The sequence below is a fragment of the Periophthalmus magnuspinnatus genome, chromosome 3 (genome assembly GCF_009829125.3).
Source record: "Periophthalmus magnuspinnatus isolate fPerMag1 chromosome 3, fPerMag1.2.pri, whole genome shotgun sequence".
Taxonomy (NCBI): domain Eukaryota; kingdom Metazoa; phylum Chordata; class Actinopteri; order Gobiiformes; family Gobiidae; genus Periophthalmus; species Periophthalmus magnuspinnatus.
Window position 1 is genome coordinate 28,696,073 of NC_047128.1, and position 237,632 is coordinate 28,933,704.

Genomic DNA, 237,632 nt, shown 5'->3' on the forward strand with positions numbered 1-237,632 from the left:
ATTATTATTGACAGCTACAGTTTGTTCCCTGTGTAAGGCCAGGCTTGACTGATTACATAACAAGTTTATGTGCTCATTAGTATTTTTTCCATAGATGGGAGCCAAGTTTTGAATATCCCAGAATTACATTATTTGGCATCATCAGCAAAGTTTATTCTGCACTTTTCACCCTACCTCATGCAAACACATCGCAGAATAATTAAAACAAATCACACAAACTCACTCCTTTCCATTGTGTTGAAGAAATGGCTTCGGTTAAACTCTGCGGACTAATTTGTTGCCCTATTGATTTGTCTAACTGATTTCAGATGCAGTAGCTGGCACTTTACAACTGCTGCTAGGGTGCGTTTACGGACTGTGGGGATTTCCACTTCCTAAAAGCTTCCTTCCATATCCTCCGAGATGCCAGCTGTACTTCCTGACACATTTGCGGACACCCGGATCTGCTAATGAGCCTAATAACCGCGCACGAAGGTATCCCCGAGGTGGAGTGGGAGTGTTTAACGTCCTCAAATGAGCCCTTAGAAGTGAAGCTGTATTCATCAGAGCACAATCAACACGTTTCTATAAAGCCATTCACGTGCTCTATCTGTCTACACAAAAGTACAATTGTGTGAATTTGTAAGTGCACACGGCCCATGGCAGTGATTGAAAGTGTCTGCTGATTATTGATTTCTCCGGTGCGAAGTTGCTAAAAGTCTCGCTGCTAATCCTGGCGGGCCGAACGCGCCATAGATAATGACGTGTAATGAGCTAATGACTTGCTGAAATATTTAGTAGAGCCTCAATAAGGTTGCACTATTAGAGGTGGTAGGGGTCGTTAGGGGAGCGGCTGAGGGACGGCGCTTCGATTAGTGACACCCTGAGCCCCCGCGCGCACACCCTTGAATACATATACAGGTACATGCAGCGACGTCGTGATCAGGAAAGGAGCACAAAAAAAGCAGCGTCTGTTAGTGTTAGGACTTGGACCATTGATCGACCAGCTTTTAAGAGAGTGACCTTTTTGCCGAGGGCTCCGCTGGCCTTGATAAATCTGATCTGGGGGCCATCTGTGTCTGGGTGGGTGCAGCCTCAGTAGGATGGGACCCAAGAGAGGCAAGAGGGAAGGAAGAGAAAGGAAGGATCAGAGGATTTGGAAAGTACAAGAAAGTAGGAGAGCAAATAAAGCAGGATATTACAGGGAAGCATTAGAGAATTTAGCGACGAGAAGGTCAGAGGTCATGGTGTCAGTACCATGCCTGGGTAAATGAACAGGTTTGCTTCTTTGTGATTACTAGCAGGGTGTCGCCATAGTCAAAACAATAAAAACAAACTGGACATTACGAGCTTTAAAAATAAAAGTTTTTGGCTTCTTGTATTATTATAAACATATGCTGTTTTGTTCAAAATTATTTACACTGTGATTTACCATAGTCTCATAAGTGATCGAAGGAAAATATCACTTATAGCCAAACTTAATAACAGGAACTAAAAGTCTTTCTGACAAGCGAGTCAGGCAAAAGTCAAGCAATGCATCAGAAAAATATAGGATTTTATGGCAATCTGGAAGGAAATTGTTTTAAGTAGAGGTTGGAGATATGTCAAATTGATAATGGCTGTGTTGAAGATTTACAAAATAAATATATTGAGAATGTAGTATATAAAGACTGGTAGTGCTCTCTTTCAAATAAGGGTATAAAGAGATATTTCTGCTCCGGTGTGGCTAATTTTACAGTCCACTCATGTTTAGTGTGATAAATCAACCTCAGCCACAACATTTGTAGGCACATTTAGCACATTTCTAATTGGTTGCCATATTACATTTTTTATAATATATCCTGGTCTGGGGAAAATCAAAAGAATATCAAGATTTATTTTTGTCAATATCAGCAACCCATAGTCTTAGAAAGTAACGGAAAGAGGTTAGAGTTCACAAGTAAAAAGAAAATGGCAGAGAAAATGTGAGACAGTGAAATGGAGGTAATGAAAGGAAACAGGAGACAGATAGTTATTAGTTACAGATTGTTAATGAGTGCTCTGCCAGTGTTTATACATGTTCAATAAGTCTGGGAGCATTCACACAGCAGTTTATAAAAGGCTGGAGAGAGCCATCTAATAGGCTATCGATGCAAACAACTTAATTGCACAATGACTATTGACAGTAGCTTTAAACATGGCCGGGTTTGCCAGAGAGAGCTAATGATCAGACGTCTGAGTTGCCACTTTCAGCTGCTTTAAATAGAGTCAGGCTGGTCCTAAATGCACAGAGTCTATCAAGGGCACGATGAATGCACTGTCAAGCTTACATCCACATGTCCCTAGGATAGTGTTTTTATTATTAGTCTAGCAGCATACACGGGGTCTTGTAAGTTGAAGCAAAAATAGGTATACATAATTTTAATCAATAAGCACATTTGAAAGGTGATCAGGCAGACTCTTCCAATTGTGGGAGTTGCTCAGCTGATAGAGACGAGTGAATCATACCAATAGAAGGGTTTGATCCCCACCACAGTGAACATTGTGGTGGCCTTGGGCAAAACAGTCCACCAGCATTGGTTCCAGAGTCTGTAAGAATGAGCGAAGCACCTTTGACGTAAAGCATTTTGAGTGCCGATCATTTCTTTGTATATTCAAAGGAATAATTAAATAAAAATGCGTTTCTCTCAAATTCTGTTCAAAGCATTTCTCTCAGACACAAGCAGGGATGAAGTCTTAATCAAAGAAAGAAGAAGCCAATAAGAAATAAGTGCAGGGATTAATGTAGGCCTGTGTTGTGTTCATTCATATTATGTATTGAGTTGCATGTGCTAAAGAGAAGTTAGAAAAAGAGTTTGTACAAAATTGTATTTCTGAGCCCCTGATATTCACATTTATTGATGCATGTGAGGTGAACGGTTCAGGTGATGGTTTAGGTGTGAGAATCCTATTGGGAGGTCCAAACCCTGCTATAATTCTTGAAGGCTGTTTGTTCTGTACATGATTTATTTCTCTATAAGCTTTGTGTTATGAGACTGCTGAGCCCACTACAACATCACAAAACATGAAAGTGTGGATCAACCAAACTTTTGGAGAGTTTGGTTGTGGACTTTAGGCCCTTTCTTGTGTAATATTGAGACGACACAGAATTCATAATCACTGGATTTGTAAAAATGATTACTATTTTCAGCGTGTTTTTTTTTTTTCATGGACCTTATCTCTTTTGTTGAACTTTCCTGTGTAAGTACATACCTAACTAAGTCTTACTTGGTATCTTTGGTGGTCTACACTTCAAAGCTTGTGGAGATAGCATTTGTACACAGTTCTTTATCTGAACAGCTAACTAACAGGCACTCACCTGCCAAACTAACCCCCATTCTGGCCCTCTACTACTGCTGCTATAGCATAACTTCCCTCATAACACACACGCACGCACACACACTAACACACACACACACAGGGCGTAAACACACAGATGCTCACACAGACCATTACTCTTTCTTTCTCTCTATCTGCTACGTTTAATTCCCTTTGGAAAAGACAGGTGCAAACGTTGATTGAGCCAGAGCCAGATTTAGCCCCAGCTCTCCGTGTGCGTCCAGCTGTACTCCCCAACCCACAGAGATCAATGTGGAGCCCTGCGCAGCCCAGCCAAGTCAGCCATCCCAGGACCATGCAGCAGGCCAGGGCAGGAGTAGCCAGTGGAGCAGGCATTCACCCAGCGGGCAGAGGGTCTTGGTTGGCCCCCACTCCCCCAAAGCCATCCTCCCCTCCTCCTAAGCTCCTGATGCCGGCGCGCTTCACTGGGCTCATTGGAGGGCTGACCGCAGCGGGGCATCGCGCAGCCAGTGCCAAGCCCAATCACTGTGTGGCTGATGCAGGTTTGCAGGCGGGACAAAGAGGAGGGGACCCTAAACTCACCAGGTTTTTTACACAGCTAAAAGCACCTTTCCGCTTTTGGCTGCATCTTAACGCCTTGCACCTCTAGTGAACCCTTCTTCCTTTGCCTCCTTCACCAGCTTCCTCTCCTCGCTCCATCCATCTTGGAGCTACTTTGATTCGGGTCTCTCTCTCTCTCTTTTTTTCATCCTCAGCTCCAGCCGTTCTCCAGCCAACCACAGTTTCCTATTGATTTATTGATTGCTGTCTGCCTGTGGGAGAGCGGCCGCAGTCTCCCTCTGCTCTCCCCCTGCATGGATTTGTCTTCCCTTTTCCCCTCCTCTTCCTCCTCGTTCTCTCTCCCCATCAATGCGGCTCTGAAACATGAATTAGAGAAAAAGCACGGGAGTCCAATTTACCGGGAGAAATCGGATTCACCTTCTCCTATATACGCTCGCTCCTTCTTGCCCTCCCCTCCTTTTTGCTCGTATACCGTCTTTCTTGTTCTCCTCCATTTTACAGTTTGGCTTTTGTTTCAACATTTGGTCCGCTACATGTTCTTGTTCGGCCTTAGCAAGGACAAGACACAGCCAAGTGTGGAAATAGTATTAGCGAAAGCACTTTATGAGAGCCCCCGGAAGTGTTTTTTTTTCAAATGTAAAAATGTAGACATATGTTGATATCTTTATTTTTTCACCTATAGCTCTGTAACTATATGGAAATGCAAGCTGCAAATGTTTTGAATGTTCACAAACTTTTTTGGTGGGGGGTCAGTTAGCTTGACTCCATGGAGATATTGTTTTGTATGCATCACAGTATAGCATTAAATCTATCTATTTTCATGGAGATAAGGAGCTGTGGAGAGGTGATCCTGTAAAAATCAGTTTGTTTTGCAAGGAATTTTTGAACAATAAACGCCTGTCATCGAATAAATGCAAAATAGATTTAATAATATACTGTAGAACGTTCCGGGCAATGCAAAAACATCCAATTGTGACAGAACCCCAATCATAAAAAGTAGAATTGTATTTATTTTTACGCTCTTCAGCCTCACTTAAACCTCTTATAAAACACACTTTATTAAAACTGTAAACTCATCATAATGGCCCAAATTTACAGGTACATGTTGTGATGTTGTGTAAAAATATTAATATCTGGCATATTTGAATTCTGATATTATAATTTCCTTATTCTTTCCTATTTACTATTTAGAAGACACATCCACTCATGTCTAGCGATCTGCAGATTAATTCAGTATTTATCCAAGCTTGGGCATGACTGCGAATTATTGACTTTATTACAATATCCCTATAGGAATTCTTTACTTTCTTACCATCAGTTTTATCTAATAGCATCTTATCCTCCTACACATTCATTCTTCATTGCCCCACATTTGGTTGTAGTCCCTATCCCTAAAAGCCCCCCCCATGTGCTTTTTCTATTGTCCACTTTGCCCAGTTCATTTATGGTCTTGCAGCGAGCCTCTATTAAATGAGCTACTGCTACTGCTGCTGCTGCTGCTGTGGTAGCGTCCGGCCCAGTGTCCCCTGAACTGCAGGTTAGTGTGGGTCACAGAGGAGAGCATCTGATTATCTGACCTGCGGGGTCAAGCTGCAGCCTCCCAGCGCTTGGAACAATGGGATCAGCTGTAATGGATGGACAGACAGAATGACAGAGAGAAGAAATAGGAGGCTCAATCTATCAAATTTAGCCTGTAATTCCCCCTGAACTGGAGGGCACTCTGAGGATGCTCGGGGGGGGGGCAAATATACAATTTTATATTTACATTTGGGGCATGAAGGGGGTTGGGGTTGTGGTACAGTAATAACAAGGTTAATGGGCTCAACTATGGATGAAATCTATGAGTTATGTTTCGTTTGGTTCAGGATGCAAAGCTCTAACCTTGGTCCACCGCATTATATTAAAAACATCCTGTCTTTTGAAAAATGTAATCATCTTTGGTTCTGTCCAGAGAACTTTCATATTCAGGTAATCTAAAGATGTGATTTTGCGTCATATCTTTTGTTCTCTTTTGTGGTCTTTGGTATTAGGGATGCACCAATATTGATACCAGTATTGACATGTGTGCCGATACTAGATCATTTATTGGATCAGGTATCAATTCCAAACCTTCTGATACCGATATTTGACACTCCAATCAGCCATATTGGGAACACAAACACATTTTACCGATTTCATCTCAGTAAACATGGCCATACCTTTAAAGCTCACAACCTACAGAATTGAGCTGAGTTGATATCAGACTCTAGTAAACTCTCAAAGCTCAAAGTATCAATATCCCTAAAACTTGTATGTACATGTATTTTTATAATAGTACAATGAATGATTTATCACCGATTTTCGAAGTCCTCACAAGGCATGTTTCAAAACCCTCCACACCAATCCATATAATTAAAACAATATTAATACTTGCAATAAGCAGAACATTGAGCCTACATTCAACCTCCCCCACAGCCACTTTTAGGTCCTGACCCAACATTTAAGAACAACTGGTTAAGGCCACCAAGAAATAATTATATTGGGGGATGCAAAGGTCCAGATCACTATTTCATTCACCCCAATGTCAAAGTGTAACTTATGGCCTCCTATCTCCCCATAAGGACTAATGTTATACCTGACATTGCTTCCCTTCACTATATTACTTTTGTACCTAATGTGGACATTTCATTTAACTCATATGACCACCAATATGACATATCTTTAATGATTCCTGCTAACTAGAACATAAATCTTTCAGACTATTACAGAATATACTACACAGCCCTATGAAGTGGCTAAGATTTAAAGCAATGTACAAGGTATTAGTGTTAACCATTAGTAAATCAATAACACAACGCTCTCAAAGGAGTTGTTCAGCCTATGAGTACTTTCACTTTCTGTACATTTTACCTGATCATACATCGCTATTCAAGGCTCTTTTGATTGCATTCATTGCACTTTTTTCTAGTTCTCAAGGCATTCAGTGCATTCCTATATCGCTCTGGCAGAGAAGAGACACTGTCAGGGCTGTTTCTTTTCCAGGAAAGGGATTCTTTATTAGAAGCCCAAATGGGGATAAAGTATTATACAGGGAGGGAGGGGGGTTTGTATAGGATGGGGAGGGGAGATTTTGCCTGTCAGTGGGTTTGACGGCAGCTCTGGTATTGGCTCAGTGCGCAGTGTCGCCGGGTGTATTGATAAAATCCATAGTGGTGAGGGGCGCGTGCGACAAGGAGCGTGAGATTAGTTTCCTGACTGGAACCTAGTTAATTCCACAGAGGAGTAGACGCGGCACACCTGAGGCCCCCCGAAGATGCAGGGTTAGCGTCAGGCAGGCTACTTACAGGGGTAACCTAGTATACACGCACGGTACGGTTCCCCCCGATCTGACGCCACTGTCCCGTAAGGAGCATGGGGTTAGGTGTCTGCCGGCCCGAGAGTGGCAGCACAAGGACAGACGTCTCCCTGGCTGTCTGGCTGCCGACAGGTCTGATCGATCAATACGCTGCCTCTCTCTCCTTCTCTCCTCCTCCGCCTACTTCTCGCACGCCTGCTCTTCCTCTGCTCCAAGCACAGCCCTGTCTTATGCAGCTTACTCCTGCTTTACCATGGGGTTTATCACACTCAGACTACATAAGTTCAGTAATGCTAAAAAGGTTTGCACATGTCTGGTGTATGTGGAAAAGTACAGATCATTTTGCCTAATTCTCTAGTTGTAAACTTACAGCTGTTGTAATTATTTTTATCTTGTGTATACATGAAAATTTGTACAACAACGAGTACAAATATACAACATAGAAAACATAGTGACATCATTGACTCATGAATGAACCACATTTACAAAATAATTATGTAGATTTTGAAGATATTCTCCCCACAGACCAAGAAAAGTTTGAAATTATTTTAACTTGGGTATAATATAAATAACAATATATGGTTAAAACAGACTCTTAATAACTTGAATGATGTGTTTCTGAGATGAGATTTACTACAATCAACAAAACTAAATTATTCTGATAATTATTAAATATATATTTTTTAGATTTTTGCCTTTGCATGTTATTTCACCCACTACCTTATTATGAATGTGCTTTGTAGCTTTTCAGTGGCATGCTGTCATTTTCTTTATACACCACCTTTACACACCGCTTCACGACTAGAGCTGGCCAAGATGACCTCAAATCAATATCACAATTCATTGAACTTTTTACACGCCTATTACATCAATTATCCTGCTAGTTCTCTAAGCCATTTTGTAAAGCAATACTAGGGGCTAACACTTAGTGGGGACATATACTGACAGCCAGAACCATTCACTTTCACATCCATCCACTACGGGCAATTTTTATTTAAGATTCCCCAGTATCTGTGTTATTGAACTGTGGGCGGCAGCCACAGAAGCACAGGCCGCTCCGCATAGACTGATGCTAAAAGCCCTATGACTATCAACATGTTTTTTTGTGAAACCTTTAGGGATTCTGCATTTTCTCTCTCTACAAACAGTATAATGTAATGCCATTTTTTTTACATTTAGCGTATGTTCTCCAAATAGAATAAATCATTACAGACTAAAACTGATTACTAAGACTGTTTAATTTATTATTTCTGTTTTCTCAACTTCCACAAACAAAGTGCTTTTGTATCAAATATGATAAAATCCTTGTTTCTCAAGTGGATGATACATTGAGTGAATTACTGGAAACTTGAGTTCATACACTCAAGGCTTCTGCCACCTGAGCCTCAACACTGTGCACAATGCTAATTGATTAGTTGTAAAATGACATATGCCATTAACTGGTTTCTCCCAAAATAAAGAAAAGGTAAATAAAACGTGTTTGCAACTGCTATTTAGAGAAAAATATAATACAAAGCCCCTCTGCCCACTGCGCAAGGAGCTTTTAGAGCAAAAAGCGGTTTTGTGTGAATTTACTTTCACTTGTTTCATTGTTCAGCATTTTATATAAAAAAAAACATCCAAATGTTTTTTTTTTATAGGTGACAAAGGCCATGTTTAGTACTGATCATTATGGGCCCAAAAGTGGTTCACTGCTGTCTGGACTGAACATAATGCTGTTTTAAATACTGTTTGCTTCCGTAGGTTTTTATTTTAAACCTTTTTTGGCACTCAGCTTAGCTATATGTTCACCTAATAGGATTTATGCTGCTTTTTGTCAGTACAAAAATTACTGACATAATCAAAAAACATGTTGAGAAGCAATATACACAAATGGAAGTTAATGGTTTGGGACATAAGAACCCAAGATTACATCAGCGTTAGCAAACAGTGTAGATACATGCTGAGAAAAAAGAAAAAAAAAAAAACATTAAAGAAAGATTTAAAAAAAAACATTTTGTAGAATATCAGAAGGCAGCATTTTGCCATATTTATTTATTTTTTTCTTGCATATTCAATTTAATGTATGAAAGAAGTTATTAAAAATGTTCTTACAGCCTCTATACAGTCTGGATCTGTGGATACAGAGAATGCAAATGTAAAACAAGCATAAAGCTATATTTCTGTATTGGTAGTGAGGACTGCTTTACTGGTTCTCCTCGTAGTACTTAGTAGCAGAAAATAAACTTTTGTCTGTATGATTTGAGAGCTATCACATGCTTTGGGGGCATTTTTGTCCATGAGCTCACCGCAGTGTTCCCACTCACATTCTCTAATCTGTTTTAGTCAGAACACCTCACTTTAGCATCATGTGGTTTGCCCCTGGGTAATAAATCTAATGCTTCAAACTTTTGCTACATCTACTCAGTGCTAATCCTCCCCAAAACTCTGCGCTTTATGTTCTCCTGAACTTCGTTACACAGCGCCAGAAAGCAATGATTTCATAGGAAAATGTACATATCACCTTTGATTTTTGTCTACTTTCTTGTGGAAAGGGCCAGCTTTAGTGGAATAAACATTGATTTTTAAGCTTTTGGTGCATTAGCTTTTAAATTCAAAATTGTATTTGCAGAACCTGTTCTGTGATCAATGGAAGAAATCAAGATTTATAGCTGTGATGTGATATTGAAGAAATGCATTGTCTGCCAGTCTGAAAGGTCCTGGACTGGACAATTTTCCCCAGTTTTAGACTTTTTTTCAACCTAAAAATGTAGGGTCATGTTATTCACAATGAAACATATGAAATGTTGAAAGCTTAAAATTTTTCTATTTCATCAAATCATGTGATGGCTGAAACTAACAAATGAGTTGTTATTGTAAACACACATTAAATATACATATTCTGTGTATTCAATCTGTTTTTATGTTAGATAGCATTTTTTTTTTTTTTTTTTTTTTTTTTTTTTTTTTTTGTGAAGTGTGTGAAGAACATTTCAATTGATCTGCACAGAAATTATGTTTAGTTTTGCGCAACTCTTTTGAATTGTGGCAGCCATGGTTTTCTTGGCTGCACCCTGAAAGACGTCCTCAGTACACGTCTCTGCCTCTAATCTCCTCCTAATTACTCTGCTCTTCATCCTCGTCTTCCTCACCTGCCTTTTTATTCTGGTGAAAGGCTCTCTAATGACCGGGTTTGATGTTCTGCCTGCCCGCGTGTCTGTCTCCAACTTCAGAGAGCTTCCTTCCTCCACGAGCAGTCGTAGACCTTCATAAATACGCTGGATCAAAAGTACAGTAAACAGGGCCTGTATTCCTCTTTGGCTCTTTGTGCCTGGCTGCAGCCTTGAAGAATCTTGAGGACTGTCTTAAAAGCCTGAAGGGGGTCCTAAGAGGGACACAAACACACGGACATGCACTAATGGGCCCACATTAGCCATCTTGGGAACACTTCTTAAAGAGCTTTCTTCAGGGTCCATAAGGGCCCAAGTGTTGGTAAACACCCAAATAGTTTACTGTGTTTCCAATGTAAACATTGTCTACTTTAATACAGCACAGTTCTATACAATATTTCATCAGGTATTTATTTTCATACCAAGAACACTGGAACAGGAAGAATGAGCGGTGGGATGAGAGAAAACTGTACAGATACATTTCAACATTTACATATATAAAACATAATATTGTATATTTTATTATGAAGCTTGTGAAAATATCCAAGTATTCTGAATATACTCTTGATTGGACTATGTAATACACTCCAAAATACAACTTAAAACAAGCATTCAGTGAAGTATTTATTCAGTTAACAAACGTGGTATGGTAAGTTTAAGTATGAATATAAGATTACTATTATTACTATTATAATTATTCATTTATGTACATGGATGTCCTCAAAGTCAGACTGCTGGTAAAAGTGTTTTTCCCGGAGGCTTGCTGCCCCAATTGGCCGATTGGACCAGACACTGTCAATAATGTTTGGACAAGTGACCCATCCTCCAACTAGAGCATGTAAACATGAAGCATTAGGCAACCCACTTTGGATTTTGACCCCAAATGTCCCCAACACTCCAACATGTCATCATAGTCTTCACAGTTTCATTTGAGACTGCCAAATAAAATACAAATATTGTCTCCATAGTTATGAGTCATAGATTAGGTTGTAGTCAACAAATGTCAAAATGTGCTCTCTCAATTTAATGCAATACAAAAATAAATATTGTATGTGACCAATTTCAAGATTTTATCTCCACAAAAGCATGATCAGGCAGCACAAAACGATAGTCACACCAATTTCCTTTTTCTTTTTAAACAAAGAATAGAAACTTTAACCATCTTTACCTTCTATAGCGTCCTCTGTTGCAAACACAATATAGTGTAGCTCCCTCAGTGCAGAATTAGAGCCACAAGGGTAACTTTGTGTGTTTTCGGCCTCCTACTGTCTGCGTATGCATGTGTTGACGTGTGTACACTGGCATGGCGGCAGACCTGCTAGGCTCAGAGCACTGCTGCATTGATTTTATTTCTCCCCTCTCTGTTTTCTCTGGGATTTTGACAGAATCATAGCACCATGGAAACAAAGAAACTGCTTTTGTGACAGAGGCAAACCTTTCATTTGGACTGAAGTGAATGGCGGATTGCAGCTGATAACAGCATGGGTAATCACACACATACACATACACGCATACACGCACACACACACACACATACACACGCGTACAATACTGAGAAGCACATATAAGGTTAAGGAATGATTGCTACATGCGATTGTGGAAATAAACAACTCAAAGGTCCCTTTTCACTCAGCTGCAGCTTAGGCACACAATCACAGTTAATACCAGCCCCCACAATAATAAATGTCAGTGTGCGGCTTATCTCACACATTTTGTAAACACAGAGAAGAAGACTTACTTAAAGACATTGTTTCAGAGTCAAACTATAAAACTGAAAAAGTGAGAGAAAGACAATAGTTTTTGTTTGTTTTTTTCCTGCAAAGAGTTTAATGACTCCACCTGATGTCTGAAGTCATTACCCTCTTAGGTGAACAATTCTGAAGAGTTAAATTATTCAAATCCACTGAAAAATGATTGAGAGAGAGAGCGGGGAATGACACTGAGCTCATTGACCTGCAATATTCCATAGTCCTAGACCTCAAGAGCTATAGGAGCACAACCTTTTTAAAATGTGTAACAGCCAAACCTCAACTACCAACAGCAAACTGAACCTCTGTGTTAATAGTAATACTACAAATAAAAATATATTTGTTTTATTTATTTATGTAATTATGTTTTGAGTATTATGAGTATTTCTTGTTTATTTAATTGTCATTCATTTTCATTTTCATTAATTTATTGAAGATGGGGCTCGTATTTGTGGACCTGTCTTGCCATGTATCTATCTGTATCAACATTGCATTTAACAATAATTATTTACTTTTATTTTGAAGAATTTTTGCCCTTTACTGGCTTAATCTGTAGTCTGTTAGTACATAGTGAGTCTGTGATGCTGGTTTTGTGCCATCAACCTTTTTTTTAATTTGTTTTGCTTTTAAAAAATGAAACCGTTGTAAAACATTTTTACTGTGGACCTGAAAAGACACATACCTGAATATATTTATTGTAGTTTTCTAGTTGACCCCATGTCTGGAGATTACTCTGAGCTTTGATATGATTTCCGAGCAACAGTCACAGACAACAAGCTAAATTATCAAATGCGATTGTCCACTTAACCCGGTTAGGTTAAAGTTCAATGAACCAATTACGCAACATTGTTTTACGCTTATCGTAATTTAAGAAAACATGCGCAGGACAAAACAACATCCTAACAAATAGCCTGTGATACAAACAGTGAGAGCCCCGAGTCAGATTGCTCTTCATTAAACGATTTGACCCCAAAATATTAGATTTCCGAGATTCTATTGCATTTAGCATCTTTTCTATCATTATTGAGATGACGAGGGATTACATCGATTGTGTGTCAAATTAAGTTGAGGAACACCAGAGGCAGACCAGGGCTTTTCTTGCCTTGAGTATAGGCAGTATTTTTGTACACGTGTTCTGTCTCATTCAAATGAAATCAGTGTCTATGTAGAGGTATGTCTGTGTTGTTTTACCATTGTGTGTGTGTTTGTATGTGTGTTGTGCAGCGTTGTCTCTATTGAACTGTTGTCGTAACCTGAAGAGCTCTACAGAGAGGATCCTGAACCTGACCCAAGACAGACGGACAGTGATCAGTGGTGGCTGAAAAGTAATGCCCAAAAGGGGGACAATCTGCTCCAAAACATAACCGAGCCAGTGGAGGTTTCAAAGGCTACGGTCATTAGGAGCTTATTTTACCGTCAGAGAGTCCCCAGAGAGAAGCCTGGTGATGATGGGAAGGCCCTGTGAGTAAAAATACACCACTGCACTGGAAACTCTCTTGACTGGAACTTGGTGGAATATTTGTCAAGGAAAATAGCAAGATCCACCTTTACAGACCAAGTGAACAGTATACAAGTCTAAAAGTATCTCTCTAATAGGTAGAATAGCCTTGCATAATTTTGATTGTTGCTTTTATGTTATATAAAAGTGCATTTTCATCCTTTTGGTGCCAGATTTTCTGTTAATTATTCATGCATTTTTCGGCACCAACATAAATATCCACAAACCTGCATTATTATTTCTTGTATTCATTCTTTTTTAAGAGTTCAAAGTGTTTGCCATATGTGACCTAACAACAAAAAAGCTTTGAACCTGGAGTTAGTGGAGTGTCTTTATGTGGTATACAGTGGGCATAACTCCCAATGAGTTCTTATAACTGTTGCTGTGCAGATAATGTAATTGTCATTTCTTTAAATGTCTTTTGCCCCTGTAGTGTCACACAAAGGTCTGTTATGTTGTAATCTTATAGCACTTTAATGTTTACCACTAACTTCTGGGAACTATGGTCTATGGTTCAACTTTAGTGTGATAGAAATGGGCCTTTGGAGACCACTTGTGTGATGTTGCTGTATCTTTTAGTGTGTCTAAGTTACCGGGGGGCAGCAGGTTTCACATATAAGAGAAGCTAAAGTCGATCAATTTGTCAACCTCAGCCTGTGGACTATGACCCCTTACACAACACTGTCTGTCTAAATATTTTAGTTGTTTGTTCTTGTGGATAGAGTTGTTCAAATGTACATTGAATGAATTGTAATTTTGGTAGTAAATATTTGGTGTTGTGCTATGTTTCAATGACACAATACCAGGTGTTACAAAATATTTGAGTGACTTTCAGTGACTCATTTTTGTACCACAAATTGTTCTAAAACAAAATCTCCATGTTCTTTTTCTGTCTCAAATGTGTATATTATTTTAATTAAATGCCCCGTATGTTCTTTTTAGCTTATTGTGCGTCACCCAATTTAGTCATAACCTTTGTCATAGCGTAACACACAAATTAAACCAATTACGAAACAGATTTATGAATACCATCTCACTCAAATTCTGTGCAGTAAACTTCAAACGTTGACTTTTGTTACATTGAATTAAAAAAACAAAGTAAATATATTCTCTAAAACACAGAGCTCAGCTGATTCCTGCTTTCATTTCCACATACCTCACATGACAGTGCTCTGTTGAAAATTCCTGCAGGAATCTCAGGGCACCTATTTGTTGTTTTGATGTGCATTGGGTGCACCTCTCCAGCCTGGCCTTTTCGAGGATGACTTGTCTCATCTGAAGCCACTCACAACTAAATGTCCCATCTGGTAACATTTCCACGTTTCTCCGCCTTAAATCAATAGCAATAATTTTCCTAAGACTTTGACACACACACACACGCACGCACATACAACAACACACTGTGATACAAGGACGCATTCGTAGATCTACTTTTGTTTCAGCTGCCATTTAATTTGATTGTGTATCTCTCTGTCCTTTGACCAGGCGGTTTTAAATGCACATTGAGAACAAAGCCATGCCCCGGTTCTTCCACACTGAGCCACGTGTCCGTCTCATATTCTCATTTTTTTTTTTAATCATTGATTGTTTCCTTTCCGATATTGTTGTGGTTACATGTTGGCGCTGCTGATCACCGTCAATACAACTGAGACTTGAGTGTGCACCACTGGTCTCCATTTTGGCTCCTTCAAGCTGCAGAGCACACCGTGATGGCCGACATTTGTTTTCTTGCTTTCTCCCCCACATACATATGCAAACAGACTGGAAAGGTGCATTGATTGATTCGGAGGCAATAGAGCCTAGCCAAGCAGTGAGTGATGCGTGCTTATTAATGTATCCAGATGAGATAATTACTGGGCCCTTCTGCTCCTCTGCTGGTCAGCCAGTTAGTTAAACACGCGTCGGGGATTATGATGTCAACTAGATTAAATGATCAATTACACACACATGGCCAAGTAAGCGTTCACTCTCACAAATCAGTGGTGCTCAAACTATGGGATTGGTACACTGCCTTGGTCGTATATAGACCTAAATTCAATTTCAGTTTCTGATTTACTTTATTTATGACATCTTGTCAGTTTTCTTTTATATAACATTGATTTACACCTGTTTTAAAGCTGCTTCATTCCTGGTTGGACCCAGCTTCAGTTGTTTTGTGTGGTTGAGCCCTACAGGGCATATATGGATGGTTTAGTAATTCTTGGAATGTTGTAGTTATACCCTTGGATTTAGCCTTGGTTAAAGTGCATATGAAACGTTAGACTATTAAATTCACCAAACATATTAGCACAAGTATATGTAAGGTTTTAATGATGTAACATACATACATAGAGATAAGTTAATAACTGTTTCCAAGCAAACTTCACTGTTTACATTGAGTCCCCACACTGTCACCTGTGGGATCCCCACAATGTCACCTGTGGGATCCCCCCAGGGCTCTGTACTCGGTCCAACAAGTCTACCTCAAAGTCACCCCCTCTGGATGCCCTTCTGCCATTGTCACCCGCCTCAGCTCCTGTGTGGAGGAGATAGGGGCCCGGATGAGTCAGAAATTCCTGCAACTGAATGGTTCAAAAACAGAAGCCATTCAAACCGGAACCTTTCACCAACTTCACTCTTCCCACATCACCTCCATTTCACTTTGGCCACAACACTCCTCCCTCTCCCTCTGTTACCAACCTTGGGGTCAAGTTTGACCCCCACCTCTGCTTTGAAAATCGTGTTAACCACATCCACAGAACTTCCTTCTTTCACCTCTGTAATATTTCAAAGCCTCTTCCCTCTCTTTCTCTCCTGGCTGCAGAGAAGCTTGTCCATGCCTTTGTCTCCTCCAGATTGGACAACTGTAACACAGTCCTTACCGGGATCCCTGCCAGGAGCATCCAAAAGCTCCGGTATGTTCAAAACAGCGCTGCCAGGGTCCTGATGAGGGTGTAGAAACACAAGCACATCACCCCCATCCTCCACACATGCCCTGCTTCCATCTCCGCATTGAATACAAGGTCTTCCTGTACATCCACTACTGTCTCTGTGATACTCCTACCTCACAGAACTGCTCACACCACACAGCTCAGCCAGGACCCGGTCAGCCCAGGACATCACTCAAGACCATGGGAGACAGGGCCTTTGAGGCTGTTGCTCCCCATCTGTGGAACATCTGACCAGACCACCTCAGGGGTCCACAGACGGTGGATACTTTTTTTAAAAAGTGTCTAAAAACCTTCTTTCTTTTTTTTTAATTAAGAGTATTCTTGCTAGTTTTCACCTGACTATTCATGATTTTATTGTTGTTGTTGTTCTTCTTGTAGCACTTTGAGATTTTTAAAGTGAATTATAAATTAAATGCATTATTATTAGTAGTAGTAGTAGTAGTAGTAGTAGTAGTAGTAGTAGTAGTAGTAGTAGTAGTAGTAGTAGTAGTAGTAGTAGTAGTAGTAGTAGTAGTAGTAGCAGCAGCAGCAGCAGCAGCAGCAGCAGCAGCAGCAGCAGCAGCAGCAGCAGCAGCAGCAGCAGCAGCAGCAGCAGCAGCAGCAGCAGTAGTAGTAGTAGTAGTAGTAGTAGTAGTAGTAGTAGTAGTAGTAGTAGTAGTAGTAGTAGTAGTAGTAGTAGTAGTAGTAGCAGTAGTAGTAGTCCTCTCCTTTTGCCAGTTTGTAGTTTGCGGTGACTGGCTCTTTTATGGTTTCTGTTTTTGTCATATGTATTTTAGAATTTGCAGTTTATGCATACTAACCCTACTAAATACTTACTCCAAATATTTTCTGATAAGACACTCAGTAAAGACAGAATCACTGCACTAGACCCAGGGTTAGCACTGTATGCCTTACTGGTCAGTGTCCGGTTGGTCGAGGGGCCAGGGCTTTTTGACCTTGAGCTCATGGGGTCAGGCAGCAGACGGCCGGCCAGCTGGACATTTCCATCTCAAAGACCCCGGAGGACCCCCTCATCTCGTAAGATCACCCCTCCCCTCCGTACTTTTTTACTTGTATCTCATTTTCTCTTCTGCTGTGGATGCTCAGATAGTTTATGAGTGTACACAAGCTACGGCCATTCATTTCTTCCTTAACTGGAGGTCTAATGGAGAGGTCTTACACGGAAACCTGAGCTTTCACTGAGTAATGAGGGCGAGCCTTTACTGTCCGCTGCGTGTGTGCGTGTGTGCGTGTGTGTGTGTTGTGGCTATGGCTATGACCCTGTAAATGATGTCTCCGCTGCTTCATCCACACCAGCTCTTTACTGCTAATAACCTCTGATCACGTCTCAAGATGGCCGAAACCCTCCACCAAGCCCTGCGACTAATACGCTCCAATCAAGCGTGGGGCTCTCTGTCGGAGGGTTGATACGAGTTGGATCTATAACCAAGAAAAAAAATTGAGAGAGGAGGGAAGGGGGGGGGTACTGGACAGGTCACACCCCCTAGCTTACAGTAGTAGGGGGTAGGGAATAGGAGCAAGCCACTTCTCCACAGTCTAATGTAGTTAGGACCAAGCCAATCAGTCATCCCGACCAATACTAACCATGTCGCCAGGCCCGCTCCGCATCTCATCCGCTGCACAAGAGCCACACGCTGCAGCCCCGTACATTTACCTGCAATTAGATTTGGCCCCAGTATCCTGCTGGGAATGATGGAGGCCTCGCACTCACCAACATGGCAACAGCTCCCCAGTTCTGTGTGTGTGTGCGTAATATAGTGCGGTACATATACGTGTGCGTCCTGAAGTCTGTCTTTATTTGCGCATTACACTAAGGTCAAAGTAGGATTTACTGTACGGCCAATGTTTTTTAACGGTCATGGATTTACAATATGTCTAGGCCGTCTCCAGCAAATGTTGTTGTTATAGATTTCTGCAAACCACTAGAATGAGTATTCCAGGTGCTTTGAAAATATCATGTACATTTTAGATATGATATGTCTGTGATAATGTGACAGTGTTTTGGACTATTCACTACAGAGAGAGATGTAATATTGTTTAATGTTACAGAAATGGTCAGGTATAGTCATCACTGTTCTGTTCCTACTTGGCTGAAGAAGATTTAAAAAAAAATAAATAAATAAATAAAACTTTAAGTACACTATGGTTGTGAAGAAAGAAAACCTAATATGGAAATGTGTCACCACTTTTAGTCTGATGCCATACATACATTATTTTATTATATTTTAGTAATAGAACCATAGTTCAGAAAATAGACAATAACTGCTTTACAAATAACCTTAGGTGCAATAGCAAACTGTCTTGAGTGGTCAGTTTGAACTTTTCTTCCACATTTTTATTTCTTTGTTGGAGCTAACTCTATTACTATCTGGGTTGTCAGTAAGTCACTGACTGTATTTGTCCTGTGTTTGTACTTTGGTGAAGTATTAAATACAAACACTGCTCTATGATAGTGAGGGCACAGTAGTGTTTGCCTGTCCCTCTGTAAAGGTGTGGCGTTGTAATGATTTAACCAGTGATGGTTAGTGATCAGGTGAATACAATGGTGGAGCTGATACCTTCTTTGTGTTTACTTAGCTCCTTACAAATCCAGAGCAATAACAGTATTTTCTTCTCTTCTGTTTGATTGACATTTCCTGCTTTGTTGTAAAGCTGCAGCACATACACAGGGTGTTCACCTGGGCAAGAGAACTGTGTCCAGATTTATTTTATAATCATTTCTTCTCCATGTTTTGTATAGTTTTGTGGAATAGGAAACGCATTAATGTGTAAACATAAATGTTTTATGTCAATATATGGTTATTTTAGACTAATACAAACATTAGTGGTGCAGACTCCCAAGCCAGAATAAAGGGTTGCATGTGATGAAAAAAAAAAAAAAATCTAATCAATTTAAACATACTGAATACTTTAACCCTTTAAATCCAAAAACCTTTATCTTTTACCCTTTACCCAAAGTTCCCTTTGGGTAAAAGAAAATTAGATCCTTTTCCTTACATTGGATGAAACATTTTATTGACTAGGCCTGTTTACTGAAGGACTGTATTCATTAAAATGTTTTATCTACTGGCACACTCCAAAGAGAGAGGCTTTCATAGGCTCTTGCCTTAAACACAGCGTGTTTGTGTGAAGGCATGTATGAGGCGGCATGTGAACATGCTCTGTGTAAACACACTCAGTGGGGCTCTCTTCAGAACGCACTCATTTAAGCCCCTAGTCCCTCCATCCTTCCCCCCCATCCCACCTACCTCCTTATCCTCTCCACTCCTCCTCTCCTCACCTCTCCTCCCCTTTTCCCCTCCTCTGTGTGATTTACAGTGCACAGCCCCTCCCCACACCTCCACAGCACATTAAGAGCATTTAAACTGTGCCCGTTACTAAACAGAGGTCTTTATGGAGCCCGTCCACACATCTAAAGGCCATTACAGCTACATCAAAGCGGGATAACAATGACTAATGAACAATAGATATCATGAGAGACTGTGGCAAATCAGCATTCACCGTTACACTGTTAGGGGTGGGTCTATTGTGTTCACGGAGCAATCATAGCCCCATTCATTTCTGAAATCATAAAGCTGTGCCTGGTTGCGTGTGTCTCATGTGCCCCCTGAGTACATTTATATTGCCTTTTTCTGGGTCAATAATCTAGCCTGTCATACTTCTTATTGTGGATTTTGAGCATTCTTATCCACCTACTTTCCACAATTACACCTGCCCTCTCAGATTAACACAGCAGGAGCCAGACCTTTTCAAATCCCTCTCCTATCTTGCAGGATTCTCCACATTGACCCAAAACAGGAGAGAGCCTACACCCCCTGTGCTTCAGCCTGAGAGCTCTGGTGCTGTGGTGTTTTGAAGGCTTTACCTAGCGCTGCATTGAGAAAGTGGAAGTGGCGTCCGTAATCCCATAATGGCAGGTACATGATGACAGAGGGAACCCATGTAATCCTCTTTGAGATGCAGCTATCATTGTCCTCAGAGCCCTCTCACTTTCACTGTTATGTTTGTATGAAAACAAATAGACCTGTGAACAGTTTGTCTGCTAATCAAACTACAGTGTCAGGCTGATCGTGGTGATTACAGTTTTGTAAGTGGGGCTGTTGCTAACTTGATCCAAAGACACAAGCTTACAATGTCTAAGAAAGTAGTTTAAAAATCACTGAAATTACTGAAATTTGGGTTGTGGCTTCACCATCTTTGTACGCAGGTATCTGTATCACCTAATTATGTACTAGTACGTTCTGCAATTTGAGTGTACTCTTATAGTAGTGGACCTTCCATAACGCAAACATTAACACACAGCCTAACTTTTATTAAATGATTATTAAAAGATGAAACAAAATGCTACTGGATAGTTTTGTTTGGTGTTTTTTAGCAGGACAATATCTCACTACATTTCTAAAAACTTGTATTACTTGACTAATTGGTACAGATTTCTGCAGCATTTCTTCAATTTCGTCTGCTGACCTAAGCTCAGTACATAGACATTTCAAGCATGTATTTAGCAGTGTGCTGATATATGAGAGTACGGCTCAATACAAATCCATACAAAATTCACACAAACTTCACATTGACAAAAGCAGAGATGGTGCATAGTGGTAGCCTCATGCTCACCTGACATACAGACAAAGGACACTCTCTTGTTGACATAAAATATATAATCCTTCCCCTTTCTCCAATATGGATTTTTCAGGCACAAGTAAAGGACAGCAATCCTTGACCTCCCCACTGAGCGCCTTGTTAAATCTGCACACATTGAGCACATGATCACACCTTACTCTTAGCAGGTGAAACATACTTATTAAATATGGCACATCCTGGTGCGAGTGCTGGGAAGACAATTGATCAAAACAGGGCCACAGTTCAAACTGTTGTTAGGTCTGCAGATGTGGAAGCATTCAAAACATTTACTTGTGTAAAACTACTGTCCTTTCAAATAAAAGGGTATAAAGGCAATATGTGCTTGTTAGACGCAACTACAACCAATACTCTGCTATAACCACTATAGCCTGTTACAAACTTCTTTTACGGTATGGCATATACACTATAATATATTTGTAACACTATAATAATACCAACTTTGTTTCATCATTTTTTTTGCTGTTCATGCCATTACCATAGTGTCTCACAAACTTTTAAAAAGTGTAAAAGTCAACATTTTCTTAAGCTTAAGACAATAGAACCGATATCACTAAACATAAAAATTACTGGATGTAAAAACTGCATCGATGAAAATATCATATGAATAACAGAGAAAGGTAATAAAGTGTATGTTAAATCAAAGCAGCACATTCATATTTAATACAAAATATTACCTCTTAATGTGTGTTTGCATTAGTGCGTTGTCAGTGATACCTGATCCATACCCCATGCATTCATTTCCCTGCTTTCTTCATTTTTGACTTTGTCAAATTCATAGTTAAAATAAATGTGCATTATATGTTGTATTTAGTACTTTATCTTACCAACCACAGTCCTCACTTTCATTCTATTTACCTTTTAATCTGCTTTAGCTCTGTGCTGACCACTGCGACCGGGGCCAGGGGGCTGTGTGACCTCTGCCCTCTGACCTGTTCAGCTGGCCACACTCTAACCCCTGCACAGATGGATAACAGAGCGGCCGCTTTATCACAGCCCTCCCTGCCTGGCCCCACACGCGCCGCTGCCTTCACCCCTGTGCCCTCTTCCTCCGCTCCTCCATGTCGCTCTTGTTTGGATCATATCGTCTTTTCTTCCTTTTGCTCTTAACTCCTTCCTGCTTCCTCACGGCTTGCCCTATCACCTGCCTTACCTGTGGCCTTTCTGTTTCCTTTCACAGTAACGTCTCTGTAGTTCAGTCTATGTGTGGATCAAAAGAGTCATATGCTGTAAGAGTCACATTAGGGTTGGCCAGTTTGCAATCTACTATGTTTGAATCATATATACTGCAAAACACCAGAAAATTGATTATTACATTGCTATAAATTATTTTAAAGTATCTTTTGCACTTTTTTGAAAATATTTCTCACTTGAAAAAGCTTATTTATGTAGGTAAACAGAGTTAACAATGTTGTTTTCAAGTGCAGATTTTTTGTTATGAGATGAATAAAGGAGAATGGGATTATTCATCAGTAAGGAGCCACATTTTACAGCTGAGTTGAAGTTGAAGTTGATATCAAAACAAATTATAATGATTGTGTTACATACGCAATCATAAAAAATAAAACAGTTTTCATGAAGATATTATAATGTACCAATTATTATTATTATTATTATTATTATTATTATTATTATTATTATTATTATTATTATTATTATTATTATTATTATTATTATTATTATTATTTAATTCCTATTTTCTTTTTACTCCAGTTCAAATTCTCTTTAAAACTGCACTTGAGTTATCTTTGCACGATAAAGTGTTTGTTCAGATGTGTGTACTGGCTAATATATGTGATCATTATAAACATTTATGCGGCGGTGGAGCCTCTCGTGCCAAAGGGGGCTGACGCTCGCGCGGATCGAACCTTTCGATTGATACTGAAACAATTTGCATACTGATTCCCTTTCAGCGCGCACGGATCCATAACAACAGCGGCTACCTATTCAAATGCGGCTGCGTTTGAGAAAAGGGAAGAAGCACGGAGGATAGAGGCACGACTACACGGCTTAAAAACGATGGAAATTTAGCAAAATGGACAGAAAAGAGCGCGGATGACTTCGACAGGACTGCGTGCAGGATGTTTGGCTGGACTGCAACGCCGTGAAGAAGAAGCGAGATGGAGGACACGCAGAGATATGCAGGGAGAGGGTGGGACACAGACGCACCGAGGAGCGCGCACATTCTGCTTTTATATTTCAAATGTTGGAGTTATAGAGCTGAGATATGTTGATGGTTGATGTCTGTGTCAGCCGCTCGTCTGTAGCTATGGAAGTGACCTGTTACAGACGCGTGACAGATCCTGCGGTAAACCCAGTGCGTGTGTGTTATGTGTGTCAAGAGTTTGAACGCAGACATGTTGCGCCCTGTTGGGACTTGGACTAAAAGGTCTTACAGTGACACAGTGTTCGTCTCGAATTAGAGACAGGAAATTTGACACATTTATCTTAGACTTCATGTTAACTTGCGTATTTTTATGTGATCGGTACCGTGCCAGAGTCGTGCGTAATGGTCGCCTGTCTTGGTTAAAGATGCAAAAAACCGTAGCGTTTACATTGCCTGCATTGTTAGAAAGACTGAACAACAACCATTTGTAAAAGACCTAGGTTAGGGATTCAGAGAAGGACATGCTCGTTTGATGTAGGGTACAAATGTAAAGCCAGACTGTAATTAAACAAAAGACTGAGTTAGAGGCCTGATACTAAAATGTCTTCTGAATCTAAAATGTTTATGTATAGGCCTCTTTGAATATTTCATTTATTTATTTTAGTTTAAACTCACTGAACCAATAGAAGTCACACTCTTACACACCTATACTTCAGTTAGATGGGAAAAATTGGCCAAATGCAAGAACTCTCCTGTTAATTCGATACAAATAGGCTACAATATTTTTTACTTAGACAATTAAAACTGGAATAAACATAAGCTATTTTTTTAGTCTAATTAATAGACATAGCCTATTGCCTACTCCATTGCCCACTTGTTTTATATTTTTAAACAAAACTCAAAAGTTGTTTCTCCTGCTGTTAAGTTATTTTGTTTATTCCTGTTTTGTTTGAGAAGAAGTACCAGTGAAAAGTGACATTAGCAAACAGGCAACTGATGAAGGCGCCTGCGTGTGACAGGCTGACGTCATCATGGGGTCTGTCAAAGTTTGCGGAGTAATTGTGCGGCATATGGACGTGTTCATGTAAAGTGATGCCTTATTAATTGCACTTGAGTGCGCGAATCCGACCAAGTGACGCGGAATAACGCACGAGCGCAGGCAGTTGATTTACCCCTGAACAAGACGCATCTGCTGCGCGAGCGCACGATGGCATTTTATTAATTAGAACATAATGCAGTGACATTCCTCACTCACATGAAAGACAAGGTGCTGTCAAAGGGTGTGTGTGTGGGGTGGGTGTGTGGGTGTGTGGGTGTGTGGGTGTGTGTGTGTGTGTGTGTGTGGGGGGGGTGTGTGTGTGTGTGTGTGTGTGTGGTGATAGAGTAAGTACACTTTTTTCTTCACAAGTTCTTTACAATGTGAGAGGATTTAGTGGATTAAAATGAGATGATCCATGTTTAGCTCTTAATTCTGGGCTTCTCCCTCTAATAACTGAGGCAAACACTAATTTAATCCAATCGGCTGTAGTTTATCCCTAAACAATAAAAAAAAAAAAAAAAGAATTATATAGTAATTTTATAAATGTGTATTTTTACAAAGGTCTTGTAGCTTGATAAACAGACTATTTGCACTTATGGTTGAGTACAGGAATGTTTTATTCTAAAAAGATTTCTCAGCCGTGGGTGCGCCGAAAAGGCCATTGTGGCTGAAAATAGGGTGTATTTTTATCTTTGTTTATTCTATCAAATCAAAGGCCTTAGCCCGAGTTCCTCCTGGAATTATAATTTTATTCAGTATTGATTGGCGCGCGGTGTGTGTATTCAGGGCCCATAGGCTGCTGCAAGCCCGCTCCAAAGGCCAGCCGCCCACACTGCTCTGCAGAGCACTGCGCATGGTGCACAGAGCAGACAGGCATCATTTAGCTTCTCTTGTATTTGTACAAGCAGGTCATTGTGATAATCAGATCTGGAGCATAGGTTTTATAGTTGAAAGTTAACAACGAATCACTGGAACTTCCGAATAAAATAGCAGCAACAACAGGCATTTTCAATCCAAAAGGGTAATTCACTTTCCCATGCGACTGTTCTTGTAACGGCCGCGCCTTAAAGAAATTAACATTACGGGCCATATTATTTATTTATTTATTTGCTTGCTTATTAAAGTTTATTTTCACTACATGCCATTTAGCAGTGCCTGCTTCTCAAACAAGATTCAGTTGTCATTTTGAACATCTATAACGCTTGAAACGCAGTGTCACATTGTATGACTGCCGAAATATTGATCCACGCGGCTCTGTGAGGGTATATGATGTTTGTGCTGTGGATATGCTGCTGCGGTCTTCACACAATCAAGCGCCATGATTAACAGTAAGTGTTTACTGTGCCATGGTCCTTCCAGGTGTCCACTGCGCACACTTGAACTTCTGGTGCATGTATAATATTCATAGGATCCACTATTGTTAAACTCAGCCACATGTGACGCTTATTGGTTCTCATTTTCTTTTAAGCCTAATTGAAGTAAATTCTTGTTGAAATGTATCCTCTTAACGCTGTGCGTCCCCACATAGTGCGTAAAGCAAATGTCAGCGGCTATAGGGCATGCCTATTCTCGGCACAATGGCCACAGAGGCAGCACATAAACACACATCTCAGGTCGTGGTGACATGGCAGCAACGTATCGATCCGTTTGAGAATGTGTAGATGAGCCCTGCTGCCATGTGAGGCCAAAGCTTGGCCTTTTAGCCCTTTGCCTTTACAGCTCTCTGACTACACAGAAGAATCTCCAAAACAATAATAATAATAATAATAATAATAATAATAATAATAATAATAATAATAATAATAATAATAATAATAATAATAATAATAATAATAATATAACCTCTCATTCGTAACATTAAAAATCACATTTAGCTGATTTTGCGGTGCGTAAAACAAGTGCGCGTCTCTTAGACAAAAACTATGTAATGTAAACTAAAATTGTGTTTGTGGTTGGCCATATTTTAATAAGGCACAAGCCTTTACCCCTCTCAGTCCATTATGTGCAATGAACTACACGGTTGGCCAGTCACATTTGGAGGAATTAATGTCCCATTGTCTCGACACACGTCACACACACGCCGTTGACATTGACTTCACATCAGAGACAGTTTAACTTCTTCTCGTTTTTTCTCCTTCTTTTATTTAACTCGTTCAAGCGAGTGCTGCCTCTATTGTGAGGGCCCTGACAGATGCAGGGCCCCATAGCAGGTCCAGGACAGGGAAAAGTCTGAAAGGTTAATCTGTCCCCCCGCAGATGTTGGCTTTGGGAGTCTTGAAGCGTCACCTTTGACATGTCCCCCATTCAGCGGGGGTCCAGCAGGACACTGGCCGCTGCAAGCTGTCACTTCGGCCGGGCGGAGGACGCCCTTTGCACTGCTTTATGATAAACGGCCCCTGACCTGTGCTATGGCTACTCTAGAAACACTTGTCAGGACAGTCGCTCACTGTTACATAGGCCTACGGGTCATTGTCATGCTGCTTCCTCATCCTCATCAATGATGTGCTTTATGTGCATTTTGTATTGGTTTTGTGTATAATAAAAAACTCAAACAACAATGCCGAGTGTTACTTATTTAATGTCGGAACTACCTGCTATGGTAGCATTTTCTCATATACTAAAGTTGATTGCATTTCACTATTATCTTTGCTCCAAATAGAACAAGTGTGCGCCCCTCACACCACACACAGCCTGTTGCTGCGCGTGGTTCGTTAGGCCTAATGGCTGAACAATAGACACATCTGCTCATCATTTCTATCAAAAGAAAAGGTACTTCTCGGTTTGGCTAAACCGCCACAGTGGGGGTGCGACGCATCTGATCCAGTAGTGACAAAGCAATGTAGAAATAACACTGGTGTCTGCACAACAAATACAGATCAGACTATTATTTATTCAGTGGTTTATTCAAACACAGATAAAACCATTATTTATTCAAGGATTGTTAGTTAGTTTGTTCTTATTCAGTGCCTTGTCGTCATATTATGTTAAAATTACAAGATTTTAATCCACTGAGTTAACAATCAACTCTAAATGAACCCGGAAGTTTACCAAATTTGTGCCTAATGGTTTAAGGAGGATCGAGGACAAGGCTCATTATGTCCTGATATATAAATATAATATATCGACTATTAAAAATTGAGCAAAAGGTTGAGCTCGGCTTCATGAATCAATTTTATGTGTGTTTTTGACTTTTTTTTTTTTTTTTTTTGTATCTGTTTAAATTTTAACAAGCAATTGAATATGGCTGATGTGAACCTTTTAGCAAGTGCTTTGATACGTCCCGTCCTTAATAAGGTACGGTGCGTCACAAGGATGGGCGTGTACATGAGAGAGAAAGAAAGCGAGCTTGGGCGAGCGTGGACGTGTTAGTGCGCATGCGCGGCCATTGATCTGTGCCGCGGTGGAGCAGGGGCTGGAGACACACTACTAGAGATGGCGCGGCACCCGACCGGAGCGCAAGGACAGCTGCCTGGCGATGGGGGGGCTTAAATCGTAGAAGAAAAAAATCTGGAAAAACGTTAACAAAAAGAAGATTTGGAGTTTATATTTCTCAAAACTACACCCGAGGAAGGAAAATAGCGAAAGCGTTAAATAAAGGCACCAGAGGAACAATCTGCTGCGAGAGCGAAAAGCAACAAAGACAATAAGTTAAGTGGACGTTCTGGACAGCAGCTAACTGCGGTACGTCACATAGATGGTTGGTCCACAGCGCTGCCCGGATCATGAATGCACAGTTGTCGATGGAGAATATAGAACTGCACGGAGTGAGTCATGAATCTTTAGCCAGCCACGGAGATCTGTTGAGCGGCCACAGCCCGCATTCCCGTCCCAGCCCAAGAGGTTTGAGCCACCGCGCGATGGGAATGGCGACCCTTCTGGACAGCGGCGACTATCATCCCGGACACCCCGGACACCTGCACTCGGCCATCAGCATGTGTGAAGCCCCCCCTGGCATGAGCGCCAGCAGCACTTACACCACCCTCACCCCGCTACAGCCTTTACCCCCCATATCTACCGTGTCTGACAAGTTTCCTCCGCATCATCATCACCACCACCATCCGCACCATCCGCACGCGCATCCGCATCAGAGGATTCCCGGTAATGTCAGTGGCAGCTTCACGCTCATGCGTGAGGACCGTAGCCTGGCTCCTATGAACAGTCTGTACCCCGCCTACCATCACAAGGACCCTTGCATGGGCCAGAGCCTATCCCCGCTGTCCGGCTCCGGTCTAGCCAGCATACACACGTCCCAAGCTGGCATCCCACCGTACGCACACCCTGGCGCCGCCATGCCCGGGGAGAAGATGCTTACTCCAAGTGGTTTTGAGGCGCATCACCCAGCCATGTTGAGCCGCCACGCGGAGCAGCACATGAGCTCCTCGGGCATGGTCCAAATCAACGGTCTGCACCACCATCCACATGCGCACCTCGGCGCAGCACAGGGCCACGGTCAGGGGCTGGGGGGCAGAGGCGAACAGGCCTCTGGGCCCGGACAGCCAGGAGGGGTTGTCACTGGAGGAGCAGTCGCGGGAGGGGGGGCTGTTTCTGGGGGACAGATGGAAGAAGTAAATACCAAAGAAGTGGCGCAAAGGATCACCACAGAGCTCAAGCGCTATAGTATCCCTCAGGCCATCTTTGCGCAGAGGGTTCTGTGCCGGTCCCAGGGGACACTGTCTGACCTGCTAAGGAACCCTAAACCCTGGTCCAAGCTCAAGTCTGGCAGAGAGACCTTCCGCCGCATGTGGAAGTGGCTGCAGGAGCCTGAGTTCCAACGCATGAGCGCGCTCAGGCTCGCAGGTGAGCGAAGCCTCGGTAAAGCCCCCCTTTTTTGCTTTTACTATATCAATGTTTTTCACGTTGCTAGCCAAGAGGAACACGAGTCCTAAATGTTAGAACTGATGTTCACTAAACAAAGAAACCATGCCACGTATGTTTGCACGTTAATTTAATTTTAACTTAAACAACCAACATTGAGGACTGATGTTTTCCTTTAAGGCTTGGATATTTACATAACTATGTAAGGCTGGCTGGAACAACCAGAAAAAGTTATTCCGCATTTTTATAAGCAGTCCAAACAAGACTGTCAGTATGTTTATATGAAAGAAAGAATGGGGTGAATAATAGATTCAAACATCAGACTCATAAACAATCCCGATCAGACTTGATCAAAGTTGTGTCCAAACCAGTGGCTATTTATCGATAGTCTACGCATCCGGTTTCTGCCTTTACGCAGATTTGGGGCTTGTGTGAAACAAGTGTGCTCATGTCATTTTACCTCAAAGTATCGACCGCTGGATTGTGCACGTAAAGTGATCCTTTGCGCAGAAATCGTTAGGAATGTGTTTATTTTGGTGCTCTGAGGCTGATCAGGCCTTTCTGTTGTTGTTGTTGTTGTTCTTAAACTTGGAAATCAGTTCTGTGGCACTTCTGTGGCAGAGATGTGGCTCAAATAAAACTTAGCTTAATGTAAATTTATAGGTGTAAACTTACAATATTAGGCTATCATTTTGTAATTTTTTTATTCAGTAAAATTAAAACATTTTGTATCATATTTTACCAGAAATAATGATATAAATATTAGGCTATTTCAAAGACAGCCAAGAACCAAAACAACGCTAGTCTAATTAGCCGATACAGAGGCCGTTATTCATTAGTCTCAAAGGTTTACACGAGTCAATTAAAGCGCGCGAGGAGGTCCATGTCTGGTGTGCAATGTTTCACGCGCAGCACCCCATAGATTTCTTTACGTTGTGTAATCGATGACCTACAAATGGGCTTTTTGACTTTATTTAAAAGTGAGGCCTCATCTTTACGCGGCTGTGGAAAGTGTGTGAGAGTGTTTGCGTGCGCCTGCCTGTGTGGCCTCATCACAATTGGTTATTTTTCAGTTTTCCCATCTGCTGTTTGCGCGTTGTGCATGGATAATAGTATAACCAATATTTTACTAGGCTACATTTTTAAATATAGGTTATTATTTCATTGGCTGTGTAGCTACACTCTGCCGACCATTTTATAGCCTTAATATAATCATTTATTGTGAGAATAAAATCTAAAAAATACCAATATTGTAGATCTTCACAACGATTATATTCAAATAACAGGTAAAATGATACTGTTTAAGGGGGACCTGGACTGAGAGAATAGGCCTATTGATCTGCATGTGTCTAGGTGAGCTATGTGATCGGGTGCTGAAGTAGATGTGATATACTTATTGATTTTAGGCTTCTGAAATTAATCTCGGGTCTTTTTCTGCTTTTCCCACGTATTCAATTATCCTTTGACTGGATAGAAAAGGCAGGTAACGACTTGGGATTAATAAGATTGAAATAGACACGTTGTTTATTGCGCTTTTAACACAAAACGCCCGTGTTTAGTTGCAATCATTGTCCATTTATTTATTGATGTATTATTATTATGATTCTTTTAAATGTTACCTCTAACCTAGTGAAGTAATGGGTCGAGGGTCCAGTTGAATATTTGCAACTTGCAGAGGTCTGTTTGCTGTTCTCTGTGTGAGAACGCGGCTCTATCATCACAATGTCAGCCCAGTAGACCCTATGTATCCATGTGACTGTGGAGTTATCTGAGGCTGTAATGATTAGCCGGGAGCAGCAGCGTTGTGCGTGTATCCTTATGTGTGTATGTGATTAGTGTGATAACGAGGTACGTTGTTTTAGCCCCCCTCCATGACCTGACTGGAAGGCTGCGTTGGCTTCCATACCTGCCTTGTCTTGCCCTGTTCTCTGTGCTCGGCTTGGCTCCAGTACCTGCTCTTGCCTCTGTCTGCGGTGGCCTTCACTTGTACTGATTTATAGCAGATCGTCCATGACTAGAAGCAGCACTCTGTTAATATTTACCAGCATTGGAGACAGCGTGCTGCCCCTACACTGAACTGTTGTAGTCCTTTTTTATGTTGGTCTCGGTTATATTTTCAAAAGTGCGCGTTACAACGTGTTTAAAGTGAGTTCTTAAAGCTGTTGATGATTTCCCTGTGTCATATTTAGTCATATTGGCAATTTTTGTTGTAATAAATCTTGTTTTCATTAGTTATTAATATAAAAGTTTGCCACGTGTTTCTTTCTGCGCGTGCTGCCTTTCAGCGCCTTGCTCCTTATGTTTTGGTTCCACCTGATCCATTACGCACAGGCTCCATCCGGTTTAATGTATTTGTATTGACATTTCGCGTTAGATGCATACATAGACCTATACATAGACCTACATCTTCAGGTGCATGGGCGTTTGTTTCTCATACAGTTTAGGCTTTTCGCTTCTAAAGGCCTCGTGTTCTATGTTACTACGCGCAACAGCCCAATTCTGCCCCCTCCTGGTCCATGCGCACTACAGAGCCTTATGTATTAGACGTGGGGTATGGGGAGGGGGGAATCACAGTACAATATAAAATCGGGTAAAGGACGATTTGATTAGCTGTCAAACGGATTCTTTGAAAAGAGCATTTTGATAAAAGATGATAGGTCTGTATTGTGTAGTCACAGAAGCGAAAGTTGATTTCAGCACCATGGACAGCGCTCACGGTTTCTCGGCCCCCGGGTTTCGTCTGTCTTACTGGGTCGTGTGTGTCTGTGTGTGCTGCAGCTTCTCTGGGTGCTTGTGTATGGTGAACTCCCTCACAGCACCTTTCAGCTGACAGAGACATCACTAAGAGGCAGCAGAGCGAATGATAGAACAGGGAGCAGAAAATGGGTCTGTCTTAGTCTGTGAAAAAACTAAATTCAATCAAAGCAGGATTGGCAAAAATTTGAATAACCTTGTGCTATGTAAGGAGCATAATGAGTTGGTGTAAAATACATTCACGTATACGCTATTATATATTTAATTTTATATTTATACTTTACATTATTTATTTATAAATTATTATTATTAATATTACCATAAACCTTCAATTGTTTGAATTCAGGTTAAAGCATACTTACATTATTTTCCATATTGCCTACTTAATATAATTAATATTTACATAAATCAATTGTCATGTATAACCTCTAGTATTATGACCTTAAGAAAGCAACGGGCTGCTAAAAATGTGTCAATAAATAGTAGTATGGTATGTGTTTATAATGTAGCATCTCAGTACATGGCACCCCAGTAGTCATAGTGTGTTTCTGGACACTAGGACAGGTCTAAAGTTAGGCAAAATTAAACAAAGTTTTTATTGTTTTGTGTTTTTGTTGCTTTTTGTTAGTTTGTTTTTGTCACTTCAGCCATCTCCTAATAGCTCTGTGTTTGATCCTTTCAGCATGCAAGCGCAAAGAACAGGACCACGGACGGAACGATCGGGGGAATGTTTCTAAGAAGCCCCGGCTGGTATTCACAGATGTGCAGCGGAGGACTCTTCATGCCATCTTCAAGGAGAACAAGCGCCCGTCCAAGGAGCTGCAGCTGACCATCGCGCAGCAGCTGGGCCTGGAGCTGGCCACAGTCAGTAACTTCTTCATGAACGCACGCCGCCGCAGCCTGGACAAGTGGGTGGACGACGGCTCCGGTCACCCAGCTAACACAGGCCCAAACGCCTGCACCAAAGCCTGAAGACGGACTGACTTGACCAACTCATGGACTGACTCAACCTCGGTGGAAAAGCTTTAAAACTTAAGTGAAACAAAGAGAAACTTAAAGAGACCTTGAAGCAACGTTTTGCCCTTAAACCTGTACTATATTGATATTTATAGTATCCAAAGATGAAAAAACAAACCAAAGACTTCTTGTTGACCTGCTTTGAAATGTTTGTTTCAGCAACACATTTCTGTGTATACATACTGCAAAAAGACTATAGTTTTACCCCTCTTACACACACTTACTATCACTGGTCTTTAGCTTTATTACACTTTCCAAGTATCCGTCTAACATCACCATCCTTATCTTTAATCTGAATGGTTGGTTTTAATGATGGGTCCCTAAATGAGGTTTAGTCAGCCTATTGGCAGTTTGATCTGCAGCTGTTTATGCGCTAGAGAAAACAGCCAGAATGTGGAGCTTCGTGGGATTGGCCAATCATCTCCAAAGAAAACAAATCCCACAGGAGCTAAAAGATTGTTGTGCAACATTTTTGGTCAGTGGACTGTCTGTCTATCTGGCTGTCTGTCTGCTCAACTGTCTGTATCATTCTAATAACACACTGCAGAGAGACAGAGAACATGCCCAAAGTACTGTAGAGTGCTAACCCCAAATCAAAAATTGACTATGGTAGTGCTTTCTTCCAACATGCTGAAACGTTAAATCATCATTAATAGTCAAACCAAAGTCTTATCTACCATGTTCCATCATACAAAATATCTACTTACACAAGAATGTAATCTGACCAAAGAGTATATTTTGTAGTTGATAATCTTGAAAGTATTTTAGTTCACTTACCTCCAAAGAGAGACTGTTATGTCTAAACTGTTTCCACTCACTTATTCAACCTTTATAGCTTTAACTCTTGATATGTTCCAAAGAATCATTGCCTTATAAATGCCTTCTTGAATCAATGAATACAGTTGTATCTTCACAATCAGTCTTATGAATGTTACTGTGATTGCTTATTGTGAAGATGCATAATCAGTCATTTAAAGCTTTACTCGTATTATTATTGTCCCCACGGGTTATCTATTATATAATTTATTGTTGATCAAAGATAAAAAAAAAACACCATAAGGAGTTTATTTTATTTTTTATTTATGGGAAATAGAGCAACCTGATTTAGTAATTTGCTTTCGGAGCGTCACTGTGCCCCCTGCGCTTTATATGTATCTGATTTTTATCTCCTCATCAAACATGTTGGTTGGAGGGAATGATGTCAATGATAAAATCACTTTCTGGCACTTACAGAGCAATGTCAGTTCATCACTTGAATACAAAAGCATTCTCCCACCATGCCCCTCCCATCATCGCTTACTATCCTGGACATTCCCGCACTCAGTCGGTAAAGCTATGCATTTCAGCACTAGGAGGAAAGCACTACACACACAAAGACAAAACAGGGCGCGGAGTAGCATTAGATAATATATTAGCTTGGCCCCTTTGCCGTCATCCTCCTTCTGGCCAGGGTTAGCAGCTCTACATTCATCATAAATACAAGCGTTGAAAGCAAGGAGAGGCCAAAGAGAGAAAATGAGCTGCTTCTTCATCATCATCCTCTTCATCATCTCTGAAACAAAAAAAAAATTATATACAAAAATTTGTCAAGACCTGCTGATGTTTTATAGTGTGAACCAAAGATGCTACCTCACTCAAAAAGTTCCATACATAATTTCTATCACTTTGATGATACCAAAGATTACCAAAGATTTTTTCTCATTGCACGGCCTCCACGAGTGGTGTTAAACAAAAGAATATGTTGTTGTATGTTTCCCTTTTTCTAACCCTGTACTCCCTCTTCTCTCTAGTCCCACCATACTCTCACAAACACTATGCGTTCTCTCGCTTCATCTGTTCTCCGATTACAGCTCCATAGATAGTCGTGCTGATGTAGCTATAGGCACATTTGCTGATTGAGCTTTAGGTACACACACAACAGCTTCATGTGGGTCAGATGATGGTTGGATTTTTCTTACTGCTGTAAGGGTCAATCTATCGATACCAAAGTGACGTTCCTTTTTGAAAGTTGTTCCACCATCTCTTCTGTATAGCTTTATTTCCACTTGTCTTTGAGTGTGTATCTATAGGCCGATGTTACTGATTCAGCTAATAGGTCAAACATCTTCACACGACAATAGGTCGATGAGCATCACATTCATGGGCAGATCAACTATAGGCAGACATGTTCCTGAAAGTAGAAGCAGATGTGTTGCAATCTTTCTAAAACTCCCAGGACGAGTGCCTTGCTTGAACCAAAGTGTTAAACCGCTGTTGACCTCTCACCTTTGACTCTGTGAATACCTCAGCCTGTAGAAGGGCCACTATTGAAGAAACAAGGAAAAGTCTTTTTTTAATCACACCGTGGTGCTTTCGCCAGCGCAACCATGCAATGAAATAACATACCAAAGGAGTTTCTGTTGTCCACTTCTACAGATTAAAAAGCATACCAAAGGAGTTTATGTTGTCCACCGCTACAGATTAAACCAAAGGTCTTAGTTTCCTCCTGTCTCTGCCTCTTCCTGTTGACCCTCCCTTGTCTCTGCTGTGTGTAGAAGGCCCAGCACTCTGGCCGTGCATGTCTTTACCAATGTCTCTGAATACCTCATAGTAATAAATCCTTTGAGTTCTGCATTGAGACGTCTCTCTGTGAGTGAGGCAGAACTCCTGTCGTGTGCTAACTGTTCTTGTTATTTGAAAATAATTATCTATTTTTTAGTTTTTGTTTATGGCAGATGTGCTCTGTTTGGAGTCACGGCGGACAAGTTTCAGGGTTGATGTATGAAACTTAAGGCATGGAGGGAGAAGCGTATTTTTTATCAGACATTGGGTTTTGCCAATATTATGATGTAGATTATTGCTTTTACAGGGTAAAACCAACTGCTGTGATATTGTGTTCATATTTTCCTTTTTCTCTACTTCTGTGTTGTGATTTTATTTAATTGCATTTTTGTATTGTTTAACCACTGCTTTAATTTATGCATTTGTAGAAATTCTAGATTTGTATATAGTAGGTTTTTGAAAAAAGAAAAACAAAAAAGATAATTTATGTTACAGCCTTATTTCCCACGCTTAGATATGACAAAAGAGTAGTTTGTATTTCTCAGCTAAGTCCTAGCCGACATTTTAATGTGTGTTTAACACTGCCAGAAACCTGACAGTTGATTTGCCAGTGCCAGCAAAGTCATACAGGAGCTACTTTGTTGAACCCCTGGCAAAAAGCAGTGTGTATGTGTGTTTTCTATTCTTTTGACTTTTTAAAAATCTCTTATTTTATGGGTATTACTGCACATCCAAAGATTTTTAAAACAAACCAAAAAATTGGAAAAAATATGTATAACGTTGAAAAGCACTGGCATTTGTGAATTAGACTTGTTGAGTTTTGATTTGCCATTCGCACGGGTATAGAATGTAGAAGGCGTAGGGCTATGTAGACAAGCTTACTCTACCATGTGGGGAATCTCCTGGTCAATGTACAATCGGAAACATCCAAATGGAGGGCTGCAAGTCCCGCTCACTTTGCTGTCTCATGCACTGAGTGAGGTGGAGTGGAGGCTGGGCAGCCGGTCTGCCGGGGGTGGGGCCATGCACCTGGGTCTGTTTTTACTGCCTTGGCACCGCCGCCTTACTCCACCTAGTATCTGTTCTTTTGGTACGTACTCATGTAATGACTATGAGCAAAGTCTAATAAAACACCTTTATGAAGGAATCGGTGTGTTTGCAAAAAAGTAACTGTCAAGTAATGTACATCCTTGTGAGAGTGTGTGCGATTATGTATTTGTATTTCTTAAGTATACTTGTATTTTGTATGGGGACAATGAAATTCTCAACTCAAATTGGCACTAGTGTGTGCCAAGATACATTCCCAAGGTGTCAATTACTTACTGTTCTACAAATGCTCATAAGATCATCTAGTGGCACAAAGCGACTGGCCCTAGATAGCACTTTTTGAGTCTGCTGTTTATTTTATATTGACTATTTCAATCTGATTATTTATTTTTAAATATTCCTGGAGAGTCAAAATAAATTTGTATGTGTGTGCATGTTTTATGGGTGAATTGTGAAACATTGTAGACTCCCTCTGATGTCATATTCAGACAGCACAGTACCCTGGATCATACCTGAATAAGTACAGTTACATATGTGATATATAGGCATATTCACAAAGGGATAGACTCTGCAATAAGAGCCTGTATCTGCACCATTATCACACACAAAGCTGTTGATGTTAATGAGTTCCCATTATGATGGGTATAGCTTGCCTACAAGTCTGGAAACAATACTGCGGCGCCTAAGACAATCATCTGGATCTAACGCTGGAGAATTTAGATTGTCACCCAAAGAGGGGTGAGCTCCAGCGGTTCATATACAAAAATGCTTGAAGGGTTTTGATAAACAAGCATATTTGTTGTCATAGACATATAGGAATAGATTTCATTGGTAGTTCATCTTGCACTTGCATTCAGAAAATAAAATCTCATTGCTCTTGTCAGCCTTGTGCTCCGTCGACCTTGATCTCTTTGTTTTTGTACCCTCTCAACTACATTGCTTTTCAGTTAGGTGTGTGTGTGAGTGCGTGTGTCTGAGGGAGCTCTCAGATGTATAACCACATGTCTCATGACTTGGTTTGTCATTGCTCTTTCCCAGTTTTTGCTACTGCTTTCTCAGTGCCGTGCAATATCATCTGTTGTGATTGCTAAGCAAATGAAAAAAAGAAAGAAAATTGAGAAGCGAGTGATGATGTCATCCAGCTTTTTTCAGTGTTCAAATGTTTCAACATTTCTGTAGTCACAAAATTAGAAATAAACAGTTGGTATTTCCAGCTTTCAAAACTGTCTTCTGTTATTCCTTTCCACTTAAGTGTGTGCCTTTTGTTATTTTCTTCCTTTTTAGTTAGACAGGGAAATTGAATCAATAAAACATCCAATCAGATAAGAACGCAGACGACAGAACACACAAAGGCATAAGTCATGTTAGAAGACCTGCATAACAAATAGCCTTAGGGGTTCAGTATATTATATAAAAATGCACATATTCCAATCTGAAAAAAGCATTTTGATCGAAGAAACTACATAAATATATTTTTTTCATTTATTCTATTTAGAAAAGATGCTTCAAAGTTCCACTTGAGTGTGTGACATCAACTCTATGTCTACAGCTATTTTTGTTCTCAGAGATTGTAACATTCCTGGAAGATCTAAAAAGCGGATGTTGTGGAAAAGGTTAACATTAATGTAATGAGGTGCTGAGAAGCAAGGCCATGTTGAATTATTCAAAAAGATCAAAGTCATAACTTATAGATGAGCTAAGTACTGATATAAAGCATGTCTAATCCTGGCCTTTGCTTATTATTTGCATTATGTTCAGTGTGAACGATCATTACTTGTAGACACACTTGTAGACACAAATAAACATATGGGACTATAGTGACAAAGTTACTGATAAGTAGGTTACACAGTATATCATACGAAAGCCCTACAAATGTTATGTATAACAGTATGTGTGCATACTACTCAATCATTATGTTTTATTACATCAAATTATAGAAGTATAGCTAAAGCGCTTTGAGTGCCTTGAAGGTGGAAAAGAGCTATATAAAAATGTGACCATGACCATTAACAATGCAATAAACATGACTGATCTAATAGATTCCAAAGTAGTCAAACTGATGGTGGTATATGGTATATTGGTATATTATGAGGCAGGGTCTGGAAACATCATGAAACGCTCAGAAAGGCATTCACCCTTCACCAGAAGTGCATTCACCCTTCATCTCTGTAAAATTATTACAGACAACAACAACAATAGGTATAATAAGGTGTTTTATAGGCTACATCCTTAATAACAGCAACATATGTCGTGCACGTTTAAGCATTTTTTCTTTGTGTTTAGTAATGCATTATAAGGGTCAATCCAGCAGGTGGTGCTGTAGCATAGATTTTTCCAAACACTAGAAAGTGAAAAACTCACTATAATGGAACTATAATAACATTGCCTCTTATCAATTCTCTGTCTGTTAATGAAATGAGTCTGGCGAACCACGAGTGAATAATACAACGGAAATAGAGACTCTTTTGACTGTGTGCAGCTGTCCAATAGTTGTGAAGCAGATTTATCTGGGACACCCGAGAATAAAGTAGTCAAGAACTATGCAATCAGGGGTCAATGCAAGAAGGAATTAAGGCACGTCCTCATATTTTCCTTTGCTTTTGTTTAAAAGGAGTGAATGTAAAAGCTTCCTCTTTGTGTTTGTAAGCAACTCAGTCTATCTCTCTCAAGTAGCTACTCTAGACTATATAATTTAATACATGTTTTACACAAACTAAAGAAGACTAAATGGACAGGCTCTTATGTTAAGAACTGAAAGTCCTAGTTAGTTAACTTGTGTGCATGCAGTATGGTGTAGTATGGATGCCTAATTCCACGTGGCTCAGTAGGGGGCATAGGTCAGTGAGTGACCCCTGAGTCACAATTTGGCAATATAGCATAGTCTACTACAAAAACTAGAGTATATTTTGAATACTCGGTGCCCTAAGGTGTTGAGGGCTTGGGTCAAGAATATTTGAAGACCCATAATAACACTAATAATTCATGAATCTGTTATTATATTATATGGCTCACCAGTCCTTACCGTATTAATTAAAAACACACACAGTCTTTGTCTACATTCGGTCCTAAGTAAGAACAAAATGTTCATGTACGTAACTCACGTGCATACATGAACGCGCAGCGCCTGACCAATCAGCTCAAAGGGACTACCCCCTGTCTCTGCATCAGCTTTCACCCCTGAGCAAACACATGCACGGCCATGAGGTCCAGGCTAAAGAGGGTTTTCCTTAAAAAAAAATAAAAAATAAAACAACAGCGCCAGCTCTTTAGACAGGGTCATCACGTCATCATTTTGAAGTTATAAGTTGTTATGGATGTGGGTTCATGTGAGGCTGGAGAGGGAAGTGACGTAGTGGCTGTTGTTGGGACACGTGACTGGAGCTGCGCTGATATGTTTTGACAAGCAGCAGGACTGAGGGAAGTGAGGAGGGCACAGGCTCAAAGCATCACGACTTACAAGACGCGCTGCCTTTTTCATCTGGGGTTCGCTCATTTGACTATCGATCTCTCTTTTAACTTGGGAAATTGTTTTCCAGTGATAAAACAGCTGTTAGAAAGCATCTGCGCGTTGTTTCGCTACCATTTGCGCAGTCGTGATATTTGGTAAAAGTTTTAATGACCACCACAAAGGAAGTCAGTGAAGCGGGTATTTCCTGTATTAAATAGATGGCAACAGCCCCGTTTTGTTTTGGACAGAGAGCGGGTGATAGCTGAGTGAGTGGACAGATCGTGGTGATTATGTTCTTCTTGCTTTAGCGGAAAACACGACGCGAGTCCTCGGTGTGGATGTTGGTGGTTGAGCCGTGGATACCTGCGCCGCCGCTGCTGCTGCTGCGTTGGGGGCTGGGATGTTAGCGTGGTCTCACTCAATAGACGCTAAACCATTACTGCAAAGAACAGGTCAGTTTAGTTGGCCTGGGCGTTTGGTTTTGGGCTAACCCTGCTGAGTTGGCTAACCCTTTCTGGCACTGTCGAGTCTGACATTCGTGGAGAACAAACAGAAATGCACCGCGAAGCAATGGTTCAGGTGGAGGAATTTGAGACAGACTGTGAGAGAAGACAGTTTGAATTACCTCTCGTCAGACTGATTACTTGCTAGCAATCTAATCGACCACTCACTGATAGTTCGCTGGCATTCGCCATCAGCTGTCCTAGTATTGGGGAACAATACAGCGCGACTGGATGGATGCGTACTGTAGCATGCTAACAAAGCAATGCTTTGTTGTTGGATAGGGGGAGCTGGCACCAAAACGTGCTTCCAGCTGATATTATTGCGTAGTTAATTCGGTGACATTGTGGCTTTTGGGTTGAGACATAGCTTTAGTGCTGTCTAAGCTGTGTGACAAGAGAAACACCAGAGCAAGAGCAAGGCAGACACTTCAAGACAACCTGATGACACTGGACAACATGAAGCCCGACAGAGGTATGTGCAACACAACACTTATATATTCTGTTTGTCAACCTAATGACCTGCGTGTGGTTAAACTGTAATGTACATCCCAGAGGACCCGTGCCCATTTCCTCCAAATAAGGAATTAGGCCAGGTCCTTATGTAACAGCTGGTCATTGGTTATGTGAAATAACAAAACCTGACCCACGTAAACGAAAACATAGACAGAGCACATATCAGATCTGCTTCTCTGGTGATAATGTCGAGCTTTGTAATGGTTTGGTGTGTTGACACTACTCTCCTTACCTGGGGTTTGTTTAGATTTCACACCATAGTACTGCAAAATGTTGTTCACACCCACTCAGTAGTTGAAATAAAGCTGCTGCCTCTTGCTCTGCAGCCTGTTTACATGTTAACTGTATCTGCAGCAAAGGCAAATGGGGACAGGACTGGAGGAATACCCGTGTTTGTCTTACTGTAGGTAACTTGTGGCTTGAAATTAGCTGCAGAAACATGTCTGCACCAAGTGAGCATGTCTGCATCTAATACTGTCAATAGAACTAGACCATTGTGTTGGCTATCTGGTTGTGTAAGCCTAAGAAATCATTTGGTTATTGATTATGTGCTGTCCACATACAGAGGAACTTACTTGCCTTGATTTTTGTGACATAATCAAATACATGCCCCGGATTTTTGTCATGATAAGATTAAGAGACTAGACTGTGTTTAGTGGAGTGATGCAGACTGGGTTAGTAAGAGGGCAATATGATGTAACATGACCCCAGTTCACAAACATGCCCCCATGGCATACTTTTAATGTGGTTCTCTCTGGTTCCTGTCCCTGTTCATGACCTGGGCACCTGTATGACAGACAGCTGAGAGCAATCTGACTCTTATTACACCAATCATGCGCTATTCACCCATGTTAACAGTAAACAAACACTAAAGCAAAGAGAAAATTACCTAAAACACAGCCCACCGAACCTAGTGACCTTGTAATCCATTGTAAGTTACCCTTTCTGCATCATTAGGTATTTTGTTTATTACCAGTCAAATCTTCTGCTGTGCCTAAGCCCAATAATCTTTGTAGTATTGCCCAAGGGCACAGTACTCCACCAAACGAGTGTGTTCTTCACACTTCATGGATTTTAATGTCACCATGTCCGATTGGCTCACCAGCTTTTGTACTCTAATTAAGCCTGTGCCAGTATAGAGCCTGCTCCATAACAAGAGCTCACCGTTTTGATTGGCAGCGAGTGGAGTGCCATTGTTATTTGGAACATACTGTACTGCTCCTGTGATGTGATGGTGCCTGAAACTCTTCTGCGTGGTTACCTCCATGAAAAAGGACTGCAGCAAACTCATAGAGAAGCTGTTTACTTATAGTTGCCAGACAACAGCCAGGTCAGCCCACACTGGACTCTTTAATGTCTTTAATTCAAACAAGTCTGAACATGTTCCTTGGCCTTTCATAGTGTGGTCACTTCTTTTAGTTTGAATGTAGGGCTGGGTACTGTTCAATTTCTTTTACCACCAAAACTTACACAACATATTTTATCAAAACCTTGAGGTTTACCTCTCCAAACATGTATGTGATTGTCATTCTTGTATCTTGTTCATATCACACTATTTTCACAAATGTTACTTGACCTGAATTAGTTTAAAATATTGAGTGAATCATGATTTGAAAACGTAATTCTTATGGCTTCAATTTGTTATGTCAGAGAAGTGTGTGCTGTGGATATGGAGAACAGACTCAACTCTCTGGGACTGGACCAGAGTCATCTGAGCCCCTTGTTTTTCCACCAGCCGAGCTCTGACTCAGAAAGGTGTTTGTTACTGTGTGCGTGTGTTGAGGCAACAGATTGCAGTTGGCCCTAATAAGCACCATGCCGTCGGGCCATGTGGTTCAACTGACAGCTTTTACACGGTCTGTAAAGTGCCATTCGGGAGAGCTGCTTGGGTGCAACACAAAATCTTAACCGGGCCTATCAAATTACAAACTGTTTTCAATAAAGTGTGTTTCGCTTGGGTTTTGTTTGTGTTCATACTTTTGGTGTTTTTTTGGAGCTGTTTGTGTAAAGTAATGAGGGCTTCATAACCAAATTAGCAAAGGCAAAGAGCAGAGAGGCTTCGTGACACAATGGCACAAGTGTGGTAGAGTGGTTGCTCTTTTATCCCACACTGCACTCTTTTCTCTGCCTCTTTCCACAAAACACAGATGACCTCACAGCTAGTCATACTGGACACTCAGCTTCAGTGTTTTTTGTCATGCTACTTTCCGTTTGCAGCTCTTAGTCCTTGATGTAGGAGTTGGAACACTAGTCCTCCGCCACCCCCACCCCCGTATGCACTAAAGCCTGTCCTGTGCCAGATTACAGCTGGCCTGAGACGTCCCGTGTGAGGAGGAGGAGGAGGGATCAGAGCGCTGCTTTCACTGACGCAAGGGGCACACCGGGCTGTGGTCCTGAAGACACCTGTCCCGTCATGTGCACTCTCAGCTCTTTACTGTCTGTGATCTAACCCACAGTGAGGAAGCATGAACAGCTGTGGACTGCACTTATACTCTGCTTACAGTGGAGTTTTTAGTATTGCTAAAAAAGCTAATAAGGCTGCAAAATATATTACAATCAGATCACATTAGATGTATCTAATCCGAAACACTTTTTGTTTTCTTTTCTGTAAATTTAATTAGTCTTAGAGCTGCACAAATTTAGTTTGTTTTTGCTTTCTCTTTTTTTTTTTGTCAATTTTGGCGTATAGAGACCCAGTGGCAGAGAGATTCTACAGGTATTTACGCTTGCTCCTCCTTATATTATCCATTTATACTGACAACATGACAGTCAAGGCTCATATTTATTTACATACCAATAAAGTACTTGTCCTCAAAATAATCCGTTATTATCAACAACACAGACACTATCTTTCCTTTTTTTTTCTTTCTGTCAAAGCACTACATAAAGCTTTGAAATCTATTTTCCAATACCCAGTGACTTTCATGCTACAATAGTGCTGGTTGCTGAGCAGGCTGTACCGCGCGTCGCTGTCTGACCCTACTTGTACTGAAAAGATATACTGCGGCGTTTGTTGATTCCTTCTAGACTTACAGCTCTGAGGTGCTAGCTAGTCCTCAGTGTAATCAGCCTAAATCAATGGTATCTGTTGGTAGCCAAGCTGTGCCTGTGTGAGCCTGCTCCACACGATTGGTCGCCCAGTTCTCCCAGTGTACTAATGCTCTTACATAAGATCATTTTATTTAGCTCACATGCAGATGAGAGACGCACATACAGTAACCTTACACCAGTCACACTCCTGCTTATGGGTGTAAAGAAGGGGTGCACTTTGGCACATTGGAGGACTGCACTGCTGCATATAGCGCCATGTCAACATGAGGTCACTACAAAAATACACCCTCCATACTTGGTCTGGCCGAAGCTCAAAGTGGCAGAATGGCTGAAGTCGTCACATCCTCCTGCCCCAACCAACAGTAAGCGCCACAGGAACAATAACCACCATCTGGACCTGGGGACTGTTGTGGACAGGGCATTGAGATGTGGAGTTTTGTTTCAGTGGAGTTTTGGCTGTAAACAAGGAAAATATCATTGTATGGCTGGGTGATATTACAAAAAATTAACCCCCTCATATTTATTGATCGTGATTACAATTCAGTTTCGTCTTATTAAAAAAGAATGAAATTGCTATATTAATTTTCATTAACAATAAACAAACAATTGATTAAGATTGTATTAATCGTACAGCCCTATGTCATTGCAGTACTAGTCTCAAAACATACACAATCTTCTTGACAGTTTCATGGATGAATATCTCTTGACATTTGAGGTATGTAATGCCTGCACTATGTATGGTATGGTGTTTTTTGGCAGCAGCCACAACAACAATTTTGTTTATTTAGTGTTGTTAACTTGCACATTTTAGTGGGGAAGAGGGGGTGTTTTACTTTACGTCTCAGTAGCATAAAACACATCTGATTCATCTGAATTTAGTATTTGTGCATATTTGGTAAAAATAGAAATTGGCTTATTCTTATCTACAAGCAGATGCTATGATGCTGTAGACTTTCCCCCCACCAACAAAACAAGTGTAATGTCTCTGCACTTATTTGAGTTAAATGATATTGCCTGTACCCTTTAGGCCGTCTGTCTATTAATATTGTCACAGCTGGCCATCCAGATTGAGAGGGGTTTGTTCAGTCATCAGACACCACACATCTTTTGTTGCTGAGGACGTTATGTAAGCCTGCACTTCAATCAGGTTCACACACCTACGGACTGTTCTGCTATAGTAACTGCACCACTCCACTACTCTGAGTTATACTGACAATAGGGGCTGGCAATAGTCGATAATAATCATCAGAATAATCATGACAAGTCAACTATGAAATGAATTGTAAATGTATTTTGTTGAAGGTTATCGTTCTCTAAAGTATTCAGACTCTAACACACTCTAAAATCTGTTTTATAGCAAACACAATTGTATTGTTAAAGCATATGTAAAACAAAAAGTCTACCTTTTATTTAGTTATGTGACTAGTTGATTGATTGAAAAAATAATTGCAGACTACTTGACTTTTAAAAATATGGAGAGTTGCAACCTTTATTGGCAAAAATGAATACCTCTTTTTTTTTTTTTAAGTTTCCTGGATGACGATTTGGCCGATGTTATGGCAATCTGTCAGAAGGCTAAAACGCTTCTTGACTGAGGTAAAAGTATCACAGAAAATATGGATGGACTGTAAAATTAACTATGAAAGTGCTGGAATATCACTTTAAATAAAATGAACTTGCAGTGTAATTTTAGGTTTTCTTTAAGAAGCTTTTCAGACTCTATATTATCGCAAACAACGATTACCCATTTTTTGTTTTTTTTTTATATATCTCCTCTAATGATGCATGTCCACAAACATCAGGCTAATACTTGCAGAGTCTGCTGATGTATTGCTAGTGCTGTTAGTTACACAAACATTGAGCAGTCGACAGGTCAAGTGAAGGGAATGATTAGAATGGCCATAAACTAACAGTCTGTCACAAGGCTCTGGCTAAGTAGGTCACAAGATTTAGGTAGGTAGGTAGACAGTCATTCCCTAAAGTGATTGATTTTTAATGGAATGATGATTATAGAAGTGTGTGAGGAGAATGCACCTCCGGGGCTCATTGTGGCTTAAGCACATTGTTTATTAACAGCAGCGAGGCTCCTCTGGATCCTCTTTCCTATTTCACCATTGTCTCATTTCATTTGGACCAACAACAACCACCTCCTGTACGCACGCATCCACTTACCAAACCAGATGACTGCCAGTCTGATCTGATGAATTAGGTTAATGCATTTTCCACAGACTTTTTTTTCCATTTTTAAACTTGTTCTAAAGCTAAAACAGGACCAGTTGTATTAAGTTTTCCAATGAGTTGCAACTTTGTCTAAATCAGGGCAAAACAGCAGCATTTAGTTGCAGTGACCAGCACCACGGTCCTCCTCTTTGACACAACTGACACACTTTTCACTTGGCCTTTGGGCTGATCGTCTCAGGTGTCTCCATTTGGACACTCGTTGCTAGAAATTTGCCCGGGCAGCTCCAGTGCGGTCAAAGGCCAGTCATGTCTGACAGGAGGCTCTGGTTACTTGGAGAAGTTGCAGGTCTGTCCCACTGCCCTAGAGTCTGTTGCCCATCAATACTCTGCACTGGATAAATCTACAATAGTTTTTGTCCGAGATGCGCTAGTCTTATTTGTCAGACCCCCCCCCCCCCCAGTTTGATGGTGACCCATGTTACATAACTAGTATAGCAGCACTAATGCAATAACAATCCACTGCTTGAATAAAGGGGCATATGGACCATGTGGCCATTATGCGAGAGGCCAGGGCCAGCTTAGGTCAACAAGGCTGTGTATCTTGTTTTGTCATCTATAAAAAGTTTCAGGATTTGTATTTAGTACGTAAGTTAGTTTAATTGTTTAAGGGTACTAATAAGAGGTTTTTGTTATGTTGTTGTTGTGTTGTTGGCAATAAAACTTTTTGAAACTTAGTTTTTAATCTTGTTGTTCAATAAACTGACTATGATATGGTATTGATCTCTTTAACAGGAAGAAAAAAAACAAGCAAATTAATCATCCTATATTTTCAATAGCTCAAAGTTAAAGGGACTGCAGATGGAAAATTAGCTACTTAGCTATAATCTGGTGCAGAACATCTCTGTTTTATGCTTAATGTCTCTGTACATGGTCCCTTAAATAAAGACTAAACTAAAGTTGTTACACAAGGGCCTGTTTATGGCCTTTGTTATGGGAGTGAGAGGGAGGGCAGGGAAAGGTGGTGAGTAGGTCGGGGTCCAGTTTGTTTGTTGGCAGTGAGAGAGTAACAGCAGCTGAGTTCACATAACAGAAGACGACTTCTTCTCAGCTCAAACTGTAACAGCCCCTCAGCCAATCACAGCCTGTTGCCATGTGTGCTGTGAATCTGCCCCTTTGTGCTCACAAGAGGAGAGAGGAACATCAGAGAGTTTACACAGCCTACTCTAAAACAAGTAGGAGGAGGATTGCCAGAGTTTTCCAACAACAGGCATACTAGAGTTTTATAGAGTGGAGTGAGTTTACTGAAAATGAGACCAGTGTGTTAGGCTAAATAGATCTGTTGGTGTCAACGACAATATCCTTATCAAAAATGGCTCACCTGGAGTTTTTCTTTTTTTCCAGTACAAATTGCTGTCACTAAGCTGCTGAGTAAATTTTACCCTTCTGCCCTTTAACTTTTTTAACTGCATCAACTGACAGAACTTGTTACTCTACTGGCATTTTCAATGTCATGACAAGTAAATCCTGGGGCTCATTTCTTGACACATTTACACAAAAGTTATATTAGAGGAAATACCTAAGAAAATAGCTGGTTTACAGGATATGATGCTTACAATAGTTTCTTTTAACAACAAAACTTGAATATGTCTGGCCATTTTTAAAGCTACAAGTGCAGAGAGGCCTCAGTATCACACAAGGCAATCAAAAACAGGATAGGTGAGGCAGTGCTAACTTTGACTCAATGTTATGAAGTGCTATGGAAACACCGCTGACCCTATTATCACAAATGAGGCCCAACAACAGCCTGCTGCTCTGTTATAGCACAAGGCTAAATACAATGGACCAGTGGCATGCTCCTAGATGATGTGACGCATAAGAACATGAGCACATAAAGCCCACAGAACACACAGATCTGTTTAAACACGCAGGTTTGTTACACACTGGAGACAAATGTTCTCAGCTTAGAGGGAGTTACAGTAGCATTGTGTTACCTTTATGACTCGCCAAAGGGGAAAACTTGATTTGTCCCAGTAACGCGGCGACAAACAATAACAAAACAAGCTGAAGTCAGACAGGTTTCAAACAATGCTGCAACACAATGGGCCGCCGTCTGGGCTGAAACCTCATCACTCCCTGCAGAAGCTGAGTGCACACCATAAAGGAAGTGTGACAGGCTGATAGAGTGCAGCACCGAGTTAGATCTAACAGGGGTAATGTGAGGAGAGCAGAGCACCATCTAACTCTGTGACCCATTTCAGGCAATAGTCATTCATTGAATTTCACAAAAAGGTCAAACTGCACTGTCTCCAACATGTCAGATTACCAGATTTCTGAACACAGAACTTGTTAATGTGTTTTTGATGAGGAATTTGAATGTTTTGTCTTTCCCCTTCTTGGCCTGTCATGGTAATTACTATTTTGTCTTACTGTTCTATAAATGATGGATGGCACAATCATTTTTGGTGTTCTGAATTTATTATTGTGGGTTCCCTTGGGGACCCTTTTTCTATGCACTAGAAGGTTTTTTTTTTCTACACTTCAGCTAGATTTGCTGAAGAGCCGAAGAAGATTGAATAAATAACTTTTATGACTCATTGAAGATACAAACTAAATGCATCATAAATCTTTTTTTTTTGTCTACCAATGTACATTTACAAAACTGTTTTTGGGTTAATCCTGCTTTGGAGTTATTGTGTCAGTGACATAAAATAGTTTAAGATAATTTATTTATTCATGATTTATATTTTCTTCACCAGTATATTGCATATCACAGTTTATTGTTGTGACAGGCTTATCACCTTTAAAAATGACTGTACTGGATGACATTAGCTTCGCATGAACTCTTCTATGTGAGGTTAATGGTTCTTTAAAGCCCCCATATTACGCTATTTTCTCATCTATGTTATATATTTTTCTATAATATTTTTCCTCATCAAAAACATCAACTCTGGGTGGAGTTGTGTTTTGTTTCATTCACAGGTTTAACACACAAACCCTGCATATTTAGACTGAATTGTATTTCAAACTCCATACACATTCAAAAGAATCATTTGGATAATTTCAGCTCTGCGATTGCCAATTTCTATCTAACAAAAAGTAAAAGATAGCTGTTATCTTGAAAACTGCTACTTGATGACATCCCAAGTGGAACAGAGCATTCTGAGCTTTGGAGATGTAGACAAACGAATAATAAAGAGTTACTCAAGCATGTGTGAATGAAACAAAACACAACTCCAGGTATGTTTTTGATGAGGTTACAAAATTATAACAATAACTTAACCCATAACCCTAGCGTCAGATGCTATCGTCGCCGATAGAGCGCAGTTGCAGACTTTCCATAACCGTAACTCCACAACCAATTGTGCTTCACGTAAACTCAAACGGCATCTCAAAGCAGAGGCATGGGGCTCTTTAAATATTTTACTGTCATTATGGTAATGTGCTTACATTGTCCCTCGAAGATGACGTAAAATAGAGGTAGTTGTGTGAAAAACTGCAGTATATTCTGATACTTCCTTTAACATGATTTTTATGGCTAAAAAAATAAAAGTCTAGGCGAGCTATACTGGTCTATAGTGTGCTCAGTCCTTAAAGGGTTAAAGCTCACAAGAGTCAATTTTGTGTAATATAGGAGCTTAAGTAACCAACATAAAATTAGGCTTTACAAAATTTATTTATCATGACGTGCTCATTATTCTAAAAACGTGACAGATACAAAAGGCATAGTTTCAGTGTGGGCTCCGTCACCACACGGGAACAGAACATGCTGCATCAGTCATGTGCAAGTTGCTCATCAAAGGCCTATTTAAAGCACCAACTCACAAGATGACAAAGACAAAAGGATTGTCCATTTACACCTATTTCAGCCAGCTCTAGTTCATTTACATTTGCTTTATGTTGATTAATGTTCACACTGCCCCTTTTCAGTAAGTCAATAAAGTAAATAACAAAAATAATTTAAATTCTGTTTAATGGCACAGTTTAGTTTGAAATCTAAGGCCTATGTGACAAAGACGGTGATTTATTGCCTCAAGTCAGTGAAATCAAAGCTTTCTTTCCACAATACTGCGTTTGCATAAAAGACATCTTCGCCCGCTGTGTCAGCATCGAAACTTAAGTTGTCCTAGTTTTAAAAATAACTTTCTCTTAACAAAGTGCAAAAGTCTGGCACTTTGCAACATTAGCCTTTTAAACATCTGCAGCTTCACAGAATCATCATATATTGTTTTGTATATGTGCTGTAGACCTGCATTTTAAAGCCACATAAAGAGAGAGAATGAGAGAGAAAACAAAACGATAGCTACCAACTTGTGCCTATATTTATCTCGACCAGGGGCTGAGGAGATTTAGCTCGGCAGAACTGTCAGTCTAATCTTTTAATGCATCTTTGTAGATTGTGTAGCATGTTTGTATTAGTAAAGTTAGACAGTTTTTGATTCACCCCACAGGCTTTATTGGTGTAATTTTAGTTTTATATGAGAAAACTATTACACAAACTTGCATGAAAGGACATAATGATCTATTTGTGTAGGGCTGCAGTTGGTCGACATGCCATTAATTGACTAAAAATGGGTCATGGTGTGGCTGGTGGCAAAAGCTCTCAAAATTATTAGGACCACGTGCAAAACTATACAGAGAAGTACTAATAAATAACATATTTAGAAGTGAAAAGGTGAATTCAACTCTCCAGTCAAACTCCCCAAACTCTCGCTAACTCACTTCGGCTCTCTCCTTACTGCTATTGTGCACATAAATCCTTTCAATATTAATACATTTATGAATAGACACCATTTACCATTTAATCAACTTAACTAAAGTACTAGAGTCCTATTTGTATGGTTTTTTTTGCCTACACCTCTGATTTGCATATTACAGATAATGATTCTCTGAGGGCGTTCATGGCTCTGTGCTCCTGATAAAGGCTCTGAGGCACTGGGGAAGGTTAAGCCTCCTGTGTTTGGTCCGTCTCAGGACGAGCAGATATCATTGTGTTAAGCCGATCCACCTCAGCAAGCTCAGCACTCTGCAGCTCCTGGGGCCTCTCTACCTCTGCAGCCGGCCTGTTATCTCAAGTCCGCACACCCGGAAAACTCCAAATTCTTAACCAGACCTAATCATTTAAACAGGACCAAAGGCATGCATATTAGATCTTTAGAAGTCCTCTCTTGCCATACCACTTTTTAATTTTTAATGACTTGTTTGTCCTGAGACAGTTGATTCAGTCCCACTGGGGCCATTACAGCTGATAGTGCTTGTGGAGAGAAAGACAAACACAGGCTGTTACTGGTTTGCATTTAGATCGGTCCGAGGTAAGGTTTGTTTAATTATGAACTGCAAAGAAACTTTAATAATTGACCCTTATTGCAATGGCCTCTGTTCAAAGTTCACACTGAGCCTATTGAGTTTTCAGTCCAAACAATGAGTGACCGATGCTTCAATTCTACAAGTCTTCATTTACCTTTAACTAGTTTCACTAAATATGGTCAGTGTTTTGATTATTCTAAAACACCTAGACATAGTTTAAGTAGACTTGGGCGAGTTAGTGGGAGATTCCAGTCCAGGTAATCCCAGAAAAATGATAATATTTGTCAAAGGAAAGACTAAACTGAATATGCAAATCTAAAGGAATGAGTAGAGTAAAGTGCTGGAATAGAGTTGTCAAAAAATCTATACCTAGGTTCTAAACTTTATCAAAAAATGTAAAAACTTGATACTCATTTCAGAAGTTATGAATAATTATGAGTAGTTTTAGAATAGTCTAGATCAGTCATTTTCAAAACTGTGATACTTGTTCTGGTGATATGTAAACCAATTTACAGTTCTAGTGTCAACAGTTGCAGTTTTAGTGTTTGACTTATTACTGACTCTAAATTAAGTTATCCATTACAGAACTGAAGCAGCACTATACCACTAAGTATTTTCTTAGGTGGTCCTTTGTGAATAGTTTGAGCATCACTGGTCTAAAAAGGGAATAAGACCATGTGGTAATTAAAAAGTATTTGTTGACTTAAGTGTATTTAACCTTTTCTTTAGCACCAACGTTGAGTTTAAAATGTTCAAATAATTCCAGTTGGTGTTTTTGTTTTTGTTTTTGATATCCATCCCTGCGTGTTGCTACTCCTCCAGTCTCACCTCCTGTGGCTGCTTCAGACCTGCTGTATGCTTCATAATGTGTGCTCAGAGCAGTCAGTCTGTAGCACCATCAGACCCTGCTCGTGGTGAGATCATCATCATTATTATTATTATGTCCATGCTGCCTCCAACTCTGCCCTTTGTCTTCTCACAGCAACACTGCAGCATGGAGACCAGCAGGAGCAAGCAGCCGTGACTATAGAGCTGCGAGCCTGATTTACATGGAACATGATCATAAACAAATGACAGGTATAGAGTAGTGCGGTGCCTTGTCTGAACGAGCAGAAGGAGAGGGGAGTGGCTGTGACCATATGCGTACTCGCAAAGCATTCAAAATGAGCCTGTGTCTGGATGTAAGGGAATGTTTGAACTAGGACTAGATTAGCTTTTCGTGTTGAGAGAAGCAAATGCGACAATGATGTGACCACAGCATACAGATTCCAATCCATTCATCAAAATGCCTGTCCTCCTTACTTATCTCGCTTTGTTATTCTCATGGGTTAACTTGCTGCAGTGTTGCTAAAGGTAAATTATATCTCAGATTAGCCCATTTCTTTGCCAGTCTGAAAAATATACGTAGTGGCACTGAACATATTAAGATGCTGTCTTTTGTATTCTGCTGTAATGCCATATACTGAATTTAAAAGAGTTTGAAAATGAAATGCTTTCCCCTTCATCAAGCTCAGGGCTGACACCTGAGCTCTTTGAATTCGTAAAGTGTGTCTTCCCCTCATATTAATGTATCAGCCACATATCAGGAGGCCATTTACATAACCAGTTTTCAAGCTGGAATGTTTTGTGTGTTGATATTTACCCATGCAGTACTGCTGTATTCCTACTTTTTATGTGGAACCAATACATTCTGATCTTGATTAGTTTTGCCCCATCATGTCCTGTTTTACAGTTGACATAAATCCTTTTATATAATGCCCTTATATCTTACCTCTGTAAATGTTGTTTATGCTTACATTTTGTGTTTTGTTTTTGAAGACAGTTATCCTATCAAAAAGCAGAGTTGGCTACTTGCTTTAGCATTGCCAGGTCCTACAACTCAAAACAGTTGTTTGCAGTAAACCCAAATGGGCTCTCTCCTCTTTGTAACAACTAATGGCATTCCATGTTCAGTTGCCAGTATCGCCATTTTTATCTTAAAACGTCTGTGTTCATGTGCTTCCCGTGTTGGCAGGTTTGTTTTTGTAGCACAACTTGAAAAGACTTCATCTTCTTGTGTGAGTTTGAGCCTTAGGTGAGAGCAGCTCACACTAAAGCACATGTCCCATGGTGTGTAAACATTCATAAATAACCTGTCTATCAGAGCTGACCAGTTTGCTCTTGTTCTACCAGCTGTAGTTTTTTCCATAGCACCTGACTCTCCACTGTCTTTTGGCCTGGAGACATGGAGACAGCTGAGAGGTGTTAGTATGTGTGTGTCCGTGCATGTGTGTGTGTGTACTCAGCGCCCACACCTGATCTGCAGGCACCACTCCAGCTCCTGAGGCTAATAATAAGAAGCATAAGTCTAAATCTGAACCATTACATAATTTACATCACACATTATCTGGTGACAAGGGAGAGGTCACCAGGCTGCAGAGTGAGAGAAATCTTTGTTTGCTGATTCAGTTTAGAAGGGTAAAGTACAGGATTTGTCAACCTGGCTGAATCAAGATCTGTTTTTTCTACATTAGAAAGCCCTTTTTGCGTTTCCCAAAAGCAGAGCAAGTAGAACATGAGGTGCACAACATGACCTCACTGAGGCCTGAGTATTCATTAAAACTTTTGACATGTTTTAATAATTTATAGCAATGGAGAGGACTGAATAAATTAGTCATAGCCCAGTAGGAAAGGTGGGAAAGACAAATCAGAATAAGACATCGAGCTAGACTTCTTTGCTGACGTGTAAACATCTTCTTTTTTTTTTTTTTTTTTTTTTGGTTTTTTCCCAGGCTCCATTTTAGGCTGCACAATATATTTGAATTGAAGCCCTAATTCCATTTCTGTGCCAATGTCTGTCTGTTGACTTATTGGAATGTTCTTCTCAGGCATGGCCCCATAAAGAATGACACCTCTCTGTATGCACAGGCTGATCCTCTTAATCACACTCCCCATCACTGGTCTTTTGTTCTGCTGCACATGTGTGTCAGGAGGAGCCATGTGCAGCCTGCCTCCACATACAAGCCTGGGTTGTTGTTGTTTTCTTTTGACATTTATATATTTCTATATGCAGTAGGGGACCTTGTTTTGTTCCTTCCTTGGATGTAATCGGACACTCACACAGGGCGCTGTAGTAGTATGTGTTAGGGTGCGCTTTGCAGACCCCCTCCTCATCCTCTGTTTTTGCTTTAAGTGTCACCTTTAGCCCAAATCTTAGCACAGCAGTATTTCACACAATATGGTTTATAGGCTCTACTTTTCAGTGTGCATTCACAATTACAGTATATTTGAATCTTACTCTATGTTAAGCTTATGGACCGTGTGCCCTTGAATTGTGACATTAGTCGTAAATAATTGCACTCTCCCCCTCTCTGTCCCCTCTCTCTGCATCTCCTTGTGGCTTCTTTTGTTCCGAGCTCTTCCTGTAAATAAAGAGAGTTTGTGTTCTGCCAGAGCTCCTTACTCGGTCCTTATTCATCCTACAGCTGGTGAACATACCCCCCTGCTCCCGGACCCTTGGCGCCCCTCATGTTTTGTGTTGGACTGCGCCTGGCTCCACGTGCAGAGGGGAGCTTGGAGGAGGAGTTTCCCTTTGAGGAATGTGTGTGACTGGCTGTCTGCCTGTGATGCATACACACAGAGCAGCAGAGCTCTGCAGAGCCATCTGAGCTGGTGGGAGGGGGCAGCAGCATGCCTATAGATGTATGTTTTCATAATCATGTGCACACCAGCTCGGGGTGGCTGCACACAGTGAGAAATCCCCTGAACAAAAAGCCCATGGCTGTTTAGCTAGTTTTTGTTATGTCTGATATCATCAAAAAATAAAAAATGTGCAGAAGAGCTTGAGACAACGTATTTAGGATTTTAGAATCACAAAATTTTCCATACATTACTTTGAAATAGATTGTCTTTTGCTGATGTTTTTTTTCTTATATAACCATATTCCACAAACTCTAAGCCCAGACTGCTGCTTTAAATGTCAATGTATGCCCTATTCTACCGTAATTATTAATGGTTATTACCAAATTGTATAGACAACCATGTGTGGCTTGTATAAAAACAACCACAAATTTTACAAAGATCAGCTTCGTTTTGATCAGTGTGCAGCTCAGTACTAATCCAGATTTTCCTATCCTTCATGTCTTTCTCTGTTGTAAAATTCTTGTTAAAAATGTACCCAGTGTCCTCAACTTCTTCCACATTCACTCTAAAACTGGGATGATTTTCAGACCTTTTTATAAACATTGCGTTTTTTTTATTTTCATAATATTCCAAATTAATATTTTAACAAAATAAATTGTAAAAGAAACTTGTTTTTATCACGGTCATGATCAAATTTAAGATCAGGTTAAAAAAAAAAAAAAAAATCTGATCCATTTGTACCTCTGCTTTGTTTAGATGCCACCGAGGAGTTCTTTGAGTACGATGCGGAGGAGTTCCTGGTGTTCCTGACACTGCTCATCACAGAAGGACGGACTCCCGAATATTCAGTGAAGGGCCGAACTGAGGGCTTGCACTGTCCACCTGCCCAGTCTGCAATGCCCCCTCTACACAAGCATGAATGCAGTGACAAACTCCCACAGGTGCAGCAGAGAGTGATATTTTTTATGATTTCTGTGTTTTAGATGATTATATTTGTCTGACTGAGACTTGGTAAAGCTGTCAACGAATCAAAATCTATTGGAGCCTAAATTATTACAGCAATAAAGTTCATTGCTTTATTGCTAAGTAGATGTAGGCCTGTCACAATAACAGCATCTGAAGTGGGACATATTGCTGCAGAAAATATCTAGATAAACGATTATATTAAAATGACTTTATGCCACTGATACAATAACTCGATGGCTGAAGAATACCAGTGAACCCCCCCCCCATCATAGCATTGCATTAAGCCAGGCATCCCCAAACTGTGGCCCGGGGGCCAAATGCGGCCCTCAGACCAATTTTTCTCGGCCCTCAAGCTTCCAGGTGAATTGGCCCATATTAACTTAAACAGTAGTTTTTGCTGTACATTTCTGAAAATCTACTTTAACAAGCCCATATCAAATATTTAATGCGTCCCATTGAGGATGTAAGCATGAATAAAGGTCTAGTGGTTCAGTCTAACTTGTAAAAACACATAGATTTGAAGTATTCACTGTATTGGCGATGAGTCTATGGCCCTCAATTGGCCCTCGCTTTGTCTGTGTTTTTATATATGGGCCTTAATGAGAAAAGTTTGGACACCCCTGCATTAAGCAATAGTTCATCATTTAAGCCTTTTGGACTAAGAGTTTGTAAGGTAAAAATCCAAAAGGTTTTGCGTCTTTTTAACGCACGGTCGTGGTCACCCTCACTCAGTGGAGGAAGCACCTGTTCAGTCCCACAGAAATGGAGTGAAGACATGTCATGTTTAAACAGATTAAAATGAGCAGCAACAGGAGAGTCTGGAAACTCACAAACGAAGACAGTAAAAAGAAAATTAATTTCTTTGACATGTGGATTGTGATTAAGGGTGGTCTCTTAAGTACAACACTGTTTCAAAAGCCTAGGGAGAAGAACACTCTCCTACTGGCCACGAGTGCGCATCCCACACACTTAAAAAGAGGTCTCCCTAAAAGCCAGTTCTTTTGCCTCAGACGGGTGTGTCAGAGCACACAGGACTTTATAGAAAAGTCAACAGAAATGAAAGAAAACTTCATGGAGAGAGGATATTCTTGACCGTGGATAGAGGATGCTTACAAAGCTGCGTTATCCAAATCAAGGGACGCGCTTCTAAGGAATAAGGACTCTGTGAATGAGAGAGGTTTTTTGGCAATATTTAACACAGTGTATTTACCCCAGAGCCACAAGATCAAATCAGTCATTTTGAAACATTGGCACTTTTTAAAGACTGATCCAAAATTAACTCAAATATTCAAAGACCACCACTGTTCATTTATATAAGAGGCAGAAATCTGAGAGAGGTTCAGACTTCTCTTATGGCAGAAACACACCAAACGTGCAAACTCTTATTACCCATCTTCCTAATGGTAATTATAGATGCAGTAGTTGCACTCGGCGCATAACACCACCAAGACTTCCCATTTCTGTCATCCTTCTACCGGAAAGAAATTCTCCATCAGGAGTGTCATCACATGCACGTCCACCCATGTGGTGTACCTGTTGTGCTGCCCATACGGTCTTGTGTATAGGGGAGGGGGCAAACCGCACGAAAAGTCAAAATCCACATAAGTGAGCTCAAAAGCGCAATAAGACGCCAAGATCCAGACTCTCCGCCAAGCGGGGGTGACCACAGCCGTGCGTTAAAAAGATGCACAGCCTATTGGATTTTTACCTTATAAACTCTTAGTCCAAAAGGCTTAAATGATGAACTATTGCTTAATGTAATGCTATCATATTTATTTTTTTTAAAGGGTGCTGTAATGTAGAGCATTATTTGCTTGCCCTCCCTCCGAGCTATGGTATATAACTGCTGCCTTTTTAGTGTGATAATAATCTTTATATTTTTGCAGTCACTATCCATTTGTTTTAACTCACAAAAGACTGTAAATGTATATTTTTCACTGTTGGTTTATTAAACTGAAGGGGCTGTCCTCATACCTGAGGAAGGTTGGAGGGACCGAAACTTTCTAAGAATAAAAGTGATTCAAGTGTGAGACAGTGTGCAGGAGTTTTCTTAAGCTTTCAGACAAAGTGGTTCTCCTACGTCGCACCTGTTGCCTAGTCAGTTGTGCAGAGTCTACACAGAAACTATTAAAAATGATTCCCACAAGTGCTGGTTATTCACAATAAATATTCAGCCTAAACAAATATTGATCCATCTGCCATTCATTGAACGATATGTCAATATATTAATAATTATCATGACAGGGTGACATTAAGGCGTTATTCTTGACCTTCTTTTTGGGCTTATAAATTCTGACGAGCCGCTTTATATTCTATATGTCCAGTGTCGCCAGGCGCGGCGAACCCGCTCTGAGGTGATCCTGCTGTGGCGGAACAGCATCCCCATCATGATAGAGGTCATGCTCCTGCCTGACTGTTGCTATGGTGACGAGTGTCCGCCAAGTGACCTTATCAGCGACCCGGTCATTAAGCAAGATGCTTTACTGCTGGAGAGATGGACCCTACAGGCAGTTCCAAGACAGTAAGACAGACATTTACCCGTGCACGCATGGACATTAACCTCAAAAGACACATTTGCCACAGTTTAAATGACTCCTTAGCCATCACTCCTGAAAGAAGAACCTGATTGTAAGAGTTTTAGGTAGTTCTTTGACTGGAAAATTTAGTTTCTTTTAATCTGACTATGGTTTTTGTAATTTGCTATTTTAACTTTCTGAAGTTATAGTAACAAGAATTGCATGTGTGCAAGAATAAAGCTTTTACTTTTATTAGCAGCAGAGCTTAAAGGGTTAAATGGATACAACCTACTTTTCTCCTTTTGATGCACCAGCCTGCACCGTTTATTTTCTACATACTGAACACACACCATTCCCTCAGTGCTGTTTCATTAACCTGACACACTGGCACATTTCTACCTCTTTGTGTTTTTAATAGAAGTGGTGACCGTTTCATTGAAGAGAAGACCCTGCTGCTGGCTGTTCGATCCTACGTCTTCTTCTCTCAGCTCAGTGCCTGGCTCAGTGCCTCACATGGCATCGTCCCCAGAAACATCCTGTACAGGTCAGACCTTACACTCACTGACAGCAGACACACAGGTGGGCTCAAGGCTTTTTACTTGGATTAGAAAAGTACAGGGATACGCAATCTCATTTTCAAACAGATACAAGGCTATTACACTTCTTTACTGTAGCAGAACAAACTGTAGAGAGTAGTGATATGCTGTTGTAAAGCACAAGGAGGCCATGTCATGGCATTATGTTTATATTTTTATTTATTTCTTCCTATAGGATCAGTGCAGCTGATGAAGAGTTGGTGTGGAAGTTTTCCCAACCGCCCTCAGAGCACATCTTTCCCATCCCAAATGTCTCACACAGTGTTGCGCTGCAGGTCCGTGTGCAGTCCTTACCCCGCCAGCCCACCTACCCTACCCTGGCCTGCAGCATTCACACTGGCCTGCCTCCACTTTATAGCAAGACTCCAGGCCTCAATCCAAACCTTAATAGCCATGTTGCACCAACCAGTCTGAAGAAGAACCAGGACCCCAGCACTGAAAACCTACTACAAAACACCAACATGTTTAGCAAGAGCTCAAACTCAATGTCTGGCCTTCTCCTGAACGGATTTCCTGTTCCTAATCTTCCTATCAACAACATCCCCATTAATAGCCTTCCACACACTGCTGTGCCACCTGCCTTTTTTAAGAAATGTCAGGAGCCTGCAGAGACCCACAGCATTGTCTATCAGAATGGAGAACTTCCACAGGCCAGCATCCCACCCCGACAGGGCTCTCCACGATTCAGTAGGTCATCCCATTCCCCCACGCCCTCACGCTCGCACTCGCCCTCTCCACTCTCAGCCAGTAAGGCAGGGAAGTGGTTGTATTCAGCCCTCAATGGCTCATCTGACAGTGTTCCTCAAGTTGAGGATTACAGCCATAGCATCAATGGCAGTGATCAAACGAAAGGTCCTTTAAATGATCCACTAAAAGCATATAAGAATTTAACTCTCCCGGAGACTCCTCGTTGCCCATCCCCTAGACCTGTTTCAAATGAGACAAACCCCCTAATTGGCTCCTTGCTTCAGGAAAGACAGGAAGTTATTGCTCGCATTGCACAACGGCTTAACTTCTGTGACCCCACAGCACCTCCCCTCCCCCCTGGACTTTTTGCTCCAGACAACCCTCCCAAAGCCATTTGGGGCAGTAACCATGACGACCTAACTGCCACTAAGACCAAAGAGCCTCAGGTCCCACCCTATGAGTCTGTGAGTCGTGTTTGGCCCAGCCCTTTCAGCACACCTGTGACTGAACCTTCTTTCAGCAAACGAGAGTGTGCGTCACCGAAACCTGGCCCCTGCAGAAAGCTTCGAATGACTGAGGTGAGAGAGGGGGATCAGACTGGAGAAAGAGAGAAAGAAAGAGAAAGCTCTCTCATTGCCCAGGCCGTTCAAGACATTACAAGACTCATTCAGGAGAGGCTGTCTGTCCCATCGCTGTCTCCTATGCAGAGCAGAAGGGGCAGCCCTCTGCACCAAACTCATACAACAACAGTCACACACACAGTGCGGACATACTCACAGCCCCCACAAGAACCACAAGCCTCTCACACTGCCACCAATGGCTACAGTAACGGCCACCTACCCAGCCATACACCTCACACAGGCACACACATAATGGCTGCACATGCACATGCACATGCATCTGTTTGCACAGACAAGCCCGGAGTCCAACCGGGGACCGATCGCCATTTTCCCCAGGCCCAAAATGGTGCTCACTCGACACTTGAAGAAAATTCATTTAAAAAACAGTCCCGTTTAGAGGCTGGTCAGTGTTTACGAACTCCTTTGAAGGAAAAAAAGTGCAGAGTCTCGACACACGTCAGTCAGGAAAAGGCCTCTGGTTTTGAAAACAGCCTGAAGAATGATCAGATGTGCAGTTGGACTTGCAATGATGGCAGCCCAGCACTGAACTGTCACACCCCTCATAACCACAACACACCTCAACCTCACTACCAGATGCAAACCTGTGCATCTGTACAGCGTTCTGGGCCACGCGACGAAAACCAAGCACCCCTCAAGTCTACCAGCTCCAGCCTGTCGAGCCCAGAAAGGACCCCTCTTTCCACAGTGTTGGTAAGGAACCAATGCGAGAAATACATTTTTAATACTTGTTATCTTGGAAATGAATACAAAACAAGAAAAGATGATTAAAATCATATACATTGAATTCAATTAAAAAAATGTATTAAATTACAATGTAAAAAACTGACCTCTTGGTTGTCTGTGATTTGTTTTACTCTGTCCACCAGCGAGCTCAGAGCCCTACCCCACTGCGACCTTGCAACAGCTGGAGGAAGCAGAATCGCCACTCATTAGATGCTACAGCGACCAAGGCCTTCCACCCGTGTACCGGACTGCCTCTGCTTTCCAGTCCTGTAAGACTTGGGATATGAATCACATTTATATTTAAATATGTTTTACTTCTATTTACTTCTAAAGTCACATACTAGACTTCAAGCATTTAAACTTCCATAATGCTCATATAAGTGATTAATAATTGTGCAACGTATAAATAGTTTTCAGTCTTACTTAACTTAAGTTACTGACTGTAACTCCAATGTGATTCACAGGTCCCTCAGAGAAGAAATCAAACTGGTTATTTTGACCTGGACACATCTCTGATGAGCAGTAAAGGTTTACCGTGGACCTCTGGGAAAAGGTATATTTTCTTTTATTTATTTTTAAATTGTCCATATATTCTCAATTATAATTATATAATACTGTGCATATTTTCCACACTATAAAATGCGCATGTTTGATGCCACGCTCAGTAATCAATGCTGATGCAGTACTCCTCACGCTGCCACCTGCTGAAGCTAAACTGAACTGTACACAGCCACACTCGTTCAAAATGGCAGTCAAGACTGACTCGATTGAAAAGCCTCCATGGTCATTGTTTTGATCATTGATCAGTTTTGATCAAATTAATGGAGGACAGAAAATGCATTTTTGTAGAATGTATGCCCTAAACATTTTGGTGATTTTAGGATCTGTCCAAAGAGAGAGTGCTCCATTGAAGACTCACAGCAACTATTCAGTGCCAGTGCTCCACCTGCCAGTCTCAGCTTATTGGGAAACTTTGAGGTATAGAATACTGTTATGAATCACAAACTCTGTTACATTTCATTATTTAATTATTTATACAGTGAAATCACTTTTACTGTTTCCCTTGAAAACTCTTATACTCTTGTGCTTTAGGAGTGTGTGTTAAACTACCGCCTGGAGCCTTTAGGAACAGTGGACGGTTTCACAGCAGAAGTTGGTGCCAGTGGGTCCTTCTGCCCCAGTCACCTTACCTTACCTGTAGATGTGTCATTTTACAGTGTCTCTGATGACAATGCTCCATCACCATATATGGCAAGACCTTTTATTCTTTAAATTATGCTTTGACCTCTTATCCCTGAAATACGTAATGGATTTGTGTTTATGCATTATATTTATCCAGTTTATACCTAATCAAATGTTGATCTTTACAGGGTGTGATAAATCTGGAATCCACAGGAAAAAGAGGATACAGAGTACCCCCATCAGGAACCATTCAAGTGGTGAGCAAAAAGCAGGGAACAAAGACATTATAAGATTTTAACTACTGAAGGAAAGAGAGACCCCTAGTGGGCTTTTGTGAACATAACATAACATCACTGTTAAATATGGTATGTTGTATAGAATTTAGTGTCCATTGTATATTATTGTTAAGTTGTTCTATTTTTTTTAGCCTTACCTGACCTAGTTTATCTATTTTCAATTATCTCTTTCAGACCTTATTCAATCCCAACAAGACAGTTGTAAAAATGTTTGTTGTGATGTATGACCTACGAGCCATGCCAGCTGGACATCAAACTTTTCTCCGCCAAAGGACCTTTTCTGTTCCAGTCCGTCGAGATACAAACAATCAGACCAGCAGGAAGCCCCTCTCCCTGAGCCAGGGCCGCACCCTGCGGTACCTCATTCACCTGAGGTATGACATGTTTTCATTTGTACCTAATGCTTTACAATTAGACATTTTGCTGCAGCTTACACTCGTTTTTCTTTTATCTCTTAACACTCAGGTTCCAAAGCTCCAAGTCTGGGAAGATCTACCTCCACAGGGACATCCGTCTGCTTTTCTCCAGGAAGTCAATGGAGGTTGATAGTGGTGCTGCCTATGAGCTCCAGTCCTTTACAGAATCCCCCATTGATCCTCCATTTTCTTCTCGTTGCTGAGACCTGAAGCTGCCCCCAAGGCTTAATTCACACCACATTGGCTGTGACTGACTCAAATCCAACAGCCCAGTCAAGGCTCTAAAGGAGAAATGGAAATGTGGCGCTGATCAAAAAATTATCAGATGTATAACATATAAGATGGACATCATAGGATTCTTTCATCCCTGAGCTCATGGACAAAATGGCCTTATAAGATTTAAAAAGAATAGAAAATACTAGATATGCAATTATGGAAAGTGACCTGCACTGTTTTAGCTTTCTAAAATGTTAATTGGACTTGAATCACATTCAATTGAAGTATAAATAACAAGGTTTACAGTCCATTTAAAGGTAAGAGTATGTAAGGTGATTTTTTTTTTTTTTATGTTGAATAATAATGCCATGGGTCCTGAGCTCAGTCATAAAAGTGGTCGTGGTAAAGGAACTTGGTGCACCTTGGTTGGTGTGGTGCCATTCTATCATCTACTCAAAATCCCATGGACTGCTTGAGGTGAACAAGCAATCAAGCTCAAATCATAAGAAAACTTCACAGCTAAACATCAGAAGTGCACTGTGTTTTTCACATAACTGGAAAAGAAAAAGAAAATAGTAATATTCTAATACTTTTGTACTGTTACAAACCACTTTATGGAAGTGTTGCAATAGAAATAAAACTTAGGTTAGTGTTTACACTTTCACTTTCAGTTTACTTACATCAGTTTATTTAATATTTAAATTAATATTTCAGTTACTACTTGTGACGTCTGTCATGCTAAGATGATGTAGTGCAAACTGTATATCATAGTATGTATTTTTGACATTAATATTGAAATCTGAAAAATATATATTATAAAGCAATCTGAAACCATATGACTTGTGTCTTCATTGTATTGTCAGTGAAATAGTTTATTTACATTCAGTTTATTTACATTCCAATATGGTTCCCCATCTGCAGTTCGTAATCATCTTTCTTTCATGCTTCAAACTAGATTTGAGTAGTTTGGATTTGTTGCGTCACGTGGGTTTCACAGCTGATCGCCACGTTACGCAACGTAAATCCCGCACAGCTTTGTGCGCGTGCTGCGGGAGCGCCCATGCGGGAGCGCGCGTGGTGTCTCCGCATGTGACGTAGCAGCTCTCCGGACTTCGCCAGGACTCGTGTGACTGAAGCAGAGCAGGGGATTTGTGGATCGGTAGGGAGCTGTGTACTAGTCCAGAAGATTCGGAAATGTCTGGAGAGAACGAAGAAACGCAGAACACGGAGGAGACTCCTGTTGAGGACAAGGTAGCATACGGCTATTGGCGCAAAAATGCGCCAATAGCGATAATAGCGCCAGTGATTCTGTAATAGCCGCGTTATAGCTTAACGTTAGCCGCTGCCTGGCGCATTTTTATTGTTGACATGTCAACCAGGCCTAATTAAAACAAACAATGGCCCCATGACTGGTGTTTTTCTTATACGATTGTGACTTTATACATGTGTGATCTTTTCCTGTGGTTGTTATAGTCACGGGTGTTTTTATGTCAGTGTTACAATTTCATGTCAACATTAGCAGCCCGTCGCTCGCTAAGCTAGCTGAAAGCTAGCTAGCTGTCATGACATTCAGTCACTAACTGTTTGCATTAATGACAATTACAGTTGATAAATGTACATATTTTTTCAAATATTTGCCATAGAAATGGTTAATAAATAAATGTTATGCTATATTGCGTCGCCAATATAGTGTTTAGGCTTTTGTTTCTCTGTTTTTACGGTAGGTTAACTTGGTTGTTGGTTAGGTTGGCTTTATATCAAATATCGAAGGAAAGTCCAATATACCACACTCTCTTTTGTAGGATGCTCAAGAAAAAATGATCAGTCTTGAAAAGGCAGAGGAGGCAAAACTGAAGGCCAGATATCCAAACCTTGGAAATAAGCCTGGGGGTTCTGATCTCCTCCGCAAACGTCTCCAAAAGGGAGTAAGTATTTGTAGATCTTAACAAAACATGGCGATATAAGTTGATATTTACATAAATGATGTAAAAATTCTCTATCTCCACAGCAAAAATACTTTGACTCGGGAGACTACAACATGGCTAAAGCAAAGATAAAGAACAAGCAATTGCCAACAGCTGCTCCAGAAAAGGCAGAGATCACAGGGGACCACATTCCCACCCCCCAAGATTTACCCCAGAGGAAACCCTCCTTGGTGGCTAGTAAACTGGCTGGCTGATGCTTATTCAAAGCCTGTCATACTCCCTCGTCCTAACCCCTTCCACTCAGTCTCAGAGCTGTAACATAACCTTTCTCTTCTGTCATATTTGTTTTTGTCTCTTGCTCCACCTTCTGTAGGTGCTCCATTGCTTTTACATGCTCCTCTATTGTATACATCCCTGTATAATACACTGAATGACAGATCATCAGCGTATGATGGAGTAGACTGTGAAGCCTGTGTGACTGTGGGATGGCAGGTAATTTGGTGCTTCATTGTGGAACAAAGAGGTTAGCAGTAGAAGCTGCACTTTGTAGAGATGTGATGGTTCGTAAGTGATGAATACCATCCCTCAGTTTGAAAATATACTGTATATACTTTTATTTGGTTTGGCACAGGGTCAGACTTCAGCCTTTTAGAATGTTTTACATTGCATTTGTGTTATCCACTGTATTTCACTACTTTTAATTATGCTGTCAATATGCTTGATGAACTGAATAGTGTAATCCAAAAGCCCAGTTTAAATAACTGACTGAGTTTATCATAATAAAGCTAAAAGCTATTTGAGTTGCATGTGAAAAACCAGGCTACCAAAGGCAACCTCAAGTCTCTTCAAAATGCACTAGACATGAACATAAGTGCAGACAAGCTCAGTTTCAGCTTGGAAGTGCAAAGGGTTTAGTGCATTTCAGTCAACTCCAAATTTCAGGAAACTTTTTTGTGGGGGTCTCCTGTTATACGATATTTGAAATGCAACCTACCGTAATAGCCAAAATGTCCACATTCAATGCTTAAATAGTTATTGCATTCAGTACAGTAATAAGAACATCTTGTATCACAGGGAACAAATTCATATAAATTGTGTGCAAACGTGGTAAGATGCTTTATAATCAAAAGTTGTTAAATGTCTTTGGCCTGGATATCTCCTTGGCCTTAATGTATGGATGAAGTTTACTGCGATGTGAGAAATGCTAGCTAGTACTACATCTTTATGAGCTGCGCATGTGTATGGCTGCCCTGCTGTCACTTGGTGCCATTTTGTTTTGTAAATAAAATAGTTTTGCACAAACTGAATTGCCACTGTGTCTGTTGACATTATTTGCAAGACTTTATACAACTCAGCAACTAGTGAGATTATTTGAGTATTATACTTAATATGTAATATCTCATGTAGTATGTCTATCTCTATGTGTGTGTGTTTTTTTCAGTGTATTTTATGAGCTTATCAAATACATTTTTGACCAAATGCTTACTGGAAAAAAATATCCACGCTTTTCCTTGTGTGGCCACGAGGAGGTGCAGATTCCCGGGCTCTGAAAGAAGAGGTTGAGTGGTTTCATTCATTATACCCACAATGCAAAGTGAGACTCCTCCGAAACCTCAGGCTGCTGCTAGTAAGAGGTGTATGTGTTTTTATGGCGACCAGAGCAGCCGCATCTCCCCTATGAGCCCCCGATGAGTCCCTGCAGCAACAAAAGGATTTAGACCTCCGCTCCGCTGGACGCAGCTACATGAAAACAAGGGCCAAGTCTCGTGTAGCGCGCAGACCTGCACATTTTTGGCCCAGATTGGAGGGAGGACATAGCGAGTGACCGTCATGGCAGCGTCGGAGCTGTACACAAAGGTAAAACAAGTGCAGTGTATTTATGTCCAATGTCAGCGTTATTCTCAAAGCTAATGAGCAAGCAGACTGCAGCTGGTATTATGACGTCTCATCTTGTCACGTTCATTTTCAGTATAAAACAAAAAGAAAACTGGCTTTACGATTTTGTGCTGGGCTTGAAAATCTCTTTTTTTACTCGAAATTAACGCCTTGGTCCTGATAAACGTTTGAAATGTGGTTTTAAAATGTGGTTTTAAAACGGTTGGTGCGTTTCCGTTACACGTTCAGTTGACAAGGGTATTGCTAATGTTGCATATAGTCCTCATTAACTCACCTGCTAATATCACCCCTAAAACACTGGATTACACCTTTGACTCAAGATGTAGGCTATTTATTATTTTTTAAATGTTTGTTTACTGAACGTACACGATAGTCACCTGTTTTTATTTAGCATCAGTCTCTTTGGAGGAGAGGGGCTGGGAGGAAGGATGATGCAAAAGGCGGTGCCAGCCATCACAGCTATTTTCCCCCGTGTTTTTTTGTTTGTTTTTTTCACCCTCGCACAAAATTGCCATTGCAAACATTCATTCGATATCAGATCTACACGCTTTGTACCACATTTTTTTACATATTGTTTTGTTATTTAGCATGTTCGGATTGAGCTGGGTACCACTGAGATGCTGCACGGAGCGCCGCATCTCCGTTTAGCATCTTTCTTTAGCATCAAGGATATGTCCAAGGGAAGGGCCTAAGTTTGGCTATAGCTAATGCACTATGATGAAAACATGAAAAAACGTGCTGGTACAAGGTCATATATTGGCTGGAGGGCTGTTAAGTGAGAGAATCTTGAATGGTGAGGACATGGATGTTGGTGTTGGAGGGGAAGGAGATGCAGTCACCCATCCCCCTATCTGACAGCTGGTGTGTTCATCTTGGAAAACAGTTTTAGTGAGTGGAAAACAAGTGAACAATTACAGCGTTCTCTCTAACTGGGTTTCTAAAGCAGTCATGGAAATATTAGAATGGAAACCTGTGTTACTCCATGCTTGTTTAGGTAAAAAGGTCATAGTAGTCTGTCAATATTTAGTGTTTAAGAATATTCATACAGCTAATTCAAATTGATGTAAACTAGATATTGGTTCTGAATATCAGCGCAATTAAAAAAACTGAAAAATTTGCTGGATTCGGTATTGGTTCCTTGATGGACCTTTTAATATGACTACAGGCTGAATTTGACTTAAAACCTTTCATATTGATTGAACATCATACAAAGCTGTTCAATAGTTATTTGAAGGATACATAACAGTTACATACCACTATTGGATCTCTTGTCTGATAAGTTAACTGTGTTTTATGGAAATAAGCACCATTTTCCATCCCTACACCAGTATCAATTGATAGCTACGTTGACTTAAAGTTCCTGACAATATGTGCTATCAATATCTGTATCGGAACTGAAAAAGCTGGATTGTGTAACCCTAATATAAACTTAATTGATTACAAAGCAAATTTTAATTAAGGCTGCAAGTGGCGATGATGGCCCTCGCCACCATGCCTGCGTCCCTCCCATGGTTCCCCCCATCGACTCACGACCGCCTCTGAATAACGTTGGGCCGCTATCTCCTCTTCACCTCATTTCCGTAGTGAAGTGTGCCAATTGACTCATACTGGTGTGGTCCAGGGCAAACCAACAACCAGTTCTTATGGTTTAATTTACTTTTTTCACTGGAGTGACCTAAATAATGTCTGTTAATTTTCATCACTTTGCATCTGTGTTCATAGAACAATAGTTACGTACATAACTCTCATTATACTGGTGGACTTTTCCTGTATTTTGCAGGGGGCGCCATTAGTCTCCATTAGTTATCTGCTCTTTATTCTCCTCTATTCAGGCTTTGATTTTGCACTGTTGGTTAAAACTTTAACTCTGTAAACTGATGCATGGATGCAGGTATTTTGGAGTGTCAGCTCATTTGGATAAAAAACTTAGGACTAGATTAGTTTTGTATAAACGTATGATAAAGTGGTGGCAGAAATGCCATCTAATATGGCCTACTTCCATTTTAATTTAGAGTATTGCTCCGATTATGTTTTAGGGTAGTCCTTTTGTGCCCCATCACTCCTATGAATTTCAATGGCAAGACAAAGTATACTCATTGTTGACTATTATTTGTTAGCAATAATAATAATAAAGATAATAAAGACAGTTGACAACGATGAGTGCATGGGCTTCATCCAGTTACTTCATTACTGGTTCGCTACAGTTATGGCCAGCTGCTGCTCATACATACAACACAGTCATTGAATAAATGTAATTAAATACAATGAAAACAGTTTAGGTTCTTCACAGTTCAAAGACACATGTTTCAGGCCCTTAATTGCAGTTGTAACTACTTTCTGCGTATTCCAAGCCCGGGTAAACGAGGAATGCAAACTAAACGATATTTTGCTTCATTTTAGTTTTCACAGTTTCAAGATGCCAGTGCTTGCGCTGTGAAAGTGAAAGTTTCTGGGATCTCCAGGTTTTAGCTCTGAATGGTTGGATGTGTTTTGGTCGATTGCCTCTGATGTGAGACCCTCTGTGTGACTTACCTTTCCAGCACAGGAGCAGTGCACAGTCCCGTCTTTGTGCTTATGAGTCAGCTGTATAGAAGCCCATTGAGTTGGCTCCAGCAGCTCAGTTAAGATTCACAAACACACTGGCTATGCTCCCTCCCTGACCTGCTACTTGATAAAGACGGTGAGTCAGATGTAAAGGTGCTGAGGAAGAGGCAAACATGAAAGGTCCCAGAAATATTTGAAAAAAATGTTGTTGGATTCTGTCTGAATGTAAGTCATTCTATTATTAGTAAATAAATGTGAGCCACAGATGACTCATACGGTGGTACAGGAGAGAGATTGTTGTGTTGTGTGATGTAACATGGTTTTGGATTTTTTCAATTCTTGTGTAAAGTAGCCTCACAGTTCTATAATTAGACGGGTGCTCCTCTGAACTAGGGAGTGACTTACCAAAAATGATAGATTTTTGGACACCGTAGGCTAATTTATCAGCAGACCAACATCCACTCATAGGTGTGTCAATTGCGTCAGATGTTTTGTAATGCCAGTTTGTTTTTTTCTCCCGACATCTAATTGCAACCATGTGCATTTGATTACCAGCTTAACCTGGTTAAAGTAATTGTGTAGTTATGTTCTATACACTTTGGCATGTTGATGCATTGGTAACCCATAGAGGCCAAAATTGTCATAATTCTTTCTCATAGCATTTTCTTTCTAGTCATTAAACACTTCTCTTTTTTTAATTTTTTTCTGATGCCAATAATGCATCACAATACAGGTTGAGAGTTGCATTACTGCACTGCTTTAGGTTAGTGGTTTGTCTTTCATTCAGAGAGTTTTTCTGCCTCATGTGATCAAAAAGGATGCTAAATATTTGACAGACAGCAGAGACAGCCAGTAATAGGCCACAGCACGAGGAGCATTAGAGAACAGCCTTGAACCCTGTTTGTGTCTTCAGACACAATGAGAAGTTTCATTTACTAACAAGCTCAGGACTCAGCTCTGGAGCAGTGAGAAGAGGCTTTGTGGACCTTCAATCTTGCAGCATGAGCTAGAACTCAAACAGCAACTCATCATGAATCGGGATTTGGAGTATATGTTTGTCCAAGTAAGTCTTTTAGATCATTTGTTTACCTCCCTCAGACACTTGCATATATCTGTTCCCTGAAAATGTTATATATATACCTGTTATTTATATGACAGGCACCATCAGATCTATCTAAAAGATGACTGATATCGCCAACAGTTAGACACGTAACATTTCCCAACTTATTAAGAAACACATGCAGCGCACCAGTCCTCCCGACACACCCTTTTTCTAAATATCCCAACTCCTACATTTTGCATGTCACATTATACAGAGGGTTATACGAAACCTGATTTGTATTTACTGTTACACTTTATTTATTTTATGCTGCTCTTGAATATAAAATCTTGTCAATTTATGACCTACATGGTGTTGCAGTAGTTTAATTAAAGGGCCAGTGAGTTTTGATTGCATTGTTTGCTACTAATATAATCAAATCTGTATAAAAAAAACAACCCACAGTCCACTGATCTAAAGGGTGCTTTGGGACTTAGCAATAGATGCTAGGAGAGGTAGCACAGACCAAACTAATGTGATTAGCTGCTGCTCAGCGTCATGACTTGTACTCAGAGACTGTGATCTGTGGCATGCAGTGGGCCTGGCTGCACTGGTTCTCACAGTGAGCTGCTGTGGGACGGCAAGGACTGTAGTATAGAGGGTCTGACTGGGCAGTGTCAGACCTGGTCTCTCTGCACACTCATGCTGTGTCTGGCCAGCTGAGCAGAAAAACAGCAGATTCTCACATGAGAGCCATCATGTGACGACTAACTGCACTCTGCGACTCCATTCATAGCTTTACTGAGAATTTGTGGACTAACTACTTTCCACATACCAGTATCTTTAAAAAGTGGATGTACCCCGAGCATATAGTGTCATAACAACAATATGTCACTGTCCTTGTGCTGGTCACTACAGAATATTTGAGACATCCCATCAATATTGATTCTGATGCTGGAAATGGTAAAATCATAGGATAGATTATAACACTTTGCTAATTTTCTCTGTATCTAAGGAGGAAATAAACAGTTTTTATTTTTTAGCTTTTGAAGACTTTATTAATAATGAGTGCACTAAAGGATCATCAGATTATTTTAGAGGGATGTCTGTACCAGCTATTTAGTCACACAGAAATGCTTTCACTTCATGTCCTCATCTACGCTTATACTTTCTCTGTGTCATAGTCATGATATTATTTTTGTTGATGATCTAATGCTCTGAGTTCTTTACTAGCACCAGTCTTACTCCTGTGGGATCAGGTTGCTTCTGGAAAGTCATCAGAGGTGTCAGAAAACTTTTGGACAGACCAGGGGGCAGATCCAGGAGTCCAAGCTCCTATGTTAGAGTTGGCATATATGACTCTTACACTGCTGTAGATCTGCAAATTAGCAAAGCCCACTCAGACTATTTTATTTTTTTTATACACAACTAAAGTACGGTATATCTATGCATGTATACCTCTAGTCAGGTTTATAATGGTGATCAATTATCCTAAATATTAATAAAAAAAATTATATACTTTCACAATTTTTGCAGAAACCCATGTGTTTTCAATTTGCATGCACATTAATCATGCATATCGTCGCCTCAGTCATATGTGAAGGTAATAAAATACTGTTGTAGTTGACTTAAATAAGATTAGCTTTTGTTAAATCTTCTGTTATCCTAATCAGGTGTTGATCCTTTATCTCACTTAAACAAGGATTAGTGTTGTGCAGGTCACGTACCTCCAAACCAGACTTTGCCTTATCCTTCTCCCTTTCTAGAGGCAATATGTTATTCTTAAGTGCACTGCATAGTATCTGTGATGCTGTGCTGTTTTTATTAATGTGCTAGACAAGCACTACAACTGGCATGGGGATCAATAGCACCGGACCCTGTAACAAGAGGCAAGGATAGATGAAACTCAACCTTTAAAAGTGTGCATTTTTCTTGTAGGAATGGTTTAAACCAGAATGCTTTAGCTCCATGCAGTAGTCATGTGACATTTGATGTCATACTTACATCACTGCTTTTCTTTTGTCAGCGCTCCTCTTCTCCTCCTGCTTTTAAACTCACCAAAGCCTCAGTCCATCTCTGACTCATCACAATGTACAGTGTCCGTGCTGCTTGTTGTAACTCATGTCCTATTTGGTGTAGTATTCTTATTGTATTATGCATCTATTTGTATAACTTTGCCCTTGTCCTTGAGCTGTCCTCTTTAGCTATACCCAGAGGACATTGCTTCACTATAAACGCATTACAATGCCATAGTAAATCGCTTGACACAAATGGCACTGTGGGTACACTAAATTACATGTTGAAACGATGAAACGTGAAATGTGTGAAACATGCCAGCTGCACGCATGAGAATAATTATCGGGATTAGGAAGTGTGCTCTTCCATGTGCGTACGAAGGCTGAGGTGTGATGCAGCTCCAAACTCATAGCTTCTATTTTTAGAATTCATCCTCCCTCTTCCTCGCCTCTCCATCACTGTGACGCTCTTTCTATTCCCGTTGCTAGGAGGCTGATTGAAGCAAGGAGGTGAAAAGGCCAATAATGCAAAGTAAACCAAAGGATCAATTTGGAAATTCATATCTACTTCTCCTGGGCTATGTTTAGCCTAAGGTCTAGAGTAGGGCTGGGCAGTTAATTGAAAGATTGAGAGATCACAATTCAGTCATGTATAATCAATGATATGGTTGTTTTTTAATGGATAGGTCTACAACCAATCCTCTATCTGTAAAAGCATGTGCTTTAGAGGAGAGTTCAGACTTTGAAAGAAGAAATTTGACTATGTTTGTATTAAATAGTATTGATTTCATTAACATAAACACTACACACTTTTATTCTGTGCTAAGATCCATTTTTGTGTTGTGACTAAATTAAATTGAAAACTAAGATTGATCAATATGAGGAAAAGAATGATAAGTTATTCATTTTTTCTCATATCACCCAGTGTAGAGTAGATTATTGTAGTGGTTGTTGTAGTTTTTGTGCTGTTGCTTATCTATTATATTATTTATTTTTATTTATTTATTTTGAGCACATGTATCGGCTACCCTTAAACCACATTTCACAAATTAATCCCTATATAAGCTCAAAAAGGAGTGGGAAGAAGAAAACTTGAAGCTAATGGTAAAGCCCTATGTATTATTGTGGAACCTGAGATCATTACAGATTCCAAGGTTGTGCATTACCAGGTCAAAAGGACCTATGGGATGAATGGGGCTTTCATTGTAATGTCCCACTGTACAAAAGTCATATGGAAAATGAACAATTTCTTCCATTTACGCATACATTAAAATATATATTATGTAATACTGTCATGTAGTTGGCCTATTTTTTATTTATATAAACAAAAATCAAATAGGGATGTTTTGTTCCATTCAGCTTTCAAAACATTGGTGTATATTTGTACCACTGGTTGTCCCCAAAAAGTTAGTTTATTACTGTAGAAAGCGGTCTTCACAGATCCGACCTGTAGCTTGGCCTTGGGGGAACGGGAACCATCTGCTTGTCACTGTGGAGATAGCCTTGTTTAATGCCATACTTTGAAACTTTAGCTTTGCTGTACTTTTATCAGAGGCCATGCTGGTATTCGTAAAGCTGAGACAGACAGGCGGGTGGAGGCAGACGTACTGTTTGTGTGACCATGATGTCATGATTCAGATGATCCATAGTGAGGCAGCTGACCAAAATCACCAGCCCCCTTCTCATTGACCCGTTGAACAAAGAGCTCCCTTTGCTTGTATCTGGAAAAAGTTAATTGCCATTTATGTAACACGGCCAAAAGACGGCATGCAATTGGTGCTAAACATCTTTTTTGTTTGTGTCTTGGATCTAAAGGCTGTAGTGTAGTGTACACTGTAATGTACATAATTCTAAAATTTAGATTTGAGATTAAAACTTGTGGTGTTTATGGAGTAGGAACTACAGCTGTCAAATGTATCAATACCCAGATACTAATAAATACTAAAACTGTCATTGAAATTAATAATAACTGATAATAATTTGAGCTACTGCAATGCTACTGATTAAAAAAAACCAAAACATTTCCTGAATAGTTTTACAATGGCCTTGACCTATATCAGAACCAGTATAAGATGACACAACATTAAACTACTATTGCTGTGTTAAAAATTACATTAAATTCTTTAAAACAATGTTGTAATATTATTATCATGTTATCAAAATTGGTATTAGGTTTGACTATCAAGCCTATCAAAATTGAGTTTGACATATTTTTCTATTATGGCAACAACACAAGTAGCAACAATTTCCAGCAATCTTTGTGGCATTAGATTCCACTGCTTAGTTTAACTATAGTTTGATTGTAATAAGTTCAGCCTGATTCATTGTTATCAATAGTCAGGGTAAACTTTCTCTTCAGTGGGGTTTTTAAGGTCACATCACTCTCCTTAGGTGTGACTTTGCATTAACCCCACTCTCTCCTCCGTTGTATACGACCAGTGTGTCTGTGTCTGCAGACGGTCATCCACTCCCAGCCCTGCATTCCTCCTGCCATGTGACTGTCAGTGTTCATCGGTGTTGTTTTTCCCTCAGTCTGCGATCAGCTGATTCCCTCCAGCTCCAAGCCAATGATGGACTAAAGCAGTTTGATAGTATTCATTGTTTCTTTGAGGGCAAGTCGAACCACACTTTTTACACACAACTGCATTTCTCATAAGCTACTACTTGTTTTCATAACTTACCATTAAAATCATGCTCTCATGACTGAGAACAGAATGGAGCCACGGATTTCTCATTGCACATGGATCAGGAAGTTACCATGACAACAATCATAAATATAAATTAATTTAACTTTTCTGTCGCCTTTTTCAGTGTGCCCGGGTGTGGATTCCTGATGTGGAGGAGGTGTGGAAGTCTGCTGAGCTAGTGAAGGACTACAACAATGGAGACCAATCCCTGCAGCTCATATTGGAGGATGGAACGGTGAGGAACAGAGATCTGTCACAGAGCTTTTATAGGTTCTCTCCAGCTGCATCACACACAAAACACTCACACATGTCATTAGTGGCTATTGATATTTTATTATGGCAACTGCAATCTGCATTTTTAACAGGACGTCCACGGTCACATGGTCACATAAACAGTATCCATTTTGGTGTTTACAATGATATAAATGTAAAATAATCATCTACTAATGTTATAGTTTATTACATACATGGACAAAAAAATATGGAAAAAAAACGTCTTTATTTCTATTTGAATGCAGTCATATGTTGTCCATTTTATCTTTACATTTAAACACATAACTAAACTTCAGAAAAGGATTTTTACAATTTCACACATCATTAGTTTGTCATATTGTGGCCAGACTAAAGAAATTGTTACAACCACAGCAAATATGTTTTTCAAACTAATTCTGTGCAATCGATTTGAAGGTTCAAAACATTGTATACATAATACAGGCCACATGTCAAGATTGTGCACACATGCAATTTATTTATTTTTTTATGTGTTTAAATTTGTGAACTTTGCTGAGTTACATGTCGAAGTTCTGAAAAGCAAAAATATTAAGTAAAATGGTAAGGTCAAAACTGTGACCTCAACTGCACAATTTCTTTTTTACAAACCTTGTCATCTCGTTATGTTCTTGTGGACCCAATCTAATGTCTTTTTTCATCTCTTGTGGGAATTGTATCTTATCCCATCCCTAATTTTGCTCATCAGTATTTATTTATTCCTAAACTTTTTAGAAACTTGAACACAAGTTGGACCCAAAAACAAAGAACCTGCCTCATCTGCGTAACCCTGACATCCTGGTGGGTGAGAATGACCTCACGGCGCTCAGCTACCTCCACGAACCGGCTGTTCTTCACAACCTTAAAGTCCGCTTCATTGACTCCAAGCTCATCTACACATACTGCGGTAAGCTACTCACTTAATCTCAGATATTTACCAACAAAATATTCATGAAACACTTTCCTTTGCATGTTGCAGGAATTGTTTTGGTGGCCATTAACCCGTATGAGAACTTGCCGATCTACAGCACAGACATCATCAATGCGTACAGCGGTCAAAACATGGGAGACATGGACCCACATATCTTCGCTGTGGCTGAGGAGGCTTATAAACAGATGGCCAGGTTTGTGTGTGTGCGCCAATGTCACCTGAGTAGACCAGTCACTCTCTTTGGCATTTGTAGGTCAAAGCTAAACCAGAAATAACCCTATGGCGGTGGTCCCAGTATCTCTATTGCCTCAATAAATCCCTATTAATATATTAGATGGGCACTGTATTGAATTATCAGTTATATTACCAATATTGTCCAAAAAAAAGCAAAAAATAATAATAATAATTCAAAGCAAGGGTTTACAATAGTGATGTCTCAATACAGATGTGAAACTATGTAATATATGTAATGATGTCGTTTAACCCATTTCTGTTGGATTGCCAAATATATTGCCTTAGATATTCATTTTTGTCAATATAGATTCTGTCAACTGAGTCCAGTGTTTCACTTGATGATTATTATAATATTATTGTGTAGGGTTTTATTAGATTTTAAATTTTTTAAATTCATAAAATGTAAAAAATCTTTTTGCTGTTTACACTGTTTACATCTATAACATATTCAGATTTGTGACTTTTTCACTCATTCTTTTGTTAAATTATGGTTAGGGATGAGCGAAATCAATCGATCATTGTGAGCGGTGAATCTGGAGCTGGAAAGACTGTGTCTGCCAAATACGCAATGAGATACTTTGCTACAGTCAGTGGCTCAGCCAGTGAAGCCAACATTGAGGAGAAAGTACTAGCCTCAAACCCCATCATGGAGGTGAGTGCTAACTTGGATACAGTATCAAACAGAGGGATTAATAGCAGTAAGCACAAAACTACAGGTGGTGTTTTTGAAATGTGTTTATTGAATATTTGTTGTGAATTTAAAGTTGCACTATTCTGTGGAACATTCAAATCAGTAATATTGGCATGGAGACAAGCTGGTAGCATACACTCACTAGAGAAGTTACAGTGTAAACCTTTTAAGTTTATGGCGTTCATGCCATTTGTTTAGTGATGTTATAAACACACTCATTTCAAGCTTTTCCATTAGTGTTCACCACTTATAATATCCAGCTGCAGGGTGGTTTTCTGTTTTGCATCTTGGTTTTATGTTTGCGTATTTCTTTTCATTGGTTTTTCAGCTCTTTAAATGCCTCCATCATACTCTCTCCACCCCCACCCTTTATTTCCATCTCTTCTTCCAGTCACTGTATTCATCCAGACCAATCATGAGCCAGCTGCAAAGAGGAATAGAATCATGCTTTTTCTTGCAGCAATGATGTTACTTTTTAATTATTAAGACCTTTCACATAGGGTTGCATCAATCCAACTTTTTCAGTTCTGATACTGATAATTTTATGTCGATACTCAATAAACTAACTGAAATGGCTTTTTTTTTTTTTTTTCTCAAAACATACAGTTGTGATATGTAACTGTAATTTATCCTGCACAACTTTGTTTGGATATTCTGGGTCTACATCAGTTCAGTCACTTAATAATCTTGTATACAATTAAAAATCTGACCAGAATATCAAACAGACAGATTTGCATATAGTATTATGTTCTCTGCATAAATACAAATTAGTTGGCTACATTGTACACCACATTTCAAAGTGTTCACTACACAGCAGCTTCGTTAACAGCATTTTCTGCTGATTTACTGTGACAAAATTTGCTGCTATCCATTCTTGTCATTAAACTATCACACTGTACTGTATGTATCAGACTTTGTAACCTAACTACACTCTGTAGTCATCTTATTATATTTGTTTTATAGGCCATTGGAAATGCGAAGACTACCAGAAATGACAACAGTAGTCGATTTGGAAAATATATTGAAATTGGCTTTGACAACCGCTACCGCATTATAGGTGCCAACATGAGAACATATCTTCTAGAAAAATCACGAGTCGTGTTCCAGGTGAGTACACAATATTTTATACTTCTCTGCACGTTATGGAACTGTTGCCTTCATTATTTGTATTTTTTATCTGTTATAAACTATACTTGACCAATGACCTGGCCATAAGCCTCAGTCAAGCTATGAGTGTGTTCCTGGTTTCCTTTAGAGCTGCAGAATTATGTGGCAGTAATGGCTTTCTTTATAGACAAGTAGCAGAAAACTAAGCAGTCTACCTCTTTGCACATCAATACACTTATGCTCCTTATTATCCACCAGGTTCATATTAAGGTAAGGTTACCATAGTTTTATTTAAGAATCTAGTATTCAAAGTGCAGTTCACAAGTTATTATTGGTAACATTTTATTATGTTTCATGTAATTTTATTCAAATCTATTTCTGGAGAAAGAGCAAGTGCACACAATGCAGTTGCTCTTGAGGAATGAGGGTGTTACAGGAAACCCCAGGCTACTTCCCTATCTACATTTTTCTCATACCTAGTGCCACCCCTTTGTAGGTGTGGGCAGGTGCGCACCTTTGTGTGTTTGCTGTCTGTATTCAGGCACAGTAACGCCGGAGCAGAGCCCGGAGATTAAAGTAAAACCACTACTCGTTTATCAATTTCTAAGGACTTTATACACATTTTATGCCTTATTCCCTTTAGGGCTACACAATTAATAGTAATCAAACAAAATTGCAAATATCCTGTCTTTTTAGTGAAAATTGTACCTGTAGTTTAGACCTCTACAAACATGGTATTTGTTATCATTTCATATTTCAGTCTTCTCTCAAATGTTAGTGCTTTCGGAGTTGTTTACAATGTGTTCCCAGAACAGAATCCTACTTTTTAAACATATATCGCAAAATTGCCTTTGCTTTGGTTAAAATACATGTTTATAATTTATATATATATTTTTTTTGTGACACAATGTCAATTCAACCACTCTATTTGACCTGTTGATGTCCCCTTGAGCAAGACAATATATTGCCCGCTGTTTCTCTTGTTATTCCTGATGTTGAAATTGGTGCCATATGCCTTTTTCTGTGCTGCATTGTTCTCATTGTAATGTGTGTATTTGCTTTAGGCTGACGAGGAAAGAAATTACCACATCTTCTACCAGCTCTGTGCCTCTGCTCATCTGCCCGAGTTCAAAATATTGAAATTAGGTAAGTCTAGATGTTTGCTACTTAGCCAAATAGAACGAAACGGTTACATTATTTTTCAGTTTCCATATCCCCATGGCTTTTGATGAGGAGTCAAAAGCACTGCCTCACACTGAGCCAAGTTAACGTGGTAGTAGCATTAGAACACATGGGGTTGTACAAACCCTGGCTCTGCACCTGCACATTGCTCTGCCATGGCTGCTCTGTTGGCCTCTTTTCTCTTGTGCATATCTACACTCTCAGATGGGCAGCTGTTGTCCCTTCCTTTCCCGCTGACTTCCTGGCTCTTTGAATAAAGAAGTGTCACATAAATTGAAGCGAATTGTTGCTAGGCGATAGGCCATCATTTTTAAAAGTGTGGTAAAATCAGCTAATCGTGGACTATTGTTTAATTACTAGTTGCTAAATTGTATTTATTCATTTATTGTTTTTCTTTGTAGCCATACAGGGCAAATTGACCCTGCTCTTAAACTTCATTTAAACAGTCATACATGCAATCTGTATTTGAATCTTTTTTCATCCAGGACACGCAAATGATTTTCTGTACACCAGACAAGGACGTAATCCTGTTATTGATGGTGTGGATGACACCAAGGAGCTCAGCACTACACGAAATGCCTTTACACTATTAGGTAAAACACAACAAATATTTATTTTGTAAACTAAACAATGGAAAAAGGAAAGCTCATAAGTTTAAACACATTACCGGTAGTTAAAATGATCAAACATTATTGTGTTGGTTTCACCAGTCATGTTTGTGTTGATTTACAGGGATAAATGAATCATATCAGATGGGCCTGTTTCAGGTGCTGGCTGCTATTCTTCATTTGGGGAATGTAGAAATTAAAGACAGGGATTCTGACAGCAGTTTCATAGCTGTAAGTATTTAAAGGGCCTATATTGCACTATTTTCTTATCTATGTTGTAATGCTGTTTCCTCATCAAAAAACATACCTGAACTTGTATTTTGTGTCATTCACATATTTCACACAAAAGAGCTGCATATTCCTCTCAAACAGAAAACTCATTTGTTGGATAATTTCAGCCATGGAATTTCCAATCAAATGTAAAAGGTAGCTATTAACTTGAAAAACTACCACTACATGGCAACGCAAGGTGAAACACAACATTTTGAGCTTTGGGGATGTAGACAGACAAATAATAAAGGATTACTGAAACATGTCTGAATGAAACAAAACATAACTCCAGGTCTGTTTTGATGATGTAACAACAATTTAACATAGCTTAAAGATCACAAGAGTCCAATGCGTAATATATAACACTTTAAGGTTTATACTGCATTACACTGTCTAATCTGAGATGTAACTTAAGGTCCTTTCTGATTCTCCATTAGGCAAACAACAGCCACCTGACGTCTTTCTGTGAACTCGTGGGGGTCAGTTACCAGGACATGTCCCAGTGGCTGTGTCACAGGAGGTTGAAGACGGCTACAGAGACGTACATCAAAACTCTTCCTCGGCTCCAAGCCACCAACGCCCGAGATGCCCTGTCTAAACATATCTACGCCAAGCTTTTTAACTGGATTGTGGAGCATGTGAACAAGGCCCTGATTGCAAATGTCAAACAGCACTCATTCATTGGGGTCCTCGACATCTATGGGTAGGTGTGTTGTACACATAATCTACAGTATATGTTGGCTATAGACAACAAATAGAATATTTCTTTGTTTACCCTAAGGTTTGAGACATTTGACATCAACAGCTTTGAGCAGTTCTGTATTAACTATGCAAATGAGAAACTTCAGCAACAGTTCAACATGGTGAGTGATATATGGTAAACAATTGGACTGTGTGCTGCTGAAATGAAAACAAGGTGCAGAACATAACTTATTTGGGTACATACACAGCACGTCTTCAAGTTGGAACAGGAGGAATATATGAAGGAGCAGATTCCTTGGACTCTCATAGATTTCTATGACAATCAACCCTGCATTAATCTTATAGAAGCCAAAATGGGAATCTTGGACCTTCTGGATGAAGAATGTAAGGTAGTGATTTTTACAGTACTTTCAAATTCTGAATTGTGTAAACTAGGCTTTCAATTATCATGTGAAGCTGGGGATGCACACTGTTCACTCACTGGTATAGGTTAGATAAAATGTAATATCTAAAATGTAATAATGTAAATATCTAGTAATCACTAAATAAATGTGTAAATATAGTGTATGTCGCAAAACTATGTCCAAACTTGCCAATCTTTACAAAGCAGCATTTATGGTTTGTTGACTTTTGAGGCAGTCCAGATTGTGATACTATTCAAGATACAACACTGAAGAATTTCTTTTACTGTAACATTGCTTAAAGTTAATATTAAAATATTTGTGGTCATAAACATTTTTTTTTCTTTGAATCCAGATGCCTAAAGGTTCTGATGACTCCTGGGCACAGAAACTGTACAACACACATCTTAAGACTTGTTCTCTGTTTGAAAAACCGCGCATGTCCAACCGCGCCTTCATCATACAGCACTTTGCTGACAAGGTGGGCTTCTGTTTATCTGCAGTAGGGCCAACTACACAATACCTTTATTTATTAGTTAATTTACCAGGAACAATTAACAAACAGAAGGGTGACATTTTATTTTCTTTTTTAGGTAGAATATCAGTGTGACGGTTTTCTGGAAAAGAACAAGGACACTGTAAATGAAGATCAAATTAATGTGCTGAAAGCCAGCAAGGTGAGCTATGCAAACATTATTGTGTGTCAGTGTTCTGTGTGCAGTCTTCACAGCCTGTTTTCTGTATTGTACCCAACATGCAGTGTAAACATGGTTCTGAAGTGTGCAGGTGCTTTGTTGACACTGTTGTTCTTTAAATCTGAACAGTCAGTCAAGCAGCACCCTGACCATGTGAGGTCATCGTTACACAAATAACAGACATACGGTATCTGTGAAATACTAATTTCATGTCCGTAGAATCTTAATAGAAGGATGTAACTTTGTTGTTAAATAATTATACAATTATAAAAATATTTAAAGGAAAGCATTAATACACACACATTTGAATTAACGTCCCACGTGTCTCTGACTAGGATCCCAGTTTTTAAAATCCTGTTTGAGAAAGCGAGGCCTAAGCCTTTAAATCCTCATCATGTTGTGTGGGTTGCACTCACTTCCACCATGTGTTTGTCCACATGATTATAAAGTCATCTCAATATTCGTCTAGACTTGTACAAGAACAGAATGGGTCTCTGCTTCTCTTACACTGCAGTACATTACATGTATACTTCAACAGGTAGCCTTTCCCTTTGGCCCCTCTAATATCAGTGCATGTAAGACTTGAAATTATTTGTTTCAAATTTTCTGAGTTTTATTTTGTCATATATCATTGTAATGCCATTGTATTTGTCTCTCATTGTCTTTTTGTGTGTTATCCTTGTCATGTGGTTGTGTCGTCATCATCATGACAACCCTTCCAGAAGGTAAACTCAGGTGTTTCAGCTGGATCACTTCATGTTCTTAGTTATTTTCTGTGCGCCTTTCTTGTTTGTTCACAAAGTTTGTGACACTAACAGCACTTTGGGGTTATGTATTGTGTGACAGTTGCATTTGAAGCACTTTTTGAGGGAAAGGATGTGACATGGGTGACTATGTATGAGGTTGTTGGAGGAAGTTGGAAAGTGCATGGCAGCGCTCTGAGCACAACAGGAAGGCCTAATACGCACATAACACAGAATCTTCCTCATATAACCTCAAGGTTATATGGTACTTAGCAGCCTATACTAAATAATTCATAACATTTGTTTAAAACTCTTCAAATAACAAATTTTCACTAACAATACTGTAATCAATCGTCCGTGAACATTACTGAAACTAAAATGTAATTGATATTATTAGTTTATTATTATTATTATTATTATTATTATTATTATTATTATTATTATTAGTGACTATATATTCATACTGCACAATCTCAACCATTTTGATCATTTACATAAACAAAAAAAAAATGTATCAAATGTGTGTAAATTTTGTCTGACAGCAATAAATTATTGCATCTCACTTTCATTTTATTTTGCTAGTTCAACTTGTTAGTGGAGCTGTTCCAGGATGAAGAAAAGGCCACCAGTCCAACTGGACAAGTCCCTGGGACCGGAGGCCGAACACGACTCAGCGTCAAACCTGACAAGAGTCGAGACAAGAGCAGCAAGGAACACAAGAAGACCGTCGGCTGTCAGGTTAATGTTAACCATGTTTTATTAATTGATGATTACGTTATTTTGTCCTTTTATTAATAAAAATTACTACCTTGACAATTTCTGATTTGTGTAATGTCTGTCTTGATATAGTTTCGAAACTCTCTTCAAATGCTGATGGATACTCTGAATGCCACCACTCCACATTATGTTCGCTGCATCAAGCCCAATGACTTCAAGCAGGCCTTTACGTAAGTTTATTCCCTACTGACACATTCTGCTCTGGTCACACAGACTCACACTTTTATGATGTAACTATATAACTAAACCTAGCTTCATAGTAATCCTGTTTAGATGATGTGACAATTTAAGTTCACAAATAGTTTGCACATATTTTAACTTATTTTATTCTGTTTTTCTTTTGTACTAGATTTGATCCTAAACGTGCAGTTCAGCAGCTTAGAGCCTGCGGTGTCCTGGAAACCATTCGCATCTCTGCAGCGGGCTTCCCATCCAGGTATGACAAATTATTTCTACCTTACTAACTGCATGTGGGTGTTATGTTGATGAGTTGCACTTTCATGCCTGTTCTAGGTGGACCTATCAGGAGTTCTTCAGTCGGTATAGGGTACTGATGAAGCAAAAGGACGTCCTCCCAGACAAAAAGTTAACCTGCCGAAATGTTCTGGAGAAACTTGTCCAGGTGAAAATATGACTAGCACTAGCAAACACATTAACAAACAAATTTATATGTAGTACAAAAGCATATGAAATGCTCACCTATGTTTGGGTTTACTAGGATCAAGATAAATACCAGTTTGGTAAAACAAAGATCTTCTTCAGAGCTGGCCAAGTGGCTTATTTGGAGAAGCTCAGGGCAGACAAACTGCGTGCTGCATGTATTCGTATCCAGAAAACAATTCGCTGCTGGCTTGCGCGCAAAAAGTATCTCCATCAACGCAAGGCTGCTATCACGATCCAGAGGTTCACCCGGGGATACCAGGCCCGCTGGTTTGTACACTACACATACTGCCTAATACAACAAATTTCTTGAATCTCGACACATCAAAATGTCTTACTTGTTGTTCTATAGCTTGGCAAAGTTTCTACGGCGTACCCAGGCAGCTACTATCATACAGAAGTATCAGAGAATGTATGTGGAGAGGAAACGCTACAGGCAGAAGCAGGCAGCCGCCTTGGCCATGCAGAGAGTCCTCCGAGCTTACATGGCCCGCCAGAAGTATCTAGCGGTAAAATGAAAGTGGAAAATTATTTTCAAAGGTTTTTTTTTCCCCCCTTATTCATGACTAAATATGTGTTTGTAGCTTGTGCGGGAGGCTAAGGTTGTCATCATTCAAAAGCGTGTCCGAGGGTGGCTGGCCCGGTGTTGGTACAAGCGCTGCCTCCGCTCCATCGTTTACCTGCAGTGCTGCATCCGCAGGATGAGAGCCAGACGTGAGCTAAAGAAACTCAAAATTGAGGCTCGCTCTGTGGAGCACTTCAAAAAGCTCAACAAGGGAATGGAAAACAAGATCATGCAGCTGCAGCGGAAGATTGACGAGCAGGTCATACATGTTATTCAGTTAGTTCAAATGTTTCTTATTTAATGGTTTTGTGGCTCTAAACATCTTTTCTTACTTTTTAGAATAAAGAAAGCCGTTTGGTTAATGAAAGGCTGGTTAGTATAGAAAGTTCATACACAGCAGAAAGTGAAAAAATGCGAAGTGAGCTCAATCGTCTTCATGGTGTGGAAGAAGATGCAAAGAACAAAGCTAACCAGTTATCAACACTCCTGGAGGAACTGGAGAGGTTAAAGAAAGAGCTGACCACCACACAACAAGAAAAGAAAACTATCGAGGACTGGGCACAAAACTACAAGACCGAAATGGAAAAGGTAAGACTCAAAGTCACTATTGATCCTGTTGCTTATCTGTAAGTGTCACAGAAATACTTGCATAGCACATGTAGGAGATGCTGTTAATTTGCATGACAGAAAAAGCACATTATTTTCCTGCGATCTAGGAGACAGAGCGCTCATGGGGAACAAGGGAAAATGGTGGGCTCAGAAATCACTATTGCCCCACTTCAGGTGAGAGGAGGCAATTGTAGGTTCAGGGCGCAATATAGTACTGGACAACATACTACTTTACATACTGTAGTATGTACTTGTGTTTGCAGTTGTAGTATATTTTTGTAGCTTTTTAGAAAAAAAAAACTTAGACTATATATTTTTAATTTTTCAAAAATAAGTAAAAATGCACAATACATGAGATCCATATGTGTGATTAGAGCTGTTTTAACTATTTTAGATGGTGTCAGAACTCAAAGACCAGAATGGTTCATTGAAGAAAGAGAAGGACGATTTGAACAGGTCGATTCAGGAACAGAGTCAACAGATGACAGGCAAGTAAATAACATGGTGATCTTAATAGAATAGAAAGAAAAGTGTTATATGTTTACCATTATAAAAGGTTTTAGAAATGTAATTATCAAGTTGAACAATTGTGGTTCTTTTTACAGAGAAAATGGCTCAAGCTATAGCACAAGAGACTCAGCAACTCGAAACGGATTTGAACGAGGAGCGCTCTCGTTACCAGAATCTCCTCTCCGAACACCTTCGCCTGGAGGAGAAGTACGACGACCTGAAAGAAGAGATGGCACTTTCTTCTGTGAGTAACTGATGTCCATTTTATTTCCCATAGAATTTCATAGAACCTCAGTTGCATGTGTAACTCTAGTTTTCATAGGTTTTATTTATTTGAGCATGTGTTTACAGAGGAAATTAGTAATTTATACAAATAGTTGTGTAAGGTAATCTCATGTGAGCTTTTGTGTTACTAGCACATCTCCAAGCCTGGGCACAGGAGAACAGACTCCACTCACAGCAGTAACGAGTCAGAATACACCTACAACTCAGAATACACAGAAATGGAGGACGGCTCCAGAACCAGAGAAGTAAGTCAGTTGTATTTGTTTATTTAGAGACACCAATACAGCTAGCATTCAGCTATGGGTCTTTTATTATTACTTAATGTATTATTTTCTGCTCACGCAGGACGTAACGCGAGGCCTAGACACAACCCTCACTCTGAAGCTCCAGAAGCGCCTCACAGAACTAGAACAAGAAAAACAGTCTCTGCGCAATGAGTTAGAAAACAAAGAAGAGCAGTACCAGCGGGCTAGAGCCAGGGTACTGCTTCATATAGTGATCGTGTGCTGCAAAAATTACCCTTGAAAATAATTAATTCAAAGTAATTAATTACATTGATTTTTTTTGTTTTCTTTTTAGGATGATGCAGAGTTTAAAAGGGCCCGTGGAGCAGAGCTTGAATACGAGTCCCTCAAAGTAAGCCTTTATTACTAAACATGTTTGACTTATTTAATTATGTTTAATTTGCTGCATTTTTTTTTATCACGGTTTCTTCTCATAGCGTCAGGAACTTGAGTCTGAGAACAAGAAGTTGAAGCATGACCTGGCTGAGATGAGACAGAGCTTGTTGGGGGATAAGTCTGCTAACATGGGAGCCCCTGGATCTCCTGCTTACAAGGTGCTGTTGGATCAGCTCAATGCTTCCTGTGAAGAATTGGACGTGCGCAAGGAGGAGGTGCTCATTCTGCGCTCTCAACTGGTCAGCCAAAAGGAAGCCTTCCACCACAAGGTAGTAACATTATGTGGCTTTCAAAGTCTAAGAAATCCTGCGGTTCTGCTTTCATTGTGTGCAATTGTTTTATGTAAATATAACAAAAAACACTTCATCTTTTGTACTGTAAAATATATTTTCATTTTCCATTGTTATTATTTTATATGTGTCTAATTATGATTGTCCTCACCTTCTCTCCTCCATCCATGCTTGCCTACAGGATGAGAAGGTACTGTTTATTGTGAATGCTTTGACAACGTGAATGGACAGTGTTTTAAACTACCTTCTAAAAACACTGTCATTGTATTCATGTCTGCATGTTAACCTGGTTTCAACTGAAAACATCCACACCATGAAATCGCCACGCAGCAGCATACATGTATTTGTCTAGGGTACTAACTTTAGCATCTTCATTTAGCATACTGCATGACAGCCTTGTTGGCTAGTATCTGCTCTATTGTTCTTTAGTGGCAATTAAGCCTTTTCAGCTTTTCTCCATATTTAGCAAAAGGTCACTTGCTACATAAGCTATATGTGTCATATAAAAAGAAGAAAGATGATCAGATTCTTAAATGCATTTTTCGCACAGCCTTTTCTCAAAAGTGAAGTTGGTATGGAAAATGGAACACACCTACTCCTATGATGCTGCTACAGCAGTAAATGCTTACTACTTTTACAAAGATTTGGTGTTAAAGAAGACATATTATGCTTGAGTCTGCTAACTACAACAACAATAATAATTAATAATATATAATAATTATGTTACAATTTGTGCATTTTAAATCATGCATCTAGTCTTGGTAAGTTAAACATTTCGTTGATTTCTGCATTAGAAAACTGCAGTGCCCAATGAGAGCAGACATCACCAAAAACGTAAACGAAGTAAGTAGAGAGCAATAGACTTATGCCAGTGGCAGTGACTGTGGTTCTATGAATTCTGGATGACCACCAGAGGCGGTGCTTCAAGCACTGAATGATCACTCTTACACATGTGCAAGTTGAGAATTTAATAATAAATTCACATGCGACTATAGCCACGTGAGTCTATATAGTCACTTGTCTCCAAAAGCATAGTCCCTTAATCTTTATCTTCAGATTCTGAGGGACAGAGACCTCTGACAGTCATCCGGGATTCGTAGAACCGTAGTTACATATGTACCTTTTGTTCTAGTTTGTCCCTTCTGACAGCCAGAGGCAGTACTTCAAGCACCGGATGACTTGTAACACCCAGGTCACAAGGAATCCACGGGCCACGTTGAGAGATCGACCTTATCAAGACAAAGAATAATGCTGGCATAACACTCCATCGAGAGGATGGTAGAACGCGACATTCACCCAGTAGAATATGGCAAATGTTGAGGGCGATGTTCAGGAGGCCGCAGCACAAATCAGATATAGGGGAACACCATGCATGGCAGCCCAGGAGGTAGAAAGGATCCTAGTGGAATGGCATCTCTCACCCTTGGTCATCAGCTGCCCCTGTAAGGCATAAGCATGTTTAATGATCGCCACAACCCACCGAGAACGACGCTGTGTAGCAAGAGCCTGACTGAGGACCGGCATAACAGGCAAAGAGATTTTCAGGCTGTCGCACACCAGAAGGTCACATGTTAATTTCTTGTTCAAATTCTCAATCTGCGCATAGGCAAGAGTGATCGTTCGGTGCTTGAAGCACTGCCTCTGGCAGCCAGAATGGTTGAAATAGAACGGGAGTTGAGTGGCAAGCGATTAAAGATTGCACAAACATGAACAAATACAGCTTTGAGAGGGTGGAAGAAGGGGAAACAACTACATACAACATACAACATGGTTAAAAGCTCTGAAAAGTAAATTTTGCACAATAGGTCTGTTTTAAGGTATTTCATTTTGATGACAGTCTAGTAATGTCCAGTTTTTCATTTCTTTATGTGCAGGAAACCATGACTGAACCGTCTGTTTTTGCTCAAGATGTGTCCAAGCTCAAAGACGCTGATGAACTCAAGCAAGCCTACGTGGGTCTCAAAGACACCAACAGGTATTTTTTGACAGTCTTTACTTAATTTATTAAATCAAAGCTGGGGCCTTAGTTTGATTGCCTGGATCGTCATCATGTGAAAATATTTGTCCTGTGCAGATCTCCTAGGTTTATGCCCAAGTCTCTGGATATGAGTGAACTTCTAAGTAGGCTCAGGTAATCCAGTGGCCATGCCATCATGAGTGAGCATGCATGGCCACCATTTTGCCAAGGGGCTGTACAAACAATGCAATAAACACAGTGAAAACAATGCTAGGTTTCAATAGACTTCTATTTACACCCTAAGTCTAATACAAATTGCTGGTTGTCCTAAGAATTTGACTTCAGTCAGGCTTTTTGAATGTGCATGGCTTCAAAGATTTTAGCATTGGAAAAGGTTCTTTACCTTATTTAGCGTTTTAATTAATAACGGACATTCAAAGTGACTTTGTAATCACTAACCACTGCAGGCCTCCTGTCTCCAGTCTTATGGAATAGTTTCAGCACGAACCCTGCATGTCACTGCTTGTGTTATAGCAAACCTTTCCAGCACAAGCAATGGCTCTCACTTGCATCTACTTCATTTCCTTTATCAGTGGTTCACAGCCTGTTATGCATTGATACATTTGACCCATATCCTTATTCCCCAAACTAAACATGAATGTCTACTCCTCGCTTATTCTCAAGATGTAAACACTATGCTATTTGTGTCCAAATTATTTTTTGTGTCACCACTACATTTTTACAGACCTTTTAACTGTATGTACTGTATTTTTATAGCATAACCTAACGCTTTTTTATTTTCCTGTTTTAGGGCAATTAGGATTACCAAAATTATTTCTATTTGCTTAATGTCAGAATAATGAGAGAAGGATTTTTTTTTTACACAGTTCCTTAATTTCTTCAAAAATGAAATGTTTACATACATTTAGTTTGCATTTGGTACCTTTGCCTTTAAACAGTTTGACTTGGGTCAAGCTTGTGGAAGGATATCCAAAACATTTGGCACAATAGTCGGCAGGAATTTTGGCCCATTCCTCCTGACAGAGCTGGTGCAACTGACTCAAGTTTGTAGTCTGCCTTGCTCACACATGCCTTTTCAGGTCTGACCATACATTTTCAATAGGATTGACATCAGGGCTTTGTGATGGCCACTCCAAAACATTGACTTTGTTATCCTTAATTCACTTTGTAACCAGTTTGGCAGTATGCTTTGGGTCATTGTCCGTTTGGAAGACCCATCTGCATCTAAGCTTTAACTTCCTGGCTGATGTCTTGAGATGTTGCTTCAATATTTCCACAAAATGTTCTTTCCCCATGATGCCATCTATTTTGTGAAGTACGCCAGCCCTTCCTGCAGCAAAACAATCCCACACATGATGCTGTCACCCTCGTTTTTTCCCAATTTGGATGCTATTCTCTGGCCATTTGGTGGAAAAAGGGGGAATCTTGGAAGCCAAACAGTTTATGTTGTTAAGTTTTTGTTTCAGTTTTAGTTTTGTCAGAGCACAGGACATAGCTCTCTGTCTCTGTATGCATTTGCAAACTGTAATTTGGCTTCTTCATGTTTCTTTTGGAGTAATGACTTCTTCCTGGCAGAGTGGCGTTTGAGCCCATGTCGGTACGGTGCTCATTTCACTGTGTATAATGGCACACTCTTACCAGCTTCAGCCAGAATCTTCATAAGGTCTTCTTCTTTTGCTCTTGGGTTGATATCCACATTTCGGACCAAAGCACGTTCCTCTCTGGGGCACAGATGCATCTCCTTCCTGAGCAGTACGATAGCTGGACATTCCCATGGTGTTTACACTTGTGTATAATTGTTTGAACAGATGAACATGGCACCTTCAGGCATCTGGAAATTGCACCCAAGGATGAACCAGACATGTGCAAGTCCACGATTCTCTTCCTGACATCTTGGCTGATTTCTTTTGACTTTCCCATGATGTTACACAAAGAAGCAGTGTGTTTCAGGTGTGCTTTCAAATACATACAGAGGTTTCTCTAATTAACTCAAATGTTGTCAATCAACGTATCAGAAGCTTCCAAATACGTGGCATCATCATCTGGGTTTTTCCAAATCGTTTAAATACATAGTAATCTTACTGTATGAAAACTTTTGACTTGGAACAAGGTAATGAAAATTTGCATTTTATCCTTCTCTCACTGTTCTACCATTTAGCTGGTAATTTTGGTAATCCTAATTGACCTACTTTTTGTATAGTATATGTAAACTTCTGATTTCAACTGTACATTCATCCCTTTGTCTCAAAGTAACAATCTGAAGATTTGCTAGTTTCTCTCATTTGTCATAGTTTCACTAGTGTCGCCCCATTGCTTAACATGCATTGTGTGTCACGAACAATCCCAACTCATGTATTTTCTATTGTTTGTCCTTTGTATGTTTACATTTCCTTGTGTTTTGTGTTGGTCAGATCAGCTGCACCAGACATCCATAAGCTGAATGAGGATGGGGAGCTGTGGCTGGTTAATCAGGGCTTAAAGGAGACAATCAGGTGTAACTGTGGTGCTATGCTTTGGTGCATGGTTTGTCCATCCACTACTACTGGGTCTTTAATTAGATTTTGTCACAAGACTATATGTAGTGCACCTTTATTTACTGGGTCATTCCACATTTTAACTGAACGCGTTTGGTGGTATAGGTTGGAGTGCTGCAAAATATGCATAACATTTTGCCACATATCCAGTATTTCTTGCTATAATTAAGTTACTAACAATAGACACAGTGGTTGTTTGATTGAGAACATGGTTAGGTTGGTCAATGATTAGAGAGCCCGCTGAACATAGTATGTATGTTCTGCTGTCTACAACACTCAGTGAAAATAAAGCATGAAAGTTCTTCTGGCTCTAACCTATCTACTGTTGAGTGTGACCTCTGACCTTGTGTAGTACAGTTGGTAAAACCATAGAGGACATTCCAACTCTTTGCTCTTTCTTCCTCAAAACCTCAGCAGCAGCAAGTGAGCAGAGACTGGATACGCCCATATTCAGCCTCACAGTGACACCCTGTGGTAGATCTTCTGAGTTCAGGAGTAATTCTATAGTATTTTCCCAGCATGTCTCTATCCACTGTCACTGTGCTGTGTGTGACTCTGGGTTTTTCTTAAGCCTCCTTCACTGGAGCCTTTAACACTTGGGCCACATTTGATGATATTTTTTGTTGCTCCTTTGCCCTCTCTATACCTCCTCGCCTGCCCTCAGATTGTTGGAGCAGCAGCTGCAGACTCAGCGGAGGAGCCATGATAACGAGGTGGAGTCTCTGCGTGGCGAACTGCAGAGTGTGAAAGAGGAGAACAACCGTCAGCAGCAGCTCCTGGCTCAGAACCTGCAGTTACCCCCAGAGGCTCGCATCGAAGCCAGCCTGCAGCACGAGATCACACGGCTCACCAATGAAAACCTGGTACGCCCACCGCACAATCCACGAAGTCACACGTTTACAGACACTGCTCCAAACTAAGTATTGCCCCTTTTATTGTTGGATCTGAATACTATGATTATATTATGTCTTATTTTTACGTCTTATTTTTACATACAAAATATTTTAAATAATGAAGCTCAACAGTGACTGTCCACCCCCTGGTTTCGGAAGTATTCTATTTACTTAATAAACCGCTTAGTTATTAAAACATTTCGCCAAAGCTTGCATTTTAAATGTGCTTTTTGGACTTAAAACAACCTTGTTATGGATATTAGTTACGACATAGCTGTTAGCCTCCACGATGCCTTTGAACTTAGTTTCAATTTTTCTTAAGTCTATGGGAAAAATGAATGGAAATTTTACTTCCGGAACCGGAGTGGACTTTGAAGTGGAGCTCCACTAAGACTAAAGATGGGAATTTATCAATGGGTCTTTTTGGTAAAAATCAGATACTCCTCAAGGACAAGGTAGAAACATTAAAATGCCTTATTGATAAACCTTCTAATGTGTACCATAATGTATAATGTTCAAGGGTTTGGCAAGGAGGCACTTTAAAAATTAAAAGTTTATTATGATCTTTTGAAGAATAAAAAGTATAAGGTGTGCTGCATGGGTTCATAGAAATTACAAAGATTTTCAAAAACAGGTGTTCACGGTGAGATGAGGGGGGAACAGCTCTGTCTTTTGGATATAATGTGTAGCAAATGTTTTGTGTTAAATATATTTAGCAATGTTTAACACACATTTTGCTACACATTATACCCAAAAAACAGAGCTGTTTTCCCTTTTTATTGTCATTATTTGAAACATAATTATTAAAAACATGTATATTTTAAATTATTTCTAAAATAACAGCATTATTGAATATTCCTAATTAACTGGACATTCAGGGTTTGGATAAAGATGGCAAAAGTGATGATACATAGAAACTCACTCATAATGAAACGGTAATAGTTAGAAGTTGATATATGATGATACCATAAGCCACTATGATAGTATTTTCAAGTCTCAAGATGCAGGTCTGTATTCAATTCACAAGTGTTTCTTTAAGCTGAAAAAGATTGTTCAGTAGTTCTTCATTTACTGGCAGCCAACACTCACCTGACACTCACTCTGACAGGAGCTCATGACTGATGACCCAACTGAATCCCGAGAGGCCCGAGTCATCATTTTGCGGCGGATGGTTGTATGTAGTGTCAGGAAATGCATCTGTGTGCCTCTTGTTTGCATGTGTCACGACTAACCAAATTTAAACTGAATTTGTACTGTTGCGTTGTTGCTTTAACTCTCAGCAGAATTGTCTCATATCTCACAGCGAGAAACCTCAGCACTTTTCCTTTTCCTTAACAGCAATGTCACTTTTCAACTTACTCTGCTCTTTTTGAGACAATCAAATACAAATCAAATGTCAAAATTAGCTGGGCTTCCTGTTTCAAGCCCTGATTAAGTACCCCTCTAACTCTGCATATTATCGCCTTTCCCTGACTATTTTTGTTATTTTTAGGATCTCATGGAACAACTGGAGAAACAGGACAGAACTATTCGCAAACTCAAGAAACAGCTTAAGGTTTACTCCAAAAGGATAGGAGAAATGGGAGGTAATTAATTCACACTGCCAATGAAAAGCACTTTAAACACTATCTGATTATCATCATGTTCAAATTTTACAATTAAAATCTAATCTTTTAGTCTCTTGTTTACTCCTGTCGGCTGTTAGGGGCCATTTGCCTATAGTTTGTATATAACAATGCTTCAAAAATGTATAAATGTGATTCTATATGATATTATAATCCACTGTATGGTGTTTTTTTCAGCGGGTCAGACTGAGGGCCAGACATCTCCAGGACAGATGGTGGAGGAGCCCATTCACCCAGTCAATATTCCTCGCAGAGAAAAGGATTTCCAGGGAATGTTGGAGTACAAGAAGGAGGATGAGATGAAACTAGTCAAGAACCTTATTCTTGGTGATTAAAAAACTGTAGTAATGTGTGTCATTTTTATTCTATAATTATTATACAATATTCAGCATTAATATTCTTTTTACAGAGCTGAAACCTCGAGGCGTAGCAGTGAATCTTATCCCAGGCCTTCCTGCCTACATCCTGTTTATGTGTCTAAGACATGCTGATTATGTAAACGATGATCAGAAAGTCCGTACTCTGCTCACTTCCACCATCAACAGTATTAAGAAGATCCTAAAGGTGTCCTGCACCCGGTGCATGAGTAATACATGTGTAACATACTTTTTTTCCTTTGTAACAAATCTTTTTCCTTCCTCAGAAACGTGGTGATGATTTTGAGACCGTCTCTTTCTGGCTTGCAAACACCTGCCGCTTTCTGCATTGTCTGAAACAATACAGTGGAGATGAGGTGAGAAACATAGGACAATACATTTGTGATACTTAGTAGAAGTATCGTAAATAATGAAGGTATTTATGTTTGTCAGGCCTTCATGAAACACAACTCTTCGAGGCAAAATGAACATTGCTTGTCAAACTTTGACTTGGCCGAGTACAGACAGGTGATCAGTGACCTAGCCATCCAGATATACCAGCAGCTGGTCAAATGCATGGATAACATCTTATTGCCCATGATAGGTAAGTGCATGGAGGCTTCATTTACTGAGTTACTTAAGAACAGGTGGTGGACAGAATTGAAGTGCATGTGTATTGTGCGCAGTCCCTGGAATGTTGGAGCATGAGACCATTCAGGGCGTCTCAGGGGTGAAGCCCACAGGTCTCCGAAAGCGGACGTCCAGTATCGCTGATGAGGGCATCTACACTCTGGACTCTATTCTGCGCCAGCTCAGCGCCTTCCACTCCACCATGTGTCAGCACGGCATGGACCCCGAACTCATCAAACAGGTGGTGAAGCAGCAGTTCTACATCATCGGAGCTGCCACCCTCAACAACCTGCTGCTGCGTAAAGACATGTGCTCCTGGAGCAAAGGCATGCAGATCAGGTAGAAAACATTGTATATATGAGGTGCTAAACGTCTCATTTTGGTCATTCCTGTTTAAACTAAAGAGCCATGTTGCACAGGTATAATGTGAGCCAGCTGGAGGAGTGGCTCAGGGACAAGGGGCTGATGGGGTGTGGAGCCAAAGAGACTCTGGAGCCTTTGATTCAGGCTGCACAGCTGCTACAGGTGAAGAAGAAGACTGATGAAGACGCAGAGGCCATCTGCTCCATGTGCCAGGCCCTGACCACTGCGCAGGTACAAATCGAATGGTAGAAGGAGAGATCATCTTTAGGGTTTTTCATTGTGGTGATTGGTGACATCTCCGTTGCCCATTGCAGATTGTGAAGGTGTTGAATCTTTACACTCCAGTCAACGAGTTTGAAGAAAGAGTTTCTGTTGCATTCATACGGACAATACAGGTAAAATGTAAAGCTTGTTTTGTTTTGTTTTAGCTACAGAAAATTTTGGATATAAACTTTAGTAGTGAGTATTATCAACACGATGCTCATTTAGATTAAACAGATGTAATCAAAGTGTGTACCATTTATACTTTTAAGTACTAATTATTTGATTCACTACAGAATCAGAAAAAAATGACTGCCACCCCGCGGTGATAGTCTTATTGTATATGATTTTTGTTCATGCTGTATTTCTCTTGTATTTTTTTATTGTAGACCCGCTTACGAGACCGCAGTGACAGTCCCCATTTGTTGATGGACACCAAGATGATTTATCCAGTCACTTTCCCATTCAATCCTTCCTCTCTCGCTCTGGAAACCATCCAGATTCCCAGCTCACTCAACCTGAGCTTCCTCACACGAGTCTAACCCGGACTGAACCTCCTGCATTTTCCTGCTTTTAGAATATTCAATAGACAAATCATGTATTTTGTTGCAGGCAATGAAAAATGACATAACAACACATATAATACAAAACACTTATTTATACAACAAAACCTTTCAAAAGCATTAAATGGCTGCAAAGTGACTCTTCAAAATCTTTTGACATGCATATTCACACACAGTTGCTCTTATCTTCTAATATGCCATAACTTGGCCTGATTTCATTCATTAAATGGTAAAGATTTAATACGGATTAAGAACCTACGCACAAACACATTTTCTATTATTCAGGGGATACAAAACCAACCTGCATTCATCTTTTGCTTGTATAATGCCTACAACTTACCAAAATAGATTCATAGATTCGTCCCATTTTAGACCCTGGTTGCCTGTTACGATCCCTGTGCTTTGCCTTCCTCTGTGTGATCAATCATCTCATGTTGCTATAAAAATGTGGCCTCATGGAGCTGAATGCTGTTAGAACAAACAATGTCTGCGTCCAGTATAAGCCATGTTAACGTGGAACAAAAATGAGTCCAATGTGCGACAGCCACCTCAAATATCTCAGTTTATCCAATATCATTACTATTAGATATAATTTAAACTAATTACGTAGCCATTATTCCTGCTTTAGAGCTACTTCAACTAAAGATTTTAGAACATTAGATTGTGCAGTAATAAGTGCACACTCTTAAAATCATGCTTGTTGTCTTTTACTTTTGTTGTCGTTTACTGCTCTATTCTACGCCAAATTGTCCACGCCACATAAACAGCACACACAGTCCTTATACCCCTTTTGTCAACTTGTCATATCTTGAAATATTTTATCATGATAATTTATTTATTTTAGTATTGTCAATGTATTGTGTACCATGTAGAGAAAAGAAAAGAATGAAAGTGTCACAGCCATGGTTTTCCTCAAATGACTCCAGCTTTACAACAGTGTTATTAGTTACTTCTCTTTTACATGTTTTCCTGTTAAGTAGCTAAGAAAGCCCCACAGGCTCCTGCTACCAAAAATATGTCATATCATGTTGATGTTTTCCCTTTTTCCACACATTTGTTAATCGCACAATGCACTTGATAATTTTATTGTTAAATGGCTGTTTGTCACACATGCAAGACCTTGTGTATAATATTAAGATGTTGTTGACAAAGGTGCATAAGCTTAACCATTATCCAAATCAAACTGCATGGCACGCTTTAACTTAAGACAAACTGCAGTGCAGTTGAGAGTTGCTGGACAGTTTTGGAAAATGCTCTTGAAAGAAGCCTGTTTCATGATTGTGTGCAACTGGTCCTATTGTCTCATGTTTAGCACTTTTTATTTTACCATTCCTACTGTGCCATTATTTTTTTACCCTGAACCATACTTGCCTCTTTCTCCTCTCAAACTTTTCTTGCCTTCTGACATTACTTTTTGCATGTCACCACAATGTGTACATTACATAAAAAATATATGAAGGATCAGAGTACAAATAATCATCAAGAGAATATATAAAGTTATCATTTAGTTTAGTGAGAATATATTCAACAAACTGTGTTGGAAGTATTTACTTTACTTTAGCAGTGACTGAATCCACTATATGAATGTTTCAAACACACATCACCATTTCAGCTAAACACTGAGGACAAAGCCTTACCTGACTTACACGCATTGTGGCATTGTGCAGTACTTTTATTGTCCCTCTGTTGAAGTGCACTGTTCCAAAATGCACTTTTAACATTTCATCAATGACTTGGAGCCTAGGATACTTTCTAATCACCTCTACACTTAAACTGTGTTCACTGAGCCAGCCTCCAAGGGTGTGGACACTTGTTTTTCTAAGTAATTTGTCTTGCATTGTTTTATTGTAAATTGTATTGGCCATTAGTAGTAAGAAATAAAATGGACATAAAATGCATACATCACATAAAATTGTAATGTATTCACCTAAAAAAAACAGTATTACTTCAGGGACTTGTTGCTTTAAGAGGGCACTGGGCAATGCATTTTAGTCTTTCTTGGAATCAGTGTGTACAGCCTAAAAACAAGAGTTGGATATAAGATACATGATAAAATAAGTCTTTTAAATGCATATCTATTTATCAGCATTGTCATTATCTGGACCATTGTAAGGACATTTCACACCATGATATCTGCTCTCTCTGGTACATACCATCAGCCCCTCTCGGGTCCATGTGTACATTAGAGACAAAATGGACAGTTTGTAGTTTCCGGTAGCTGTGCTTTAGTGAATGTGTTCACTGTTAAGAAGAATTAAGAAACTTGTAATAAATGTCATCTGTAAAAGTATAAAATAAAAGAATACAACTCTCTGTTTGACTGTGGGACTGTGTTGTGTGTTTGTAAATGTAATAGTGTCCAGTTATCTGAACTAAGTAGATGCGAGTAGTACTGCAGCGACATACAGGAAGAAGTGGAGAAGTAAAAGCGGCCGGTGGCTTAAACGCTTGTTAAGAAGCTTACTGCTCCCACTCTGTCCCTTGCTGACAATCCTCTTCACTGGAAATCTCAAGGTACACTGACCCACACCTACGGAAGGGAGAAAATACATTTTTGTGAGGTAAGTCTACACAAAAAATATATTTTTTTTATGACCATGGTTTTAGTTTAATTAATTTTGTTTCTGGACCATTTTACCTCTAGAGTAGTCTGCGGTTGTAATGTGTATATTGTTGTGCAGGTGCCCCACATTGAAGTGTAAAGATGTGACTAAAGGGATGATGAATTCGGGACATTCTAGTTCTATCCTAATTGTATAATCAACAAGCTAAATATTATAGAATTATTCATCAGCAGTATAATTTTATAAGTGCCAATGGTAAAATGACATTATTCCTTCTAACAGTATGTGACTCCACACTAAAGATGAAGAAGAAGTAGTTTGATTCAGAAACAGAGATTTGCATTGAATAGTTTGTTGTTCAGTTCTCAGAATAGTAACATGGCTCCTCTGCTCTGCATTCAAAGAGGGATCAAGCTGGAGTAGATTACTAACTACTTACCTCACAGTGAAGCAGTCCAAGTGGTCAAAGATAAAGTCTGTCTGCATCTGTCCTTCAGGTGTGTCTGCTGCTGAGAACCTGCGACCATGTGCGACCAAACCTTTGTAGCGGCCACTTTTGGCCCCTGTGAGAGCTGTGGGAGACCCAGTCCTCTCATGAACATTTACATCAAGAATGAGCCAATCAACTATTGCTCCTTCTGCGTGGAAATGGTAAACCTGCAGCTTTCTCCTTTGTCCTGACATCAACACGTGTCATAATTAGAGAGAACCATCAAAATTTAGACTAGGCATAAACATTTTTTTAATCTCAGTCCACGACATTGGTTTATTAAAAAAACAAACAAAAAAACATTTTAATTTAAAAAATGATAATTCATGATTGAACTGATACAAAAAGCACGTGTGTGGAGATCTGGAGTTGATCTGAACCCGCCTCAAACTGATTCACTGCACTTGACCAAATGATTCATATTTGATATACTGCCTCTAAGAGTTTGCCTTGAATGATTTTTTTTTTATTATTAAAAAAAAGCCTAGATCTGCCAAGTGCCAAAGTGGAACTTTTAAAAATAGCAGATATGGCTAAAAAACTATTTCTTCAAATCCACGACGGAGCATAAACGTCATCAATTCGACATAAAAATCTATACTTAATGAGAATAAAGTCGAAGCCAAAAATATACGTAATTTTTACCCAAAAATAAAGTCAACATTTAATGATTTAGAGCTCGACGTGAATCAAAGTGAGCGCAGACGTCCGGCCCTTGGATCAGAGAAAAGCTTAGTAACATAAATGTCCATAAAGGATCAAACTTTAAAATGCTGACATTTTACACATCCCATCTGTGTGTAAGATATATATGTGTCACAAACTGCTGAATGAAGCAGGCTGCCTTTTCTCTCCGTGGAGAGACTTTACTGTTTGAACAAATCCCGCAGAGGGTGGCGCTCTCTGCGGCTCTTGGGGCAGGACACAGTCTCTGCTCCGAGCCGCAAACAGGTGGAGTCTCAGCCCAATTTTTAATCATCGTCCGCTCAGCTGCTCTACTGTTCTAAACGTGAGCACTTTGCACAATCGCCGTTCAAAGATGCGCTCCTTGTGGAAAACGTCAGCCCCTCGTTCTGTGGAGCCGCGCGCACTGGGCAGATTTACGCACCGATTATAATGTAGCCTCATCTCTATTGACACTGCGCTGTCCTGTTTCTGTCTCCAAATGTGCAGTTTAGTCCAGTACACAGAGCTGAAGCTGGTTTCAGTCTCTGACCCCGAATCTTTTTGACACAGCAACAGCAAACTGTCCTGCTGTTCCTCAGTGAGGGTCTGGAGCACTGCGCACAGCCCATAACCGTGGACCAGGTACACGGGCTAAACATGAGCTGCCACTGCCTGGATGCGCACGGCTCCACAAGCCCGCGCAGGGGGGAGGGGTAGAACCAGGGGCCACTTTGCTCCATCAGTGCTCTCTCTCTCTCTCTCTCTCTCTCTCTCTCTTCTACCAAACCTCATCCAGGCCGGAGGTCGGGACTCTCTCCTTGGGCTTGTCTCATGGGTTCATACTTTTGTCTTTGTTTTGCCGGATAAAGATGGCTTGTCAGGGACTCCAGAGCGGGGAGAGCGTGGCGTCGCTGAAGCGGGAGTGCGACAGTCTGAAGAAGAAGCTGGAGGAGGAGAGGGGCAAACTCAACGACGTGGAGCGTAAGTTTCAAATGAAGAGGTAAAGTTATTCACCCAGTGTCTGATCAAACCTGATCAAATCTGATCAAACCTGATCAATCCTGATCTCGCGCAAATATTTTTTAAAAATACAACAAATTTCAACAATTCTCTATTTTGTTTTAATAGTGTGTTACATTTTCACATTGTTTTTCCCTTCATGCTGGCCTCATGTTGGCTTTTTACATTTGCTTCGTAGATGTTTATATAACCATACATGTTTCAGTTTTTAATATAGGCATAGATCTGTGTAATAGTTAAGAGTGCTCTTCTGGTCTTTACATATGCACATATGTGTGTAGTCCACCAGGTGGCTGAGAAGATTGAGGTGTTGGGCAGTCTCTCCATCAAGACCAGACGTGTGCTCAAAGGCCATGGAAACAAGGTGCTCTGCATGGACTGGTGCAAAGACAAACGGCGTCTAGTAAGCTCCTCGCAGGTAAATGCTGAAATATCTAAGAGTTCACCGTTATTTTATATGTTACTAATGCATTTATGTAATGTAGGATGGAAAAGTGATTGTGTGGGATGGATTCACACTCAACAAGGTGAGTTGTGTCTAAGAAAAACAGATAACGGTTTTCAATGTTTCAGAAAGTCAAGTGGTTTCAGAAAGTGGTGGGTCCATGGAAATATTAGACATGGACAGATGCACCATCAGCCTGTCAGTCTCATACAATTTTACAAACCATTATTATGGAATATGGTCATGCTATTTACATCATATGGACTGTTGATGAATGGCACTGTGTCATCCTCCTCTCAGAGATATGCCCAATAAGATAACATAAAAGGGCGTATGCAGATTATCTGACCATCTGCTCCTTGAGTAATGTGTGACTGTCATTGAGTGCACTTAAAACTGTTCAGATTAACACCCATTTCTCCACAGCTGACATTAGCACATACTGTATGCATTTGTGTGTGTTTTAGGAGAATGGGATCAGTGTGCCCTGCACATGGGTGATGGCGTGTGCTTATGCACCCTCGGGCTGTGCAGTGGCATGTGGGTAAGTAAATTCCATGTATACGTTTTAATCTTTAGTTCCTGCCAAATAAACCCATACCATGCTTTAATGCCCTGTTTATTAGTTATTTGAAGTGTCTTCTACTGGTTCTTATCTTCCTGTATAGTGGACTGGACAATAAGTGTTCAGTTTACCCTCTGTCTATGGATAAGAATGAGAACCTCTCTGCTAAGAAGAAGTCCGTCGCTATGCACACCAATTATGTGTCTGCATGCACCTTCACCAACTCTGACAATCAGGTATATTTTTTTGCAAAAGCCATTGAAACACTATGTGTTTGTAAATCAAAAGTTAGAATGCTTTGCGATTTATATTAAAAATGAAATAAATGAGTGCCCCAGAGCAGGGTAAGATAGGGGTAGTGGTCTGTTATTCTGGGTGTATTAATAGACACTGAGTGGCTTTTATCTGTGACAGAGTGGAGCATACTGACCCTGAGGGCTGGGTCTGCTGCTTTTATTTCACACACGCACATACTGTATCCTATACATGTCAATGCTAATCACGACACAAATCATTGATGTTGTTTTTATTTAAATTGTAGCATGTATGTAACAAAAATAGTGTGTCTTCAGCTGCATCAACCAACCCCTTGCAACAATTGTTGCATCCTTGTGAGGCCACTGATGCTATTATAATGTGCTTTAATAAACTGACAGAGTACATTTGCTGAGGTACACAGGTTGTTGAAGTTCCCATCAGTGTCGTGACACTAATTGCAGCTTCTATGTGATAATTAAATTCATGTTGAAACTGGAGCTGCCTTTTAGCACATGCTGGGTGTTGTACCTGAGGTCCAGGAGCACTCATCTACCAATAACTCTGCAGGATTTTCTGATGCACGTTTTCTGTAATCATCTTGAATCACTGGGATTGATGACAGTTAAAACAGTTAATTTGTTTTTGTGTTTGTTTGTTTGTTTGTTTATTTGTTTGTTAGCTCCTCACAGCTAGTGGTGATGGCTCATGTGCATTATGGGATGTGGAAAGTGGGCAGCTGCTGCAGAGTTTCCACGGCCACACGGCTGATGTCTTGTCCCTGGATCTGGCACCATCTGAGACTGGAAACACTTTTGTATCTGGGGTGAGACAGGACAAATAGTAATACTATTCACTTAGCTTAGTTTTAAGTAAAACATCACTAGTTGTTTGCATAATACATGTATGTGCATGTGTGTGTTTTCAGGGCTGTGATATGAAGGCTAATGTGTGGGATATGCGCTCTGGGCAGAACATCCAGTCTTTCGAGAGTCACGTGTCTGACATTAACTGTGTGAAGTAAGTCTAGATTTTTTCTGATTTCTAGCTGAATATTTTGTAAATATATAACACATAGTGACATAGATTTATAATGAAAATCTTATTGAGTTGGAGTAAAGTTTATGAAATACATGAATTCTATGAGCTGTTCTGTATTTCACTTCCTCACAAAAGTAAAATGTTAGGCCAACTTATTTTAGAATATAAGAAATGTCAGTGACCAATGAGCCCTGTTTTCTAGGTACTATCCCAGTGGAGATGCGTTTGCATCAGCTTCAGACGACGCTACAGTAAGTTACTGCTACTGTACAGTTCTTATGTGGTCAAACAGATCATGTGACTAAAAACGTGTTAGTCTAGTTATGTTAAAATTGTGTTCTGTGTTTACTTTTATTTCTCATCACCAACATGATGTAACGTATATTACTTGGTATTCCACAGTGTCGTTTCTATGATTTACGTGCTGACCGTGAAGTGGCTGTCTACCAGAAGGACAGTATCATATTTGGGGCTTCCACTGTGGACTTTTCTCTGAGTGGTAACGTTTGTAAAGTTTAGCTTTGGTAGTTATACAACATGTCGCCTTTTGCTTCATATTTTTATGTGGTCTGACATCTTCTCCCAGGTCGCCTGCTGTTTGCTGGGTACAATGACTACACTATCAATGTGTGGGACGTATTAAAGGGGACGCGGGCCACTGTTCTGTTTGGTCATGAGAATCGCGTTAGCAGAGTGCGAGTGTCTCCTGACGGCACTGCTCTGTGTTCTGCCTCCTGGGATCATACCTTACGGGTGAGTTGGACGTCCTCTAAACACAAACTCCCCATAATCCAGTACCTCAGAAAATACAGTGCAACAAATATAACAATGTTACTTTTCTAAATTTGTCATTGTGACTTTACCTGTTTATGGTTCTGTTCATTTTACAGATCTGGGCCTAAAGTTTACATCAACATCAATGGTGATACAATAACTATATTAACTATAAATTAATAAATTAATAAATCGTGTTTATGAGATCACAGTGATGCTATATTAATATATTATATAGCCCATATAATATACATATCATATATACTGACTATATTTGAGTTTGAATTGTCAAAGAGTATTTATTCATATTTGCAGCTAAGATCATTAAAATATTAATCATGTTCAGAAAGTGATTTGTAGAAAATGCGACTGTTCTGGATTGCCATATATTTAAAAATGTCTTTATATTATAACCACTCAATTGTAAATAATAAAAGCAGTATAAATTAGGAACCTTTTACAACAAACGGAGGATATTTTACATTATGGAGGGAAATATGGAGGCTAATGATTCTGTTTTTATTATTTAATCATTGTACATAATGTGAGATTGTTTAATAGTAATAACTCCTTGACTACCAACAATTACAGTCACACAAACACATCCATAGAGAGAAGCAGCCAAAGTGTCTTGCTCAAGGACACAACAGTATGTATTGGTTGAAGCTGGTCAGAGCACAAACGCCTGCTGAACCAGTACTGCCTTGGCGAAGAACAGAAGCCTTTCTCCTCCTCCTTTTTTTTTTTTTTTTCCCCCAATACTGATTGAAATCCTCTACGTGTTTGTTTTTGGTCAAAGGTCACAGTCCCAGTCCACCTCACATCTCCCATCTCTTACATTTTCTCTTTTTTGTTGTACATTTGGCAAAGTAATGTAAAAGAGGAGCATCTAATAAAAATAATAATAATAATAAAGTATGGTTAATCTTTAATGTATTTATTTTTTTATGTATTTATTTTTTATTACAAATATATAAACAGTGAACAATGGCAAGAGGCTTAAGCATTACATTACATTGGATTCATACGACATGTACAAAAATATTAAATAAGTGTAAAAAGATAAATACAGTAGCACATTTTAAATACCAGATTCCTTGTTTGTTTTCAGGGCTTTTGGGTTTGAACAATTGTTTAAAGAAATTATATAAGAGGACAAAAGGGATTTAAATACAGTAAGTTTGGGTTTCTGGTTAGAAAATTGACAACAATGAATATGATATTTTGAGAGGATTAGGATTAGATGCAATACGTATATTTTTTTCCACATCTTTTTCAAAAACATCAAAAATGATATGTTTTGCATTAAGTTGTAGGTTTATATCAGGCTTTCTTTTCACTAACATAAGTATCATTCCAAAAGACTTGAGTGTTAGAGCAATCCAAAACACATGGGTGACCGTTTCTTCATTGCCATGACCGGCCCGAGCTTTCAGGGGGCCCTAAGCAGAATGTGTCTCTGACAGTGGACATCCCTGGACTCAGCTATTGGTGACTCGCATTTCACAACATTATAACCCTGCTCTCATCACCTTGTCCAATTGTGTTTCTATTTATATGACCAAAAGACAGAAATGTTTTAATCTAACTTGTAAAACAGCCATTCAAAAGTACCTTAGCGGCCTCAGCGCACCTCACGCTGTAAACGCATAGATAAAACAAATGTGGGCAGCAGATATTTTGCTACTATATATATATAAAAAAACAAAACAAACAAATACAAAGATATAGGCTTCTGTAAACACATGAGCACTGTTTATAGTGTAACTTGTTGTATGTTATGTTCTGCTCCCTCTGCTGGCCTTGGGTCCCTAAACCGCTGCTTAGTCTGCTTATAGGCTGGACCGGCCCTGGCTATGACAGAGTGAACAAAGGTGATCTATTTTTAAGCGAAATTTTTTGAAATAACAGCATTGACAGGGTAACATCTATGTAGGATTTTCAGGCAAACCTCACGAATCTTATTAGTTACAAAGTATTTCCTCGGTAAAAGCCAAACAGGTTTCCAATTAATGTCCATAAATGCATAAATATTTGATGTATTCTTGATTTATTTTGACTATTGTGACGCAGAGGCCAAGTGTGTTACAGGGATGTGTGATGTATTTCTTTTCTTTTCGATTTAGACTCCGAGTGGGTGTCGCTGTGCTTTTTGCGGTGTTTTTTGCGGTGCTTTTTTGCGGCTCTGCGCGCGCCTGTTGAATGGGCGCATGGTTGTGCGTAGTATCGAGGGGGCGGAGTCAGTGATAAATGCGCAGTCCGCGAGGAGACGCACTGAATGAAGCGACGTCTCCTTCCGCCGCCCAACGTGCAGAGCGCAGCCTGATATCGCTGGGAGGGTAAGTCTTTATTTTATCCCTCTAAAATAAAACACTCTGAACATTTATGTCATTGTTTCCATATAGATTAGGTTTATGAACGCATCAGGATTCGGATGGGCGATAATGTAAAGTTTAAAGGCGTAGACGTGGGCTGTGGTTGGTGTTCATTGTAGGTGTAGTCGCGCACTACTTGTCTCCTTTGTGTCCTCCATTGCTCTGGTCTGTGACAGAAGCAGCGCACAACCAGACCACACAAATACAACTTCACCGGGTTTATACTCATCTATAAAACAGCCATTATATTGTAACAAAGTGCCTCTTATATAAGCCTGTATTTTATGCTGTAAATATTGTGTAACCCTGAAATCTGAAGCCGGCTGAGTCCCTGCGTCTCACGGCTTAACCCGTTACGCACAAAAGCATCACACATTGTTCTTGCGGCCTGTTATATTTGCTTGTAATTGTTAACATTAGACAACCAGGCTGATATGGAACATTTAAATTAAAAGCATATAATTCTGGACCAGAAGAACGACGCCTAATGTAGGAAAATCTGTCACTAGGTTTAGATTGGCACTGTTAATTGTCTTAAGATAATTCACGTTTATTTGGTTTATTTGTGTTGTGTTTACTGATTTACCAATTGCCTTTATATCACATTTTCATTATATTTAATGGTGTATCTAACCTGGCTTGTTTTCTATCAGAAAATGTCGTGTGGGCTGTGGAAAGAGACCTTGGCTCTGGCAGAGGACTACCTGAGCCTGTGCTGCAGCGGCCCACAGGCAGCTCCTCCACCTCCCAGCGGGTCAGCCTCTGCCATGAGGCGCCTGGGCCAGGACATGGAGGCCCAGCACAAGGCACGCTTCCACTCTCTGAGCCAGACCTTCCTCAAGCAGTGTGGGCCGGACCCCTGCTCCAGTCTCCGGAAGGTCATGGAGGAGCTGGTGGGAGATGGACACTTGAACTGGGGAAGGGTTGTGTCCCTTTTCACCTTTGCTGGGGTGCTGGCCAGACACATAAAAGAGCAGAAGAGTAGCAGACCAGGGCTGGACCCTGGACAAGTTCAAGGTTTGGGACAGGTGCCCTCAGACTGCAGGCGGCTGGCACAAACTATAGCTGATTACTTGGGGGAAGAGAAGAGGGACTGGCTGTTGGAAAACGGTGGCTGGGTAGGTCTAAACAACTTTTTATCACATTTTAATCTTTGTTACTAGGAGCCATGGTATCTACTTTCTTTTATGAAAAAATGTGGTGGAATTCTTGCGAACAAAACTTCCAAGGATTCAGTAGTTTCTGTTATAGTTGTGCTCAAACAATTGTCAGCATATAGCATTATGAGCTTGATGAGTCACAGTGAGTCAAAAGGATATTTTTAAACCTCTGGTCTTACTGGAAAAGTCTAAAATGTTATGACTACTTTGGGCAGACAGAGAATGCTACATTCACACTAAAATCATTGCGGCTCCACTTGAATGTGTGCTTTTGTGAATGGGCTGTCCCTCTCCTACACAAGCGCACATACACACACAAGCGCACGTACACACACAAGCGCACGTACACACACAAGCGCACGTACACACACAAGCGCACGTACACACACAAGCGCACGTACACACACAAGCGCACGTACACACACAAGCGCACGTACACACACAAGCGCACGTACACACACAAGCGCACGTACACACACAAGCGCACGTACACACACAAGCGCACATACACACAAGCGCACATACACAGACAAGCGCACATACACAGACAAGCGCACATACACAGACAAACGCACATACACACACAAGCACACATACACACAAACACACAGCTTCTTTCTGCAGCTGGCAGCTGCTTTCAACAGGCGCCAAACAGCTCAGCCAGATGGACTCTAAGTAACGGTCTAGTGCTCGTACCTCATGTGCAAACTGAAAGTTTGAGAGGGTTATAGGGAAAGCACCTGGAGAAGGGCAGGTGTGTTCATTCAGTGAGAGGATACAAAGGTTACACAATTGTCATAAGCAGCACTTATGAATTAATGTGTCGGTGTTGTCCACTATTTGTTTCCAGGGAGGCTTCTGTGAGTTCTCCTGTCATGCCAGGAAGGTGGACCAGGACTCGTCGATGAAGACCGCTCTGTTTGCTGCTGCTGGGGTGGGTTTAGCTGGGCTTACCTTTCTCTTGGTGCGCTAGCTGCCCACTTTGAACCCACCCAACTAAACTCTCTGATTCTTATGTGATTTGGCACAATTGGGTAGAAGTTCAAAACCACAATGATGCTGGGAGACATGTTTATACTGTTGTAATTTCAGGGTTTGAGATCTCCTGTCAACTGAATGTTTGCACATCCCTTGACTCTAAATGCATTACATACTGGCGCAAGTCGCTTTCTCCTAAAGATTGTAAAAAAAATAAGTCATTGCCTTCAAGTGTAGGAGCAAGTGATGTGAGTGCATATCGTAGGTTGAACTAAAGCACAGGCTGAACTTGATTTGTCAGTGTGTATTTTCAGTTGTGCAGCTAAATGGAACATTTTGGTTAATCTTAAGCTTTTAACTTGATTTCAAATTTGACAGCTGCCTTTATTTCATGTGTTTACCCAATTTGTGTATGTGCATTAGAGCCATCTAAATGTACTATGTATAAATTAATATATTATATTTATATTGACTGTAAAGCAGTGGCCCTCATGAGCTTCTTTTCCATGTGTTATTTAACTACATTCATGTGAAATGTTATGTTTTCATAATTTTAACAGGTGTGCAGCATTAAGGGCTGCCCAACGGTGCTATAGCCTGTAGTAAGATGCTTCACCATGATTCATCAAAACGGGGACCAATTTACATCTAGGGCTATTATATAGGACAAAAACACTGCAGTGACATTTCCCCTCACAACTCTTATACAGTAGCTAATATTTTTACATTCTTGCTGTATTTATTTGTCACCTATTTTATAATAAAATCATTCAATCAAAAAGAGTTTGCCTTATTTAAATCCAGAGACCAGAGATGCTCCATAGACTGGTTTATGTGCAGTTGTGCAGAGTCTTCCGCTTTGATATGTAGACGTACTGTCATAAATGAGAGGTGCCTTGCTGCCTGTTCTTTAATTCATAGCACTTGGTTGGACCATTGCTTTGCACTTTGCCTATCTAATATTATCATGATAATGCAATTATCTACAGACCAAAGCTTGTTGCTCATAACTAGGTGGATACTGGGAAATTGGGGTCTTTCCATTGACAAATCGGCATGTATATACAAATGTTAATTTCTTTATGAAAGCAAGTTATTAGCAAAGCGAAAACGGAACAGCGCCTTTTGACAGCGGCATCAGCAGTATATTCTGACATGTTTGGCTAACCACACCATTGTGCCTCACTTCCTCTTGTCTAAAGGAAAGTACCTAGAGGAACATTGAGGGAAACCCATGAGCGAGTACAGTATCAAAGAACTAAAGCCATTGACAAAATTCTCTTAAGAAAAAACAATATTTGTTTTAGTAATTTATTTGTTTTTAAAATGATATCGTGTACAAAATGTATACAGTAATACCCTTAGTTAATTCCCCTGAATAAAATATTTCATTTGTTCAGCACATGCCAAGTTTTAGTATCTATAAGATACAGTAGATTGTAATTTGCTCAACATTTGATGACAAAGATAGCAATAGTACCTCTGTAACAATAAAAACTTTAGAAATATTTGGAACACTTTAAAACACAATAAAATAACATACATTGCTCTGTAAAAGTTGCATTGCCATCTGCCCAAAATGTGTTTTTAAATTCCTGTATATTTTAATAATATCTGACAAGTCAAAAATACACTTCTAAAAACAGTGGTGGTGATCTGTCAGCAGGCTGTCTTCAAACAGCTGTAGCAGATCAACAATGCACTTTGATATTTTTTAAACAAGGCAACCTTTCAAAATATGTAATAAATAATAAAGCCTTTACAATAACATTGTACCTGTCCATATATATATTTATATCCAGTTCATAAACACTCAGAAACGTATAAAACATGTTAAAAATAGTTTCCCATTCATGTATTAAAAATAAAAATTAAAATGATAATATACAGCATCTTGGGGGACAAAAGACGTTACAGCCTGCATGCACTCATTTCCATAGACACACGATTCTTACGTCAAGTTCCTTGGCTTCAACATCAAGTGATAAAAACAATGTAGGCAAGTGATGAGGGTGAGGGTCCTTCAGCTAAAGCATGAGCCTCAGGGACTGGTGGGACTCCTTAACTCCACCCCCTGGATTGGCAGGGTCATCCTGGGGGAATGACACCTTGTCCGGAGTGTACTCATTTCTCTTCAGGTCTGATAAAAGCACAGTCCTGTCAGTGTTGTCTTAACTACCACATCAGAATTACAGATGTTCTTAAACTCACCAGGAAGTTTGAGTTTCCGGCAGCAGGAATTGCAGTGGTGTTTTGCACGAAAATTTCTAATGGCATCATCCCCCAAGTTGGCAGGACCAAAAATCATATCATATGACCTGCAGCAGTCAAATACAGTAAAAGTAGAGCAATGAACCACAATAAACATCAAATTGATTTGAAAAGTACATTCAAAGTTACATGAATCAGCATTATTATCATATTATCACCATATTATTCTTATTAAAACAAAAGGTGTAAATGTAGGCATCAGCACTCACCCCTTCTCACCACTCTTGATGACAGATGGATCAGTCAAAATCTCCCCAACCCCTACAACATCCAGAACAAAGACAAGGGGACCTGTTACAACAGTCTTTCCTTTCATCTTTTTATTTCTAACCCCAGACTCACCCTGCAGGTCGAGCACCAGCAGCTCCCCGCGGGTGTACTCATACGTCCAGTGGCTGAAAGCCAGCATCGTCTCCTCCAATAAATTGGTGGGAACAATCTCCTCTCCGTTGTTGTTGTTAAACTTTCTGAACTCCCCAGTGATGCATTCTTCTATGGCAAACCACTGTCCAGCAGAGTGACAATAGAGCAGAAACACCTCAAGAAACCTGGGCAAAAAAGCAGGTGTCCTTTGCATCAAATCAAACCAACACCAGGCTGAGAATGACAACTAAATATTAGAAGCAACGCATTTAGCTGTAGCATTGTTTCCAGAATAATTACCTTGGTGAATAAGGAATTGTTTTAGGCCTGATTTGATTGAAGGCAAATGTGAGCTTCTGGGCAGCTCGTTGCTGCTGAATTTCCTAAAAACAGACAAAATAAAAGCCAATGTCAATGTAGCCAATGTAAGAACGTTTTAAGTGCTTTAATCTTAATAGACCACCACTCTCTGCATTAATGTAATTAGTGTGCAATAATTGAACATAACCAGCCAGTAGAATAGTGGTACAGAAAGTATTTACCCTGAGACAAAGATGCAGCACAGTCTCCTCCTTGTAGATGCTCTGCCAGGTCTGAACCACCTCTGGAAGGAAGGACTTGACAATGTACAGGTGGCCTGGTTTGAGCATGTCATACTCGGACCATGTGCAGAGGACCTTGAGAGCGCGACGCAGACCACCACCCATCTCCTCTTTACTAAGGAACTCAATTTTGGCACTAAGGCCACGCTGGGCCCAGGAAGACATGCTGTTGTTTATTGTGTTAGGAGAACTCTCCTCTAGGCGATACACAGTGACAGGTTCACCTAAAGACACAAAAGCATGAAATGGAATCAAATGTCATTAAATGTTTACATTCATGTTACATTTTTTCCCAGGTAAAAATAGATCCTGGCTAGTTACTTTTTTTGTCTAACACCTAATGACAACACTAGAGTGTCCAAAATGAAAAACTAAACATTTACACTTTAAGATAGTATTAATAAATATACCCATAACATTTTCTTAGTTGTTATTGGTAAAGCTTTTATTTTCCATCACTGTTGCCATCTCTGTTTAATGATTGCACACTCATGAGATTTTAACCACTCCATTTTCCATGAAAATCTCTTGTAATCCAAAATAGCATACAGTGTAAACAGCTATGTAAATATATATGAAATATGTGGTATTTGATGTTTGAAGATTTATCCCAAATGAAGCCCTAAAAGCTTTTTCTTACTTTCCTATTACCATCATGTATCTGGCAAACTGAAAAGTACCAGGTCTTACCTTTAGGGGGCACCGGGGTGAAGGGAATGCTTTGGGACAGCCTCATTAGGTTGTTCCGCTCCACAGCTGAATCAACAATTCACCACAATATTGATTATGGGCAAAGGCAAATTATGATGGCATTTTTTTATACATTTTAAATATGTCTCACCTGAGTATTGATAATTTTCCATGGGTTTAAACGGTGAGCCAATAGCTATAAAACACATTATTAATATTAGATTCACATAAAAATAAAAGTAGTAATGATACTAGTTTCGTAAAAAGTCTAAACAAGCTCAGATAAAGGAAAATCTAGTGTAGTTCCAGCATAGTCCAGCAGGTGCCTCTTTAACACCATTCCTGCTTTACCACAAACACGCAGCTCAGGTTCAGGCACAACTCTTCTAAAAGTGAATATCTGTAAATCAGGGTGCGGTGATCACAAGCTAAATGGTTTTCAGTCATTGGATCTGGTTGAGGATGAATTATTTTGAATTGATTTGGAAATTTGTGGTCCAATTATCCTGCCTAAAATATTGATGGTTTGATCGGTCAGTGAGGGTTACTCACAGTCCTTTCTGGCTCCAAGGTGAGTGTGCCGAGGCGTGTACAGAGAAACTGCGGCTGGAACCACAGAAATAAAACAGCACTGTGAACCAAAACAAAACCTCGCCATAGTAACGGTAAAATAACCCATGCCAAGATGAAAGGGAGGGGGCTACACACAACAAACTTGATGTAAGGAATGTGTCAATGGGGCTTATTTTCATTCTTTTAAAACAATCCATGCCATTTTAATCCAACTATAAAGTATAACAATGAAGCAAGAGATGCCAAGATGCCAAGATGCTGCTGTAGCAAAACTAATCATAAAAAAATAATAAATAAATAAACATCTTACCATTCAAAGTATCTTCACCTGGTGCTTGTCTGACAAGACAACACCGTAAAATAAAATGAGTAATTATAACATCATAGAACAAGATAATACTTAAATGATGACAATGAAAAACTATTAATAGTGTTCTAGTGTTTATTATCATCATTTAATTATAATTAGCCATGGTAAAACCATCAATCTAATCTGTAACCCAAAGAAACTATTGATCATTTAGTCAAATGTGTGTATGAAAAATATATGAACACATTAGTGTGGCAATACTTCAAAATATCCTGTTACAGTATATAGTATAAGTCTAAATCTGATACTTACAGCCTACTAGTTTGGGCTGATTTGATTTGAACCCTTTCCTGATGGACAAATAAAAAGATTTAGAGGAGACATTTTTTACATAGGATGTTAACATGTCCACAACTACATGAAAGATTTAACACAATTATGGTCATTGCAAATTTGAGTGTAATCCATGATGTAATACTTACCAGTAAAGTAGTTCTGGGGTCCTCATGAATGAGAATGTCTTCAGCTGAAACTCTGCTCTTGTCCCTCTTCAAAGCTACAGAAAATATTTTTTGGAGAAATTCTTAGTGCTTCAAATAGAATCCATAAATAAAATAGTCTCAAGTAATAAATATATAAATATAAATAGTAATAAATATATACATATATATGTGTGTGTGTGGGGGTGTGTGTGTGTGTGTGTGTGGGGGGGGGGGGTTGGGGGTGTGTGTGTGTGTGTGTGCGTGCGTGTGTAAAGAACTGTCTTACTTGAGTCCGGATGGAGAAAACCAGGGTTTCGGCCAAATTCTGTGAAGCCAGCGTAAGAGTTGACTGCTCTCATGTGACCATGGCTTTCAGACTGTGGAAACAAGTACCAACATTGAACAGAAGACTAAGCTCATTTTTAAAACACCAAGAGGCTTACCTGTGGTCTGGTTTGTGCATCTGGCGTTTGCTGTGTGCTACAGCCAGGTTTAGGTGAAGAGTCTTCGACCTCCAAACTGTCTTTATGTCCTGAAATGCAAAAAAAAAAAAAGTTTAGTTTATTAGCCATTTTTATTTATTTTACAATTTTTATCCTTGACAATTATTCACAAATTATATTTCCCATCTTTAGTGTGAAAACAAAAGGTCAAGTCAGAATTCCCCAATACAAAAGCATTAAAATATACCATGATCAATATAGAAAAGCCCAAATGTGAAGATGTACTGTACGTTTTAATGATGCCACACCCACACGAAATATAAGAGCCCAGACAGACAAACCTACTAGGACCAGAACATGGTGATCTGAAAATGGACAGGCACCAGCACCCTGCAGAGCAAGTTTTAGTACAGACTCAAACCTCTTGTTGAACTGGGCACACTTGCAGTTTTCCTCTTGTGGTTTAGCACATGTCTCCTGCTTTGACCTGCACACATGGAGGGAGCCCAGCAAGGCTCTCCCTGCTCTATGTGTCTGTGTTGGTTCTCTGATGCTACTTCAGAAGTAATGCCCCAGGATGCATTAAGATGAGTTTCTTCACTTCTGCTGAGGATATCCATTGTGACCTCGTCTTTGCAGAAGGCTGGGTTGTCATAGCCACTGAAACCCCCCGCCCCTTCCCCTTGTCTGAAGCCCACTTTGTTTTGAGGTTTTGCAGTGCAAGCAGGCAAGCGAATAGGCTGAGCAGAGCCTGAAGTCTTAGAGATAACAATAACAGTAGGATACACACACCCACACTCACTCGCAACTACACAAGAGCCTTCCTCTTTGTGACACTTACCCACAAACGCCCCAAACTCTACAGCTGTGCTCTCTAGCTGCATGGGCGCCTGGTCAAAACCAGAGGAAGTCATTTGAGGTTGGCTGGAGGGGGTGCTGCTGATGTGGAAGAGAGCCCCACCTGAGGGCACATTGGGCAGGCTGGAGGGCGAGTCGGAAAAGCCCGGCTCATATGGACGGCTCAGCTTACTCTGTGTGAGAGAGTGGCCTCGGAGGGGCAGCTCCGGAGGGGACAAGGCCACAGCACTTTGGACAAAGGCACTGGGGCCAGCGCTGCTCAAGGAGCCAGCCTCTACAGCAGATGGCCCAAGCCCAAACAAGCCCCTCTTCTCTGGACTCAGACTAGGGTCCTTTCCAATGAATCTGCGACCAGCTTCACTTGAAGCCCCAAACAGAGAATCTGCCATATTAACTCCTGTCTGAGGATAGGAGGAGCCAAAATAAGGCCCTAAACTACATTTTCCAATCACGGATGATTTGGAGAGAGGTCCAGTGTCCATAGGCACAGGAGCAATACTGGGGACTACATTTTTGGAAAGGCTCAGTTCTCTGGTGATCTGATTGTGGACTTTGCTGGCCTCTGACGCTCTCTGAGCAGTGAGGGTCTTAAGAGTGTCCACCGTCAAAGCTGAGAGATCCTGGAGGTGGCCAATCTGAGAATCCAGTGTGTGCAAAGAACGTTTAATGTAGTTGACCCTGTTCCCAACTTCTTTTAGTTGCATACACATGGTCTCAACTCTGAAAATGACAATAATATAGCATTAAATTTGACAATGCTCCTTACTCTGTGACACTGAAGGGTAACTAGTAAACTACATGATTTCAGGGTTCATTATGGTACCTTTCAGAGGTAAGGCGTATGCGTTCCTCACTCCCAGAGTGAAACTTATCATCCTTTTCATGAAAGTATGTCTCCACACACTGCTCTTCAAAATCATGAAGCTTCTTTTGGTCTTCCTCAGTGAGAAATAGCTCTGAAATAAAAAAGAAAATGGCATGTAGAGAACATTTAACTTTTTATTGCATTTGGGTTAGTTAGAAAGAATACAGTGATTGTACTTGGTCCATAAGTGTTCTCCTTCTTCCGCTTCCTACACATGCAGAACAGAGAGTATATATGGCAAAGGAGAATAAATGGAGGTGGCAGAACAGGCTTCTCATGGTAGGCCATGATAAAATGGTATCGCTGGTATTTCCACACAAGGTTTGAGATGGACTTCACTTGAATGTAGACGTTACTATAAAAAATAAAAATATAGTTTAAAAACAAGTTACGACAATCTAAAAACAAATGTGCCATCACTCACTTGAAAAAGGCAATGAGGAGGTTAACCATTAGAATATACTGTACAAAGAGGTAAACAGCTTGCAGCAGAGGAGTCAGCCAAACTCCAGCTGCACATAAATTCTTAACATTACTATCACTGTTGTTGGCACAGACTGTGGGAAGAAATAACAATACAGAAAATCACTCACTACCTGCACCACATCTCTAGAAAATACAAAAACTGAGGCTACAGTTAGAACATATTTTGGGAAAAATATAACATGTGCAAACATAAACAAAATGAGATTAATCTCACTGAAAACATACAATACTTAAACAGATGGCACAAACCTTTAGGTATTCCAAATCAATATTCCCATCAAAATCAATCATCTCTGGTCTATTGTGTTGTTACACATAACAAACCAGGTGAGAAATTAGTTTTAATTGGACATTTGTTCCACCTAAGCTTCAAATGCACTGACTGATCAGATAATTGCCATCTTTTACACAGATCATATCCTGCAGCGTCAAGGCAGTCGATGCAGCTTCTGCACATGGATCTCAACATGTGAATGAGACTGAGAGTAATACAATGATTACACTGAGTGGGTTTAATTTTCAGTGCTTTTTGTGCGACAATCAGCTCTCGTGCTCTGGTGAGAAGCTTTGAAAAAAATTGTCCTTACCCTCGTAATCTTCCCTACCAGGTTCATCCTCCTTACCATCGATTTCATAGGCATACACCTCCCCATACATCATCCAATATGGTTGGAACACCACATCTTTGGCCAGCGTCCAACTGGGATCTTCATGTGGGTACAGAATGGCTTTTCTGGGTACCCCATAACTTAGCAGCACGATAGCCATAATCACCACTATGTAAAACATGTTGGCCACCTGAAATACATGTGATACATGTAGTGAGAACATATTTACTGCTGTTTCATAGGGAGGCAACAGCACATCAGTACACGGAGCCTACATTGGGTTTTATGTCACAAGTTGAGACTCAGTTTGGCAGTCAAACTAGACAAACCAGACTGGTGCTAAAAAACTGACCACTGAAGTAACGCCCTCAGGATAGGCACAAACAGTGTTTCTAATCTAGCAGGGGGCATTCACAACACAGCACAGGGACGATGGTTCTACAGGTATGAAGGCTCAAACACATTAACTGGTAATACCTGATTTCAACATAGGTGCATGCTGAAATATTGAAAATGATTCAGACATTATCATCTTGGTATATTTGTTTGACCCTTAACCTTTAACAGGTACATGTTACATGTTTCACATATTTAACAGATCGGTTGAGCCATACTGTCACCAAATAACAAAAAAAATTAATACACATGACTCACCATTTTAGCAATCATCATGACATAGGGTCCAGCTTGTTGGTTGACAGCGAGTATATCGAGCAGTCTCACATACCAGAAGATGATATTGAGACAATAAACTGTCCTTCCAGGGTTGCGGGTATCCTCTCCACCCAGCCTCAGACCAAAGCCAATGAAGAAAGTCAGAATTGCCACAAAGTCGGAAACATTAAAATATTCACCAAACCACACTTTTATCTTCTGACTTATTTTGCCAGCCTCAGACATGAACATCTAAAAAACAGAAGACAAATAATGCAGTTAGTGTTTGATAGCATTTTGAACTAAGCTCCAAAGGTAAATTACCTCCCGAATCTTTTCAATGGCAGATGAAAATATGTAGAGAATGACAATCCACTCCTGGGGGGAAGGCCATTCAGGCATTCTGACCAGTACCACATACGAGTAGAGCATCAGGAAGGCAATGTAGAAAAGCTGACAAACCAAGACACCATTTTTATTAGTGACAACATTTGGTCATTGGTATTCCCCTTTGGGTGTAGACTTTTAATACAAGACAATGTCAAAGCCAACAGATACAGTGAAGAAGATATTAATTAATGTTTTGAGTAATGTTAGGCCCTTAAAAGGTAAACAACACAACAGTATTCAATGGACTGAAGAGCTCCTCGAGCTCAGCTGGTGGTGAGCTGAGTGGTTAAGAGCTGTGTCCATATTTCTCTCGATACACTTCTAACTTAAGAAAGGGGGAATGTTTAATGTATTGCATCACTGTATGCTTTACAAAGTGATGCCATCTGAAACTAGTGTAGTTTATCTTGAACTGTGAATTTTGTACTAGCATTGGATTAAAATATGTTAATTTATAAATAAAACAGTGGGGAGAAGATCTATGGCCTAAACTGACATGCTGCTTTGACCTTAATATATTCAAAGAATTACCATGGCTCGACAAGCCATTTGTGTACGCAGATAAGGTATTAATGTAAAGTCACGACACATGAACAGCAGATGTAGATAAGCTCAAACTCTCAGCGATAGTATCTACAGTCTAAACACCCATCTCAGTCCAAGAGCCTGTTCAGTCACCTGCTCCTGGAAACACAAGTGGCCTCTGGGTTCATGTGAACTTGCCTCAGGCTTATATAAACAAATGCATGTGAGAAAGGATTCAAATGACACAATGTGATTATGACTACTGTACAACTACTCTTCTTACGGCTATAGTAACTTCTATTTCTTATATCATGTACTTTACTATGGAGAACACATTTTATATTTTAGAGTAATAATCATCAAAATGGTATTTTCCTCATATAAACTGAGTACAGTTATTACTTCACTCCCCAAAATACAATTGTCCACACTACTTTTCTGTGAGAGTGCTGAGAGGATAGTCACACAGAAGACCGTTAGTGTGGGCAAAGAGAAGCCTCCTCATTAAGATGAAGAGTGCATGTAACTTCCACCTTTTTATGCATACCGTGTTGGCCCAGAATTTTACTATGGGAGCATGATAGAAGGCATAGATTTTCCGGGTTAAAGGAAGTTTTCTGGACCGAATTTGAGTTTCCATGTCATTTTTACCCTCAACATGGTCATGTGTTCTGCTTTCTTTAAACACATCCTGTAAAGTAAGGACATAAACTAGTTAGATAAAACATATGTAATGCTGTAAAATGGCACACCATAGAGTTTGAGAATCTAAAAACTACCATTTGAATGTCTTCAATTGTGTTTTGGAAGTTACTTTCACTGTCTTCCATTGTCATCTGATGATCATCTTGCGTCTGAGGAATATGAGCCATCTCAGCTTTAGATTTGTACTCCAACAGCAGGATGGCAGGAGGCACCAGGATACTCAGAATCACCTGGACGTAAGGTAGGTCTATTCAGTGCACGGTTTTATTTTCACAGGTTAATGTGATTAGGGCAACTTTCAATTAGTTAGTTTAGTTCATTATTGTTATTGTTAAAGACAAAAGCGTGCATAGACCTTATACCAGGAGTTCTTCCGCATGTTTAGCCGCCCCATCCACATATCTGACAGCAGCATCTGGGTGCTGTTATGAGCCACGAATGGCCGAAGGTGGGATGAAACAGCCAGTTTGAGGCAGGTGGAATTACTCCAGTTTTTGAGCTCGTAGGTTAGCAGCTTCATGGCCATTGTCTCATCCTGTCTGAAGGACTGTTCCAGTAGATCTACAGCCAGGGTTCCAAACTCACTAAAAAAACAATGTGTTACTGTTAGCTGTGAGATAATAAGTGCATAAACATGTCATTAACATACTTTGAATATTCTTTAAACTCCTCAGATGTGTCATCTACAACATCACTTTTTTTAGCCTCATAGCCCATGGATCGACAGAGTTTGCAGGCCACCAATGCTTTGGCCATGTTTTCTTCTCCTTGCTGCCAAAAGAACTGTGCCATTTTCTGCCTCTTCAGAAGCACAGCCCACACAAGAAGCTCGTTGAAAGGGTAAGGAAAACGCCGTGTCTCCGGATCATCAATGTCCACGATTTCCTCCTTGGTTCTTTTTTTGTTTTGATCCATAGATGTCTCAGGCTAAAATGTAGGCAAATATTTTACAGGGTCTATATTAAGTCTCGAAGAAGGTTTGACTAAAACATGCATCTACCAAGTCTCACCTTTGGTTTATATGGCTGTGCTGTCTTGATAAATTGGTTGTGCCTTGTTTTTTCCTTCTTGTCAGCTTGCATGCTAAAAGACTCATGAGTCTTTCGTAAATGGGAACCAGGACCTGGTATGTGCCGCCCTGACCGCTGCATATTCAAAATTTTTTAAAAGTTAAATTAAATGTAATGAATGGTATGTTACAGGCAATTGTAAAACACAATGAAGCAGCAGATTCTCATACCCGGTTGTTGGCATGGAGATTGTTGTAAATGATTCTGAAGCGTTTCCGAGTATAATTGCACCTGTAAGTCCCACCCATCAGAAACTCAATAACCAGGCCGACATCTATTAGTGTGATCTTATAGTTTGGAGGGAGATGGCTCTGAAAGGTACCAAAGGAATAAATTATAAAAGGATAGTACTTTCATATAATTTCACTTTTTAAAATCAATGCTAAAGAAAGAAACCAACCTGTTTCACATCCCGAACCAGGTGTAAAAGTGTAGGGTTGTTTGGGTGCTGTTTCTGTAAAATAAATATGTAAACATTTTTTACAATCCACCAATGTATCAGTAATGGTTGTTTGAATCATTACAGTGTTGTAAAGCTCCTCAAGTCGGCTGATGGTTAAAAACCGGTGCATGCTCACACCATTTTCTATAAGCAGTTTCACAAACTCCACTCTGTCCATCACAAGTGCGTCCAGCATAGCCTGCTCAAGAGAACTCACCTGCAACAACAGAATGCTATATCCAGTATGTATGCCAAGCAGAGTCAATGTTTATTAAGCAACAACCAGTAAGTTTAGCCTGTAAAGCTGCTATATAAAAAATAAATAAAAACAAAGTTCAGGGCAGCTTGTCCTAATGTTGCCCCTTAGTTACTCTAATCGTGCCGTTTCAGCAAATATTTTTGATCATTTTTATTAAACAAATCTCTCTAGAGACTGGGAGACAAGCTTGCACAGAGAAACATACCACTAGCTGCTGTCCATAAATAAACACGTGATTCTTGGCAATGTCAACACGGTCCCAAGCCATTGTCAGGACTAGCTGATCAAAGGGAGATGCATTTGTACCTGGAAAAAATAAGAATAAAATAAGAAAAAATTATAGTTGAGTCGCACATCTCTCTGGATTAGAGAGGGCCGACACAGATAAAAAAAAAAAAAACATGCAGAATGTCTAACCCACTAAATGCATTCAGTGGGTTAATGCAATGGTCATTTGAAAGAAGGAACAAGACATTAATTTTGAAATTATACATAAAACTTTGTTAGAAGTGTTTCAGGTCACATCCATTTTCTGTATCTGTCAACTAAACACTAGTGGGGAAGTTTATTTTTCTGTTTGTTACTGTTTTACTGAAGTTACCTTTGTGAGGGTCATGCCCTGTTGAGAATGTCTGTATTTTAGATACAGTTAATAATTACACAACATAAACAGAAATTCTGTTTGTGATGCATGGACAATAATGCAAGAACCTTCAAAGTCATTTCCTGCAACTCTGCAACTGAAAGGAACATAGAAGACAGGTCCAAAGTTTTATTGAGAGAACAGATAATGGCCTTGTTTCACAAAGCAGGTTGAGCTACCCTGAGTTTAAATCTGGATCTCAGATCGAGCCAAACCAGTGTTTCCTGTTTCAGAAAACAGGTTTACATTTAGATTTTGCAAATCTCATTTGATAAGTAACAGTTAATTAAATTAATTGATCAATTTGCTTGACATCAAACTCATAAACTTAAGTACATGTGTTATCTCACAAATAGTTAATTGAAACAAAACGTGTGAAAGTGGAAATCGGTTAGACTCAAGGTTAGAGGAAGAAAGAGAGAGTCAGTTACCATGGTGATCCACTCAGGGTTCAAGTTAACTCTGTGTGTGAAAATAAAAAGTCTGAGTTGTCCTCTTGCAAGGGTTAAACCGAGTTGGGACTAGACCTGCTTCTTGAAACAGGGCCAGTTTAATAGGAGATATGCAGACAAAGAGATGGTTGGTTGGCCCTCAACTGAAATTGTTTAACTTTTTGTCATCAGATCAATTTACAACAACCACTTCAATGGAAAATGTGATACGTTGTTTTCAAAGCATATCTATGCCACAAAGAAAACATACCATCTTGAGACCCCAACCTTCTACTGTCAACTGTCCTTCTAAAATCATAACATAGTATAGTATATAGTAGAGTAGAGTCTACCTCAAATTTATCAGCAGTCATTCATCAGTTACATGAAGATAAAAAAGGCCATCTTAAGTCTTTGACCAACCTTGAAGTAAGGCTCTCAGGATAGCTACATCAATGTCCTGATGTTCTTCTGAACTTGAAAACACAGTTATCTGTTTTACAGGAAACAAGAAGGTAGATACAATCAACATTGGATTAAATTACGATTTTTCTAACCTCTTAAAAACATAATAGCAAATGCTGCAGTTACTTGATTTAATATATTAACAGGTTAAAACTGTGACGATTGCAGGTTTACACATTTACCAGTTCTTTGCTCTTCATACACTCCATTAGGTTCTGAAATAGGTGGATGGTCTCACTCTGGCTGAAGTTAAATGTTTTCTTTATAGTTGCAATGATGTCAGTCTCCACTCCATCAGGAAGGTTTCTGTTAAAAATAAATATTAAGTAAACTTTCAACTCTTTTAGTAGAGGCTACAAACCGTAGCATTTTTGTGAAACATATCATTCATGTTTGCGTGGAATTGCCTACCCTCCCTCCTCAGTTTGCTTATGGACATAGGCCAGTATGTCAGCAGCACGGCCTGTGCCTTCACACACCACCACAGGGACTGGAGGAGTCTCCTGAAGATACTCCAGGACAGTCAAGATCACATTAGGGCCTCCTTCTAAGATTAAGGCCACCACAGGTACACCCTGACCAATACCTGCACACCAAAGAAAAAGCTAGGTTTGAATGTTTTATCCTTCCTGTGAACTTTGTAGCACCTTGTTCAACATGCTATTTTTTCTAAATAAAGTTGCAATTACAATTCATGCAGCAAAAGCAACCCTTTTAAATTGTAATCTTACGAGCATGTATCCTTTGGAGGTTAATGTGCTTCTCCAGGTCTCGGCGCAGTTTGACCTCTGCTCCATACTTCCCCACCGTGCCATCATCCACCAACAGGAAATGAGAATGCAGATTATTGAGAACGTTGAGTTTACTGAGAGGGTTCAGTAGTGTTTGGTAAGGAGCGATAATCTGCAGCACCAAAGTCCAAAAGCCAAGAAAGAGACAAATAATGACTCAATTATGATGACTTCTTCATATTTCACAGAAAACGTTTAAAAATAATTAAGTTGAGCCTTACATCTCTGCCGATGAGATCATCCTTGTTTTCAATGACTCCCCATGGAGCAATGCCAACAGTGCATATTTTCTTAGAAGATCTTGAGCAATGCTCTTTGAGAGCAACCCCAACATGCTTTGCTACTCCTATAGAGGACACAAAGCAGAAATGTATTCATTATGTGGTTTAATTGGGAAGCCATCAACAATACAAATTAATTAGACTAAATAACTGACAGCAGAATGCTCAGCAAGTATGTCTTATTTCAACTCACTGTTACGTTTAAGAATTCAAATTTAAAGTTGAAATGATGTAGATGTATAACACTGATGTTTTGAACCACAACTCTAAACTAATGGATAAGGGAGATTCAGCAGTAATTTGTGAGCCCTTCCAGGCTGCCCTGGGTGCCAAAGAGGCATTAGAGTAATCACTGGCTCTGGGTAAATGGCCCCTGTGAGTAATGATTTAAACACTGTAATAGACCACAGCTTCTTAGCAGCTCTTTGCGGCTGTAGACACACCTCGGGCACAAAACAGCCAAATGATATGCTTATGGGACAGTATTACAGGTTCTGCTATATCAGCGCACCAAAGAAATAAGTCTGCTGGTCTGGTGGTCTGAGGGTCTGTTGGATATATGTGATCCCCATAATGTAAAGCAAACCATCAATCAATTGCCTTTACATTCATAGCTCAGTCAAAGAGATTCAATGATGACTTTTGAAATGTATACCTGTGTTGACACCTTCAGTGAAAATCCAGGCCCCAGTGGTGACTGCAGCTTTTATAAGACCTTTTCCCACCACCTGCTTGATGCGGGGGTGAAGATCAAAATTCTGAACTCCTCCATGGACAGATATCAAGATTTTAGGAAGTTCCATGTGCCACTCCTTCAACATTAAACGCAAGATGTTCTCAGGCCGCGAGTCATAGGATAGACGCACATACTGTAAATGTTCAAAATAGCACCAAGTAAAACACATTAGAGGTAATTCTTGATCTGCATAATGTGCATATGTAAAAGCTGTCTCACCTTGGCTCTGTACGAGTGAGAGCCTCCCTGGAAGTTGATGACACCGTAGGCATCTGTGGGACTGGCCTCTGTGTGTTTCTCCAATGACCACTCCTCCAGCTCGGGCACTGACAGGTTGGCATTTTCACCCAACCTCGCGTCCGAATATTTTGTAGCAATGCTCGCTGTAAAGCCATGTTGCCGTGCAAGTCGCCCACAGTAGCACCTAGGCATTTGAAAGAACAGTTCTACATGTTACTTATTGCTATAAATGCACTTGAAGGGTGACACAAAAGCCAGGAGGTTAACTTCATTGAAGATCATGCAGTAGCTCAGTGCTGCATATAAATGCTATAGCATCACAACAGTTAAAATTTTAATTTATTTTGACAAAACATGAGTTGAATTAATACTTACCGAACAAGCTGTTGGCAAATCTGACATCCTGGAAGGCATCTGAAATTATATTTAAAAGATCAGTGTGAAATATACCCTTGAGTTGAACAAAATGCATTACAAGCTAGATCAAGCTTTAAAGAAAATAACTTCTAAATAGGTGCACCATGCAAGTACTTTGTGTATTTAATAGAAAATTATGAGAAGCGTTGTAGTGTCAAATGTGCTTCTGAACGTCAGGACCTATTTGACATGTCAATGATAGCGCTGGTATATTCCATTTTAACATCACCATGTCAAATACCAGCGTGTATCTGCAGTGAATTGTGTTCCATCATAAAATATCACCAGCATCGATCTTTGATGCTAACGAGACAATAGAAATGTGAAAGACTTGATGATATAACTTCTTTGAAACTGGGACTATTCTGAAAATCACACATATTGTAAGTGCCTTGATTGTAGGAAAGTGGTGGTTAGAGTTTATCACTCTGTACAATTAGAGCATCAGTGGCCTCACACTGCAGTATTTCTGGGAAGGGGCCAGAGTGGAGTCACATACCTGTGGGGCTCTCTGGACACAGTGAGCATATACACACATTCTCGCTTGCAGAATGTGTTCTCTATCCAGGGTTTCTGGGACTGTGGACAAACAGAAATTATTGAACTTTAGTATCATAATTTGACTAATTTTATCAAATATCTTTAATGCCACTTGGCCATGTTGCAAATGAACTAGATTTGTTGATGAGGAAATATGACGAAGAAATACAAAAGTATTGGGAAAATTTGTGAACCCTAAATAATGTAAGTGTTATTTCCATCATCTATCCAAAAGACTTATGCCACAGGAATTTAATAATGTTCATTGTTCCAAGTTGCGATTCCTGAAAAGCCTCTGAGAGCGATTAGTACAGCTAATCTTCTTAAACACAAAGCAAGAGACCTGTAGGTACCGCATTCTAGACAAGTACAAACTCAGAAAATCACATCACTTAAACCAACAAGTTGTTTTACCCATCAACCAAACAAAGACTTTACCAGTTATGTAGAGTAAGTTAATGCTAAATTTCCATATCATAAAACATTTGCTAAAATACTGATACAAACATCATTTTGAAAAGCTCATTGGACTACATACTGCATACTACTACCACAGCTGGACTAGAAAATATGAGTTTGTTGAGGGTGATTAGCATTGACTGACATTAGCTGTCACCTACGCTCAGAGAATGCATGTGTAAAATGACATGAAGAAATGAAATAATAAATAAAATGACTAACTAGCAGGAGTGCAGTTGAGCTAAAAGAAAAAATGCTGCATTAAGCCCAGCACAATGATTAGTATATGAACTCCTGAACACAAGAGAAGTTTAACTAAATGGCAGTGGCTTGTGTGAAGCAGTTCAAATAAAGGGTCAACTCAGCTCTTGACCAGTGACCAATGAGTGCATACCTGGATGTCCTCCTCATCTCTGTGTTTAAGGGCTTTGTACAGGAACATACCAAAACTCCTTCATGCATCTCCTGGACAAACCGCAGTCACCACAACTCTGTCCCTTCGTCACACTGAAGATCCATCCAACATTTACAAACAGGTTTTAAAGTCGACTTAAGGTTTCCACACAGATCCGGTCTCAGTTAAAAAGTGAAAGCTCCTGTACTGCACTGTTAATCTGTAAGAAGCAGATGAATGTGTCTGGGACAGGCTAGATATTACCCTCTCAGCCCGAGGAGAAAGAGACGCAAAGGCGGGGGATAGAGAGGGGATTAGAAGATGGGCAGAGGCCTGCATGATATATACCTTGTTGTCGACTGAGGACACCCCACCAACTGTGATTCATCCAACACACACACACACACACACACACACACACACACACACACACACACACACACACACACCCACACACACTGCACCTAACACACGCTGCACAGAGTCGGACTCAAAAACACTAATTTCAACAGTAAACTCTGGGAGGCAGCAACAAGTCTCCTTTGAACTTCATGCTTAAATTACTTGGTACATTCATTTTAAACTGTTAGAGTCTGATAAACTGAACCTTTAATGTAACTTTAATGTAACTTTACCATTAATGTACCTTTAATGGTAAAGTTACATTAAAGGGTCAACCAAAACTAATAATTTCATGAAAGAGGGGGTAATTTACTTCTATTAACTGCTAACACATAAGATGATCACCATGTTACCTTTTATTGTTTTGAAACTACTGTATTCACCGAAATCAAGGTATTAACATGTTTTACAAGTTTCAATTTCAGTTTTGAAGCTCTGAGTCTCTCCTCTCTTTGCATCCTGCTAATGAAGCTACTGCACACCACTACACTTGTCACGATAATTACTATATCCACTTATGCTTCAATATATGAAAGCTGCTACAATATTTTTGGGGTCAGTATTTATCTTGTGTACCATGTTTTTGCACTACTGGGGAATTTTTGGTTATTTTTTAGCTATACGATAAGATTTAAGTAATAAAAGGTTTAATAAATCAGTTTTATTACTCATTATAGATACAAACTAAGTACTAAAGTGTTTTATTCTGCTTTTTATGTATTGCAGCTCATGATTTTTTAACTATAATGTAAACAACAATTCAGAATTGTTTTTATGCTTTAAATTTGCTCTTGGGTTATTGTGTCAGTGATCTATATTTTCTTCATCAATATATCGCACATCAAAATTACAGACATGTTTTTGATTAGAGAACATCATTATAACATAGTAGAAAGCTAAAAAAAAAAGATTTTGCACAATATTTCCTCTTTAATAACCAGATTTATGTTACTGTACATTGCATTTTTTTTTTTTAAAGTATGTAATTGTTGGACTTTTAATAAGACTATTCTTTTCCCATCCATTCCATACAAAAGATGGTGATGAAGCCACATGGAGGCAGTAGCTTGGATGAGTCCACCAGTTTGGAAATTTAAAACTTACAAATCAAACCACGAGACCTGAGCCCACAGGGTTACACGGTACAGAGGCAGATAAAGTGGGCGGTGCTCTGTGAACATGTAACCATGGCACCTGAGAATGTCTGGCAGTGAAGACATGAGGGCCAGAGCTCCTGCCAAAAACACACTTCCTCCCTCCTTTTCCTTTGAGCCTAGGTTCACTAAACTTTCCTCAATCAACATCTTTATTCATACTTAAAAATAACTTTATTTGAATGTTATTTTTTAAATATATATTTTCATTTTCAAAGAATGAATTAAAGTGCACGTGCTGAAATAATAGCATGTTTGTTTGAATGAAATTCGTAGCAATAGCTTCAACACAGAATGGTGAACCACTATAACTATCATAGGTAAGAGGAAATTATATTACTCTAATCCATTGTATAAAAGATGTATTAAGTCATTAACTAACAGTATGGTCACAGGGGAAAGTGACTGTTGCACACATGGTTTCTGGCTTAGCTGTGCAATTTCTCATCAGCTACACTCAACATAATGATATTAATTGGGCTTACTATTATTATTATTATCCATCCATCCATCCATTTTCTTCCGCTTATCCGGGGCCGGGTCACGGGGGCAGCAGTCTAAGCAGGGACTCCCAGACTTCCCTCACCCCGGACACGTCCTCCAGCTCCTCCGGTGGGACCCCAAGGCGTTACCAGGCCAGCCGAGGCCTCTTCCCGGTGGGACATGCCCAGAACACCTCCCTAGGGAGGCGTCCAGGAGGCATCCTGAGCAGATGCCCGAGCCACCTCAACTGGTTTCTCTTGACGTGTAGGAGCAGCGGCTCTACTCCGAGCTCCTCCCGTGTGACCGAGCTCCTCACCCTATCCCTAAGGGTGCGCCCGGCCACCCTGCGGAGGAAACCCATTTCAGCCGCTTGTATCCGCGACCTTGTCCTTTCGGTCATTACCCAGAGCTCATGACCATAGGTGAGGGTAGGAACGTAGATTGACCGGTAAATCGAGAGCTTTGCCTTTGGCCTCAGCTCCTTCTTTACCACAATGGACCAATACAGCGACCGCATCATTGCAGACACCGCACCAATCCGCCTGTCAATCTCAATCTCTGTCAATTCCCTCACTCGTGAACAAGACCCCGAGATACTTGAACTCCTCCACTTAAGACTTACCACCCACCCGGAGAGGGCAAACCACCTTTTTCTGGTCGAGAACCATGGCCTCGGATTTGGAGGAGCTGATTCTCATCCCAGCCGCTTCACACTCGGCTGCAAACCGCCCCAGTGCCTGCTGCAGGTCCTGGCTCGAAGAAGCCATCAGGACAACATCATCTGCAAACAGCAGAGATGAAATCCTGTGGTTCCCAAACCAGGCCCCCTCCGGCCCCTGGCTGCGCCTAGAAATTCTGTCCATAAATATAATGAACAGAACCGGTGACAAAGGGCAGCCCTGGCGGAGTCCAACATGCACCGGGAACAGGTCTGACTTACTGCCGGCAATGCGACCACAGCTCCTGCTCCGGTCATACAGGGACCGGACAGCTCTTAGCAAAAAGCCCCGGACCCCATACTCCCAGAGCACCCCCCAAAGGACACCACGAGGGACACGGTCGAATGCCTTTTCCAGATCCACAAAACACATGTGGACTGGTTGGGCAAACTCCCATGAACCCTCAAGGACCCGATGAAGAGTATAGAGCTGGTCCAGTGTTCCACGACCAGGACGAAAACCACACTGCTCCTCCTGAATCCGAGGTTCGACTATCGGTCAGATTCTCCTCTCCAGTACCCTGGAATAGACCTTACCGGGAAGGCTGAGGAGTGTGATTCCCCTGTAATTGGAACACACCCTCCGGTCCCCCTTCTTATACAGAGAGACCACCACCTCGGTCTGCCATTCCACAGGTACTGTCCCCAACCGCCACGCGATGTTGCAGAGACGTGTCAGCCAAGACAGTCCCACAACATCCAGAGACTTGAGGTACTCAGGATGGATCTCGTCCACCCCCGGAGACTTGCCACCGAGGAGCTTGCCAACCACCTCAGTGACTTCAGCCAGGGTGATGGATGAGTCTGCCTCCGGGTCCCCAGTTTCTGCTTCCTCCTCGGAAGACGTGACAGTGGGATTGAGGAGATCCTCAAAGTATTCCTTCCAGTCGAGGTCAGCAGCTCTCCACCCGCACTGTAAACAGTGTTGGTGAAGCACTGCTTCCCCCTCCTGAGGCGTCGGACGGTTTGCCAGAATCTCTTTGAAGCCGTCCGATAGTCCTTATTATTATTATTATTATCATTATTATTATTAGTTCATAATTAGTATGGCCTTCTACTGGAAAACCTCTCCTTGTAAAAGTCAACAATGGCTGCAAAGAGTTAAACTGAATGGAAAATTGAGAAGTAATTCTTGGAAGGCTGTTGGCACAAGTTATTTTATATTGTGGTCATAAGACTACAGAGCTATCTCTCACACTTGTGCCCTCTGGTCTGGACCATGCTCTGAAAAGCACATGCTGATAGTGCTACAGTCACTTTCCCCTGTGACCTGCTAAGCCACAGCAGTCCAGGTCTTTATACCAAGGATTTAAGAAAAAATCTATTTAAAGCAATGTGACGCCACTTTTCATGTTAGTCTGTAAATATTTAAAACACACACACACACACACATATATATATATACACACACACATATACATATATATGTATATATGTGTGTGTGTATTATATATATATATATATATATATATATATATATATATATATATATATATATATATATATATATATATATATATATATATATGTGTGTGTGGGGGGGGGGGTGTATATGTGTGTTTTAAATATTTACAGACACAGACTAACATGAAAAGTGCCGTCACATTGCTTTAAATAGATTTTTTCTTAAATCCTTGGTATAAAGACCTGGACTGCTGTGGCTTAGTAGGTCACAGGGGAAAGTGACTGTAGCACTATCAGCATGTGCTTTTCAGAGCATGGTCCAGACCAGAGGGCACAAGTGTGAGAGATAGCTCTGTAGTCTTATGACCACAATATAAATTAACTTGTGCCAACAGCCTTCTAAGAATTACTTCTCAATTTTCCATTCAGTTTAACTTTCATTTTTTTATTTATGTATTTATTTATTTTTTATTGTATTATTTGGATCATGGGATCCAGCAAAACCTGGAAAGTGACAGCACTAGAACCACAAGGAGATGTTAAGATGCATTTGCCACTAGTGGAGCAAATACTGGAATACAGGCTTTAACTGAAGACATGACAAAACAGGAGCGTGGGACTATGTCCTTGCCAGAATATGCAAAAAGTTAAGACATTTTGGAAAACAGAACAGTGATGACAATCAACTCTAATCTGATCAATTAATGACTGTGTAATTACAATAGTGGAAGAGGTAGTCTATAGTAAATTAGCATCATTATTCTACAGCACTACAGAACAGTTGAGTTCACACAGGACAGCTGATAGACCCCTCAGCTTTATCTGAATGCTCTCGGCAGCAGTATTCTAGTGCTAATCTTCATCATGTGACCACCCAACACCAGCAGAGGGAGAAAAAGGCTGGAGAAGAAAGTATTCTTGCTTAGTCCCGCCCGTATCAACCCTTATAATGTTTATACATAGACAATGTTTATTTATTTTTTATTTATTTATTTATTTGAAGGACAGTGTGCAGATACATTAAAAAGATGGCTGCACCAGATTTAGCAAAATGCTAATTTCCATCTGTAATACTGTAATACTACGTAATAATGTAATACTATAGTTGACAGCGAGTAGTAAAACGCTGAAAAACCCTTCCAAATTGCTTGCAAAAACGCTGAAAAACCCTTCCAAATTGCTTGCAATTAAACACGCAAGCATTTATTTACATTGAGAAACTAACACTACTGCATCCAAATTCAAGCATAAAATAATATCCTCTTTCATTCACTGTACAAGTGTGTGGTCAAACGTGATCTACAGCATCGTCGGCGTTTTTAATTTAACAAAAAGTTGGTCATGAATCGTTAAATACACTATCCACTACCAAAAAATAAATAAGCTTGTAAGCCAAGTACTCTTGTATTAACCTACATGCACATTTTCTTTCAGAGTGAACTGGTTTAATTAGCAGAATGGTTTCCGTTATTAAAACCTAATATAGTTGTCAGATTTAAAAGGACAATCAGACAACAGCAGCCAGCTCAAATAGCATCCCTTGCTAGTTACGCTAGCTCAGGTTAAATACCTAGCATATAAAGCGGTAATGGCTCATATAGCACTAGCGAGCTAACGTTAGCTCGCTGTAGCTAACACTACACCTCGTGTAGACAAGGATTATTTCTTTGAAAACAATCTGACGTTTTTATGTCTTTACCTTGCGTTAAGCCAGTCGAACAATTGCACATTTGCCAACCAGACAACAGAGCGATGAAACAAACGCTTTTAGGCGCCACGTCTGAGGAACCTGCCTTCCAGGACTTCTTATCGGTCTCGACCAGTAACACTTTGACAACACTGCAAAAGCAGACCCAAGCCGCGGGTTTATAAAGAACACCTACCATCCTCTTCACCGTTGAGACTGAGGAAGAGCTGTGTCGTAGCGTGCATCCATCTATTGACAGTGCTCTCGGTTGGCCTCAGAAGGAGAGCCCGGGGAACGCTGGAGAGATCCGCTTCAGCTGCAGCTCCAGCGGAAGGTTGCTTTTTCATAATTGTGCTACTCCAAACTGACACTGCGCGAGCCGAACACCGGCTGACTCAGCCAGCTCCGTCACATGGCGAGGGCGGAGCTACGGACACATGTGCACTTTGTTTTACACACCAACAAAGCGCCGCTCAGCCGGTACTGCTCGTTTAACCTGGTCAAGCTTTGTGCTCAAACCATTTCAACCCAAACAACTGAACTGCCCAATTGCAGCATTGCAGTAGCTGAATGACTTTATTAGCAAATTTAAAGAAGTGTATGCCCAGCCCAACTCGTTTATGGACATATTTTTAACAATTAAGTAACCATTTCTGAATGTACTAAACATCAATGATACAAATATTACATACACTAGTTATCAAAATATGTCAATGCTAGCAAATCTTGATTGTGGTGTGATTTAAAACTCAGATATCTAACAAAACAAAAAGGTAATAAAGTGCTTATTTGTTTGACAATATGCAGTTTTATCAAGGCATTTTGTGGAAGTCAAGTCACTACCAAGGAAATCAATTTAAAAAAAATCACTTTAAATACAGACTCACTCTGTCCACAAATTACCTTTCAACAACGCAATCACTATTAATTTAAATTGTACTATTAAAAAATCTTTACCAAAGCACAAATAGCACAATTCCCTTAAGTGTATTAAAACACACAAAAAAAAACAAAAACACTCAGTTGTGCTTAAGGGCAGCAGCTTCATGAATCAGCATTTGTCACCTTCTATGGCTCGCGCAGTTCTTCCCTCTGAAAGACAAGTGGAAAAAATTCTATTTAAATTTAAAATACCACTTAAACATTCACGAGAAAAAGTTTGTAAAACTCTGAGGATTGTTGTTGTTATTAATGGGAATGTGCAAAATAAGCAGGCATCAGGCATCACATCTAAACAAAACAGAATAATGCAAGGTAAACTCCATAGTACTAAATGATCACAGGTTAAACACAGCATGCAGAAAGCAGGAGATAAACACAATATCAGCAATTCATTTTCAATGGCTGTGCTGATGTGTAATGAAGCAGAAAAGGGGCAATTACACAGCGGAAAATCCACAGCCTGTAAGAGTCTCCCATTGTATGTTCAGAAACACTGTTCTCAAAAATGACACCTGACTACAATATGCAGTCTTTAACCCCATTGAAAATCTTTGAAATGTACAAAAGTTGTAGGCAGAACTCCAATTTTCCCATAATCAATGTATTTTTTAAAAATTAACACTTTAATGGCCACTCGATTAGTGAAAATTATGTCTCCTGCTCCATGAACTACTCTGAACTGCTCACAATTTCTGCATAATCCTAACCTTTGAGTTACAACTGTTCCATCAGAAAAGAAAAAAACTGTCAATCAGTATAATCAGGTAGTTAACACAGCCAACATCACTGGGCACATAACGCTGCTGAACATACACTGTTACTCTTACATTTGCCTTGCTAAATCCAGGTGAGTATTTGACCAGCCAGGGTCATTGCTTTTTATGGGCTGGAGCCATCTAGTGGTCATTTCAAGATGCAAACGTATTGACCCCTATTGGTTTATATACCCTGGAAATCAAAGCTTGAATAAAATAGAAATTCTCTAAAAGAGGAGAAGAAATACTTCTAAATTAAATTTTATAACATTAGGAAAAGTGCTAAGGAAGAGAAATCCACACCTGGCAGCAAAGGTTCCCTGGATGAATCCAAGACCTGTTGAAGATAAAGTTAAGAATATTTTTTCTCATTTTCCCCTCTTTTCCATCTGACACAGAAAACAAGGTTTGAGTGAATATACACAAAATGCATTACACCACGCCTGATTTCCAAGAATGTCATGCATGCTAGATTGCAGGTAAAGCCACCCAGGCAAGTGAGAGCTCTTCTAACTTGCAGGGACCTGGAATGCAACTGAAAGCCCCGAGTTTTGCCAAACCAGAACCAACTTGTCCTTCGAGAGTTCCTAGAATTCATTTAGAAATATGCATAGCCTATCTTTGTTTTGTACAACAAGCACAGTTATAGTGTGTTTGACTCTACAATATTTCAATGAATTGTCTGCTAAATTTATTTTAAACTCGTTATGTTTGGACTGGTCATTAAAGGTAAGGTACAGCTCTGCTGCAGAACTTGATTGCAAACCCAGAAGTAAGAACTATGCATGCGTCCAAGAATTCATGCATGGGAATACTAGTGATGTCCCAAAGGGTTAGTGTGAGCTAGGAACTAACTAATAGAACTTAACTTCTACTTCCATGCTTCATGTTATGAAAAATTGGGTCGCTTTAAAAACTATGCCAATCCAATAATCCATTAAGCCAGTTTTAAAAAGAAGTAAGCTTTAAACATTTTAATGGTATTGATTTATTGCCTTACCTCATAGGAAGTTCCAGTCCAAAACCTCCTCATCTCTCCTCTACACCCAGCCACCACTGCAGAGGTTATGAGAGTAAAAGGCACTAGGTAAAGCAGAGCTGGCTGACCCATCCCAGACAGGAGCATGACAGTAAATGTGACGATCATTCCCATGAGATAGGCTTAAAAAAAAGAAGTTTTAAGCATGATTAAATGGGCATAGTACAGAAATTATACATGCTTAAAAATGACTGTATGCACAGATTGTGTACCTGTGCAACAGCTGATGAAGTAGACTTTCCAGCGACTGTTTACCCAAACATCAAATCTGCTGCAGTAAGCAACCAGTAGCCCTAGAGATGTACAAATACTATGCTTTATGAGTTCCATTATTGGCATTACTTCTGCTCACCAAAACTAAATAGAGATGTACATAGTAAAAATAAAAATTACCTGGAACAATAATGTCTCCATAGCCTAGAATAGAGAACTGCATCCCACATAAATTCTGGGCCAATCCCGAAAAGCGAGGAACTCGCATCACTACAGGTAGCTGTGGACACAAAAACTAATTATTTAATTTAAGAAACTAGACAATGGGGCATGGACACAAGCAAACTTCCAACATTAAGGAGCTAGCTTTCTTGAAGATTAATATTTCATTTATGATCAAAAGGCTACACTGGACACCTTCCAGCAGTCAAACATGCTTTTTAGAAATTACAAGCAGGAAAGTAAAAGAATTCATGATATATTCAATTTTCCACATATTTGGCAGGCATGTTGCACATGTAAACAGTGCAGCCAAGCATGACTACGCTTTTTACCAAAAAATTTAAATGGTTAGCAAGAATGGACAGCTTACTTTTTCTGTGGGGGGTTGGGGTTCAGCAGGCACTTCCACCATGTTACCCTGCATCTAGGAGAAACCCAACCCCAGTGCACAGTTAATAAACATACAAGCAGAGCAGATTAGTGCAGATGAGGTTAAATATAAGCAAGCACTAACTCAAGATAAACCTGTTTCATTCTGAAAGGTACTTTGATTGCATTTGATTTAGACAAAGGAGATAGAGCAGCAACCAATTAAAAATGTACCTTTTCTCCAGATGCATCTGGGCCAAGGGCAACCTGCACCATGATGCTGACCCCGTTCTAGAAAAGAATTCATTACAATCTAATGGTAAATGTGTAGTTTGAATGCTAAGAGTTATCTTGTACATGTTCATTACATACCTTGGTGAAAAATGGAGTAATAAAAACAAAGAAGACATCATACAGAAGTAGTAGGCTCAGTAGAATCACACAAATCTGTAACGATTGAGAAAGTGCAATTTAATATGATTTAATCAAGTCAATAGGTAAAATGCACAAATAATGGTATCAGTATAGCTAATATCCTGTCCAGCCTTATACATTGAGGTAATTAGACTATTACCGTACTGGCCATTGTTTACCCAGAATGTCTCATGTTTGAACTTCTATTTATACAAGTTCTGTAGTTGCTTGATATAACACGTTTGGATGAGTTTTGTTACATTTGTGTTTAAAGGAAAGAAATGCCATTTTTACTCTGCACTGGTATTGGTTGATTTCAGATATTAATTTAAAGGCAAAGTATCAATAATGGTGTTAGAATAGAATGGTGCATTTCTAATCAATTTATGATTTTCAGAGACTTCTTTCTAATTTGAAAGATTTTGAGAGGACCTTTCTGCGATCAAAATGTTACATCTTTTGATTTGATTACTTATTGCTATGGAAGACCATTGGCATGCCAAATCCTTCAAATCCAGAAGGAATTCTTATGCCTGAAACTCTTGAATAGCAGTTTCTCTTGAATAGCGGTTTTGAATAACAGTATTGTTTTTGTTGTGAGGTCAAAAGTAGTATCCACTGCAGGTGTAGCACTTTTCCAGTGTACATTATTTGCACATAAAGTACCATGGTAAGAGGAAAATTAATTTGTTTTACACTGGTATGGGTAAAATACACACAAGCTAGGACAATTAAATGAAAGTTCACTTTAAGCTAATAAGTTAGATCAGGTGTTTTATTCAAAACAAAAACACCTCTCCAAACAAACAGACCTAACCAAACAAGACAATTGGTTATACTGTATGCTACGAAAAAACATACCTTAAAATTAGACAGTGAAATTGTTTTTATGAAATTAAGGCAGAAAGCGATGCCAAGGATGTCTTGCAGGATCCAGATCCATCTACAAAAATATAGGTCAACAAAATATAATAGATTGATGTTAATGTTGATGTTCAGTAGTTAATAGTGACAGTGAATTCAATTTAACATCATCATTGAGATTATACTAAAACAAATACACATCACATGAACGACACCAAAATAATTATTTCACTAACATACTGAAAAAGGGTAAGGCAAAACATTACCGGTCTTCATTCCTGTACACGCCCCAAATCACTGCAATAACAATGCACACAGATGCCAGAATAATAGACCTCACAGAAAAGTTCCAATTTCTCACTGAAAACCTATTAAAAAGACAGAGGAAAAAGCTAAGTGAATTACTTTTTCACATTTGGAAGATTGGCATTTGACAAATGGAAATGTTTCAGTATTACATTGTACTGTATGTGTGTTCATAATTAGCTGTTGAAAAAACAATCATAACAAACCTTATAGTGCCACAGCCAATTTTATCCAGCACAGCATCAAAACAGAAAAACAGTGCATTTGCAGATGCCAGGCAGAATATGGCAATGATGACATACACTACAAAGAGAGAAATATTTCAACTATATGATAAACTCACAGAAAATATAGGTAAGTAGATTAAGTTGTACTAACCCAGGATATTGTAGAAGTAGTACATGAGGACAAGCATTCCACACATCACCAAAACTAAGACCACTACTTTAAGAGGGGAATAAAGGAAGAGCTCTCCACTTTCAGCTTTATTTTCACCTCTTCCTCCATCATCATGGGCTTGGCCCAATCGGTCTCTACCACACAGTCAAAGAGTTAGTCACTGTCAGTTCCTCCAATGTTCTTTTTAACAGCAGTAGACCAGACAAGTGAAAGATAAAAACCAAAAAATGAACCATGGAGTTTTGGCCCACAGTCTATGCATATTCAGTACAGTTACAACCTAGAAGTATTTGTGCTGTTTATGCCATCCCATCCACATACCTTTCACTGGCACCACTCCAGAAGCCACCCAAGGCTACTGTCATTACAGCTATTATAAGCATAACTGCAATGCTGGGGTCTATCTTTGCTTGTGGTGGAGCATACAGCTTCACTTGCATCTCCCCAGTGAACACCTACAACGTAAACATTACAAACATTAGAAACAACAGGCCTTATGTAAAACCAATTAATCAAATAAATACAATGCAGTTCAACCTGTTGTGCTTCCAAAAAGTTCCTGTACCTCATAAGTGCTAGAGGAATAGTTACTTTTGAATATTCAGATTCATTGGCTGATGGAGTGATCTGTAATTTCACATTTAAAGTAAAGCTTTGAGTTAGATAGTCCATGGCAGTTGTCCCAGGATAGTTTAAAAATACAAACTGTTCAGACAAATCATACCAAAGTCTGGTTGCTTGCAATAAGCAAAGTAGTAGCTCCAAGTTCTTGAGCAGTCAATGCTTTCTGGCTGAAATCACAGTCTCCACGCATCACCACTACAGCTTTTCCTTTGACAAGGTCTGGGGTGACCCCTGAGCTGTTGCACAGCAATTGTGAGGTCAAATTTACCAAAGGGTATTCAATCTGAAAAGGGAGGTGATACAGGGTAAGTCTTGACTGCAGAAAATAGCATGTTGTATTATTTTTGGCAGAAAACTGTTAAAACACTGTTTTAAGAAAAATTTTATGAGTTCAAAAACCGGACTGACAGCAGTATCAAGGGATTGTGCCAATGGGGTCCATGAGTGATTGTGAACAATGCAGAACTCTCTTTCTGTTTGGCCATCTGATATATGCAAGATCCCCTCCTGGCAGTTTGCCTATGTAATGTACAAACACATTAAAAACATACAGTGGACATTCCTTTTCAGAACAAAGAGTAACAACGCGTTCAATCTATATTGTGTTCTGGGTGATGTGGTATATGACAGAGGCTCAGGCCAGGTTCAGAAGGTTTATTGTATTTCAGATGATAAAAACAAACTGCTGTGAGTGTGAGGATCCCAGCAAGCATTCCTCAACTTAAAGTGTATAGCTCTGTTATATTCTAAATATGTACGTTACGGGCAAAGTTGATAATAATTATGTTTATAGACAAAGTAGGAAACAAATGTTTTATTTTTCCTAGGCATTGTATAGAATGCCTAGTGTCTGTTAGGCAAAGTGTGACAGACAGGTTTTATTGTTGGATTTTATTTTATTTAAGGCATATTTTAGCTTTTTTGTTGGATGAGCAATACAGTGTTTTCAATCGCTTTGACATGCTTCTCGATTGAAAACTGCCACTTGCAAAACAACTTACACAGAGCAAAGAAAATGTTGTGATCAAAACTTTCAGACTTTGGTCATGTGTTTTTCTGTGCTCTTTTATTAATTTGAAAGTGTAGTCTTAGTCCTGCTTTCAGTGACAACAGTCTGCAATAGGGGCTCATACTTTACAGTTACACATATGGATAGGTCGGAAAGAGTGTTTTTTTGTTTTGTTTTTTTTGTTAGTTTTTTGTCTAAAACAATTTTTACATAAATTTAAACACAGTTAAACATTAAAGAAAATGTACATATAGCAGATTTGCATACTGGATTTTACAGTAATTTATCTAAATACCCAAGCTGAAGAAAAACAGAACAGCAAATACATCCAAACCACATTTGCAATATGTAGTGACTATGTGTTCTGGAAAATCGGTCGCATTAACACCAAAATGACACACAGTATACTGTATACAGTATGTCTCTATATTCTTACATTCTGTACTATCTGAGGCCCTGTTTGATTCATGTGTGAAATCTTTTGTTGTTAAATTTTTGGTGCTCACAAATTGTAGTTTTTTCCTGCTATTTTTGAACTTCTGTATTGAAAAGGACAGTGTTTAAGCTAACATTCTTCACCACATGCAAACAGGCCTGTATTATTGAACAGATGATGATCAATGATCATGTAGGTTTCTGAAGTAGAGCTGTCAAGTGTTCTGAGAAAGAGCCTGAGAAATGTGTGAACTGATACGGCCAGATACATGTTTGAACCAAATGATTAAACTAAACTTAGTTTCAGAAAATGTGTTATATTTGTCAATATACCCCTAATGGCAAGCCTCTCAAGCCTAAATGTAACCTACACTAATAAAACTTATTTTTAGGCCCCATTAGGTCCATTTTTTGTTTATCGTGTAATAATAGGAGTAAAAGGATAGCAGTGAGCGACTAGAACTAAAACTAAAACTACCACAAAAAAAAAGTCATAAACCACTGGTAAAGCATAATAGAGAACATCAAAGTGCAAGCTGATTTAACAGAGACTGCCAACTGTTTATTTTCACTTTGCCGGCAATTCTCTACTTTGCCTAAAGGCCATTAGGCAAAATAGAGAATACTGATAATTTCCTACTTTGCCTGGCCATTTCAGACATTTTGTAGAATTCCTGATTTCCTGTAACATATACGTTAAATTATAATTCAAACAACATTACAAGATATCGTAACTGTTTTTGCTAACATTTCATTATCTTTTGAAAATTACACGAAGAAACAAAATAATCGTGTTAAAAGCTCTGTTACATGTGTAGGTCTCACATTTGTGAAATATGAAAAGAGCAAAATGTACAGTAGATAATGTTGGTTAAAGTGATAAACAGCAGCGCGACTCATGAGTTAAGTTTTACTTCCTCGTTCCTTGTATAAACTTACCAGCGACGCCAGGAATATAACAGATAAAATGAGAACACCTCCCATTTTCGTTTGATATGTTTTCCTTTCTTAAACTGGCAGTCTTAAACAAAACTTCGATATTAATTAAAACACATTTAGGCCCTATGTCATCTTCGAATCTGAGCGCTGTCTTCGTTTGTTAGCCATTAGCCATTAGCCATTACCCAGAAGCTACTTCCTGTATTGGCTCTGGACCGCTATGAGCACGTGACCATAGGAAAGTCCCTTTAAATAAACCACAGGAGAACTGTTCAGTTCCAGCAGCCATGTTCTAACTGTAGAATTCTACTCAAGAAGATGCATTTAATTGATTAAGTATTTTAACTAAGTTAAGGTCGGGTTATTAAGACCACACATATGCCACTATATGTCTATTTGAATCATTTAATCAATGTTTTGTTTTTGTTAGTTTTTTTTTTCCACATTATTGTCTTGGAAATTTGCTTTTTTTCCAATCACAAGATGGCTACCACAGTTGCCATGGCAGCGTAATACTGGTATCTCTAGCCTTTATTAAGTGAGGTAAAGTGGAGTTATTAAAAACCCATCCTGCAAAAAAAACAATAAAAAAAATAAAAAATAGACCCATCCTGCAAACATCCTATCAGTTAACATAAACTACACCGAAATAAAGATAATTACTTCATTAGAAGTATTTTTACAGCCCAAAATAAAAACACCCCAACTTGTAACTTTTTGGGTGAAGGGTTTACCACCTGGTGGTCTGAGAGATTTTTACTTTCCGTGGAACATTCTAAATAATGCTATAAAACTGATATCTCCATGGAGAATGTTCCAAAGTTTGTTTTTAATTGCATGCAAGTGGTATGTCGGTGCTATAAGATCATATTCCATTCCAAAAACTAGCAATGCATAATTAAAAGCCAACTATTGAGAGCTGAAATTAGTGTCTCTGCTTTTTGTATTGTGAAATGCATTGACTCCCTATGATATTTATTTTCCTCAATTCAAGTCAATATAGCCTAGGACCTATATTATTCAGCCTTATGGCCAGGTATGATTCATTCTGCTAAGCATAAAATGGACCCAATGACCTTATGCTGAGATAACACACCTAATATGGTATTTTTAGCTTACACATTTGCTGCTTGTTAGTTTGAAGCCTACAATCATAGTTTGTTTTGTTTTTTCTTCAAATAGGCTAGGCATATATTGAATAAATAAATATCATGCCAAAATATATATAATAATAACAATAAGAACAATAATAATAATAATAATAATAATAATAATAATAATAATAATAATAATAATAATAATAATAATAATAATAATAATAATAATAATAATAATAATAATAATAATAATAATAATAATAATAATAATAATAATACATTTATTCAATATAATTTATGTAATGTATTTATTTAATTATTAAAGAGCCTGTGGCCATGCTTACTGAATGGCATGAAGGCAAAGTTTATTTGTAAGCCACAATTTCACACAGTGCTCAAAGTATAGTCCTGTCTCACATCTTCAGGAAGACTGTTCCATGTTTTAGCTCCATAAAACTGAAATGCAGATTCCACATGTGTAGTCCTGACTCTGGCCACCAGCAGGAACCTGGTCTCTGAAATCCTCAAAGTGTGAGATGGTTAATATGGCACTAACATGTCAGAGATATACTTTGGTGCTAGGCCATGGAGAGACCTCTACACAAGCAGAGCTGCTTTAAAGTTTAAAGTGAGCCACAGGAGCCAGTGCAGAGACCTGAGCATGGGACTGTGCCCAGGACCTCCTGGTTCTAGTCAGGACCCAAGCAGCAGCATTCTGGAGCTGTCTTAAGGCTCGTACGTAACCTGGCAATTTTGTATTTGTATTTGTCTTTTTGTATTTTTGAAGCTAAAGATAAATATTGTCCTATGCAATGCAGGAATTACAAAGAATTACAAAAAATATGTTTTCATTAACTTGCAATCATGCAGTCTCTTTAGATGTGATCAATTAAATAATAAAAGCATTTAAGACACTATGTATTAAGTATATTTGTAAATCCTTATTTGTGACTTCAACGATGGCTACACCTCCGGATAAATTATTTTAATCAGTCAAGTATTTTCTCTAGCTATTGTTTGGCTCTGTTTTTCATCAAAATTAATGAAGACTTCCTGAGAGACAGGCTTTCATTGAGGCGTAAATCAAGCCGGAAGAGCAAGGTGACTGTAAATAAAATGTTTTGGGTCAGCATGCTCTAAACAGGGGAAGGAAAGAAATCACATATTGTAGCTATCCATTCTTCCATCATTTTTTTTTTTTTAGAAAGGCTAATGTGTTTTCATGTCAAATTAAAAATCAGCCTCCAATACTCTGCATTTTCTCCTCTATAAATATGTCTTCTTTTACATTTCATATATTCCATAAACTTCTTTTAATCATCCAAGTCTGGTATTTCTGATATTTTGTCTTCTGTTCAAACAACATGAGCTTATCCCTGTATCTCTGTATTATTTTAGACTTTGATGGTAATTTTTTCAAACCTAGTCCATGCACTGTACATAATAGCCTAATGACAATTATAATATGATTAGATAATTATGTCTCTCTTTAAGATAAGTGCTGCCCACTTTCAACAGCTACTTTTCACATCACAGGTGGAAATGAAACACACTTCATAGTGTCACAGACACTAATGAACAGAAGGACGTGTCATGCCGCACGCACAGATTACCTGAGTGTAACCTGAACTGAGTTCAATCTTGCTTCCTGAAAATTAGAGACATTAAAAAAATTAAATGTAATCTAGAAAAAATGGTCCATGCTCTTGTCTCTTCAAGGCTAGATTATTGTAATGCATTACCAGTATATGCAGGTATTAGTCAAAAAATTATGAAATGCCTCCACACTGTATATAACTCAGTAGCAAGACACTGATACTAGTCTTCCTACACTTGCTCCCCATCAACTTTCAAATTGAGTTTAAAATTTTCTCAATAACTTTTAAAGCACTTGATGGCCTCAGCCCCTATTATATTACAGACCTTCTATGTCTCTATGTACTGTTAAACATCCACTTATATAGAATGGCATCTGCCCACTTTTTATCTGCATGTAAAGCACTTTGTAACTCTGTTACTCTGAAAAGTGTTTTTATGATGATAATAATAATAATAATAATAATAATAATAATAATAATAATAATAATAATAATAATAATAATAATAATAATAATAATAATAATATATGTTTCACCTTTGCATTTCAAACTTTGTGAACCAGATACAGGGATGGTGAAAATTAGAATGTCATATTATCATTTAAAATACATTTTTAAAAATGTATCATTTATACCACATTATTATTAATTGATGTATGTATGCTGCAGACTTAAACCTGGCGACCTGAGGTCTTAGAAGTATAATGCTCAATCAGGACCATTTATCAACTACACAGTACTGTGCATATGTATTTCGAAAATAATGCATGCTCTAAGACAATACATTTGCCTTCAGTGATATTATGCAAGCTTTTCTGCTTCCCACCAATCTGCTAGCCCTCAGATGGGGTAATATGACCCTGCTCGGTTTATTATTTTAGTCTCACAATTTAGTTTTCTTTGCAAACATAGACCTGCAATTTCCCAGGACTTCCATAGCGGAGTGCACCATTATGGATAGATATAGACAATTCTCAAGCAGCTTGTTCCAGTTGTGATTTTGAAGCTGGATATTGGCCTTGTTAAAGAGATAAGCAATAGAGTGAACCAAATTTAATGGGCAGTTTGTTGACTCATCTAAGCATCACCACAAAGCCTGCTATAAACAACCAAATCTGAGTGATGTGAACAAACAGCAATGTCTTAGTCACTGGTCACATTGAGCCCGCACACTGTCACTATTCTTATCTTTCTTCATTTGTATTAGTTTACTAGAATGTACATTAGTGGTTCATTATATTGCTGCAATAACCTTCATAGTGTATTCTATATCTCATTAAAATTAAGAGTCAATTACTGCTTTATAACTGTTTCCAAAGATTTCCGGCCAGGGTTAAAATGTGTTGCTAATTAACTGAAGTGTTGAATACATGCGTGGGTTAGGCAAGGTTTCTAACACTCCAATCAAATGAAAATGAATAAAATAGTCTATGTAAATGCAGGCATACAGTGAGCTAAAGATGACAGACAGTGGCTGCAGGTATATGCCAAAGTGATTTGCATAGATCTAAAGCTAAGCAGTAGTAATACAATTAATCCTTGCTGTCTCACTTCTTTGACCTGCATGTACAACCAATAGGGGAAAGATATTATCATAGAAAGAGACTAGTCATTAAAGACTTAGATATATGCTCCATTATATTACATTTAAAGACTAAAAACGTGACCCTTTAAAAATCTTATAGAACAATGACAAAGTACAAACAAATAATCTGGTGTGAACCTTTCCTTTTTTTCTATTTTATTTCTCTATGCTGTAGTTGCTGTAGCCACACTACTAAAACACAGTAACACTTGCAAAAACTGACATAAAATGTTTTTTGTTTTTTTTTTCCTTATCTGGCACTGCCATCCTTTTTATTTATTTATTTATTTTAATTTTTTTTGTCTATTTATTTTTATCCCAAAGCCCCTAATAAGTTCTTTTAGATAGTAGACCTAACTAAATCAATTTATTTCCAATTGCTACGATTTGTTTTCTCCATTGGCCGTCCGTCTGCAGCGATAATGGGGGTTGCACCGAGGTTAGACCACTCCCCGAGGGGGACATCTCACGCCTCTCATTGGTAAAGGCAACAGCTCCATGGAAGGGTCCATAGAAAAAGCGCCTGCGACGCGCACAGGAGACGCACCATGAAGAACGCGTCTTGAAGATCGCAGGCTGCTGTGGTACCTGCTGCAACCTCCCCAAACTCAAACATACTACACGGACGAGAAGAAGGATGCCCGGAAAAAACACATAACAAGACAAGACAAATAACTTTTTTTTTTTTTTTGCATTAATGTTCGTCAATGACCTACTCGAACCTGAACCATTTTCCACAGAATGTTAAGGTAAGTTCAGCGCATGTTTAAATAACCTAATACTACTAAGTTGTAAGTAGCCTAGTAAATTGTAATTCAAATAGAGACGTGCTTTTTCGTCCCAGGCCCATTTTATTTATGTCCATAAAATAGCCTTAACAATGTCGAAATAACTGGCAATGGAACAATGCACATGATTAACTACTAAATATTATTTGGTATTGTTCAGTGGGTTTGAGATTGTAAATAGGCATACATATCAGAGATCTCATTGCGGTTTGATTTATTTATTTTTGTTTAAATAGTGGTGTGAATTGTAAATAACATGCCATATTGATCATGGTTTAATAATCCAATAGCTGCAGACCATCCACCTCTCTACTCGAATTTTGGAATGTTAACTGGCCATCTCTTCCAGACCTTCATGTTTCCATCTGACTGCCTAGCAATGTGAATAAGCTGTGTAAAGCCTTGCTTATTATTTCCTCTTGATGAGCCTCAGCAACCAGTCTTGCTCAGCGTCTGTACAATCTGTCATCTCATTTCTTTAATCAACCATGGGCAAGACTCTCAGGAACTGAGCGCCTGTCCTCCTCTTTACTACCTTTTAGTCATAGAGTTTGTTACTTTGTGCATTACTTCTCAGCACCAGACTCATTTGTGTTCTATCTGACTCTGTTTGTTTCTAGCACAGCTGACCTTCATGAGGTTTGAGCAGAATAGTACATGCTGCACAAAATGAACACTACCATGAGTGAGTGTGCAGTGAATATGTGTTATCTGATGACTGACCCCTCGCTCAACCTCACCTGTGACTTTTCCTTGGCACTCTCCAACTGGACCAATGGTACCGCCAACCCTCAGCTGCCCACTTTCAGCACAGCAGCCAAAGTCAGAGTCATCATCACCTTCATCCTTTGTGTCATATCTGCATTTTGTAATCTGGCCGTGCTGTGGGCTGCACACTGTGATGGCAAGCGCAAGTCTCACGTCCGAGTCCTCATAATTAACCTAACTGTGGCAGATCTACTGGTGACCTTCATAGTGATGCCAGTGGACGCCTTCTGGAACATAACTGTTCAGTGGCTGGCCGGGGATATTGCCTGCAGGCTCCTAATGTTTCTGAAGTTGCAAGCTATGTACTCATGCGCTTTTGTCACTGTAGTGATTAGTCTCGACAGACAGTCGGCCATTCTCAACCCTCTGGCAATCAATAAGGCTCGAAAGAGGAACCAAGTGATGCTGACTGTAGCATGGGGCATGAGCTTGGTGCTGTCAGTACCACAGGTCAGTAAAGTGATGCACCTAAAAATACTGTTAAAACCATTATAAGGCTACACACACACACGCACCCACACACACACACACACACCCACGCGCGCGCACCCCCCCCCCCCCCCCCACACACACACACATATAAACTGTACTATTAGGAATAATTATGTGGAATGAGTCAATACATCAACCATATGTGCACCCTTTTATGTTGCTAATTAAAGGCAGTAGTGATGTGTATGCATATTCATAGTTTCCACATAATATTCATAGTTTTCACATACACAGACAGACAGCAATTTCTACTTTGATCTTGAAGCACTGCACATACAATAGATACAGTTAGGATAATGAGAGTGTGTGGACCAGTAACTCTAATACCTTGTGTGCTTTTCTCTTTAGCTGTTCCTCTTCCACAGTGTAACTATTTGCCATCCAGTACACTTCACACAATGTACCACTCGAGGGAGTTTTAATTTCCAATGGCATGAGACGGCCTACAACATGTTCACCTTCTCCTGCTTGTTCCTGCTACCACTGGTCATCATGATCACCTGTTACACCAGGATTTTTTGTGAAATATCCAAACGTTTGAAAAGGGACAACTGTAAGTTTGTTTAATAATTTAACTTATTTACATTATAAAACAAGAAATCTTCTTAAACCTGGTATAATTCTGTATAATAATTATACCAGGTTTAAGAAGATTTCTTGTAGTTTTTAATAATAGTAGCCTAGTATGATACTTTCTGTAAATAATTAAACACAGTTGATTGATTTGATGTTATATTTTAGTGCCACCAAATGAGATGCATTTGCGATGCTCCAAAAACAACATTCCCAGAGCCCGGATGAAGACTCTGAAGATGAGTATTGTCATTGTGGTGTCATTCATTGTTTGCTGGACTCCATACTACCTGCTGGGCCTGTGGTACTGGTTCTTTCCTGATGACCTGGAGGGAAAAGTGTCTCTGTCTCTGACTCATATCCTCTTTGTATTTGGCCTGGGGAATGCTTGTCTTGACCCTATCATCTACGGCCTCTTCACCATCCACTTCAGAAAAGGATTGCGAAGGTTTTATCACAAGGCTGCTGCACCAACAGACACAGAGAATAACACCGTCATTACTGGATCCTTTACATGCAATGTCAACTCATTGCAATTGAAGGAGGTAAGCCACAGCGCCCGGGAGAGCTTCATGTTGTTGAGCAATAATCATGTGCTGCAAAACAATCCAGACTCAAAAGATGAGTGTGTCTTATGAAATACTGAAAATAATGCATACAGCCTAGTTGATTAATTTTAGACTTTCATTGTGGAGCAACACTTCATAAATTCAAGACTATTACTATTATGTTTGACCAATCATGAATATCGCTTATTTTGCTTAAAATAATAGATTTTTTGTGTGTCTGCACTGTGCGCAATTTTGTCACCCAAAAACACTGGAAACTTATGGAACTAAAATGACAAACCTCAGGAGAACCAAGCGCCTTCCACATACAGCTGCATACGTACAGCTTTATGTTGTTTTTTGAGGTCTTGAAGCTCTTGGTTAACCTGAGAAGGACCCTCAGGCCAGCACAGCCTATAATCACTAATGAGTCAGAGTGGCCAAATGGAAAGTCCCTTTCCATTCTACAACAGTGACACATTGATTTTTTAAAAAGACAACGGGCCACTTAAAATAAATCATCGTTCGCCTTTTGACACATGCCTGTGTATTCATGAGATGTCTTTAACAAAGAAGAACCTCTGAGTCTATCATTTAGTGAGTTCAGTCCAGGTTATCATATAACAGCTTATCATATCTAATTATCTGTTCTTTTATTTCATTTTATTAGAAGCAGTTGAAATAGTTAAAATTGATATCTGGAGCAGTAATTTCAAATTTTAACACATATGATGCCCCTTGATAATGTGCAGTTTTGAAAATGATATAAATGCTTTTTTGCAGTTAAAAATCTATTTTACTCATACTTTTACTGTTCGATTCATGGGTCAAAGTATTAGGGATCTCTGCCCAATCAAAGCTTTTCAGATTTTAATTAGGACTCCAAACATGTTTAAATCTAAGACAGACAAGCTACTAGAATACAAATCACTCAATACCTGTCAAAAAAGGTTTGGGCCAATGCCAGTAGCCTTGAATTGAGACCAATAGGTTTGCTGTGGATTGTGGCTGAAGATGTGTATATTGTCCATTGATTACAATGGAAAAGAGTAAAATAAATTGCGGTAAATACTACTACTATTACTAATAATAATAATGATAATTCATTCAACACCTGGTGATGGTAAGTTACTATTGTTGCGACAGCTGCCCTGGGGGATATTGGCTGCCAATCTGTGCCCACCACCAATTACTCACATGTACCACATTTAGATTAGGTAAGGCTAGGTTGACTCTTGCTTAAGAACACAGTGATAGTTTGCACTATGGCACCTGGTATTCCCAGAGGTTTCCCGACTACTCAGCAGTCCCAACCCTGCTTAGCTCTGAGTTGGGCATTCTCAAGATGGTATGGCTATGGATCATAGAGGTAATAATACTAATGTTTTATTTTTGGTACTGTTCCTCATTCAATCACCCTGGGGTGGGAAGCAATGCCTTATAAATAAAAATTTACCATGGTATACATTAAATAAAATGCACGAAAATGGGGTCACTATTAGCGTGAAGTGCAAACATGACAATTATATAATAATCACACATCAGTGACCAATTCTTCTACCCAGTTTTAAATGAAACTTACACTATAGCAACCAAGTCATCATAACTGTGCCTATGAATCCATAGGCACAGATATATAAACATTTTCACTGACAAAGACATGGTTCAATTGGTCCCATACACTTAACACATTTTAGCAAATAATAACCATATTAATATATTTATTAATTTAATATTTTTATTTTCACAGAAGTGAGTTAATTGTACATTGTATTAAATGCCATATCTAATCAAAAATGTATAGTTTATATATTCTTCTCTTCAAACGTGGTTTGTCGAATACCTTTGCTTTATCAACACTGATGTTTCCTGAAGCTGTCTCCATGTTTTCCTTATGTCTTTGGCCCTTTTCTGTGCCGATAGTGTCCTTAAAGTACACAAACAATCAATATTTGTTCTGATTAAACTTAACTGAATAAAAAAGATACCAACCTGTCTTGTAGATACCGGTTTGATAAATCGTTAAGTGTGACAAAGTGGCATGTGTTCTGTTCCTTTGAGTCTAAGGGTGTAATTATGTATGGCTTAACAATTTCACACTCTCCAAAGCAGAAAATGTAAAGTTGATTATGGCCATCTTCTGTAGAAAGAGGATCCTTGGCATCTACAAGTGTTTCTAATGTTACTGACCGTTAAGACAAATTTGATCAACTTTTTCCATACCGTACAAAATATACAATTTGATAAGACATGAAAGGTAAATAACTCATCAGAAGTATATTAATTGTTTTTGTTTGTAGTATTCCTTTACCTTGGATGAGTAGAGAGTGGTGTCGACTGTTAAGAGCAAAGAGGGGATTGCAGGAGGCAGCAAGCGCATGCTTTGCAGGTAGTATCAAAGAGCACACATTTGTTTTATTAATGACATCTTGAAGGTATATTTTACCATTTCTTTGAATCACAAGTATCTGTCCAGCAAATAAAGAAAATATCGCTTGTGACAAAAGTATATTATTATTATTATTATTAGGTTTTTTTATTACTACCAAGGCTTGCAGAAATGGCACAGCTGCAGTGGCAGTTGGGAGGTCACCAATGTCTTTTACCCTGTAAGAAAATAAAAAGTGTGAATATGTTACATTCTCTGACTACTGTTTGTCTGACTAACACAGTAGTCAGACAAACAAACCGATGAACAAACAGATGAACATTATGACACGCACACACACATTATATGCACATAGTTATTATATACTGAGTGTGGATTGTTAAACCTGTCAGTCAATTGTAGCGTATGCAATTCCTTTCCTCGTCCTATAATTATTATTGTATACATTGCTCCACTTTTGCACTTTACTAAAATTTGGAGCTTGGCATCACTGTAGGAGTCATCCACAGACCCAGGACAGTAATCCATGAAATGAATCCCAGAAATGGCAATGTCCACATCTGACATGGACAAGACAGACAACTGAGAACCTGTACAACATACACAAATAAGAACAGTTACTGTGTGTGAACAACAAAACCCAAATGCATCCATAGTTTATATCACACCAGTATAACCCTTAAGAAGATCCCCATGACTCTACAGCAGGAGGCCATCTAATAAATCTTATCAAAGTAAGAGCCGATTGATTCACTTTGTGAATGTGTGTTACTCCTTTCATGTATTGAATGTGCAGATCAATGCATCACATTGGTTAAGCATTGTGACGAGTAGATGTGAACAGTTTCCAGTTTCAGAAAAAAATATCTAGAAAAAGGGTGTCTCAAGAGACATTTTAATGGCTAGTTTTACAAACTGAATGTAACAGACATATTCATATAAATACTAAAACTCAATGTTAGTGGGTAAATTGCTACTGTGCATTTTAGTGAGAGAAAAGCATAAGAAATAAAGAATCAAGCTTTAGTACAAACTTACCAGAGTTTCTGTCCCAAATACACACCATAGTGTCAGAGAGACCGAGGGCTATGTAGTGAGTGCACTCACTAACTGCTGAACAAACTATTTTATTTGCATTTGGCCATAACACTCCAGGCAAACATTGAAAATCTGAAAAACATCAAAAATGTATTTTGTCTGTTTGTTACAATTTAAAATCCAAATTGCTTAGGTTCTACCAGATTTGTTTTTGGCTGCTTTTTGGAGTGAGAACTGAAGAAGATGTTTGCTTCCACTCCACCACATGCAGAAAGCATTAGGCAAGTCTATGTATTGAAAAAAATAAATATGTCCATAAACGGTAATATGTCCTAGCAGATATGGTTAATACAGTTTTTTTTCCAATGAATGTTTCCCTCACATCACTCTATACAAGACAAAAGGTTGAGTTAAAACCTTTACTGTCATGTTTCTGCAATGTTCAGCTTTATAGTGGGACCAGACAATTGTTTGATTAAAAACAATATCTCATTTCACAGAAATACAGTGTTATTACAAACCTGTGTTCTCTTTTCTCTCACCAGATAATGGCAGAAGAAAGTGTACAGTACAGGCTCTAAATGACACAACATAAATTTATGAATTACATTAATTTACACAACTGTCATAAAAATACATCACATGTTCATTCATACCCTGCCACACTACACTTTCCATCCAAGGCCAGACAATGTGAGTCAAACTGAGAGGGACTTTCTGAAACAGTGTCTAGAAAATAAAATAAATCTATCCATATTGCTGTGCAATTTACTCATAATAATAGGCTGTATTGTAAACATACCCAACACACAATGTAGTGGCTTGATTTTATTTATCACTGCAACAGGAGACCAGTTAACTTCTGATACTTTTGTAGCATTTGAATCCTGTTACAGAGGTAAAAGACATGGTTGTCGATGGTTGGTTAATGTATTGTTTAAGCCTGGTTGAGTTGTACTTTACTTGTTTTTGAGAAAAAGCAGATCCCAACTCCCTAAGCCATGACTCGGTTGGAAAATAAAATACTTCAAGCCAAACAGCACCATTGCCTGAAAAAAAAAAAGACTATTACCACACACATAGGCTATAGTGTAGTAGGCCTGCACTTGTTTTTATTTTGAGTTGACATCTTACTTACAGCTCAGTGAAGCAATGCCATAATCTCCTCCCCGAGACAACTGAAGTGAGATGCAAATACTTCGATTGTTGATATTCTCCTATAAATAGCATTTTATTTGTTATTGCATACTTGAATGGTCACAACCCCACACAATGTATGAAATTAAAATTACTCAGAACACTGCAGAGAAGCAGTAATTATACCATTGTGTTAATGATGCTGAGAAGATTAATCATTTCTGACCAAAATATTAGGATTCTGGCAACACCTGGAGAGGATATATTGTTAACTTGGACAATAAAGTTGCTTTTCATACATTTATTTTCTTCAGAAACAAAGCTTCGCTTTACCCATGTCATCAATCGTTCCAAGCAAGTAAGTCTCCTCTGCCACTTTGGTCATTTGAATAGATGTTATTTCTGTCCTGTCTTGTGACCACTCTGCAGCACACCTGAAAGAGGACGCACACCACAGAGACAGTCCTCTGGAGTGGCCAATACTCATGTACAGACCATCTTCTGATAATGCCAGGCAGGTGACATTCTCTGGCAGCTGGTGGATATAAATGATCAAAATAAACAGACAACTTAGCTTAACGTTATATGTTGTTATACGAATAATTGTATAATTGACGTGATTGAAGAGATTTACCGGATGCACATCAGACGTGTTTAATACAGGCGTTTCCATTTGCTCAATTGTGCATCCAGGATTTGCTCTAATGTAACGTAGTGTTAATATAATGTCTAAAAGATATAGGACATAAAGACAAGTGAGTAAACGCTTATTGTAGCTTAGCTAGGCTAATGGCTGACTAGCGTGTAGTTTGTCTATACTGTGGTTCTGGTTATGGCTACAACGATTTTGTAAAATTAAAAACAGTGTTTAGACAATTTGACTCACAGATATCCGCTGTTCATTATCGATATAAGCCTTTTGTAGATGTGTGTTGATTGTGACGTTTTGTTTACATTTGCTAGAGCGTGCGCAGCGTTCTCGTTGCCATGGTTACAGGCGCCCGTGGAGAACGTGCACGCGGCTGGACGCGTCTCCCTGTGCACTCTGCACTACACCAGAGTGGTCCTATTTAGAGACTTGACATTATGTACAGGCCACATTACTGTAGTACTGAGCCAGGACAGGGGCGGAACCATACAATGATGTGTGTGTGTGTGTGTGTGTGTGTGTGTGTATGTATGTATATATATATATATATATATATATATATATATATATATATATATATATATATATATATATATATATATATATATATATATATATATATATATATATATATATATATGACCTAGGGAGGGCTGGGGTATAGGAATCCATATTTGGGTCCAATCTTTATTATAAAATTTGTCTATAGTGAGAATCAATCAAACAATTCATTCCATAATTACAGTATTCTGTCAGTCAAGGGACGTAATTACCATTTTATTTTAAATGCAACAATTACCACTGAGAAAAATGATAGTGACTCAGGGGTGACTCGGTATGATACTTTCATAAAATGGGTATAGACATTACAATATGATAATGAAAACATTCAACATGAGAAGGAGGATCCAACTGTGCGGCCTGAAATATAATAGCTAAGGGTGAAATAAGGCGTTCATAAATACCTTAAGGCTCATAATAGGCCATACTGTATAGCATGGCATTCAGTAGAAGCAAGGGAAACAATGTGAGTGTGTAACATCAGCCTGTCCCCTTAAGTGCAAAACAAACAAAACATCACTGGACATAAATACATATTTAAGAGAAAACAATCACAATGTGTACTCTGGTCTACTAGTACTTTTAAATAAACTCAACAAGAATAAGGTGATGATAAACCTTTCACTATACACCACAAATCAGCCTAACAATTTTGGAGCTTTTAGAACACCAAAACTTAACATTCCAGTTGACACCTCTGGTAGCATATCAGTTTCACTGGGATATGATAAATATGGCTACATGAGTTTAATTTGGGTTCAATATTCAGGTGACTAAATCAATTTGTGGCACAGTTTACAATATAACCTGTCATTGGTTCACAACTGCTCCCAGTTTCATGCATTTCATTCAATACTTGTACATTGTTAGATCAGCATGTTACATTATTTCCAGCTAATGAAACAGAGCGAAAGAAAACTGCTTAAATACATATCAGTAGTTCTACAAAATACTTTGAGCGAGCACAAAAACCTAATAGCATATATTGATATATAAACAATGAACATAGGGTTGTGTCAAAACATGTAGCCAATCAATACTTAATAAAAGAAGTGCATTTGCTTTATTGCAGGTGATAATTAAAATGTATAAATGAAGAGTGGTTAGCATCAGTTAGAGCTAATTACAGCCCAATGAGAATGGTGTGGTATGCATAGGCCTATTTGATTTTCACTGTCAAATGCTACTGTATTGGTCACTGTTTCATTGGGGATGGGTACACATAAAGTATCACTACATTTGGAGTTAAACACATGATATAGATAAAGACAATATTACAGTGAAATCTGAGTTAGAATGACAACACTCTGTAACAATTTATAGCAATGGTCCCAACAAAAGCGATCTTTTCTTTTTCTTCATTATTCCAGATAGTCTGTTTCTGACAATGGGAATGTTGCTAAGAAGCCTGAGCTATGTCAAAGTCTGTGATGAGCTGTTTGATGTAGGAAAGTTTTTCATGAAGGTATTCACATCTCTTCTTCTCTTCCCGGTAGCCTGGAAACTTCTTTGAACATGGGGAGGGGTGTAAAAAACAAAAATCAGCATAATTCTATGTGGGAAAATCTCTATAGAATGCAGTGAGACTTACCTTTTTATACTTGCTATATTTTTCCAGTATTTGATCTTCCATTATCTACAAATAAGCACATGAATTATTAAAACTGCAAACTAAAACTACATATTTATTTCTCTAGCAGACAGGAGTGGTACTTGGATGTCAGAAGTTATGTAATTTTTTTGCTTTTCGATGTAGTGACCAGTCTCAAGTGTAAAAATAAGAAAAAATTAAGCACTAAAGGTCCCAAATATTTAAAAGCTTTTATTATCAAAGGGCTGATATGTATGTCTGATAGAGGTGCTATTCTCACCAGCCAGCCCATGGTAACTGTGCCATAATTATCCTTAAAAAGCCTCACCAGGTAATTAGCAGGAGAGCAACAGAGACATGTAATTTGCCGCATGTAGACTCCATCTTGTTACATGAACACCTGTGCAAGTGTGGCGGGCCAATTTTAGTGTCTAAAAGAAAAATGTGCACCTTTCATTATACCACCTGACCTCCACCTCACATGTCAAAGAATGAGCTTGTCTAATAGGATTTTACTACAGCTGGTTGTAAAACATTTCTTGGGATAAATAAAAAACAAAACAAAGGTATAGTGTATAGTACTGTGGCGACACGTTTTTCAGCTTACTTTATATTCTTTAGTGCCGGGAGAAAGACTTTTAATCTTGGCTCCAAGCTGAACGAACATGTGAGTGATGGTGGCGATCCTTGAGTGAAGGTCTTTGTACTCATCATACTCGGCACAGAAATCTGCCTGGTACCTCTCGCGCTGCTCCAAATTTATTATAGGGCTGTAAAGGCTGCAAAAAAGATTTTAATTATATGCAATTGTACCGAAATACTACTATATGTAGAGAGGTTTTTTTTTTTTTTTTTTTTTTTTAAGACAATGCCTCATTTTGTCAACAGATGGCAGTACTAACTCACTAAGTTATTGCTTTGCGTTTGTTATTTTGTAAAAAGGTCAAATTTAAACAACATTTTTAAGACTAGCAGAAGAAATTATTCAAAACAAAAATACATAAAACTAGACTTACAGAATGTAATCTGGCTTCTCATCAGATGCAACCTCTTTTTTTATATCAGGATCTGAAAGATAAAATGTAAAATTAACGTAAGTACTACTCATCACTAGTTGGATATTGAGCAATATGTGTTTGTTTTGCCAAAAGCTACAGTGAAACCACGTGTGGCCCCACGCTTGTGTCGACAAGCTGAGAGCCTGTGGGTATCAAGAGACATCTCAGCTTACAGACCCAAAGCACACACTGAAATGTTGTTGAGTCAATCAGGCACATAACAAACTAAAGACTCAAGAGAGCTTCAAGGAGCAACCTGTGGCACTGCTTATGAGATAATACAGCATAAAATGCACCATTTGCCAGTCACACTAACAGCTGTTCACAGTCCACATACTATAACAATTACTGGCCATCTGAGCAAAGTCCTGTGGTTGACTTGTTTTTCTGAAGGAGAGTACAGTCAAAACAAAATATATCATAGAAACCACCTGACCAAAATAGCAGTTTGACCACATAATGTGTAAAAATAGAATGTGAAAACATTATTACAAACAGCCACAGAGCTGGTTGTGATGTTGAATAAATAAAAAAATACCCACTGTACATACTGATTGTATATGGAAATGAAGAAAGCCTTACTGTCAAGTTTGTCCATGCTTTGCTTTAAATCAGCGCTGGTATCCAACCATTTGGTCTGACTGTCTTTTAACCTCTCTCGCTCCCTGTCTTTATGTTTTTTTGATTTCTTCTTTTTGTGTTGGTGGTTGGCAAGCAGCTCCTTTGTGCATTCTGGATGTGCTTGTATCCACGGAGAGCTGCTGATTTTGGGGTCTTGTTTCACTGTGTCTGAAACAACTGCATCAGGCACTTTGTGCATAAGTGGAATGCTATTAGAAGACTCCAGTGAATTATTTTGGTTACCAGATAGATTACAAGTCCTTTGAAACTCAGTTTTAGTGTGAAAACTGGGAAGAAGAGAGGGCGTGTTCAGGTCCTGTGAAACAGGTTCTTGAGGGAGCCTCTTGGTTAAAAGTTTTTGCCTTTTGGCTAAAATCTTCTCCTGTGAGCACTCCGGAGGCACAGGGCGTTTCTGTGAAAGCAAATAATAAAATTGGCTATTTTAATAAACAGTGGCTGAAGATATGAGTTTGTAAAACTCAAATTAAGTATTAGTTATGTACCATATTAGGATTTTTCTTTGGGATCTGATGCAGATTTATATTATCTGGGGATGTTTGTACTGATGTGGTTGCTTGAAGATTTCTTGACTGGCAATTGATTGGCAGCTTCCTATTATTTGTAGAGTAAAAAAAAATAAAATAAAAAAAATCCAATTTCACATTTGTTTTCCATAGTTGTGCAGAAATAATGGAATATTTTGAGTTTAGTTTAACACACCTGGCAAGAACTCGCCCAATGAGCTGTTTTTCATCTTCACTGTAGCCAGGCCAGTCCTTCTGCACATTCTTGTAAAAAACGTCCTGCAGGCAGTAGTTGTTGTCTTTAGGATTCAGTTTTGCTACCTAAAAAACAATAAAACAAAGACATCATTATTTATAGATAAGATATATTATCTTGCATTGATTCTATATTCTGAGCAGCTCTTACATTGTAACACTAGAACATGTTGGGAAAAAAATATTATAAATGTGGATTGGTATGTATATTACTACAACTGAATGTCTTTTTCTGTGCATTTTAAATAATTCACAAACACAAACACTACTTTATGGTCTGCTATGTTTCTCTAAGGACAGCTATTTGTCTTATACTCCAGACAATGTTCACTGTCCCACTGCAGAGAGATCTCTGCAGGAACAATTACAGCCTTCACTTAATTACACACACACAAGAACCACACACATTCACACCTCTTTGTGTGTAGATGTATAATATGCAACTGCCCATTTTTAGGATCTGTAGTGATCCTGTACTGACAAAAGACAAGTACATATTTGTATACTGTACTGTATATAGCTTAGTTCAGAAGAAAGGTATTTTGTAGGTTTTATATCATTTCAAATACGCAGGCTATTTTACTCATTATAATATAAGGAAATAGTTGTTATAATGAAGCAGTTGTGTAGAGCTATACTCATTGCAATTGTATATACACATTGCTGAAATATTTATTGAATGTATGTATTACACATAGCACATATATTATATTTCATTTAAACACATACATCAGAGTGGATCTCAACATATCTGATAAACATCTGAAAATTGTGAAGACTGTGTTCGTACAAGTACCTCTTCTAATACGGCCCCCAGCTCGGCTTTGTCTTTGGGGTTGGCTCTCTCCTTCTCCAGCCACAGCAGCAACTCTGGTTTCCTGTATGGTTTTAGAGCCAGTAGGTGAATGATCCGCTCCCTCAAGCGCCTCGAGCTCAGCCCTGCTCCACCACTGACCCGCCGGTTTGGGATGGGTTGCTTCAGAAAACTACTGTCTGGCCCGGGTAATGACTGGACATTGCGCTTGGGGAACTTGGAGGACCAACCTAAGAGCATATACAGTATTATACACAAGACAGCATTTGACTTATAGATACAAACATACTTTATCGCAAGCATTAGATTAAATTATTGTTCTGCCTGACATTTAGAGAATGCCAGTATACGAGTGAAAAACATGACATAATCTCTTGTCATGTCTGAACGAGAAAAGACAGGAACTCTTTTCATCAAGGTTGTTAAATATTAAATAACAAATACTATCAGGTTACATAACCTGCATGGCAATTGGCAAACTCTATTTAAAGCATTTTGTAATTTATAGTAGGTGTAAAGTGCTGATGACAAATACTGGTATTCCTGGAGCAGACAGGTGGGGCATGTCGCAGCAGTGAAAGCCATCTCTCGGTTCTAATCTCATTATAGGTTAATCTGTGCTTTGAAGGTCACAGGGGGGTGGGTCTACAGACAAAGCAGTCTTACCTTTCAACCACAAAAATAAGAGCCAGCCTAGAGATAACAAGTCTATGCAGTACACATATAGCATTTCTCTTATGTAAAATCCACATTACTTATTAGTTACAGTATAAAATGGTAAATATGAGCATTGTTTCAAGCCTGAACTACAGATCATATTTATATAATTAATTGATTAATTTAAAGTCATTCGTTATTGTTATTAGGTGTTTTGATGCCCTAATCAATTTCAATGTCAGCAGTTTATTATTATAAGCCTCATTTAAACTTCTTCACTTCAGTAGGACCTATACTTAATAATTCACAGTTATAAGACACAACATAACTAGACTAATAATCAAAAATAAATAATACGCAGGGAGTACAAAAATAAAAGGAAACTTAACTCTAAAAATACACAAAGAAATAACTTTATAGGTGATAACTATACACAGAACATGCATCATACTGAAGTCCACTGTTACCTGGGTGTCCAGGTTTGATCTCGATGACAGAGCGGTTCCAGCTGTCCTTCTCCACCTGGGACACGCGCTCACGGGTCGTCTGGTAGGAGTCGTCTGTGGCACACACTGTAATCTTGTCCTGAATGATGCCCTGGCCTTCCAACTGCTCGTGGCCATCACTGAAAAATATAAGTGATTCTGCAGTAACAATATACAGCTACACTAGCAACTATAACACCACAAGCAGCTAAGTCTTTGGAGCATATAAAAATAAGATGTCAGGATTCCAAAGTGCAAATCTAAAGAGCACAGTTTTGGCTTTAAACTGTTGAACTGTTGCATTAGCAGTTGGCTCACACAGACGACTGGAGTCAGACCCATTTGAGCTAAACCACAGGAGGCAGTGACACGGCAGAGTCCTCAGTTTCCATGCATAACCACTCAATAAACATGGCATCATAAGTCTCCATAATGAGAGGCTCTAGCCAAAAATATACAGGAAATTACAACTGCCCCTTCCAGCGCAGAGCAAGTAGTAAGTTAACTGTGTTTCTTGGAATCACAAAGTCTGTGTTATAATGTTGCTATTCTGTAAAAATATGGCTAGAAAATAACACATGTAAAAATAGAGTAAACAATAAAGACTAACCTTGATGCATATTGATGGATACAGTCAAAGCTGGCTTGAGGCTGATCCTTGCTGTCTGTAGACAAGTAAAATGAGAAAACGCGGAGAGCAGTGGGTGCTTCTGATGTGGGAGTTGGGATCTTGATGTACTACAAAACAAACAAGGCAGAATAAGCCACATGTATTTTTAGTTTACCAATTGTTGTTTTATTTGCTGCACTACGGACTGTTCCAGCTGTTAAGCAGTAGCAGTTCTCATAAATGGAAAAACATCCATAAAAACGTCACACCCCCAACTAATAGAAAACACACACACACACAAGTCCTTGGCAGTAGAATGAACCCTCTTTATCAAAAAAAAAAAAAAAAAAAGTTTAGAACCTTAATTGGAGACTCATATGATAAGTAGTGCAGATTAAGTTATAAGAACATTAGGGTAGTGTATGACAGTGCAAGCAGAAGTTTCATAATAACCATGTGCGTAAGCAACATTTTATTTGCATTGTTAAACTGTTTACCAGCCTAACTAATATTTGTCACAAAAATTGGGCAGATTATTGAAATATTGACAATATTGTGAATGTTGTTTATCCAAATTCAGAATTTTGAGTGTCTTGTTTATGATCCAAAATGCAACAAAAATAAATGCTTAAAATTTAAATGAGAAAAACATGATGTTGTAAACTTATAAATAAGGGTTTAAAGTGATATTTCTGGACATGTGTGGGTAATTTTACATTTATTTCACATAATGCATTTCTAGACATGTTTTAGAACATTTCAGTTGGGCACATGACACATTATCATCTAAATGTCATTATTGGGATACTAAAAAAAATATCATCCACCCGTATTTGTCACTGTAGTGTAATACTATCTACACTTCAATCAGACCTGTGTGCTAGCTCACACATGCCTTCCACTTCAGCACTCAACATTTACACAAGTTTCACAAGTTTACACAAGTTTACACAAGCTTCAGTATTTTTTCCACTAGAGTACAGAGAATAATAAAAACAATCCACACAGATGTGCCTTGGCCCAACTGCTTATTAACACTGGATTTGTTTTAAGCTGAAAGTTGAAATTTTAACTGATCAATCCCATAATACACAAAGTTAATTTAAAACCTTTTTAAAACCAAAACAAACATCAGAAAGCATGGCCTCTAGTCTTCCCCATGCAATAAGAAAAATTAATAATGCATGTAGTGTGTTTATTGAATTCTGCAGCGCACTCCCAGAGCTCCAGCTGTTTTAAATGCCCAGTCAGGCGATGCACAAAGGCAGTGGCTGGCATTGGCGGCTGCTGGGCCTCGTGCGCAGGCAGAGCTCTGGATCCCTGCTGTGTAAACTACAACACAGTCCTCTCTTTCCCAGCCAAAGGGGGCAGGCCCACAGTCTGACAAAGTCGACCCGCCGACAATACACTGACTGCATACGAATTCAACTCATCAAAAATGATCACATATTTTTCTTTGCAACAAAATGGACACAGAATACATTTGTTTTGTAAGATTCTTCACTTCAATGCAAAATATATGCTGTGTAAAATAAAGTTGCACAGAAAAAATGAAAACTATATTTAAAGTGAAGTTGTGCCCTGGACACTGATCAATGACTGCGGTTATGCTCAGTGACCCCAAATGTCAAAGGTGAAGGTTGAGGAGTTTGAGACTGAGACAAGTTGACTTTTTAACCCCCCAAATGCCATCTAAAATCTGGCCACTCCTCTGGGTAACTTTGTTGACAATACTAACAAATGAACAGACTAGCTAATTATGCAGAGTGTATTATGATCATCCAAAAAAAGAGATGATCAGAAGATTTATCAAAGAAAAAAGAGTTGAATTGACTGTTTTTGTTCGTCTCTGTTATTGCTGAACTAGGACTGCTACAATTGTTCTTTGTCACTTGCAAAATTCAGCACACTTATTCCCAAAGGCCCTTCTAGCCTTACTCATCATGTTATAAATTAGCTGAAGAATTTCAACTTTTCAACTCAGAGGATGATACAAACTGAACTCAACAGTTGTACCTTGCTGTTTTTAAGTAAGTAAGTAAGTAAGTAAGTAAGTAAGTAAGTAAGTAAGTAAGTAAGTAAACCAGAGGAACCAGGACATTCTTTGGTGCACATATTAATATTGCTATGCATGGTTGGTGCCAGTCACTGCACAAGAAGCCAAGAACGTTTTGCATAATAACCTGCTTAATACACCGTGCACAACTGGTTTAATAACATATAAAACACATGAACACAATTATGTTTCTATGTGATTTTGTCTAATAGTTATACATTATTTTTCATTAGTGTCTACCTAAATTAAACAAACTGAATAGTGGTTCATTAAGCTACAGCTGCTGTACAACTGACATTATCATCTACAAAATAATCAATATTCTACGTTAACAAAAGGTCATATGAAGGATTGATTTAAAAGGTTAATTTTCAGGGTTGTTACAAATCAAACATTAGACATGGCAGTATAGTTCAGTTGATTATTTAAATTGTTTGGGAAAGTCTCCGTCTACCAAACTATGAAGTTGATTGGAACTAAAAGTGTGAGAGGATTGTGACTGTGCGCCGGGTTTGTGTTTCCTGGTAGCGTTGGGTTGAATGTGGGCTTTGGGTGTAGATCTGTTGCAGCCTATTGTGTCCATATCCTCTGCAGCCTCAGTCATGTCCTTCTGAAAACAGGCGGGCTTTTGTTGTGGTCTCCTCTGCTCCAGAGTGGGATGCCGTGACACTACTTCCCCTCCGTTGGGCGATAGGATGGGAGGAGGCTATAGTAAAATGTGTCGCTGCTGTTAACACTGGCTCTCATTAAGGGAGCAGGTCACTTTAGGTACACCCTGAGCCAAAACATGGAAATAATAATGTTTATTAGTGTTACTACAGAAACTGAACAGAACTCTTGCCTCAGTACAGATATGTTGTATAAGGAGCTCTTGAGGTCAAAATAAGTCTGCTGTGTGCTGTGTGCATCTAATTATAAAACATTTTATCATACCATAATCAAGAAGTGTGCAGTGTTAGTTGTGGTGTTTTTAAGACATTACGTTTTATTCATTATTTGCTTTAGAGATATATCGGGTCAATATTTGGACTTTTAGGGTATCGGCTATTGGCCTTAAACCTAGCCAAGCCAATATTTTGTTTTGGTCGATCTCCTGCCGAGAACATACACACAAAGCTTCATTTTAACACTTTAAAATGAAGAGACAGCTGCACTAAATGTGATACATTGCTGTCTTAAAGGTTTGTGGTAAAAAAAAGGGCTGTGGGTGAGTTTATAGCAAATAATAATTTGAGAAAATCGTCTGACTCACATCGGCCCAAAAATATCGGCAGAGCTTATGGGCCGTCAGTTGCTCTGGAGTCTATATACTCGGACATGAAAAAAAAAGAAAAGAAAAACAACAACATATCAGTCAATCTCTAATTTGCTTATTTCATATTCAGTTTTTTGGAAGTGCATGTTACTTCAAAATAATACTTACAAATGAACAGACTAGCTAGCGAAATAATATTTATCTACTGAAAGTACAAAGCATGGTGTGACAATCAACACTTAATGTAGCTGAATAAATGTAACTTCAACCCACCACCAGACAGACTTTAGTATTTGGGGATTTTACCGTTGTGACCAAGATTTTGCCAAAATTTTGCCAAAATACTTAAAATAAATAAATAATGCAAAACTAATGAGTGGGCCGAAACAAGAACAGGTTTGTGGATGGAGCAGAGCCATATGCACGTCTAAACAGGCAGCCAGCAGCCTCCCTCGTCCTCACCACACTCTAGTAAACACTACTTCTCATCTTCTCTTCACAAACAAAAGAGACCAATGGTTCCCAGGGCCACAAGTTGACACATGCTATTTAAGACAAGTCCCCTCCACAATGACGGATAGCAATACAAAACAATACAAAGCATGCCTGTGTCTGTGGCTCCGCTGTAGACGGGGAGCGAGATGGGGGCGGCATAGAGGTACAACAACATATACAAAGAGTGGCGAGAAAACAGATTGGTTAAAATACATTTTTATGATCCAGCAGTCAATCAGTCAACACTTTGAGTAATGCTGTGTGTTTTTCACTCGCTGGAAAAGCCATGATTAATGTGGCTGCCTTAAGTGGGAGACAGTGCATGTAATCAAGCCCCGGCCTGTAATCACCTTCCATTTATTTTCATTTGCAATTTCACAGTGGGACACAGGGGCACGCCAGTGTGTAGCCAGCTCCAGGCTAAGTGAGAGAAGGTGACAGAACCACAAGAAGTGGCATTCGCTGAACAATCAGAGAATTGAGAGTTTGGTATGCACCACAGAGGGACTGGTAACAATGTAAGATGAAATGATTGAACACTAGAAATCTGTGATTTATGTGATTATCTATATTTGAAAATTTATGAAATACTATCTGCACTGAATAAAATGTTGATTTAGTTGTAGATCAGAGCAGAATGCTACAAAGGATTTCTCGAAATTTTCCTAAGTGGAGCAATTGGGTTACTCTGCAAGCTTCTAGCAAAAGATGAATGCTGCGTATGCTAACTAAAACAATTGTGTCATGCGTTCTTGCCTGTGAAAACTAAAAGAACAAACCAAGACAAAATGTTTCCATTAGAATGCAGTTTCCTAATATGCAAAAATACACGCTTGGTTGTGTTGGTTGTTTTGAAAAAAAGTAAATGTAATAAAATATTTAGTTTTTTAGTATTTCTCTTTTACGATACAGATACCATATTGTAAATTCATTCAGACTAGATGTGAAATATTATGCAAATCTTTCCCTGCCTAGACCACAGGCATTAAGATCTTTAACACTAGTGCCAAGAAGATACGTCTCTGGCAGGTGCCTAAGGGCCAAACTGTCGTCTACAACCAACTGTGTCAAACCAGTAAAGAGCCATTCCTTCTGCCCAACCCCCCTGATGCTGCTATACTGATTCAGAAAACAAGTGCCCTTTATATGCCTCATTAGTTTATGGTGCAGATTTTTACACCAGTGAATTAGACATAGATGTATCTCCTAGTCGCTGAAATCAGACACAGGAAACATTTGTCTAAATCTGCTATGAGAATTTTTAGTATGGTCTGTAATCCAAGTTGGGCAAAGATTTCCATTCTTGTAGCAAAGTAGCACATAATAAGCACCACTGGTATGTTGTTGTTTATGGTCACGGGGTAAACAAGATGTGGGAGAAAGACTTAGAACAGTACACACTATGTGGCATTTGATGTAGTGGGCAAGTTAAATGTTTTAGCATTCAAAAGATGGCCACTCTAATGCAACCTTTTCCATTTGTCAGCACAGATATCAACATATTTATTTATCTAAACAAGCTGTAAAAATAATAATTTGGTGATTAAAGTTTTCAGATAGTAGTTGTATTTCAAGTCATTGGGATATTAAGGATCTGGAAATAGTAAATCGATATAAGCAGTCAAAATACCTTGCATTCTTAAAAAATGTTGTCTGAAAAAAGTTGGTAGGAAACGTTGGTATGAAAAAGAACAGATATAATTCCCCCACAGTGGTCTGTTCTATTCAGATAGACTGCAACAGGCGCAGGGTGCAGGACATGGGAAAAGGAGGTACCCAATGAATAAATCATTATTGCCTTGGGGCCACACACACACACATGCACTCACACATACACACACACACACACACACACACACATGGGACAAAGTCAAAAACAACACATACACAAATAACAAACAAGATTATTTTACTTTCACACTCTCAGCTAACACTGTCTCATTGGACTACACATCTAAGCATGGCTCTGCGGTAAACTGAGCAGGTTGGAGTTAGCGCTATCGGCCTTGTCATTAGAGGAGGTTAAGTGTGCCATAGCTAAACTCCTGCTTATGGATGTCTGAGTCAGCCAGACAGGGAAAGCTAAAACAAACTCCAGTTGTGATGCCTCATGCTCTAATTACAAGCATTATGGCATGCACAATTATGCCTATAAACATTCATTTAGATAATAACTTCAGCTCCTCAACGATTATAGCCGTCAGGGGAGAAGCTAGAGATTCCAAGCTTTGCAAAATCAACCACTGTCACTGAATATGAGGATAACAAAATATTGGAAAATGGACAAAAAATATCTAAACTAACTATTGTGATTGCATTTGTATTTTATTTTTCCTGCAATATTACCTTTTCAATAATGTGTTTTTTAATTGTTGGATTGTTACCTGGACATACATCTGTATCAAATTGTTCTTTCTTTGCTTCTGTCTTACGTTAACTTCAAAGTCACTTAAGTTAATGCTATTTGGCATCTAACCTATCGCTGGGCATTTCATCCAATTTTCAAATTCTAATCATTTAAAATCATCAACATGCTTGGGGCTCTGTAATTGAGAAGTCTATAGCTTATCCTCTTTCAGTAAAATCATGTAGTTTGGAGCAGAGTTCAGATTTTGGAGGAAGAAAGTTGACTATTTATATATCTTTAGAAAAAAAATACTTTAATCTAAAATCAAGATTATTCAAGATAATGAAAAAAATATATATTATTTTTTTGCCATAACACCCACTCCTCAGTATGGAGGAGTAATGACTGAAATAATAGCAGAAATGTAAACTTTAAGGATAAATTGTTTTATGCAGGAATAAAAAACACAAACAGAACTATGTGACTATCAAATGATTGGTACTCTCAAATGAAGCCCATTAAGGTACATGCGTATTGGCTTAAACCTTCTACAGTAAAGCAGCGCGCGAGCAGCTGGTCACTCGTCTCCAGTGCATGACCCAGGGTCTTGGGTCATTATGAAGGGTTATGTTCAGTCAATGACCCACTAGTTGCCATAAAGTAGCTTTTTATGGGTTGAGGAAGGCTTCTTACAAAGGTCTACAGTGATAAACTGACCACTAATTATTTCCTTCTAAAGGTATTGTGGTAACTGTTATTGTAAAGTGCCATTAGCACTAACGAAAAGATCCAGCTGTAAAGGTGGCCTACTGAAAATGTCACACTGGTGTTATGGGGTCAATATGAATATCAATATGAATATCAAACATTTTGTCTGTAATAGAAAAATATTTTTAAAGCCTGCAAAAGAGGTTGATTAAAAAATATAAGAAAAGAATCATGCAGTGGGTGTGATCTTTCAAACTAGGGTAAGCAGTGAACATCTTCTGTCACTTGTACCTAATGTTTCAGTCCATTTAACCTTTTGTAATGAAACCTCAATCATAACATAACTTTAAAAGCACATTTGACCACATTTTTGGAGGATTGCCAAAGTGGATTCTGAATAGGAGTGGACAGTGGATGTCCTGATTTTAAAAAGAAATCTTTCTATTATGACAGTGTTGCAAGATTATGACAATCTGCTGAATGTCTCCCTGTACTTTACAGCCATTTTACACTGCTTAGTGGCCTGTTCAAAAAAATCTACTGTCTTCAAAGGTATATAAATAATTTAATAAATTGGCCTTTGGCCCATTCCAATGTATTTACAATTGAATTTTCATTTTCAGATCTCCCTAAAACCTTAAAGGCAAACAACAACTTGGACTACCGGTATATTAGTTCATATAACAAAATTAGACTTTGTGCTCATTGTATTATCATTAACTACACTGGTCAAAATAGCTGGTTAAAGATTAAATATAGGCCGTAAATATTTCAAATAAAAATAATTTGTGCCACAATAATCTTAGCAAAATTTACGGGGAACACTGTTTAAAGTGCAACTTCAAGACACTAAGTGCATGTAATGCGTATTTGATAACACTAATATGGCGAAATATGTAAACTATTCCTTCCTTCTTCTCTTCCTACAGGTTTTAGAATAGACTGATAATAACACTTCTTTGCTTCCTTTCCAGCTCTCTTCAGTTCAGTCTGACATAACTAAGCTTCTCCACACTCACCAGCCTGACCCAGTAACCTGCAAGTCTCCAGTCTGCAGGAGGTGCTGCCCTAAGCCCTCTGACTGCACTCTGAAGAGCCCTGCTGCTGCTGCACTGGTGGGCCGTGTGGTCTTCAATGGACCAAATAAACTCTTATATGAAATGTACAAGTGTTATGTAAACACTAGTTCAAAATGTCCTGTTTCACTTAAAATAATACATTGAGTGAGTTACTTACCCCTTGACTCCCCTTGAAGCAAATAGATGGTTCACAGTGTATAGATCCCTGATGAGGAAACAAACACATTTGTTAGTGACGCCAGTTATTATCGCACACACCACTGCAGTCTACACGTACTGAAGTTACACAATCAGTAGCTTAAAGCCTGTGCGCTCTTGCTGGTTTAAAATACAACTTAGCCTACTTTCTAATGAGATAACAAACTTTCGCCTATTCCCGTTTCCCCACAAAAGAGTGTTCCCAGAAAACTCTCTTTGGTCACGTCCTTCCCGACAATGACAGGGTTAGGTCGTGGAATGCGATGCACCAAAGTAAAGTAATGTAGAAGTCAGATTCAGGACTAACCCAGCCACAAGTAACTGTAAACGAGTGTGCGAGACGGGCAGTTATTTATTTATGTTCCACTGAAGGAGAATGGTTGGTCTGTTTGACAGTTTTATAAGTAAATACCCTATAAAAGATCAGTAAAACATCTCAGTACTATCTTAGCTCGTTTGAAACAGTTTCTATTGACTGATGACAACTTTGACAAGTGTAAATTCAACTCATATGTCATATGTCATGCAATACAAAAAGAAATAAGCTACCTTGATGTTTTGGAAAGCCTCCAGAGCGCGTAAAGCGGAGTCCGTGAGCTTCACATGGTACAGCGTCCTGTTTGGGTTGTTTTTGGTGTTCTTTCCACAGGAGAGCCCATAGTGCTGCTCTTGTCGGAGCGAAGCCATCTCTGGCTTTACTCGTCTTGCAATTAAAGCTGCTTTGCTGTTTCTGCGCTCCACTCTGGCTGCTGCGTCACGCTGAGGGCGGGGCCAGCCTGACAGGAACGTGAGGTGCGTGTGTCTGACTCACTCCAGCTCCGACATAGACCGATTAAAAGCTTTATTGTGCTCTTTTAGCACAAGAGTACGGCAGCATACAACTGACAGATATTTTCATGTTAAAACGTGATACAAAAGTATGACATTATGTGATAAGAAATGATCATGAATTAACGTGAAATGAAAAACAAGGAACTATGCAACAATCTAGGAGGAGATCTATCCACTTTTGCACATTTGTATGGTGAAATATAGATTATGTTTCTGATGTTGGCATGACTTTTCCACACGTAGTACCAATAGCCCAGAAGAGGTAGTAGTAGTAGTAGTAGTAGTAGTAGTAGTAGTAGTAGTAGTAGTAGTAGTAGTAGTAGTAGTGCCTCTAGGAGTAGGACTACTGCTCATACTAAATGTCAAGGCTGCATCATCTATGGTAAGATGAGCCAATAAGGGAGCACTGAGATGACAGAGTCAGCACTGAAAGCCACCTGTGGTCCTCCACATCCAAGTCTGTGGCTGACTGAACTCAACTTGGAGCTATGAGAGAAGGATGACTTGAGCTGCCCTCTTAATGCACAGATTGAGGCACATACCCATAGTCTACAGCTGTGTAGACAGTAAGAAACAGCTCTCTTTGACAAAAGCCTACACCTTCAGTAATTAGTCATATGGAGTAATCTGTCATGTGTAAAGGTAAGCTGGACATTTGTGTGGCAGTGGATAGAATGTGTGATCAGTACTTCTACTACAACTGGTGGAAAAAGTCATGCCAACATCGGTAGCACAGCCTATATAACACCATACAAATGCAGAAAAGTGGATAGATCATGTAATTTCATGATAATTTTGCATTGTGTTTTAACATAAAACTATCACATAATTTTGAGATAGTATCACATAAGTTGTGTCTGTGCTGATTTTAATGTAAGCACAGATTTGTCAGTTGTACGCTGCCGTACCTGAGGCAGTTGTAATTATAAACAAAATATTTTGGACTGTTATTTCAGACAGTATGTTCCCAAATTATCTCTGCGACTGCAAAACGTTTAGCTTTTATTCAAACTTTAATAGGGCTAATCACTGATTTGACATCTACCTCAGATTTCTTAGTGAACAAAGACCCTTTCCAAAACAACATGTAATGTAACATGAGCTGGCAAACAAGAAAATTGTTTTTTTTTTTAGGCTTGCATTGTCTCTCGCTAACTTCTCTTTAATTTGTTTGCAAAAGATGTATTTTTCACTATTTGCTTAATTGTCTCACAGTATCCAAAATGTTTGCTTAAGAATGCCAGATGTGACATGGAGACTGGAGCAAGTAAGTTTAAGCCAATTTAGTTAAACAGTAGCTAATCTACTCTGTGAATGAAAGTATGCAAACAGCAGGGAGGCAATTTACTAAAGGTCAACATAGAACAGGTGGCACTAAATCAAGGCATGGCTCCTTTTTAGCTTTAAGCATGTACATAACAGTGGCATCATACTAACAAAGCCCTATATAAATAAATAGAAATAGATTTAGCTTAACACTACAGCAGTAGGGGATTAGTGGCCTCTCACTTCCTGGTCCTTACCTGTCTTGTCCATTGTCTGCACTTTGCCATCTGCTGCATGGACCCCAGGGATTAAAGCGTCACACCTGAGGTCAGCGAACCCACATGCGACTGGCAACAAGCATCAAGATCACTGCTTCTATTGTCCCACTGTTTGTCCAAAGCTTCATTTAAATCATTATGTGCTACAATCAGGCCCACAGACTTACTAAAACATTCACATTATATACAATAGCTAACATTCATATTACATGCTATAGCAAAGATTATTGATGTTCAAAAATATGGCTTGAGTTTGCTATATTGGATTCTCCATCTGACATGTATTTATGCATGATTATTAGGTAGATTAAGTAGGTTTGAGTTATAAGTACAAGGCACATACACTGCTCATTTGTCAACAGTTGTAAGCGGCACTATTGTTGTCAGATTTAAAACATTAGAACAGACTTGTTCCTTTCAGTATAATTCACCAGCACCATGTGTTGCTGATATATAAAAAATGTAAACATCAATTATTAAAACATGATAGACAAGAATTTCAGGACAGTAGACAAAGTTTAGATATTTTGAGAGGAGAAGGAAGTCAAAACTTCGCCATAACACTTGTTGCATGCTCCTCCTTTAAAGTGAGCATTAACTTAAGAACAAACATGTTTTGCTGTTTGTAGAGCTCTAAAGCCTTACGTTGCCTTCTGTGCATTGAATGTGTTGTTGTTTGGCTCTGTACCCTGACACAGGCAGACCCTCTCTCTCTTGTGTTTGTGCTGTTGCTAAGCAGACCCAGGTGTTTGGTGTTTTATTGCGATCCCAGATCCCAGTGTTTTACAGCCACCGTTTTTACAGTGAGTCCACAGGTGTGACTGATCTCTCCACGCATGAAATGAGACGTTTAAACAAGAGCAGCTCTTTGTAACCTCGTCCTTAAAAAGCCTGCACAAACTGGATCATGACTATGTTTTCTCACATAACTATCAAACATAAAGCTTTCTCTCTTGGTTATACCCATGTGTATTTTAATTTGGTTGATTAAAATGTTCACAAAAAGCAACACCCGTTATCAGTTAGTTTCCAATAACACCATGCACAGCCAGAATTAAACCAAAACTGTTTTTGCAGCATATAATAATTGTTATAATTAGGTAATTTTGTGATTATATCAGCCTGTCCATGCAAACCGCTGCCCACAATAAATGGACTATTATAAAAGGCGCCACATAACCCACTGGGACTAGCACTGCTGGACAGACCGAGTTAAACAGTAAAAAAACGATATTAATACATATATAATATAAATAATAGAAACCTTTTTTTTCACATTGAGGGCTTCATTCAGGTGCTGAAAGAATTTGAAACAACCACTCAAGGCAGTAACAAGACACTTCTTCCTTATCACATTGCATTTGCACAAGGAAATCAGATGGAACAACAACAAAAAATAACATTCTCAATTACAAATGATCTCTGTGGGAATCAGAGTTGTTTGAACACTATGAGATAACCCCATTAAACAATATTTTAATGACAATATGTACAAAAGGTAATTATAATTATCTAAGGTCTAAAGTCTAAACACATCAACAGAAACATGCATACACTGAGGGCAACATCCATCACCTTCCATGACAATTCCAATATAATACAAAAAGTATTGGGAATATTTTTAACCTTGAAGTATTGTGGCTTTGTTTGAACTTAAAGTCATCCTAATCCTAATGTCATATTTGGACCATGGGTGATCTCCCTTTAAAATCAGTGAGCTAGTGGTGGATCTGCAAAGGAGTCAATCTGTGGCGTTTTTATCTCTTTATTGTAATAGTCATTCTGTTTGGTCTGCTGTTACTGATACTGTGTTCTCCTTTATCTGCAGTTTTATGGGGAGAAAGGTGTACGGTTATTGAGAGGGGAGCTGGTTTCCCTGGCAGCCCTTGAGTCCTGCTGGATGACTCACAAGGCCAAAGACGTCATCATATTCAGGCTAAATGCTATTGCCACAGCTGCAACAATGAAAGTCACCAAATGGAGGAGAAAACATGATCCAAAGAGGAAGGACAGAAACAGAGTATTTTTGGTTATAGTTACCAGTCACTACCACAAGGAATCATAATAACACACTGGCTGCTCTATGAGGCAGATTGTCTGACCCAAATATTTAATGATTTTAATGATTTTATTACAGCTTTTATTCTATTGTTAAAACCTCTTAAAATGAAGACTGAAGAAGACCGTGAATGTTCGTAATCAATATTGCTAATTATATTATTTTATAGGCATTGAATTAAGTTTTTGAGTCTTGAGTTTTTATGTTTGATTAAAGGTGCACTATGTAACTTTTCTGGTAGATGCACATCACTCTCCATGAAATGTTATTGATTTGCCTGAAATGTTCTATTAAACATATCTTTTATTAGCGTTTATTTATTTGCAGATGCTCTTACTGAAAAGAAAACCCTTGAAAAACATTCTTCCTACTGTGTGACTGTGGAGCAGCCTTCTTCTGTTCATGGAGATTTAATGCTTGATTGAGAAACATTCCAGGCAAAGCAATAGAGTCTTTTTGATTTTGCTTTGCTGAATGCAGTTCCGTTCAGAATAAATCCTTTTGGAAATATCGGGTTCAGACAGAGATCACAACGTTTAGTAATCTGCACTTAGAGAATCATTACATTATAACTTATGTTTGGTGTCGTTTCTATTTGGGCAAATTGAGAATGACAACAAGAATTTAAAGGATTATAAATTAATACATTGATAGTTTAAAAGCACAGACTAAAATGTGCAGAGTAGGGGTAGTGAAGGTGAGGATTAGAGATCTGCTTTCCAAGTGGCCATGTAGTAAAATAGGACATGAATTTACTTTGGTGTGAAATAAACAGATGTAGAGGAAATGGTTGTGGCAAAAATAAGTAAGTGTTCATTTTTAAATCCAGATGAGTTATTCCAGTGATGTGGCTGAAAAGGAGAGGCAAACTTTGCTTCCACCTCAATCCTCTGCATAATGTCTGTTTGGCTAAAAGATCAACATGTTAAGAACCTAGAGCGTCTAATTTGAGCCTTCATAATATTTGTCTGTATGTGTTCTCACAGGGACAGGGTGCGCTGGATATTTGTTACACTGCATTAATGGGCTTATGGTACATGAGTGCTGCTCTCTTTGCCTCCTGGGGCTTTAGCTCTAGATGGAACAGGCCCTCCCCAGAGCCCGGCCTTTCTGCTAATTGAGGCCCACTAAAGCCTGGTTGCCATGAAGCACAATCCCACAACGAGGTGCTACTTTTAGTGACTGTCCTTTTGGGAGAGATAGTAAAAGTAAATTTGTAGAGAATATTTAGATTGATCTTTTTCAGATTATTACATAAAGCTATTCATTTTAGATCTTATGAGAATTAAAACAACAATTTGAACAGAAAGGCTTTTGATACATGAATGTCATATTATAATTGTATTACTTGTACTATATTTGGATAGGCCAAATTAATTTTAGAGTAGACTTGCAGACAGCCAATAACTTTGCCAATTGGGTTATATTCTGATACTTTTTTCAGCAGAACTAACTACATCAGAAATCTGAGTTTAGTGGATTGGCTTTTGTCACATGAACCAGCCTTTGCTCAGCAGTGTTCCTTTCTTGCACCACTTTTGGAATAAATGAGTACTACAGACTTAAAAAAGGGTTTGGTGCAGCCAAATTTAGACATTATTGCACTTTTGCTCTTCAGTCCCACAGAGACAGAGTTAGTTTCAGCTGGCAGCCATGATGAGTTAGGAGGATGGAGACAAGACGGTGTAGCCTATTTTAGGAGGGTGTTATGCGCTGAGTAAATATTTTGTGAAGTTGGGTTTGGTATTTCCATTGCTCATTATGAACAATTATCCACTGTCCCTTTTTCAAAAATATGTTTTTGCGGACAAGCTATATATGTTCTATGACTATGAACATCAGGGCATTTAAAGGGTCTAGATTATGTTTTTTTCTGATCTATGTTATTACGTTGTTTGTCATCAAGAACATACCTGGACTTGTGTTTTCATTCACACATAAATCATGCAAATTTAGCCTGAGTACTCTGTTCAACCTTGTGATGTCATGTGGTAATACAGGAAGTTCTCCACTGTGTTTACAAACTCCGTACATCTTCACTAGAATCATTTGGATCATTTCAGCCCTGGAAGTTCTTGTCTCTACTTAACAAAAGGTAAAAGGTGGCTGTTAACTTGAAAACTACCGCTTCATGACATCACAAGGTGGATCAGAGCGTTTTGAGCTTTGGAGATGTAGACGTCCCAATAATGCATGTGTGAATGAAACAAAACACAACTCCAGGTAGGTTTTTGCGAGATAATAAGATTCTAACGTGGATTAAAGCCCACAAGTTTTGCGTTATATAGGACTTTTAAGATTAATTTTAGTCTTGTCCTGTCCTTTTCAGCTGTCAAAAATCCTCAAAATGTTTTTCTAATCTGAAAGTAGTGATCTTATTGAACATTTATTTCGATATTGTTGAACATTCCATGCAAACCAATAGCATCTCTATGGACACAAAGCAGGTGCACTCTCCGCCATTAAAAAAAACAAAACAAAACAATAATAATTACATAGCGGATCTTTAAAATGTAGCAACTCTTACTTAATTATTCATAAAAAGGTTCTACAACTTTGCTAAACTGATCATTTTCAACATTTGATAACTCCAAAGTTTTGACGTGTTGGTGTTTGTCAGGTCAGCCAAGTACAACATCTGTGGAGCAGGAGGCATGGTGCACTGACTCCGTGTGTTGCCTTTTATGTCAGAGATTGTGGCTTTTGATCAAATAGAGCTCCCTCCAGCCAGAGCGTCTGTGCAGCATATCTGAAACAATGCAGAGGGGATAACCTTTAGACACAGGTGACACCCTGAGCAATCAGCACCAACAAAGATAAGTCCTCTTTCCTTTTCTAATAATCTATAACTCCGCCCTCTTTTTTCCTGATACCTATATTCTGGAAACTGGAATATTCTGCTGTTAAAATCACTAATCCAAAGCACAAAAAAGGTGTAAGAAGTATACATTTTGTTTTCCCTTACAGTATCAGTCCCATTGTCATTGCTTCCTGTTAGGGCCATTAACCCATTTACAGCTGTGTTGACTATGTGCACAGCTTTGTATACAATAGTGAAAAGGACAAATGTGGAGAAATCCAAGCTAAATGTAGATAAAACTGAGTCATATCACTGTGCCAGTAAAAAATAAAACAACAAAAATCTATACCTTTTGACGAAATTTTGGCAAGGTGTTCACAAAAATAAGGTCTCAAGCCATAAAGGGTCTCATATTTCTCTTATTGTCCAATCAACCTTTATATTTTGAAAAGACAGATACAGAAGAAACATAATTAGTTACAAAATAGAGTGTCTTAAGAGTTATTTCTCAGTTTAGATCCACTTAGATCCACCTTGCAGTCTTACAGGTTTCTCTCACTACGAAAACAATGCATGTTTTAAAGCAAAATGACTCTATGGCGTTTGCAGTGATGTGGAGCGTCTGACAAATTACACCCATTTACTGTGCATTTTATAACACGAACAGGACAGAAAATAGCAATAGAAGAAATAACTTGATGTTGTGCATTTAATGGGACATTTTTAAATATTGAAAATATATATGTAGTGTAATGTTCAGCTTTTAATAGTGCATGTGTTTGTGTAAGTTTTTCTGCAATGAGGCACAAACATAATCATTTGAAAAGGTTATGTCAATCCAGTGAATGAGGAAGGAATAGACATACAGGTTGCTCTCACTACAGGATCTGCAAATGCCATCAATCATGTGCAGCAGCGGGCAGGACAGTGGAGCTGTGATGGATGAGAGTGGAGAAATGAGACGGAGAGGAATGTGCCATACGTCCACAGGTGTCGCACCAAGTTTGCACTACAACAATTCCTAGGGCAGCAAACGTAATAGTGTTATTGTGACATTAGTGGTTGTGCCCTTATCTTCACTATGTCAGCTGTGAACAAGTGTATTTAACTTTTGGATTACCTGAAGTTTTAATTTGCTGTTTAAAATGTTTTCACATACATTACTTGTGTTTAGTTGTGTATGATAAAGTAATTATAAACAAATAATAAAGTAAATGGAACACTAAGATTTAGCCAAGGCCTATTGCTCCTTTAAAGCAAAAACAGTCTAAGTTAATTGTACATGTGACCAGGTGGTGATAATTGCTTGGAGAGACAGAAATAGTGGCTAAAGCAGAGCTGCTCAGTCAAAGCAGCTGTTTGGAAAACAGTGAGCATGCACCAGACATCCTGGGCCGTCTTGTCGCCACAACACCAATAAACTCACCACTGGGTTGGACATCCTTTGTGCATTGTGAGACTATGGCATGTCTACACCATGTTGTTAATGTTATGTGGCTTGGTTATATTTGCCTGTATGTTATTTATTGTGATGACTAATTATGTGTGGCTTTTTTATGTAAACTATAATCCCCCTTTTTTAATGTAGGTTACATTTTACCATTAATGGTCTAAATAGGCATTATACTGTTAGCCTCCTCTAGAATGGTCAATGTTCCCCTAAAGATTTTTGCCCCACTTTCATACACACTCAATCTTGACTAAAAATGTTGTTCAAAATGAGACTAAAATAATAAAAAAAAAGAATTCCATATTAGCTTTTATAAATCACTACAGGGGTTAACTACCTTTACACTTGGTTAAAACAGCAACTCAAACATGGCAGGGGGCTCCATTGTGGGGTCTAAATTAGGATCTAAATGAACTTGTTAAGTGTGCACCCACATTGAAGACCTTTAGCACCCTTAGCTCCGCCAACCAAAAATGTCTGGCACCGCCCCTGTTCACCAGCTTCTGGCTTTGGCCTCATTAAACTGGTGGAACTTGGCTGAACCTTTGCTACCCCATATTTGTTGGACCATTATATGTAACATTGTTTAATTTTGCTGTTCAAGAAGGGATACTGAATTGAAGCTTAAAACTAATGGTTTTTTTTTTTAAAACTTTTTCTCACTTCAATGACAACTTGTTTGTAGCCTTGTTCAAAAAGCTGATGATGTTTTGGTTAAATATTTGCCCACATGGGATTAGGGCTATGGTTAAAACTTCATGTCTCGAGTATTGACTAAAGTCCAAGACAGACATGACTCACGGTTCTTTCTTTTTTAATCAGTGAGCCAGACAGCCCATAAACCAAACCCAACACTCCAAACATAACACTCAAGGCGAATCATATGAACAAGCAATTTAATAACCATGACTTTTATTAAACCTACACTGCCACCTGCTGGTGAAAAAGGGGAATGGTCTCTAAAAACTAAAACAAAATGAAATAATGGTTTACTTACTTTTAAACGTAAGCTTAAAGGCTCATTCACACTAAGCAAATTATCTCCAGGTCAGGCTAATTTTGGAGAAACTTACTTAATATTTGTAACAGTACATTAAGAGAACAAAAATAAATAAAATAAAATCAAGTTAAAATAAAACTCTTTAAACAAGGCACTTTTGAAATGTTTGATGTGTTAATGTTGCCTATTATTTGTGCACATTTTAGGATAAATGAACAAATATTCTACATGCATCCTTTCTATGCGCACTGAGCCTGTGAAAACTTCTCGTTCTCGTCAAATCTCGCGTTGTTTCCCCTTTGGCCACAGTCTGAGCGAAACGCCACCACAGCAGCGGTGACTGAAGAGACACGACGGGAGTAAGCGGCCCTTTGGCTGATCTCTGTGGATTTAAGGCGAAAGAAGCACCAATAACTAAAATGACCAGTGGGTATCGACATATATTTGGACTGTAAGGCTTTTGTGTACTCTGAATGACAGTCTTTTGATCGTGGCCTTGTTAGCACTGCGTCGTCTTTTCTTTGAAGCAACCAAAACAAAGTAACGCGATAAACTGATTTCTTTAAAGACTGCAGAGGGTTGTTTCAGTCATTTTTACACGATATGTTAAATAATTACGGCTATGTGGACGTGATAAATATGTTACACTATGTTCGACGAATATTTGTCAACAAAGCTAATGCTAACGCTAATGCTAGGTGTCTCCTTCAGCCTCGGCCTACAGTGAATCTCTGAGTGAGGTGGAAATGTGTATTATTAGACTTACCTTAAGGCAGTATCGGTGCAGAAATAATGATGTTTGCTTATAATATAGCATTTATCAACCTATCAGACGCACAACGCGAGTAAAATGTGTTAATGCTTTTTGATGTCGCCTGTTCTGTGTGTGCAAGAAGTGGCTCAGCAGCGCCCCCTTGCCACGTTGGCCTGTGTTAAACTTTGACTTGTTTATGCTACACCTGGGAGATGTTTGGGCAATTGCAATATGTAGCTCCATTGGATAACTGGTTTGCTTTTTTCTCTTTTACAGGGGGAAACCAACGTGAGCTTGCACGCCAGAAGCACGCCAAGAAGCAGAATGAACAAGGCAAAGGGAAGAGGAACGAGGATGGGCTGTCTGCTGCAGCTCGGAAGCAGAGGTAAGCAGTTACAGGATGCATTTTACAATCGGATTATGTTTTTGTCATCAAAAATAATACCCTGTGCAATCAGTGTTGTTGTTGGTTTTTTTTTAATGTCTCCTAACTGTCTTCTTTTCCCGTCTTCTCTGGTAGGGATGCTGAAATAATGCAGCAGAAACAGAAAAAAGCAGATGAACAGCCGAAAGGAAGCACAAAGAAGTAGCTGTGTTTCCCGAGCATCAAACTTGTCTAAATATTTATCAGAATGGATACGTGATCTCAGTTTCAAGAATCCAGGAGCGTTCTCTCTTCCCCCTGGCTAATGACATTGCATTTTGGATTAGTTATTTTACTCGCTAAAATTGTCTGTTAGCAGTTGTCCAAAGCTGATGCTGCATGCACAGGGGCGTCGTTGGCATCAACTACATGAGAGAAATGAAACTTGTTGTTGCAAAATGTATATGTAACGTGTGTATTTTTGTATAAAAGCCCCCCTGTCGGTTTCAAATAAAGTGTATCTTTTTAGTTCATACTTTATTGCCTCTTTAGTTTGCGATTGTCGTCAAATTATGATGTGTATATCAGGAAAAGGAAGGCTAAAAGTGCAATTGATGTCATAATCATTTAATAACTTGCAGCTGATTGGTTTTATAGTTGAGTTTGGATTATCAAATATTCTCTCCCAGTCCTACCTTTGACTGCCATTCCAACTCCCTCCCTTTCTGAACTCCTGTTTAATATTAATTTACCCAACTAACTGTGTAGTTAGAAAATAAATGCTTACAATTATTCACAGATGTAGGACTATTTTAATATCACTCACCCAACAGGCTCAGAGCACGCCTTGGAATTGCTCAAGTGTACCGCTAGGTGGCGATCTTTACCACAACATTTTTCAAAGTAAATTTTTTAAATGGTCAGAAATAAGACTGACTCATGAAAAATGGTAAATATCTATGCACACAGGGCTGGCACTTTATACTGCTTTGACTTGTATTGGTGGGTAGGCAATATCGCAAACCAAGTGGTGGCTACATTTCATTAGAATAATTACATTATCATATGTTATTGTGAAATTGAAAGAACACAGGCCTATGACATGGAATAACATAACAGTAATGTTTGTATTGTGATACATATACAGATAGAGAAGGCCAAATCATCCGTATTAAATTTATGAGCGGTATTGGGCTATAATTTAAAGTGTGTCTCACAGTGGCTCATAACTACATCTAGTGTTTTCTAGAGGAACATGGCCTCATATATATTATCAAATAGATCCATGAATGTGCATTCACTAATGAACTAAGTCCTGCTTAAAGACAGTGACCAAACACAGAGTTCAGTAATCCACAGGCCACTTTCTCAAGTGTAGAAGGAATAAATAGTCTATATTTCCTGTTGCAGGGGCTGTAGATTGTGTTATATATGCTACAGGGCAAATGCAAATTATACCCAACACTGTAATTGTTTTTGAGGGCTTGGTTATGCTGCAGTGATTCGCTAATAATGAATCGCAAATCAGCTTGTTGCCTCTTGATGAAGCAGATGCACCACTGAAGCTAAAAGTAAATAAGATTTGGCAAGTTGATAAAACATAAGATTTCTGTTTTTCCAGAAGTCTATTTTCTGTTTCTATTGCAAGGATAAGTCTATAGTAAACTGAAATCTGAGACACAGTAAAATTATAGGCTTACAGCCATGTTCAATATAGGAGAGTCAAAGTTAATGTTTTATATCCTGATAAAACATTTATTTGTGAACTATTGTATGCAGAAGTTATTTTTATTGTAGTGTAGCCTACATTCTTGCATACCTTTGCCATCTGGTGTTGACAAAAAGAAAAAAGCATCTCAAGGCCACTGTATGCAGAGTGTTTAAGGTCTTCTGAAACCTAAACAATGTAGGCTACGCAAAAAAGAGAAGCTACAAAGAATTTACTACTTCAGATTACTTAAACGTTTTTTCTCTGTGTTTGAAAGTAGCATTCTGCTCAGTGAGTTAAATATTATAACACTATAGATTATTTGCTAAAAAACAGCACTACTCCTCCTTGTCAAAGGTATCTGGTACAGACCTATGTGTTAAATCACAGTCTAGAAGATGAATGGTCAGTTGAATCAATGTCTTTCCTCTGGGTTTCACAATTATTTCCTTCAAATTGTATAGATTTCACAACCACCACATGTTACACACTGCATTGCACATTATGTTCCTCTATTCAGAAAATGAAGAACAGAGAAATTACTTTGAATTCTGTGCACAATATTTGGTATGATTTAACCAAGTGTTTTAATTGTAAACATATCAGTATTAAAATGGGCATACAGTAGACTGAAGGGGCAATGCTATTTTTATTTACTGTTTTATTGTCTATCCTGTGGAAAAGTTTCAAGTCTAGACAAGCAATGATAGAGGCCCATGTGGTCCACAATGATGAAGAAAACAGAAGAATATCTCAAATAATTGGGTTAAACATGTTTCCAGATGTCCCTTTTCCACTGAGATCAGATTTTGTAAGCACCCAGTGTGATTTATAAAACAGACAAAAGTACATCATTTAAGTATTACTTGCAGAAACAAAAACTGCTGAATTATAAGGTTCGTTGAAAGTCTGATCTTAGTACTTAAATGTGTTCAGGTCTCTGCAAAGTGATGTTGACAAAGAAAATGCTCCTGCTCAATAGAGACATCAAACAACAGCAGAAAAGACATTGGTTTATGTATTTCATAATTCATTTATTTTAAAAAATTAAAATAAAGTGCTTTTTATGTACATTATAATAAAAACAACAGTCACAACCTCAATGATACAAAAAATACAGTTCACAATGTTATTTGTACACAAATTAAAGAAAAATCATGCAGGCAAGACCACATTTGTCTAGTTTCAGTCGACAATAAGCTTATGGTGTTTTCTGAGGCAAAGCGGTTGGTTCAGGGGTTGTACTTATCTGACTGTAATGTACTGTACAACTCAAATATGGGACTGATTTTTATTTTTTGGTCTGAATTTTTGTAATTAAATTAAAGTGATACATGACGTCAGAGCATGATTTGCCTACTTGAACCACTGTAGGAAGATGAAGCGCTGCTGTACAATCACTGGCCATTGTATTAGGTAAACCCAGTTCATTTCAGAAATAGCCCAGGTTAGACAAAAAAGGGTTTTTTGTACATTACTCCAATTCTGATAGTCAACAATTGGTCTAATGTGATCTATATGAATTTTAAAGACTAGTTCCAAAAAGAGAAAAAACAATTCTACAACGCTGGGTAATTAGTGTCCAAAGTCAAAGGACAATGTTTGAGATTAATAAGACAATATTGTGACTCAAATAGTGATGTGAGGAGCAGTCCAACCCAGCACAAACGAGGTGTTCCTAATTACGTGGCCAGTGTGTGCATACCGTAGTCGATTACATTCACGTTTAGAGCTTTACTGAGGAGCCACTCAACATAAAGCATCATGTAATATTATTGTTTGCTTTCTTAAATAATAAAAGCATGTCATTAATAAATAACACTATCTATTATATAACAATATTTACCTTTTGGTATTTTTTCACTATTAAGGTCCAAAGGTAGTATATACGTCTGCTTTTGAATGCACCATCAGTTGTTGCTAATACTGAAGCCTCACAGGTTTATGCCCTATGTTGTTCAAAAGCAGAAAAAGAAGAGGCAGCTCCTGGTCTGCACAGTTATGGGTGAGGCTGTACATCTGTTGACCCGTCTTGTGTTATGTTTTGGGCTTATAGGTTTGGCCCCCGGAGGCCTACAATCACTGTGTATGTGTATGTTGGAGAGGTCTATGCAGTAGAAAAGGTGGACATGTGGCGCACACCTTAAGGCAGAACAATTGTTTTTCTAAAGGTGGTTGGACTTTTTCAAGGTCATTACTAAAGCAGGACATGGAGTCGTATTTATGTTTCATATGTAAATAATAACAGATTAGATTAATTTGCGACCCAGGTTGGATTAAGGCTGGTTTCCCGTTCAAATTGGGACTAAACCAAGACTAAACCTGAAACTAAGCCTGGACAAAAGAAAGACTAAACCTGAAACTAGACCTGGACAAAACCCAGCTCACATCAAGACTTAAATGGGCTCAATTTAGAACCAAATAATGGGAAGAGTGAGAGTACTTAGAATATTGTATAATACACTATGTATGCTTGAAATATGCAAATATAACCTAGGGTAGTCTTTGTGCTGGTCCCAATTAAGTACTGAAGCGTGAGGCATTTGATATATACATCTAGAGACCAAATGAATATGCTAATCATTTGGAAATTATTTAAATTAAAAGAAATGTGTTCCTAACTAATCACTGGACATAGATTTTCTCATTGGTTTTCAAATTGGGACCAATTACTGCATTAATATTAAGTTCTGCTTTAAGATGCTGTGTCCAACGCATAACTGTAGTGTGTTTGAAGATGTGCAGAGCTGTGCAAGAGGGAAAATGCAAGTTGAAGTAGGCAATAAAGCACTATGGAAGAAATTAATAAAAATGTATCAGCAGTGTTCACTCTAGTTTCAAAAGTATCTCTACAACACATCTTGCACAAGGTCCCTTAAAACACACAATAATAACCACATTGTATTTACACAACAAAAAGGTAGAAAATCACACTGAGAATGCTGTGCAATTACTTGGTCATCTTGTAGCAGTTACATAGCATGTCGTCATCTGCGCGGTGTTTTAATGGCAACTTTCTGTACAGCATACTATATAGATACTGTTTTATGGTAGGTACAGCGAATTGTGCCATTACGTCTCTGTAGGCATCTAAATATAGTTTGAATTATGTTTACAATACTGACTTGTTTTATGTCTTTGGAAATATCTGCTAGGTATTAGGTCTAGGGTGCAGTGTTTATGCGAATGACCGCACTGGTCCCTGTACAATTTTGATTTGAAGGAATTATTTGCGTAGCAGCCAGACACGCTTGTTCTCTCAGTAGTTGCTTGAATTTCATTTTGCTGAAATGTGCAAACGCGGACACCCTGATAACTTGTGCTTTCACATTAGGCTGATGTGTTGACTTGAGCACAGTGAATGCCATCTACAGAAGTGTAACCTGGGGGATTATATTGAGCCTAATATACAGCTCTGTGCATCTACATGATTAACAGTGCATCTGCAGTCTGGATAAGAGACCACAAAATATTATTCAATTGTTAACACAGCGGCAGTTGAAATACATCTTTTCTATCACCTTTTCATTGAGCTTTCAAGCATTAAACAGCAAACAGATGACACGTTGTTAGTGCTTGTTGAGCTCTAAAGTACCCATAATTCACTAACACTAAAAAGTCAAAGATTTGTCATCTAACAACCATATGACATGGTCATATAGTATTTTCTTTTGGCCCTTATTCCATTTCAGTATGTCCATCAGAGTCTGTTATTGTGTTAAAAGCTAACAGTCTAGAGAAGTCCCCATGCACTTCACATTTGCTTATTATTAGTGCTGTGATTAGTCAGTGAAACTTAAGACTTAAGTTTCCATTGCTATGTGCTCTTCAACACTGAGTAATGCTAACAAAAAGCATGACGTGGTTGTGGTTGGTACTGGACGGATGGCACTATTGCATTTAGGTAAGACAATCAAGAGTATTTTTGGCACTTGGCACGGGATGATTTCAGTGCTGTCCTGATGATACAGATGAGTCCACTTTATCCTTGGCGCTGTCACGGATGTAAAAAGCCTTCTTATTCCGGTCTTACTTTAAGTCACAGTAGTGTCTATCTCACTCAGTCATCCTGGTCGACTGTTCCATGTGAAATAGACAGACTTCAAAACAGCCACTTGCACTGAGGAGATACATGTCCATAAAGTGGCCCTAAGGTTAAATTAGTTCTGGACCAGCAGACACGTAGCAGTTGGTTACATTTTTTCTCTCATTGAAATGTCGTTTCTCTCCATGCTTTTTATTTAATAACGTGTGCATCCAAAAGTCTTTAATGTGATGGAATAGATGATCTTCTTTTTCTCCTAACCCTGAACTTTGTCACTTCTACATATAGCTTCTTGTATGCAGACAGATGCTCTACTGATAATGTGCAGTGGTATATTTTTGAAATAAAAATTCAAATCAAGAGATCTAGAGATCATTGATGTTGAATAATTTAATGACATTAGAAGATACTATGATGTGTTTCGTTCATCTCTCTCTTCATTTGTACATTCACCAGTGGCCATGACATGAGGGCAATGGCGTCTTGTGGCCCGGGCTCAAACTGTGCTGCATCTTTTTTTTCTCAGTCCCAGAGTAACCCGGACCATCCGCTGGCTTTGGAGTGGAAATGGTTAAATGAAATGACCTCCGCGATTATCACAGAATGACGATGGCTAAAATAAAACATATGCTGTGATGTAGGAGGCTGTCAGCTTTTCCTCTCCCTGCTCGTTTGGCCTGTATCCCCCGCAAAGACACAAGGCTGGCGTTTTTACATAAACTGTGCTCTTTCATACAATAGAGTCTTTTATCTCTGAGCCTAGCCTTACTCTGGGTCGTGGGCAGGTTGGGGAGTATTCAACATGGCTTTCTTTTGCGTTGAGTGGCCTTCTGTCAGACGCCTCCGAGAAGCTCTTGCTGTTGTCCGGCGAAGACTCGTGTGTGGGCGTGCTGCAGATATAGTTGTCGTTCAATGTCTGGTAGCCCTTATGATCAGACGTGGATACAGGAATAGTGTTGCCATTCAGAGGGAGGCTTTCAGTGGGCTTTCCAACTATCCTGGGCTTCTTTTGCTGCATGTTGGGGCATTCTCCTTGCTTTAACATCGACTTCATATGGTCTCTGTTTCTGTAAATGACAAACAACGAGAAGACTACCAAGGAAAAAGCCAGCAGGGCGCAGACAACTATGAGTTCATTCCAGTAGGTTTTAGTGTGCACTTGCTCAGAGCGCGATTGACCAGGGAGGATGATTGTTTCTTCCTGCTCCTGAGGTGTTCTTGAGTGTCCAAACAGCGTAGTGCTCTCCTGACGTGGCTCGGCTCTCACGCAGTAATTGGCCAACAGCTGACGGAAGCCCTCCTCCTCAGACCAGCATTCATACGTCTCTATCTTGTCTACTTGAGCCACTACCACTAGGTTTCCTTCTGGGGTTGCATACAAGGACTGGCTGGCGCTGTCACTGTAATGCCACTTCCTACGTGCCAAATTGGAGCGCAGCTTACACGGCAGGACTCGAAATGTGTTGGCTGGGATTGTGACAAACTGGCAGCGACCACCTAAAGAAGAAAGATTTTCACAAATAAGGATTAGTATACAGTATAATAAAGGATTGTATTTTCATTTGAGTTTTGCACAATTGCTGTCTACCTCTTCCTGGCTACATGTTTTCCAACAGTATGTGTCAATTTGTGCTGACAACTCACTGAGCTGATGCGCTGTAATTAAAGATCTGAGTGTACAAATAACACACTCACGAGAAGCTGCTGGTCTGGCAGATCTGGCGCTGGGGAATGTCCTGTTACAAATGGCTGAAGTATCGGCCTCTTCCACATCTTGCTGCCAATGGCTGAGGCAAAACACAGCAAACAAAACAAATGTGTTAGTGGGCCTAATAAGAGACATGTTAACAGTCAAAGTCTTTCATTTAGCATGAGTATACCTTTGTCTTTGTGACTAAGGCAGTAATGTTCTGCCAGAAACTACATGTTCAAACACATGACTGTCATGTAAAGAGGACTTAAAGGTACACTGCGTAAAATTTCTGCTTGGTTGGAGATGTTATTGCTTTGTCTTGAGCATTAAGATCTTTAGAAAGGCGACCCTGCTCAAGAATAAAACATTTTTTCGAAGTCATTTTTTGAGCAATAAGTACATCTGTAATGAAATATATGCTAAATACACACATTTATTGCCATAATGTCCTTAAAATATTAAATATACAATTTTTCACATTTGTACATGTCAGAGTCATGGCAATAATTAATAAAGTCTTAATCTCTGTTAGTGTAGTATTTTAGTTATTTTCTAATACTTTCTTACCTATCTGGTGGCGCCATCCTGACATCCAAACACATCCTCCCTGTCCAGGCACAGTAGGGGTCTCTGGACAGGACACACTCTCCACAGCTCACATAGTTGGAGCAGTTGGCCACAGCAACCTCCACCAATCCAGAGTGGGATGAAACAAACAAAAGGCCCTTCACAGAGAGCAAAGCAAGACACAAAACAGGATCAAACCAGCTCTCCATACTACAATAATTACTGAAAATAAACACAAAACTTCAAGCTATACTAAGGTCTAATTTTAGCCAGCTGCTCTTCCATTTGAAACCACCAATGTAATTTGATTATGGGGACATATGGCAACCATATTGATGATGTCAGTGGCTGTCACATGGCAAGCACAGGCTCTCTCTAAAAGCACAAACATTCACAAATACATTTACCTGCAGGCATGATGGAACTAAAATAAAGTTGTATGTCTATATTTAACACATCTTGTCCAGCAGTATAAAAGACAATCTTCACGGACACTGTCTTAGACTTTCATATCCCTATTTGGAGCTAAGAATACACACAGAGAGAGCTTGGTCTTCATTAGAGTTACATAATCTTAGATAAGATTTGGTTTGGATGCATGGCAGAGGCAGAGACTATTATGTAACAAGAAGAGAAAGGTAATGAAATTTAGATTTGGGTAAAATGCCAGTGTGGTTCATAAAACCTATTTCAGACACAAACTGTAAGTTATTGTTAAAAAGCCAGAGGGTAAATAGTAAATAGTGACTTTATACCCTTCCTTTTTAATTTCATGCATTTCATATTTTCTTGCATTATTGATCATTATGTATTTCAAGGATTCAGTTTGCAAATTGTGATGATAACATGGTTTACCCTTTGTGGATCAAGTTCAATATGCTGCACAGGCTGAGGCTCAGGAAACAGGACCATCTCTTCAATAATGTGCATCTTATCATTGGCGTTTATGGCTTTATGGAGCTTCCCGTCGTCTGGTTACCACAGGGAAACATTTTAGTGAACACAACTGATGGTATCAAAGTTTGTGAATCATTGAAAAAAAAGTGTACCTGTTCCAATAAAGAGGACATCATAAGCCCTCTCAATGCCCTGGATCTTGTGCACTGCAATCTGTGTGTAGCGAACATTGCGTTTCAGCAGGAGAGGAGAACTGCGGATCACGCTGTCCATAAGGAAATGATCCTTGACAAAGTTAAGTACTTTGTCCGGCATGTGTAGGGACGACTGGATGCCCATTTGCCTGGCATGGTTGGTTACACACTGAGTAGAAGCAAATTACAGTTGAAAAATTAAATTGTGTTTACAAAGTATTGTAAAACTGCACTAAAAATGATACCTACCGCCCCAGGACGAGGTTCGGGCACAGGATGGTTGTAGGTGTACCACTGCTGTGTCTCTCTGTTGACTTCACGGTACCGCCCGCTGAATGCTCTTTCCACTTGGGCCATTGTAAAAGCGCACACTGCTGAACTGCCCGATGCTCCTTTGTACCTAAGCAGAGTAAAATCAGGTCAGTGTTTTGTTCTGTACATTCAATCTTTTTACAAAGAACCATCATCTCATGTTACCACTTTTACAAACCTTGCAGGAGTTCTATTAATAAAATACACAAAACCTTATCAAGTAGATGGATTAACAAGGTTACCAGAGCCCAAGTGAGTTTATGTTTATTACAGCTGACCTACATCCACACAAGCAAAAAGCACAGATAATAAAACAAACTTAACCACTGTCTCGATTCAGTTCAAGTTGGGTCACATGTGCACTTTGTATTTTAACATAGATCATAACAGCATCTTTAAATCCTGGACCCCACTATACATTCAGGTTTAGTGCATCTATGCATGTGTCCTCTTACCACTGAGAGGTGAAGACGCCATAAAAGACTGTGCTCTCCCAGCTGTCCCCTGTGGGCTTGAGGACAAACATGTCTTGGATGATGTTAAAGGGAAATCCATCGTCAGGGAGAGAACACAGGAGCTGCGCCTTTAGAAAGGTGGTCCACTTCTTCTGCAGCACACGCTCTCCGCCTTTATCACCCTGCAAACAAAATACACATAGACAAATAAGCGTAATGCATTTACAAAAGAGAAAAGCCCATGAAATAAAATGTAATACCCCTTTCTGTAATTATGTTCCTGATGGTTGGAAGGCAGAATCAATAGGACTGTCAAAAAATCTGCTATCAAAGTCTTATTTTCAAACTGGTATTTGAAACTTATCCACTTATCAATAGTGTTCATGTGTATTCATTTGTTTGCAGTTTTTTCACTCAGCAAGGTGAAGCAAGGTTGACTGTGTACAAGACTCTCATCCTAAAATCTAACATAGTGACTCTTTCTTTTGTGTTTACTACAATAATTAATAAAATGTTTTTACTTAAACATAATTACATAGTCCTTTGAAGGAAATCAGCTGGGTACCCCCTCTTTAGGTAGTCAGATTTGTATTGTTATATATATTTTTCAAATGTATTTTACACCAGTAATGACAAGCTTTTTGCATAAGAGACCTGAATCACAAGTTCTCAAAACATTCAGCAGTACAGAAGAAAGAGAAACAAGACCAAAACAAGTTGTCTCGCCCAATCTCTGGACAATACTCATACTTCTTATCCAAAAACCAAGAGCTGCTCCTCCACACATCGCGGCTGGAGGAGGGATTCATAGTGTAGATAATAAAATGCAAACGAGTGTTTCCTCCCCTGAGTGTTGTTCACAAACCATCATCTGGCACCTTCTCATGGGAGGGACTGAGGCAGGGTCTAGGAGCCAATTACCAGCCCGTGGTAGTAGTGGCCTGTGTCCACATAATGAGGAGCGCACATTCCTGCTCCCTCAGCTGTCCACTGCTATTGTTGCCCTGCTCCACTGCACAGCTTGTACTCTCAAACACAGCAGAGACCACTCCCCAAATAACTGCCCAGTGAAAATATCCCACAAGCTGTTACCGTGTCAGCCTAATATTTGACCTTAAGGGATTGAATGCACATTGGCTATGGCTGTGTATGTTATGAGAAAAATAGGCTAATTAGGTATACAGAAATGGTGCCATTCATTGTTACTACACACTACAGTTCCATCAGAGTCCACACCTGAACAAACAAAAGAAAAGGGGGAGTAGCTGGAAAGGAGGGGGAGAGATGGGCCTGGGTAAAGACAACATCGCAGAAGCTGAATCACAAAACAGTAGTTATAGTGTCATAAAAGACAACAAGACGTAGATTTATTATCTTTCACATGAAAATACAGCCCAGGTTAAGAAAATCTCCTTCCAGATGAAATAACACATTCAAACTGTCACAAATATTAAAAAATTAAAGCACATTTTAACATATTTGGCATGTGTCAGGGAGGGAAAAGGGAGTAAGTGCTGGGCCCACAGTTTGGGAGGGGCCCTCATACCTCTGCCCTGTTACCTAATCTCACTGTATACAGGGTGTGCTCAGAAAGGATGAATAATATCTTGAGTGTGTAAATGGGATGTGAAAAATATGAAAAACAGAAATAAATTGATTTGCAAAAATAAAAATGTAGCTAGCTAAAAATGCAAAACATTTTAAAGTGATTTCATGCACCCTTTTAGCTACCCTTTCGCCACTCCCTACTCACACTCTTAACATAGAGGCACAAGTAGCCCGTTTGTAAATGTGTAGGCTCTTTATTCAGTTAATTATGCACTGGTGTAGGGACAACACCACCTGCAGCACTTGTCCCTAGAGCTGCTACTAAAAGACCTCTGTCAGTTAAAGGCACCATGCCACATAGCTGGGAAATAAAGGATCTCTATGGAGGAGCAAAGGCCATTCTTCTGTTCCTATTGCACAGTTCATCTGCAGCAAGTTGCGATCCTCTCTCTGTCAATGACTTCCCATATATAGCAGCCCAGGAGGTGCTTTGGTGGCTGGAAGAGGTGTCACAGCGCACAGAGCCAAAGACGTGCAGGACTAAATCATTAAGCTGTCACTTAAGATTACATGCTGTCCCACCGATTACTCACATTACTGCCTCTGTGAACAAGACGCATCAGTCAGGGAAGGATGCTGCATGCGCGTGAATCAGGCCGTCATAGGCTTTTAATTGATCTAATGACAGGTGAAATAAGATAAGACTCCTGAGGTGATTATTCGGGGTGATCGACCAAACTAAACTAAAGTTGGAGAGGAAGAAATGGTTAAATTATTCAGGAGAGCTCTGCGGGGTGCATGCTCGGCCAGTAACAAAAACAGACCATACAGTATAGTGAAGGAAAAGCATTTCATATTGCTGAGATACACCCCTGAATACTAATAATGCCTGCAAAGCTCAAAGCGCTGGAGAAGGGCTAAGAGCAGGAGGGATGGATGAGTGCAACTGACATTGTGAGGCAGATCGGAGAAGAGGGGAGAGGACATTGCAGAGGGATACAACTCAGGAAGGGGAGGAGTAAGGAGGAAAAGCAAATGGAAAAGTCTGTTGAAAACATGTTTGTATAGACACAGAAGTGACAATGCCAGAGGATCTATACGAGCATGACGTACAGAAAAATACTGCTGAACATGCTTAGACAAGGGAGCGTCCTGCCTCTCCTGGAGCTTATTGTATCAGGATTAAGGAGTGGAAACTTAAGCCTTGTTCTGTCTGTAACTTTTGCTGGGCCTTCTTGCGTAATGACCTCAAACCAACCCCAGGTCTTACTTTACACACGCGAGCGATCCTCGACACAATGGTGTTGTCGAAGAAGTCAAATTCTTTCCCCGCCTCGCTGAAGAAAAAGTATATCTTGTCATCGTCTCCAACTGGGTTCCCTATTGGTTGGCTCTCCTCAATATATGCCGAGCCCACAAAGACTGGATCTGTCAAAACAATAAAACAAACAAACTTACACCTCATAAAAAAAAGGCCAGACAAAAGCTTTCACATACATTTGAACATATGTCAGAAGGCTGGTACAAAAACTTCACAAAATTTGACAATCACAATATTGTGGAAAATTAAATTGATTTTAGAAGCATTTAGACACATCTAATTGAGGTTAAAAGTATGCACATTGTAAATACATAAATAAATAAATGTACATCGCAAATATACAAAACTAGGATTTCCTTAACGTTGATATACTATGCTTTTAAAACTTTTCTGAGATGCAATCTTAAATTGAACACAGATGCATCATGGGTGCAGCACAAACTACCTACAGATCAAAAGACAAGAGGCCTCCTAATTGTGCACAAAATCTGTCTCACTGTGGAAACCCAGTGGCTGTGGTTGTTTTGATGTGCATGTGCTTCCAGTGATAGGACAAAATCTCCACTATCTGAGTGAGCCGAGCGTCGCTAATGATCACTACACATTTGGGCTTATCAGCTTCGTTGGCTACATAATGGAAGATGTGAACAGAGCTGCAGTCATCTGATGGAGTCCAGGCACTTTACCTTGTAGCCATTTTAAAGAGTTTTCTGTCTTTAATGCTGCCGTCTGGCCCAAACTCTTATAAATGACTGGTTCGTTCCCCTGGAAGTTACTGACAGTGCCGGTGTACAGTTCTCCATCTGCAAATAAGAACATTGAAAACTCATTTTCCTTATGAAAAACAATGAACACTGCTCCCTGTAAAAGCTTATCTTGAGTGAAGGATTAGACAAACCATTTCTCCCACTCAATTATTGACTAATTGCTTGTTAAGGCAGTGGAACACAAACAGCGTACAGCTATTTATCAAAAGGACATTGCAGATAAACAACATCAGCAGGCACATGATGACTCATTAAACAATCAAAGACACACAAACATCAAAGATCTACAGACAGTAGAGCCTATTTTCCAGAGGATCCATCAGCACTGTGAAAGATGATGTATTCTTAATGTAAACTGACTTACCAACAATAATGGCAGTGGATTTGTACTCTGGATTAAATGGGCATCGACTGCGCCCATCCTCTGTCACTACCTCCCCAACGTCATCTCGCTCCAATGTGAACGACGTTGTGTTCTAGAAACAGACAAAATCCAATTAAAGGAACTACTATGTGAGTAAGCAAACAGCGGTAGTCTATGTTTAAACACACAGAAAGTGGGATTCAATGGTAAAGCTGTGGGACTGTGAACTTTATTTACATTTCATAAAAATTATGTTTATAAATTGCATAATAAAAATATACTTTCATTTTTACCCGTTTTAATACCACTCCAAGTCCACCATGCGCTATTTATCCTCTGGGTCTAGTCCCACCCAGGCCTTGTATTGTTGAGTGACATATGTAATAATATACACTGATTACTAATCAGAGGTAATAAGAGTCCTCACAAAACAAGTATTTTACAGAATTTATGTAAATATACATGATTTAATTCTTTTTGGTATATTTGGGCTAATTATGATGTATGTAACATGTATAGGCCACACTAGCATGTGAACCTCTCTGGCTGAATTGTATTTTGGTCAATGTTTATATTTCTTTCCTTTTTTTTCAAAAAAGAAGCTCCTAATGTTTATTTTCACATTGGTCTGCTTGTGGATTATTTAGTGTATCCTTCTGGCTAAGTGTCTTGTTACACAGCCTGTCACCCCCTCTGGGACTGTTTTAATAAGAGCTGTATAAATAAAGCATTTATTCATGAAAATATTACACAGCACTACGCCACTCTGGTCACATGGAATATGCCCCTTTGTTTAGAGGACATTGACACACATTTCTTTCTGAATGCTTAGTACATTTTTATTAGTACACTATGTCAGACTTGATCCTCTTCATCTCGCACAACACTTATGTAAGCACGTATGTATGTCCTGATACATAAAAGACACATACAGTTCTGGACTGTGTCAACTTCATCTAAATGCTAGGAATTCAAGTTCAGGGCCTGATGTTCTGCCAAGACTTCTTCCCTCCATGTTATTCTTTTTGCTGTGACGTCAGTAGGGAAAGTTTAATGTCTGTCTTTAAGAGCTGAGCTGTCGCTAAGCTCGATTGCCCCCCATCTCTAAAATCGATGTAGTCCTGCTGCTACATCACTCTGGTGCTAAACAAACAGCTGTCTGACTCAGAGGACACCATGGAGATACTGTACCCCCTGTAGTCAAGACTGGCTTTAATGCCTCAACAAGATTTAGTTACGCAAGGAATTCAGCACATCTAATAATGACATGTTAATACAAAATACAAGAAATAAAACACAGTCATTTCTGAATACATGTGGGATAAGCAGGAGTATTACTTACAATGTAGGCGCAGATGGGACTAAAGGCATAGGTGCCACACACATAGAGATGAGTACTGTTGAGCCGCAGCAGAATTTTGATATAGTTGAAACAATCAGTCTAGATAAGAAAACACAGCATAAGTGAATCATTGTGAAGCGGCTGTTATGCTTTACCACACACATCGCACCAGTAAATATAACCTGTTGAATAAAAAAAAAAAAAAGAAAACAAAAAAAATCCAGTATCAGCATTTGTCTACTCAGCTTTGAAAAACATACAGTCGAGAGGTAGAGCTCATATAACTAACAGAAGCTTGTAGCCCCGGGATAAAACATCTGGCACGACAACAAGGTAGCGGACAGCACAGAGAGAGTCCCCCGACTACCAGCTCTCTACATGGATCTGTACCTGGTATAGTACTACACACTGTAAAAAGGGCCTGTACTTTACCTACAGTGTATTTAGATGACAGTGGGCTTTTTACCTGTAAACTCTTTCCTTTGAAGCTGCACTCCTCTCTCTTTCCAAGGGGAGTTCCCCATGTCAGCTGGAGGCAGAAAGAAGAATAGTGTAAGGCTGTTGGCAAACTATGGAACCAAGCTAATACTGCTATATCCTATTGCATATATTTGAATAGCAGTATTCTCTTACTAACATTAGCAAAGTGGAAAGTTCATGCATTTACTTGAGTTATTGAATTATTAGTTAAAGACGTCATAGTAGCTATTCGCAGTCTATAACAGTGGGTGTGTATGGGGCATATGCAATGGTGTCTTGAATGCAGGAGAATAAAGATTTCTAAAACATATGCATGAATCACTCTAAAAAGAACTTTATGTGGGTAAATTAGAAGGGAAAATAATTACGACATGGCAAAAAAATTGTAAAAGCCAGTTTGGTATAATTTGTCTTTAAAACACATTTTAGAAGTAGTAGTAATAGCAGTACACAGTAGAAGTATGCTGTGACTGTAACTGTCATTCTTGTGTCATCTTGTTTTCATTATAAGAATAATCATTTCTACTTCACTAAAGATTTTGTGCCTTTCTATCTGGCATCTGAACTAATGTTACAGACTAATGTGTAATGCACAGTTTGTCGGTAGGCATACATTGATTTCTTTTCTACAGTTTTAATGTGTATTGAGCATTTCCTCACATTCTTCTGCAGACTGGCCTTGCTGATATTGTAGAGGCTGAGTGCAAACAGTGCCTCCCTGGCCCCAACGTACAGCATGTCATCTTCCTGGCTCAGCAGCAGTGTGGTGTAATTGAAGACTCCGGCTGCTGAGAATCTGTTGGTTAACCTCTCCTTTGCATCTAAAACAACAGGGAAAAACACAAAGTCAGGGGGTTATTGTCACATACCAGCGTAGTACAAGGAGCAACGCATAAATACAGAGCTAACACAAGACGTGACTAATAGAAAGTTCTTATATACAGTACACTGTCACAACAACAATGTATATAACTCTGGCTTGCAGTGCTTACTGCAATAATTACATGTTTGCTGCAATAGTCCCTGACTGCATTAGGTGATGTGATGTAGTATGAATGAGTCATTTCCTGTACTATTACTGTCTTTACGTTTGACTGGTCTGGCAGCAAGGTTAAAGCCACTCTGACTCAATACAGACCTAAATCTCCTCCAAAGCGCTTCTTGCCAACCCTCCTTTCAAAAGGTTCTTTTGAGAAGTGGGCCACAAGTCAGTTTTCCAACTCTCAGTTGCTGCTCAACAGAATAGTGTTTGAGTTGAAGTCTAAATTTAAATGAAGACATTCCTGCTTTCGAGGTATTTCCCTTTAACAATACAGCAATTCATATGGTCATCAACAACGGCTTTTGACTGCTTTCAATAGAGTTTGATTGATTACTAGAAGGGAATGGAATGACAAACAGGAATTTGGGGTTTTATCACAGGAATGAAAAAACTCAACATTTTTCCCATGCTAGTTTATCCTTCAATCAAAAAAATCACTTAAGCCATTTGGCACTAAAATGTGTGCTTCATCTGCTGCCGTACTTAACACACTTTGCCATTTTTCAGCATCTTTTAAAAAATGTTTATCCATTTCCATCCAGTCCAAACAAATGAAAAGCATGTCAACATTGTTCCCATGCCAAAGTGCCAAAGGGTCATGGACACTTTTTGCTTGTCCAAATAAGATTACTGGGTCGTAAACAAAGATATTTGCAGTAAAACAGTTCACAGCTATTCCCAGTGTATAACTAAATTCAAATTCAGATATAAGGGCTATGTTTATCTCCAGCACACCAGGTGGTACATTGGACCATAATGCAAATGGAGCCTGTAAATGGCAATACACACAACCTAAACTTTTTTAATATGCTCACAAACAAATTGTTCTTCTAACACTTGAGGCATTTTGGCAGATAAACATTTTCTCCTGTAAAACACAGCTGCTAAAGCCACATCTTCTGCAAAAAACCCCAACTGATTTTTGGCCTTTTCCACAACCCTCGACCTGTTAAAAAATACAGTGACATCTGGAATCAAGGATGGAAAGAGAAAGTAAGGGAAAAAAACACTATTGTCAGAAAGTCATTCTTAGGTCAGAAAGCAGATACAAAAACACATAGAAAATCTGCTTTATTTCAAAGTAGATTAAGGTTTTGAATATCTTTTATGATCATTTAGAGAGTTATACTTGGTCCCTTTAGGTTATGGACAAAAGAGTGCCGTCCTTTCTTCTCAACAGGGTGACGCATCATAGCCCAACTGTCACTGATCCCCAGGGTTTTGGCCATTGACATGCACCAAAAGAGCAGCCATGCCTCAGCATATTAAAAGTCACTGACATAAATCACAATGACATCTTCTTATACAGACAATGGAATAACGAGGCGAGGAGAACAAACTCATGAAACTTTTACACAGAAAGCAGCTGAGGCCATTTACTGGGGGAGGCAGGGGCTTGTGGAGTCCTAAGTGGGAGTTGTGGTAACTGGGAAGCTTAGACCGAGGCAATGACCTTTAGAAACAGTTTGGAGGAGATGATGCAGGAGGCTAGTGCTCTGTCAAGCAGCAATAATGGACTGACAAAACCAGGAATGTGTTTTTGTTGTTTGAGTGGAATGTGGTCATGATAGATGTGTTTTAAGTAAAATCTCACCAATGACCAAAATGTATTTATTATCAATATATAAGGATCACAAGCCCTTTTACTGGGTCCAAGTAAATGAAGACTGAATGTATGGGTGTCTGCTTAACAAAATGTATATAACAAGTAGGAATGGCACGTGGCCGGCATGACTGTTATTGATATTCAATATCTGTCTTGCCGCTGAGGGTGATGCTCATATTGATGTGTGGTAGAATGTGTAGTAGAATTAAAGGCACTTTTAACTGTCCCTGATACAAATTTACTTACATTTATTAATTACAAATTATAAAATTTGGTTTACAAAATATATATTTTTATTTTATTTGATTTTTTTTCACTTGAGGCAACTGAAGTCTTTTAACTCCATCCAACCTTCAACCTGTGTTAATACTGAATACTTTGCACCTTTCATCAATATGGCAGCTTAATGGCCAGCGGTAACGTGCACAAAGTAGGCACAAATTACCTCCAATCTTTAAAGCACATCTGCTGCTGTTGGAGTTGAACCTCTGAGCTTGGGAAATTGACTGAGGACCAATTTAGGAGCCTTTAAAAGATTAATTGTTTCAGGATGGGAAGGCCGTTGGGAGAACAAGGCCTGAATGGACTGTGATTATCCACTGCTACATTGTGACATCACAGCAGGTAATTAGCAGACAATCGATTCTGGGTTTATATCTATAGTAAGCGAAGTAAAGTTATTAAATAAAGAGAAGAAAACATGAAATACTTAATGAAATGAAATGTGATATGAGATGAGAATTTATTCACTTTTTTGTCTGTTTTTTTTTTTTTTTTTTTTTTAAGTTACACTTGCAATTCTGGCACCTGTCTTGACGTATAACCTCATATGTTTAGCTAGGAGAGGGTCAAGGCCTTGGTGGAGGTCAGGCTCTCTGAATGCTTCACGTTTACAATCCTATTTTTGTTCGACTAAGTGTAGGTCAACTTTCCAAAGCTTCCATGGAGAATTCCGTCTTATAGCCCATAGTAAAATTTGCTAATAGTTCCTCCACTGCTGCTTTTGGCAGGGCTAAACCTGGTGTAATGTAGCATGCAGATACAAAAGACTGCTCTTGAGGGTGCATCAATAAAATTTATGTCCCAGTCACATAAATTTGAGTTCATAGCTTTTTAATGTCCCCCTGCTCAATCCCATATGTATTACCTAAAGATTGAAACAGATTTTATATATCAAGCGACTTTTAGAGAGACAAGATCACACAAGAAGTTTACTAAATCACCACTGAGCTAACTAAGATGTCTTAAGAACATGCCAGCCTACAGCCAGAGCATCATATTTCAACCATAACAAAGCCAGAACTATAGTACCTTATTTTCCAGGGTTTAATGGTACTTATAGGGTGTGTCCTTTGATTGGCTGCTTCACTGGTGTATGGCTCGCCAAGACACTCCTCAAACTGTAAACATAGCCCAGATTTACTCAGCACTCAGCCAAGTCACAAGACAAGGGGGCACGAGGGACAAATGGAGCTTATTGCAGGCGAGGCAAGACAAATCAAAAGAAAAGGAGAGTGCTGCACATGATAATAATCTCACACTCAGCCCGGTTTATCTGGAGATGCAAGATACAAATTCATCCGGAAAAAAGTAGAAAAAACACCACTATCTGCCTCTGTGCCCCTGTCGTTCGTGCAACACATTGGAGCGGCTCCACACTTCTCTGTTCGACATGATTTGACAACGGTCTTGATAACAGCGCCGGAGATTCTGACAGAGGCGCACAGAAGTCACTCGAAGGTCATCACACCAGCGCTCCAGCTGCCACAAGGCTAAACAGTGATGCTTATTTCATTTATTGCTCCACTGAAAACAATAGCACAGCCTTTTTCTCCATTTTTAGACTGTTGCAAAACTAAAATGATTCGCCAGTGTTTTATGGGCAGTCTCATTTGGTCCCCTACTTTGGGCCCGAGGGGGTACATTTCTGATTATGGGCAATTGTCTCAGGATTCATCATTCACACACACACATTTTCTAAGCAAATTTAAATATTTTACTTGTCCTGGGGGTCAGACCAGACAAGGCTGGGACCAACCACGGCATTGCGGAACAAGCCACATCAATTATACAGACAAACAATCTCTCACCATGAGCAATATCAATCCATGCGTTCCATGTAAAGCTGGGAGCATTTCAGTAAACTATACAAAACATTTCTATTCTGTCCTTTGAGAGTCCTCAGAAATGGCATCCATGAATAAGTTAACTGAATCTTGATTGAATAGGGAATATAAATGTGTTCTTCCAAAACAAACTTGCTTCTGACATACTAAAAATACCTGTAGCAGCTTTTTCCAACAGAAGGTAGGTCTGGGTTGAGGTTCAGCAAAAAAACGGTCCAGAAATATCACTTTGTACCATACTTTGGAAGATCACGCTAGATATTTCTGCCTCTTTTTGGGGGTAATTTCAAGTTTTAATTTACATGATATTCTCTATACATTCTTTTAATACTCTTTAATATGCTAATTCGGCATACCTCCTAAACAACAATTGTGATATTATCAATTTCTATATATCTCCCACATTTAAAAGAGAGCACCTCAAAATATTAGATCAAAATATTTATCTCTATCCAACAAAGCTACAAAAGAGAATCAAGACCAGATCATTTTAAGAGCAGCACTTATGGTGTACAGTTAAGGGCCGGGCAGCAGCAGCTCAGATGTGTTGTAATCACAGCCAATGATGGTGTGACTGTGAAGGCTGCTCCTCTCAGATAATAACCAGGCCAGGCACTGTGCAAATCCAATGTCTCTGCTATGTGTGGATTAGGCAGAAAAAAGGTGTTAATGGTAGCACGTGACTGCATGTGCAGACAGGGCTTAGTGCCAGCCCAAAAACACCAAATGACTGAGGTTTACAGAAAAGTATGTGTTTGTACAGTGCAAACAGACACAACGAAGTCACTGCGTCGACTATGAGATAAGCCCCCCAAAAGCACATACCTTACACAACAAACAACAGGGGGCTGACACAGACGTGATGTGCTCTGTAATTATTGGCTCTTTGGTGTCATCCCCATGCACTCTGAGCGGGCACAGAGCCATGCAACAGGCACACTCACCACTACAGTAAAAAGCCCTTTAGCAGAACTGTGGGTCCCTCACAAAGTCATATTATGCCAATACTGCACAACTCTATTACAGCAAATGCAATATTGTAATGGAAGTAGGTCTGTGCTAATAATACAGTTTCATAATTTGAGATCCAGGTTTTTCACATTTATTTGAACAAGAGCACAGGTGAGCCTAAATAAAGACCAGGTAAGAGAATGGGCAGAACAGGTTTTCACAACTGCCATCTCCTGGAAAAAACAAAAAAACACAACACAACACTAAACTAAACTAAATGCTGTGTCTTGTTTATGTTTACAAAAATGGAAAAAAATCCATGAAATAAAATTGAAAAGTGCGAGAAATCCATATGCTATTTCCTTTATTATTATTTTTTTCCCAATACCATCCAGCTCTATTTGCAAGTAATACATATATACACAGGATAATTCTATTGCCCTGTTGATTTGATCCTGCTTTAACTGGAAAAATATTGTTACACCAACAGCCTGCAGTTATTGACTATTCCTTGTTTAGCTGTAACAGACGTTTTTAGCAGTTTACACCAGATTCTATATTCAGAGCATAATTCGCTCATCCAGTCATGCCTGTTCTTGTCATGTCCCATTTTCAATTCACATCTCCGTTTGATTCGAATTCTATAGGAGAGTGTTGTCTTGGCACTCTCAGCAGCACAAATATATAACAGCTTTCTTTGCAGCTCAGGCGACATGTACACCACAATTTTGATTTATGCTCACAGCCTGTTTAGTTTGCACGCTTGTCAATTTTTAGGTCGCCAGTGGAACGGCCTGCACCAGAAGCACTGAGTGAACTCACTTTGACTTGCATGTGCGATAGAGCTGCAAGTGTGGTGAGTGTGCACAGATACTGTCCACTTTGTGTGTGGGGCTATCTCTGAAGAGGGCTTTAAAACAACAGCAGGCTGGAGTCTTAACTATAGTGTCCAAACATAACCTCAGAGATTACAGAATAAACAGAAGATTTTTGAAAGTGCACTATACTAACTTTTCTACTGAATGGCCCATTACCTGTTGTATAGCTTTAGCGGGAATGTTCCACACCATGGCATTAAACTTGACAGACAGCTACAGGTCATATTTATGTAGAGGATACCACACTAGAAAAGTTACATAGTGCACCTTTGATTATACAACAATCCCACTTTACACAATATCAGCTGCCCCAAGTCTGTTCTTAATTAAGGGTCCAGTTGTTTAGATATAAACACAAATCTGTAACATAAGGTTCAATAAACTCAAGGACAGAAAAGTAAACACGCAATAGTTTTTCTGAAATAATTTCCTCTAATCTGAGTTACAAACTGAACAGTGCGCCAAGATTCAGAGGGAGTAACAGAGCAAAAAGCATGTGGTGAGAATTAATACTGGATAAAAACCAGGAACGCTCTGGCTTTAATGAGAGATACACAAAACAGCTGCTTTCAAGTGATTAAAGTTCTGTCTTGTTGGCTGAATATGAGACCCAAAGTATTCCTTAAGATAATAATAATCATATGTTTATCTTTGTGAAGAGGACTGTACATGGAATTACGTTGTGTGTTTCATATTAGATTTAAACACTAAACAATCAAACTAATAGCAGGTATTTACTCAAGGTGTAGTATGACACTTCTACTACAAAAAACAACATCCAAATACTACTAACTATTAAGACACACAATTTCATATAATATTTTCCAGTGCATAAAAGCCAGTGCATGGGTTCAGCCTAACACTGTGTTACCCTGAATTCCTCTCTCGTCTGTCTTAATTACCAGCTTCACTGTAACTTCTTGCTACCTGCCATTTTCTTCAAATCAAATGTTACTGATTGAAATCGCTCAGACTGGACTTTTCTGTACATTCCCTGGAGCGTGTAAGCACTGAAGCCATTAGAGGCTCTGAAAACAGACGGAGCTGATGTGTGGTAATTACAGCCCATTGTGCCGGCTGTTACGGTGCTATATGCAGCCACTTGTGAGTGCCACCTCTGCAGGATGCCGCGCAGCTTGAGTCTTTCAGGATCAGTGGGCGTGTCCTTGCTTGTGGTTTTGGAGGCGGGCATTGGAGTGTGTCTAAAACCTCATGAGTATTTGGACCTGACCCCTCGCTTCTCCCTGCACCTCCTCTGCAGTCCTGCACCGCAATCCACACTGCCAAGGTCATCCGATTAGCATGCATGAGAGAGGGCACACAATAAGCACCAAATGTAAACCAAACAGAGATGGGAGAGGACACTGTGACAGCATGCCATCCAGAGCGAAAGGCCAGTCCCGCGGCTTTTAGCAATACACAGCTACCAATCACCGGGTTTCAAATCACAACTATAGGCCAATAACATTTAATACAGATTGAGCTAAAATGAATATTGTTAAAATGCTGATTTTTGTTGTAAAACAGCAGGTACTTGGGTTTGCTAGTCACTAATATAAATTATTAGGTTCAATTTGTGAATCACATCATCACATTCTAAAATCTGAAGGCAACAAGTATATTTATTCATTTATTGATCATATTGTGAAAACATGTTTTATAATCTGAAAATTTAGTTTTATTTACTTATTAGTTATCACCGTGCACGCTCAGTTTTTGGTAACTGTTTTGTTTGTGTTGAGATCAAGACAGCCAACATCCAAACATACGCTTTTATGTAAACAGTTCTTAACATCTGAATGTGAGTGACCACATCTTGTTCCAGCTAAAAACAAGGAAGAAAAATAAATCCTATCAGTGCATCTCCGGAGATAGGCAGTAACATCCTGCCGGCCCGAGAGGTTTCTGATAACTAACAGTGATACATGCAGTACAGTGTGCCTAACCCATGCAAACCACTTCAAGTCCCATGATCCTTTGTGCTGCTTCCATGCACAAGAGCCATAATGAAAAGCAGACAAGCTCTCCCACTGCACGGACCACAGAAACCTCCGCTCACTACACATAAGAGATTAGGGCGCTCATTAGGAGAGGAGGCAGGAACACGCCGAGCAACAGAGAAGGACAAAGAGCCTTTCCAGGAAAAAGAACGTGCTGAGCCAAAGGTCTTCGCTTCAGAAACTTCATTCCCTCTTGTCTTTAAACTGCATCCTAAATACTTTTAAATAATTATATGCAGCGGGCACAACAGAGCAGACACTTAACTGCTTCATTTACTATACAAAAACATTCAATGACTTCCTGTTTACTACACAAAACAATATGAAATTATAAGCTCTGTTGATTATATAGTCCTTTAGAACTCTATATCATTGCAAGATAAGGACAAATAGTTGATATGTTATGTTTAGTTAATTTTTTACATTTTTTTTTTATATCAAATATTTTGATAGTTCCCTTCCCTGTCCCAATGAAAAACCTTAATCTCAGGATATGCAACAAATTAAAACACTATTGCCCAAGCAAATAAACATGTATGTAAAAGAAATACAGTGAACACACAGAACAGCGGGGACATATTGAATCTGTATTATGAATTACGTTGGCGGAATTATAAAGAAAATCAGTGCCACTGCTTTGTGTAGGTGGAGCATCTAATTCCGACTGGTAGTGTTTACAGGTGCCAAAAACCTGCAATTTCCCCTCGTCTGTGCAAAGTCTGTACTTCATTGCGTGCGTATTTACTTGCACGATGAAACACAAGAATAGACCAAACTTTAGCTAATGTCGAGCCAGTTTGAATAACAACACTTTTCTACTGCCAATGAAACTCTCTCTTATTTCTTTTGTTCTTGATTTGTATTAAATGCTTCAAAATGCATCAATCATAAATATCAGTAAATCAACAATACAAATGAGTAATAAGCAGGTAAAAAGTAAAGTGGAGAGCTAGGCATGTCAAAGTAATTAGTGCTCAATATGTGTTTGATGGAATAATCATTTTTCAGGGTCAATATTTATGGTGGGGACTTTTCTTAGTACTACTGGGGAACTTTTTGTTATTTATCTGTTCCATGATGATATGCAGATGGTTAATAAAATAACTTGTATGACTCATTATAAGTAAAAAATTCTGCTGTTTATTTATTGCAGTTCGGTTTTGAATCATTTACCATATTATACATTAAGAATAGTTTGTGGATAATCCTGCTTTAGGGTTATTGTGTCAGTGGCATAAATTAGTTTCAATATTATAGTTTATCATCAATATTTTCTTATATATCACACTTAAAAATGTGTTATTGTGACAGGCCTACGGATAGCAGCAGCGGTTGTGTGTAAAGTAATGAAATGCAATGATGAAGTCAGGTGCAAAAAGGTTAGCCAGATTTGTGGAAACAGGTATTAAATTTATATCTGAGGAATAAAATGTTGAGTATATGAAAAGGTTAAGTTGTTACAAAAAGGCAGAACGAGACAAGTGGTTGTAGAAGTATGAGCTCCAAATTGTAGCACTCAAAAATCTCTTCATCCAAAAAACTACTCTACTCTGTTGGTATGTTAAGCATGCCTCATTTTGTCTGAGCTTGAGGTAAAAAGCACAGATTTTACATATTTGGACATAGAAGAATTAATTCTTTAGGTATCCTCAGGGGACAGAATTATAATTGCACATATTTATGAGATGTTTTCACTGTTGGTGTTTGCAAGTTGCCAGCTGCTCCCTCGGGCACTTGTGATCTCTGGCATGTCTCTGTGAATGCAAAATTGTGCTGGTGGCATCACTGAACCTGCAGCAGCAAGTTTTCATTTGACAGCATGCCACACAGGGATCATACAGGGCTGCCATTCAATAAGAACAGAAGCACCTACACACGGAGTTTTACACCGCAGAAATGACTGTCTTGTATAGACCCTGTTTTTCTGGCTGTGATTGCATTTCTAAGGTTAATTAATCTAATTACATGAATCAAATACTAAATAAAGATTAAAACGTGCAAGTGATGGAAAAATATTTACCCAAAAAGCTATGTATCTTATGAATCATGACCACTAACTACAACTGCCATTAACCACAATAAAGGCTAAATTTTGTGAGAGCCCAACTAAAAGTAATTTCATTTTACAAGTAACTTCATAGTCCAAAAACAACCTGGACTATATTGGCATCACACTTTAGTCTATTTTCCACTGGCATGGTTCGCTTATGCACTTAAAATATAATATTTCTTTTATATTGACATGAGTGCTGTGCATCGATAAACAGGAAACAGCTGATGCTGAAGTTCTAGCTTTGTTTTGGCTAAGCATATCGGCTCAACAGAAATTCATTCAAAAGTGAACCAATGGAAACAAGGCTTTTGTTTCTCAATGTAGAATCATAACATTTAGAAAGTAACTATAGGCTACTGGGCAAAAAGGACTGCATGAAACATTAAAAATCAGCAATAAGTGGCATTTATAGTAATGCATTAGTTATATGAGAGTAAAGTATTATTAATGAGGTATGTATGATTTAAGTGTAATATGCCACTACTATTTTATGATTACTTACTGTAAGAGAAACTGATGCGTGGAGTGACATCATCTTCAGTGGCTGTCACAAAGTAGAGTAGACTGGACACCAGCGCAGCAGCAGCCAGTAGACAGGGGCTCGCTGCAGGAGATGTCCACATGGTTGTATATGACAAGTTTACACAGACTGCTTAGAAAATTCCTCTGCCTCCTCTCTGATATTATTTGTTGCCTCCCATCTTCCAGCGAGCCAAAGGGGGAGTGACGGTGTGTTGATACTTGTACTCCCTGTGGTTCTTTCGCAGTTAGTGGACTTTTAGCACAGCACAGAGGGATCCTTTTGGGATTAAAGGGCACTTGTCTTCATCACCTTCTATCCGTGCCGTCGAATAACCCCTATACCCCATCCAGTGTGAATTTAGAGAAAGTATCCTTGCATCTGTGAACACAAAAAGACAGCAACTGTGACTTCAGTTTCAACCGAGAAAGATTTCTTGAAGAGATTAAAAACCAAAAACAACAGATCTTTATCCAAGTCTCTGCGGTTAACCAAAGCAAGTTGATAATACAATCGCCTGTGTATGGCTGCAGTGTGTGCTAACAATTAAGCTACAGCATTAATCAGGTTAAAGCAACATGAACCAACACACAACCTCACTCATCTTTTTGTCATGACATTTTAATAATATAGTTGTACAGTCTGAAACATTTATGGCTCCGCTACTCCTCAGTGACACCATATTGCAGAACTAAATCAACTTATAGCGACCACCGAGCTTGAGACGCATACCATTTAAATGCAGTTCACACATATTTCTCTATGTTAAAGAACCATTTGATGTTTTAAAGCCATGTATTTAATTACTCTGTCATTTGAGATATCCCCATGACTATAGTATCAACTTGGCTCTAATCTTCTGGCTATAAATGATAGAAGACAGCCTCTGTAATTTGAATACCAGCTCTGTGACTTTTATTGCCTTCAGTGTCAGTGTAGAGATAAGGTTTAGATATAGCCTGAGATTTTGCATTGGGTGAAATTTCTGGGAAAACTCATTCATCCTTCTAAATCATAATTAAGCATAACAAGTTGATAAAGTACTACTAGCTCCTGACCGTGTTTTGCCTCTCCCCTTTTACTCCCACATAGGTAGTTAAGCTAAGAAAATAAACATAGACAAGTACATGGGCATGACTATAGAGGTAGCTTGCATCACTGAGCCAACTCCCTGAAGACCTCCAATGAAATGTTTATGGTGGCTAATAAAGTCAACTTATGGTGAATGGGGTGGGGGTCAAAGGTGAACTTTTATCCAGTCGGGGGGAGCGCAGTCGGGGAGTAGTCAAACATGCACCATCTTCAAAGGGCAAGTAAGTTTACAGAAGTGGGTGGTGGTGTTTTATCTCTTTAAATGGCCCTTCAACACCAGATAAGTGGTGCCCATAACAAATTTAAAACTTAGCATGACAAGATACTCTGCATGGCATTATTGTGCTTTCATGTATTATTTTCAAATAACCAATCATAACTTAAGTTGCCCTATCGCTTGTCTCTCTCTTGATCCTTCTCCTTCCTGCTGAGTCTGCACCAACAAGCATGACGGTCCCACAACCCAGGTCTCCATGTTCCCAGGGCAAGCTCTTATGTAACTCAAGAGGTCTTTTAAATTTTAATGAAATTAAGAGAAAGGGTTTGCTGCTAAGGGAGCTTTCCTGCCTTAAAACAGCAAAATTCCTTTAGTATTTGTTCATTTATGTACCAGAGCTGCAAAATGACCAAAGGTTTATGTGGAGAGGTCAAGCCAAAGGTCAGTGGCCAAAAACAGCATAACTAAGTAAAAGTCCTGCCACTTCAAAAAGTTAATGAGAAACATCCAAAAAACCAAAGCAGCAGTTACATTATAACGGCCAAGCAAAACTACAACCAGTTTTTGGCCAAAGCATCATTTCCTGACCCAATGCAAAAGAGGAAGCTACCACCTATACTATCTATATATCTCTTTCTCTATATCTATATATCTATATCTATATATATATATATATATATATATATAAACATCTTATAGTTCCTTGCCCAGATCCCATCTGGTTGTCAAAGACAGTAGGTGCTGGCCCTTGTTGCTACGAGGGGGGGGCAAGGCGCCATATTGCTTAAGGCTACAAATTCATTAACCTACTGCCCCTCCCTCGAGGTACCCTTTTTAATATCAGCATCTGCTGAGGGAGAGAGAAAAGATGTACAGACACATTGGCCAGTGCACTTGGCCCAGGTCACCACAAGTTCACCACAGACAGAGCTGTGCTTAAGCTAAACAGTTGGCTAGTTTGGTATCTGTGACTTTGAGAGATGTTTTGAAGCTTTAGCGGCAGGCTTTGGATAAATCATGTCTTCAAAGTCACTTGTCTCATTTAGTCCTTGGCATGGAGCAGGGCACTTATGGAGATAATCAACTGGCCTGCAGGACCTTGTGATGAGAGCGAGATCACTGAGCTCTACATGAGGCCAGATTAGGCTGACGTCCAATCCATTAGGAGTATCGCCTACATCTTGGGCCAAAGCGAACTTGCAGTTGCATTTATTTAAAACACAGTACTCCGCCTAGCCCAGTTTAGGCAATGTTATGGTCTTATAACATAAATATTTACTTACTAACAGCATAAAGGTCATAAACTGTGGTGAGCTTTTTCCATGGCTAACCCCTAAAAAAACACCACCCCAGGAGTTGTGATTACTATTCAGTAAGATTTATGGGGGTATTTCGTTGGTCAGAAAAGACCCCAGCGGGTGACTGACAATGCATAGACTGCATGCTGCTCTTGTCTCAGTAAGGTGGCTTCTCAATGGGGTGTTTATTGAAATATATACTATGGTATGTGTCTATCAGGACTGCGTGACAAAAAAGCCTTCCTGAAGTACTCACTAATGATAGTTTGGTGTTTAAATCTTTATAATTTGGCATCACAGATTTCCAGAATCCCATAGTTTAAAAGTGAGCTGGAAGGCAGAGTTTGCTGTTTAACTGTCAAATTACAGATTTGTGGACCAAGTTAATGTCTGGGTAATTATTGCACTTATCCATATGAAACAAAAAACAACACAAAGTTCAACATCTCCTACAACATCTCCTACATCAGCAAATAAACAAATATGATGCAATTTGTCAATTGAAATTACTATTTTTGGAGCCAATCCCTAACAAATAATCATAGGTTTCTACATTTGTGAATCAAAAGTTTGGATCTTTCATTCAAAAACAGTAAGTTCCCCATAGTGGCCCCTACTCTCCATCTGAAACGATGAAATCATCATATTCTACAATGCGAATGCAAATATATTGACTATATGTGACTTGAAACACACACCACCTCTTCCAATACAAGCCTCTGGAGATGAGAAGTTGGGGAACACGAGAGTTTCAGCTGACTGCTCCCAGCTCCAGGAACGCAGACATCTAAATAAATCACAAGCAGGTTAAAAATAAACTGTAACCCCTTTCGCAGCAGTAGACAGCAGCAGCAATTGTTTCCTAAGCCACTAGGGCTCATAGTAGATTCATCATTGGACTGACTTGGCGTATTTATCCCACGTCAAAAGCATGAATCAGCATGTCTGAGAGAGTACATTTGCCGTACTGAGATTAAACAGTCAACATAAGGCTTTCTAGACAATAGCGTTAATGCTTGTTAGGCATGTCTGCTGGGAATACAAATGAATAGAAATCTCAAAAGGTCTAAACTGCTAGGAAACCTCTTTGTTTTTCGGGAAATGTAACCAGATAAACCTGGAAATCTTTTGAGTAGTTTAAAAAAAACTCGTAAAATGTGAGAACATAGGGTAGTGGACTATGGGATGTCAGGCAAGCAGGAAATTAAATGCTCTACATAAATAAAGCGGTCAACCAGTACAATTACACCTCCTCAGATAATGGAACAATAAAACTATCATCTTACATGTGCTACTATGACTTACATGACTAAAACGTACGTTGGGTGGGAACAGACACAAAGAAGTCAAATGGGGTTAGTAATATTATTTCTACCCTGCAGGTAAGGACTTTTTCTTGGCTTGAAACGAGCCCGCTCTTTGTCCACATATACAACACAGGAGATTTTAGCAAGGATAAAATATATAAACACTTTTGTGCTCGCTCCAAACTTTTGTAATGTGGAACAGATGTTTGAGGATCTTAATGCCTCAAGGCGAACAGCTTGTGATAGAGACAAATTGGGATGAATACCACTTAAACGATATGAATGGCCCTCAATAATGTTACACCATTGCTATTTCCTCTATGCAAATGTGATGTTCAGGACTGGTTGCAAGCAGCTCATGAAAACAGTTTGGCACAGCGGGCATGAATGTCTAGCCGTATAAGACACCGGTATCAAGTGTGCAAAGTAATATATTGATTGACCACTACTCTAACATCCCCAAAATAGGAAGTGCATTGTGGTTTCAAGGCACCGTGCCACCCCCAGATACGTTACAGTAATGAAAGTCTCTTAATAGAATCTCTTTACTGCATTATTAATTCACAAGTTTTGATATCCTAGAGTGGGGATAGAGGGATACCAACTCTTCCAGCATGTGTGATCAATTATTCATCCCATTCTCTCGTTGCTATATATTCTGATATTTCACTGATGCCACTAGAAGTCTATTTTTGAAACTTTTACAAGGTTGTGAGGGTACAAAGACTAGCGATAAAATCTGAAGTTTTATGAGGATGTTGGTGATATGAAAGGCTGCAAGAGGATCCTTTTGGTACCAAGTCATTAAAACTTTACACAGAAATGTACTTGATAGCTTTTATTAAGGTTTACTTTTTTTTTTTAAGTAACAAGTTGTTGAGATTTTGGAAGAATAAATACATTTTTGTGTTAAATGGCACTGACATCATTTTTTTTTTCATGAAATCACTATTAAAAGTTTTTTTTAATTTTATTTTATTCTAAACAAAATATTTGAATCAATTGAAAATCATGATTCATTTATGACATATCGCTCATTTATGACATAATTCTTGCTATGAAATTTTGCGCAAGGTCTAACTTAAGTAAATCATCTACCAAAGTAATGATTTCTTTAATATGGTTTTGTTGAAAATTTTAAGTTTGTGTAAAATTTTCTAGTTTTATACTCAGTTCCTTAAGTTAGCAAGGTGATTTTTTTTAGTGTTGCAAGGGCAGAGATCGTGACTTGACACTGCTGTAAGAATGATCCAACAGGCTTTAAGGAATATTCAGACTGGCCCTTTTGCATTAGTGTACATATCGCTCAGCTTTGCCACGAAGGAAAGGAGCAATTATCATTTCAAACAAGTGAGTGAAGCAGAACTGGCGGAGGAGATAAGTGCTCAAAGGAGAGCTGGGTCACCTTATTCCCTGTGATACTCGCACGCCCTTGCCTCAAATTATTCAAGCCTGACGGGGAACAGTAGGAGATTGGGCCCTGAAAAACTTGCAAAGCGTCAATAATGAGCAGTGTGTGTCAGTTGCAACGCAGGTATGTAATTTGCACTTCATGGCAACGCTGATGAAACTATGGAAACCAGAAGGGCCTCCTTGGAGACGAGTAAATCGCAAATGACTGTATTTAAGATCTTTATGTAACTACATTTCACACACGTAATGTTAACACTTTGATTTGAGGAGTTGCAAAAAGTGGGATCGCAAGACAACTGTAAACTGGAATTATCATTTGTTTTACTTGTTTCTCTTAAGCTTAGCGAATGTCCTTGCAAGTTGTAACAGTAGCTTGATGATGTCAGCCTAAAGGCAAAATGAGGTGTAACTTGGTTGAGTGAACAAAGATATATTTACACAGTAGTGCTTTTCGAACGTGGGCCATATTGTTACGATTATAATTCTTTCAGTAAATATACAACAATCTGTGACTTTGTATCATTTTTGTCTGTTCTCATTTGGATCCTCATGACCCAAACATTGCGGTAATCCATGTAGTCTATTATTTTATATGACTGACTGTGAGTGTATCAGTCCACATCACAATTACAACAGTACATTCACATCCAAAAATAATAATCTTGATTGTAACCACTGGAGAGTTCAATTTGACTTTTTCCTAAGTGGAAACATGGCAGGGCTGGTTTGAGTTGTTTGTCAGGTTTGCCACTTCAAGGCAGTTGGCTGTTTATTTGAGGTAAACATATGTTCTTCAAAGGGACAGTTGAAGCATGGGGCATTGTTTACTGTCAGGTAAAGCCTCCTTGCTTGTCTTAGCGAACAGTCAAAGCCAATAAAGGAAGTAATAAGTCAACAATGTACTCCCTGCTGGCAACAGGCCCACTGATAAAAGCTGATGCAAGGAGGAGGTAGAGTCTGCATCACCGTAATAGAATCAAATCAGGCAGTTGATCATGTAAAGATATCTGGGAATTAATTTCAGTGATAAGGAAGTCTGATTGCATTAGGAATCGATGTGATGGGATTTCAAGCTGCACCACAGGAAGAGATGCAGCCAGTTCAGTCTAATACTAAGACGGTGATGAATAAATAATCTATAAATTTAGGGAAAAAAAATGTATTTACTAACTTGTTACTCACAGACACACCAAAAGTGCTGTAAGGGGAACTGTCTCTCTGCCCTGTTGATGTAATTGTGAGCTCATCAGTCTGGGAAGAAAACAACACAATCTTGACAGAAATTCGGTGGAACAAACATTTATGAACAGGGAGGGCATGTGAGGCTAAATGTCTCATAGGAAATGTAGCCTGGAGATTGGAGTGTGCCGGAAATGGTAAAAGATTGAAATGATCTGTCAGTCTCATCCCACATGATGTTCAATTCAATTTCACTTTCTATTATGATGAATAACAAAACTAAATCTTGACATCCTTAATTTAAGTAGCAAAGAAACATCAGCCAGTAGGAGTAGTGTTGTCACGAGGTAAAGATTTCAAACTCAGGTTTCAATATTTAGGAGATTTTAATACCACAATGATGAAAAAAATGAGGAAAAGTCAAAATTTGTCCAATACATTCAGCAATTTGTTTAGTTTCTGCACTTGCTCAAATTAACATCTACTTTTGATATTAGTTTTAGAATTTAAAAAGCCTAACAATAGTAAATAACGCCTTTTATTACATTAAAATCAGGCTCTGTTTTTAAACTCTCTATGTGGGCCAAAGCAAGAGCAAAAACAAAGTAAAAGTATCACCAGCTGTAAAAGAAATTGTTTAGTTGAAGTAAAAACTACATTTTATTTCCTGTGCTATAAAAGGTTTACAAGAGGTTGTTAACCTTACTGATCTTTCAGGGTGGACTCACTTTTGTAGATTCTTCTGTATTAGTCCAAAAGATTCTAAAGTTTCACATCAGCTGATTCTCAAGAACATTCCAGTCAAGCAGAAAGTCTGTTTTCCATTACAAATCACAGTCCCTAAACTCCTCACTTTTAACAGTGCCTCTTTCCAAAACAAGAGGACGGAAACATAGAAGACATTCATCCTTCTCTAGAGAGGAGCGTGTTACTTAATATATTTCCATCCCGAGAGGTTTGGGCCTCATCTAAGTCAAAACACAAGTGCAGACTTTTGTCACAATATAAACCTTGAATAATCTACGTGCTGTCCGTCCTGGTCTCCCTGCTGCTTCCAATTAACAGCGGACCATGCCCTGCCCATAAGGAAACTATTTAAGCTCTTATCAGAAAAGGAACAGGATGAGCAACAGGTAGGGGAGGACAAACAGGGAAATAAATACAGTGCTCATCTGCATAGCACCACTGGCATTCAGATGTCTTCTTTGGGCCAGGATCTAAACCCCTGCAGGGCCTGGACAGCCTTCCATGCAAGAGCCACGGGTCATCCTGAATATGAATAGGCCTACACAATGAAACAGGGCAGCAGAGACAGCAGGTAGGGTGCAGCCAGGGATCTTTTTTACTCAATGCAAATGCAAACTATTAACTAACGCCCATGTGTAAACTCCAAGTGTTACTTTTCACAGTTTAAGCAGCATTAACAGCGCAAGAATTCAAGCAGATTCCTCAAACAAACGCGCCTCTCAGTGCCAAATGTTCTGGAAAACCTCAGAGAAAACAGGAACAATATGGGACTTTTATACATGCATGTTGTTTTACTCAAAGCTGACAACTTCTTGGTAGTAGTTGATGAAATCCAACATGATCAGTTGCTTTCGTGCTTTGTACTCTGGCTCAGATCCAGGGAAGTGACCCAATGTTAATACGGGATGCTTCATAGAGGATTGTGAACACGCACGTTCCCATCAAGTGCAACAGCGTCATCGTCTAATCCCAAAGGGCATATCATTAGTTTTTAAAATGGCATCAATACTGCAATGTCGACTTCCTCTCCATCCCTTTAGCCATGAGCTGACCGCTGCTCTGAAGTTGTTACAGTGGGTGGGGTGTAGGGTGGGGTCTGTTGTTTGTTTTTTGGATGGGAGTGTGATGCCGTGGGCGGGGGGCTTTTCAAAGAGTCACAGAGTGGAAGTGAGTAAGATGGTGGTGAGTCGCACTGCCAACGGTGTGTTATTAGTGTTACCGATACTGTATCACATGGTAGTGAGAGGAGGCCAACAGCTGAGGCCCAAGGGGGAAAAGCTACCCTATCCGTCAGTTCCAGCACGGCTCCAACTGCAGCATAAGGCTAAAACTGTGCTTCTCAAACTTTGGTCCCCGGCTCCTTGAAGCTAGACCAGTTTTATTATTGTGTGAGAACTACTCTGGGTATTCCGCTTTAATGGTAGTGTCTTTAAGTTGCTGCTTTAAGCACTAGTTTAATTCCTAATTTAGTTATGGCTTTAATTTTAAATGGATTGATAATGTAGACCTAATCCTGATATTTCTCTGCACTTTTCTCCTTTAATATTAATTTTACAATGATAATTTATGTCTTGATTTGTTGTTTTGTTGCTTTCTTATTCAGTAAAGCACTTTAAATTACCTAGTGTACGAATTGTGCAATACAAATAAACTTGCTTTGCCTTGCCTAATTTTTTCCACAAATGTATTTGTTTAGATTAGACTAAAAATACAAATTTGCTTTCCACAAACACACAATATGCTTAATTTATTTGAGTTTAAACAATCAGGATATATGGGAAAATGTAGGAAATAGGAAAAACACATAACCAATGATAAACAAAAAGAAAATGTGCTCTAACCATATCTTAGTTTGCGTTATAAACCACACTAAGATACAGAAGGTATGTCAACACATTCCAATAAGAGATAACTGAGACAGTGCGTGCAAATTCACCAAATTTCCCCAGGCCCTGGAGGCGGAATGCATGGTTATGACAAGTTATTAGGTAGAACCTTTAGTGTAATTAGCAGAAGTATTGGTGCACTGTTCCAAAGATTCAGAAAAAACTGAATATTTACTGTTGTCCACACGTCTATGCAGAGAGTAGGTAAGCCCGGTTGTTATTCCACATGGCACCAATCAGCAGAAAGTAAAGGGTGCACTGAACATAGCCTGAGTCATCCAACATCACACATGGAGCTTACTACATCATCACTGTCATTAGGCCACTCAAGTTACGTTAACAGAAGGGCACACACCATTCAGCCAGGGCAACAATGCACCTTGGCTGATTAAATTACGCACAAACGCAGCAGAAAGCAGTTTTGGTTGAGAAAACTACATAAAAGTTAGAAGAATTTAAAGCTTGTTGTTAAAAAGCAACCTAGAACAGCAGCCAAAATAAAATAACTTTCAACTTAATGTATTTTTTCCCATTTTTGTTGTTGTTTCATCACGCGGCGTGGCTGCGTCCCTGCTCCAAAGGTGTACCCTGATCGCACCTCAAAACCAGCCTAGAGAGAAGACGCACAAAGCCTCACCGTTATTGTGTTTGGGCGTCCACTGTGTTTTCCAAAAGTCAGCTCAAAACTCCAATCCGTGACTTAAAAGTGTTAAAAAAGAGCCAAAATAAGGTTTAAATCCACACAGTCCGCTTGGTTTGAGTGAACAGACGTGTCCACGGAGTAAAGCCCAGTAAAGCAGTGTCGGTTTACGCTCGAGCCTCCTCCACTCTCCAAACTCTCCTCTGCAGCTTGGTCCGTCCCACACGCAACACAAGCCCCGCCCCGCACACGCTTACTGTCTGTCACACATTATCCACTCATTTCTGCATGAAATTACTCGTGCTGAACCATAGCTGGGAATTATGACCCACACTACAATTCATGCGTCTATTGTGTTAGCAAGGGGATTTTCAGAGATTACATAAATGTAGACTTAATTTATTCAGTGTATTAAACTTTGAAGTTGCAATATTGTGGACTTTTTATTTATTAGACTGCACTTATATGTCATTGCCCTATCTTCACAGGCTATAGAAATACAGTAAAGTCCAGCTAAAAATAAAATGGGCTGCTTAGTTGTTATAGTTAACCATTCCTCAAGTTTTAAATTGTACAAATTAACTATATTTTATGAGCTATGACAAAAATACAGCCTCAGTGCATATCATGCTACTGCAAATTTAAGTTGTCTACAGTTAATGCATCTGCTGGATGTAGAGCTATGTTAAAAAACAAATAAGTAAAAATAAATAAATAAATAAATAAATAAATAAATAATAATAATAATAATAATAATAATAATAATAATAATAATAATAATAATAATAATAATACAATAATATAAATAATGTTAAATAATGTATTAATAAATAAAAATACAAGTAAAAAAACATAAATAATAAATAAATAAATAATTTCTTTATAAATAATAAAAGAGGAAAGTAGTAGTAAGTATTGTGCAGTTTGCAAGTGAGTATGAGCGATTCAAGCATGTCATGTCAGGAAAATAATGATGAAACGCTGACACATCAGGGAGCAGACATCACATCACACATGACACACAGAAGATGAAATACAGTAAAAGTGTCTTTAAAAAAATTACTAACTACATGCAGTGTTGACCAAGTCTTCTTTGCTGTCTTTGCTCTCATGCCTATGTAGTATTTTGCATAGAGCCATACCCTGCTGCTATTAAACAAATACTTACAACTGAGAGTGTCCACCACAAAGAGAATTACAGAGGATTATAGACTAAAGCAGTGACCTGAACGCCAGCAGAACCAGTCACTCATGTAATCTCTTTTTGGATGTTGAAGAATTATAAACATGTGCACTAGATTGAGCTGTCCTTCTGAGGGTAGTCCAAACAACAGATTGTTCACATTTTAATCATATCATGTATGTCAAAGAGCAGGACTATTACAGCAAATGCTATCTTTATGCAGTATTAAAAGTTTGGAAATTTGATCAGGTTTGTCATATGTTTTGACTGAGACATACCATGAGGGTTTAGCCAGGGACACATTGCTCAAGGCTACATCCTTAAATGCCGGCGGTTTCCTTTTTGAAACGTTGTCACCCTGCCACATAGGTTACCATGCCTTCCATATCACCAACTGGAGGAGTGGGTGACAGGTGGGGTTATACTTGCATCAGACGCTGTGTCTCTCTTTTGGCGGTCTGTCTATGAATGTTACCACCATGTTGTCTGCGAGAGCAAAGCTTAAAATCAAGTTGCTCTTCTTTATCTGCAGCGCTCGGCCATAATCCCTCAAATTGAATCAAGGATTAGTTTGAGACGATTAAAATCATCCAACTTGTGCAAAAGTTGGCGTTAAAACAACAGGGGTGCGTTGTACAATCCACCAGTGCAAAACGAGGTATGAAGCTTTGAAGTGCAAATGTGCTGATTTAAGTCCTCGGTGTCTATTATTTGTTTGATAAAAATGAATGCAATTTAGCCTTCACCTTGCAAAGTGAAGTGAGGATTTTATAACACCCAAAATGGCTATGCAGATCTGGGCAAAGCTGGGCGATAGGTATTAAGTGGCCTCCTGCCTGCTGGGATTTTATTGGATTATTTCACACTTTGAAAAAAAAATCTTCTGAGACACACAGAAAGAAGACATATAGGCCTGTCACAGTTGACTTTTCCTTCAATGTTAGAAAGAAAATGCTTAGGCTCAATATACCTTTTTAGCATTAGAGGAGTTTTTTGACACTGAGATACTAGAATTAACTACTATCGTTATATTTTTCTGTAGCAATATATTGTACTTCAACATAAGGTTATTGTGACAGGCCTAACAAAACTTTATCAGTCTGTGTTATTTAATTTACAATCAAACGGCCTTGAGAAAAGAACAGTTTTCCAAAATCACATTAATCTTCACTGCTTAAATTGTATTCCTCTTGTTGTGAAGATGCAAATGCACAGGACTCAATAGAGAAGTCATTCACATTAAGGTCATGACCACCCACTGAGCCCACACTGAGGTTAAGTACATGACAGACTCTTTCAGTAAAAGAGAGGATCAGATTTAAGGGATTATAAAAGTAAATATGTTGTATGGATTTGCCAACATTAACTCCCAGACAAAAGAGCAATGACAATAAATATATCACTGTAAAGCAATGTATAGAAAACAAAAAATCTATTTAATGTAAATACTTTTTTGTTTTGATTTTTGACTACATATCTTCATTCTCCTAATGTTCTTGTACTTTGTGTTGCAACACTGAAATTTAATTGTGGGACACAGAAAGACTCTCTTGTTTGATCTTATTTGGTTTATGTGATTGTAAAAGTTTGGTGGCAAATAAAACATGAACAAAAATACCACACTACTTTACAGTAACAGTTAAAAAACAAACAAAAAACAAAACATGTACAGGGAAAGACTGAAACTGAATTGTTAAAAACGTTTCCATTAACTCGTAAAAAGAGTACACAAATATTATATTGCACCAGTATCAAACGTTATCATTCTGTAAGTAATAAATGTCAAAATAGATGTTAAAATTGTCATCTCTGTGAAAGTTAAACAACACTGGCTTAATAAGGTGCAAAGTTCCTTTAAATACTCTTCTGTATTCACTCTGGACAGTGTAAGTGATTTAGCTCTGCCTTCATGACTGTGGGGTTTGTCCCGGCCTGGCAGGACGTGATGGAGCCCAGGCACCCGGGTGCAGGTGTCTCCCCGCTCAACTAGAGACAACCAACAGCAGCTTATGACTCATCCTGTGCCCTTACCCTGTCCCGCCACAGACAGCCCCAAAATGTCCTCCCACTCACACCTACACGGGAGGAGCCAGGGGACCATCACTCCTCTCTCTGATGATGATTCATGACTTTGAGACTGAGGCAGCTCTCCGCACTCAGGAAGCTTCACAATCTGACTCCATCTAGAGATTATTGTAGACAAGACGCTCATAAATCAGGCAGGAATGACTTGCTGATTTCATATTTCTATATCAAACAAGTGATGGCTGAGTGCATGTGAAATTTGTACCAAGTTTTCGAACATGTAGACGTGTTTCCCTTTTCCCAGAAATACTGTTTTTATGTCAACATGAGACTGTCATTAGTTATGTTTGCACTGCACAGGGTGTATTTGCTATGTTATAAATCTTGTTAAACATTGTTCACAGTGCTCCATTGTAGAGACCTGTCAACAATAGTTTGGATTTTTGTGTGAGGGTCATATCCAGTGCAGTATGTATCAACACACAGAGGGAAAAGTTTGAACAGTTAACTTGAAATAACCCTAGTTTTTGGTTATATAAAAGAAAGGTTATGTGACTTTTATAAATAACTTTGAATCAGATAGCTAAGTGAATTTTTCTGTAAAAACAGATGTAATGCCAGGCTGACGCTGGACCAAAACTGTGAGTGCTTAAGTTAAGGCATGTGCTTTGGCTCTTTCAATTAAATATTATAAAAAAATATATATTTATATATGTGAAATAACACCATGACAAACCCATTATCAAGCTTTCACATACAACATACACTAACCAAACCAAGAGGATTAAAGCATCACAAAGGTGTAATTGGTACAATATTATTACCCAGAAAAATAAATGCTTAGGTCCACATGTTCATTCTGGTGTTTTGTTCCCTGACAGACATCCAATTCAACTTTTTCCAACTGAGAGTATCAGCAGGGGTCCTGTGTGTGAAATGACACAGAAAACTATTAAATAGGAATTGTCAGTCCTGACATGTGCTTTAATAACCGCCTGTTATCCTCTTGTATGACAAGTTCAATCACCACAATGATTGTATTAGATGACATTTTTCTTGAGAGATTACACCAACCATTTTTCATACTCACAAAATCATTCATGTTTTGCAAATCTTTTGTCCCAGCTATTGAGTATGTAAACTACACAGATCTAAATGTAAAAAAAAAAGATTTTACAAAAATATTTCCAGTACAAATGTATTCACTACATCTATGTACGACCCAAGTCATACATGTGTGTGTGTGTGTGTGTGTGTGTGTGTATATTTATATATATACATATTTATAGTAAGCCAGCCATTTATATTGTAATGAAAATGTTTAAAAAATATTGAAATCAAACATATCTATTGTAATGTGAGCAAGATGTATATGTATTTTAGGAATCTGATTATAAAACATCTTTTTCAAAAAACAGAGAAGTGGAATAATATAGACTTACAGACAGTGAGCAGAACAAATTAAACCGATATCATCCCAGTGACAGCTCCTGTGTACTGGGGGAGGGCTGACATGTGGAGCTGATATGACTTCTAAAGGATACATGAGATTAATGTACCTTAATGTGTGTCTGGTTTCACCCCCTGAGGCTGCACTGGAGGGACAAGATGTTGAGGGGCTGTCCCATAGTCAATGTAAAATGAAGATGTTTGCATTATGGGTGAGCTCAATTCATAGATTTCCTTTTGTCTGGCTCCTTTCTGTGGATATGGGAGTCTGAGGGGCATAGGTGAAGGTCCCTCACAGCTGCACAGTGGGAAAATTGAAGGGGGTGGGCAATTCAAAAAGGCACTTCAAGCATCAGCAGTGAATTAATGAGCTTTTTAAATTTGCAACCATTTCCTGTGTGGTCAACTTTACAACCAAGTACACCAACAGACCATATTATTCAGTAGCCTTATATCCAAAGCTTCTGAAGGCAATTATAATGGAGAAGGAAAGGGGCTAAGGTGACTTTGAATCTGGGTGTTGGTCTAAGTAAATAGAACCTGCTGATAGAGGCATTTTAAAACAACCAAGTGCACAAGGAATGGTGAAAAAATAAAAATGTTTATTATGGATGACATTGTGCAGTTTGGAGGAACAGGAACTCATCTTTATACATTAGACTTTTATTCTCATTTGTGGAAGATGCTGTTGTATTGAATAATCTTAATTTAACAAATATTCTCCTCCTGCTCTATACTGTTCTGTATATGTCAGACACATAAAAGGTTAAAAAAATGAATATCTGCTGCCTGCAATATACAGTGAAATGCCACTCTAAGTTTTGTCAATGGACCCATTTATTGAGCTGTTTTTTATTTATTTTTGATAAATCTAGCTGTTTACAATGAACAAAATGTAAAGTAATGATCTGTGTATGCTATAGTTTTATACAAAATATCTGGAAAAAACATAATACATCCTCCTTAAGAATTTATTTTATGACGCCACAGCTGAGACAGTGATATTCATATTCGGATGCAAATTTTCTCAAGTTGTCCAGGCTTTGCGCTGGCACAGACGGCAGCCTCGATACCATATGTGACAGTATAATTAGGTTTAAATAATACTGCTGAATGGTTTACAAGTATTGAGTCTCAAAAAGGGGAAATGGAGACTGCCCCATTTCCCGTAAACACACTTCAATATTCATAGTGTCCATGTACTATCCTGGTGCTTCGACATAATGATTTAGTGGTGAAATATCACACTCCACTAAGCGAGGGTCATCCGTCATAACGGGCTATTGCTGTCAACCTTGTGCTCACTGTTTAGTCTATATCAAACAACTGTCACATTCACGTATATATTTGTACTACACTGGGCTTTTACTGGTTGTATTCGCTAAATAGTATCAGTCCAAGTGCAGCAGAGGCTTATGGTGGGGTAGTCTTGTGTTTGCAGGATGAAAGGCCCAGAGCAGCTGCCCTTGGTCTGGTTTTCCATAAGTAGGGCCCGCTCCGTCACATGTTTTATTGTCAGGAATATTTGTGGTGTCCCTGTTTGGAGCACATGGGAAACATCCATTCAGCTATCAAGCAAGAATGACCTTTGATTAACTAAGAAAATACTTTGGTTACAGCGAACGCACGATGAGGCCAGACACATAGCAACATAGCACGTTAAAAAATGCAGTATATATAGGCACACATGAATACTGGATTTAAGCATAGATTTTGCAGCCCCTCCAAGCACCACCAATCGTTCACTCACACACCACCACCATATACCAGGCAAGGTGGATGACGTGTCCCACCTAAGGACATAATGGCAATACTATTGATGCCCCACTACGGCATCTGGTATTCCCAGCGGGTTTTCATCCAAGTAGGCCCAACCCTGCTTGTGTCTTTTGAGATCAGGCGAGATCGATCATTCTCAAGGTGGTATGGTTTAAAGTTAAGATTTGTCTATTGTCATCAAAATTATGCATTTCTATATAGTTTAGTGTCAACATAATATTAAATAATAAAATCACAATTAGGTGAGGTTACATTATATTCAGTTTTAAAGTTTGACATTTACTTATTTCACATTTTAAAATATAAAATGTTTAGATTTTATGTTTCAATCCAAACACGTCTCCATATAACATGCCATAAGGACTTCACAGAAATAGACAGGCAATCAGATAGTCAAACAGATTGCACGCGACAACCCCTACCCTTTGACCTTCCACTGGGGCTATAGAATCATTATTTAAATCTCTCTAAATCCTAAAAATAAACTTTGAGACTACATTAACACATTTCAGTATAATTAGACAATAAAAGAGTTAATTTGACTAGGTTGAACTACCAAATAGATGTTATTATTTCAAAAAACAAACAAAAAAACTAATAGTTATCTTGGGCAGTGTCTGTTCTTGTCAATAAAGGAACAGCAATCAATATTTTATCGCAATTTGATCAAACACTAACCTTTTATGACCCAAAATATTGTCTTAACATCCATCTATCTGCTCCTCCCTGTCTATATAATCTTACTGTTGAGCCGTCGTCATAATTAACCTTCCCAGAACGTTAGAATAAAACACCCCCAGGAAAGAACTGCACGCTTGTTAATCTGTAATTCAAAACATTTCTGTAAACAAATGAAATAATTGAACAAAGCTGCAAAAATACCTTCTTTTCTAGTGATTCATTTGCAATCATCAGGTTAAAATCATTGCATAGCGTTTGTTTGATAGATTATCTGAGGAACACATACATGATCAGTAGTTTCCAGTCCGCTAACTATTCTTCCACATTTTGTATGATGTTGGTTTCTACTAAAGACCTCTCCAATGTGTCAAAAAAAGTAAAAGTAGTAATCAGATGAAGGATGGAAACACAATTTGCTGTTGAAATGGAAAGACAGAAAGTGAATCATGTCTAGAGTCTTTTTTTCTGGTCGCGGAAAACATCTGGATGAATTAGTTATGAGAGGGTCCACATGTAGAGTAGGCCATCTATATAAAATATTCACATTTCAACACAGCAGAGGCAGAAGGTTGGGTTGGAGGGACTTGCTGCTCAAAGGCCACTTGGAAAGAAATGGACCAATGACATCACTTCTTAAAATGATGTTAATATGATTAAGCAGATGCAGTGATTTCTTTTCCCATTTTACTCATGGATGTCAGGCTCAAAGTCTTTTTTTTTTTTTTTAATAAAATAAATGTTGCTCTGGTGACTTTTGACTTTTGTGACTTTTCTGGTGGATTGCCATCACTTTCTTGTCTCCATGGAGATGTTATTGCTTGTTAGATGATGCCATTTAATCAAGCTACAGATCAGATCTTTGGAGAGGTGCCCTCCACTCACAATAAAAGTTTTTTGTTTTTTTTCTTTTTTGCAAGATTGATAAGTTTAATGCCAGGATAAAGCAATAACCATGGAGACCATCTACCAGAAAAGTTACATAGTGCACCATTAAGCTCGAAGTAAGAAAAAACGTGATTGCTACATAACTACATGGCTAGATTTGAATCTTCATCAAAACTTAATGTGTGGTGTTCCAGGTCTGTACAGAATATCTAAGTGGCCTGAGTGGGACACTGGTGGTAAAGTGACGACAGGTTATGCGCATGGGGAAAACACATTCAAACTAAACTGCTGAGAAAGTTAGTGGTAGCTCCAATCCAAGCTCTCAAATACATAATCCTGTACAGTTATTTGTAAGAGGTGGCATATGGCAGGTGGGAGTTGACCATATATTTGGCAGGTCACTGTTGATGGGTGCCATAAAGACAATGTCAAAGCCAGCACTGTCTGTCAATCCAACTGCTTCAAAACTAAAGAACCACTAGAGTGCACATGTATTTGACTCTGCTGCCTTATCTCAAAGCATCAAACTGACATCATTTCAAATGGAAACATCACATCCACATAACACCCTGGAGCATATTTAGCTTTCCTCATTGATAGTCTGTGTAGCAAAGGCAGCTCAGAAGCAACACATCTTTCAACTCGTACTTGCATCCTCCGTCTAGCTCCTAGCACCTTGTTGACATTGCAAAGCCAGGACCTGTCAGTTTAGAGCAGTGTTCAGTACTGAAGACCGGTATCTCTAGTAGCTGCCCATTCTCATGCCACTCTATTACTCCAACTCAGCTGCGTGCTTCTCCTTGCAGCACTACCTCCCGGCGTTTCCCCCCCTCAAAATACAATACCCTTTTCATGCTTTTTTGTCATGCTGCAATAAGGTTCAGAGAGGAGAGGACTTACCATGACAAACCCAGGTGGTGCGATGGTTGGCTGCAGTAAAACGAAAGGATTCCCCTGATAGTGTATTTGTAAGTGTGAAGGAAGCGCTGTGTGATTCAAGGGCTGTACCAGCAGATGCAGACAGGAGCCACCAATGAGAAGAGCCGACGGAGGGTGTGTGAGAGGAGAGGGGAGGGGGGATCGGGTATGGGAGGGGTCTGGCCGGGCATTACATCATTGGGCTAGTGTGGAACAGTAGGTTTGCAGGGGGGTGGGCTTTTGGGTGTGTGGGGGAAGGTTTGAGTATACGTGTCCTTGTGTCTGCAGCGCCTTCACACTGTACACTATTTAACGAATACCTCTGCAAGATGATGATGAGAGATAGTGTCTAGTGCTGAGAAAAGCATCCTCCGTCGTCATGGCACTGGCACCTGTGCGGATGTTGAGCTTGTCTGCGCTTGTGGATGCAGTATGCGCACATATGGAGACAAGTGTAATCAAAGAGGTTCTGTAATGGCACCACATTTCATAAATCATCTGCCAAAAGCACTCAGTAACTATAAATAAGTGGTCCCCCGTGGTGTTCACATGTGTTCCAGATGTTGATTTGCTGCGTTTGCTATTATATGTGTGTCATATAGGTTAACAGGTTTTCACACAGAGGCATTGAACATATAGCAGCCCTCTTCCTACCCCACCCACTAATGGTTCCCTTGTCACTTTAAAAATGCAGTGATGGACATGTTAGAAAACCAGTGACACTTCAGGACAGTTTCTTGCAGCTTTTGATAAAAACCAGCTCTCATTTTCTTATCCTACACAAAAGCTGCAAATAGTCATTTTCAGTGCTTAGAGAAAAAAGGGAGAGGGAGTGCAAAGTAGGAAAAAGAGTGACAGCTCAGGGTCAAGCTTGCACCTCTGCTTCTGTACAAGAGCAAACAGGAGGGATGCAGCGATTCCTAATGTATTCTTCATTAAGTTAAGTTGTGTCAGTGTAGGCGCACAGCACTCAGGGGATTCAAAGTGAAATGTTGGACTCATTTTGGATGCAGATGTACCTCAAGGGTCTTGTTGAGAGAATTAAAAATGACAAGTACAGTGAAGAGGGAAAGCGGTTGAATCACGTTCTAATCACTTGCATAAGAACAGTGTATAAAGGAAACAAGTAATACTTTCCCAGCAAACAATTAGAAAACACTGGATATTTAATCAAACTTTATTTGTTAAGTTATTTGAATCTTATCAATCATTGTTAACTCAATAGAAGTATTACTGGCATTCTTATATTCACATGAGCAATATATTTTCTTAGAATTTGGAGTTGTGCATACAAAAATGTTATTGTGGTTCCCATATTAATGAAGGGTACTATAGATGTAAAATTCTCACTGTGCACTTTACTTGCTTTTTCATCTCCACATGTCCTAAACCACTGAGATAAATGAGCAGTCTTTAAACTAGGGCAAATCTCAAATCCAGATCAAAGTTTTACTATGAGATTAAATGCAACTGTGTGCTAATTGAGAGTAGCACAGAGCACAAACCCAGAAGTCAAAGGGGACTTAGGACCAGATAAGCCAATCGACAGATGTGGTCGCCCCAAAAACAGGCCTTACTATGTTGAGGCAGGGTGACCATTGCCTCTCACTGATTTGATTGTGATGATGTAACTTGTTTAGTCCAGGATCAGTAACTGGTTGGACAATAGATTCTTTGACTTCTGTCCCTTTATCTCTGTCTGATGAAGTGCTGAGTGTGCATGCTTCATCCATCTCCTGAGCACAGGCCTGTCCACAAACACAGAGGTGCCTCATTCCTAATCATGAGGGCTGGAACAGGACCAAAAATGGAAAATACTTTTATGTTATGGGTCCTTAAGGTACTGAACAACAAAAAGAGCCCTTCGAAACTTTTGGAGAGTTTGCCAGCAGACTGTATTTATTGCTTAGCCTGGAAAAGTTTCAATGTGTGGAATAAGAATAATCTAAACAGGTCAGATCTGTGGAGAAGTGGTGCCACTCACAGTAGGAATCGATGTTTTTCTAGATTTGTGTATGTTTTTGCAGGGTCCAGTGCAGGGAAGAGTCCTCACAAAGTTTGTAATGGGCATTTTTATATAGAGAACAACTGTGGACTCCTCAGGGTGGTTTGAGTTGTACCCAGGGCCCTAAATTTCATGCTGTCACTTCTACACATTGGCATTACTTGTTGGCTCAATATTACTACTTCTGTTGCTTGTCATAGTATAATCCTTCCAAAAACATACATACAACATTTTCTCATTGCATTAAGTAAAAGATAGGCAAAGCACTGGGTTGCTCAGTTTGATCATATCTCACTGTTTTGGTCAGCAGAGTTCCAGTAAAGCTGCATCTTCCTGGGCTTACAATAACACGACCATGCCCTGTTGGGAAGGGGCCACAGCTAAAGTCAACACAGTGGCATGGTTCCCAGGCTCTGGAAACCAAGCAGCAATTAGGAGCGCTGACAGGAGAGTGGACAAGCAATGAAGGGCCGATCCATACAGTGTGCTAGCATTTTGCACAGCCACGCCTCTTCAGAAAATCTCAGAGCTGCTTTGTGTCAAACTCATGCGATTATTGTAAATTGTATGTTCAAGAAGTTCATAACATAATCAGCTTGTTGTTTGGTGTGGCCCTTTGTTTGGTGTGGCACATTGAGAAGTCTCTAATGGGATCAACCCCAAATTAAGATTCACTTGGACTAAGAGCTGTGAGCAGACTTGGTGTAGCCTACCTTATTTGCATCCTCGTTTATCTGTTTTATACAGGAAATTTACGCGGCAAATAGCCAAGTAAAATAGCATTTTTTTGCGAATAGGCCAGTTACAAAGGCTATAATAGTGCCATTATAGCATTATGTTTGTAACATAAACTGAAAACGGTCTATGAACCATGCCCATCATCATTTTTAAACTGTAGTCTATATTTTGTCTTTAATCACACGGATTACAGAGAATTGAAAACTCTTTTATTTTATGTTTTCTCCAGTTGGTTTTACTGAATGACTCTCAAAATATTTTTACCAAGTATTTTGTACATAGAGAAGCACAGTACAGTTCTGTGAGGTACATTTCTTCCTTTGGGGCTAACTGATTTACGAAAACAACGATTTAATTTGCTTCTCATCTCTTCCTCTTCAGAAAAGACAGAGTGGTATCCTAATGCACAAAGGTGTCCCCTGGCGTATATTCAGTTATCCTATCGCCCCACACCGCTTCCTCTTTAACCACTGTGGCTGCACTGTTCCCGGTTGCCGTGGTAACGCTGCACCAGCCTGGCTCTTTTTCTCCCGCGCTCGGAGGCCACACAGGGTCCTCTGTTCCTGCCCCGCAGCAGCTGAGGGACGACTTCAGGATGTGCCGCGCGAAAGGTGCAAGCTCATCCTGTTCTTCTTCACCCCGTCAGTCAGCAGTTCAATTTAAACTGAAGCGGGCTTTCATGTTGCATATACCCCGCGAGTGCCTGCCTGGCCTATAAATTAACACAAATAGGACATAAAGGTTGAAGCTGTCCACTCAATCTGGATGTCTCTTCAGGTGGGAAAGCATCAAGATAAAGTGAACGCTTAAACCCAATACAATACCCTTCCGGATGCAATTCCGAGCCTACTACAAAATCATTTTCAATACTTCCACAGTTTATTTACTATAGCCTATATATATGATACTAAGATGTAACCTTATGGAATAAATAAAAGAGGGTGTTTTAAATGAAAGAGTTCAAACTAATTTCACATTGACAATGGAAATAAATACATACAAGAAAAAACATAATGCACTAGGGTTTATCAGTATTAATGGTGAGAAAGCTTCTGCACATACTCTGGATTAGGACCTCTTGGAGTTTGAACTTTTACCTTTTTAATCATTTTTAAAAGTGCACTATGTAACTTTTCTGGAGGGGGTCCTTCTATCTCTTTCCATAGAGCTTTTATTGCTTCGCCTGGTATGTTTCACCCTATGGCGTTATGGTGCTTATGTGTCTTTATGACAGATTTAATGCCACACCGTTGAACATTTGAGTAACATCTCCATGGTGACAAGTGACAGACCCTTCGTCAGAAAAGTTACACTGTGCACATTTAATTGGCCTGTACTATACAACCGTCACTGGGCATATACAGTTAGTACCCCCACAATATAATGATACCATAAATGTTTCAGTTTATAATCTCCAATTATATGGGCTATAGATTATATGTAATCTTCATAACAGCTCTCCGTGTCCTTCTGCTTAAATAAACACAAAATATGAGCGCTTAAACCTTAGATAAGCACTTGCACCCTGAGCGAGCTATCATTTTCCTCACTTCCTGTCACACAACCCATTATAAGTCTGCCTCACAATGACTTCAGCAGCACCTGCACAGCCAGTCTCTGTCCAAATCTCACATAATTCATTTTTCACTGACCACGCAACACTTCCTTAATGTAATATCAGATTGACTTAATTGTCTAATATATTTGTTTTCTTAAGATTTTCAGACAAGAGTATTAACTAGGGACCATGGCACATCTGTATGTAATACCAAAACGCACTGTTCAATACATTATGCAGACAGGGTTTTTTTTTCTTTTGGTAACAGAGATACGGAGTTTGTCCTCACAGCTGTAACCCCTCACATTTAATTGCCCTTCTCTTGATGGGACATAAACTCGTCTAAGTGATATTGTGTCTCCATTTTGGCTGAACATAGTGTGCTTAAGTTTATCTTTAAGTGTTGTGAATTTGCTGATGGACACTCGACACACGCACATTTTGGAAAATCATGTAAAGCAGAAACAATATAGATACCGCAATTTATCAAGACATTTACTTGGATGTTACTTGTGTACTAGATTAAACAAGCCTATGACTAGATGTCTATCAAACATCCCCTGGGATAAACGGGCCTCCTCTCTCGATTCTGGCAGCGGCTCTACTCCAAGCTCCACCCAGGTGACTAAACTCATCACTTTATCTCAATGAGTGTGTGAGACAGTTCTTTGGGGCCAAACGTCTACCCCTTTCTGACATTTAAAGGGGCTGTTTGGTACTCAGTTATTTCCATTTAATAAAGGAAAATAGTTTTGCCACAGTAAATATATTGTAAAAGCAAAAATGATTTTATACTTAACAAAGTTCCTGGCTGAAGTGTTAGCATTACTGTGAGGGCAAAAGTCCACTCTAGTCTCTGAAAGATGTGAGACACGCTAATAAACTCATTGTACTGAATAATTAGGAAACTAGGAATGCGTTAAGAAAGTCAGGGATAAGTTTGAACCACCGCAAACAGTTTCAAATGCACTTATTCTGTTTTTCACACTTTGAATTTATTAAATCTCTGGTACGGTGCCGTTACATTCATTTATTTCCAATTAGTAAAATTGTATTGCTATTTTTACTTTGTTTTATGGCAACGACAAACCAACATTACTTGGAATTGTTAAGTGCTGCTGACGGTCATAGACAGAGATGAAGAAGGAGCAGAACAGGATGTCTTTAAACCTCTTAACCTTTGTCTGAAGTGACTGAGGAGAGACTGGACAAATATGGAGTTTTCCTCTGAGAGTCCTGACTGTGATCGTCCGTGGTGACAGACAGATATATCTTACGGAGCAATTTGCTTTAGCAACACTGAAACTGAAAGACGCAAATCAAAACAGTTTAGGTTTCAAGTATTATCAATCCCAAAGACGTACAGTGACAGAGGTAACAGCCAATGAGAAATAGGTACAGTTCTGCCTTTCCTTCTAACTTTTTCCATCTTGTTTTTCATTTCGACAACAGTTTCACAACAGGAGGGCCCCCTGTTTTAGTGCAATGTTGAACACAAGCTGCAACCAGTCCTTATATGGCTCTATGGGTCTGATCTGTGCACTCAGTTCAACCAAGCCCCAAGTGTACAGTCAGTCCCTGGTGATTGTGTTTTGTTTATGTCCAGTCAACAAATTTATAACACACAAAAACCAAATGACCATATGGTACAACAGCAAATGTTTACAGTTGCTTTACTGTTTTGATGCACAACAGTAACAAAATGCAAGAATCTGAGCTGATCACAGATTTTGGAGGTCAGTAAAACTATGCATATGGCAAATAAACGCATGATTAGCTTCCATTACTGCTAAAACATTGCAATAATAAGGGCAATCAGATGAGACTTATCGCCCCAAACCAACTATCTTGGAACATGGAATGGAATCTAAAGTCAAAGGGGCGTAAACTCGGATAACAACTCTGACGGCTGTTGTGTCAAGTTGGAAAAAACATGCATTGCACACCATTAAAGGAGAGATATTGGCCTATGCTCTTTTCCTGGATATTTTGTATTAAACAATAGCATATGCATATTGTTATTTTATATTTTGCTCAATATCATTATTCATACGATCATATTTATCATATTTATTGATCTAAAGCGGTGAGGAAAATAAATCTATTGACTTCCATTCTGTTCATAACTGCTCATCTGTTAAGTTCGTCCTCTTCATACTGGCATTTCACTATGAAGAAGAAGAAGAAGAAGAAGAAGAAGAAGAAGAAGAAGAAGAAGAAGAAGAAGAAGAAGAAGAAGAAGAAGAAGAAGAAGGTGGTAGGTGAAAACTTCTGCACAAAGGCAGGACAACACAGGATTATTAAAAACATGCATGAATCAATCAGAATACACCTCAGAGGAAAGTAATCAACACCCTGATATTTACTTTCATGTATTAATTGTTTGGTATTTTATTATGCTTGAACATACATATTTATGCAGTGTATATTTTTTACATACATTTTGACCTGTAACTCCTTCAAAAAAGTTTTTCTCAGGTCAATGCGAGCTATATCCTGTCTGTTACAGAAACCATAATTTATTAGTGAGAAAATGCATACAGCGCCAGCAGGTCAGTGGGTCAGACAAATGGTCACTTTGGCACTCATTCAGCAAAGTGCCAACCAACACACTGTTTGTCATTCATTCACATAATGCGCTTGCCAGTCTTCAGTCATCTAATCCCAGAAAGACTGCAGTTTGTAAAAGGGTCACTCAGCCAATTAATCATCCTGGCACCTAGTCATACACAAGAGTTGGAAATGAAAAGGCTGACCAGCAGTTTTTTTGGATAAACAATTACTGGTACACATGGATAACTTTTTATACAACCAGAAGAAAGCAAAATACTGCAAAAGACTATAAATAAATAACTGTCAGTCACTGTTGGAGGTTGCATTTGAATATATTTGTTAACTCATTTCAGTCATCTATTAAATGATATCAAATGCCACTTCCAGTCAACTACTACTGTATTGTGGTTAATACTGTTAGACTGTAAATAGGTTTAGTGAAAACACTTGGAGGACTCAAGGTCAGTGGAGAAATTAAGCATGGGGAAAGCCAAGCCATTAAAAGCTCTGCAGTTGTAGAATTTCAAATGTTTAGACTGATCATGTGATGATCAGATTTTTTATTGATGTGACGTTCATAAACGAGCCTTAACATGAATGTCTGGAACTGGATCTCATTTTTTAAAAGAAGCGAATCTTTTTCTTTCTGATTTTTATGCATTCTTATACTGATTAACCCTGAACTACCACAAGAATCAGCCCAGAAGCAAAGCAGGAAACACGAGTGAGAGCTCTGGGAAGTAAAAAATTATGTGGCATCATAATAACAGTTAGATTTTTAAATTATTATTATTGTAATGCAGTGTTTTATTTATATTATTCATAATTTTAAAGGGTAAGCACATTTGTACTCTCAGTTTGAACCATTTTAAACACATCTGAGCTTGGTCGTCTCTCTCAGTGATTATTTTGTATAGCTTCCAATATACAAGTTAAAATGTATGTAAAAAATATATACCAAGTAAACATGTATGATCAGTTATAATAAAATACCAAACAACGAATACATAAAAGTAAATGTTAAAATGAGTTCTCACATTGGGTTCTGTCATATAAATACATAGTAAAAGAGTCTTTTGAATGGCTCTTTTGAAATTAATGAATTCAAAAGGTTTATGGATATTTTGTGCCTATTGTTAAACATCAATGTTGAAATTAAGTACATTAAAGAGGGGGGTATTTAATTCTATAGGGTTGCTAATACATAACATTTTGATCATCATGTTACCTTTAATTGTTCTGAAAATGCTATATTCACCCAAAACAATGTATTAACATGTTTTATTAGTTTTACTTGTGTTTGGAAAGCTGAGCCTCCACTCCCTTAACTCACCCTTCAGGGCGCTATCACAACACAACTGTAAACTACTGCACATCACATCAGGTTTGTCAAGTTGCTGTGTGCAGTTTTGTATCATGCTTTTGTATATATGCATAATACTTTAAACAATTTATATGGTAATACATTTTAGTGAAAGATTGAATGTAGGGATCAGTGAGACTCTCCTGTCAAATATAATACAAATAAAATTATACTATTTAATAACTCTGACGATGTTAATTAAACATAGCGTCCATTTGAAACCCTAGATCTAATTTCAGCAGTCACTGGTTTCTAGGCTGCAAATTATGGCATATATACAGTCACATTTTAGCTGTAGCTCAATGTTAAGTGTCCAAATATCATGCCAATTCACTAAAGCGACACACCTATGACTGTATTTATTTTTTACTATCATGACGTCAAAACCAGCCCCAAACACAGGAAATAGTGCCAACTCCAGCCAGTGTCAATCAACAGGACACACGCTACAAAAAGTCAGTTTTTGAAGAATGATTTGTCCTATGAAACGGTTCACTATGATGTAAGCCTAATGATGATTCTCTAGTTGATGAGGTCAACTTCCTCTCTGCTAAATGGGAACAGATTGTGGCTTATTTTGCTATTCCTACTTCCAAACTCCATTCGATGCTTCATGGCAGGGAGCATTTGAAAATGTAAGACAGAAATGTAGAAATCTGGCAGCTCTGTTTCAGTGTGGTTTAAAACAGCATGCCGGCCTTGCTCGACACGCACTGAGTGAACTACTGATTACATCTGAACATGTGTGTGGAGACTGTGCGTGATGGAAGAAGTAACTCTGGCTCCACTAAAAGTACAGTTGCAAGTGAGAAAGTGGATTTATTTCCATTTGTTTAAGATGTTCATGTGAAAACCAAAGATGATCACTTTACTATCATAATGTCATAACTTTTGTATGAGGTGCATGTTTTTGACAGTGTAAATGCACACATGTCAAGGATTTCCATATGGGTTTATTAATGTTTTTACATAGCACTAGGAAGTAAATACAACTTCAAGGGGCCAAAGGAATGAGAAGACCAATTCCTATGAGTTTTGTGATGCAATTTTTTATTTACGTAGGTGCATAGTCAGAGCACAGCTGGTCTTGAGTCTGAACCAGGAAGCAATTCATTTAGAGGCAGCAATTGACTGCAGATGTGTTGATTCCTGGTGTGTGAGGTTCTTGGAAAACATATGTGATTTTTGTAAATAGAAAAAGTTAACTCTATTTCGCTTTCTTTGGACCCTGTTTTTGTCAACATACAGTGGAGTTTACGCTAGACACAGCCATCAGAATATGGTCCGATTTCACATACACTGTTTTGGATGGACAAATTTTGGATGGACAAATCACCATGAATCACATTTGAATGCATCAAGACAATTGGAAAAACAGGTGATGAATCATAGGTCAGGAGTTGTTCAGGAGGTCAAGCAGGATGTACAATAACCGGAAAGTTGATGGTTCACTCCCTGTAGTGCTTTAATGATCTGCAGTGTGAAACTGTCAAAATGGATGTGTGTTTTGGTTACAACATGTTCCTCATCAGCCCCAGGACAGCTTACCACCACTGTGTGACTGTAGAGACAAATCAAATAATGATCAATCACGTTAAACAAATGTGTGATTTTCTTGTACTGAAAACAGTTGTATAGACCAAACAGGGAGATGTTTGTATAAATGAGCTTTCAATCTTTTGGTGATCCTTATTTACTTACTCAAAGTTGTATTTCAATTGATTCATGCATGTTTAAGTGCATTGACATCGACAGTAAAAAACAAAACAAAAAACAAAACATATAATCTCCAGCTTGTTATGGTGAATACAAAGAGGAGGCTTATCAGTTCAGGATGTTGTGGAAGTATTTCTTTTACTAAGCTGTAATCAAATTTTGCAGTTTAAATGGAACACATTGAAAAATAATTATCCATTATAGTTTATTACAAAGTACTAGGAAAAAAAACAATATGTCTCCTTCAATGAATGATAATCTGTTCTCTGCATTAATGTCAGTAAACCAAAAGTAAAAATACAAAAAATCAACATCTTCAAAATCCAAATGATGTAACCTAAATGCTGCCGGCTTAAACCAGAGGAGACAGCCGCCGTGCTCAGGATAAGTGACCTACACAGTGCATTTGCATGTGACTGAATACATTACATGGGGCGATGTGGAGCTGACTGTTACGAGAAAAACGGTTCTCAAAGGAAAGAATAAACATATGTATTCAGATGCTCCTCACCTCTGGCTTGAGAAAACGCTGATCCTTGTGCGGGGTAGAGGCTAGCCTGTGTTGGTTTGTGAGATGCATAATTGTGCCCACTGAGGCGTCTGCAGCTCCCACACCATCAATAGACAATACACAACACGAGCAGATGCAGCCGCACCACTACAATGGGTCTGACAGCATGGAATTACTGCCTTTTAGCCTGAAAGTGGCTTCTTCTGTATGTGGGAAAATGTGGAACATTCAGTCCTACATCCAGAAAAACATTGTTGCAGACCGTTGCATTTATTAGATTAGTTAAACACTGAATAGGACACAAATAGAGCACGGTAAGTAAAATAAATTCAGTGTAGTAGCCTTTATTTGTTGATACAATGATGATGCTATAACAATCAGTGGCAATATTAGAACACTGACGGCGCACAAGCAGCTCGACTCCTCCAAAATGGACTATGAGTACATACCATGTTTAGAAGGTTTGTTGTGTCTCCAGGGGACATTTTGGGAGACTGGCAGATATGGAAGACTGAGGAAGGGTCGTAGAAGGTCCTAAACTGATCAACAGGAGCACTACAGCCAGAGCTATACAAAATGACCTCTATCTGAGCACAGGTGAGAGTGAGTTTGATCAAATAATCACAAACAGGCTTTATGAGGGTGACCAAGTGGCAGATTCAGGAAAAGGAACGCAGGAATGTTCACAAGATGCAGTAAATTGATTCTTTGGAGTTGTAGAAAACTATTGGCAGAAGGGTTGTCAAAAGTATCGCAAATCAGATACTAATCAATACTAAAACTAGCATTAAATCTATATACTCCTTTAAGCAAGTATCAATACTGAAAAACAAGCAAATCACATCATTTTGTGTTTTATCAGAACTAGTGTAAAACAACATGGTATAATAAACAAATGGCATGGCAAGTTTATTTGTATAGCACAATTTGTACATCATGTAATTCAAAGTGCTTTTACAGAATAAGAAAGACATTAAAATTACAATACACCAAATCAAAACATAAATAATCACAAATAATCATTATAAGATTAACATTAAAAGATAAGAGTGCAGAATGAAAACCTTTCAGTCATATGCACAGCTAAGCAGAACTGTTTTGAGTCTGAATTTAAACGACAGCTATATTTTTTTTGTTGAAAATTACAATGTTGTCAGAAAAGAGCTTTTAAAATGATCATTTGGGCGTCAAACTTGGTATATAGTTTTGAAAATGTAGTCCCATAACAACACTAATTGGCAGTAAAATATTTATGATATTTGGGCATTGTTACTGCCAGTGTTGTGG

General features: G+C 39.1%; 13 protein-coding genes across 24 annotated transcripts; 8 read left to right on the plus strand and 5 right to left on the minus strand.

Annotated features, from left to right (window-relative positions):
- The first annotated feature begins 27,678 nt into the window (after nt 1-27,678).
- onecut1 (one cut homeobox 1) lies at nt 27,679-37,698 on the plus strand. Of its 2 annotated transcripts, none has more exons than XM_033984996.2 (2): nt 27,679-29,113; nt 32,553-37,698. In XM_033984996.2, exons 1-2 carry the CDS (start codon nt 28,024-28,026, stop codon nt 32,840-32,842), a joined length of 1,380 nt encoding a protein of 459 aa, XP_033840887.1. In that variant the 5' UTR covers nt 27,679-28,023; the 3' UTR covers nt 32,843-37,698. The 2 variants fall into 2 exon arrangements, with proteins under 2 accessions (XP_033840887.1, XP_033840894.1); XM_033985003.2 differs by having other exon boundaries at nt 27,685-29,098.
- A 2,078-nt stretch (nt 37,699-39,776) lies between these two features.
- On the plus strand, nt 39,777-64,171 carry atosa (atos homolog A). Of its 2 annotated transcripts, none has more exons than XM_033984985.2 (12): nt 39,777-40,898; nt 55,853-56,037; nt 58,387-58,583; nt 58,997-59,122; nt 59,350-61,192; nt 61,369-61,494; nt 61,690-61,778; nt 62,107-62,203; nt 62,318-62,476; nt 62,596-62,664; nt 62,878-63,077; nt 63,169-64,171. In XM_033984985.2, exons 1-12 carry the CDS (start codon nt 40,868-40,870, stop codon nt 63,320-63,322), a joined length of 3,276 nt encoding a protein of 1,091 aa, XP_033840876.1. In that variant the 5' UTR covers nt 39,777-40,867; the 3' UTR covers nt 63,323-64,171. The 2 variants fall into 2 exon arrangements, with proteins under 2 accessions (XP_033840876.1, XP_055088228.1); XM_055232253.1 differs by lacking the exon at nt 39,777-40,898 and adding an exon at nt 53,684-53,716.
- Nucleotides 64,172-64,377: 206 nt separating this feature from the next.
- arpp19a (cAMP-regulated phosphoprotein 19a) lies at nt 64,378-66,567 on the plus strand. The gene is made up of 3 exons (XM_033983079.2): nt 64,378-64,586; nt 65,138-65,260; nt 65,344-66,567. Exons 1-3 carry the CDS (start codon nt 64,530-64,532, stop codon nt 65,512-65,514), a joined length of 351 nt encoding a protein of 116 aa, XP_033838970.1. The 5' UTR covers nt 64,378-64,529; the 3' UTR covers nt 65,515-66,567.
- Nucleotides 66,568-66,866: 299 nt separating this feature from the next.
- On the plus strand, nt 66,867-99,164 carry myo5aa (myosin VAa). Of its 4 annotated transcripts, XM_055232227.1 has the most exons (42): nt 66,867-67,117; nt 75,566-75,676; nt 76,444-76,615; nt 76,688-76,832; nt 77,369-77,525; nt 78,528-78,671; nt 79,736-79,817; nt 80,339-80,446; nt 80,586-80,692; nt 81,169-81,434; nt 81,513-81,594; nt 81,682-81,822; nt 82,190-82,315; nt 82,428-82,511; nt 83,855-84,010; nt 84,122-84,219; nt 84,399-84,485; nt 84,563-84,671; nt 84,768-84,979; nt 85,062-85,218; nt 85,294-85,533; nt 85,614-85,862; nt 86,278-86,371; nt 86,489-86,637; nt 86,810-86,923; nt 87,024-87,158; nt 87,258-87,314; nt 87,400-87,627; nt 89,523-89,623; nt 89,723-89,779; nt 92,038-92,118; nt 92,825-93,023; nt 94,162-94,227; nt 94,546-94,639; nt 94,856-95,005; nt 95,088-95,242; nt 95,322-95,411; nt 95,488-95,638; nt 95,721-96,003; nt 96,084-96,258; nt 96,342-96,422; nt 96,678-99,164. In XM_055232227.1, the coding sequence occupies exons 1-42, from the start codon at nt 67,091-67,093 to the stop codon at nt 96,828-96,830; spliced, it is 5,673 nt and encodes a 1,890-aa protein (XP_055088202.1). In that variant the 5' UTR covers nt 66,867-67,090; the 3' UTR covers nt 96,831-99,164. The 4 variants fall into 4 exon arrangements, with proteins under 4 accessions (XP_055088202.1, XP_055088211.1, XP_055088214.1 ...); XM_055232236.1 differs by lacking the exon at nt 89,723-89,779; XM_055232239.1 differs by lacking the exons at nt 89,723-89,779; nt 94,162-94,227.
- Nucleotides 99,165-99,927: 763 nt separating this feature from the next.
- Nucleotides 99,928-104,843, plus strand: gnb5b (guanine nucleotide binding protein (G protein), beta 5b). Its single transcript, XM_033991882.2, has 12 exons — nt 99,928-100,066; nt 101,441-101,552; nt 101,873-102,009; nt 102,077-102,118; nt 102,504-102,580; nt 102,705-102,837; nt 103,539-103,682; nt 103,785-103,876; nt 104,100-104,148; nt 104,300-104,396; nt 104,484-104,650; nt 104,788-104,843. The coding sequence occupies exons 1-12, from the start codon at nt 99,941-99,943 to the stop codon at nt 104,797-104,799; spliced, it is 1,188 nt and encodes a 395-aa protein (XP_033847773.1). The 5' UTR covers nt 99,928-99,940; the 3' UTR covers nt 104,800-104,843.
- A 2,090-nt stretch (nt 104,844-106,933) lies between these two features.
- Nucleotides 106,934-109,965, plus strand: bcl2l10 (BCL2 like 10). The gene is made up of 3 exons (XM_033991650.2): nt 106,934-107,010; nt 107,700-108,164; nt 109,057-109,965. The coding sequence occupies exons 2-3, from the start codon at nt 107,703-107,705 to the stop codon at nt 109,177-109,179; spliced, it is 585 nt and encodes a 194-aa protein (XP_033847541.1). The 5' UTR covers nt 106,934-107,010; nt 107,700-107,702; the 3' UTR covers nt 109,180-109,965.
- A 542-nt stretch (nt 109,966-110,507) lies between these two features.
- Nucleotides 110,508-133,406, minus strand: trpm7 (transient receptor potential cation channel, subfamily M, member 7). 2 transcript variants are annotated; one of them, XM_033990496.2, is made up of 40 exons: nt 133,222-133,406; nt 126,284-126,363; nt 125,743-125,781; nt 125,347-125,551; nt 125,047-125,260; nt 124,332-124,456; nt 124,051-124,222; nt 123,731-123,905; nt 123,502-123,625; nt 123,278-123,347; nt 121,986-122,086; nt 121,604-121,738; nt 121,480-121,533; nt 121,250-121,390; nt 121,020-121,154; nt 120,659-120,936; nt 120,365-120,593; nt 120,084-120,239; nt 119,852-119,995; nt 118,714-118,842; nt 118,390-118,641; nt 117,751-117,925; nt 117,066-117,198; nt 116,818-116,996; nt 116,600-116,732; nt 115,760-116,496; nt 114,919-115,007; nt 114,762-114,852; nt 114,476-114,549; nt 114,306-114,343; nt 113,994-114,022; nt 113,663-113,716; nt 113,262-113,306; nt 113,111-113,176; nt 112,361-112,644; nt 112,119-112,201; nt 111,798-112,003; nt 111,665-111,716; nt 111,396-111,502; nt 110,522-111,324 (listed from the first exon to the last, which is right to left on the minus strand). In XM_033990496.2, the coding sequence occupies exons 1-40, from the start codon at nt 133,222-133,224 to the stop codon at nt 111,212-111,214; spliced, it is 5,649 nt and encodes a 1,882-aa protein (XP_033846387.1). In that variant the 5' UTR covers nt 133,225-133,406; the 3' UTR covers nt 110,522-111,211. The 2 variants fall into 2 exon arrangements, with proteins under 2 accessions (XP_033846396.1, XP_033846387.1); XM_033990505.2 differs by lacking the exon at nt 113,663-113,716 and having other exon boundaries at nt 110,508-111,324.
- A 277-nt stretch (nt 133,407-133,683) lies between these two features.
- Nucleotides 133,684-141,781, minus strand: zgc:123258 (uncharacterized protein LOC641502 homolog). Of its 4 annotated transcripts, XM_033983315.2 has the most exons (17): nt 141,556-141,781; nt 139,581-139,691; nt 139,273-139,455; nt 139,086-139,175; nt 138,870-139,003; nt 138,528-138,682; nt 138,356-138,452; nt 138,110-138,211; nt 137,841-137,922; nt 136,938-137,012; nt 136,800-136,856; nt 136,567-136,620; nt 136,155-136,254; nt 135,974-136,054; nt 135,723-135,883; nt 135,026-135,059; nt 133,684-134,117 (listed from the first exon to the last, which is right to left on the minus strand). In XM_033983315.2, the coding sequence occupies exons 1-17, from the start codon at nt 141,598-141,600 to the stop codon at nt 134,077-134,079; spliced, it is 1,602 nt and encodes a 533-aa protein (XP_033839206.1). In that variant the 5' UTR covers nt 141,601-141,781; the 3' UTR covers nt 133,684-134,076. The 4 variants fall into 4 exon arrangements, with proteins under 4 accessions (XP_033839206.1, XP_033839228.1, XP_033839236.1 ...); XM_033983337.2 differs by lacking the exon at nt 135,026-135,059; XM_033983345.2 differs by lacking the exon at nt 136,567-136,620 and having other exon boundaries at nt 141,556-141,777.
- A 5,496-nt stretch (nt 141,782-147,277) lies between these two features.
- On the plus strand, nt 147,278-149,094 carry LOC117386044 (putative gonadotropin-releasing hormone II receptor). Its single transcript, XM_033983355.2, has 3 exons — nt 147,278-147,841; nt 148,232-148,436; nt 148,625-149,094. Exons 1-3 carry the CDS (start codon nt 147,281-147,283, stop codon nt 149,092-149,094), a joined length of 1,236 nt encoding a protein of 411 aa, XP_033839246.2. The 5' UTR covers nt 147,278-147,280.
- A 1,695-nt stretch (nt 149,095-150,789) lies between these two features.
- wdr93 (WD repeat domain 93) lies at nt 150,790-154,259 on the minus strand. The gene is made up of 15 exons (XM_055230491.1): nt 154,203-154,259; nt 153,902-154,103; nt 153,755-153,819; nt 153,570-153,648; nt 153,395-153,480; nt 153,234-153,318; nt 153,088-153,160; nt 152,953-153,008; nt 152,632-152,718; nt 152,432-152,563; nt 151,779-151,983; nt 151,551-151,611; nt 151,316-151,472; nt 150,997-151,168; nt 150,790-150,931 (listed from the first exon to the last, which is right to left on the minus strand). The coding sequence occupies exons 1-15, from the start codon at nt 154,239-154,241 to the stop codon at nt 150,826-150,828; spliced, it is 1,605 nt and encodes a 534-aa protein (XP_055086466.1). The 5' UTR covers nt 154,242-154,259; the 3' UTR covers nt 150,790-150,825.
- Nucleotides 154,260-154,968: 709 nt separating this feature from the next.
- Nucleotides 154,969-170,271, minus strand: LOC117385991 (RNA polymerase II elongation factor ELL2-like). 2 transcript variants are annotated; one of them, XM_055232204.1, is made up of 12 exons: nt 170,081-170,271; nt 169,491-169,538; nt 161,394-161,521; nt 160,766-160,923; nt 159,624-159,871; nt 158,769-158,893; nt 158,552-158,660; nt 158,010-158,460; nt 157,386-157,437; nt 156,977-157,148; nt 156,370-156,414; nt 154,969-156,282 (listed from the first exon to the last, which is right to left on the minus strand). In XM_055232204.1, exons 1-12 carry the CDS (start codon nt 170,216-170,218, stop codon nt 156,178-156,180), a joined length of 1,779 nt encoding a protein of 592 aa, XP_055088179.1. In that variant the 5' UTR covers nt 170,219-170,271; the 3' UTR covers nt 154,969-156,177. The 2 variants fall into 2 exon arrangements, with proteins under 2 accessions (XP_055088179.1, XP_033839197.1); XM_033983306.2 differs by having other exon boundaries at nt 154,969-156,285; nt 170,081-170,270.
- Nucleotides 170,272-179,499: 9,228 nt separating this feature from the next.
- Nucleotides 179,500-180,869, plus strand: LOC117388440 (small EDRK-rich factor 2-like). The gene is made up of 3 exons (XM_033985990.2): nt 179,500-179,641; nt 180,246-180,354; nt 180,490-180,869. The coding sequence occupies exons 1-3, from the start codon at nt 179,635-179,637 to the stop codon at nt 180,557-180,559; spliced, it is 186 nt and encodes a 61-aa protein (XP_033841881.1). The 5' UTR covers nt 179,500-179,634; the 3' UTR covers nt 180,560-180,869.
- Nucleotides 180,870-183,052: 2,183 nt separating this feature from the next.
- sema4ba (sema domain, immunoglobulin domain (Ig), transmembrane domain (TM) and short cytoplasmic domain, (semaphorin) 4Ba) lies at nt 183,053-225,956 on the minus strand. 2 transcript variants are annotated; one of them, XM_033983459.2, is made up of 15 exons: nt 216,979-217,180; nt 207,185-207,583; nt 196,687-196,847; nt 196,013-196,075; nt 195,547-195,645; nt 194,205-194,316; nt 193,760-193,876; nt 193,023-193,180; nt 190,205-190,386; nt 189,687-189,837; nt 189,396-189,606; nt 189,202-189,317; nt 188,347-188,504; nt 187,782-187,873; nt 183,053-187,583 (listed from the first exon to the last, which is right to left on the minus strand). In XM_033983459.2, exons 2-15 carry the CDS (start codon nt 207,303-207,305, stop codon nt 186,817-186,819), a joined length of 2,508 nt encoding a protein of 835 aa, XP_033839350.1. In that variant the 5' UTR covers nt 207,306-207,583; nt 216,979-217,180; the 3' UTR covers nt 183,053-186,816. The 2 variants fall into 2 exon arrangements, with proteins under 2 accessions (XP_033839350.1, XP_055086521.1); XM_055230546.1 differs by lacking the exon at nt 216,979-217,180 and adding an exon at nt 225,884-225,956 and having other exon boundaries at nt 183,061-187,583.
- Nucleotides 225,957-237,632: the final 11,676 nt, after the last annotated feature.

What these genes read in the sequence shown, in the direction of transcription:
- onecut1 (XM_033984996.2), top strand. Translation starts at nt 28,024, where the DNA reads ATGAATGCACAGTTGTCGATGGAGAATATAGAACTGCACGGAGTGAGT. An exon ending in CGCAGGTGAGCGAAGCCTCG is followed by an intron (nt 29,114 to 32,552) that starts GTAAAGCCCCCC and finishes TGATCCTTTCAG; the next exon opens with CATGCAAGCGCAAAGAACAG.
- atosa (XM_033984985.2), top strand. Translation starts at nt 40,868, where the DNA reads ATGACACTGGACAACATGAAGCCCGACAGAG. An exon ending in TGCCTCTGCTTTCCAGTCCT is followed by an intron (nt 61,495 to 61,689) that starts GTAAGACTTGGG and finishes TGTGATTCACAG; the next exon opens with GTCCCTCAGAGAAGAAATCA. An exon ending in ATGCTCCATCACCATATATG is followed by an intron (nt 62,477 to 62,595) that starts GCAAGACCTTTT and finishes TGATCTTTACAG; the next exon opens with GGTGTGATAAATCTGGAATC.
- arpp19a (XM_033983079.2), top strand. Translation starts at nt 64,530, where the DNA reads ATGTCTGGAGAGAACGAAGAAACGCAGAACACGGAGGAGACTCCTGTT. An exon ending in AGACTCCTGTTGAGGACAAG is followed by an intron (nt 64,587 to 65,137) that starts GTAGCATACGGC and finishes TCTCTTTTGTAG; the next exon opens with GATGCTCAAGAAAAAATGAT. An exon ending in GCAAACGTCTCCAAAAGGGA is followed by an intron (nt 65,261 to 65,343) that starts GTAAGTATTTGT and finishes CTATCTCCACAG; the next exon opens with CAAAAATACTTTGACTCGGG.
- myo5aa (XM_055232227.1), top strand. Translation starts at nt 67,091, where the DNA reads ATGGCAGCGTCGGAGCTGTACACAAAG. An exon ending in ACAGAGTCAACAGATGACAG is followed by an intron (nt 86,372 to 86,488) that starts GCAAGTAAATAA and finishes TTCTTTTTACAG; the next exon opens with AGAAAATGGCTCAAGCTATA. An exon ending in GGCTCACCAATGAAAACCTG is followed by an intron (nt 93,024 to 94,161) that starts GTACGCCCACCG and finishes TCACTCTGACAG; the next exon opens with GAGCTCATGACTGATGACCC.
- gnb5b (XM_033991882.2), top strand. Translation starts at nt 99,941, where the DNA reads ATGTGCGACCAAACCTTTGTAGCGGCCACTTTTGGCCCCTGTGAGAGC. An exon ending in GCTCCTTCTGCGTGGAAATG is followed by an intron (nt 100,067 to 101,440) that starts GTAAACCTGCAG and finishes TGCCGGATAAAG; the next exon opens with ATGGCTTGTCAGGGACTCCA. An exon ending in TGTGGACTTTTCTCTGAGTG is followed by an intron (nt 104,397 to 104,483) that starts GTAACGTTTGTA and finishes ATCTTCTCCCAG; the next exon opens with GTCGCCTGCTGTTTGCTGGG.
- bcl2l10 (XM_033991650.2), top strand. Translation starts at nt 107,703, where the DNA reads ATGTCGTGTGGGCTGTGGAAAGAGACCTTGGCTCTGGCAGAGGACTAC. An exon ending in TGTTGGAAAACGGTGGCTGG is followed by an intron (nt 108,165 to 109,056) that starts GTAGGTCTAAAC and finishes ATTTGTTTCCAG; the next exon opens with GGAGGCTTCTGTGAGTTCTC.
- trpm7 (XM_033990496.2), bottom strand. An exon ending in TTTATGGACAGCAGCTAGTG is followed by an intron (nt 121,739 to 121,985) that starts GTATGTTTCTCT and finishes CTGTTGTTGCAG; the next exon opens with GTGAGTTCTCTTGAGCAGGC. An exon ending in AGGTGAAGATACTTTGAATG is followed by an intron (nt 113,717 to 113,993) that starts GTAAGATGTTTA and finishes CTGTGGTTCCAG; the next exon opens with CCGCAGTTTCTCTGTACACG.
- zgc:123258 (XM_033983315.2), bottom strand. Translation starts at nt 141,600, where the DNA reads ATGGGAGGTGTTCTCATTTTATCTGTTATATTCCTGGCGTCGCTG. An exon ending in TTGCAAGCAACCAGACTTTG is followed by an intron (nt 139,176 to 139,272) that starts GTATGATTTGTC and finishes GTGAAATTACAG; the next exon opens with ATCACTCCATCAGCCAATGA. An exon ending in CAGATGCATCTGGAGAAAAG is followed by an intron (nt 136,621 to 136,799) that starts GTACATTTTTAA and finishes GGTTTCTCCTAG; the next exon opens with ATGCAGGGTAACATGGTGGA.
- LOC117386044 (XM_033983355.2), top strand. Translation starts at nt 147,281, where the DNA reads ATGCTGCACAAAATGAACACTACCATGAGTGAGTGTGCAGTGAATATG. An exon ending in TGGTGCTGTCAGTACCACAG is followed by an intron (nt 147,842 to 148,231) that starts GTCAGTAAAGTG and finishes TTTTCTCTTTAG; the next exon opens with CTGTTCCTCTTCCACAGTGT. An exon ending in ACGTTTGAAAAGGGACAACT is followed by an intron (nt 148,437 to 148,624) that starts GTAAGTTTGTTT and finishes GTTATATTTTAG; the next exon opens with TGCCACCAAATGAGATGCAT.
- wdr93 (XM_055230491.1), bottom strand. Translation starts at nt 154,241, where the DNA reads ATGGAAACGCCTGTATTAAACACGTCTGATGTGCATCCG. An exon ending in CTGCTTTTTCTCAAAAACAA is followed by an intron (nt 153,319 to 153,394) that starts GTAAAGTACAAC and finishes CCTCTGTAACAG; the next exon opens with GATTCAAATGCTACAAAAGT. An exon ending in AGCAGCCAAAAACAAATCTG is followed by an intron (nt 152,564 to 152,631) that starts GTAGAACCTAAG and finishes GATGTTTTTCAG; the next exon opens with ATTTTCAATGTTTGCCTGGA.
- LOC117385991 (XM_033983306.2), bottom strand. Translation starts at nt 170,218, where the DNA reads ATGGCTTCGCTCCGACAAGAGCAGCACTATGGGCTCTCCTGTGGAAAG. An exon ending in GCTTCAAGGGGAGTCAAGGG is followed by an intron (nt 161,522 to 169,490) that starts GTAAGTAACTCA and finishes TTTGTTTTGTAG; the next exon opens with TACATCAAGATCCCAACTCC. An exon ending in GATCAAACCTGGACACCCAG is followed by an intron (nt 159,872 to 160,765) that starts GTAACAGTGGAC and finishes ATATGCTCTTAG; the next exon opens with GTTGGTCCTCCAAGTTCCCC.
- LOC117388440 (XM_033985990.2), top strand. An exon ending in GCTGCAGCTCGGAAGCAGAG is followed by an intron (nt 180,355 to 180,489) that starts GTAAGCAGTTAC and finishes CTTCTCTGGTAG; the next exon opens with GGATGCTGAAATAATGCAGC.
- sema4ba (XM_033983459.2), bottom strand. Translation starts at nt 207,305, where the DNA reads ATGTGGACATCTCCTGCAGCGAGCCCCTGTCTACTGGCTGCTGCTGCG. An exon ending in CCGAACCTCGTCCTGGGGCG is followed by an intron (nt 189,607 to 189,686) that starts GTAGGTATCATT and finishes GCTTCTACTCAG; the next exon opens with TGTGTAACCAACCATGCCAG. An exon ending in TGTCCTCTTTATTGGAACAG is followed by an intron (nt 189,318 to 189,395) that starts GTACACTTTTTT and finishes TGTGGTAACCAG; the next exon opens with ACGACGGGAAGCTCCATAAA.